This window comes from Lissotriton vulgaris, chromosome 5 (assembly GCF_964263255.1).
Source record: "Lissotriton vulgaris chromosome 5, aLisVul1.2, whole genome shotgun sequence".
In the NCBI taxonomy this organism is placed as follows: Eukaryota; Metazoa; Chordata; class Amphibia; order Caudata; family Salamandridae; genus Lissotriton; species Lissotriton vulgaris.
This window is the reverse complement of record NC_141693.1, coordinates 1,254,557,693-1,254,846,050: the sequence shown is the minus strand read 5'-3', so window position 1 is coordinate 1,254,846,050 and position 288,358 is coordinate 1,254,557,693. Positions and strand designations below refer to the sequence as shown.

General features: G+C 45.3%; 1 protein-coding gene and 1 long non-coding RNA gene across 2 annotated transcripts; both read right to left on the bottom strand.

The window, feature by feature from the left end:
* Positions 1-56,203: 56,203 nt before the first annotated feature.
* On the bottom strand, positions 56,204-274,935 carry LOC147712422 (uncharacterized). Its single transcript, XR_015295749.1, has 2 exons — positions 273,490-274,935; positions 56,204-56,709 (listed from the first exon to the last, which is right to left on the bottom strand). It is a non-coding gene; the product is annotated as an uncharacterized LOC147712422 (long non-coding RNA).
* A 629-nt stretch (positions 274,936-275,564) lies between these two features.
* Positions 275,565-278,303, bottom strand: LOC147712421 (potassium voltage-gated channel subfamily A member 3-like). The gene has a single exon (XM_086920337.1). It carries the CDS (start codon positions 278,070-278,072, stop codon positions 276,480-276,482), a length of 1,593 nt encoding a protein of 530 aa, XP_086776463.1. The 5' UTR covers positions 278,073-278,303; the 3' UTR covers positions 275,565-276,479.
* Positions 278,304-288,358: the final 10,055 nt, after the last annotated feature.

Genomic DNA, 288,358 nt, shown 5'->3' with positions numbered 1-288,358 from the left:
TAGGAGGAATGGGCAATGGACGTAGGAGACCCGATGGTTTCGTATGTACTGATTTGCCCTGGGCACAAACCGCACAAGTCATGACATATTCTTTTACGTCCTTTCGAACCTCCTTCCACCAAAAAGAACGCTCCACATTAGCGGTGGTCTTATATATGCCCATGTGTCCGCTCAATGCCGAGTCATGCGCCCATTTCAACACTTGTTGTTGCAACTGTATCTGGGGGATATACAACGCTTGGTAATGGTAGGCCAGGTCATTTTCCATACGACGATTTTCCGGCTCTTCCTGTACCCACGAAGCTATGTCCTGAGCCGCTATTGCCACTTTCAAATCATCCAGAAAGTCTTCGGAGGATACCAGGGCAAGCGATACCTCAGAACAGTCGGTGCCTTGAAGGATATACGGAGGCTCCGGTGATTCCACCGTCTCTTCTGTACCGAGGCGGGATAAGGCGTCTGCCTTCCCATTACGGGATCCAGGTCGATACTTGATTACAAAATCAAAATCGGAAAAAAACAAGGTCCATCGAAGCTGCCTTGGGGTCAGAGCCTTAGCCGTTTTGAGGAACAGAAGGTTGCGGTGATCCGTGATGATCTCCACGGTGTGCAATGCTCCTAGAAGATAATGTCGCCACTCTTCACAGGCCCGCTTAATAGCGAGGAGTTCCTTATCGGTGATAGAGTAATTTATCTCACACGGTGTAAGTTTCTTTGAGTAGTATGCCACTGGGTGCAACTGGCCCGTCTTGGGATGTCTTTGGGACAGGATTCCTCCGAGAGCGTATTGGGATGCATCAGTCTCGAGGACATAAGGCAACTGAGGATCTGGATGTCTCAGAATAGGAGCCTGGGTGAACCTGTCTTTGAGACTTTGAAATGCCTGTGCTGCTTCAGGTCCCCATACGAATGGGACGTTCTTTCTCAGGAGAGAAGTGATGGGATGTATGGCCTTCGAAAAGTCCTGGATAAAGCGCCTGTAATAGTTGGCAAAGCCTAGAAAACTCTGCACAGCCTTAACAGTCTGTGGAGATTTCCAGTTCAGGATTACCTCGACTTTCCGTGTGTCCATTCGGAAACCTTGGGCGTCGATGATGTACCCCAAGAAGGCGACTTCCATACATGGAAGAGGCATTTCTCCAACTTGGCATATAATGAGTTTTGTAGAAGCTTCTGCAATACAGTTTTCACATGGATTATATGTTCCGTCATTGTTGTCGAATATATCAGAATATCATCTATGTAGACCACGCAGTATGTTTCCAAGCACCCCCTGAGCACCTCATCCATGAAGAATTGGAAGGCAGCAGGGGCGTTGCAGAGTCCAAAGGGCATCACCCTGTATTCGAATAATCCGAATTTGGTTCGGAACGCTGTCTTCCATTCGTCTCCCTTTTGCACACGAACAAGGTGGTAAACCCCCCTGAGATCGAGTTTCGTGAAATATTTCGCCCCCTTCAATTGGTCCATCAAGACCGGAATGAGGGGAAGAGGGTAGCGGTTTTTTATCGTAACCTTGTTAATTGCACGGTAGTCGATGCAGGGTCTTAACTCGTCACAGTCCTTTTTAGCAATAAAAAACATCGGTGAAGACGCAGGGGAGGTGGAGTGTCTAATAAATCCGGAAGCAAGGTTGTCGTCAATATAGGTTTTCAAATATTGGGTTTCTTTCTCCGTTAATGCATAAACCCTGCTACAAGGGATATCCGCCCCCGGTATGAGGTCCACCCGACAGTCATAAACCCTATGGGGGGGGTAACTGCGCAGCTTTTTGTTTGTCAAACAAGGCCTTATACTCCTGGTATTCGACGGGAAGCACCGTGGCACAACAGTACAGTTCCATGCCACAGGCATTCGCCAAACAGGCCGCAGGCGAGGGCACCGGAATGAAGGGACGAATCTCATGATTCCTACAATGTTTCTTACAATAAGGGGAGGACATACTGACCGTACGGGATGACCAACTAACGAAAGGATCATGCAACGTAAGCCACGGCATACCCAAGATGAGCCGAAACTGCGGGGCATCGATCAGATCGAATTGGATGTTTTCCTGGTGGTTCTCGCCGAATTCCATCAATAGAGGCAAGGTGTTATAAACCACCGGACCAGATGACAGGATAGTTCCATCCACCGCCTTTACTGTCTCGGGTCGCAGTTTCTTTTCGCAAGGTATGCCCATCCTTAACGCATAGTCCTGGTCAATATAATTTCCGGGGGCCCCAGAATCAAGAAGGGCATCAATTTGTAGTTTGTTGTGCGAGGTAATCCAGAGAGATACTCGTACGTTCATGTGGGCAACCGCTGGATGAAGGGTGTTGGCCAATACGGGGGAGATCATAGGAAGCTGGCATCTTAAGTCAGAGACCTCCGTCTGACTTAAGATCTGAAGTTTTCCGCCGGTTCGCTGTCCTTCAGAGTAGCTTGGACCCTGGGAAGGGTAGAACGCCCGGGAACGTAATTACGGGCTCTACATTCTTTGATGATATGTCCTCCTTTTCCACAATAAAGGCAAAGTTTCAGACGTCGCCTTTTGTCCTTTTCTTCAGAAGAGAGGGGGCCTCTGACTCCTCCAATCTGCATGGGTTCAGGTTCATCGACCCCTTTCATCTTTTCCTCTCCTCCAAATTTGGGTCGAGAAGGGGGATAGTAAAAACGATTTTCCCCTCTGGGTCTTTCTCCTCTACGTTCAAGTAATCGATGGTCTAACTGTACGGTGAGATCGATAAATTCTGATACCGTGGTTGGTAGTTGCACCACCTGGGCCAACACATCTTTTAATTCTCCTCTCAACCCCTGGTAAAAGAGGGAAATCCGTTTCTCCACCGGCCAATCCGTTTCCACGAGCAGGCGATTAAATGTAGTGATATAAGACAGTAAATCTTGAGACCCCTGTCTTAGTGTCATGATTTCCCTGTCAAGGGTTAGCATATGGGATTTCCTGTCGAATAGCTTACGCAATTCGTGACAAAAATCAGAAAAATTATGTAATACCGGGTCGTTACGTTCTTGTAGCGATTGTGGTGCCCGGGGGACGAGGAATGGTTCTACTTTCAAGATCTCGGAGATGGTATGCGTGTGGGGATGTGTGTAGGAGGGGTAGAGTGAACTACAGTGACCAGCATTCCAAGGGGCAAGCAGGAAGAGCCACGAGACCAAAGGCATATTAGCACCTCCCATCCTCACGGACGGTGCTTGTCAATGTGATTCTAGAGTCGATCGGAGTGGCGGAAGGTGTTTCCCCGCCGGATCCCAGCGAGAAGAAAGAAGTTTCCAGGAGTAAAAACCGTGATTCCCCCAGCGCTTGGCTGAAGACGGCGCTCTGCGGCTAAGTACTCATGTAACGAAAGCGGGCTCGCTTTCGTTTTCTACCTTAGTGATTGTTCGTCCCTAGCTAGTTAGATTAGGGCAGTTCTGGGACATATCGTTTGTCTTTTACTTCATTATCAGGGAGCGTTCTGCTGGAAGACGCGCTGCGCTGATATTCCGTGTTTGATCTCCCAAAGAGAAGGTTTCTGGGAGATGTAGTTCCAAATTGCTTTTGTTTTGATTCCACGGACATTATTGCCACAAGAGACAGAGACATATTTCCTGTGATGTTCTTTAGTTGGTTTCTTGTCTCCATTTCGTGGCGGACCTCTGAGAGCGGTTTGTGCTTCTTAACAACCGCGATTATTTACTTTCATTGCGACTACTGCCTGCTGCAGTCCTGAACTCTTGGCAGAACTATTATTGATCAAGCAGGATTGCTGTGGGGCTTTTCTTTCACGGCCTTGGTTGTGTATGATTCCGGTGAGTGAGGTGCCTAAGAATTGATTAGTATTCGACCCGAGACACATGAAGTATAGTATTAATGGTGTTCATTACTCTTCCCTAATTAGGTGGGCCCTTCCTTGCTGTCTTACGCATCTTGGTGACCAGACTCCCGGGGGATCCCAACGAATCATCGCTACCCATTTATTATTTTATCCACTTCCCCTTTCCCGGCTAGGTACGTGGGCGCACAGTGAGTTTCGCTTCCACTGTGGGTTTCGTGGCTGGCTGGGGGAGGAGAGCTTAGCATCCGAAGTCGTTTCTGCCGGACACCCTGAACAAAGGTTAGTGGCGTGTGTGAGCTTGCGCTGCTGCCAGTCCATGACAGATTGACAAGCCCAAGTTAACACACCGGCCCGAACGATGAATGTTGAAGCAGTCTTGGCTTCCCTGGTGGAAGGCATGGCCTCTTTACAACAGGAAGTAGCTACTTCTAGAGCAGAAAACCAGACCCTGTATAAGGAAGTTGGTACCTTAAGAAGGGAAGTCGCAGGACTAGTCCAGAAAGGAACAGGAGGGAGTCCTTATATTAAACCAGCTACATTACCTCCCCCTGGCTCTAAAAAACCTTTGGAAGCAGAAGGGGGTGGGTTCTCTGTTCCCCCTCAATTAGCCACCTCTAGTGCCTCCTCGGCTGAAGCTGCTCATACCGTACATGTGGTACAGACCGTAGGCGTTCCTTTAGCTTCCCCTGAACGCTTTTATGGAGACCCCCGCAAATTTGAAACATTCTTGAATCAGTGCAGGTTACATTTTTTATGTAAACCCGGGGTTTTCCAGGATGATTCAGCGAAGACAGCTTTTATGATGTCTTATATGGGGGGTAATGCTGCCAGTTGGAATATCCCATTGCTGGAGAAGAATGACCCAGTGTTGCACGATTTTTCTGCTTTTTGTGTTGAGTTGCGCAAGCTTTTTGATCGTAAATCCCATATGCTGACCCTGGATAGGGAACTACTCACCATACGTCAAGGTTCTCAGGACTTGTTGTCTTATATCACCTCATTCAACAGGTTGGTGGTAGAGACCGATTGGCCCTCTGCAAAACGCATCTCATTGTTTTATCAAGGCCTTCGTGGAGAATTAAAGGACGTCCTTGCACAAGTGGTACAGTTGCCCGATACCTGTGAAGAATTCATCGATTTAACAGTCCAATTGGATCACAGGCTCCTAGAGAGAAGAGGGGATAGATCAAGAGGAGACAATCGCCCTTTCTACCCTCGCTTTAGGGGTCCTATTGAAGAACGTGCTAAACCCTCCGAAGGCCCTGAACCCATGCAAATCGGTGGTATCCGTGGACCACTGACACAGGAAGAGAAGGAGAAAAGACGTTGTTTGAAGCAATGTCTCTATTGCGGGAAAGGGGGCCACTTCATTAAGGACTGTAGAGCCAGGAATACAGTCCCAGCCAGAAACCCCGTTCCAAGGGTGCAAGCCCTAGTAGAGTCCGATCAACCGACGGAAAACTGAAGAACCCAAACCAGGAAGAGGTCTCTGTCTTGGGTTGTTTGCCGCAAATGATCTCCCCCTGTCTTGCAAATACCTTGCATCCTGCAGTGGCGCATATGAACCTTCAAATCATCCTCTGGGTCACCCCTCAGAAATCATTGAATATTGACGCCTTAGTAGATTCAGGAGCCACCGGAAACTACATTGATCAGGAATTCGCCCTGAAAATCGGGATTGCTTGTGAGAAAAAAGAAAAACCGGAGTTGGTGAAAGCAGTGGATGGTACGGTCTTATCATCGGGTCCAGTGGCCTACCACACCTGTCCTATGCTAATGCAAACTGGAAAAGATCATCAGGAATACATCCAGTTTGATCTCATTGATGCACCCCAATTCCGGCTCATCTTGGGAATGCCCTGGTTAACTCTCCACGATCCAAAGGTCTGTTGGGCAGCGCGCACTATCACCTTGTCATCTGAATACTGTCAGGAGCATTGTACTCAGGTTTCTTCTGTTACCTGCATTCCAGAACTCTCGTCTTCTCTCTGTCTGGCGGCTGCATGTTCTCCAGAGCAATACTGTTGTGCCACCATACTCCCCTTGGAGTATCAGTCGTTCTCCCCTGTGTTTGACAAACAACAGGCTACTCATTTGCCTCCACACAGGGTATACGACTGCAGAATCGATCTCATACCAGGAGCAGATATTCCCTGTAGCAGGGTCTATGCCATGACCGAGAAGGAGACAGAATATCTGAAGACATACATTGAAGAGAATTTAGCATCAGGATTCATCAGACACTCATCATCTCCCGCCTCATCCCCTATGTTTTTCATTCCCAAGAAGGATTGCGCCAAATTAAGACCCTGTATAGACTATCGAGCCATTAACCGTGTGACCATCAAAAACCGGTACCCTCTCCCCTTGATACCAGTGCTCATGGACCAACTCAAAGGAGCCAGGTACTTCACCAAACTCGATCTGCGCGGAGCCTATCACCTGGTGCGTGTCAAAAAAGGGGATGAGTGGAAGACTGCGTTTCGAACGAAGCTGGGCCTGTTCGAATATAGGGTAATGCCCTTTGGGCTGTGCAATGCCCCCGCAGCATTTCAGTTTTTTATGGATGAGGTTCTGCGGGGATGTCTGGAGACCTATTGCATAGTCTACATTGATGACATCCTGGTGTATTCCTCCACTCTTTCGGAACATGTCGGGCATGTGAAGTCCGTGCTGGACCGTTTACAACAAAACTCTCTATACGCCAAGTTGGAGAAATGCTTATTCCACGTCCAGGAAGTGTCTTTCCTTGGGTACATCATTAACGAGAAGGGTTTTCAAATGGACTCGAACAAAGTGGAAGCGATACTCACATGGACTACACCGAAGACCGTGAAAGCTGTACAAAGCTTTCTCTGTTTTGCAAACTACTATCGTAGGTTTATCAAGGATTTCTCCAAAATCATTCATCCGATTTCTTGTTTGTTAAGGAAAAATATGCCTTTTGTGTGGAGTAAGGATGCTGATACATCATTTCAATACCTGAAGAAGCAGTTTACTCAAGCTCCCATTCTTCGTCACCCTGACCCGCAATTACCGTTTATACTGGAGACCGATGCGTCACAATATGCTGTGGGAGGAGTGCTTTCCCAAAGACACCCTAGTACAGGCCAAGTACATCCTGTTGCCTTCTTCTCCAAGAAGCTCACGCCCTGTGAGGTGAACTATGCCATAACAGATAAAGAACTTTTAGCCATCAAAAGGGCATGTGAGGAATGGCGTCACTATCTACTAGGGGCGATCCATACAGTTGAGATCTACACGGATCACCGGAATTTGCTATTTTTGAAGACAGCGAAGGCCCTCACTCCCAGACAATTACGGTGGTCTCTTTTCTTCTCTGACTATGACTTCATTATCAAATACAAACCCGGACCCCAAAATGGGAAGGCAGATGCTCTGTCACGTTTGGAGGATGGCGAACAGAGAAAGACCGAAGAGTTAGAAACACCTTTGATCCTTCAGGAAACAACTGCCAGCGTAGGGTCTGTAGCTCTCCTGTCGTCAAGCAACTTTCTTGAGGACGTGAAAATAGCCCTTGCAGATATGAACATACCTGAATGGATACAAGAGGATCCGGAGCATCGCACAATAAAGGACGATCTCGCCTATCAGGATACTGCATTATTCATTCCCACTGAAGCCCTACGGCAACGAGTATTGGTTTGGTCTCATGATTCGGTTCTGGGAGGTCATATGGGAATGTACAAAACCATTGCCATCGTGGAACGTTCCTTCTGGTGGCCCCAGCTAAGAGAAGAAGTCCGGTCTTATGTGAGGAATTGTGCCATCTGTACGCAAGGAAAAGCTGTGCATGCTCGCCCGGTGGGTCTGCTGAGACCTTTGCCCATACCTCCCCAACCTTGGCATACTCTCTCCATGGATTTTATCGTTGAGATGCCCCCGTGTAATGGAATGACAGTGATATTGGTTGTCGTCGATCACTTGACGAAGATGGGCCATTTCATACCTCTGAAGGATGTACCCACGTCTGTGGAATTGGCAGAAGTGTTTCTTCAACATATAGTCAGGGCCCACGGTCTTCCTTGTGTATTGATCACCGACAGGGGTTCTCAGTTCACTTCCCGGTTCTGGAAGGCGTTAAGTACCACCTTGAACATTGATGCCCGTCTGTCCTCCAGCTACCACCCTCAGACGGATGGCAAGACGGAACGCCTGAACCAAACCCTGGAGCAATATCTTCGTTGTTTCTCGTTGAGGAATGATATGGACTGGACTGTGTTACTCTGGATGGCCGAATTCGCATATAATAATGCTGTGCACTCAACACTGGGTTGTTCACCATTTTTTTGCCTCCATGGGTATCATCCAAACATACTTCCCTTTGAGTGGCCTGTCCATTCCCCTGTTCCTAGCATCCACGAACACCACGCACATCTGAGAGCGGTGTTGTTGGACGCACGTAACAGCCTGGCCGATGCCCAGTCCGCGCAGAAACGCTTCGCTGACAGGAAAAGGAGGATAGAACCGACATATGGGGTGGGAGACAAGGTGTGGCTCTCCACCAAGAATCTCCACATTAAAGGGCATACTAAATTGACACCCAAATATGTAGGACCCTACAGTATAGTAGAAGTGATTAACCCTGTTGCTGTGAAACTCCTGCTCCCGGTGGGTTGGAAGATACATCCGGTGTTCCATGTCTCCCTCCTGGTTCCTTGCCCTCCCACTATGAGAGTTCCGGTAGCTCCACTTCCGATTGATGTGGATGGTCAGGAGGAATTTGAGGTGCAGTCCATTCTAGATTCCCGTATGGTGAGGGGCAGAATCCAGTATTTGGTGGAGTGGAAAGGTTACGGCCCTGAAGACCGATCCTGGGAACCTCTGGGGAATCTGCACTGTCCAGAGCTTGTTGACCGTTTCCATGCCCTACATCCGGGTAAGCCGGGTCGACCGCCGAGTCGGCTGTCCTCGAGAGGGGGTTCTGTAGCGATTGTGGTGCCCGGGGGACGAGGAATGGTTCTACTTTCAAGATCTCGGAGATGGTATGCGTGTAGGGATGTGTGTAGGAGGGGTAGAGTGAACTACAGTGACCAGCATTCCAAGGGGCAAGCAGGAAGAGCCACGAGACCAAAGGCATATTAGCACCTCCCATCCTCACGGACGGTGCTTGTCAATGTGATTCTAGAGTCGATCGGAGTGGCGGAAGGTGTTTCCCCGCCGGATCCCAGCGAGAAGAAAGAAGTTTCCAGGAGTAAAAACCGTGATTCCCCCAGCGCTTGGCTGAAGACGGCGCTCTGCGGCTAAGTACTCATGTAACGAAAGCGGGCTCGCTTTCGTTTTCTACCTTAGTGATTGTTCGTCCCTAGCTAGTTAGATTAGGGCAGTTCTGGGACATATCGTTTGTCTTTTACTTCATTATCAGGGAGCGTTCTGCTGGAAGACGCGCTGCGCTGATATTCCGTGTTTGATCTCCCAAAGAGAAGGTTTCTGGGAGATGTAGTTCCAAATTGCTTTTGTTTTGATTCCACGGACATTATTGCCACAAGAGACAGAGACATATTTCCTGTGATGTTCTTTAGTTGGTTTCTTGTCTCCATTTCGTGGCGGACCTCTGAGAGCGGTTTGTGCTTCTTAACAACCGCGATTATTTACTTTCATTGCGACTACTGCCTGCTGCAGTCCTGAACTCTTGGCAGAACTATTATTGATCAAGCAGGATTGCTGTGGGGCTTTTCTTTCACGGCCTGGGTTGTGTATGATTCCGGTGAGTGAGGTGCCTAAGAATTGATTAGTATACGACCCGAGACACATGAAGTATAGTATTAATGGTGTTCATTACTCTTCCCTAATTAGGTGGGCCCTTCCTTGCTGTCTTACGCATCTTGGTGACCAGACTCCCGGGGGATCCCAACGAATCATCGCTACCCATTTATTATTTTATCCACTTCCCCTTTCCCGGCTAGGTACGTGGGCGCACAGTGAGTTTCGCTTCCACTGTGGGTTTCGTGGCTGGCTGGGGGAGGAGAGCTTAGCATCCGAAGTCGTTTCTGCCGGACACCCTGAACAAAGGTTAGTGGCGTGTGTGAGCTTGCGCTGCTGCCAGTCCATGACAGTTCTAATAAGGGAATGGTCCAACTTGATGCATTCCCTCCCATGTAGGACATCATGAATGCCGTTTTAACAGCTTCCTCCTGGAAGACCACAGGTTTACACAAGAAATGAAGCCGGCACTGATTCAGGAACGTTTCGAACTTACGGGGATCTCCAAAAAACCTCTCCGGAGGGGCCAAAGGAATCCCCTGGTTCTGGATCACCTGAACCGTCGGTAATGCATCAGAGCCTGCTGCGGGTGTTGATAACGGTAAGAAGTAATTCCCTGTTCGAGAGGACGAAGGTGGAGGCAACGTGGCTGGTTTAAGTATAGGTCTAGCAGCTGGTTCCTTCAGTGATAAATCAGACATCTCTTTACGCATCAGCGTAACTTCTTGGTATAAGGCCTGATTCTCGGCACGAGAGGTAATGACCTCCTGGCGAAGCTCCGAGAAGCTTTCCATCAGGGAAGCAAGAGTAGCGTCGACATCCATCGTCCGGGCTGAAGAGTATTCGTGGGCTTGACAATCTGTCGCGATTGCAAGCGGCGCCAATACCTTCGCGCACCACTAACCTGAGCAATCCGGTCAGCAGGGACGATGAGACGAAAGTCCTTTCGACTTGCCTAAACACCACACCCAGGGGTGTCTTAGAGAGCACCTCCTGAATGGATATTGCGAGAAGCCGGAAGGGTAATGCGCAGGAAGGAACGGAGTGAAGGATGAGGCCCTCTGAGTCTGGGTCCAGGGAAACCTCCGTGGAAGGATATGCTGCAGCGGGGAAAGACAAGTGACAGGTATAAGTACCTTGTTCCCCTATATTCCCTGCTCTTCCCTGTCCTCGTGCAATCACACTTACCAAAGTTAATGTCACTCGCACTTTAATCGGAACCGATCTGTTCCTTTTATTCCAAAGGGCTGAAGTGAAAAGTTGAAAGTCACTTTCACGCACAGCGCAGCACTCCTTAGAAGGCAAGAGTATTTTCCTCCGTTCGTTGGTATCCTCAATCACGCTTGAGAATACAGCAAAGGTAATATAACTCTGGGTTTGAGTTAGTACTAGCCTCGTTAGACATAAAGAAAGAATAACTGGAAACTTCCGTGAAACAATAACAATCTCTAGGGTCTGAAAGGGAAGAATGATCCCATTCTTCCGTGTTTATACTTGCGGTTCTCTGGAAGTTGCTCCACTTCTCTGACCACACTGATTCCTACTAGGAACTTGGCTTGATGATGATCTGACCGCGCTGGCACTTGCTCGGCGCAGACGATATCCTCTGACCACGCTGGCACTTGCTCGGCGCAGACGATCTCCTCTGACCACGCTGGCACTTGCTCGGCGCTGGCGATGTCTTGAGAGTTGATTCCGACGGGGAACACCATCCGCCCTACTCGAATCCAACAAAAACAATTGTCAAGCACCGAGCCTCATCTGTGGCAGGGCTACATAGAAACGACCTTCCTTCCTGTTCTCCCGGTCCGCTTGGCATTCTGGGACTTGTAGTGCAGCAGGAGTGATCGCGCATTTTTACGTTTCTGAAGTCCCCTCGCTGTGGCAGCGAGAGCGATCATGACAAGCGGTTGGAACAAGCGGTAAGACCGATACCTGTTAACTCCATCTCTTTCTGACTCCTATCAGCTCGGGACCAGTGAGTCCCAGTGTCCCCTGTTGAAGCTTCAGTTTTTCGGAATTGAGGTAAGAGTCCGAGAACGTTTGTTGTACTTATCCGCCCACTTGGTATCCTTAACAACAATCCCCGAACGCGTCTCACATATGACGCGTCTAATGAAACCGAGGGTCTAAGAGTGCCGCTCTTAATCTTATCTGTACCAACATCACTACGTACCTATTTGGGCTGAATTACACATTCCGCTAGTACCCATTTTCAATAACTAGAGGTAATCCAAATACGTGGTGAGCATTACATTGAACCATCGTTTACCCAATACGTAAATTAGTACTTACTGATAGAAAGCTTATACTCTACACCCTCTTTTTGACAAATAGCTATGCCGCATTTTGTCCTCAGGAAACAATGTAGCTTTCTTGACACATACCACAAGTACAACCTGATTTCCGCATTGTTCCTCTTAAACACAATTGTCCCCATTATAGTACCACCTATCTGTTTGTAAAGCATGAAATTGCCCTAGCGATAAATCTCTAAATATGAGAATATTGATAGTGCTATACCCCATCCCAATTATGTAAATTACTTTTCTTTCTGCTTCCTCCTCAGAAATCCTGTAGAAGCATAAAACCAAAAAACAAACTCGTTTTTTTGAATTACTACACAAGTTGTGTAAGTAACTTATCTGTTGTTTGTGATGTTTGTCCTGACGAATGCTCCATAGACCCGGCTGGGCAGTATGGAGCAGAAACATGTTGACTTTGTATAAGGAGATCCAATAACTTGACCTCAAGTTATACCGACAACATTTTAATAAAACATAACCTCACCTTCTCTATTAAATTTCATTAGTGGTGAAGTTTTTGTTTTTTACTTTCCATTCTGGGGTGCCTCCCTATTTTTATCTCTGGACACTACTACCAAAACCAGGGGCTGCCTTTGGATGAGGCTGGCATATAGCACGTTTTGGAACATCCATTGATAATGCCGTAACGCGCATTTGTGGGGCGGATAAAAGATACACACCGCACTTTAGACACTGCAGTTATGAGGGTGTTTCATCTTAACCTATGGTTAAGTAGTTACAAGTGTCTATTCTCCTGCTTGATGATTGTTTGATTGAGACTGGGGAAACGAATGGACTCCTAATCCTCCTCCATACCTGTTGATTATTTATTTGCAGAACTCACCTGTCCGATGTGATGGATTGCCAGTGGAGAAGGTGATGACGGATCTTGCCTCCATCTGGCTGGTGATGGGCCTGGAACGTTGAACTAAGAAAGTTTGGAAGTGGTGGTGGGGTAGAGGGGAAAGGGTGGACTGGCCCGCCCACAAGCTCCCTGACCCATTAGAACGCTGGGTCCTACGTCCTCTGCCACGCAGAGGCTGGACACTTTGCGTGACTCGGTGGCTAGGCTGGAGAAGACATGGTTGGGCGCTCCTTCAGTAGCTATTAAAGGGACAAAAGGCAGACTGAGGTGGACAAAAGGTAGCCGTGAGGCCCAAGGATCTGGCAGTAGCTCGAGAGTCCTTGAAGCGATCAAGCGCTGAGTCTGCCTTGTCTCTAAAAAGGCGAGTGCTGTCAAAGGGCAGGTCTATCAAAAAACACTGGATATCTCCTGAGATGCCAGAAGTCCTCAACCAGACGGAGTGTCTAACAGCTACCAACATGTTAATCATTCAGGCAGTGAGTTGTGGTATCCAGTCCATATATTATGGCAAATGTGGCTGTGTCTCTCCCATCTGTAACTGCTTGAGAGAGAATGGCCCGGCCTCGTGCGACCGTATGCCAGATAGTATGAGAGTATTGGCCCTACAGGCGTGTGGTATTTACCGACCGCAATGCCAAGCTGGAGGAAGAGAACATCTTCTTCCAAAGGTGGTCCAGCTTCTTGGATTCTCTATCTGGGGGAGCAGAAGGAAATCCACCATTTGATGAAGAGGCTTGGACTACCAAGCTCTCATGGGAAGAGAACGCTGGGTCATCCGGATTGGGCGCTTGAGGCAGGCAATCATCCTATTCACAGGAACTACTGTGAGGACTTGGATCAAGTACCCAGAAGGAAGGTCGTGAGGGCTTAATTGAATGGTAAAAAAGGGTGGTGGCGTAGCAACGATCTTTAAAAAACAGCTCACGGTGAAAATTTTTTTAACTGAGACTATAAATTCCGTTGACCTACTGGGGATAACAATAATCATGAACAATTCCTGTCTTATCATCTTGACGGTTTATTGTCCACCCCAATGTACATCAAGGTTCAATGATCTCTTTTTTCCCATAATATCGGATTTATGCACACGCTACAAAAATATTTTGGTGACAGGTGACTTTAATGTTCACTGGGACAAAACAGACAAAGATCTACCAACTCGGAAACTACAAACTTCCATGACCGCTTTAGGCCTGGTACAATTAGTGGAAGCCCCAACCCACATAAAAGGCCACATTCTCGACCTCATTTGGTCTTCTATGCCAAAAGTGGCTCTCACAAATATCACACCTTGTATCTGGTCGGACCACCACCTAATCCTGTGTGATATACCACAAAACAATCCTCAGATAAAACTTCCGTTAAAAACCAAAAAAGTGCGCCAATGGAAAAAAGTTGGCCCAGGAACCCTAACTGATGTCCTGTCAAAACATATACAGAAACCTATGATCCCATCAGATGGCGTAGACCTAGATTTAAATTATGATACTATAGTAGCCACCCTCAGGCAATCAATTGATGAGATAGCCCCAGAAAAGACACAAAAAAAGGGTGCAGAAAAAGGTGCCCCCTGGTTTACTCAAAGCCTGAGAGATCAAAAAAGAAAACTCCGTCATCTTGAAAGATGCTGGAGGAAATCTAAAAAGGATATTGACCGAGAACTATACAGAACATCCTTTCAACTGTATAAAAAGCTTATTGTATCAACCAAGAAGGACTACTATGAAACCCGTATGAACAACGCCGTAAATGTCCAGAAAGAAACCTTCCAAATACTGAAAGAACTAAGCAAAAAGGAAGAAAAGGTAGATACACTGATTGACTGCAACACCTTCCAAGGATACTTTCTTGAAAAAGTAGCGACTATCCTGTCAGACATCAAGAAAGACAGCCCAACTATACACACCACGTCATCGCCCCCTCAAAACCTCTCGACCCCTATTATTACTAGATTTCCTAATATTGACTCCACTACCCTTAGACAACTAGCAGCATCAACCAAGTCAGGTTCCCCTGCCGACCCCTGCCCTCCCGAAATTTTTCGGCTAGCAATTCCTATCCTGGAGGACCAGATCCTAGACCTCCTAAATAATTCATTAGCTACTGGATCATTACCAACTACCTTTAAAGAGGCACGCGTCAGACCCCTGATAAAAAAACCTGGGGCGGATCCAACTAGCCTGAAGAACTGCAGGCCAATCTCCCAGCTGCCGTTTCTGTCAAAAATTCTAGAACAGCATGTGTTAAAATCATTGTCACCCCTCCTGGAATCACACCATCTACTCCAGGAGCGGCAAGCTGGTTTTCGTGCCCACCATAGCATGGAACTAGTAATGCTGTCGGTGCTGGACGAGCTCAGATGCATGGCTGACAGTAAAAAGCCAAGCGCCCTGATATTATTAGACCTTTCAGTGGCGTTTGATACTGTCAGCCATGCACTGCTCCTGGACAGACTAGCCATGTCCGGGATAAAAGAACAAGCTCTCCAATGGCTAACGGCCTTTCTGCTAGGGAGGACGCAGAGGATCCAGCTAGCAGATCAGGTTTCCGACGTGGGCGCCTTGGTATGTGGAGTCCTGCATGGGTCCGCACTTTCACCACTTTTATTTAATTTATACCTGCAGCCACTGATAGACTCTTTGGCCAACATGGGCTGTAAAGTCTTTAACTATGCCGATGATACTCAGCTGTTGCTGAGTATCGATAATACTACATCGGCTCAGTCCATGGCCCAAAAGATACTACGGTTCACAGTAAATTGGATGACGTCCAACCTATTAAAAATGAATCCAGACAAAACAGAGGTCCTTGTAGTTTCAACCTCTGCTTCCCCCTGGAATGATTTGTTCTGGCCCCAAGAACTTGGACCTACCCCAAAGCCGTGTCCTAGTGTAAAGAGCCTCGGTATGAAAATCGATCAGGAACTCTCGATGACCAACCAAGTATCCGCGGTGGTCGGCTCATGTACCAACCTGATTAGGCAGCTACGAAAGCTTGTCCCTTTACTCTCAACGAATATGCTTTGAACCATTGTTTCAGCCACAATAGTTTCCAGAATCGATTACGGGAACGCACTATACCTAGGTCTTCCAAAAAATTCTATTAATCGTCTACAGGTCATCCTGAACGACGTAGCTCGACTGATTTTCGGATTACCTAGGCAGACCCATGCCTCTCCTCTACTTTATAGGTTACACTGGCTCCCTATAAAGCAAAGAGTTGAATTTAAGAGCCTGTGCATTTGCCATAAAGCAATTTATGGACAGGCGCCAGCCTATATAAAAGATAGGCTTGAAGTGTATGAACCCAAGCGCGCTCTACGATCCTCCGATTCCCTTCTGCTATCCTGCCCATGTTTTAAAATGGCAACCAAAGGTGGCAGATCCTTTTCAGTCCAAGCCCCCACCATCTGGAATAAACTAACGGAGGTGCTTCGTAGAGAATCCAATCTTCTCCGCTTTAGGAAATCCCTGAAGACTCTACTTTTCAAGGACGCGTTTACATCCCCGTAAGATAGGTCGGCATTTCCACATTCCTTCTACCCTGTTTCTTGTTGCTGTACTTGGTCAGAAGCGCTTTGAGACCTGTCGGTGAGTTGGCGCGATATAAACCCCAGATACAAATACAAGAGGAAGCCGCAGGCTGAAGCACCATTTTCAGGAGGTTATACCTGGCTGCCACTCCTCACCACCACAGCATAGGAAGCTCCCACCTCCGTAGCTACGGTAGGGGGAGAAAGCAAGCCAGCTACAGGGAATGGGTCCAGACCACTGGCGTCACCCATGTCCTTTCGCCATTCTGGTTCCTCAAGCTGGTCAGATAAAGGATCCAGCAGCCGCTCCCAGCCCTCTTCCTCACCTTCTAGCCCAAAAGGAATGCCAGGAATGAACACAGGGATGAAATTCCCTATCGGTGTTGAAATCGACATCGATTGACTTCGGTCCGGCTCCATGTCCACTTCGGGATGAAGATGGGGTCAGTGCCAAATGGGGCACGGTCGATGCCGAAAGCAATGTAGTCGGGATCGACGTCAGAGAAGGTACAGTGAGAATGCCCTGTATCAATCTGGATCCATGTCTGGATCCATAGGGAACCTCCGGAGCCGGGGCCAGAGCCGCCAGCATTGAAGGCCGAGTGCTCTTACTGACTCCCGGGCCCAAAGGTGCACCAGCAGAGCCGGGCTGCCCAAAGATGAGGTACAAGGCCTCATAACATTTCTGAATCTGGGCAGGAGATGTTCCAGCTCCCAGAAAGGGAGGGAGGCATGGAGCCGTCTCAGAAATCGACACCGGAGACGGAGCCTTTGAGCGACGATGCTCGGGATTCAGTGTCGCGTTGGCCAACCGCAGGGGAGAAGTCGATGAATGCCTGTGCTTCTTCAAATTCTTCTTGTGTTTCCCCGACTTACCCGAAGATCTCCCGACAACTTTGAGTGTGGGCTCCGTGACCATTCAGGATATATTCCCCTCGAACGAGAACAGGAGCAACGCAGTTCTGAGTGCCGGGCCTCCCACCACTCCGGCAAAGCCTTCAGGTTCATGGCCCAGCATTCGGAGCACAATTTCGAGCCATTGTTGGCCATTGTTGGCTCCAGACACCAAAGGCACAGGAGGTGCGGGTCCATCATGTACATTGCCCGATGACAAGGCTTGAAGCCGATCCCAAGATGGGACATCCCTCGATGCACCAGGAGTTGAAAGCCTCAAAAAAAGAAGTTGACAAAAGTGAAAAAGACTAGCCAAAAAACGGCTGAGGTGTAACCCTCTCCGGATCAGTGGTTAGGTGCGGAAAAAGAAAGAACTGACGTCAGTGCACCTGGGCGGCGTCTATAGATCCTGCAATGTCATCCCGGTGCCAACGACGGACGTGAAGCTGACCAACACCACTTAACAACGCGCTGGGGTACTGCTGAAGAAAAAATCTCCGGTTCCAGATTGATGCCTGGGGGGAATCTAAGTTAAGGAATCTACAACTAACAGTCTCTATTAGATAATGACATTCATGAAGTAAACCAAGGCCACCTACCTTCAGTGGCATTGAGTGGCTTCATAAATCTTGAGTAACTGAACACGATGCAAATCGCAGTGTCGTATTACTCTGCGCCAGGGAAGCTTTTTGTTGGGCATTGCTTGAGTGTTCCCATGCACCATCTGTCGATTCTGATGCATTCCCAGATTTACCAGAAATAAAAAGACCTAGGTTTGCACCAAAAATCTATGCCTCCCCAGGTGTGGCGTAACAAGGATAAATACGTTTATTTCTCCTCGGTTTTTCCCCTTTCTATGCATTCTGCAGCACACATAGAAAGAGGAAAAAGCCTCAGGGGATTGTTTTTGCACAACAAGGTGTTCCTTCCTGCAGAAAAACAATCTTCCTTACAATGCAGACATCATTGCGCCATGATGTAAGGGCTCCTGCATTCTAGCCAGCCAAAAGGGCACCAGCAGCGGGTAAATGGCAGGAATGCCTGAAATATGGTACATTCCTGCCCTTTTTCTGTCACGCAGTGCAGCGCAGCATGACTTGCTCATAAATATGGCCCTCATGCTCTATCTAATACTACTGGCTCGCCATGAGATTTATAAAAAAATGGATTTCATTCAACGCCCCTTTAATTTCAGGCCGACTGAGAGGAGTAGCCTTGGCACATAAGTGGGACAGCCACTGCTCCATGAATAAAAAGTCAATTTTTTTATGTGGGCCAAAAATGAAGCATAGGATTCTAAATAGTCCAATGATTACATGCATACAGCTGTTGATGAATGCAGACTCGGCAGCCATTATTACCCACAGTATGAAACTATGGATGCAATTATATCTTGGATTGGTACAGAAAGAAAGAAAATAGATTTCTATGCCTCTGAGGGTGATGAGCTCTATAAAAGAAAATAGTGTTTCAATAAAGGCATAATATTTACAAATCTCTGGAGTGATTTAGAAGGGTATTTGACATTAACCCCAACGACAACTAATGAAACAGAACAAATCATATTACCAAGTAAATTACTGTACAGGCAGCCAGGTTGCTTCTGTGTAATTTGCGAGGACAGGAACATGAAATGCACTTGTGTGACTCTTCACTGTTGCATAGAATGTAACATACTAGATGGCTATGATGAATATATACCGGCAGGGTGATATGACTCCTACCCTTTTTTCTGTGATATAGGAGTTTAGTGCAGGGGCTTGGTATTACATATTGGGTGAATATTCCCTATACTACTGTAGTACTTATAGATTAGGATAATCCGGACAACAATACAAACACCAGCCAAGGCAAATTATGGGTGAAAAGAATGAAAAAACCAAAGCTTATATAGCACATCTTGGTAAAACAATTCTAACCCTAGATCCTTTGCAGATCTGTGAAACTACTTGAAAATACTGCGGGGCAGACTACAAGAAAGTGACTGCTGGTCTTGGCCTCGTTGGCTAAAGTTCACTTAAACTTTTTGCTTTTCCCCTAGACCGTTTTCCTGACAGAGAGCTGTGAATTAAGTTGCTGTAGGTACTTGCCACTGATAAACAGTGTGCAAGTACAGATGTTCCCTGTATAGATTGTAGTGGTGTTTGGCTGTCTCTGATTGATATGTTTGCCTTACTAGCAAGATCTCTAAGTGATGTGCACTGTGTGTGCCAGAGCTAGTACTAAATGAATGCGCAGAAAGAGAACATAGGCCTTCAGTGTAGGGCCTGCGTGCATTATGCTAAATTAGCATGTACTCCTGACAAGTGCTACCACTTGTCAGGCCTTATTTTCCCTTCTATATACACATGGGTCACCCTTATAGGATGTCCTGGGTAACCGTTAGGCAGGGTGCAGTGTAGGTAAAAGACAGGACCTGTGCCAGTGTGAGTGCTAGGCCCTGACAGTGGAAAAGGCCGAGTGTGAACTACCTGCCTGGATCTGGGAGAGGTGAGAAAGGCTGAGGGAGGTCACGCCCCTGTGGAGAGGTGGAGACGGCGGCAGGCTGCCTGGCACCTGGAGAGGGGAGAAGGAGCGGCCTTGCGAGGTGAAGAGGCCTGGTTCAGAGCCATAAAACAATAGATCCATCTCCCTCTGAGTGATTAAAGCTCCAGGCCCCCAGGATCAAAGAGAGAACAGTGACACTGGGGGGGGAGATACGCAAGACTGATTTAGGGACGGGGACCCCTGATCACAAGGAAACGTCAAAGACAATGAGGGGTATAACTGGAAGAATTGTAACCCCAATACTTTGGTTTTGGTCGTGTTGACGATGTCGCTGAGAACGGTCTCTGTATCGTTCAGAGAAGTGCTGGGAGCGCTTTGATGACGTCATGGACAGGTCGAGTCTCTGGCGGCTTTGACCTGTCCACAATCGGGAAGAAAACCTCTGCTTCAGGAAGAGTTGCTGAATAAGCTGTGGTAGACACTTGACCCTTGCTTCATGATCTGGGGCTTGTGGGATGTTTGTCGCTCTTGACTGAGGAGAGACTGAAGGGACGCTGCAGAGTGTCGTGCCACCCTTCTTCCGGAGCAGGACTTTGCTGTGTGCTACGTTTTGTACCCCAAGGGCCCGAGGTGAGCTGGCTCCCTGTTTTGGAAACACAGGAACATAAAAGTTTCCAGGAAGTACTAAGTGGCGAGGTGGTGGGACCATGTCGTGGCAACCTGAGACCTCCGAAGGGGTGCCTAAGGTGATCATGGGCACGCGAGCGAATCGAGACTCTGACGTGCAGGGTGCTTGTCTTGGTGCGGCTACAGGTGTTGGAGCATCTGTGGATTGTGGGCATCGTGGAAGAGAGACCAGATTTGGGTGGTGTCGCAGTGCAGTCCAGGCACTAGTGAAGAGTGCCAGGACGTCATGAGCACTAAGGAGGAGTGAGTCTCCGACACGTGGATCGGCGTGTGGTGGTTCAGCCAGGGCGTTAATGGAGAGCGCCTGGCACCTTGTGTGCACCAGGAGGAGAGATGAGACTCAGACCACAGTGTATGTGTTGAGGTGCAAGCCGGGAGTTAGTGGAGAGCGCCTGAAGATCGTGTGCATCAGGTGACGGAGAAGTCCTGACAGCGCTGGAGAGTGGGGCCAAGTGATCGGGTTCCAGAAAGCAGCGTGGGATAGCCTCAGCGTTGTGGGAAAGGCTTTGTGGAAGGAGTTTGTTCTGAATGTTGGCCACCCCGACTGGCAGTCCCGCAGGAGGTGAATTACCGACCCGAGCGCGTCTTGCCCGTGGTGACAAGGTTCTGGAGTGAGGCCAAGCTGCTGAGGCAGGAGAGGAGAGTGGGGTCGCACCCCCCAGGTAAAGTGGATCATTGTCTGGGGCAGGGTGCGGGCCCGGAGGGACACTCTCTTGGCCTCTTGCTCCTGGCAGGTGTGTGCGCCTGTGGCTTTGGCCCAGATCTCAGTCTGCGCTGGTCCCTGACGGGGCAGTGCAGGGGCCAGGACCCGGAGTGGAACTTATGTGTCATCGTTGATCTGTGTTGGGGGCAACCGGTCGCACAACTTCTAAAAACAGTCATATAATACTATGCATATTTGCTGCTAACGAGCTATGGAACTATTGGACAACGTCTAACACTAGAGGGGATTAACGAACTCAGGGTTTAGTGCGCTACGCACTACGTTATGTTTCTCTTGCAGGATATGGGATCCTGGCGTAGCACACTGCATTGGTTATTTGCTGCACTGTACTGAATTGCACTGTGATGCATTACCTTATTCCTTCCTTGCACAGGGCATGCTGGGGGTGATACACACTGCATTGTTTTCCTATCGCACTGTACGTAACTGCAGCGTGACACATTGCTGTAGTCCTTCCTTAAACAGGGCATGCTGGTAGTGAATCGAGTTGCATTATCTTGTGTTGACTCAGTACATGATCTAGGCGCTACGCATTGCATTGTTTCACTGTGGCAATGTACAGGAACCCATCATTACGTAGGGCAGTATTCCTTGTATTTTGCAATGTATATGAATCTAGTGGTACAACGTAACTAACCTGATGAGAACGGTTAAAAGTCAGCGTAACTGTTGGTTAGAAGCGGTGGTTGGGGACTAGGACTGCCCAACCCACCGGAAACAATATTACCTAGTGTAAATATGTGGGAGTTGTATCGAGTGGTTATTTCACACATCTTTTTATATAAAGTATACTCGTTTTATACAAACTTGTGTGGAGTTCATTTGTGGTGACATCATTGGGATTGCTGTGGGCGTAGTTTCACATACTGAACACTCGTGCCTTGGACATAAGCCTGGCTGTTCGTGTCAAGCTACTAAGGGGGTGAGCAGGGTTGTCTCGGACGGTGTCCTTTCTTGGCCTAAATTGGGAGCAGGGGGTCCTGGTCGCGCACTTGACAATAACAGTGAGCGCGGGAATCCCAGCTTCTACCAGTGACGCATCTGTAAAGATGTGTCACTTTCCCTGCGCCACCATGCAAAACCCTTGCGTCACCATAGATGCGCCGTATTTACAATACAGCGCACCATGGCTCAAGGATTGACATATGCGTCAGACATTCTGCCGCATCTGTTGACGGAAAAGTCACGCATTGATGGAGTTCTGTTGCAAGCATGACACAACTCCAGCAATGCGTGTTGCGGCCTATTCCAAATACACTGCATCACTCCTAACGTCTGCTTCAAGCAGGCGTAAGGTTTTGATGCAGTGGCGTCCTAAACACAGGAGCGCACAGAAGCCAAGATGGAGGGGCAGGATGTGGACACCATCTACAGCCGGTGGACCAGTAGATCAGGGATTGCCATATCTGAGAACAGACCATCCCTAGAATGGCCCTGGTGAGGCCACTTCTAACCTGGAGGTGCTCCCTGCACTGTCACTGAGACAGACGCAGAGAGCTGGAGACCTGCACCAGGAAGACCCCAGCATGACACAGAAGCAGTTTGTTACCCTTGAGAGTGATGGTGGTTGGCCCTAGACATTTTGGCTTGCCAGGCACTTATTCATCCTCAGTGGACGTGACCCTGGGCTAAGAGGCCAGTCTCATGCTACTATTCTTGGACTCGTCAGAGGGAGAGTTAAAGTAGGGTGCTGAATACCCCGGGCTCTTTTCCCCCACTGTGAGAAAACTCAGATATTTGGATCATCAGAAGCAGTTAGGGAACTCAGAGGCATAGCAAAACTTGCACCCTGAAAAGTACATTCAGGGCGCCCCCACAATCCAGATCCAGTCCAAAGCTCTCAGGCCAGTGCTGAAGTGGGCTCCCATAGCTCAGGGGCTACGGGGGCCTTTGTTATGCCGCTGAGGCAACTCCTTGCCAGACCCACGGCTGGAAGTGAGGCCTACCCAAGGCACCTCTCGGAGCCTCCACCTGGTAATTGATAGTGCGGGCCTTGCTCTTGACACTTACAGCTGTCAGGGCCTCTGCTGGTTGTTGTCCTTATGGGCAGGATGAATTCTCCTTAGATTCAGGACAGAAGTCTGAACCAAGGGGTGAAATGGGTCAGTCACTTTGTTGACCATTGTGGAAGTGTCTGCCTACTGCAGAGGACTTCAAACTTTTGGATGCCGAGACCCCCCCTGTCAACATTTTGAGGCGTAAGGACCCCCTCCTGACAAAACTTTCTAAACCTGTAGACAGGGCTACTGGAATTATGAGGCGGTGAGGACCAAATTACACGACAGGCTTGACTAAATTGTCTGGGAAGAAAAAGTAAGTGATGTTACGTGATGCCTCGTATTTTAGGATAGCATTGCTTCATTATTTTGACATTTTTTACACTCAATAACACTGGGTAAAGATTTTACCCCATGAGTACCCGTTTATAACCAAAATACATCAATTAACATAACAAGGATTTCCAGTCAACCTTTGTGAAGGGCCTTCCACTCCGCAGGAGTACGTGCTGCCAAATTAGAAACTCACCTTGCCTGGCCGGGAGAAGCAGGGGTCCCTTAAAACCCTGGTGGTTTTGTGCAGAGTTAAGCAGTTTACCCATGCCACTTTACTCTCAACCCCTCCCTTCCATCCCTCTCTCCTCTCCTAACCCCGGATCCCTCTCTCACTTTGCAGGCCATTTTCTTCCACCCCTTTTTACAACTTCTAAACTCTCCCCATTCTACCTCTCACTTCACCTTTAATCACCTATTGCCATTCTGTCTTTTCACTGCCCTCATCTCAAACGGTCTCTCGCATTTATCTCATGGCCTCTCTGGCCCAGTCGGCAAAAAATGTGAGGCATATCTTTACGCTAAGATCTTTGTGTAGTGAACTACAGGAGTAGTAGCAGTAATAGTATAAATGTGGAATCAAGTCTAATCATTACGTAAAAGATTTGGGGCCCGATGTAGGTAAAACGCATTTTCCGATTTGAAAATACCGAATCGCACCGAATCGGTATTCTGAAATCGGAAAACGAGATGTAGGAAAAAAAAATCGGAAAAATACCGATTCGGTCGTAATCGGTATTGTGATTCGATACGTACCGAATCGTCATCCACCGATTCGGAATGTACAGAATCGGCTACCACCGAATCGGAATTTTCCGATTCGGCAAATACCGAATCGGCAAATACCGATTCGGTGATCGCAATACACCCCCATGGCCAAAAGGCCCATAGGAATGCATTGAAAATTCCGAATCGGTAAAATCCGATTCAGTAAAATCCGAATCTGTAAAATCCGAATTGGTAAAATCCGATTCGGTAAAATCCGATTCGGCAAGCTAGTCAAACTGAAACCAGAGACAACAGCCAATGAGGTGGATCCACCCTCCCCCACCCAAGCACGGAGTGGCTACCCAGGCAGGTGCAGCTCATTAAGAACTTTCTGGAGTGGCAGCCTGAGCTGAACATTCACAGTGAGCAGCAGTGGAAGCAGGATCCAGAGCACTGTGAGAGAAAGATGGCTAGCAGCAGTGAGAGTCAGAAGGCTGGCCACAAGAGAAAACCTAAATTCAGTACCATGGAGCTGCAGGTGTTGGTGGAGGAGGTGGTGAGGGTGCACAGGCAGCTTTTTGGGAGGCTGTCCCTCACTGTACCGGAGGAGCACAAAGAGGAGGCTGTGGAGCGAGATTGGGGAGAAAGTTAACTCAGTTGGTGTTACCCCCAGGAGCCTTGATGACCTAAAAAAAAAGGTTCTATGATATCCGCAGCCTAACAAAACGCAAAATGGCAGAGCTGCAGAGGCAAGCTGGACTGACTGGTGGAGGCAGGAACCCGGCCCCACCCCTCACTGAGCTGGAGGAACTAGTGGCAACCACCATCGAGAGGGAGAGTGTGTCTGGAATCGGGAACCTGGATAGCTCAGCCAGAGCTACAGCTAAAGGTAAGAAGCATGCGCATCATGACACACCCTACCAGACACCTCCCCTTTAGACACAATGCACAGCCAAACCCCAGCCCAGTACTGCTACCAACAGACAAGAGAAATGCATCATGGTAAATGTAGTCAGTAGAAGTAGGCAAAATATGGCAGTGCAGAAGCATAATTTAAAAAACAGTGGAACAGAATCAAAGTATATGAAAGGACATGTGCAATGCTTTAATTGTAGTGACTGTAATACATCGGCACTCAATTCACAAATGCTTCTTTATACCTAGGGGCACCATCAGGCGGAGGAGCAGAAGCAACTGAGGCACCAGCACCAGCAACATCTTCCAGTGCGGTGGCAGGGCCAAGCACTAGTCAAGCAGCCCTGGAGGAGGAGGAGGAGGATGACAACACCATTGCCCAGGGAAATGAGGAAGACCTAGGACTTTTCTTCACATTTCTTCACTCCCCCCAAATGTCTGGCACACCCCCATTGCTGTTCTCCCCAGAGAACTCACCAACAACGGCCCACCCTGCACCTGCCACATCTCCTGCCAGGAGTATTGTTGTGGCTCCACTGAACCCCATCCAGGGAGCTGCGGGTCAGGCCCCAGCTACCAACACAGCAACACCAGTGGCACCCCAGCCCACACAGCAGGGCAGCAGCAATCCCCGGAGGCGTACAACTTCCAGCACTGCACTTCCGGCACGGGAGGGCAGCGTCTTTCAAGGGCTGGAGGGCAGCATGGTGAAGATACAACGCATGCAGGCGAAATCCATCATGGCCTGCCAGCGCCAGCTGCGGCAGCATAACCTGCAAATGGGAGAGATGGCGCAGGGGTTTAAGGCTTTCGTCGAAAGCAATAAGGAAATTGCTGCAGGTCTTGGCCGTGTGACCACAGCCATCACACAGCTATGTACCAAACTTGACGAGCACGAGCACTCTCGCCGCCGGGATGCCCGCATGCACAACAGATCAATAAGCCGCCTTGCTGCTGCTACCGCACAACTATGCCAACGTGGGGCAAATATGGAGGCCAGCCTGACCCAGAACACCGCTGAGGTCACCAGGGGCATGGCCCGCATAACGACCGCCATGGAGGCAATGATTATTTCAAACACTGTGGCCAATCCAGCCCTGGACCTGGGCGAGGCTGGGGACAGCAGCAGCTGCAGCAGCCCGGCCAGCGCAGTGTCGGAGCCGCGCCGGAGCACCAGGCGCTCTGCTGAAGCTGCTGGACATGCGGAAGGGGGAGAGGCACACCCCAGTGGGGCTGCTAAGCGCAGCAAAAAATAGGCCTGCCAGGGCGGGTGAGGCAACCCGGACCATTGACATTGAACTACTTTTCGTAAACATTTTCTTTTGTTGCACATCAGTGCAGTAACGGTGTTGCAACATTATTAAAAATTTCTTTTCCTCACAACCATTTACCTGTCTGTGCATCTGTACTCACTCAGAAATAGTTTTCTGTAATCTCCTCACGTCTGTATCTGCCATCACTTGGTGTAGACACCCCAGCAGGTTGTGTTTGTGGCACAGCAACGTCGTCGTCATGGTCCTCGTAGTCTGACAACTCCACCTCAGTGCCCTTCTTCACCGCAAGGTTGTGCAACATTGCACAGACAGCTATGATCTTGCAGCAGGTGATGGGGGTATACTGCCTTGCACCTCCACTCTTGTGCAGGCATCTGAATCTGCTTTTCCAGATGCCAAAGGTCCGTTCAACTACATTCCTTGTGCTTTTGTGGGCCCGGTTATACCTCCTTTGGCTGGGTGTAGAGGGGTTGAGGTAGGGGGTGAGTATGAATGAGCGGAGGGCATATGCACTGTCGCCTAGAAGGAAAAGGGGTAACATTACTCACATGCATACATGTATTTCACTTAGCTACTTTGTGTTATGGGGGTCTGATGATGTGTCTCACCTAGGAGGTATCCTTCACCAAATTCGCCAGCCATCAGCCGTGCATAGATGCCGCTCTGTTGAAAAATGTAGGAGTCGTGGGTACTCCCTGGGAATTTTTCTACCAGGTCTGTGATGGTGCACTTCGCATTGCAGATCACCTGAACATTGATGGTGTGCGTAGACTTCCTAATGCGGTATATGTATTCTGTGTCAGCTGGGGGGCAAATCGGAATGTACGTGCCATCTATGCAGCCAATGATTTGGGGAAATTGTGCCATCTGGTTAAAGTCAGCTTTAGTTTGTACCAGTTCTGCGTGGGTTGCAGGGAAAGAGATGTATTGGTCCATCCTGTGTATCATGGCGTCAAGGAATTTGTGGAAAAACCTTGACAGGCTGCTCTGGGTCACCCCTCCTACCGCTGCTACTCCACTTTGATAGCTGCCAGACGCAAGCAGGTGTAGGCTGCATAGCACCTGGACGTGCGCTGGGATGGCGTGTGCCCTTGGGGTGGTGTGGTCCAACAGTGGTTTGAGGTCCCTGATGAGCTCCAGAATGTTGTCTGAGTCCAGCCTGTACCTCTGTAGGATCTCTGCCTCTGTGAGCATGAACAGGGTGATCCTCTGTCTGTAGACCTGTTCCTCTCTTTGCCATTCCCTCTCTCCTTCCTGCTGTAGCCGTAGCCGCCGTGCAATGACATAAAAAGCAGCCATCCTGCAAGTTGCAATGCATTTTGGGTCTATTTGTATGGGTTGGAGTTGTTTACCACCTGATTGTAATCCATGGTAAATACCGATTTTGAAATACCGATTTTGAGGCAAAATCGGTATTTCTGTGCTTCCCTACATCTCTCTATCTGTCCGAATCGGAGATTTTCCGATTCGGTAACTCTACCGAATCGGTAGGTTATCCGATTCAGCATTTTTCCGATTCGCTGTCTCTACCGATTCGATACATGGACCGAATCGGAATTTTTTCTGATTCGGTGTCACTACCCATTCGGTACATGGACCGAATCGTTTTTTTCCGATTCGGTGTCACTACCGATTCGGTACATGGACCGAATCGGTATTTTTTTCCGATTCGGTATGTTACCGATTCGTTATCTTTCCGAATCGGGGTATTTCCGAATCGGATTATTTCCGATTCGGTAGTCATTCCGAATCGGTATATGTACCGATTTGGACGATTTTCTTTGCCCTACATCTCGATGGCTGTATACCGATCGGTAAGGGCCGAAAATCGGTATTTTCGGCCGTTACCGATTGGTAACGGCCTACCTACATCGGGCCCTTGGTGTAGCCCATGGTGCTGCTCATCAGATCTTGTTTATAGCTCAATTTCCTGGAAAAGTTGAGTATAATGCTTTATCTGTGGAGGAATGAAAATGATTACTGTTTGTAAGATTTTTGATGTCACAGGCTGTGTGCAAAATTGTTACGGCAAGTAGCCCACATGTGCGGTCTATGTACTAAAACTGACCCCTCCAGAAATACAAAAGTTTACTTTTCTTAGTAAATTACTTGTGGCTCAATTGTTTCTATTTTCTACTAGGAGGGATGATTTGGACATTAACAGATTACACATCATTCTATGGATAATATTCTGTAAACATATTTTATGGTGGAACAAAGTTTGTATTCCTCCATTGAATCTTGAGTCAAGCATGTTTGGGTTTAACAGATGAGTTTTTAGTTCTGCCCTGAATTCCAGGTGGTTGGGACCGCTACCAATGTTGGGGGAGAGACAATTCCATAACCCACCCACTCTTGATTTGATTTATATTTTGTGCAGTGAAAAAAAATCTGGCACAACAGTGGGCTGTCAAATTGGCAGTGGGTGTTTTTTCCCTGCAGGTATGGCATTACAGGCCTTTGTAGTTACTGTAAAGTATTTTGAATTAAATCAAGGCCTCTATGAGCGTTCAGCGTACTGTTCCAAGTTGTGAGGAAGTGGAATGTTTATTTAGGATCCAAAAAGTGTGGTGTACTGCTGCATTTAGGGCTTTTTTGTTGCCTTCATGTTGCTCGTAGCTAGAGCACGCTAAAGGGCAATGCCATAACTTATGCAGGATCTGAATACAGGGAAGGGTGCTTGTTTAGAGGACAAGCAGTTCTTTTGAGGAGTTTCAGTTGGTGCAGGGTGGACTTCGTTGTTTCCCGTTAGTATATTACTGGTCAAACAACATCTCATATTACCACCAAATACATGACTTAAATTTATTGGTAACTGCAATACCAAACAAAACGGTGGTGCATCTGAAGCACTGAGCTGTCTGAGGAGGTGGGGTTGGCCTAGGCCTCGTAGCTCAGTTGTTAATTTTTTGGGCTTTAAACCATCCTGAACTAAAGCCCTTGTGACTTAATTTTATTTTTGGGGAGTTTTATATAGCAGAATCATATCCTTAGCCTTACTTCAACAGTTTGTATTTACAGGCAAATCACTTAATCCCCCGGTGCCTTAAAACAACCTGCTTTTCACATTTGAAAAAATCAGAGCGCTTTACATGAGCACCCCATGTGTTTTTGTTAGGCACGGGGAGATAAGGTGATTTGCACAGAATGTTGAGTATCCCTGCCGAGACTTGTACCCGGTTCGTCAGGTTCGAGGTCAGCCATTAGGCCGCATTGAACTAGTCTTCACATAACCACAATAGGCATATTCAGTAATGTAAAACTAGGTTATTATACTGTTTGTGCCAAGAGACTGGCTGGGATTGGCATGCAGCCCCTAAGCAATCTCAAAATAAATAACTGTAGTTTTTGTGAAGCTTCAAGGCATAATATTTTAGACTCACTGTGGCTTGATCTAATTTCTATGAAATACAATTGATCGGCTTGGCTTTTTCATGAATAGTTCTAAATTGAGCTCCACGCCATCTGCTTTCAATCAAGTGTACTTATATAAAAACAAAATCACAAAACAAAATAATGTACTGTTTAATATACAGTAAGCAAAACGTTACTATCGGTTTGTAGCTCTGCATAATCACATGCGTTGTACAAATGTAAGGAATAGGCAGAGTGGGGACCCAGGGGGTACTGGAACCAGGAATAAAACTAAGCCTCTGTAACCAGTTTACAAAGGCATGTCATTATGCAAATGGTCTTTAAACACCAGTGAAAAAGTTGGGTGCTGGAGATAAGACTCCAGACACAGCCCAGCAGAGCCCCCAGCAGCTTGAGTTTCACTGCAGCAGCCTGGGCTGAGACACACGACTGGGGAAGAAGGAGGAGGCTGAAGCCCTTGGGCAGAAGTGTGACTGGGAAGGTGTGACCCCCACTGTTTGAAGACCCCTGGCCTACTGGGATGCATCTGTGAGCAAGTTAGGAGTCTATCATATGGGGTCCACAAATGAGAAGGGTTCCCCATGGGTCAGTCCAGTGGCTTAGACTGAATTGTCACATTTAATTTACCAGAGCCTGTAAATTAATTGCTACCAGAGATCAAGCAGCACTCATTGTGCCACCCGCTGAAGTATCCCTTTAAAACATTACCTGCCAAGGAAATGTGCGTGCAGTTTAAAACTGCTATTTTGCCCTGGAAAATCAACCTTTTTTTTGGCCTAAACCTTCTTTTTTATTACATATATACGTCACCCCTAGGGTAGGTCATAAACAGCACATAGGGCAGGGTACAGTGGACTTAAAAAATTAGACATGTACATTTAAGTTTTACATCTCCTGGTAGTGAAAAATTCTTACATTTGTTTTCACTACTTCAAGGCTTACCTCTCCCATAGAATAACATTGGGTTACACTAATAAGGATTAACCTTTGCTTGGGAACAGGTAGAAATGTCATGTTTGGTCACTAAAGAATTGTGATTTAAAATCCTCTTTAATGGTAAAGCCTAATTTTAAGTCACAATTCTAGAAATGCGACTTTTAAAAAAGTTGGCATTTTCTTATCCTAACAATGTTATGCATGCACCCTTATCCTGGGTCACATTACTAGGTGTAGTTGGCAGTTTACCTTTATGTACTCCTAACAGACAGTATCACAGAAGGGCGACTGTCCTTTGGCAATATGGACATGCCTACAGGATGGTTGTGGGTGCAGTTATCACCTACCACATTTGCAATTCGATAGGGGCTGCCTCCTGCACTCACAAAGGACTTCACACTCGCCTTTTGTCAACTCAGATATCTTTGGACTAGGGAGGTGAAGGGAGGAAATTTCAGAACCAGATGTGGGGCTGTCTAGAGGTTTCTCCCACTTCAAAGCTGCACCTCTTGAACCACTCATCAGATCACTTTTGGACATGTGAAAGACTCAGAAGGACTGCTCTGCTGCTCTGTTGAAGCAAGGACTGCCCTGCTGCCAGATGGACTGCCTGATGAAGGATAACTTTACCTATCCTTTATCCTAGAGCCACCAGATTGACTCCAAAGGAAAGCTTATTGGTCAACTTGACCATCCTGTGCCCTGCTGCTGGTCTCTATGAAGTGGGTCCTGGATCCCAGGAGGTGCCTCCCAGGTCCTAAAGCCTTGGCTAGCATCAGAGTGTACACCTCCCGGCCCAACCGTGAGTTCCTCAGAACCAACTTAGCCTAACACAACTCGACACAGCACCTGATCTGCAGCATCATCGGAACTGATGCAACTCGATGAAGCGCGACTCTCAGTCCAAGAACTTCCAGGTACATGGACCAGCTGGCCAAAATCTTTCCTATATTCAGCCCATGGTCCATTGTGGTCGGCTTGACTTGTGTCTTGGTCTGGTGCGACCAGATAACCCCAGTTGGCACTTTGTGCTTTTTGGTACAAGCTTTACCTAAAACTTTGAAATGCATATTTTCCGTTCTACTGACTAGGTGTTTGTACTTCTGATCTCATTTTGTTATAGATTGGAGTGTGATTTTTATTTGTGTGGTATTTTCGCCTTATTACTGTTTGAGTGTTGCATAAAAATTGTAGACTATAAGTTAAGCCTGACTGCTTTTGTGACAAGCTGCAAGCGGGTTAAGCTCAAGGTAATGTAGTGGCTTTTGTTGTTCACCCTGATAAGAATTGTGGTTGTTGCTTGAGAAGAGTTAACACCCCCCTCAACCAATAACCCTATTTCTCAGAGGAGGATTTCTATGCATAATGTTCAATGTATATTGAGTTTCGATCTCCAAGTTTACCTTTCACAACACTGTGTGTTTACCGCGTTTTTTAAATACTGTCTGTTTTTCAAATTGTGCTGCGCGTAGACAGGTGGGTTTTTAAAATACTCCCTCTTACCCTCACTGTAAATTGTGCCCCCCACCGCCGCTTGGCGGGCTTGGTTCCCGGGGTGGGCGCCATAGTTGTTAGAGGCAGAGCAGCTTCCTTTGCCAGCGCGTGACTGCGCATTCGTGTGCGAGGGGACGCCTACTAAATGCTCCTCCCTTCCGTAGCGGGATCGCGGAGCGGGCGCGTCCTCGCGTGGCCGGAGTCGTGCCAGAGTCCTGCCCGTCTGCGCCCGTCCGCGACAGGACGCGCTGGACGTGGCTGGACTCTGACCCCCCTCCTAGCCGTACTCCTTTACATCATGCGGTGCTATACTAGAGACAGTCTGGTTGCCATCAACCGGTCCTGGGTGACCTGCACGGCGTCTCGGGTGGATCCCTTATGCGGCCCGTTATCGTGTGGCTGCGGTTGCTTCACCTTGCCCGCCCCCGTAAGCAGGAGCTGCAGTAAGGCCACCCGCGCAGCCATAAGCCCACAGCCTCGTATTAGTGTATGGAATCTCAATGCCAGGTCGCTAGTTAAGCATCATCTAGACATTCATGATCTGCTAGATGAGAAGTTGCCTGATCTATTCTGTGTGACAGAGACCTGGCTGCAGGATGCCGACACGGCCATTGTCAATCTGGCCTTCCCGCCGGAATACTCGGTATTCACTTTAAACCGAGCTTCAAGAGGCGGAGGAATAGCGCTTGCTGTCAAATCTTGCTATTCTTGTACGTGGCATGGGCAAAAAATCCCGGGTTGCGAAAGTGCATTGTTCAAGGTAGCTATTACATCAAACTTCACCCTGTCGGGCCTATTGATTTATCGGCCCCCGGGGAGTGAAGTGGCTTTCAGAGCGGCGCTACCTGACGCCATTAGTGAATTGGCTACGGGATGCTCCAATTTTTCCATCATTGGGGACTTAAATTTGTATATTGACAACTCTATCAGTCCCTCGGTGTCCAGTTTTGTGGCAGACCTTGAGGCGCTCCAGCTGAATCAGCTGGTGGCACAGCCCACCCACTCAGGGGGTCATACCCTGGATCCGTTTTTCACTAATCTTACGGAGGCCTGCATTACCAGCTACACACCCCTAGCATGGACTGATCATTATTTGATACAGATCCATTGCCCTATTTCGGTTATTCAACCTAAGCCAGTGGTGTGCTCGGTTCCAAGACGACGCTGGAACAAACTTAAGCTGGATGAGTTTTTCCATCTCCTATCGGCTGACCCATTTGACATCTTGGGATCGCCTGATCAGGTTTATGACAGGTTTTGCAACTGGGTATCCAGGGCTCTGGACACCCTTATTCCCTTGGTAAGCTGTAAAACTGGAGCTGGTAAAGCCAGCCCGTGGTACGACAACTCACTGCGAGCACTGAAGGTCTCCTGTAGGCGTGCAGAGCGGGCTTGGCGTAAAGCCTATACCAGCACGAAGAAAGTTCTCTACCTGTCGACTGTGAAAGTGTATCATCGGGCGGTATGTAGAACTCGTGCCGCATTTTATGCTGCACAATTTAGGAGTAGTTCGAACCCGTCTAAGGCTATCTTTAAGGTATTGAAAGACCTTACTGCCAAAAAAGTAACAACGACGCACCAGAGCTCTGTTGAGCACTGTGAAAAGCTGGCAGAGTTTTTCCTGGAAAAGGTAAATGCCATTTATCGGGCCTTTCCTCTGGCCACTCCCTCGGCTAATCCATCTCCTAAGCCACTGCCATCTGAGGGATTGCATTCCATACCTATGTTAACATCAGATAGCCTTGACACATTGGCCCGCCGAGTGAAGTCTGGGTCCCCAGAGGATCCACTTTGTCCAGATGTGTTCAAAGACCTAGCGGCACATGATAGCTCACCGCTATGTTCTTTGATCAACTTGTCGCTAACATCTGGCGAGGTCCCACTGATGTGGAAGCGAGCCATGGTTCGGCCTATACTTAAGAAACCCAGCCTGGACGGCAGCAAGCCTGAGAGCTACCGGCCGATTTCACTCTTGCCATGGCCGGCTAAGGTTATGGAGGCGCATGTAAACGCCGTCCTCTCGGAACATCTTCGCCGCGCAGACATCCTCGACGCAACGCAGAATGGGTTTAGGGCTGATCACAGCACGGAGACGGCTCTGCTTTATATGGTGGAGCATCTTCGCTCCGTGCTTGACGCGGGACAAACGGCAGCGCTCGTGTTATTAGATCTGAGCGCTGCCTTTGACACCGTCTCGCACCCGATCCTTCTGCTGCGCCTAGAGGAGGCTGGTGTCACCGGTATCGCTCTCCAGTGGTTCCGGTCGTTTTTAACCAACCGGGCCTTTAGCGTGACCGTCCCTCCTTACCAGTCCAAGTTCCATCCGTTGACCCTGGGGCTCCCCCAAGGCTCCTCGCTGAGTCCTACGCTGTTTAATCTGTACGTAAGGCCGCTAGCTGAGGTTGTCCGACAATGGGGCGTGACGATGGTGTCATACGCAGATGACACCCAGCTAGCGGTCACGATCAGCGGGGATGCCGAAGTCGATGCCCCCAGGTTTCAACAAGGACTGCGGGCGGTCGCCAGCTGGATGACGTCCAATTGTCTCCAGCTGAACGCTAGTAAGACCGAGGTCATGGTTTTTGGTAGACGGCCGGATCTGTGGGGAGAGAGATGGTGGCCTGGGGAGTTGGGTCCTGCTCCCATCCCAGTCGCTGAGCTTAAGAACCTCGGGGTTTGGCTGGACCCCTCCCTCACGTTTGCGTGCCATACCAAAAGCACGGCAGCAGGTTGCTTTGGCATTCTGCGCGGGCTCCGTCCTGTGCTTAAGTTCTTCGATGCCCCCACCAGGCAACTCATGATCCAGGCCACTGTCATCTCCAGGCTGGATTATGCAAGTTCCTTGCTGGCTGGTCTGAATCAGGCAGAGATCGGGCACTTACAAAGGATTCAGAACGCCGCAGCTAGAGCGGTGGTAGGCCTCCCAAGATTCTGTCCTACCTCTAGTACCCTGCGGTCACTGCATTGGCTCCCGGTGGCCCAGCGGATCCAGTTTAAGGTCCTCTGTGTCGCCTATAAAATTCTGAAGGGGTCTCCAGCAACGATCCTTATGGGCCTCCTTACCAACTACACCCCTGCGCGACTCTTAAGATCTGCGGACCTAGAACTGGCGGTTGTGCCGCGCTTCAAGCGGAGTAGAGCCGGAGGACGCTCGTTCCGAGTGCGTGCGGCGGCCCTGTGGAACTCCCTGCCCCCGGCGATTCGCGCTATGAGAGATTTGCTTTCCTTCCGCCGCGCGGTGAAAACCTTTTTATTCCCTTAGTTTGTGTATATACGTTTGCTTTTGTTTAGTTGTGTTGTGCAGCTACCTTGTCGGGCGCCAGGACGCTCCTTAGCTGGAGCATCTGTGCGCCAAATAAAAACGCATAACATAACATAACATAACATAACATAACATAACATAACAGTGTTGCAAAGGTTTCAACTTTTTTATGAACATAATGAAGTTTGGAAATGTTTCCATTGGACTTCATGAAGATTGACAAAAATAAATTTTGCATATTTAATTCTTTGCAGTATTATATAGGGCAACAAGGAACGTGAGGAAGAGAATGTGGAGGAGGACACTAACGTTTTTAAGACAGTGGACGACTACTAGGGAACTGCTGCCACTAGCTTTATTGCATTAGTTCATTTTCTAAGCTCATTTTAAACAAACACTACATTGTAGATCAGCGCAAGCACTTAAATTATACTTTTTAAAGTGCAATAAAAGAGTAAAGCTGTAGAGCAAACAATTAAAAAAACGAGAAAAGACTGAGAGATAAACATAAGTTTAATATTCAACCTACTATTTTCCATTGTGTAAACAAGACATAATCCCAATTTAACATTGTAAAATATAACAAAATTATTCTTTATACTCAACATTTATGTAACATTTATTACATATTCTACATGATCTGAAAGTGACCAACCAACGTTCTCTCTATACAATGATTCAGTGCATAATTATACAACACCCATACAATGTGGTAGTACAGCAATACTTTTAGTTAGACAAACAAAAGCAGCGTAATAACCAAATGAAATAAAATTTTGAGGAAAGGGCTTTATTTACTCATTAAAACAGTAACAATAAAACACAAAATGTAGCCATAATTTACTCATTCACATATTTACCGGCTATTTCTGAATAAGTGCTTCCTTGTTACCCCTGCTATAAGACTAAGGATCCCTTTATTTGTAACATATAATTGAACAGGCACCTGTGATTACGATGTTTCCATTGGAAGAGACCGAATTGATGTTTAGGGAAAACAGAAAATTGAAGGTTGTTCTGAGGCACAGAGTAGAAAGAAATAGCCAGAGAAATAACACTATTTACAGTAAAATATTGTTAAAATACAAAAGGTAAAAAAAATATAAAATGTCAGTTACTGTACATTCGGTTTAAAATAACTATAGTCACAGTTTACATTACATACTTGCATACATTTCTTTAAAAAAGTGTTCTGTGTCTCAGAGATTACATTCAGTATGTGCATAATATGATGTTCGATGAAATAGACTACATTAAACAGTTTGGAATGTTTAAATTAAATTTAAAAATGGTAATGTTGAACTCATGATGGGCCTTTCAAACGAAATATACATTAGGCCTGGGCGGACAACTACTATTTTTTGCTTGCTCGCGGTCCTCAAAGTCAAGTTGGCGACCACGAGCAAGGAAAATGACATCCCGGCGAGATTCTCAACACGGGGAGGTCAAGTTTCTCATTGCAAGTGGTTGCTTAAGCTTGTGACTATTCGCAATGAGAATCTACTAGTCCACAATGAGAAAACTGCTGCTCAAGTACAAATCTACTCGAGTGTCAGAAAACGACTGCTTGCCCTGTGCAAGATGCCGTTTGCAATGATTGCACAGTGCGGACAAGCATCCGGCACTGTGTGGGAACAGCATTTCCTACCACACTACGCAGTTCGCGTAGTGCTACGTGTTGCTCGGGTAGTGCGAAGTGCACTTCGCATAGCTACGCGTAGTGCTAATACACAAACTAGGTCCAAGGTTAAATTGTACATGTTAATTTTGTAAGCTAAAGGGTGACATTATTTGCCCATGTTTCATACAAACAGGGAAGCATGCATCTGCATTCTTTGTTTGAAGATATGGACTCGATTTACACCTAGAGCAACCGCGGTCGGTGGTAGGAGTTCATGCAGGGCGGTGACGTGTGGAGGGGGAGGGGCAGGGTGGGGGGTAGTAATGTATGTATTACGGAGTTTCACTGGTAAGTAAACATATAAATAAATAAAATGAATTATGTTGTGCGCACTGCATCGTATTTGGTGATGCAGTGCGCGCAACAAAATTCGTTTTATTCATTTATATGTTTACTTACCTGTTAAACTCCGTAATCCATACATTACTACCTCCAACCCTGCCCCTTCCCCTCCCCACGTCACCACCCTGCAGGAACTCCTACTACCAACCGCGGCTGATCTAGAGATAGCATTCTGTACATTACATGTTCATCTTTTTATACTTATACCCCCATTGTGTATACCCACATCTCTAGGCACATGTAGTGCCTTTGTCTGTATTTTAATGTAGAGACAGGAAGCAGGATTTCAGAAGAATTCATTATTCGGATGTGATTTTTAATATCAAAATCAAATGGAGGATGTCATGTATGCCTAACGAATCGTATGCATGAGATGCAAGCCAACATTTCACACTAAACTGGGCTCAGACAAGCAATCAAAAAGTATGGGTGTCTTGCGACATGATGAGTGTAGTCTTGTGATGTTCCCAATTACCGTAGCTTGAGGACGTTCCTGTTTTTGCCACACCGACCCACCAGATAGTTTTCCCCAGTTGACTAGTTACCAATCGGACATGGTGACTTACAGGCATCTTGTATACGAGTGTACAGCTTGCGTAGTTTTTGTGGCTAGAAATAGTATTCTGAATCGAGTAAAGGTTCTTCTGGTGAGTACTCTGGCAAGTTTGGCAACAAGGTAACTCGCAAGCATTTCAAAGGAGTTTATACGTCAAAAAAATATTGCCTCGCAGCTGACAGGGCAGTGAACTCAGGAAGAAATATGATATCATTGTTCTCAAGTACAGATGCTAAAAATGGGAACATGATGATAAAAAAAAGAGTATGATGAAAGTCTAGATTTGCGTATTTTTCCGTAGTTCTTTCGAGAAATACCTGTATTTCATGAGGAAATAACTACACCCTTTTCCCGCACGTGTGATTGCGTAGTTTGTGCAATTAGGATCTACGCGAATTGCACATAGCACAGTGCAAAAATGCGTAGCGGGCATTTTTTGCCTGCTCGGGGTCCTCAACATCAAATTGGCGACCGCGAGCGAGCAAAATGACATCCTGGCGTGACTTTTTCCTCGTTCGCGATCAGCAACATCAAGTTGCCGATAGCAAGCGTGGAAAAGAAACCTTCTGGCGAGATTCTCAAAGCAGGGAGATCAAGATTATCATTGCGAGTGGTTGTGTAAGCTCGCGACCGCTCGGGATGAGAAACTACCAGTCCACGTTGAGAAAACTCCCGCTCGAGTACATATCTACTTGAGCGGCAGAAAACGACTGCTTGCACTGTGCAAGATGCTGTTTGCAATGATTGCACAGTGCGAACAAGCATACTGCACTGTGCAATCATTGCGAACAGCATTTCCTACCACACTTCACAGTTCGCGTAGTGCTACACGAAGCTCCCGTAGTGCAAAGTGCACTTCGCGTAGCTACGCGTAGTGCTACTACAGCGAACTATGCCCAAGGTTAAATTATACATGTTAATTTTGTATGTTAAAGGGTGACATAATTTGCCCATGTTTCATACAAACAGGGAAGCATGCATCTGCACTCTTTGTTTGAAGATAAGGACTCGATTTACATCTAGATAGCATTCTGTACATTACATGTTCATCTTTTCATACTTAAACCCCCATTGTGTATACCCACATCTGTAGGCACATGTAGTGCCTTTGTCAGTATGTTAATATAGAGACAGGAAGCAGGATTTCAGAAGAATTCATTATTTGCATGTGATTTTTAACATCAAAATCAAATAGAGGATGTCATGCATGCCTGACGAATCGTATGAGATGCAAGCCAACGTTTCACATTAAACTGGGCTCAGACAAGCAATCAAAAAGTATAGGTGTCTTGCGACACCATGAGTGTAGTCTTGTCATGTTCCCAATTACTGTAGCTTGAGTACATTCCTGTTTTTCCCACACCCACCCATCAGATAGTTTTCCCCAGTTGACTAGTTATTCATCGGACATGGTGACTTGCAGGCATCTTGAATACGAGTGTACAGCTGCGTAGCTTTTTATGGCTAGTAATACTATTCTGAATCGAGTAAAGGTTCTTCTGGCGAACACTCTGGCAAGTTTGGCAACAAGGTCACTAGCAAGCCTTTCAAAGGAGTTCATACGTCAAAAAAACATTGCCTCGCAGCTGAAAGGGCAGTGATTGAACACAAGAAGAAATCAGGGGCGGATCTAGGCTCATGGCGGCCCTGGGCACGGAGCGTAGGTAGGGGGCCCCAGAAGAGGGGGTCCAGGCAGGGCGGAGCACAGAGGCCAGTGAAGAAGGGGGGGGGGGGTCAGGGTGTTTGGAAGTGGTATAGCGCCGGAGGCCCCAAATCCCTGCCAGGGGTGCCACACAAATATGTATCCATCCTCAGAGGATTATTGTATTAAGGATTTATATTGGCGTGGTGGCCCATGGGGTTTGGTGGCCCTGTGCAGGTGCACAGCGTGCACATGCCTAAAGCCGCCCCTGAAGAAATATGATATCATTGTTCTCAAGTACAGATGCTGAAAATGGGAACATGTTGATAAAAAAAGATTATGTTGAAAGTCTAGATTTGTGTATTTTTCCGTAGTTCTTTCGAGAAATACCTGTATTTCACGAGGAAATAACTACACCCTTTTCCCGCACGTGGTTGAAATGTGCTGCTCTAACTCAGCTCATAACGGCTTGAATGATTGTACCACTCATCTTCGGGGTCTTAACGAATTCAGATGCTAATTTGTCAGCGTCAAAAGGAGACCCTCTGACACTTCTCATGTTACAAACTTTGGTAGCATCTTAATATTAACTGGAAGTCCAAAAACTTTGTTTGTGTAATGTTAAAAAGCCAATGTGGCAGCCTATAAACTGGATTTTCATGGCAGACCACGCCGATTTGCCCGGAAGAGCAAAGTTAAGCAGAGGTCTACAAACACAAAAGAGCATCCATGAATAGGAGGTCGGTACTTATCCCCTCGACAGACCCTAGAGTGAGAACTAAAGAGTGGGAACCTGTCCGGTTACAGGCGTGGAACCCTGAGATTGAGGGAGACACATATTCACAAGCTTCAGTTGCTTATGCTTACAAAATTACTGCCTTAGCAATATTATGTTTTCTTTTGTGGAATCAGCTCCATCAGTGCAGTTCCCCAGTGGGAATAAATGGAGCTTAGAACTTCGAGAAGGGATGTGCATTCATGGATACAACACACCGACACTATTGTTAGCATATGTGTGCAGATTTGTATACAATTGTTCTTCAGTGTCCAGGACAAGCAAGGGCTCATTGGTTTGACAGGCCAGCCTCTCCACTGAGCTGAGAGTTCGAGAACCTGTGGAAGCAGCAAATAAATGACAGCGTGATAGAAGTAGGTCGGTGAATCAACTATAGAAACAGCAGAATGGAGTAGTTGGAATCATTTCTGAGTGGCTAGCCTCTTGGATTTCTCAAGGTTCTGGTGTTATTCAAGGGATTAAAAAAAGATTCATGCAAGAAATACCCTGATAAGACTAAAATGTTGCCATCTTCATGTTGAAAACGGGCTGGGTACAATAAACTGCCCATTGTGTCAAAGAGGTCTATGTGAGAAAAGCACAGATCTGGAAAACAGTTTATATTACTTTGTGATGTCTTTCCCTTTCGGTGTGGAGCACGATAGTGCCCTAAGGTATCTGCTATCACATGCTTCTTCAGACTCAAGATGGAATACTGGGCAGGAGAGCCAGAAAGCTGAGTTACACTCTGCCAAAGGGCGTTTGACAAAGGACTCGCCTCATGTAGAACACAACAACACTGTTGCCAGAACGTAAATAGCTTTCCTCTGAGGGTGACGAAGAAGGATCTGAGACCGGGAAAGTGGTCTTAAACTTGAAAAGATTGACGCGGATGCTACTTAACTTAACTAGGGAGCACTGTGTGTTTGATGTTCCCGATTGAAAGGCTACTCTATTCAACCGTGTTAAATGTGTATCATAGTTGTTTGCAGGCTGGGAGTCAGAAAAGGTCAACGTTTCTAGAAAAGCTTTGTCTCCCGGGACAAACAATTGGGGATCATGGGCTCATTTTGAGGAGAACCGCTGATGGGCCTCTACTGCTCTTCCAACATTTAAATATGACCTTTCAACCCTATTTGCCGTGTGATACCAATGCATTTCCACACTGTCTGTGAAACTTGGAATAAGATCTAATTCATAAGAGGCAGCCTAGATTTCCATGTAACCTTTAAAACTCTTTGAACAGCTCAATTACACAACTGACAGAGCCTGCCGGCCTATGAACTGAATAAAAGGGATCAATGTTATGCCCATCATTGGAGATATTGGATAGAAGGATTTGTGCATGCAGTCTGATGTGTGCTGCTAAAAATAGCATTAAACAACATTGCTGAGACTGTACTAGCTTTGTATTGGTTCAAACCAAAGCTACAAAAGGATTAGTGTGTTTTCCTGTTTAAGGTTGGAGTTTCTTGCTTGCTGTCTGAAAAACAAGGCCAGGCATACCTGTGCATGGAGACACTGTGAGACCTTTTGGGCATCAGTTTCTTGTTGAAGGTTCACATGAATAGCCATGCCTATTCGTCTAGTTGCACTGGTAAAGAAAAGATGTGTTTAAATCCATGTAATTGGAGGAACTAATATGTTACAGTAATCCAGATAATATTGCCCTAAGATAGTAATAGGTCATATGTTCGGAAATCATATCACTTTTAATTCGGGAAATTTTGGATCCTTGTCCATTTCCAATTTACCGTACTTTTCACTTCCACAAGTAAGTGGGCGCTGACATTGCCAGGCCACAAATATGCTAATTTTGAGGATGCCTCAAATCCGTTCTTTGCTTGCATTTCTCTACTTTTTCCTTAATCTTCAGGTCCCACTGTAGTGCCACCACGCTTCCCAATGAAGGGTCCCAAGTACAATTGGGGATAATAGTGCACATACAGAGCATGAGCCAAAGAATAGTTGTAGCTGTTTTGTTGTTGCCACGTCTTACTTGAGTGATTTAATCTGATGTGCAGTCTGTTGTGAGTTACCACTTACTTGCTACATCCTTTCCATAGTGCTCTGCTTACCTCCTGAAAGTCCTCCTCAACTCAGAGAGTAAATCATTTACAGGTGCTCATGTATACGTTTTCAACACTGAGGGTCAGGTTATAGCTATTCTTCATCTTCCTATGCTTCAATTTCTTCGGCATTTCTCTCTCTGCATGGAACTTAATGGAACAGAAAATTCCATAGTCAATGGTAGAAATCTTCAGATGATTTCCAACATTTGCTGACATTAAGCAATCTCCATTTTCTGCTAAGAAATATGAACTGCAGAAGCACAAGAACGTGAGGAAAATGACTTGAGTCGAGGAGCTTGGGCAGATATTAGCATCAACATAGGCGAGCAGCCTTGCCAGAAATAACTCTGGCAAGACTTTTCTGTAATTGCAGCTTAGCTGGCCTGCAGGCTCGACCAAGATTTGGGTACCAGCATAATGCGTCGTTTCAGGAATGCCACTCAGCCTGAGTAACTTCATCCCCAAACAGAGGCTCTTTCTGACATCAGAGAGGCAGGTTTCGCTTTGCTATCTGCCATTAATATGACTAAATGTGGCAAGCACATGCTTTTTGGGGGCTAGTGCGAAGTGCAAGACTTGAGAGACTTTGGTATCACAACACTTGGAGGACGGTAACCACATTTCCTCATTATTTCAGCAGATTTGCAGGTTTATTTGGTAGATTCTGCCTTACCCCAGATTCTCACTTTTTTGTTGTTGCAGATTTGACCTTCCTTTGGGCACGTCATTGTGACTAAATGGGCTATGGTCCGAATAACCTATTAGACTGCGGTGTAGAAGCCTTCATTAACCAACTGTCACAATGAAGAAAAACATTACTGTATCGATGGGACAAATGTGCTAATAATACCATTTGGGATTTGGCATGCGCCAGTGGTTCCAAACTATATATTGGCAATAAATGGTGATCCCTTACAATCCTTAGGTAAGGCCAGTTCTGCCGGCAGATAATATAATAATAATATGAATCTTGAATATCAATACCTATCTTTGTGCGCTAGAGTCCAAATACCACCTTGTTGCAAAGCATAAATTACACACTGAAATTAATCATTTTGAATCGTGCCCATTCAACTTTCTTGGGTCCAATAAATGTTTGATTCTTTAGCCTTTTAAATCTACCAGCATGTCTGAACTATTTGGAGATAGTGTAAGTCCTGCAGAATATACACAAAGTAAAATTGATGGTTGCCATTTTTTCCAATTGGAGAAGAATAACAATAAAAAATTCTTTCATTAGAGAATCAGTGAATGTAAATTATTATGTATGCAGATGTTCCCAATGATCTGAAGGGGAGATGGTTTTCGTCTACGCGTTTCAACACATAAGAAGTGTCTTCCTCAGGACGCTACCATCTTGTCTCTGATTGGATCTATTTCTACACTGTTATTCTTTCAACATTCTAAAACGCTTATGTTTGCTACAAGGTTTGACATCCTTATTGTAGTAGTAGAGAACATGCTTAATAATGGCAGGAAAAAGCTTCCTGTATGACCCTCTAAGACTAAGCCTAAAATTACTCAATTTTATAAAGGGACATCTAATGTTAAAAGCCTCATGATGTCTCATAAATTTGCAAAGGAAAAACTCTACTGTCATATAGTGTTGCTAATACTTCCCCCTTGCCTGCCCTATTCATGGGCGACTTTCAAGAAAATGGTATGCCGGGACATCTGGCTCATCGATTATTTCCCTCTTCTGATCTTTCATCCCTTGGAAAAGGGGCCCCTACCCTATCCAATTGTTATCTTGGAATGTAGCATTCCACATGAAGGAAAATTACGCTACCTGAATGGGGAACTTTTACCGATCGATTCAACATCATATTTATGCAGGAAACATGGGTCTTGGAACCTATGTTTAGTACAGGGTTCTCCAATTTTAGTATTGAGGCTAGTCAAACCAGAGCTCGTTGTCCTTACAGGGGGCTGTCAATTGGGTCAGAAATTATTTGAACCTAGCAATTAAAACGTTGACAATTGACAGTTTAGATATCCTGCAATTGCAGCTTAAAGGCCGTAACAGCCACGGGGCAATCGTATATGTGCATGATCGTTCCACTAACAGAAATGTAGAATCACCAATGCTAAAACTTCTCACATACCTACTTGAAAGTAGGGTAGAAAAATCTCCTCTTCTGATTTCAGGAGATTTCAATACTACATTTGAGCCATTAGATGGCATCTCTTTCATCCTGGGAGTAGAAGATGAAGTCTGGGGCATTCAAAAGCTTGATTCAGAGACTAGGGGCCCGATGTAGGTAAACGCGATTTTCCGATTTCAAAATACCGAGGCGGGCCGAATCGGTATTGTGAAATCGGAAAACGATATGTAGGGAAAAAAAACCGAATGAATACCGATTCGGTCGGCATCGGTAATGAGATTCGGTACGTTCCGATTCTGCTCGGTCCGAATCGGAAAGTACCGAATCGGCCAACAACGAATCGGAAATCACCGAATCGGCTACCACCGAATCGGATATTCCCGAATCGGCGAATACCGAATCGGTAAAAGCCGAATCGGTAAAATCCGATTCGGCAATCATAGACCCATGGCGAAAAAGCCCATAGGAATGCATTGAATGAACCGATTTGGCCTTTACCGAATCGGATAATACCGAATCGGATTTTACCGATTCGGATATTACCGAATCGGTAAAAGCCGAATCGGCAATAGGCGATTCAGCCAATGAGGTGGCTCCCCCTCCCCCACCCAAACAGGGAGTGGCAACCCTGGCAGGTGCAGCTAATTAAGAACTTTCTGGAAGTTTCTGGAAAGCCTGCCTGAGCCCAACACACACAGTTAGCAGCAGTGGGAGAAGGAGGTTGCAAACTGAACAGGAGAAAATGGCAGATCAGTCAGGAAGCCAGAAGTCCTCCCAGAAGAGGAAGCCCAAGTTCACCACCACCGAACTTCAGGTGCTGGTTGAGGAGGTGGTGAGGGTGCACCGCCAGCTGTTTGGCAAGCTGTCCCTCAACGTGCCAGACAGCACCAAGAGGAGAATCTGGGCCGACATCGCCCAGAAGGTGAATGCTGCGGGTGTCACCCCCAGGTCCATAGAGGAACTGAAAAAAAGGTTTTACGACATCCGCAGCCTCACGAAGAGGAAGCTGGCTGACATTCAAAGGCAGGCTGGACTCACTGGAGGAGGCAACAACCCGGCGCCACCCCTCACCGAGCTGGAGGAAATTGTCTCCAGCACCATCGAGAGGGAGAGTATCGTAGGAATCGGGACCCTGGGCAGCTCTGCGAGAGCCACAGCTACAGGTAAGAAGCATGCGCATCATGACACACCCTACCAGACACCTCCCCATTAGACACAATGCATAGGCAAACCCCAGCACTGTACTGTCACCAACATACAAGAGACAAGCATCATGGTACATGTAGTCAGCAGAAGTTAGCCAAATATGTCAGTGCAGAATCACAAGACAGGAAACAGTGTGACACGGTGTAAGGAGATGCAAGGACATGTGGAATGCCATAATTGTACTGACTGTAATACATCGGCACTCAGTTTACAAATGCTTCTTTGTACCTAGGGGCCCCATCAGGCGGAACAACTGCGACAGCAGAGGGAGCAGCAACGTCCAACACTGCAGTCGCAGGGCCGAGCACCAGCCAGGCTGGCCAGGAGGAGGAGGAGGAGGAGGAGGAGGATGAGGAAGGAGACACCCCAGGGCTAGGAATGGAGGGAGTCCTGGTCATTGACTTCCAAGCAGTGCACTCACCAGTACTGCCCAGCAGACCCCCCTTGCAATTCTCACCACAAAACTCCCCTACAAGGCAGACCATTCCGCCTACACCAGCTCCTGCCACAACCGTGGCCTTGCCACCTGTCCAACCTGTCCTGGGAGCAGGGGCTCCGGGACCGGCCAGTACCACACCCCCACCAGTGGCACCCCAGCCCACTCAGCAGGCCGGAAGCAGCAGTGCCCGACGCCGTGCCACCACCACCACTGCTGCACCAGCACGGGAGGGCAGTGTGTTCCTGGGCCTGGAGGGACAGATGGTTAAAATCCAGCGCCAACAGGCCAGATCCACCATGGCCTGCCAACGCCAGCTCCTGCAGCACAACATGCAGATGGGGGAGTTGGTGAAGGGTTTCCAGGCTGTTGTGGACAGCAACAAGGAGGTGGCAGCAGGGTTAGGCAGGCTGACCACTGCCATCACCCACTCATCTGCCAGACAGGAGGAGCATGAGGTTGCACGCAGGAGGGATGCCCGGGTGCTGAACCGGGCCATGGCCCGCCTTGCAGCGGCGACCGCACAACTGTGCCATCGCAGCTCCAACCAAGAATCTGTGCTCAGTCAGCATACGGCTGAGCTCACTAGGGGGATGGCCAGGATCACCACGGCCATGGAGGCCATGATAATATCAAACACCGCCTCCAATCCTGCCCTGGACCTGGGTGATGCTGGAGACAGCAGCAGCCGCAGCAGCCCGGCCAGCGCTGCATCTGAACCACGGAGGAGCACCAGGCGATCCGCTGATGCTGCTGGGCATTCGGAGGGGGCCGAGGGACACCCCAGTGGGTCTGGCAAGCGGGCCAAAAAATAGCCTGGCAAGGGGGGATGAGCAAACCAGTACCCTGGACTTTATTTGATTTTACATACTCCATTTTTTGATGCACATCAGTGCTGTAACTGTGGTGCATCACTATTAAAATTTGATTTTTTGCAAGCAACATTTAGCTGTCTTTGCATCTGTACTCAGTCAGAAATAGTTCTCAGTGATCTCCTCACGTCTGTATCTGCCATCACTTGGCGTACACACCCCAGCTGGCTGTGTCAGTGGCACAGCTTCGTCGTCGTCATAGTCCTCGTAGTCAGACAACTCCACCTCAGTGCCCTTCTTGACCGCAAGGTTGTGTAACATTGCACATACAGCTATGATCTTGCAGCAGGTGATGGGGGTATACTGCCTTGCACCTCCACTCTTGTGCAGGCATCTGAATCTACTTTTCAAGATGCCAAAGGTCCGTTCGACAACATTCCTTGTGCGTATGTGGGCCCGGTTATACTTCCTTTGGCTGGGTGTGGAGGGGTTGAGGTAGGGGGTGAGTATGAATGAGCGGAGGGCATATGCACTGTCGCCTGGAAGAGAAAGGGGTCACATTAGACACATGCATACATGTATTCCACCTACCTACTATGTGTTATGGGGGTCTGATGATGTGTCTCACCTAGGAGGTATCCTTCTCCAAATTCGCCAGCCATCAGCCGTGCATATATGCCGCTCTGTTGGAATATATAGGAGTCATGGGTACTCCCTGGAAATTTTGCTACCAGGTCTGTGATGGTGCACTTGGCATTGCAGATCACCTGCATGTTGATGGTGTGTGTAGATTTCCGATTGCGGTATATGTATTCGGTGTCCGCTGGTGGGCAAATCGGAATGTGTGTGCCATCTATGCAACCGATGATTTGGGGAAATTGTGCCATCTGGTAGAAGTCAGCTTTAGTTTGTAGCAGTTCTGCGTGGGTTGCAGGGAAAGAGATGTATTGGTCCATCCTGTCTATCATGGCGTCAAGGAATATGTGGAAGAACCTTGACAGGCTGCTCTGGCTCACCCCTCCTGCTGCTGCTACTCCACTTTGATAGCTGCCAGACGCAAGCAGGTGTAGGCTGCATAGCACCTGGACGTGCGCTGGGATGGCGTGTGCCCTTGGGGTGTGGTGGTCCAAGAATGGCTTAAGGTCCCTGATGAGCTCGAGTATGGTGTCAGAGTCCAGCCTGTATCTCTGTAGGATCTCAGCCTCAGTGAGCATGAACAGGGTTACCCTCTGTCTGTAGACCTGTTCATTTCTTAGCCATTCCCTCTGTCCTTCCTGCTGTAGCCGTAGCCGCCTCGCAATGACATAGAAAGCTGCCATCCTGCAAGTTGCAATGCATTTTGGGACTGTTTATATGGGTTGGAGTTGGTTACCACCTGATTGCAATCCATGGTAAATACCGAGTGAATTCTACCGATTTTGAGCCGATTTCGGTGTTTCTGTGCCTCCCTACATCTCCCCAACTGTCGGAATCGGGGAATTTCCCGATCGGAGAATCATACGAATCGGCATGTTTTCCGATTCGGATCATGTCCGATTCGATATTTGTACCGAATCGGTAATTGGACCGAATCGGTGATTTTCCGAATCGGTGTCACTTACGAATCGGTAATTGGACCGATTCGGTGATTTTCCGAATCGGTGTCTCTAACGAATCGGTAATTGGACCGAATCGGTGATTTCCCGATTCGGTGTCACTAACGAATCGGTAATTGGACCGAATCGGTGATTTCCCGATTCGGTGTCACTAACGAATCAGTAATTGGACCGATTTGGTCTTTGCATCCGATTCGGTGTTTTTCCGATTCGTTACATATCCGATTTTCGGTATGTACGTATCGGATTCTTTCCCATTCGGTACTCATTCCGATTCGGTTTTCTATCCGATTCTTTCTGTTTTTGGTTCCCTACATTTCGATGGCTGTTTACCGATCGGTAAGGGCCAAAAATCGGTATTTTCGGCCGTTACCGATCGGTAACGCCCTACCTACATCGGGCCCAAAATGCCTCTGGGCCACCTTTGCCATGGAATTATTGTCCCTTACTTTATTGTATTATTTGCTGGCCAGTAATAGGAGATTCACTTCATACATATACAGGGCCTTTACTTTTTCCAATGGGAACTGTCAGAGCCTTATTGATTATATTTAACTGGATAATGATCCATGGCACTTGGCTCTGGACTTTGTAATAGATTCCAAGCCTGACAGCAATCACAATGCCTTAAAGCTAAGATTGAGGGTTCCCTTCTTTCAAATAAAACTAATGAATATTATCGGTCAGAGGTGGGTCTGTCTCACAGGAACAACAGGAAGATTGAGAAATGGTGCAACTTACAAACTAATCCAAATTTACTATAGCAAATCTATATTGGGTTTATTAAAGCTCTTGGCCCTTTGCGAATGGTCCGGTTTCATTGATCCCTATATTAGATCTTCATAATCTCTTGTTTAGTGCCCTGCAAGGCCTTTGTACAAAGGATGATCCCTCCATACATTCGGTGGTTCATCATCCTTTCCCTGGTTCTCTGCTGAATGCCAAAAAATAAAAAATGCATGAATTCTAGCTGTTAAATCATAAGACCGAGAGGCTGTCAGGGTAGCGTGTTCACAATTTAAATTTACAGTGGCCACCTCCATTCAGGGCTGGATTGATTCCAACTGAAATGCCCTAGTTGAAGCCTCAAAGCAGAAGGATACTACAGCCTTTTGGCATATATTAACACATGGTAGTAGAACCAACATTAGTCCATTGGAGATTTGTGTTCAAACACAGCAGTGGGTGGACCATTTTACAGAAATGTATGGTCCAAGTAGATCAGAAGTTGGTCCAGTAACAGTGGTTACAGAAGGCAACTCTAACACTGATTTCACCCATGGCTTACTGCATTATTGCCAATTGGCCAATGGCTCAATTCAATTTACCTTGGTGGACACACTTAGGGCTAGTGACTCTCCAACCAGGGAAAACCACTGACCCAGCTATTATTTCTGGAGACTTATACTGCTCATAGTCTGCTGTGTGGGGACCTTATATTATTACCTTGTCAAATAAGAATATGGTAGGGGAAATAATTCCAGACTTGCGCAAGGTGCTGAGATCACACCATTATTTTAAAAGGGGGACACGTTTTTCACCAGTAACTACCGGTCCATCAGCCTAATTGGCAAGTTAGAGAAAGTGTTTTTTGTCAGGTTCTAGATAAAATGTTGGAATGGATCACAGGCTCCCTGATTCTATCCAGCCAGCAGGTAGGGTTTCATTCTGAGGTGAGCGCGATTGACCAGATTTTCTGCTTCAATCTAATTCTATGGAAATTTCTGAACCTCACTAAAGGTCACTTGCATGTGGCGTTTGTAGATTTAAGGGCAGGATTCGATCTTGTGCCCAGGCAACATCATTGGTCCTCCCTTGCAACTATGGGAGTAAACCCCAATTTTCGGGGGATTTTGATGACACTTCATGAGGGAAACTTTGCCCAAGTGTGATGGAGGCACGAGGTGAGCTCACAGAGCGCATACTCATTAAGCGTGGGGTGCATCTGTTTTCCCTTCATATAAAAAATGTCATAAAACCAGCTTAAGTAACTGCATCCATGACTCCTCTAAACTTGGTGTCCATGTTCCAGAATTGCTATTGCTACAGATCCTCTTCTAGTATCTTGCACTCCAGCTGGGTTGAACATTTTGCTCAATAAATGTGTTAAGTTTTGTGATGTCTGTGGCCTAGAGGTGAACACATCTAAAACCAAGGTCAAGATGATTAGCCCTCACAGGTCCTTCATTGGTAAATTCCTTTTGAAGGGCCAGCCTTTGCAACCTGTTGACAACTTCGACAAACTGGGTGGAAACACAGGTAAACACAACTCTTGGAGACCACAAATACTAAGGAGTGAACTGACCATGCTTCATAGGGCTTCAGCGATTATTCAATGATAGAAAGCGACTACCCCTAAATCTGCTTCTCCAGCTATAAATATCTACCATTCAAAAGCAAAAACAGCAGCTTTGTATGGAGCCAAACTCTGGAGAATGGGTTGATCACAAAGGAAAATAGTTTTGTCAGATCCTTGTTTAGCCTGCCTCAAAGCACCCCTTCGATCCCTTTCTGTTTTGAATCAGGCTTGAAATGAGTTGGCGATATAGCCATTTTTAAACCCTTACTATACTGGGGCAATCTGTGGGCCACTCCTGAGCTTTATCAATAGAGAGCTGCCCTAGCAGGAATGTTGAACTCAGAGCAAATACATCCAATTCCTTGTTTCAACACATTAAGTCATACTTCTATGATAAAGATGTGGCTTACTGTTGGAGTGGCCCTGCATCTGGTAATGCAAGCACCAATGCTGCAGTAAAAATGGCATTCTAGAACCATACATGGATGTGATTACACCTTGCCAAACCTGCACACTTTAGGCTGGGCATGCTGCTGGTTAGAAAGTTCACTATCAACTGGAGCTCCAACCCAACTAATTCTCCCAACTGTACATCATGTAGTGTTATAGATGAGGATGTTGCACCTATATTATTTTGTTGTCCTTTGTATATCAAATCAAGAAGGTAATTGATTAAGCCATTTTGTCTGACCGTAGGAGTTTGACAGTATAAAGTTGCTTATCACATTTTGTGGACAGATACTAACCCCGCAATCGTAAGTCACATTTTCTATGCAGTTTGGCTTTTTAGGAAAACATTGGTCCTCCCACTATGAACATCTGATAAAAATTCAAATGAATTTAGCTACTTTTTATTTTTTTAGAGAATGATATTGCTGTCTTCAGATGTTATATAGTGTTTATCTACATGAGCTTTGTAAATTTGAATATTTGGAATGTATTATTGCCATGGATGAATTTTGCTGACATCAGGTAGCTGTTGCATACATATTGCTCACTTTGTTCTTTTTATCTATTGTGTCGTTGATAAACAGTTCTGATTTTCGGATGTTTTTATATGAAGTTTTTTTAAGCTAGTCCATGAAATAAGCTTCTAACTACTATGTAATGAGGTAGTGCATGGTTGACGTGTTGTCTTTCTTCACAAGCATTGTGTTGTGTTCTCATTCTTTGACCAGGTTCATTGTGCATCCCATTAAAGCAAGTTTCATGTTTTATTCTTAAGCTTTTTGTTCGTAAACGCAACCAATGTAGATAATGTCAGTCATTCATCCCAGTGACCAGGTTTCCAGCACTCTTGAGTCTGAAGAGGTATCACGTCCAGTACCTCAATGGGCAATGAGAAAAGGTAAGGAGACTTAAATCTCAGAAGAGAAGTGATCTTTCTCACAGCAATTGGAAACTGGATTTAACCAACAAAAAATCTTGAGGAACAAAATGGAGGGCCTTATTTTAGGTTTGGCAGAGGGGAAACTCTGTCACAACGTAACAGATGTCCCTATCGCCTTATAACAAGTGCATTACAGCCAATGGCACTGTTAATACAGTGGACTTGATATTTTTTGACAAAGTATTTCGTCTGTAAAACTCTGAATAAAGCTCATAGTGTCTACTGCAAAGGACACTCCAAATATATTTTATACTTTGCACCAGAAAAGATGTTGACATAATGCAGTTTATCAGGAGCCTTTGGTGTTAGATTACTTCAGGGGTTGTCTCTGTGTCTTGAAGAATAGATAAACAGATATTTGGTCATCATCCAAAAATATCACCTTAACAGAAAATATCATATTAACTGCATAGCTCACACCTTCCTGCACTGAACCAAACTGCTTAATCCTTTCCTAACACTGTGGGACAGAGTAACTTAAAAATAAGTCAAATCACACCCATAGTTAGAATCAACATGTGCAGATCTAGAATATCAGAACGGCGTCTGGTCTTTTAATCTATTTTTCATTACCAAGTCATGAGAAATTATGTGTGGAAATCCAACTAAAACCAATACAGTACTGAAAATACAGTTATCAACCTTTTCCAATCATCAGGATCTAGGTATGGGTGCAACCTGTACATGATGCACTTCATCTCGTGCACAAGGGTGACTTCTGCCTTCTTATTCTCCTTTACTTGTCAGCAGTGTTTAATCCCATTAATCCTAAACCTTGGAATAACTAATTGGTGTGAGTGTAAACATTTGAATCTGATTCTCTTAATTTTAAACAAATGCATCCAACAAAAATATTCCGTTTTCTCTCCCACCTCACCTGTCTTCCCCGGAGTGTCCGGCAAGATTCTCCTATGCTATTTACCCTATATTAGCTAGGATGGTGGCTTGATGAACTGAATGTTTGCCACTTAAAATGTGGTGATCTGAAGTTCCCAAATTAGAATCCCTGCAAGACAGACTAGGGATTCCATCCTTCTTAGGTCTGTAAACTCAGTACCCTAACAGGTTAATAGCAACATCTATGATTTATGGTGCTCAGAAATGGCACAAGTGTGGTATAGAGAGCTATAAACCATTATTATTAGTATTAGTGGGAATGCACCTATAGGTTGCAGGAGTGAACTTTGGTGCATTCCTGCAACTCTCCAACATTTCCGTCCATCACTGTGATGATGGCATCCCACTGTATGAGACAGTCTTTCACTCTGAGAACACAGCCTCCCAGGCACACTTACTTATAAATATTCTGTCTTACGTAGCCATGCCAAAACACCTTCTCTCCTTATCTTCCATCTTAATGCCCCATCCTAGTGCTAACTTAATTTCATTCAATCTATGTGTTTAATTGTAAGCCCTCCACCATGGATTGTGTCACATCTCTGGGTTTTAGTCAGGATAAAATCCTAAAACTCGAAACTCAGGTAGTTTGACTAGCAAAAGACTCACATTATCAAAACTTACTCCTCAGAGGGATTAAACCTTTACTTCCCTGTGTGTAATTTTAAACCAATTTTACGAATGTTTGTGCTATCTAAGATTAATTATAGAAACCCACTACTGCCAGGTATCCTGAAACTTCAGAACGCCACTCTGAAGGTTGCCAAATTGGCATGATAGGGGTTGGATGATTTCCTTAGGGGATCTAAGGTCTGAATAGTCTCCCCACCACTCAGAGTAGAAGCCAATGAACAAAGGAGAAGGTGTGTTAGCAATTGTTAAAAGAATAAACTTTCTTGCGCTCCTTTTCATTGTGCTAGACTGTGGAATTGTCAGAATGGATCCTATTAATGCCCATGATAGGAAAGTGTTCCTTCATGGCCCTTTTGCTAAGATGGGAAATAGAAAGTGAGAGTTGGGTGTTTTAAAGTGTACTTGATCTCCCAAAAGAGCTCCCAGGTTGGCTGTGGGCAGGGTTCTCTCTCTATCCCTCATGATCCCGAATGGCGTTTTTGATACATTGACCATTCCCCACGGTGTCACTATCAGGCAAGAAGGCGATGTAAACTGTGTGATTGAACTTTGTGACCCTTTTCTCGCCACAGGTAGAGCACTTGTCACAAACATGTTGCTGAGATCACAGGGAAATCATGAAAAGGAAACAATTTAACGTAAAAGGTTTATAGAATGAATATCCGTTTCTGTAATGAGGGCTGAGATTAGTACTGAGACAGCTTCTTCCAGTCTCTGAGAAATCTGTATTTTTATTTGTAATCCTGTAAACAAAGGTCCCATGAAGGGGTAAAGGTTACTAGCTTGCAATCCTAGTCCTCCTTCATATGAGTGTGCTGTTCACTGAAATCATAAGCATAGTCCTACCCAGGTGTGTTCAATGCATTTGACTTTCAATGAGATGCCGAAACCAGAATTACAATTCCTGCACGTCAGAGGCTTAACAAAGGAAGACAATAGCGACCAATAGAGATTTGCTCTTAATAGCGTTTTACACTGTCCTGCCATCTGATTATCTTACAGAACTGCTCCTTTCCTCAGGAATGACTCCTCCCTGGGCTTTGAGAGTTAGAAAGTAGGCTTAACCCATGCTTATCAGTATAGACTATTTCAAAGTTGATGTGCCAGTTACACCTCACTTTGATGAATCTATTAAATGCCATATGTCTTACTTCCAGTAACCAAGAATATAATGATGCATTATTATTAATGGCTAGTAGGGTGATAGCATATACCTGGGTGTCTGTGCGATAGGCTATAAGTTTGGTAGTTATTCTTGCTAGCACATCCCCATAGTTACTTTCTTGAACAAATTGGAGGAGACTGCTGAGTTATACTGATTGCCCTATGCCCTGTGTCTGTGAATAAAAATGATAGAAGACGACATAATGAGCTGAAAAGACCTATTTGTACTTATGTTATGAACATGTTATCTATTTACTTGAGCACACCAAAGAAAAACTATAGCCTTTGTGAAATCATCTCCATCAGACTTATGATGTCTGACTGCATAAGATGTTGATTGATCCCTTTCATCAGTGACATGCTTTATGATAATTTATGATTTATGGTTCTTTAATGACGAGCCCAGACAGCACTGTACACTAACTCACAGTAGAATTCCATAGGGGCAGCTTCCTCTTTGCTGGTCTGCTACCACTCCAACTAGGGAGTCGGGAATCTGATCAATGGTTTATGACGCCAGTTGTTGTCATAAACCATTGAAGTATATAACTGCAAATCGCAATTAAGAAGGAATACCCCTTTCACATCCCTACCTAACTACAATTCAGAATGATTAGCCGAACCCTGTTTGTAAATTGGACTTTTCTGACTTACAAAAGGCGTTTTTAACATCCTAAAACACTCTTGGTTGCAAACCCTGTGATTTTGTGAATTGGTGGATTTGTGACTTACAAGAGTGTTTTGTACACCAGTCTGAATATCTAGTTTCCAAAAATGTTTTTATGTATCGTGGAATATCTTAGCTAAGTCATTTAATAGGTTCTAAATACAGCTTTGTTTATTTGCAAGTTCGTAGCTGCGTTAATACTTGTGTTGTCAAAAACAAAAAGATTTCCTTCTCAAGGCAGTTCATAAAACAACTCTTAAAGTTACAAATTGTGTCATCAATCAAAGGAAGTTTTTTTCTAATTTAGCCTTTTGGTTATACGGCTATTGGTTGGAATATGAAAATCAACAAATAGATTATTTAGCTGCATATGCTGGGTCGTTAGCTCAACTGCAGCGAAACATACAATGCTTGATAATGCATTCACGAGGCAGCCTCGCTACTTCTGTCCCCAATTAAACTGTACTTGGGGTCTTTAAAAGTACAGCCAATGTTATGTTAACCCTCCAGTCTCGTTCCATCTACTTCCTTAAAGATGAACAATGTTCAGTAATAAACGACATATATTCTTAGAACAATGTAACTAACATACATAAGATAGACTTTGGTATGGCGTGTATTGACAGATACTTATTAAACATAGCACAGAGAAATAAAGTGCACCTTTCAAAAATACGACACGGTAAAGCGCTTAGCACTCATTAGGACAGAAAACAAAACAGTCGTTACCATTTGATATTTTACACACATGGACAATATCACTATCATTATTTAGCAGCTCTGTTACTGGTTGAAATGATCTATTTTACATATCACCTACAGGACTTCAACAACATAGAGTTAATGCTTCTCCTGTTTTTCAGATTCGTTCATACTTTCAAAGACAGATTATGTCGCAGTTCCAAAGGACACCTCGCTTTACATAATGCACTTGTGTAAAACACACATAAATTATATATTTTCTTATAAAAATAAAAGTTTACAAATAATAAGAGGGGTATTCTCCATCAGCCCGTGATACACAGTACATAACGTCACTTGTTTTTTTCTTGGCAATTCCTTAGGACAGTCACAGGTTCGTTTGAGGCTTCTTCTGGCACCAATATCTGAAGGAGAGAGAAGAAAAAAAAAACTGAGCCAGCTCTAATAGAACAAAACAGCAAATGCTGAGACAAGCTAAATGGAAACTTTTACATGTAACTTCTTAAGTTTTTTTTATACTGTTAGAACTAAAAAGTAACATCAGGACAGGAAATTTAGAAGATAAAGATGCTTTACCTGTAATCCTAGTTCTCCTTCATAGGCATTGAATTCAGTGGTCAATTTATGATGGTGAGTGATAAAGAAATCTTTTGAGGGGAACAAGGACTCTTTTTGCTCATCCCAATGGACAGATAGGTTTAGGCTGCAGCCAAATTGCAAGGTCACTATGGAAGCCAGCTCTGCTGTTCAGCTGCCGCAGCTGGCAATGGCAAAAACTACAGTAGGCCATCAAAAACTGGTTCTGTCCTGTACCCTGGCCATGCACAGGAAGAGACATTAGAAATAGCAGGGCCTGCCCCTCCCTGTGACGCTTGCTTTATTGCCTTTTCAATGTTCTATGATTGGGGCTTACATCACACGTACAGTGATTAACAATGCGGGATAAGGTTCTATGCTGTCAACCACATAGCACATGTGGCATTAGCTCAAGCTGCAGAGCATAGTAAATATGGCCAGGAGGGACTGCAGAAGCAGCTGCAGATCTATCAATAGCAGCAGCCCCAGGCAGACAGGCCAGACTGATAAGTAAGCGCAGGACTCATGAGGGCCACCAACACGCACAGCAGAAATTCGTTAAAAAATTCTTCTGCGTGCTATGCCTTTGCGTGTTTACTAATGTGTGTGGCAGGGCCGGACTGGCTACCGGGCGTTTTGGTGTGCTGCCGAGCTGGGGGCTAATTTCACTGGGTGGGGGCTGATTACGTTGATGGGGACCTGTGCGTGCTTCGAAATAAACAAAGCAAAACAAATGCTTTTCAGCACATGCAGGTCCCCATCAACTAAATCAGCCCCCAGCTCAGCAGCGCACCAAAACGCCCGGTTGCCAGTCTGATCCTGGTGTGTGGAGATTGTGAAAGACTATGTGAGAGCCCATATGTCTGTGTATTTATGTACGTGTATGTGTAACTTGGATAGAAAAGTTGTTGATTGGGCTAAACAAATTGATGTATCACACACTAGGCAATGTTTTGTGAAGTATTCAAGAACAACTGGGCACCAGTCTTGTCCAAAAATCTGATACAGAACCTAATCAACACACACATCAGCGGCAACAACAAAAAAAGCGCTGCAATAAGTGCCATACTTTAGTATTACAACATCAGGTTAGTACAGGCTAGTTAAACAATGTCCTCTTTAGAAACCACATCTGGTTAGCTTGTACGCCTTTTGAAAATGATAACAAGTTTGCTACAAAGACATTGATGAAAGCATGTCGAAGGTGTTGGGGCTGCAGTTTATGAATGCCAAATAAGATGTCATTTTATCACAATGACATATTTGCTCATTTATCTCCTTAAGGATTTATAGCCTGAATTATTTTGACCTCATTCCTCCTCTTTTCTTAAATCTTTAGTGTAGTTTTCAGTTGTGTTTTAGGTCGACCCTTTTCTCGTTGTTTTATGCCAGTTGCACATGTATGGAGAGTGGTATTCTTTTTTCTGTGCCACTATAACTGAAAGTTCTTTTCTTAACTGTACAGATGAAATCTTGAATTCTCACTTCTCTCAAATGTGGTTTGTGAAGTTAATTCTGGATGAGGATGGATCAGTAGTTGTTTAAGTATGTGGATCAGTTGTGATAAAAAGGGAAGATCAAAAAGTTGCTTACTTGTAATCCTAGGTCTCCTCCAGGGGAATCCTCATCAAAGTCAAAAGCACTGAATACACCCTCCTACGTACGGGGATCCTGGAGCATTCTCAAAAATGTTTTATGGATATGCAATAAACTTGGTATGCAGTACTTTAAATACACATATCTGAGACTAAAGAGAGGCTAAAAATGTGAAGATTGCATAGAATTTCCATTTTAAAAAGAAGCCAATTACATAGAGATGTGTAATTAAAAACAAATTACTATAGAAAATCTATCACAAACGATGAGTCAGTTCCAATTCACACAGACGGGTCGCTGGGTCAAAGTCAAGCCTCGAAGTTGTATTTTCGGATCGGCACTGGGACATTTTCGAGCCACGCAGTCGCAACGTCGGATCAGCATTGCTTAATCGTGAACCTCGCAGTCAGGTCCTGTGTCGTCATCAGGCTGTGCAGGGCTGTCCCCAGATTGGCACTGCATCATCGGGCAGTGCATGGGTTATGATCGGTGCAGTGGTGACGATGTGGTGATTTTACAGCAAAACAGCTGCAGAACCCACTTTTGAGGTCAAGGACTTGAGACACAGCTCAATGGAAGAGTTCAGCAGCTAAAGCAGAGTTGAAGGAATTCCTTGATGGTCCTAAGACTTCAAGAACACGGGGCAAGCCCGCAAGCCCTTGGAGAAACTTGGGTTCAAGGATGTGGAGAGCAGGTCTAGTCCTTCTCACTCCTAGGCAAGAAGCAGCAGGCAACAGACCAATACAGCAAACGCTGTTAGCAAAGTGGCAGTCCCTCATGCAGCATAGCAGCTATTCCTCTAGGGTGAATGCCCTTGGTTCCAGGAAAGGAAGGATTTGGTGGTGTCGGGGACCCAGTACTTATGACCAAATGTGCCTTTAAAGTGGGAAAGACTTCAAAGAGGCCTTTGAAGATCAGTAGGTCCCTGCTTTTCCTGCCATGCCTCCAGACTCCCTACAGGAGGGTATGCAGCTCTTTATGTGGGGACAGGCACAGCCCTATTCAGTTGCAAGAGTCAGTTCCTCCCTCTCAATCTACCTCAGGAAGATCCATAAGCCTGGTGATTGCCATCAGGATGGAAATGTCACACTCCAGCTCCCTTTGCGTGACTGTCTACAGAGAATGCACAACGCCCAGCTATTGCCCAACCCAGATGTGTATTCAAAGGCAGACAGAGGCAGAGAATGGTTAAAAAAAGAAAATGCCAACCTTCTCAAAGTGTAATTTTCACATTTTCAATTTTAAATCCGACTTCACCATAAGTTGTGATTTTAAATTATGAGCCCAGAGGCACCAAACTCCAAATCTCTATTGCTTCCCAATTAGAATTTAGACTTAAAAGATGTTTTAAGGCAGCCCCAATGTTAAACAAAGGCAAGTTTTATTAGTTTTCATGACTAGGACATGTAAAGTCAGAGGTACAGGTCCTACCTTTCGAAAAAAAACACTGCACCCTTCCCACAGGGCTGTCTAGGTCCTAGCTTAGGTGTGACATACATAATAAAAGGGAAGGTTTGTGTCTGACAAATAGGTTAACTTGGTAGGTCGAAATGCCAGTTTAAAAAAGCACACACAAGCTCTGCAAGGGCAGGCCTAATTCATGTTTACAGCGGTACTAAAGTGGATGGCACAATGAGTGCTTCAGGCCAACTAGTAGCATTTAATTTACAGGCCCTGGGCACATACAGCACACTTCATTAGGGACTTACAAGTAAATAAAATAAGCCAATTGTGGTTAAGCCAATGTTGCCATGTTTAGAGTACAGAGCATATGCACTGGTTAGTGGTGGTAAAGTGCCCATAATCCTAAAACCGGCAAAAATGAAGTCAGTAAAACAAGAGGTCAGAAGGCAAGAAGTCAGGGAAACTATGCCAAAGATGCCAGGTCTACCAGCAGCTGTTTTTAATAATGAATAATGTATCAGCTCCTAACGTCCTTCATTTGTGTTTGCGCTTTTTCAACACATTAAATGGTTGATGTTTTGTAACTGACAACTTGACATGTGACCAAGGAAGCTTCTGAAACGCATTGGGTGGATTAGCCATTACTTTACACTAAAATCCTTTGCACAGCACTCAGTGTGTGTGCGAGTGTTTTTCTTCTGTGAAGGAAAGCGCAGGAGAGTGGTGTGGCATATTCAGAGACTACCCAAGCATGCACGTGTATATGCACACACACACACATTCTTACTTTACGTTAAAAACCCCTACAAATTCATTGAAAAATACACAGGTTAAAGGGATGTTATAGTTAGGCATAGTTATTGTGATAATATCCTAATATATGTTAAAAAAAAGAAATTCAGATAAAAAAACAAAGATTAAAGTGAGATTATAGTTAGGTAAGGTAATAAGATTTTAGATGATGTTAAAAAAAATAGAAATGTTCTGAAAAAGCCCACAAAGGTAAAGGTGACGTCATAGTTAGGTGTTGTAATAATATAAAAATTAATATTTGGGAAAAAAACACTGAAATATCCCAGTTACAGTTTTCTGAGCTAACTATAACTTCAATCCCCCGCCATTCACTGTTTAGGACCTCATGTATTACATCAGTCACGGCATGCTAAATTACATCATTGATGACATCACTGATCACATCACTGAAAACATCACTTATGACAGTATCCTAGCTATTGCTTCTCAAATAGAAACCAGAGACACCAAATGTAGGTGTCTTATCTCACCTCAATTGGAAACTACACTTATAAAATGTAATAAGGCAATCCCAATGTTATCCTAAGGAAGAGATAGGCCTTGCAATAGCGAACAACGTATTTGAGAGTATTTCACTACCAGGCCATGTAAAACCTAAAAGTACATGTCCTATTTTTCAAATACACTACACCAAGCCCAGGGGCTGTCTTGGCTCTACCTTAGGACTGACCTACATGTCATAAAAAGGAAGTATGGGGCCTGGCAAGCAGGTTAACTTGCCAGGTAGACATGGAAGTTTAAAACGGCATATACATGCTCTGCAGTGGCAGGCATGAGACATGTTCAAATTGCTACTTAAGTGGGTGGCACAATCAGTGCTGCAGGACCAATTTCTAGGCCATAGACACATGTAGTGCACTTTACTAAGGACTGGTAAGTTAATCAAATATGCAATTGTGGACAAACCAGTGTTGCCATGTTTTAAATACAGAGCACATGCACTTGTTAGCAGTAGTAAAGTGCTCAGAGTCCTAAAACCAGCAAAAACAAAATCAGCAAAACAGTCAAAACAGGAGGTCAGAAGGCAAAAAGGTAGGTGAGTGGATGCCAGGTCTAACAAGCTATTTAACACAAACAGCATTCAAGGTTTAATAATTTGCTGATCTCTTTACTTTCTACAGAGCCATTGTGTTTCTCACATACCTCAGTACCATTAAAAAAAGCTCATATTATATACCTAATGTGGGTGATTTCACAAAAACTCTTCATATTTTGCATGTTCTTCCTGTTACAAAAGTATTCACCCATTAGTATTATGGGTGTAATGGAAATTTGAATTTAAGTGTACCTTGTGGAATACCTTCCAATATTAGAAGCTTGTACCAAACTGTCGTATCTGTTGGACGGTATCACCAGGAATGTGCTGTCTGACTCTAAAATTTCCTGCCTGTTTCTAACGGAGACTTGGCTCGGAGAGTGCTCTGGCCCTGATCTGGCGACTGCTATACCCCCGAATTATACCATCTTTAGGAGGGACAGAGTGGGAGGCAGGGGTGGGGGCGTGGCATTGATTGTGGATAAGTGTCTCCCTTGCACCACTTTTCCCGTTGATAATATCACGGGTTGTGAAGCATTAGGTTTTACCCTAGGCCTATTGCCTTGTCAGACGTGCACTGGGCTCCTTATCTATAGAGGTCCTGGGCCCCTTGGCTCTTTTTTTGATGATTTGCAGGTGGCGCTTTCTGTGCCCTGCTTGAGATCGGAGCATTGCATCTTGCTGGGGGATCTGAATCTTCACATGGACAATGCAGCGGATCCTGACACGATTAAGTTGCAGGATATTGTTTCTCCGCTAGGGCTAGTTTCTTATATCACCAGCCCCACCCATATCAAAGGCCATACTATTGATCAGATTCTCTCAACCAGGCTGATTGATGTGTCTTTGCCGCTCCCAGTCTTATGGTCTGACCATTTTTTAATCAATTTTAGTATTCCTTTCTCTGCTATGACTGGCCATAGAGTGCTGAAAGAAGTGAACCGGCCGATGAGGTCATTTCATCAAGTTACGGCGGAAATTTTGTCCGATGCGCTTCTCCGCTATCCCTGTGGGCTTACCGGTGATCTGGAGGAAAATCTAGACTCTGTTCAAAAGTGGCTGATAGCCAGATTCGACGAGCTAGCCCCGGTTAAGCCAGCTAAGTCCGCGGCTAGACATGTCTCGGCTCCTTGGTTTACCCCCTTTTTAGGGAAAATGCGTCAAGATTGTAAAAAAGCCGAAAGAGTGTGGCGGCGCAAGTATGATCCGGACGATAAATTAAAATATCGGGATGCGATCAGGCTTTATCACAAGCACATCTTTGACGGAAAAAAGTATATTTCGAGCGCAGAATTGATGAGGCGGAAAATATAAGTAAAGAACTCTTTAGGATAGTAAAGGAGTTTACCTCCCCTTCCTTGAGCGCGCCCTCTCATTCTCATTCCGAACCTTGGAGTAGCCAACTTGGGGATTATTTTGTACATAAAATGAAGTCTATTCAGGACTCTTTCTCTGATGCGGGCCTTATCTCAACGGCTAGTCAACCGACCTCCCTCCCCTTATCATTGGAAGAGAATGGTCCCGTTCTTTCGGTTTTTCCGCCTCTGTCCTCTGCTACCTCTCTCGATCTTTTGTCCCGGCTTCAATCTGGTTCACCTCTGGATCCTTGTCCAGCGAAATGTCTGGGTAGAGTAGCGCCTGCAGTTAACATCCTGCTTAATCCGCTGCTCAATCTCTCCCTGACTATGGGAGAGGTACCTTTGGCGTGGAAACATGCTTTGATCTTGCCGCTACTCAAAAAGCCTACTTTAGATCCCCTTGTTCACGCTAACTATAGGCCGATCTCCCTTCTCCCTGCTCTGGCAAAGGTGATTGAGAAACATGTGCAGCTCTCCCTTTCCAACTTTATTGAGAGCAACAACATCCTACATGATTCTCAATCGGGCTTCTGTGCTAATTTTAGCACAGAGACAGCCCTTCTTGAGATCACCAACGCCATCAGAGAGACCCTTGACCTCGGGGGGAAGGCTATTTTGGTTATGCTGGACTTGTCGGCGGCTTTCGACACCGTCCCTCGCGACGGTCTCCTTTTAAGACTCTGGGAGATTGGTCTTCGTGGGACGGTGTGGGACTGGTTTGAACCTTTCTTGACCGGCCTCCGACAAGTGGTCTGGGCACCTCCGTTCTCGGCTGAAATGCCACCGCTAGAGGTGGGGGTTCCTCAGGGGTCCATCCTGAGCCCCACCCTTTTTAATATCTATATGGCTCCTCTGGCGGCGGTTGCGGAGTCCTTCGGTGCCCAGATCATATCCTATGCTGATGACACCCAGCTCCTTTTTACGAGTAAGAAGGGAGAGGCTTTTGATGGTAGTAGGATCAAAGACTGCCTGGGTGCGGTTTTTGACTGGTTTCGGCGGCACAGTCTGAAATGAAACTCCGATAAGTCGGAGCTGCTTTTTTTCGGCTGTCCGCCTGATCCCAGCTGGAAAACATGGTGGCCCCAGGACATGTTTCCTCCTGATGCGGCCTCCGCAAAAGCAAAAAACCTTGGTGTGTTGTGTGATGACGGCCTTTCTTTCAGACCCCAGATCATCGGGTTGTCTGGGAAATGATTTGGCATTTTGAAAATGCTTCGGAAGTTTCTTCCGCTGCTGTCTCTGCAACAAAAAAAAATCATTGTTCATGCTCTAATAGGATCGCGATTGGACTACGCGAATGCCCTTTATCTAGGGCTGCCTAAATATCTGCTGGCCCGTCTGCAAATTGTGCAGAATTCGGCGGCAAGAGCCATTTTTGGTCTTCCGCGTAGGGCAAAAGCCTCCGAATTGCTCAAGAGACTGCATTGGTTGCCTATCTCTAAAAGAATCATCTTTCAGATCTTGACCCTTGCTTTTAAGGCCCTTCATTCAATTGGCCCTAAATATATCGGGAAACGCATGGCCTTTTATGCGCAGAGGAGGACTCTACAGTCAGCCTTGTTGGCCAAAGCCGTTGTCCCTCATATCAGACTCGCCCGGATCGGAGGGTGCTCCTTCCGATATTTGGCTTCACGTGGCTGGAATGATCTTCCTGTTTCCTTAAGGAAAGCCAACAGTCTCCTTTCTTTTAGAAAGGAGTTGAAGACCTGGCTTTTTTTCTGTATGATTCCTAGCGGCCTCTGTGAGTAGCTGTGTTGTGTTTTCTTCCTCAGTTCTCTTTGCCAAAGCGCCGGGACACCCCTCGGGGTAGCCGTGCGCTATAAAAGAGACATTACATAACAATAACATAACCAGTAATGTGATAAGTGATGTCATCAATGATGCCATTTGAGATGTCATCAATGATGTCATTTAGCATGCCATGAGTGATAAGTGGCCATGCGTGGTGTGCGCGGCGGGGATTGGTTATACGAACTGGCTCGCTGCCAGGCTCTTAGGCCAACCCCCACACTCCTTCCCCCCCAGCAGGAGGCAAACAGCCAACAATGCCCCACCCCACATCGTTCTTGTTTTTCTTATTATTTTTTACAGTACTACAGTACTCTGGCAGTACCGCCGCTGAAGCTCCAACAGTCCGGGCCAGGCCCTTCATCCAACTCCAACACTTCTTCCCCCTTGCAGGAGGCAAACAGCCAACAACACCCCACCCAACAATTTTCTTGTTTTTCTTATAATTTTCTACAGTACCACAGTACTCTGGCAGTACCGCAGCTGAAGCGCTAACAGTGACACTGTGAGACAGACAAAGCTTTATTTATTGAAATTTTTGTGGTCTCGGGTTACCTCAAGTCCCTTTGACCGGAGCCTGCTGTACTAAACAGAGATTACCTTGGCCCCTGAGGGAGTACTGCAGGACACGCGCATGGATTCTCTTTTTTCATTTTGGCCCACATGGGCAAAAAGGTAGGGGAAAGGGTGCCAAGTCTAACAAGCTATTGTTTGCCTTATCTTCCACCTTGTTTGCATTATCTTGCACCTATTATGATGGGCTTATGATGGGCACCTATTATGACGGCCGCCGCAATGGTAAAAATACAGGATGCGCCCACCAGTGTGGCGGGTGCATCCTAATGGCCAAGGCGGGACCGATGGCGGCGGCCCTGTTTTGCACTGGGATGGCGGACGAGCAAAGTCCGCCCGCCATCCTAATGGACCCTCAAGTTCTCAGAAATGGCTGAACAGATTTACACTAAATAATGAAATGTGTGCTTTCTGAGTAAAAATATAGCTTTTTACCGCATTTGTCATAACTGTTTTCAGCCTTTTTTCTGTGTCACTTTCCAAAATGAAGAATGTATATGGGAAAAACACGTTTTGGGACCATCCCCTTTTTTATCTGCCCCCTCAATGGATTACCCTGAAACTATCTTATATGGAGCCAAGGTGGATGAACTTTTTCTTGGAAAGTTTCATAAAGATTTGTCAAATTGCACAGAAGTTTTAACAATACATAAAAAACACTTTTATTATAAAACATCTGACCTAACTGTAACTACAAGCATTGCAGGAGGAAAAGAAAGAAATGTGGAGTTAAACCGATAACCTTAAACTTTCAGATCATGTAGAGGGTATTTAAAGGAAAAGAATAAGGAGTCCTTGAAAGATGGCCGTACAAGGAGATAGATGAGCAGGGAGGGGAAATAGAAAGGGGTAGACAGTGGGTTACAGGAGCATGGGGCTCTTGTTTTGCATGTGGGCAGTTGGAGCATTGAAAGTATGGTCTTCTAACACTACTTCAAATGTGCCAAGGCCAATATACCCATCAATGTACGACCAAGCTGTTCCAACAGCTTTAGGACAGCTAGAGAGGTCTTGAATGTAAAATGAATACCTTAATAACTGTACACCACAGAGAACTTATGTCTATTGTGTCATTCATGGTAATCACACCTCCCTCCTCTCTGACATTAGACCCAGTCGCACTGCCCTTAAGACTTGTGAATTCCCCACTTTACCTCCCTCTGCTGTCCGTAGATTCACTTGGTACTTCTAATCAATGAATCACCCACCATCTTACAGAGCACTGACCATCTCTGTGGGACTCGATAACACAAACAGCCTCTATTAGGCTCTACTTCCCCAACAAACATAATAGGCAGAGATATCATCTGCAAACTTAACTGTACGGTGTTCAGTACTCCAGATGGAGTGTTCTTAAATATATCTCAAAAAGAAAAAAATCAGTTGCTTGCTTTGTTGTACAAGATTTCATAATGTAGTGATAGTACGCACCCTGCTGTTATGCCACCCGACTTGGAACTGGTCAGCTGGGCAGTTGCATGTAAGACCTCTTGTTGCTTAGTGTGTCCCTGAAGAGGTTGAACGGAAAGTTAGTCTTATGACCTTTGGATTCCACTTCTTTTTCCTGGTTCTTTTAGACTCTTCTCAAGTACTCAGGCAGAAGCGTCAGTCCTCTACTGATCCTCCACAGGTCCAGAAGGAGCATACTGGGGATGCCAAGTTTATGCCTAGCACCAGCAGTTGGGTTTGGGTGACTCCTGGCACCTCCCCAGCCAAAAGTCTATAAATTCCTAGGGCTAACCCTACTGTATTTTGCAGCACTTCCCGCGAATTCTACAGCCAAGAAACCCACAGTATCCACCTCTGTCTAAATCCCAGATGGTTTCTTCCCTTCTGTAGCGCCTGTGTGTTCACCCAGGAGGTGTGGCCAGAGAAATGAGAAGCCTCTCCTCTGTGGTCACTCTGAACCAGTCCTGGGGGTAGCTCCTTTTTCCACTGGGAATAGAGCCAGTCTGACTTGGCGAACAAGGAAGGGCCCTGCCCAGGTGTCAGCTAACAAATGCCTGTGACAGTATTAGCTCTCTTTGAAGTTAATCAAATTCCTGGGCACAACCCAAATGGACAGCCTGGCATAGGAAAAGAAACACCTCCACGCATCGAAGGGCTTTGTCCTCCTCTGGAAACAGTTTTCACAGCTAATCAAGGGGGAGAATCAGCTGTCAGATGATAGTTGAAGCACATGCAAATAGGCCTCTAGAGGTTTTCGGCAAGGAAAGGGTAATTTTCTAAAAGTAGACAAAATTTGATTTAACAATTAAATTGAACTTTGAATAACTTGTAAAAAATGTCTTTGAATCATATTTCTAGCTATTTCCTAACCAAAGTTAGCATTATTAGGTGTATTAATGTAGCCAGGTGTTTTCATATGGAATAACCAGCCTTGCTACAATGAAATTAGCGTTCGGCTTTTTTTTTTTACATTCATCTATTACATGTACCACTTTTTAATACAATGCTCACTGCCATATGGGCAGTAATGCCTACTTATAGGTGACTTAGTAATACTTAAACAGAAGATTTAGGCCGGTCATAAGGGGTCATTTTGACAGGTTGAGTTTGCAGTTTAAAACTGCATCAGCTAGACTACAACTGTAGGAATAGCTAGGTATTGCAGACAATGAATGTTAGGATATGCTGAGAAAACCAGACCTGTACAAGATTCTGTCAGGACAGACTCCCTGCCCATGAGCCCTTGCAGTGCTCTCTCAATGCTGAGAAAACAGTTTTAAAGATAAAACCAGCTCTGACTTCAGTGCCTGCCTTGGGGTTTCCTGACTGTGAGAAACCCCTCATTCTGTTTTGTCATTAAAGTACTGTATTTGCACTTGGTGTATTGATAGAACCCCATAATGACCATAAAAGAGCCATCAACTACTTCTGTTCCACTCATAGTGAGAAGAAATGCAACCACTTAATCGGTACAGAAATCGCTAAAATTAACACAATAATTTCTGAACCATCAACAAGACTAGCGTCTGCCACCATGGAGCACAAACAAGGTGGGAGTACAGCCACAATTGTCATGTTAGGAAATGTTGGTATTATCTGCTTCTCATAATATTTTGGTCTGTTGTCCTACACCAGACCCTGCTTCACTGATGTCCACAGGTGAGGAGAGAGAATCATTTGATTTCAACCACTGTGCAAGTTACCAGGCATTGACTTAACAAATGTGCCAGTACCTAATTGTAAATTGACTGATTTTGCAGATAGATCCTGCCTCAGAAATGACGATGGTACTTGAGTTGCCAGGAACCTTGTTTGCACTATGTGTATTGTTGTTGAAAGGTGTAATCTACCCTCAGTCAAATCCAACCAGGTGGGAGAGCTTATAGCACTTGCTTGTATTTTAGCCAAAGAAACCTGTCACTGTATGTAGAGACTTCAAAGTACTCCTTTGGGGTCACTCATGACTTCAGGCCACTTTTGATGTAGATGGGGTTCTTGATGTCAGGAGGGACTCCACCCAAAAATGGCCAGTATGTCCAAAACCTTTTAAAAATCTAATAATATGTCAGTAAATGTAGTTGTTGTGAAGTGTGCAGCCCATCGGCATACTCATGATGCTGTTTCTAAAGGAAATACTTTAGCTTAATCAGCTAACAATGCTGAATTGACTAAAACCGTTGATGTTATGTAATTTGTAAAAACGAACTTACTTTGTGTACCTACTCTAAAAGACTTGTCTCAATTGCAAGTGAACAATAAACTTGGTTGAAGCAACAATGTAAAAGAGACTCTGAGGGGTTGTGGAGAGACAGCACTGGGTGTGTGGTTGCACTGAAATTTCTATTCCCCAGAATTGCTAGGCCAAATCATGGAGCAACCTATGTTGGTAGGATTACCATGGTCCATGCTGCTACAACCCATTGGTGTGCACCCTTTTTTTCTTCCGTTACCCAAAGTTCTTACCAATGATGTGCCATCTGCCTTTCATTTAATTTTGGGAATGGGAACAAGGCCCCCCCACTGCCCACCCTCCCTGTCGGGCCCCTTTGTGCACATTCAAGTGGGTTTCAGTTACCTAATTGTGCAAATTTCTCCTATGTGCTAGATATGGTTTGTATGGTCTCATAATGGGTACAGGTGTACCCCTGTGCACATGTGATGTCTTCACTGTTGCTAAGAGGCTGCTTAGAAAATGTATTAGTAGGTTCGGAGCACTAAGTTGGATTATAAGTGATCAGCGGACACACTTTGTGTGCTCCGTAGTAAAGGCAGTCGGCAAACCCCTAAGAATAGATCTGCACTTTCGCCTTGTCTATCACACTGAACTAGCGGGTAAGGTATGAAAGAAGTCACAGGACCTTGAAGAATTAAAGATCTTTAACAACACTCAGTTGAAGAAACCAGATGACCTAACCCTAGCCCTTGTACCCTTGAAAGTGATCCTTTCCCAGAAAACCAAGCTGAGCCCTTATGAATCCTTATGGCCGAATAACGATACTCCCTTCCAACCCACCCAGCTCATAAGCAAACGTAGAACCTACAACTGAATTATGGTGCAATGTTGCAATATTGCAGAAAGCTTAAACAATGACTTTACAGTTTTCATTCTCAAGTGTGAGATGCCTTAGCCATAGCCCGACTGAAGCTTGCCCCTCAATTCGCCTGGTGATCTGGTGTATGTGTGCAAGTACCGAAGGCAGATAGTTCTACTGCCCGCTGGTGTGATCCATATCAAGTCCTGCTCATCACAAACAATGCTGTTAAATGCTGATTGCTGACGACGTGGATCTGTTCTTCTCACTGTAAGCAAGTTAATCCTACAAGGGGCAACGGTGCTCCTGCAATCAAGCCAGGTCCCCTGAAACACCTATGGATGGATGCTCGTTCTGCTACAGCCTATTTGACCAACAGCGGGCTGAGGCCGTTTGCAAGATGGTGTCTCGACAGCCTCTCATCATTGCGATCTCCATCCTCTATAAGCAGCTTTCTTCCACCAGACACTGAATAACGATGTAGGTCTGGCCTGGGGTGTTTGCTGCTGAAAGGGGCATCTGGCTGGTAGTGGATACATTCTTGCAGCAGAAAGGGGAGTTAGTCGAAGACCTAACTGTGCCAAGACTCCCTTGTTACGAAACTGCTGCTCCTCTTACAAAAGTGTGCTACTGTTAAAAAAATACAAATGATCAATTATCTCTTTCTCTTACTGGTTCTGTAAGCACATGCCTTCTGATGGAGGAGATAGTATCGCTTTGATCATGGTAATGAACAGTTTTAATGATACTTGTCTGCAGCTTCATCATCTGCAACATAGACTCTTGGAATGTGCTGGAATTTTCTCCTATTCCTTTCCAGGCCTCAAGACGTTTAATAAACCTTGTAGTCTCCACATGGCAGACACCGCTCACGTTGCAATGACTGAACAGGGATTATTTGTGAGAACCATGGAGTAAATGTGTCCATTATTAATTCTGAGCATAATAAATGCGATTTATCTTGGAGAACATTTCTTTTGAGCATTTGATTATTGTATTCATCCCCATCACGGGTTCACGCATATTTATTTTGCAGGTCATTCCTTGGGCTGCTTTAACACCCAGAAATACACTATTTTCTTTAGAATGTCTCTAAAAACCAATGTACCTCTGCTTGGCCTAACAAAATTTGCATGAACATGCTAAAAGTTCCATGGTGCAGCAACTCGTACCAAATGCACTTTGTCCCCCCCTTTCCGTTGTCAGAGCTCCGAACTTGTTTAATTTCCTTAAATGTGTTTTCTCCTCTCAAACCTCTGGGGTACCTTCACACTCTATTGAGCTTCCCATACAAATCCTCTAGCCAAATGGCCATTTAAGGAAAAGTTTAAATGGATTCATATATAGCCCTCGTATATTTAAGCTTTTCTTAATAAAAATATCTTGTGATTTTAAGGAAAATCTAAAAGTGCTGTGCATTATGTCTGAAAATATTACTTCTAGAGAATCGTTCACAGCTTCAAAAACAGTTTACCTAGTTTGAACAAATTAAGATTTATAAGAATATCTCTTGTCGGGGCATTCAAACTAATTCTTCTTCGCTCATCCTGTGTGCTGGCCATGTGGTAATTTAAGAGAAACACTAAACCCAACCTGGACACATTTTTTAAACACCTCCATTAACACTTTTCCAGATATATTATTTCCCATGGCATGATACTTTTACACAATCTTCTAATTTTCTGGTAACCAACGACGAGTGTGTGAGTCCATTGAGCCATCAAATCTTTCTCAAGTAGTTGTTTTCCATACAATAAGTGAGAATTGGCTTACCCTTAGGCAGCTATTATTCTCTCAGAATTGTTAAGGTCATTTCTAACATCTTTCATGCCTGAATAAACTTATCTCTTTGGCTTGTTATTCTAGGTTGTAACCCTCACAGGAGATCAGCTAGTCTTCCCTCATGGGTGCTGGCTCAGGCGGTATGTAACTGTTACCGCGGATTTTTTACCACGCATACCATTACCACGCATACTTTTACAACGCAGGTCATTTTACAACGATTACCTTTACAGCGCATTACACTACAACGCACATACTATTACAACGCATACCATTACAACGTAAGTATAATTATAGGTAAGTTTATCTTTTTTTAGAAACATTTATTAGTGGTATTTGGTTATGGGGTACAGGGGTATTTTTAGGTTTTAGGGCTGGGTTTGGGGGTACAGGGGTATTTTTAGGTTTTAGGACTGGGTTTGGGTTTTGGGGTACAGGGGTATTTTTAGGGTTTAGGGCTGGGTTTGGGTTTTGGGGTACAGGGGTATTTTTAGGTTTTAGGACTGGGTTTGGGTTTTGGGGTACAGGGGTATTTTTAGGTTTTAGGGCTGGGTTTGGGTTTTGGGGTACAGGGGTATCTTTAGGTTTTAGGGCTGGGTTTGGGTTTGGGGTACAGGGGTATTTTTAGGTTTTATGGCTGGGTTTGGGTTTTGGGGTACAGGGGTATTTTTAGGTTTTAGGGCTGGGTTTGGGTTTTGGGGTACAGGGGTATTTTTAGGTTTTAGGGCTGGGTATGTGTTTTGGGGTACAGGGGTATTTTTAGGTTTTAGGGCTGGGTTTGGGTTTTGAGGTACAGGGGTATTTTTAGGTTTTAGGGCTGGGTTTGGGTTTTGGGGTACAGGGGTATTTTTAGGTTTTAGGGCTGGGTTTGTGTTTTGGGGTACAGGGGTATTTTTAGGTTTTAGGGCTGGGTTTGGGTTTTGAGGTACAGGGGTATTTTTAGGTTTTAGGGCTGGGTTTGGGTTTTGGGGTACAGGGGTATTTTTAGGTTTTAGGGCTGGGTTTGGGTTTTGTGGTACAGGGGTATTTTTAGGTTTTAGGGCTGGGTTTGGGTTTTGGGGTACAGGGGTATTTTTAGGTTTTAGGGTTGGGATTGTGTTTTGGGGTACAGGGGTATTTTTAGGTTATAGGGTTGGGTTTGGGTTTTGGGGTACAGGGGTATTTTTAACATATATTTACAAATAATTAAATTAAAATTAATTTTATTAATAAAATTATTTAATAATTAAATAATAAATAATTAAATTAAATAATACAAAAATAATTATTTACATTATATATTAATATTATATACTTACCTATACTTACGTTGTAATGGTATGCGTTGTAATAGTATCTGCGTTGTAGTGTTTTGCGTTGTTAAGGTGTCCGTTGTAAAATGACCTGCGTTGTAAAAAATGCGTGCTAATGGTATGCGTGCTAAAAGTACGCGTGGTAACATCATATATCCGGCTCAGGCTTGTGTCATGCACTTTTTACCAATTGGAAGGGGGAGGTTTCACACTTACCTGGACCAATTCCCAGACTTGTGATAGACTCTACATAGTTTTTCATATTATATTGTGAAGCACGGATTTGCTGCATGGGTTGGCTTTTTTAAGTCGTCCAATATTTACCATAAATGATTGAGAGAATAGTACCAGAAATTGGAATTGTATTGAAAATTGGACAATTGAATATATGAATTGTTGTCTGAAGCAAAATGATTGATGTACTTTTTTTATATATTCTCTCTGAGAACTCTGAATCATTTGAAAAGATGTTACCCTTCGTTGCCCAATTTAAGTCAGGAGTGAGGTGGGGAGCGCGCTCATGAGCTAGTAGGAACCATATTCACCCTACCACCAGCCCTGAAGAAACAATTATATTGTTGAGCATGGTTTGACTGGGTGTCTACTTTTTTGGATCATGCAATATTTGTGAAAATGATTGAAATCATACTACCAGAAAGAAGAATTGTATTAAAAATTGGACGATAGAATAATAGAATTACTGTCTGTAGAAGCAAGATTTATGGAGTTCTTTGATATATTTTCACTCAGAGAATTCTTAGCCTTGCTAAGAGAGTTTACTCATGAGCTAAAAGGAGCCCTTATTCACCCATCCACCAGAATGATTCTACATTGTAACTTCAAGCAGCAGCCCAGACACTTCTGTACCCTGCTCATGAAATACCGCAAAGTATTGTTATCATGGACCACATGCAACCAGCAGGCAAAGGTTCTATCGTTCATGCAGACTACTTTCAGAGCTTCAGACATTCCTCAACTGCACTGTTTCATTTAACATGCAATACAATAGGGTTTAGGTTTCCTGTTTAACGAGGGCTGTGCCTTGGAGCCATCTGGATCATAGTCTTTAATGTGAACAGGTTTTTGGATGCAAAATTAGAGCGTGTTGTAAGGCAGCATATAATATAAATGAATGGAGACAAAAAGCAGGATCAAATCAAGAAATGTTGGTAGTATAGACTATAGGTGCATTTGTGTGCCATTCTCCTCCCCTTTTTTTCATGCTTGCCTCTCTAGACCTCCTGAAGAACACCAGGGGCAGTAATATAATAAGTGCCCCGGGGCCGCAACAGGTGTTTGCGCCTGCTTAGCGTGCCCCCAGGGCACTTGGTATTACAGAAGGGGATGCATATGCTCCTGAGTCACCTTCAATGATTCCGATAGCGCTGGCACACTGAAAGCGCTATCGCTACCTTCAGGGGGCGTCTGTCATTTGCACCTGCTCAAGTCAGCACTCCAAATGTCTGTACGGTGTAACATTGTTGCAAAGTCATTCTGTGTGCCCTGTACACCCGCATTTTTTACTGACTGATACTGTTGGTAACTGACTCTGACTGTCCTTGAGCTCTGCCTAACCAGGTCCAGGGCCAGTGCTATTGTGAAAACATAGTAAAAACATGCACATACATACACTATATATTAAGGTCCCTTAAAGTCCCTAGTACAAAATAGGAGCAGGGGGGGGTTAAAACTACCTTTAAGTCCCCAGTATATAATAGGGTATGGCTCTAGAGGCCAGCAGCCCTTTCTGCACTTGCATGTGTGCACTGCTGAGAGTCTAGGTTATTTTAAAAGCGGCTCTGTGCTGCAACACTGCTTTTAAATGTAAATTGTGGCCAAATTTGACTTTGGTGTAGAAACACTTAAAAATTGAAAATCTACAATGTTTTGGCTTATTAGGTACCCCCAGGCTCCCCCCAGGAGTCCCAGGGGTCGGTCATTATAAGAAGAGCCCTTATAAAAGATGTTTTATCTGCCCAGGAAATAGACAAATGGCACATTTTACTTCCCCCATTCTAGTAAAGTGCTTCCCAAAATCGACGTTGATGCTAGGAGCACTGTGGAGTGAGGATCTACACTATTTTTGCATATTCAGGACCCCTAAAGTCTCCCCTAGGTGTCTCAGGGGCGGGGGTCATATAGCCATTGCCAGGGTCCTTATGAAAGACATTTTAAGTGCCCAGGCAGTGGTGAAATTGCTCATTTCATTTTCCCCATTGTAGATTCCCAGCCACATAGGATAACATTGTAATTGTGTGTTGATGCATAACTTTTGTTAGGATTTAACAAAGTATCATTTAAGGACTTAGAAGAATGGTATTGAAAAATCCAACAATATGCTATTGTTGAATTTATCCTAAAATATACAAAAAAAGAGTTATAAGACTTTCGTGATTGTAAGAAAAAATTCAGCTATCGAGGTTATTTGAGCGCCTTAAATGATCACCGGTTATGTTACACAAGGACACATTCATTTTATTTTTGGTAGGCACGGGGAGGTTACGTGATTTTTCCAGAATCACAGGATGTGGCCGCGACCCCGAGGCTCGAAACTTGGTTCCCCAGCTCCAAAGTCGGCAATCTAGCCGTCAGACCACATCTTCTCCCAGTTAACAGGATTAGCAAGATTTTCAGAGTTAACAGGATTAGTCAGACTGCTATGGTGAAGTGATAAGTGGATCACCCAGAGAAAGGCTATCTGGTAGAGAGAGCTCTGCTACACAGGAAAGCCAGAGCAGGGGGGAAGGAGTTGTAAAGCATGGAGCTTCAAAGGGGAATAGGACAGGTAGAGAAGGTCAGGTCCATCTATCCCCGGGCCCTCCGACCCAGCCAGATGGCAGACCTAAGGCAGGAATTTGCAGATGGTAGGGGAAAGAGAGTATGGAAATGAGCCATACTGGAGATTGGTTTAAATAGTTCTTGCTCCACTGTTCACCACACTCTTTTGTTCACAGTGTCACTAATGTGTGAATGAATGAATGAATGAATGAATATGAATGTATTGTGCGACTAATTTAAATTGTTACAATAATTGCAGACAAGAGACACAAGAAATAACAAATATGAAGGATGCACCATAGCAGCACCAGTCATTGACTGTCAAAACGGATCATGCTTAATTCTTTGTACCAGTTCACTTTGGTGCCAATTACCATGAAACTGGAAAAATAAAAAGACAGGATGTAAAGTGCAAAGGTAAAATAACTTGGTGTCATTTTATTTTAGATCCTTGTGCCAATTTTCTTTGTTGCAGATTAAAGCTACATTAAAGAGTTAAGAAAGACAGAATGCAGAGTGCAAAGTTTAAATAGCTTTCTGACAGTTCAGTTTAATTCCTTGTGGCAATTTACTTTGGAGCCAAATGCCAATAGGATAAATATAATCAAAAAGACACGATATCATGTGAAAGTTTAAAAGATGAGAAGTAAAATGAAGATTGTCGATAGCAGCAATAGACAACTTTCTGTTGGATCATGCGTAATCCCTTGTGCCTAAACATTTTAGCATTTATTTATTTTCGCATCAGAATTACACATAAATAACTTTACAAGACTATGGGGGTGATTACGATGGCGGATGGACTTCAAACCATCCGCCATCATATCGGGAAGTGGGACCGCCCGTCTACAAGGCGGCCGTCCCACAAGGCTGATTACAATGTGACTTCCACCAGGGAAGTCGCACTGCCCGTATTGTACATTGCGGCAGGTGCTGCTGACAGTAGCACCCACCATAATGTAAAAATGGCACCATTCACATTTTTCTGCACTACGTGGTAGGTACCATGCAGTGCCTGCCACATCGTGCAAGGAAATGTAAAGGGGCACCATAGGTGCCCCCCAAACCCAAAATTAAAGTGCCAGGGGGGAAAAGGGGCCTGCTAAGGGCCCCAAAGTCCATCCCTGCCAGCCTTTCCATAGCGGGTGAACCGCTATGGAAAGGCTGGCGGAGATGGACCATCATAATCCCTACCAGGCACAAACGCCATTTCATGGATAGGGAGGCCCACCGCCCCTCTCAAGGAGCCTGTGGCGGTTGGAGATTCCGACCGCCACAGTACTGCCCGCCAAAATAATATGGCGGGCGGAAAAGGGCCACCACCAACAGCCTGTCGTGGAGGGTTCACAACCATCGTAATCATCCCCATTAGTATGTATTTTCCTGATTCTATTTTTAAGGCATATTTAAAGAATTTCAGCAATCTGATTATCAATTGATTAGACGCCCCTGTCCTAGCAGCATTCCACAGCAATGAGCGTATGTTGAGATTACGACATATTGGGAGCAGCCAATGTTGTCGTCGCACCAATAGATTTTTACATATACATATAATATGACCAAACGACTCCGATGCTGACTGACAAAGTCTGCAAAGTAGATTGGACTTGCTGCTTAATCTCCAGTAACAATATTCTTTCAAAGGAATGGTGTCACATCACAGTCTTAGTAGTTGTCTTTTAAAGTCTATGTTGAGAGTTTGTGTGAATTCTACAACTTGGAAAAGATCATCTAACTTACTTGATGTGTGCTGCAAAACCCCTCAAATCTCACTCACAATAATAAGGTCCGGGCAAGTCTCAATAAATTAATCCTTGCTCAACCCTTGGTAGCTTGGCAGACGAGCAGTCAGGCTTAAAGCAAAAATATCACCAAAACAGTAAATAGGTAAAAGACACAACACAATAAAAATTCATCACCAATTTGTACCAATACAGAATATGTTTATCTTTAAAATGACACCACATGACAAAAATACAATGTAGGGAACCGGAGATACGAATATTTAAAGAGAAAACTGCAGTATAGTGCCTAAAAGCAGAAAGCAACAACTGCAGCTATTTGGTCACGGAGGAACAGGTCAAATCTAAAAGTTCAAGCCGACCGCATGGGTTAGATACAGTCCCAGGTTAGTCCCACTGAAGTTTTACCTTCTCATGTTTTGTGCCAAGAGTCCCATTCATGGAGTAGAAGTTTGCTGGGAGCAAGGAGAGCACTGCTGGCGATGTTTGGCGGGCTGCGAAGAGCAGGCCCGGTGTCACGGATAGGCTGGCTGGACATCACAGAGCTGATTTATGTTAATGGACAATAGTTGCTGAGCAAAGAGACAAACTTGAGGCGGCTCGCGCTGATCCTTTGGGCGAGTGGCATGGTTCTGTATCAATGGGACTGTTGGCATTCGCGAAGAGCCCAAAAGCTTGATTTTAAGAGCTACAGATCCACTTAAGAGCCTAGAACCTGGAAGTCGCCTTGTGGGGGACAGGAACACGTTGCAGATGGCTCCAGGAGCTTTAGTCCAGTTGTTTCTTGGTTCCTTTGGAGAGATCAGTGTCTTCTAGTGCCTTCAGAAACTGGATTTACACTTGGTGTCTAGGGTTCAATCTCCCACAATGCATCTGTTAAGTGCAGGAAAGCCCAGGCATGGTTTGCCTGCTGGAGTAACCCTTTCTTCGGCTTTTGCAGGTGGCTTCTTCCAGCACTTTTCTCCCTGTTGCTGATCAAGAAGTCCACTCCTTTTCCATTAAGACAGGCATAGTCCTTTCTTTGTGGAGCCTTAAGAGCAGCAGGTGCAGTCCTTCAGAGTACAAGCCTTCTGTGGTGCAGTCCAAGGGTCCAGCAGGGCAGTCCTTCTTCTCTTCTTGATCCAAGTAGTGTTCTGAGGAGCTCTTGCAGCTCTGCCATATTTATCCTCCATTCTGGCTGGCAAAAGGGGGAGACACCCCAACCAATAGGGATAAAGTTGCCTCTCTCTTCCATGAACACTTCCTTTAAAGTGTGGCATATTTTTGACCCAGAATGCACTGTTTTTCAAAAGTCAACATGGAGGAATTCTCTCCTTGGAGTGTGTGAATGGCTACCCCAACCCACAGGTGTGGCTAACAATTCACAACACTCCCCTTCCAGCCCCTCTCCTTATCTAATTTGGGGAGCTCCCATCTGTCTGGTGATCAAGGAAGTTGAGGCCGGCCTGGATTTTATGAAATCTGTTCTACTGTCATTGAAGTCCAGCTTATCTCACCAGCTCCTTTCCTTTCACTGGCTGCTCCAGGAATCAAATTCCCTCCCACCAAATAGCTGTATTGTTTCAGCCCCAGGCCTCTTCACTCCTACTCAGGGAGGAGCTTGGCTCAGGCAGTAAAATGCTGGCCAATTAGAAGAGGCTGTAGGTAACTTCAGGATAGTGAGTTCTCAAACTACTTTCCTGTAATAGTTAGAATTAATCCGACTTTAGCAAGTTGTTGGATTTATTGTAACCATTATTTTGATACTTTGAATTATATTGCAAGATAGTTCCAATCATAAGTTAGACTATATTAAAGATTAAAAAGCCTTCCCAAGTTAGCCATTGGGTTTAATAGCACTACAATGAGGGACAACTATTTTGACTATTTTCCCCATTTATGTTTTTGTCCCCGCTTTTTATAACCAGGCAACCTACCCTTGGGGCACCAAGGGAAGGCATTAGAGGTGACTTACATGCAAGTCAAAAGTTGTTTTGGAGTTTGGAAGTACTTTTAATTCCAAAGTCGAATTTGGACACCGTTGTGTTTTTAACCAGCCTGCAAGGCAGGCCTGGCTTTAAAATTACACTAGACACCATAGTAGTGCACACTTAAGTGCATTACGTTCACTAGGCTCTCTAAACCTACATGCCCTACTGTATACTTTGAGGCTTACAGGTAGGCTGTCTTGGCAAATTAGAATGATACCAATTACCATAACCATGTTAAGGACAGAACGAAGGCCCTGGGCCTGGGTATCAGACCCAAAGGCCCTTTGTAAGTCAGTAAACACCATTATCAGTCAACAAATGGGGTGGATCAGGGCGAAAAGGATGACTTTCCTACAAACACAAAAATGTGGAGTTTCTCCTTAGACAATATGCATACCTAAGTCTTCTGACAGTGTCCTGTTTCCATGGTGATACTACTGATTAGCAAGGAAATAATAAAAAGAGACAGTGGAGAAATACAGGAGGCAGCAGTGTTAGAGACTCTCAGAAAAAAATGAATATTTGACATAGCAATGTGGTGTGAACAACCTTCATAGAGGATGCAGGTGAAATGTCACAAAGCTGATGCCTAGGGGAGTCTTTGGTCGTAGCTTGGACCAGAAACCCAATTTTTGACAGTCCTTGTCTACCAGAGATATGAGTGACCCTTTCAGTAGCCACTTTCCCGCAGACACAGGTAGTAGCTAAGCAGAAAGAGCCTACTGGAATTGACTCCTAGGAGAAGGAAAAAGCCCTAGGACAAAGAACCTCCACAAAGCCTTCAATGCACTGGACTGGCCTTCAGGCCAGGATGCAAGGAAGTTAAGATGGTTGAAGAGAAACAGGGACACCAGCAAGGAAACAGAAGCACAACGAAGTGAAAAGGTCAGAAGACAGTTGATTTCCAGATGATCAGAGACAAGACTAGAGTGCTGGAACACACCACATGAGACTTGGAAGCATTGTCTCACAAAACAGACTGATTGTCTTCCTTTTATAGGGGAAAAATAGGATTTCACCTCATTGATGATATGACACCATGTTGGATTGGGAAGCATCTATAAATTCAAAGGATGAGATAGCCAGCTTGGTTTGGACACTATATGCTATCCTAGAGATCCTCACCTGAGGACTCTGAGAAACATAACTGCTAGGAAAATGGAGTCGCTGAAAATGTCTCCTAAGAACTCCCTCAGGACCAGAAATGCAGAAAGGATTGCACTGGTGGGCTGGCCACCTTGATGTATGAAAGCACAGGGATTGTGACATCCCACCAGCACTCCTGCGTTTTCCCTATATTTCCCACCCGTCATGGCCTCGGGCCTTGGCTCTAGGTGGGATGCGAGAAGGAGCACTACATGACCGGGTACACATCAGAGCAAACAGGGAGTTTAGAAGAAAAGTTTATAAACATCATGTGACTGCCAGTACAAAATGTCTTCTATGTTGTGCATTAACAGACATGGGAACAGCCTATCATGAAGATGAGAAGGGCAGAGGACAGAATAAGAGAGGTCGCAGAAAGAGGAGAACATTAAAAACGTGTTATCATTATCACAATATGGTGGACAAGGTGCACAGGAAGAGGCAGGAGATGACTGGGCGGAGAGAGATATTGGACATGCGAGGAGCTGGGTGGTAGGACAGAAGAACAAATAGTAAACACAACGTATGGCTGCCAACTCAACAGGATGGCAATAGTATTTAGGAAAGGTCATTGCCAGCCTGTGAAAAGGGTCGTAGGTAGTGGGGAACGTTAAGGAGAGGCAAGACTATGACGCGGAAAAAAATAGGCTTTGACAGCACACATAATATTGGACCTTGTCAACAACAAAAAGGGAGAAAAGTGGGCGCAGATAGGATTATGAATCCTATGGAATGGGGACCCCCACAAAGTAATGGGCAGGTAAGCGGGGAGAATACAAGAAACACAGTCAGAAAAAAGACCTGCCCGTCAAATTCAATCAAAGCCTCAAGAGGAGGTCATAAGATAATTACAGAAAATGCTCCTCACGACAGTGAAAAAAAGGCAAAATAATAAGATTATAAAGATTTAATTACATGATACAATTATTCAATAAATATAAATATTAAACAATATAGGCCTGGTAGCTAGCATACGGCGGTTGCTACGGCCACAGGGCCAATCCTGATGTTTGTTTCCCAGTTGCAGCTTGCAGGTGCCTCCTGATCCTCTGCCAGTTTTGAGTTCAGAAAATTTGTATTGATAAACATAACTTGAACATGTACAAAGTAAGGGTAAATAAGCAAAGAAAAAAGTATACAATAACATAAATGAAATAGTCACTGAAAAGGATAATGACCTGCAAATATAACCAGCAATCATGAATTACATAGCAATTAATAATAAATGATAAACAGGAGGATGATAGAATTTATGCTTACAAAAATAGATACATCAGCTAAGGGAACTTATGGAGACAACTTGTCAGTTCCGCGCGCCTGCCCACGTGCGCTATTGTCATTTACTATGTCACTCATCCTGGAGTTCTCGTTCGAACCCTGCTGCTCTGTTGGTTGGGCAGTTACGGGTGGGATACCAGGATGAGCGGTTGTGGGTTGTGCCATCTATCACGCATGTAACCAATAAAGGTTTTCAAACTAAACCTTCGTTCAAGGATCCTCATTTCAACACAAGAACCCTCTTTTAACATATTTCTTTAAAAAAAAATGAGGGTGATGTTATAGTCACATCTAGTCACTATAGTCACTATCTGCGAGAAACACAGTCAGAAAAAAGAACTGCCCGTCAAATTCAATCAAAGCCTCAAGAGGAGGTCATAAGATAATTACATAAAAAGCTCCTCACGACAGTGAAAAAAGGCAAAATAATAAGATTATAAAGATTTTATTAAATGATACAGTTTTTCAGTTTTTAACGTCTTTATTTCGAATTTTCTTCATAAAAGACAAAAATATTTACATACATACAAATGCAATCAATATAACATAATCATGAACATTTTATAAATAGACCAAAAAGAAAAAAGAACAAGGAAAAAATATGTAATTAGTTAAAAAACCACAATTAAATATGCATATAAAGACGACTGAAGAAAATTATTAAAACATTAAATTATAAGACACAACATCAATACTGGTCAGGATATAGTAGGCTAACATGCTCTTTGGATTTTTCAGGTCAAAGTGCTGCGAACTGACTTAATCCTTATTAACCAGGCCCACCCAAGGAATTTGGCCAGACCAATGGATAGCCATTCAGAGGTGTTAGTTCTTAAAATAAACAAAGCTTCACTACTCACCCTGGTCTTTAATCTATTGCAAATAGGCTTTAGCCACTTGTGACGTGGCTCGTGGTAAGCAGTACATACAAACAAAAAGTGACCTATTGTTTCTTTGTGTTCAGTACAACAGGGACAGGAAAATGACTCCGACTTCTGCCAGCCACTAGTAAAAGCCCTTAGTGGCAGTGTACCTAGACGAAACTGATGGTAAAGTTTCATGTCTAAAGTTTTGAGGATTACATCCCAATAGGTCTCAGTGTGGGGGACTGCTTTGTGAAGCAAGAACAGGCCAGTCAGGTTCGGTTTCTCCGAAAGAGCAACGTGTTCTTCTTTTACCATGGACCAAAAGAGAAGTTTAAAATCTTTCTTTGAAGGAAAGATATGGGAGCCCGGGTCGGACCATAACAGGGGAAGGCCCATTCCGATAAGAGTATTTCTGATTAACTTAAACCATGGTATTTCACCTGCCCCCGGTTGCTTTCTAACATCCTGTAGCTCTTGGGCAAACATAGCAAGTTCCGGGGTAGACCATATGCATCTCCATAACGCCACCATCCTGTACTGAGCTTGATATTTTATAGAATAAAAGCCCATGTCCATCAAGAGTGGTAGAGCTGGTGTTGAGGGAGGGAGACTGACTAAGTTTCGAAAGAATTTGTTCTGTATCCTGTCAAGGACAGCCAAGTCTACACAACCCCATATGTCAGCCCCGTATAATATTGCTGATCTAATTTTTGCACTATAGATTTTAAGTGCGGGCAATACTCTTTTGGTCAAAGAACACCGCTGCTCCTTCACTAAGCAACCGGACAGACGAGCAAATTTCAGACTAAGCGCCGCTATTTGCTCTTTCCAGCGTAGCCTGTAATCCATTGTCACACCGAGGTATGTCATTACTTCAACCTGTTCCAGACTAGACCCATTCATCGTAACATGGCCCCTCAATGGTTTTTTCTTTGTCAGGACCATGAACTTGGTCTTGTTAATGTTGATTTCTAAATCATTCTCATTACAGAAGTCCACAAATTTATTTATAGCTACCTGTAGGCCCTTCTGTGTTTTAGCCAGTATGAGCGTGTCATCTGCAAAAATTAAAAGGGGAAATTTGGTCCCACCCAGTGTTGGAGCGTCGGTAGGGGTAGCTGAGAGGAACTTAACCACCTGATTAATAAAGAGTATGAAAAGAGTAGGGGCCAGGACACAGCCCTGTCTCACTCCGCGAGTCACGGGGAAGGATTCTGTAACCTGGCCCTGGAGACCCCATCTAACTGTAGCAAAGTTTCCCTCGTGCATCCTGATGGTAAGTTCTAGTAGCGCAGTTGGAACACCCATCCTTCTCAAAGCAGCCCACATCTTTCCTCTGGGGACCAAATCAAACGCTGATTTGAGATCCACAAATGCAGCGAATATCGTGCCACCTCCCAAGAACACAGTTTTCCAATAAATCATCACAAATCTTAATATCTGATCTACTGTGCTAATGTATGCCCTAAAGCCAGCCTGCAATGGAGACAAAATATCAGCTTCTGTCATCCATGAGTCGATTTTCCCTAGTAGCATTCTGGCCACTACCTTTTGTAAGGCATCGATAAGACTGATGGGACGATAATTTCCTGCATCAGTTTTATCCCCTTTTTTATGCACGGGCAGGATCTCAGCCCCTTTCCATGAATTTGGGATACTGGTCCCTCTTGCTATGGCATTCGCTAGGGTGGTTATGTACGGGACCCAGTGCACTTGGTCATACTTAAAAAGGTCCGCTGGGACACAGTCCATGCCTGGGGCTTTGCCGTTCTGCACTTGTTTTAGAGCAGTAACAGCTTCCATTTCGGTAAAGGCAATGCGATCAAGCAAAGGCACCAAAGTCTGCACACTGGCATCTTCCCTGGTGAGGGAGATCCGTTCCGTGTTACTAAACTGCGCCGCATAATGCTTGACCCATTGTTCAGCAGGGACATGGTTAACAGGAGCTTTCAGGTCCCCAGTTCCTCCCCATCTCACAACCTCCCAGAATTTTTGTTGGTTAGATGAAGTACTTGCTTGGTATAAATCTAACCAGCGCTGTTCGTCCCAGTTATTTTTAGCTTCTTTAAGTACTTTCTTAAAATTAACCCTTGCTAACCTTATATCCATGGCTGACTTAGATTTAATTGCAGCTATCAAGGAACTATGGGCAAGGCGACAGGTTTTATTATACCATTTATTCCTGGTTTGTACTGGACCATTTTTTCTTCCTTTTACAGGTTCATTAAAAAAAGTTTTAATTTTATTAAAAAGAGAGTCATGGATCATCCCTATTTGTTCTAGTGATGTGCCATCATTAAATATAGGTACCATCAAATTAGTGGCAGCTAAGACCTCCGCTGCAACCCTATCTATAGTGGTAGGGTTGTCTAAGAACCTAGCCCAGCGTACCCTTCTGCAATCATTTGTAAGAATAGCCTCGGCTGTAGCAATAGTAGTTGCAGAGTCCATACTGAGACCCTTATTCATAGATAACTTTATTGCCAGAGGATTGTGATCACTTTCTGGTCTTGTGACTACTTCCATGTCCTCCAGAGTTTTCCAGAACTCTATCCTTATTAAGAAATAGTCAATACGGCTTGAATGCAGGGAATTGTCAAAAGTGACCTTTCCCATCAAGATCAAGTCTGATTTAGTTCTACCGTTAGCAGCACGCAGATCCCATTCGAGACAAAGGCCTAACCACTGCATAGCGGCCTCTGTAACTTTTTTAACTGGGGGGATGGATAAGTGTGGAATGTTCCAAATTTGATCGATTTCCCCATATCCTTCATTATCAAGACTGGGAAATGGTTCGAAGAACAATTAAAATCTCCTGCCACCATAACACACTTGTCTCTACTAATTTTATTCAGTAAGGAATCTAAATCGCTAGCCGCACTCGCGGGCTTCCCACCAGGTTGCCCTCTTGCATATATATTTATCAGGAAAAAATCCAGGTTATTTTTACCAGAAAGTTTCAAGGCTAATATGTCGTTACTTGAGGTAGGAACGTCTGTAATTTTAAATGCTAAGGATTGTCTAATCCAAATAACAAGACCTCCCGAGGACGTCCTTTGGGACCTTTACAGGCTGGTTTATATTAATTAAGGTAACCAGCCCGATAAATAGCATCAGTAGACCAGCTTTCCTGCAAAATGATTACATCATAAGAATCCACATAGGAGCCCCAGTCATCCTCAGACATTTTCCCTTTTAGTCCCGCTATGTTCCATGACAAGACTGTAAGGGTATGAGTAGATTCCTTTGGCAGATTAATAAGTGGTTTCACAGTCTCCCCAGTGATTGGGGGTCTAGGAGTATGGTTTAGGAATATTTCCCTTCCTACCTCCCCCTGAAAGTTTCCGCTGGACCCTGGAGCTATCTCTACCCTGGGTGATGTAGAATAGTTAGTGGAGCAATTCTCTACAACTTCAGTCAGCCCAGAAGCCGATGGTTGTTTATTGAGTCAATCCACGCCTTCCAGACCGGATAGGGGAGCAAACCGGTTCGTGAGGTGGGGATGAAACAATGGGTAGATTGGGGTATCAAAAGGAAATCTCCCTCTTTGCCTGTCCCTTCTGGGATAATGGAATGGAGTTTGGGGTCTATTTGCATATAAAGCGGGATAGAAGTAATTCAACAATAGTGTTTGCACATCCCCAACTCTTCCGAATCTTGGTTCCCTACTGATGAATTCAGCCACCCATGGCTCTCTAAAGCTTATTACCACACAATCCCCCTCAAGATCTTTCTTACCAAAGCCAACCCAGTCCACCCTCCTTACATTAAGGATTTCGGGATTTACGTTGGGTGGGAGCGGGCGATTTTTATTAAGCCAGAAAGTTACCTTATTATAGAGGTCCATGTGTGTTTCTCTCTTGCCATCACCAAGAGGAGCCACGCCAGTTAAGATGATAGTGTAAGGCTGTGACTCTGGTGGGAGATTCACACATTGTTTCCTCGGGATAGGTTTGGGATTGGGCCGGATGCTTTGGTCGTGACTGCTGGTGGGAATGGGGTTTTTCTTGGCCTGGGGTTGCTTTACAGCCTTGTGCTTGGGAACGCCCTCAGTGATAGCCGTTTTCTTAGGAACAGATACGGTTGTTTGCTGCGGGACTTTTGTCACAGAGGGCCCCGCTTTTGAACTAGTACCCCCTGTTTTATTATTCACCAAAGTAGTCTTCGGAAGGGACGGGGCAGGGGGGGTCAATCCTTTAGTAGTTAAGCTGGCAAGAATTCTATTTGAAGTTGCTATATTATCTTTCACCAGCGTATCTAGAGAGTCCATTTTTGTGTTTAAAAGTCTTGTTCTTTCGAATAGCGGTAAAAGTAAGGATTTAATTAGCAACTCTATCTTAGCCAGGAATATTCCTTCTACTATGCTAATTGTGGTGTTATGTTCTTCTGGCTGAACAACCGCATTAGCATTAAGCAACTGTGTAGGGGATTCAATAGTATTTCCCAAACCCTCAGTATGTTCCTCTAGGTCAGGTGAGTCTATCCTTTTACGTTTCCCAGGATTCTGCGTGGGTGAAAGTTGTAAAAGAGAAGGGGAATTCACTTGCTCATTACTTATATTGAGATTTGGTGAGTCCGAGAGACCTGATTTCTCACCAGACTGGTCTAGGAAAATAGTCCCACCATTTAGCAAATTATCATGTGCAATATTATGTCGACTATCTTGACCAGACCCCGCTAACTCCACAGTTTGGGTCTCAGGAATAGTTACTAGCCCTAAATCTGCATTAGCATCATCGCTATCTATATTTAACACGGAGAGTGGGACAGGGGAGACAGCCTTATTGATTCTCCCAAGAGAGGATCGCTTGCCTGTAATTATATCTAGCGAGAGCCGTTTTTCGGCTAGAGCGATCTCCTTCTCCAATATGGCAGTAGAGCGTTTAAAAAACTGATCAATTGTCCCAGTAAAAGTACCATTGGAGGTGGAGATCTGTACTTGCCTATCTTTACCTGACCTTAAAGTCATCTTTAAATATACAAGAAAGAAAATTAGCACCAACCGTAATCTTAATGTACAGTCAATAAAGTGCGAATATGCCAAATGTATTCCACCAACTACGAAGGCGCAACCCTGACTATGGTCAGGCACAGTAGTTAAAATACAAACAAATAAAACATCAATTAAATGATACCATGAAGTAAGGTAATAATAGGAAGAAAAAGTTAGGGGGGTGGCCCAGCCCGGTCCTAATCGGCCCCTGACGGCCACAGACGGTCCCGCCCTTGTCCCGGGCTTCTCCCGGGACGCTCCCGCAGGCTCCCGCTAGCGGGTACTGGCCTTCCCTTATGTAGATAGGCCGTTGATTTGCAGGCGGGGCGTGGTGGACAGGGAGAGCGGCCAGGTGTCGGTGGGCGCGGTGTGCAGAGGCTTCTGGTCCTAGAAGTCCAGCTCCGCACGCTCGCAGCCCTGGTCCAATCCACACTGCACAGTCCTGCTCCCTGGTGACACTGGAGCGCAGCGGGACCCGCGAAGCGGGTTCCGCAAGTTGTTTATGTTAATTAGGGGTCCAGAAATGCCCTTGAACCTCGGCAGCAAACAGTCTCAGGTCATAGGCGTCCCACGGCGGTTTCTCCACTCTGACCTTTTGTAGAGTTGCAGGCGGGGCGTGGTGGACAGGGAGAGCGGCCAGGTGTCGGTGGGCGCGGTGTGCAGAGGCTTCTGGTCCTAGAAGTCCTGCTCCGCACGCTCGCAGCCCTGGTCCAATCCACGCTGCACAGTCCTGCTCCCTGGTGACACTGGAGCGCAGCGGGACCCGCGAAGCGGGTTCCGCAAGTTGTTTATGTTAATTAGGGGTCCAGAAATGCCCTCGAACCTCGGCAGCAAACAGTCTCAGGTCATAGGCGTCCCACGGCGGTTTCTCCACTCTGACCTTTTGTAGAGTTGCAGGCGGGGCGTGGTGGACAGGGAGAGCGGCCAGGTGTCGGTGGGCGCGGTGTGCAGAGGCTTCTGGTCCTAGAAGTCCTGCTCCGCACGCTTGCAGCCCTGGTCCAATCCACGCTGCACAGTCCTGCTCCCTGGTGACACTGGAGCGCAGCGGGACCCGCGAAGCGGGTTCCGCAAGTTGTTTATGTTAATTAGGGGTCCAGAAATGCCCTCGAACCTCGGCAGCAAACAGTCTCAGGTCATAGGCGTCCCACGGCGGTTTCTCCACTCTGACCTTTTGTAGAGTTGCAGGCGGGGCGTGGTGGACAGGGAGAGCGGCCAGGTGTCGGTGGGCGCGGTGTGCATAGGCTTCTGGTCCTAGAAGTCCTTCTCCGCACGCTCGCAGCCCTGGTCCAATCCACGCTGCACAGTCCTGCTCCCTGGTGACACTGGAGCGCAGCGGGACCCGCGAAGCGGGTTCCGCAAGTTGTTTATGTTAATTAGGGGTCCAGAAATGCCCTCGAACCTCGGCAGCAAACAGTCTCAGGTCATAGGCGTCCCACGGCGGTTTCTCCACTCTGACCTTTTGTAGAGTTGCAGGCGGGGCGTGGTGGACAGGGAGAACGGCCAGGTGTCGGTGGGCGCGGTGTGCAGAGGCTTCTGGTCCTAGAAGTCCTGCTCCGCACGCTCGCAGCCCTGGTCCAATCCACGCTGCACAGTCCTGCTCCCTGGTGACACTAGAGCGCAGCGGGACCCGCGAAGCTGGTTCCGCAAGTTGTTTATGTTAATTAGGGGTCCAGAAATGCCCTCGAACCTCGGCAGCAAACAGTCTCAGGTCATAGGCGTCCCACGGCGGTTTCTCCACTCTGACCTTTTGTAGAGTTGCAGGCGGGGCGTGGTGGACAGGGAGAGCGGCCAGGTGTCGGTGGGCGCGGTGTGCAGAGGCTTCTGGTCCTAGAAGTCCTGCTCCGCACGCTCGCAGCCCTGGTCCAATCCACGCTGCAGAGTCCTGCTCCCTGGTGACACTGGAGCGCAGCGGGACCCGCGAAGCGGGTTCCGCAAGTTGTTTATGTTAATTAGGGGTCCAGAAATGCCCTCGAACCTCGGCAGCAAACAGTCTCAGGTCATAGGCGTCCCACGGCGGTTTCTCCACTCTGACCTTTTGTAGAGTTGCAGGCGGGGCGTGGTGGACAGGGAGAGCGGCCAGGTGTCGGTGGGCGCGGTGTGCAGAGGCTTCTGGTCCTAGAAGTCCTGCTCCGCACGCTCGCAGCCCTGGTCCAATCCACGCTGCACAGTCCTGCTCCCTGGTGACACTGGAGCGCAGCGGGACCCGCGAAGCGTGTTCCGCAAGTTGTTTATGTTAATTAGGGGTCCAGAAATGCCCTCGAACCTCGGCAGCAAACAGTCTCAGGTCATAGGCGTAAATGATACAATTATCCAATAAATATAAATATCAAACAATATAGGAACTTTTCTTAAAATTCAAAGCATAATTCATCATAATAGTCCCACATATCATTCTCAAACATACCTTCCATTACACTGGAATGTATGTTGAAATGGAAGGGCAGGTCTTTTTTCTGACTGTGTTTCTCGCAGATAGGATCAAAACTGGCAGAGGATAAGGAGGCACCTGCAAGCTGCAACTGGGAAATAACCAGTCAGGAGTGGCCCTGTGGCCGTAGCAACCCCCGTATGATAGCTACCAGGCCCCAAGGAAACAAAAGAAGCGGGTCCACCTTGGAGCAGTGGAAACAAATCAAGTGGATTGTCACCGGGGCCTGTATTATGCAAGCTAAACTGTCATAAATGCTAGAAAACATACACCAGAAACCATTCAAAACGCTGCAATGTTATTAAACATTTCTCACTTTTCAGCTGAAGGAATAAATTGCCTTAAAAAGAAAGTAAAGAGAAGCTGTATCCAGTCACGTGTTCTCCTATTTTTTTTTTGCTGCAGGGGGACACCGCCTTAATAAGGAGAGCATTTCAGCAGATTTGCTGCAAGGGTTGCGGTTATTTTTAGCTCCATCGTGACTGTTGCTATAAAAACACATATGTAGGCCTGGGACGATATAGACATCTAGCAACAACCTGCGGTATTGCACCCTTGTTCTTCAAACTCGACTGGCCTCTAACAAACAAAGGAATGACTGAGGCTCATGTACAAATGACCGTGAAGGAGGTGTCATCAGCACGAAATGTTATTTTTCCATTACGATTTCTATTTTGATTGGCCATTACATTTAAAACGTACTGCTCTGAAACATAGAAATACAGCTAGTATCTTTGAGTTACGGAATGAAAACCTTCAAATGCACAGGCAGGAACAGATCATACCGTCTCTAGGCAACGGTGACATTTTTTACGTCATCACGAGCTCATTTGTAATGTTTAGCAATTAAGTAACAATCATTCTGCGTAATAAAATAAGTTTCCAACCAATTAAATACCATCGTTTGTATTGTGTACAAATACAAAACTCAGCAAAGACTGGTCGGACGGAGCACCATACCGCATATGCACCGTTCACAGTTGCAGCTTGCAGTGCGAGAAGGCGAGAGAAGTGCAGTCACAGAGCTGCGTATGCGCTGCATGGGCTTGGGACAGCATAGTTGGTGCAGCTATTTGAGCCCCCAGCAGTGCAAGTTGTAGAACACCTCATTTCAAGTCACCCAGCGCGCTTGTTCCTTAGCACGGGCTTTTGGAGGTCCAGACAAAGTATTTAGGAGCCCCTTGTTCGGAAAAAATGGTTCATTTACCCTCGTTCAGCTCATTAAAGCCCTCATGACTGAAAGCAATATTCAATTAATCAAGTAAGCTGTTTACTCGCTTCGTGAGTAGTGCTACCATACTACCAGCGTGTACCTTAAGAAGGCTTTCTCCTGGATAGAAATACTTTCAACATATTGTATGGTAGTGTATTGCAGCATTTGTGTAGCGCTTACCACCTCAATGTGTGGTGCCAAAGCGCTTACCCACAAGGATGGCAAGCTACAACTAGTAGGGTGTGTGTTTGGGAGGTTGTTGTTTTTGTTTTAAGCCTATATTGGAAGTGGTTTCATAGCGTGCGTGATGACTACCGAGGCCTATTTATCGTGGTATAGGTTAGTGTAATGGATGAGGGGATTTGTGAAAGAAATACGTACAAAATATAATTATAGGAAGGACTAATCAGCTTAACCACAGTGATAGCAGGATGCTTTGTGCCCCCAAACAAAAAAGGGGGTTAATCCGGCAAACTCCATGTTAGACCTGGCACCTTGGCGTGAGTTTCCCTTCCACTTTTTGCTGATGTGCCTCCGATGTTTTGCTGGTTTTCCGATACTCAGGGCACTGCGCCACGGCTGATCCGTGCCGCAGTGCAAGTGCTCCCTACTGTAAAATGTACATGCGATTGATGTCCATGATTGGTTCATTGGATTTCCTGTTAGTCCCTAGTAAAGTGCACAAGGAGTGCCAGGGCTTGTGAATGCCGATACTGCTAGTGGGCTTGCAGCGCTGGTTGCGCCACCCACAGAAGCAGCCTTAAGATGTGTCTGGGGTCTGCCACCGCAGAACCCGCGTGCAGTCTCGTACTGTCATGCCGGCTGGGCAAGTGCAACCACTTGCCAGCCCCTGAACCTTCCCTTGACTACATATTAGTCGCCCCTATGGTAGGCCTACGGGCAGGGTGCATTGTAGATGTAAGGCAGGACAAGCCCTGATGTGTGCGGCATGTCCTAGTAGTGAATTACACCTAAATTCGTATTTCACTATTGAAGGCTACCTGCTCCCATTAGGCCAGACTGAGCTGCTGGAATTATTACATCCTATAATCCCAGCAGGCTCAGGGAGCATGGTAGAGAGTCATGTTTAGTATGCTTTAACTCAGGATGATAAAATATTTCTTTTAGTAAAGTTTATTTTAGTATCCTGGGTTTGCAAATGCTACTTTTAGAAAGTTAGCATTTGCTTGCCTAACCATTTCAGCCCGCCTCTGCTGGTATGTGTATCTGACTGTCTGGGATGTGTGAGTGACAGGGCTGGGGGGATGACAGGTGGTGAATGCGCAGATTACACCTTAGTGGGAGGTAGGAGTGCCTCTTGACTCGAACTCTAGCTGTGCTCTGCCACCACAATGCTGGCTCCACCCTCCTGGGGAGCGCCTGATGGCTCAGCCGACACCTGGCCCAGGAAGGGCGAAGCCCCATCGACAAGGTACTTCTGTCCGCCCCTGTCCGCACAATGCTGGCTCCACCTCCTGTGGGGCGTCTGATGCGCCTGCCCCTCACACTGAAAGCAGAAGCCGGATTACGCCCACCAGAGTACTCAAGGACTGAAAGTGGCTATGCAAAGGCCCCCCTGGCCTGCGAGAACAAAAGAAATACCGTATAAAAGAAGGAGCCTTGCTCCTTGAAAAGTAGATCAGATCCTGTTTGGGCTACAGAAGGAACTCTGCCCGACGAGAAGGACCGTGAAGGACAAGGAAGAGTGCTGTCTCTTGCCTGTGTCTGGTGCCTTGCTGCCGAAGGAGAGGAGAAAGGAAAGACTGCGAGAAGACTTTTGCTTTACAAGACTTTGTGCCAAACTCTGCTGAAAAGATCTCCAAGGGCTTGCTGCTGAACTTGCCCCCTGACCAGCGCCCCAGGACCAGTGGGCGCTACACCCTGAAGAAAGCGACTGTGTGTGCTGCTATCGCTGCAGTACCGACAGAGGAGTCTGGGAGCGCTGGGCATCCCTGCTACACTCCCCGTAATCCACGGCATCGATATCCTCCCGAACACCGTGACCGAGGCCCCAAAGCAACAGCGAGAGCAAAGTGAGGTCCAGCCGCCGCTGGCCTGAACACCGTGACCGCATCTGCACCGGGAACCCTAGAGCAAAGTAAAGGAGGACCCGTCCGGTCCAAGCTCCCGAATTGACTGTGCCTCGAGCCGTCAATCCTCCTGCGAAGACGGACAGCCGCCCTGTGAGAACCCCCCCTCTGGTCGGTATCCTGCCCGACAGCCCAGCTGTGAGCGCACAGCTGCAACCGGCCCTTGGCTTGGTACGTCCTGCACTTGGGGACCGTACTGCCACTGGCCACCGCCACAACAGCCGCCGCCTCCAGGGTTGGAGAGAACGCCGAAGGAAGGACCCTGCCGCCACAGAACACCGCTGCCCCGGATGACCCGTGAACTGCTCGGCTGAGAGCCGCAACGAACAGCGACCCCGGGAAGGCAACGCGACGTGGAACAGCTCCCCTGGAAGCCGCCTGCTCCACAAGAACTTTGTTGAACTGGGCAGAAGGCCCTAAAGATCGCTTATTGCTGGAAAGAACTGTGGCAACTTGAACTAAGTAACCTGGAACCGCTATTTGAAAGTTTGACGACTGTATTCACAAGCCTGCTTGAAATTTATATAAAGATATATATTTTTACAGAATACAGTCTGGTGTCATTGTGTGGTGGGTTGGTTGTGGGGGTGTAATATTGCAAGTGTTTAACCCTATGTGCCCCAAAGATTAGCCTACGACTGCTTAAGCCACACTACCTAGAGGGTAAGCAGAGGTTGTCTAGAAGGTAACCCTCAGCCCTGACGAGGAAGAGAGAGTCCCTGCTTGTCGCTAGTGCTACACTGCGCCAACTAGAGCCTCCCCCTTCCTACATTGGACGCAGCGGTGAGGATTTTCGAATTTACATTTGCAATATCTATACCTTAGCTTCTGACCATTGCACAGTGATTACAGTCCAGTTACTTAGCCACAGACTTTGCTTTTGAATTTTGCAGAAAGAAGATTCCGAGTGTGGAAACCATGCCGGGCACGAAGAGCCTGGATGGAGCGGAATCCATGACCTCTGAGATGTTGGAGGTGGAGTGGGACGCCGCGAAGCTGGATAAATGCACCAGAGCTGAACTGAAGTTTTTTTGCAAGAAACTCAAGGTTCCGCACGTTGGTTGCAAGAACAAGCCAGAGCTCTACAAGGCCCTGAAAGCCTGGATAGAGTCCAGAAAGGCCCCGGAGGATCAAGATGCCCTCGCGGAGCAAGATGCAACTGAGGAGCAGAATGCACTTGGGGATCTGGTGGATCTCGAAAGGCAAGACAGCGTGCACAGCTTTGGTAAAGGCCTGTCGCCAGAGGAGCTGGCAGACAGGAAAGAAACAAGGAATCACGAAAGGAAGCTGGCAGAATTAAAAATCCAACTGGAGCTTGAAACCAAAAGAATGGCGCTGGAAGAGCGAAAGCACCAAATGGATTACGAATTGAAAATGAGGGAGATGAGTCTAAAGGAGAGAAACTTGGATCATCCTCCCTCTGGTGGCAGCACATCGCCAGTGCAGGTAGAGTCAAGAGTGCACATCCCAAAAGACGTAGTTAAAGAGTTCTTTAAGGGGGATGACATAGGACAGTGGTTTAGGGCATACGAGGTAGCCATGTCCTCCCACCGGGTCCCTGACAAGGATTGGGGAGCGGGGTTGTGGGGAAGGTTCCTTAGCGAAGGGCGAGATACCGTGCTAGATTTGCCCGTTGAAAGTCAGAGATCCTATTCCCACATGAAAGAAGCTTTAATGAACAGGTACGGGCTTACCCCTGAAATGTATAGACAGAAGTTTAGGGGATGTACTAAGCGGCCTGGGAATACGTATGTGGAGTATGTGACTTATTTTTGCAGAGCACTGGATGGTTGGGTGAAGGGTAGCAAAGTGAATGATTTTCAAGGTCTCTTTGATTTAATTGCATGGGAGCACTTGTCTGATCACTGTTTTCCTGAGTTACGCCAACACCTGATCGATAGCAAGCTGTCCAAACCGAGGAAGCTTGCTGAGGAGGCGGACCGCTGGCTCAGCACCAGGGTCCACAAGGGTCCCGTGGGAGACTCCGCCAAGAGTGGGCAGGGTCCCCAGCAGAAGAGTGGGGGGGACAAGGGGGGAAAACCGAAAGGGTTCCAAAAAGGCCCCCAAAGTAGTTCCCAGGGGAACCAGCAGCAAGGTTCTCAGCCTCCCCCACCCCCAAAGCAGAATGGGGCCCGACAGGTAAGCCTGTTCCAAAGGGGCCCTTCAATTGTTACAAATGTGGCGAGCCTGGGCACATATCCAGTGACCCCAAGTGTCGCCTATTTGGAAAACCCGCACCCACTGGTGCTCCGCCCCGTCAAGTGACTAGTGTTCACTTAGGAGAAGAAGTGATGGTCCCGGGGGGTGGAGATCCCGTTCACATGACCCTAGTCTCGCTAGGAGACAGTGAGATGATCCCTACGAACTACCTGCCCTCTAACACTAAGAAATATGGGCAGGTGGTGATCATCAATGGCAAGGAAGCTGAGGCTCTTAGAGACACAGGAGCCAGTGTGACTGCAGTGAGGCAGCACCTGGTGTCTCAAGAGCAGGTTGTACCCCATGCCTACTGTAGGGTTATCAACGCTGATAATTCAGAGAGTCAGTGTCCGATGGCTCAAGTTCCCTTCGAGTGGGGGGGGGTCTCTGGTACTCTGCAGGTCTGTGTAAGGAACACCATGCCTGTTGACTGTTTGCTAGGGAATGACTTGGAGCACTCCCCTTGGGAAAAGGTGGAGAAGACGACTCACCTGCGGATGGTGGGTCTGCCTGACTGGGCGTGCGTGACCACCCGGTCAATGGCAGCCAGTAGGGGTGATCAAGAGGTCCTGGGGCCTGAAGGAGAGGCCCAGGAACCGGCCTTAGGGAGAAGGCGCAGGGGGCGCGGGAAACCGGCCCCTGAAGTTCCCACGGTCCAGGAGGAAGCAGACCTTGAGGGGGTTGCCCTGGAGCCTACAGGGGAACAGATTGCCGAACTGGGGGACCTGCCTGAGCTGACCCATTGGCAGCAAGAAGGAGGACCCTCCAGGGAGGAATTCTGCAAGGAGCAGAAAGAATGCACTTCTCTCGTGGGTATGCGGCAGCAGGCTGCAGACCAGGCCAATGGTGTTCAGGCCAAAACACATTACGTGTACTGGGAGAACAACCTCCTGTATTCAGAGCCTAAGGCTGCTGAACCTGGGTCAGCCCGTGTGCTGGTGGTGCCCCAGAAGTTCAGAGCCTTCCTACTGGGTCTGGCTCACGATGTGCCTTTAGCAGGACATTTGGGGATGGACAAGACCTATGACAGGCTTGTCACCCACTTTTACTGGCCCCAAATGCACAAGAGCTCAGACGCTCATTGTAGAACCTGTCCGACTTGCCAGGCAAGTGGGAAGACCGGAAGGAAGAACAAGGCTCCCCTCCAACCCTTCCCTGTGGTCGGTACGCCATTCCAGCGAGTGGGTATTGACATCGTTGGGCCTCTGGACCCCAAGACAGCCATGGGCAACAGGTTCATCCTGGTCTTGGTGGATCATGCCACCCGGTACCCTGAAGCCATCCCTCTGAGGACAGTGACGGCCCCCGTGGTGGGACGTGCACTGATGGGAATTTTCTCACGAGTAGGATTCCCTCTAGAGGTGGTGAGCGACAGGGGGACCAACTTCATATCCAAGTATTTGAAGTCCCTTTGGCAAGAGTGTGGTGTAACTTACAAGTTCACCACGCCTTACCATCCCCAAGGTAACGGGTTGGTTGAGAGATTCAACTGAACCCTGAAAGGCATGATCATGGGCCTAGAAGGTCCGATGAGGCGTAAGTGGGAAGTCTTCTTACCATGCCTGCTCTTTGCATATCGCGAGGTACCACAGAAGTCCCTAGGGTTCAGCCCCTTTGAGCTACTGTACGGTCACCCCGTGAGAGGACCACTGAGTTTGGTAAAGGAAGGCTGGGAGCAATCTCCCAGGAAACCTCCCCAGAATGTATATAGCTACATGCTGGCCTTCAGAAACCAAACCAGGCGCTTCAGACAACTTGCCGAGGCAAATCTGGAAGCGAGCCAGGAGGAGATGAAGCGGTGGTACGACCAGAATGCCACTCTGGTCGAGCTTCAGCCTGGACAAGAGGTGTATGTCCTGGCCCCAGTGGAGCCCTGTGCCCTTCAGGATAAGTGGACAGGCCCGTTTGAGGTTGTGGAGCGCAAGAGCCCAGTGACATACTTGGTGGACATGAAGACGCCCAGGAACCCTTTGAGGGTCCTACATGTCAACCGCCTCAAGCCCCACTTACGAAGGTCCGAAGTGGGCATGTTGTTGGCAACTGATGACGGAATGGAGGAGGAGTCGGAGCCTCTTCCTGACCTCTTGGTGGCCTGTGAGAAAGATGGGTCAGTGGATGGAGTTAACCTCTCACCCACCCTGACCGCCGAACAACAGGAAGACAGCCGCCAGTTGCTGGGGCAGTTTCCAGACCTGTTCTCCCTGGTTCCGAGTGTCACAGATTGGTGCGTCCATGATGTGGACACTGGAGACAGCTTACCTGTGAAGCATAAGGCTTACAGAGTGACTGACAGGGTCAGGGCCTGCATCAAGGAGGAGGTCTCCAAGATGCTTGCCCTTGGGGTGGTTGAGTCTTCCAGCAGTCCTTGGTCCAGTCCCGTGGTCTTGGTCCCAAAGGCTGCTGCGCCGGGAGCCACACCCGAACTCCGGTTCTGTGTCAATTCAGTCACGAAGACTGACGCGCACCCCATCCCCAGAGCTGATGAGCTCATTGATCGGCTAGGGGCTGCCCGGTTCCTCAGTACGTTTGATTTAACGTCTGGGTACTGGCAGATCGCCTTGACCGATGGGGCAAAGGAGAGGTCGGCATTCTCTACACCAGATGGGCATTTCCAGTGCCGGGTTATGCCATTTGGAATGAAGAATGCCCTTGCCACCTTTCAGAGATTGGTCAACCAGGTGTTGGCTGGGCTGGACGAGTTCAGTGCCGCCTACCTGGATGACATCGCGGTGTTCAGTGGCACCTGGCCAGAACACCTGCGACACCTCTGGGAAGTGTTGATGGCCCTGCGCAGAGCAGGCCTCACAATCAAGGCAAGCAAGTGCCAGATTGGGCAGGGTTCAGTGGTGTACTTGGGACACCAAGTGGGGAGTGGCAAGGTAGCACCCTTGCAACCTAAAATTGAGACCATCCTGGCTTGGGAACCCCCCAAGACCCAGACTGCAGTGAGAGCCTTCCTGGGGCTCACTGGGTATTACAGGAGGTTTGTCAAGGGCTATGGCACGATCGTGACCCCCTTGACAGAGCTGACTTCAAAGAAGCAGCCCAGGAATGTGATTTGGACTGACACCTGTCAGAAGGCTTTTGACACCCTGAAGACTGCCATGTGCACGGCGCCCGTGCTCCTGGCTCCTGATTTCTCCAAGGAATTCATAGTGCAAACAGACGCTTCAGAGCATGGTGTAGGGGCTGTTCTTTCACAGATGACTGAGGAGGGCTTTGACCAACCCGTAGCCTTCATAAGTAGGAGGTTACTTCCACGGGAAAGTAGGTGGAGTGCAATAGAGCGTGAAGTATTTGCTGTGGTCTGGGCGCTGAAGAAGCTAAGACCCTACTTGTTTGGGTCTCACTTCCGAGTTCAGACGGACCACAGGCCCCTCAGATGGTTGATGCAAATGAGGGGTGAGAACCCGAAACTGTTGAGGTGGTCCATTTCTCTACAGAGTATGGACTTTACGGTGGAACACCGCCCTGGTACCGATCACGCCAACGCTGACGGTCTGTCCAGATTTTTCCGCCTTAGTGATGTGGAACTCCCTGGGGAAGGGTAGTTCCCCCCACATTTCAGCTGGAGGGGACACATGTTAGACCTGGCACCTTGGCGTGAGTTTCCCTTCCACTTTTTGCTGATGTGCCTCCGATGTTTTGCTGGTTTTCCGATACTCAGGGCACTGCGCCACGGCTGATCCGTGCCGCAGTGCAAGTGCTCCCTACTGTAAAATGTACATGCGATTGATGTCCATGATTGGTTCATTGGATTTCCTGTTAGTCCCTAGTAAAGTGCACAAGGAGTGCCAGGGCTTGTGAATGCCAATACTGCTAGTGGGCTTGCAACGCTGGTTGCGCCACCCACAGAAGCAGCCTTAAGATGTGTCTGGGGTCTGCCACCGCAGAACCCGTGTGCAGTCTCGTACTGTCATGCCGGCTGGGCAAGTGCAACCACTTACCAGCCCCTGAACCTTCCCTTGACTACATATTAGTCGCCCCTATGGTAGGCCTACGGGCAGGGTGCATTGTAGGTGTAAGGCAGGACAAGCCCTGATGTGTGCGGCATGTCCTAGTAGTGAATTACACCTAAATTCGTATTTCACTATTGAAGGCTACCTGCTCCCATTAGGCCAGACTGAGCTGCTGGAATTATTACATCCTATAATCCCAGCAGGCTCAGGGAGCATGGTAGAGAGTCATGTTTAGTATGCCTGAACTTAGGATGATAAAATATTTCTTTTAGTAAAGTTTATTTTAGTATCCTGGGTTTGCAAATGCTACTTTTAGAAAGTTAGCATTTGCTTGCCTAACCATTTCAGCCCGCCTCTGCTGGTATGTGTATCTGACTGTCTGGGATGTGTGAGTGACAGGGCTGGGGGGATGACAGGTGGTGAATGCGCAGATTACACCTTAGTGGGAGGTAGGAGTGCCTCTTGACTCGAACTCTAGCTGTGCTCTGCCACCTCAATGCTGGCTCCACCCTCCTGGGGAGCGTCTGATGGCTCAGCCGACACCTGGCCCAGGAAGGGCGAAGCCCCATCGACAAGGTACTTCTGGCCGCCCCTGTCCGCACAATGCTGGCTCCACCTCCTGTGGGGCGTCTGATGCGCCTGCCCCTCACACTGAAAGCAGAAGCCGGATTACGCCCACCAGAGTACTCAAGGACTGAAAGTGGCTATGCAAAGGCCCCCCTGGCCTGCGAGAACAAAAGAAATACCGTATAAAAGAAGGAGCCTTGCTCCTTGAAAAGTAGATCAGATCCTGTTTGGGCTACAGAAGGAACTCTGCCCGACGAGAAGGACCGTGAAGGACAAGGAAGAGTGCTGTCTCTTGCCTGTGTCTGGTGCCTTGCTGCCGAAGGAGAGGAGAAAGGAAAGACTGCGAGAAGACTTTTGCTTTACAAGACTTTGTGCCAAACTCTGCTGAAAAGATCTCCAAGGGCTTGCTGCTGAACTTGCCCCCTGACCAGCGCCCCAGGACCAGTGGGCGCTACACCCTGAAGAAAGCGACTGTGTGTGCTGCTATCGCTGCAGTACCAACAGAGGAGTCTGGGAGCGCTGGGCATCCCTGCCACGCTCCCCGTAATCCACGGCATCGATATCCTCCCGAACACCGTGACCGGGGCCCCAAAGCAACAGCGAGAGCAAAGTGAGGTCCAGCCGCCGCTGGCCTGAACACCGTGACCGCATCTGCACCGGGAACCCTAGAGCAAAGTAAAGGAGGACCCGTCCGGTCCAAGCTCCCGAATTGACTGTGCCTCGAGCCGTCAATCCTCCTGCGAAGACGGACAGCCGCCCTGTGAGAACCCCCCTCTGGTCGGTATCCTGCCCGACAGCCCAGCTGTGAGCGCACAGCTGCAACCGGCCCTTGGCTGGGTACGTCCTGCACTTGGGGACCGTACTGCCACTGGCCACCGCCACAACAGCCGCCGCCTCCAGGGTTGGAGAGAACGCCGAAGGAAGGACCCTGCCGCCACAGAACACCGCTGCCCCGGATGACCCGTGAACTGCTCGGCTGAGAGCCGCAACGAACAGCGACCCCGGGAAGGCAACGCGACGTGGGACAGCTCCCCTGGAAGCCGCCTGCTCCACAAGACCTTTGTTGAACTGGGCAGAAGGCCCTAAAGATCGCTTATTGCTGGAAAGAACTGTGGCAACTTGAACTAAGTAACCTGGAACCGCTATTTGAAAGTTTGACGACTGTATTCACAAGCCTGCTTGAAATTTATATAAAGATATATATTTTTACAGAATACAGTCTGGTGTCATTGTGTGGTGGGTTGGTTGTGGGGGTGTAATATTGCAAGTGTTTAACCCTATGTGCCCCAAAGATTAGCCTACGACTGCTTAAGCCACACTACCTAGAGGGTAAGCAGAGGTTGTCTGGAAGGTAACCCTCAGCCCTGACGAGGAAGAGAGAGTCCCTGCTTGTCGCTAGTGCTACACTGCGCCAACTAGAGCCTCCCCCTTCCTACACTCCATTACACCAAATGGGAACATCCCACTCCAAAAGCGCAAGAATGGTAACCAGTGACATGAACCATAGCCATACACCCTTTTGTTTATTTATTTATCTATCTATTAAAAGCAGGGATACTGCCTACTGCTGAATAAATGCAACCCATGAAGGAGGAAGGAAGTAGGACAGCAAACAAGGCTGACAACCTGAGAAGAAAATAAAACATTGAAAGGCTCAGAACCCATCTGCTTCTGCTAGGTGGAATGGAGCCAAAGTCCTTCTCAAGCTCTCAAAGGTGGGTGAGGCCTATTTGGGTCACATCTCCGAACCCAATCAGACTAGCACCCTGCACATGCGAGGGTCAGAAAGGAAGCGTTTGGCAAGATTCTACCCTCATAACGGAAGAACAAACTGGCTCCCTTTATTTTATCCTGTGGATCTAACAACTCAATGCAAGCCCAATATTTTTCTTGGATACCAGAGATCCTTATTCTTTCTACTTCACATAACGAGGCATCTTTCTGACCTTCTAGAATTTTCTACAAGAACTATTTCACTTTCAATATTAGTACTGAATGCATTTCGAGGTAGAAAAGAGACAATGTGGCGAGAAGAGGCTTACCTTGCAACCATTATTTTGTTTAGGGTAGTGAAATGGCATTGGTTTGGCAATTCTCAATTGGTTTAATCTTAGTTTAGCTTTTCTCTGACTTGTGAGCCTTGTTAAAAATACATTATTGTTTATGTACTTGTAAACAACTGTGTGTAATTTCAAGAAACGATATTTATGTTCGAGTGCTTGTTCTTGACCACTGTGTATTTATATAACTGTTTGGTAAGAATGTTTTCCCAGAATAGAACTCATTGTATATAGGGTACTGTGGACAGACATCATTGTATACGCAAAAATCTGTTTTTCTTGTAAACATGTTTTTAATATCTGTGTCCGCACCATTGTAAATAGCACTTTTGTATTTTTGTATTGTTATAGCCCTGAGGAAGTTCGGTAACGGACGAAACGCGTTGGCCATCAGTTTTATCGAGAAATCTGAATAAAACCCATTTTAAATTGAAGCAAAAACAACAGTTGATGGACAGAATGCAGAACAATGTCATACATTCACCCCAGTAAAGAGATCTGGGCCTAAATCCATCATTTTTTGCTCACCACACCACCCCAGTTCAGACATGGCCATATGCAAATCAGCCTTGACCTCGTGCCTCATGGGAACAGTCCAGCCCGAACTGCCAAGCCATGTCTTCCCTGGACCAGAATCAAACATCCTAGGACCGGTTTCTGGCTATCAGCCGTCTTTAGCCAGGATAGCTTGACTCCAGTGGCGTGGAGAGCACGAGACTCGCGTCTAAGCATACCCGTCCCACTCGGGGTGACAAATGCAAAAACAACAGTTGATGGACAGAATGCAGAACATTGTCATACATTCACCCCAGTACAGAGATCTGGGCCTAAATCCATTGCTTTTTTTGTTTTTTGCACTCCACACCACTCCAGTTCAGACATGGCCATATGCAAATCAGCCTTGACCCTGTGTCTCATGGGAACAGTCCAGCCCGAACTGCCAAGCCGTGTCTTCCCTGGACCGGAATCAAGCATCCTAGGACCGGTTTCTGGCTATCAGCCGTCTTCAGTCAGGATAGCTTGACTCCAGTGGCGTGGAGAGCACGGGACTCATGTCTAAGCATACCCGTCCCACTCGGGGTGACAAATGCAAAAACAACAGTTGATGGACAGAATGCAGAACACTGTCATACATTCACCCCAGTACAGAGATCTGGGCCTAAATCCATCGTTGTTTTGCTCACCACACCACCCCAGTTCAGACATGGCAATATGCAAATCACAAAAACAATGGGTATAAAGAGTTCATCAACATATATGGGACATATGCTATTTTTCTTTTCTTCCCAAAGAACGACTATTTTCTTTGTTTCTTACCTGAGGGTTCTACATACGACATAACACTCGCCAACGCAGTTACGCCTTTTGCTTCAAATTAGCTGACAGAACTTCGCACCCATTGGCATTGTGCTCGAGAGCTAATCTATGGCCGTATTTACTTTCACGTCAGGTAAACCCATCCATTCTCCATGAGGGTCTACTAATGCCTGTGAGGTTACTCTTACAAATTTCCTGAGGGTTTTGCAACATTCTCTTGCCTGTGCTGACTCTACACCAGAATCGTTAACAGATCCCGCTCATGGTCTATGGTAGAGCAAGTAAGAGATGCATACATTAAAAAACTTTTCCGTGAAAATACGACTGTTCCGCTCACAATGCAGACTTTATGTATATGAGGTATTCTTTCGGGACTGTCATGATTAGGTACATAGCGGGAGTAAATACGGGCTACATGCAACTTCAACTCCCGAAGGCCTCCGCTGTCTATCACGTCGACGTCGCGATGTCGCCATGGCGATGACGTCATCTCTCAGCGACGTTGCCCATTGGATAAACAGAGCTAGGAACTCTGCGTCTTCCAACTACGCGGTGGTTCTACGCCTGAGTATGTGTTTGCGGATGCTGCCGGACTGAACGGTAAGAGTACCGGACGGGATGTCTTCTGTCACGGCATCTTACTAAAACTTTGAAATGCCGTTACATAAGAGCATATAATCATTGTGAGTCATCCGGCTCTCGCTGTCTTTTCACATCGTGCAGATTGTGTTCATGTGCAGAACCCCCCGGGCGGCCATCAGTTCGAGTTTTTGAATTCTATAAACTCGGTGAGTCTACCTGAAGAATCAAATTATCTGACATGGGATTTTTAATCTTTTGCTTCTCCTTTGAATAAGTTTCATGACCTGCTCTAACTATTGGGAGCTTATGGATAGGTTGGTAGTGGATGCACGGAGTGTCAGTGTTGGGATATGGTGGTGTGAATGTGTCACTAGTTCTTGCGAAGTATTATACCTCGTAATTTAATATCGATGTATATGCTGTGAGTGGTTGAATATGACCACCTCATTTCTAGGAACTTTCTAATCAGTATGTGAGGAACCCAGTTTTAAACCTCAGTATTGTGGAGACTAACCTGAGCATATCACTAATGCTCAGGATGAAAGAGAGATTTCCTTAGACTGAACCTTGTGTTGTGAGGGATGAGTACTCACTCTCACCGATTTTCTTTTCTCTTTACTCCTTTCTAGTGAATGTTTTCCCATGATTTGTATGGGGACATTTCCTCCACTGATTTAGAGACATACCCAGCAGAGTACGGATCCTAGTGACCTACATCTAGCTGGGCAACACAAGGATCTAATTAAGACACGGGTAACCAGTGGATTTGACTGCGACAGTCCTGAAGAAGACCAGGGTGACCTTTTGGTGCACAAATCAATGGTCGAAACATGTTGACTCGAGCAGTGGTAGGAGGGAAGTCTTGAGAAACCTAATTTTCTCAACAAGACATTTTCCCATCCTTTCTTTTCTTTTAATCCTGATAAGGGTACCATAATTGGTTCTAATAAAGTAATTCTTTCTTTTGGCACCCCTAATCAGTTTTAACACAACTCCTTACTACACTTATTTGTGTCGCACATCTGATCCACGAGGTGTTCCTCTACACATGGTATCCTTTATGTAAGTTATTCGTTGTACGTATTTACGTATTATGTTGTACATCTTGTAACGTGGAAATGTATTATTTTTTTCCCTCTCCCTAATGCTCCGCCCTGGATGTGGCTACACCAGGGCGTTTGTAGCAGGCCCTATGATGAAGCATGTCACATACTTCGGTATGTGAGTGAGGGCAGTTTTTTCCAAATTGGGAATTTCCCTTTGCTTATGTTGATGAACTCTTTATACCCATTGTTTTTGTGATCATAGTCCTTTTAGGGGGTCTGGGGTATTGGAGTATAAACATTTTGGCCCTCTCCCCTTGTATGTGTTTAATAGTTTAAGAGCGGCATCTTAGCCGCAGGGGTCTTCATTCTATAAACTTTTTGCTTTGTGCATTGGCAAGTTCGTGGCACATATCACTTCACCTGACCATGCTGGTCTCCACTTATCTTATACCTTCCTTTCCTTTGTCCTTTCATTATTTTACTTCACCCAGGCAGTACAGAAGTGGGTCAAGAAACAACTAACTTATTACCCCAAATTTTTCAGACACCATATTTGAGTCTTTCGATTGGATTATAACCACCTCCGTCATGGCACTGATCCCGGGGCTATCATTGGGCGATGACATTGTCTCCGATATCCTTGCTGGGCCCTCACTTTTGGGAGATAGCACAGTAACAGCAGTTTTAGCACAAGGAGAAGGTTGGGACACTCTTCTAGAGCTTAAGAAAACACAAGTTAAGACCATTCTCCATGGAGCCATACTCACAGAGTACCTAAGAGTGAATGCAGCCCCAAGGGGCCTGCTAGTTACTAATGAACCTCTCATCTTCCTTGAAGATGAGGACTTTCGACGAGACTGGGCTTTAGTGTCCTGGAAATGCACCAGAGACTGGCTGGTCTTAATTATTCGAACAGCGAAACGACTAGCTGACGCCCTCTTAATTAAAATCCAGGCAACAGAGGCGGGCCTACAAACTGACATTGTTATGACATCTTTTAGTCAGAAACTTGAACAAACCAACACTGAATTAGGAGAATATAGAGATCATCTGATTCACTCTAAAATCACGAAACTTCAAAAAGATCTGAAGAATTTCTCAAGAGAAAAAGTTTATCCTTATACATCGAATGAATATGCCAAACAAAAGATGTCAGAGGGTAACAGGAGCAACCAACAGGGCCGCCCTCACCAATACACCACGAGTAGCTCAAGTGAGAAAAGTGCTAATGAACATCAACCTAAGAGAAGAGGACGAGGTCGGGGTAATTGGCGAGGTCCTAGACCACCTCTTTTTCACCAGCCCTTCCAACCTTACCCCAACCAGGCTTACAATTGGCCAATGATGGGCTACCAACCCCCAGGTCCATTCCAAAATCAAGCATTTGACAACCAAGGATTCCAAAATTCGGAATTTCAAAACCCCCAATTCCAGAACTTCCAGGGGCCTTTTTTAGGGAGAGGCCGCGGAAAGGGACGTGGCAAACAGAAACCACCAACACGGGTGAATTGGTCCGATCAAGACCAAGAAATCCCCCAACGGATAACCAGGAGTATGGCACAAGGATCGACCCTGAGTACGAGCAGAGAACAAGTCTAGTGGTGAACTTGTCGGGACATCTCCTCACTCCTATGGAGGAACATCTTTTGAATAAGGGATTGGGTTTCGTACCTACCCACCACCCAGACCTCTTCAAACTTCGACAAGATCTTGCCGTCTTCTTCCGGAACCTAAGACTGAAGGTATTTTTTGAAAACCGGGATCCCAGTGAAAATATTACTGGGGACACTCCCTTCCGCCCGAAATACACATTTACACCACAATTGGCGCTACTTCCCCCACAGATTGCGGCCTTTGAAGAAGCAGTGGTCCACGACCTGGAAACTTCCAACTTGAATAACTCTGGACACTATTCAAATGTATCCAACTGTGAGAGGGAAACATTAAGATCACTAGGTAACAACAGAGATATCGTTCTGAAACCCGCGGACAAAGGGGGAGCGATAGTGGTGATGGATGTGGCTGCTTATCACCAGGAATGTATTCGCCTCCTTTCGGACGACAGGACCTATCAGAAACTCAGAGATGATCCCACTGAAGAGATCTCAAGAGAAATTAGCATTATGGTGGAAGAAGCCAGGACCAACGATTGGATCACTGAAAAGGAAGACGAGTTTCTTGTCAATAAACATCCCAAAATCCCTTATTTTTACTGTCTTCCGAAAATACATAAGACAGCGAGGCCCCCTTCCGGTAGACCCATTGTCTCCGGATGGGGTCTCTACTTGAACCCCTCTCGCAATTTTGCGATTTTTTCCTCAAACCTATGGTTCAAGCCCTGCCTACTTATTTAAGGGATACCCTGGATATTCTAAATGTACTGAAAGATGTCACGTTTGATCATGATCAAGAATACCTGATAGGGCTAGATATAGAGGCCCTCTATACAAACATTCCTCAACATGAGACATTGAGGGTCCTCAAGTCGCTGTTATTCGGAAGAGACTGGTATTTTCAAACCCCACGTGCCTTCATCTTACATCTGGCCGAAATAGCTCTTACAAAAAATTTCTTCGAATTCGAAGGGGGGGATCTACCTCCAAACCCATGGCACTTCCATGGGTAGTGTTTTTGCCCCCAGATTGGCTGGACTTTATGTGGGGGCTTTTGAAGACACTACAGTGTTGGATACAAATGGACCTTGGTCAAATAACCTGAGGTTATGGAGACGTTACATAGATGACGTCCTAGTGATTTGGAGGGGCGATAGAACATCTGCGGACCTCTTCCTGGATTGGCTTAATGCCCAAAACCCGTTCCTCCATTTCACTTCTACCGTCACCAAAACCAGCTTGCCATTCTTGGACCTAACAATCGAACCCAGCGATGGCTTTCTGAAAACGAAAGTCCATCATAAGCCTACGGACAAAAATGCTCTTCTGGCTTTTGAGAGCTTCCACCCAAGCTCCCTACGGGAGAATTTACCAGTGGGACAATTTTTCCGGATTAGACGGAATTGCTCTGATAAGGACGACTTCATTGAGGAAGATAAACATCTGACCTCAAAATTACAACAGAGGGGGTACCCCATCAGAGTTATTAAGAAAGCTAAGAAGAGAGCACTCAACGCTAACCGGGAAACTCTCTTGTCTATTAACAGGAGGCCCCAGACAAAGAAACCTGTGTTTGTCTCTACATTCAATACGGCATCCCAACAGATCAGAAAGTTGGTTTTAAAAAACTGGAAGATTCTGAACACAGGGGGGATGAAAATCGAGACACCCCTATTCTCCTTCAGACGGAGCCAAAACCTGAGGGATCTCCTGATACACACCAGACCTAGGGACCCAGGAGTAGTGAGAGAGAATCTTACAACAACAGGCCTACCTAGAGTGACTGGTCCTACTCGTTGAGGCGTGTGCAGCGTCTGTCATTTGACGAGCAATTCCACCACCATTGACCTAGGACTTCCCACTCCCTGGGAACAGAGATCACACACTAATTGCAATTCCCAGGGAGTGATTTATCTCCTGACCTGCCCCTGCCAAAAAGTGGATGTAGGGATGACCAGTAGAAAAGTGCGGATAAGGATCAGGGAACACCGCAGCACCATAAGATGTGGCAAAACCAACACTGAACTGACGTCACACTTCGTTGAGCAAGGACACAGCATCGAAGACATCAGATGGACTGTGATCGAGAAGATAAAACCCAGTAGACATCATCTGGAAGACCAAAGAGTACTACTACAACGAGAACAAAGTTGGGTCTACCGCTTGAAAAGCCACATAGTGGGTTTAAATGATGAGATCCCGTGGCAAACACTAGGGAGACAAGTATGAAGACTATCGCCTCCAGATTGGCGTTAATATTTTCTCTGGCCCCAGACTTTTTCACGACTCTTGTATAGATTCCAGTGAACCACTTACATATGGTTGGTACCGGATGATACAATATCACACCAGTTCTATAGAGACATCATCCTGTCGAATGTCAGGGTCCCTGGGTTCGTTCACCATGAAGGGGACAGGGAGGCATGCACTTGGGTACTCTGTCAGTCTCAATTCCCCGATCGATCGGGTTTGCTCCACTCTATTGCTTAAATGTATCAAGTTGTATATATTATTAATTACACAACATCAGCAATTGGGGGGTCAGCGAGCGTTACACCATCTCTTATCATTGGTACCCAGGGTACTGCCAGAGTCTTGTAAGATTGTGATGGGGGACATATGCTATTTTTCTTTTCTTCCCAAAGAACGACTATTTTTTTTGTTCCTTACCTGAGGGTTCTACATACGACATAACACTCGCCAACGCAGTTACACCTTTTGCTTCAAATTAGCTGACAGAACTTCTCACCCATTGGCATTGTGCTCGAGAGCTAATCTATGGCCGTATTTACTTTCACGTCAGGTAAACCCATCCATTCTCCATGAGGGTCTACTAAAGCCTGTGAGGTTACTCTTACAAATTTCCTGAGGATTTTGCAACACTCTCTTGTCTGTGCTGACTCTACACCAGAATCGTTAACAGATTCCCCTCATGGTCTATGGTAGAGCAAGTAAGAGATGCATACATTAAAAAACTTTTCCGTGAAAATACGACTGTTCCGCTTACAATGCGGACTTTATGTATATGAGGTATATTTTCGGGACTGTCATGATTAGGAACATAGCAGGAGTAAATACGGGCTACATGCAACTTCAACTCCCGAAGGCCTCCGCTGTCTATCACGTCGACGTCGCGACGTCGCCATGGCGATGACGTCATCTCTCAGCGACGTTGCCCATTGGATAAACAGAACTAGGAACTCCGTGTCTTCCAACTACGCGGTAGTTCTACGCCTGAGTATGTGTTTGCCGGTGCTGCCGGACTGAACGGTAAGAGTACCGGACGGGATGTCTTCTGTCACGGCATCTTACTAAAACTTTGAAATGCCGTTACATAAGAGCATATAATCATTGTGAGTCATCCGGCTCTCGCTGTCTTTTCACATCGTGCAGATTGTGTTCATGGGCAGAACCCCCCGGGCGGCCATCAGTTCGAGTTTTTGAATTCTATAAACTCGGTGAGTCTACCTAAAGAATCGAATTATCTGACATGGGATTTTTAATCTTTTGCTTCTCCTTTGAATAAGTTTCATGACCTGCTCTAACTATTGGGAGCTTATGGATAGGTTGGTAGTGGATGCACGGAGTGTCAGTGTTGGGATATGGTGGTGTGAATGTGTCACTAATTCTTGCGAAGTATTATACCTCGTAATTTAATATCGATGTATATGCTGTGAGTGGTTGAATCTGACCACCTCATTTCTATGAACTTTCTAATCAGTATGTGAGGAACCCAGTTTTAAACCTCAGTATTGTGGAGACTAACCTGAGCATATCACTAATGCTCAGGATGAAAGAGAGATTTCCTTAGACTGAACCTTGTGTTGTGAGGGATGAGTACTCACTCTCACCGATTTTCTTTTCTCTTTACTCCTTTCTAGTGAATGTTTTCCCATGATTTGTATGGGGACATTTCCTCCACTGATTTAGTGACATACCCAGCAGAGTACGGATCCTAGTGACCTACATCTAGCTGGGCAACCCAAAGATCTAATTAAGACACGGGTAACCGGTGGATTTGACTGTGACAGTCCTGAAGAAGACCAGGGTGACCTTTTGGGGCACAAATCAATGGTCGAAACATGTTGACTCAAGCAGTGGTAGGAGGGAAGTCTTGAGAAACCTAATTTTCTCAACAAGACATTTTCCCATCCTTTCTTTTCTTTTAATCCTGATAAGGGTACCATAATTGGTTCTAATAAAGTAATTCTTTCTTTTGGCACCCCTAATCAGTTTTAACACACGTCCTTACTGCACTTATTTGTGTCGCACATCCAGTGCTTAATTTGTGCCGGTGCTTTCCGGTGCTTAGCACCGGTACTTAATTTACAGGGCCGGGTCTACAGCATCTAGCACAGTTTGGGGTCACAGCAGGGGTGACCACGAAGATCACACTCTGCTATGCCTCGGACGGTGTGCAAGGCAATAGGCAGGCACTACACAAAGCTAGATCACTGTTCCATGCTCTGTGCATCTCGGTGGTGTCCCCTCTGTGTAACTCTGCCATTTCTCATAGGCTGCCGGAGCCCCTAGACTCGTGGTACCCAAATTTCGAGATAATTGCCCGCTGATAGGGGGGCAGGGCCCAGAAGGGCCCTGGGAACGGTGTTGTTGTGGCATGAGAATAAAGGAGGCAGGTCTCGTGGTCATGGGTAATCCTCCAAGCTCATTTGAATATCCTGCACTGAGTGCTGCTAACAAGAGCTAATCGATCATTGAGCCGAGGACACACACACACGCCCCTGGGCCCCCAGCCCTTCAGAGTCACGTTTACAGTGCGGGGGCAGGGCACCCCTCTGCTCAGGACCCCCAGGCCCCCAGCCCTTCCCCTTCAGAGTCATGTTTACAGGGCGGGGCTGCTCTCTGGCATCCGATCCTCTCCACTTAATTAAAATAATAAATGCACGGGGCCAGGGGGCGGGGGGCATCCTGACATCCCAGCGGCGATTGATCCGATTGAAAGTTTCCATTAGCAGCCCCCGGGGAGGGATTGACCGATTTACAGTCTGATCCGCAGTATGGGATCTGATGAGCCCAGGAGGAGGGGGTGCGCCGTGCAGCGTATGCTTGGTATTGCTTTCATTTGTAGAAATGTTGTCAGGGGCAAGCAAGGGCGGAAGATTCACACTTCCAGTAGTACTTTCTCCTTGCGGGAGGGTCGGTGTCCAGACAATACTATTGTTGAGGAGAATGCTGCAAGCTCTCTAACTGCTTTCTGCAGAGACAAGTATGTTTCTAATGAAATGCATGATCAAATACCACGCTTTTTAAACTTGTGCAGTCAAACCTGCTTTCTGCTACTGTTCCCCGGGTAGTGTCAGGTCCCACATGGACACACTGTTGCAGAGCAGCCATGTCCGGTCGGCGCGCATTCTGTGGCAGGATGTTGAATTTCCTGTCTGCAAACCGGGCCCCATGGCACCCAGGAAACCTCCTGCTGCATGGCCCAGAGTTAAAGGACGAAGCCGGTCTTCACTTCTTCCTGACCTCGACATGTTCTTTTGCTGTGCCCTGTCCAGGCAGAGCCCAACTTGTGCTGAGTCTGGGTCATAGTGAGAGCAGGTGGCACAGATTGAGGCAAGGTAGCATGGCTCGCTCTCAAACTCTGAAGAGGCAAGATAGTTCCACGGTGCCATGCCAGCAGCTCCTCTCCGTGGATCATTCCGACAGGCAGCTATACAGAGATTCGGGTAAGTCGGATATTAATTTATTAATCTGCTACTGTCTGATGACATGGTATGTTTGTTACTAGAATGGGGAGGGGGCTCCAGCACGTCATAGCGCCTTGGAAAATGGGCACACTAATGTTTTCTCTGTGCTGTAAATGCAGTGCCATCGAAGGTGGAAATTTTCTCTAAACTAGCAGCTTTTATGAAAAGTGTTAAATATCCGTGATTGACAGTGGCACAATGAAGCAGCAGCCTTTATTTTCCCAGTGCAAAGAAACTTGCTATGTCAGAGATGAGGCAGGTGATTAATGTTCCAGCTGGAGAGAGGTCAGAATTTTATCTACTGGCAGTTTCAGTTTTTACTTTAACCATGGAGTAGCCCGGGGGGGGGTTAATATAACTACTGGTACCGGCATAATGTATTGTATTGTAATTAACTGTATTGTATGTGGATAGCTCAGTGGGTTGCAGCTTTTGTCACAGAGATCCCTTTGCTACATGTGGTTCAGCCACAACTGAAGCTGAGTTTGTGGTGGAGGGTGCTGATGTTTTCGAAATTAAATAATCGCTTTAAAAGCACCTGCTGCAGAATTCGAATTACTTGTTGCTCAAATGAGTGTGATTTCTGATATTTGTCTATTTCCATTGAATTCATTTCATGATTTTGGTCGCAAGAAAGTGCCACACATTTAGTCATTGAATGACTCATAAATCCACTGAATGTATGAAAATGTCACACATAAGCAATCTGAAACATTAGCAGCTAGACTCAAATGGGTGCAATTTCTGATATCTATATGATTCCCTCGTCTTCATTGCTTGATTGTGCTCACAAGAAAGGGTCACTCATAGTGGGACACACTGGTGCCTCAGACAGTGCCAGCCTCAAGGGGCAGAGTCACAGCGACATCACGGAGACCACAGAGTACCACACTTGGGGCAGGGGGACAGAACTGGTGCCTCGCAGCCTCAGACAGTACCACCAGACACAGGGGGCAGATGGCACGCAGAGAGACATCACTGGAGGGTCGCAGAGAGTGCTAGACTCAGGGGTCAGAGAGGCATCACCGGCGAAGCCACAGTGTGTGCGAGTGCGGCTAAGGTGGCACAGAGGGGTCTTTGGTCACAGTCACAGACAGTAAGAGACTCTGGGGTCAGAGAGAGGTGGCGTAATTCGAGAGAACGCACCCCCTGCAGCGGTGTCTGTTCCCACTTCCCAGACTCCTGTTGAAATAGTCATGGTGGCTGAGGCCAGCCCTTACCAGGCTGAGCCCCGTGGCCCAGCCGGTGGTACCTCAGGCAGCAGGCTAAAGGAAGAAGTGCTGGCACCGGCCCTGGGCAAAGAGGTTCACCTCCAACTTCTGGCAGCGAGCAGGAGGGTCCTTGGTGGGGTGCAGCAGGCTCCAGAGGGTCTGAAGGAGAAGAGAGGCAGAGAGAGGCTCTTACTAGACAATGCTGCAACAAAAGAGGCAGCATGGGACTGTGGAGAGAGGTTCATAGAACAGGGACAGCTGCCAGAGGGAGCTATACCCGGGCATGTGGACAGGTCACAGGTGTTCTGATAACAGCAGTGCTGTGGGAGGCGATAGGCTGGGACTATGGAAAGATGCTCCTATGCCAGGAATATTCAGGGCCAGGAGGGAAAGCCTGGGCTTGTGGAGAGAGCAGTACTGGGAAAGAGGTTCTTATTTTAGGAATCTTCAGCTCAGGGAGGTACAGGCACAGGCTGGGGCTGTGGATGACATGTGCAAATACTTCATTAGGTATGTTTAACTGCAGCTTCTCATGACCTACAGTTAATTATTTGAGCCCAATGTGTTCAGTGCATTTACACCGCCTGGGTGCTGCTTCAGGACTGAGGAGTATTTCTGTGATATCTCTTTTAGTGAGTTTCTTGTGGCTGTAAAATCCCATTTATAGCGCTGTATTATCAGAATGTCGTGCTTGTCTAACCTGCCTGCAGCTAGGTAATAATGTTTTTTTAAGACAGACTGCATGTGTGATTTGAGGCTGATGAAATATTGAGCGCCGGACACTAGCCTGGATGTTCCTAGAAGTAGAAGTAGTAGGGGAACCTCCTATCAAACCTTACTATGAGGAAGGCTCCTTTGCTGAAATGCATCTGTCTTTTTGCAGTGCCAGTTGAGGAAGTGGGTGGAGCTAATATAGAAAGTGGGTGGGGCCAATGAAGGAAGTGGGTGGAGCCAGAGAAAAGTAGGTGTGGCCTCCGACAAAGATTTGAGCACCTGCACTTCATATTTTACAAATTAAGCACTGCGCACATCTGATCCACGAGGTGTTCCTCTACACACGGTATCACTTATGTATGTTACTCGTTGTACGTATTTACGTATTATGTTGTACGTCTTGTAACGTGGAAATTTATTATTTTTTTCCCCCTCCCTAATGCTCCGCCCTGGATGTGGCTACACCAGGGCTTTTGTAGCAGGCCCTATGATGAAGCATGTCACATACTTCGGTATGTGAGTGAGGGCAGTTTTTTCCAAATTGGGAATTTCCCTTTGTTTATGTTGATGAACTCTTTATACCCATTGTTTTTGTGATCATAGTCCTTTTAGGGGGTCTGGGGTATTGGAGTATAAACAATTTGGCCCTCTCCCCTTGTATGTGTTTAATAATATGCAAATCAGCCTTGACCCTGTGCCTCATGGGAACAGTCCAGCCCGCACTGCCAAGCCATGTCTTCCCTGGACCGGAATCAAGCGTACTAGGACCGGTTTCTGGCTATCAGCTGTCTTCAGTCAGGGTAGCTTTACTCCAGTGGCGTGGAGAGCACGGGACTCAAGTCTGAGCAAACCCGTCCCATTCGGGGTGACAAATGCAAAAACAACAGTTGATGGACAGAATGCAGAACACTATCATACATTCACCCCAGTATAGAGACAGAGGCGTATACTGATTTTGTGGAGGGACGCCAGGATGCCACAGATTTTGGCAGGAAGGTCAAAAGCTGTCAACTGTTACCGTTCTATCTCCTCTCTTGCTGCTGCATCATAAGATCCTCCGGAAGGGGCAGATCAGAGAATTGATGTTCATTTGCAAAGGCTCAGGATACCACATTCTTCGTGTGCAGTCCAGAGCCACAAGGATGACTTGGGCCCGGTCACTCCTGATCTTCTTGAGCACTCTGGGCAGGAGTGGTATGGGCGGAAAGGCGTACAGGAGGCCTGTGCTCCACTTGTGACTAATAGAATTAACAACACAGGGTTTGGCTTATGCACAGAAAGGCCACGCCACGATAGCAATCAACAATTCAAGAATGCCAGTACTGCGCCTTTCCTTTACTTTTACTTTTGTCGAGCAATGAAGCAAACAACTGTCCTCATCAACCACTTTTTCAGTTTGACTGAATCAAAAACTTTATTTATATCAGACAATGAAGTATTTTTAACTTGGAAGATTTCGAAAAAAATGTTGTAAACTGATATAAAGTTTTTGATTAAGTCAAACTGAAAAAGTGGTTGATGAGGGCAGTTGTTTGATTCATTGCTCGTCAAAAGTAAAATTAGAGGAAAGGTGCAGTACTGGCATTCTTGAATTGTTAATTCCACTTGTGACTAATGCATCGCCGAGCGAGAGCCGCCTTGGAAACTTTAACAAGCAAAACTGCTGACATTGCGCGTTCTCTTCGTGGGTGAGCAGATCCAACCCAGGATCTCCCCACTGTAGAAAGAAACTTTGTGCCATCTCCAGATGGAGACCCCACTCGTGATCTGCAGGGTACCGACGGTTGAGTTCATCTGCTCTGGTATTCAAAGAACCGGACAGATGTTGAACCACCAGGGAAATGCACTGTTATTCCAGCCAAGTCCAGAGAAGCAGGGCCTCTTGACAGAGGATCCACAACCTCACCACACCACACCCTGTTTGTTGCAGTACGACATTGTGGTAGTGTTATTTGTGAACAGTTGAACTAGCCTTCCCTTAAGGGATGGTAAGAAGACTTTCACTGGCAATCGGATTCCACGAAACTCCAACAGGTTGATATGGAGCTTGATTTCTGCCGGAGACCAGAGTCCTCTGATCTCCATCTCTCCCAGAGGGCTGACTCATCCCAGAAGTAGCGCATCTGTCACTACTGTGAGATATGGGTGGGTAAGAGAGAGGGGTCTTCGTCTGACTCAATAGCGGTTAGTCAGCCACTGCCGCAGGTCGTTTGCAGTGCCCTCTGATATCTGAACCAGGTTGATGAGATTTCTCCGATGCTATGCCAATTAGAACTTCAGGCCCCACTACAGGTCCCGCATGTGCCATCTGGCATGGTCCTCAAGTAGGATGCAGGTGACCATGAGGCCCAACAGCCTCAGGGTAAGTCTCAACTAAATCCAGGACAGAGGCTGAAACATCAGTATCATTGCCTGAATATCCTGAACTCGCCGCTCGGAAGGATGAGCCCAAAACTGCAGCGAGTCTAGAACTGCTCTAATGAAAGGGAGTGTCTGAGGGGGCGTCAGGTGTGACTTCAGCACGTTGATAACGAACCCCTGTGAATGCAGGAGGTTTGCCGTAGTCTGGAAGTGGGAGACGACTACTTTGGATGAGCTTGCCTTCAACAACCAGTCGTCAAGATAGAAGAAAAACTGGAATCCCTGATCCGCAAACTGAAGGTGCTCGTGGCTCATCATAAACTGCAGGTAGCGGAGATCGGCAGGCAGGACGTGAATTTGGAAATAGGCGTCCTGCAAGTCCAACACTATCATCCAGTCTCCCGGGTACAGGGCAGACAGGACCTGAGCAAGGGTGAGCATCTTGAACTACTCCTTTTTGTGGAAGTAGTTGAGGGCTCTGAGGTCAAGGATAAGACGAAGGCCTCCGTCCTTCTTTGAAACCAGAAAATAGCGGGATAGCAACCACAGTCTATTTCTGGCACGGTAAACCTCTCTTTAGCTCCCTTGGCCAAGAGAGTGTGACTTCCTCACGGAGTAGGGCAGGGTGAGCCTCTGTCATCCAATCGTAAAGTGGAGGCATGGAGGGAGGGGTAGTCTCGAAGGGGATGGAGTAGCCCCTTGGGACTATTTGCATCACCCACCAGTCCGAAGTGATATATGGCCAGTGGTGGGGGTGATCGCTTATCCGGCCACCAACTGGATGGCCACGATCCGGGGGGATCGAACTAGGAAAGTTTTGCAGTGAAGGAGGGGGTTGGTGGCTTGACCTGACGTTTGGCCTACCGACCCGCAAGGTTGGTGTGAACTGTGTCCACGGCCCCACAGAGGTTGCTGAACTTGCCGGGTCCTCTAGCTGGGGTAGGGTTGGTGCAGTTGGAAGCCCGTTTTGTAGCCACAAAAGGGGTGAAAAGCAGACACAGGCTGGGATAAAACGGCAAGGTCCAAGGACTTGGCCATAGCCCGCAAGTCTTTGAAGTGCTGCCTCTGCCTTGTCTCCGAAGAGACAAGAGCCATCAAAGGGCATGTCCATAAGGTTAGCTTGGACATCCCTTGAAAAGCCAGCCATCTTCAGCCAGGCATGGAGTCTAATGGCCACGGTCGAGGAAATCTCTATGCCAAGCGAGTCTGTCATGTTTAAGCCACATTGCATGGCAAAGTTTGCTGAATCTCTACCATCCACCACAGTTTGGGAGAGGGCAGTCCAGTCCTCCTCTGGGACTCTTGGAAGCACTTGCGCAACCGTAGCCCATAGCAAATGGGAATAACGGCCGAAGAGGTATGCAGTGTTTATCAACCGCAATGCTAGGCTGGTGGAAGAAAAGATCTTCTTAACAAAGCTGTCCAGCCTTTTGGATTCCCTATTGGGGGTGTGGAAGGGAACGCGCCACAGGAAGTAAAGGCTTGGAACACCAAGCTCTGTGGTGTGGGATGGGCAGAGACGAAAGCTGGGTCGCCTGGTGCAGGGCAGTGGCAGTGGGCAATAGTTCAATTCACAGGAGCCCCTGTGCTGGGCTTGGATCAGGTGCCCAATAGAACATCGGTCAAGCCCTTGCTGAAAAACAGAAAGGGTTCTGAAGTGGAAACACCAGGCTGCAAGACCGCCGTCAAGACATTAGTCTTGACTGACACTGTAAGAAGCTGCAGGTCCAAGACCTCTGCAGCCTTACGCACCACCATTGCAAAAGAAGCCCCCTCCTCTATAAACAGGTTAGGAGTAGACACTGAGCTAGGCTCTGGGGAGGTGTCTAGGTCGCTGGCATCACCCAGGTCCTCATACCAGTCCAGTTCCTCATTTGAAGGCAGAAGGGATGGTGCTGCCCCTCCCAATCATCATCAGCCATCCCTAGCCCTTCAAAATAGGGCAGAATGCACGGCATGGAGCCGAACGGCTCAGTCAGCGCCTAATCTGCATCAGTGGACATCCAGCTGGCTCTGGGTCGTCTGGAATGATGATGGAAGATGCGCTGCCGGTGGGCATGGGTGACGCAGAGGGTCTCGATGTCAGACACAGCAACAGGGAAGGTCGGAGTGGTGCGACCTGCACTGGTCCGGATCTAGGAACCGATTCAAAAGGAGCCTTCGGCGCTGGGGCCAGAGGCACATAACCAACGGGGTCTCCTGTTACTGAGCCTGCGGAGCCCGAAAGCACACCTGCAGGCTAAGGCCGAACAAATATGGCATACCTGGTGTCATAGAACTCTTTTAATTGGTCAGCCACGGAAATGGAGAGAAATACAAAACCGACCCAGGCACCCGGTCAGCGGAGTGGGGCCTCGAACGCAAAGACTCCTCAGTCTTGTGACTCGTGAAGGACGGGATGAAGTCAAAGCATGCTTCAACTTCATGTACTTCTTGTGATGCCTCTTTCCTGACCTCGAGGACTTAGATAGGGAGGAAGAAGACTTGGACCCCCCAGAGCGGTGCTCGGACCTTCCTCTCAACCGGGGGCAGGAGCGACATTGATAGGGTGTTCATCAGACTATATATAAGCCATGTAAAAACTCCAACTCTGATCACACGTGTGTTCAAATACTTCTCACTTCTGATTGTATGTTTTCTAACCAAATCTCTTCCCCCTTTAATAACTTACACCTTCTCTCTCCCTTTTTGGTGCACGCAAGTCTTGGGGATGTACAGACTTTATTGCATCTATAATGGTGCAAAATACTCTGGTAACGAGCATACTTAACAGGAAGAATAGTAGAAGCATAATACGAAACTACGTGGGGGCCATTACTGGGCCATTAACAGTGTTTGCTTTGGTATGGAAATGTACTCGATGTATAAATTACTCTTTGGTATCAGGGCAGGTATTACTAGTAGCAAGGGTAGGCCTTCTGGTGACTTAATCAACATTATGGTCGGCTTCAGTATATTTAAAGATGGCGCCTGTTGTTTTGTAGCCGTCTTGTATACTTTAAGATGGCGCCTGATTAGCACGCCACAATTTAGTATTGGCGTTGCTACATAAACTGGATTGTTTACTTAAACCTTCGATGATATCAGGTTGTAAAGTAGTCTAAAATAAGTTAATTTGATAGAGAACTTAGTGACGAAAGTTTAGTAACTGTCAGGTATTTACGCAGCGTGTTATCGCGCCCGTAGTTTTGGAATATGCTAGATATTTAGAGTAGAACGTGAGTATGAATACAATAATTGTGGATGAAAGTAGGTATTTATTCTAGTTGAAATGATGACTTCGGTATTTGCGCATTACAAGATGGCGCTTGCAGCTTTGGGCTATATAAAACACTAGCAGCCCGTCCCGACGTTGTGCGGGTATGAATTGCTGCCGGCCAGTAGTATATTGTTTTGAAGGATTTCGTTTTGATAGTATTTCTTATCTGTGACAGGCCTGTGAAATGCTCCGATTCACAGAGCACTGCTGATGCACTTAAGAGTGCGCGTTCAGTAGTGTGTGAACTCGAGTTTCCCTACTTTATTTTTCCTTGCAATATTATATAGCGCGAACTCGACAACATGGCATGAGCACAATTTACATTACAGAAGAACACTTTCATTTGTGGTAGGCACGGGGAGACAAAGCGATTTACCTGGAATCACAGGATGTTGAGCTGATGCCGAGATTCGAACGTAGCTCCCCAGCTCTAAAGTTCGCAATTCTAGAACTTGTGGCGGGAGGTGTGTCTAAAAGTATGTTGCTGGAGATGTGGGCCGCCGTGCCACCAATGTACTTACCGGGGGAGGGTAAACACCCATTATTCTGCAACTTTCTTTCCGCATACCATCACTCCGCATACTTTCATTACGAAAGTACCATGACTCCGCAATGCCATTATAACGCATGGCATTACATGTTATATGCTTTTACCACGCATACATTTACAACGAAATTCGTTGTATATGCATGAATGGTAAAAGCATGTTTTTTTAAAAATGTTTAGATATGGTAAGTATGGGTATATGGGTATATATCTTGGGGTAGTGAGGTATATGTTTTGGGGTGTTTGGGTATTTTAAGGGTTCAGATATAGTTTTGGGTTATGGGGTACAGGGGTAGTTTTAGGGTATAGGGATAGGTATGGGTTTTGGGGCACAGGGGTATTTTTAGGGTTCAGGGCTAGGTTTGGGTTTTGGTGTATAGGGGTATTTTTAGGGTTCAGGGTTAGGTTTGGGTTTTGGGGTACACGGGTATCTTAAGGGTTCAGGGCTAGGTTTGGGGTACAGGGATATTTTTAGGGTTCAGGGCTAGGTTTGGGTTTTGGGGTACAGTGGTATTTTAGGGTTCAGGGGTAGGTTTGGGTTTTGAGGTACAGGGGTATTTATAGGGTTCAGGGCTAGGTTTGGGTTTTGGGTACAGGGGTATTTTTAGGGTTTAGGGATAGGTTTGGGTTTTGAGGTACAGGGGTATTTATAGGGTTCAGGGCTAGGTTTGGGTTTTGGGGTACAGGGGTATTTTTAGGGTTTAGGGATAGGTTGGGTTTTGGGGTACAGGGTATATTTATAGGGTTAAGATGGGTTAGTGTTTAAGGGTGTTGGGGTATTTTAAGGAGTAAGGGTGGGTTATGATCATGGGGTTCAGGGGTATTTAAAGGGAGCAGGGTGGGATTAGCACGCAATATGAGGCATGGCATGAAGGGCGGAACATACCACACGCCCCCAGCGTTTGTCACGCCCCCAGCACACGCCCACAGCACAACGCAGACACGCCCACAAGGGACTACTTTTCTGGCATGGTTCTTTTACCTTTTAAATGTATTTGGTGGGCATCTGCATAGCCTATGTCCTTCTGCTGCAACTGCCCTTTCCAACGCTGTATTGGGTGTTGTGATTGGTGCTGTGATTCCTGAGATTACCCGCCTCAAAGGTTTGGCTCTCTCTTTATTATATTAGTATGGATTTAAAGTTGGCGCCCAAGCTGCACGCCAGTACGACATAGTGAAGATACTCGCTATCCTGCTTTCGGTAAGTTCCGCAACTCTAATTGCGATGGGATTGTTACAATGACATTTCGCTACATGGTGCTTAATTAGAACAGGACCTTTAATAAAAAAAAATATATATATATATTGTGTTGCAGAAACTGAGACTTTGAAATTTAAGGACTTTGGAGGATATTGGGCGTGCTATTAAATTTGGACTCTGAGGATGAGTTGAACCGCTAACTTTGAGATGTTAGGGGGTAAATTATACTGATTGGACCATTTTAGTTATTGGTACTTATGATTTACTTTCAGTACCGGATGAATGTGGATACGTAACCACTGAGATACACATAAGAGGACCAGAATATTAGTGGAGGGACTTAATTTATGGCAAGAAACCAAACGGTAAAGGTGTTCTCTTAAGTATTTAATATCTAGTTAAGTGCGCTTGTATTACTGTTAGGACGCTCAAACAGTATGTTAGGCATGAGTATACTGCCCCGATGTGACGTGTATAATTTATTTACGTATGGGCTACGGAATTAGCTGTGTTGTGGGGTTGGAGTAACTTATGTTATGGAACCATATTAGAAATTGGGGATTGGACCGTAACCTATGTGGCCATTATTGTGATCAACTTTGGATTATTGTGATTACAGGTAATCTGATGGTACCTAATATTGGGAGACATGTATATAGGACCAATGTACAGTATGTAACAGGTGATTGTTATTTATTATTAGGTTAAACTTACGGCATGACCTCTGACTTATGAGGACTTTTCATTTCTGGTATTGGATTTACTTTTCTCTCACGAATACAAGGAGGAGCATGAATTTGGTGTGGTTTCCGCTATCTTTTCATATTATCTTTTTTGCACGGGGACCTTGATTCCGCCTATTCCACCCCCCCACCCCCTTTTTTTAACCTATACTATTGGTTTAATGTCATTGGGCGCTGATGGGGTCCCATTTACTTATGAGATTTGTTTACTTTAGTTTGCAGCCCTGAGGAAGTCAATGTGTTTACAAACCTTCACGACGAAACACGTGTTGGCTGCATCACTCAGAATTTTTTTTGTATTGACTGGAATGAATTGAAGAAATAAATGCGGATGGAACAACCCCTCTGGAATCTCGGATTTTGACTCTGGAATTTGGACTGTGGTGAGGGTGTCAATTAGGACTTGCATTCTGATTACTATCACTATTACAATTTACATGAAATGAGAGTGCTCGGGAGGAAATTTGGTTGACATTGATAGGGTGATCTACGTGGCCCCAGATGCCGGGCCATTGTCAGCTTAAGGTACCACTCTCTCAAAGCCTAAGGTGCCATGGCCCAGCAGTCAGAGCACAACTTTGTGTTGTGGTCGCGCTCCAGGCACCAAAGACAAACCAGGTGGGGGTTTGTGACCGACATGGCCTGGTGACAGGCGCCGTATTGCTTGAACCTCAAGGCCTTTTTACTGGACATGCTGACACACCAAAAATACTCAACAAAAAGACAATAAAAGTCTGTCAAAAAGTGACAGGGAGTAGCTCTCGACGATTGATCTGCATTGGCTTGGTGCAGAAAGAAAAGACCTGACGTCAGCTCGCCATGGTGGCACCTATATAGATGACAGAGACGTCAAGAGGACGATGAACCCGATGCCTACGACGGCACAAGGAGTCGACCAATGCCACCTATGGACACGCAGGGGATAACGCTTTTAAAAATCTTCCGGATCCAGCCTGACGCCTGGAAGTTCAAAGGTAAGGAACCTGCAGCTAGATGTCACTATCAGATAACTATAAATGTAACCCCTTTCAATGCCGGCACCGGCTGCTTGATTGTACTGGAAACTGCAACGTAGGCCTCCCCTGGGAGAGCAGAGCCTTGCCCTACCCTTTTCATCCAGCAAACGTGGTTTTGGGCAATACAAACACATTGAAGGGAATAATTAGACTATCCCCTGCTACTTTAAGGCTGGTCGCTATGAGTTGGACTCTCTGTCCCTTAGTCACATTCTGCTGACCCTTCAAATTGGAAATATATGACACGCAATCTGTCTTTATCAGCATTGGAAGATAAACGTAGGTTGAGCCATGCCAGCAGTAAATATCAAATTATCCCCGACCACACACAAGAAGGCCGGTTGCAAAGTTATGGACTTGTCTTGCTGAATCCTAGACAGTTGGTCCCATCCTACTGGCTCTCCCAATTTCGAAGATATGCCTTCATCGGAATTAGAAAATGGATGTACGCTGCGCCAGTCAGCCAGGAATATTAAACTTTCCCAAATCACAATAAGGTTGGTTACAATGCCTTGGGTTAGACATGCTGAGTTCTTGGGGCGTGGTCCCATCCCGCTGATCCTTCCTACAGCACAGCTGATGGATTGTGTCAATGTGAGGATGTTGTAGAGTTCATTCTTTCTTTCTTATTTTTACATTTTAGCTTAGCACTGCTATTAGGGAAAGCTACTGCTGTGGTGAAAGGAATGGGCGATAAGGCCACTTGTGTTAATCATGAAAAACTGATGTAATGGATGAATGAGCTTGATGTAGAGCATTCTATGTAACCCGCAGATTACAGATATGTCCTCTATGTAACATAGCTCAGTGAGGTAATGTGTATATTGGATAAAGCTGTGTGTACAATGAAGTATTTAATTCTGGTAAAATATCTACGGTAGTTATGTACTTGTTGCAAACAGCTTCCTTTTAAACTTTAATGCAGACATTTGAATCCCCATTCGTTTTAACTAAATCTTTTGTTGATCAAATTTTCATGCAATTTTTTTTTAGTCTGGGAGTACTAGACCAAACTGATGAAGTAGAGACCAGGAGACTGTGATTTAGTTTAACAAATGAGTTTTGAATCTTTCTGGAAGCAGAGGGACACACACTGGTTTTAAGGCAGAGTGAGGTGTTCCATAATTTGGTGACGAAGTAGTAGAAACTGAGACTCCCGCATCGGGATTTCTTGCAGGGTGCCACCCATTCCGGAAGAACAGAGGTGCTGGGCATGTCGGTAAGGAATTAACTTCTGTCCCACATATGCAGGGTAAGAACTATTGACTCCTTCCTGAACTATGTATTGGGCCTTACACATTAACGTTTCTTAATAGGCAGCCAGTGTAGGCTGTTAAGGTGAACTGACATCATAGCTGGGGCCGGTAGACTTGAAACAGAGGGCTGGATTATTCAAAGGCGATGAGTAAATTAATCTGGTAGTCCCAGGTAGGTGGAGTTACAAAAATAGAGCTGGAAGGTGACTAAAGACAAAATGATATGATGCATTTCCGGGCATCAAGAGGAAGAAAAGGAATGATCTTTCTGAGCAGTTTGAGAAGGATACAGCATATTTTGGATACTTGATTAATATGTTTGCCAAAAGTGAATTTATTGTCTATGGCCGGCAAAGGTGGGGAGGGAGGAAATTTTGTTAGTCACCAAAAAGGGGACTAGACAGGAGGGTTATGTAAAATAAAAATAAAAATCTGTTTTTTGTCCCAATAGAGCTTGACAGTTACAGTGCATCCAGTTGGCAACCTCCCTCATACAGGAGTACAAATTGGACATGAATGGATTCGGATTAATGCTATGATTAGTTCCTTTGATGGGAGGTTGGCATGTGGAGCTGAGCTTCCAGCTAATTATCCTTTAAGTGAAGCAATAGAAGCTTGGCGCTGACAGGGGGAAAGAACTCCCATTTCACATTCCCCTTGCAGGCTTCTGTTTCCCTGGCCGCACATTGAATGTGCTCAAACAATGCTGCATGCTTCCTGGGATAAAGTTTTAGGAGGGCTGACTGGAGAAAGCTCAGAGCCTGGGTCTGGCTTAAGAATAGCTCCTGGAACCGGAAGTTGGGTGGTCACGTACTACACAGCACTGGGAAATTGCAATGAAGTCGCGTCTACATTGCCGAGAGGACTGCTGCCTGAAATATATCTGCTGTATTACTAAACTCGACTCAAGACTTAAAACTCCATGAATATCAAAGTGACATCAGGTCAAACAGAAATCTTGTGAAGACGCCATTATTAGGGTGTTGGAAATTGAGGAAAACCAGAATACAATCAGGAAATTTCCCCTTCTCCACTGGTAGGAGTCTCTGCAGGAGTTCCAAAATCTGAACCTCTGGAATTTTCTAAAAGGGTCATTATTTTAATGCAGACTATGCAGTCCTGAAGATGGTTTAAAGGATTCGCACGATAGAAGACCGAAACATCGACTAAGAATCCAACTCGCTATGTATTAATGTACAATTAGTGACTGTATTCTGTAGTAAAAAGTTTTGTCACAATTTTGATTTTATGAGGAGAGGATATTTTACTTATGAAACTGAGGTGTAAATAAAATGTACCCTTTCTTCATTTGTATACATTTGATGTCAACCGTAGAGTTGAATGTACCCTATAAACTTTGAAAATCACAACAGATAATATATTTTTCAAAATATATCCCCGTGTTTGCTGCTTTTTTGTTATATCTTGATTGAAATTTCCTGTGCATTAATGCTTAAATATATGATAAATACATAGAAGTTCACAGAACTTAATGGTATTAAACCTGTGGAATTGTCAGAATAGCAGTTTTCTGCTCAAACAAAAACCCTTGTAGGCAACTTGACTCGATGTTGTTAACTTTGTCCAAGCCTCCAAGGGTATATTGGGTTTCCCACGTCCTTACTGTAATTTTTCAATTGGAGGTACACAGGCTTCAACTATAGGTGTCCATAGCTGAAAAACTCATTTTTAAATTAAACAACAGTGCATTACAGTAGCTCCTGCAGCTACAGTATAACAATGAGACCCATAAATGTGCCGCACTCATACATCGGCCTAGCATGACGCTTCCTTTTGCAGGCCAGCGTTTGAATAAGTCAGTCTGGTGCTGAAGTGCGACTGGTCATCGAGGACTGCTGTCACATCAAATAGAGGACAACAACTGCATACTGACATGCAGCACAAGTTCTTCTTAGAGTGCGTTTAATAAGCAATGAGCAATGAAAATACAGTTAAGTTCTTAATCACATGCTGGGGACTGTTGAACTGATTTGGAAATGCGATACAGCAACTATAAAGGGTCTTAAGAATATCGCTCTTTCAAAGTTATTTATCCCATTTTCCAGGGTCCCTTACCAGTGCCTAAGCAGTTTTTACTGTCACAATTTCATTGGTTTTATGTGCCACTGGAGCTCAAGACCTAACCTCTCTCTGCCTCTCATGCTGTCCTGTCGGAGTCTTAGGAGGTCCTGGTTTCCATGAAGCGTACTCCGTCTAACAGGCACCAGCTATGTGCTACAGCAGCTCCATTGGCGCAAGCTGTCGCTGTGAGTCGCTAGGCCTGTAACTCTGTCAGCACCTCATCACGTCTTGTAGCCCCTCTTCCACCTCTAAGAGAAGCACAGGAGTGTGCAGCGCCCTTAACTCGGGGGACCCTTCCCGTGGTCTCCTGCACCCTGGCATCACATCAAGATTTATTTTTTTTGTTTATGTCCATTGTCCCTTATATTCGAATATAGGAATCGCTTAGGGTTGCAATAAGAGTACTGGGGTTCTGAGAATTTGTGCTACTCTTCAGGTAGTAGTGCTTCATGGGCAAGTCTATGAAAGAGGGCCATGAACATGGAAAGGTATTAAAGCACAGACTAACAGATTGCCCCTGACTGATGTTACTTCTCATCAGATATTTCTTCATCAGCCAATTTTTAACACAGTGGGTTGTTTGTGCTCACAAAATGAGTGCCACCATACATTGTACTGTCTTTGTCTACAACATTACCCACGGCGCGCAATGCAACACTCATTGTAATAGTTCTGCTTGCAGCAGGAGCTTCATTATCCACTGTGTGGCTCACTGCACTACACCTACCAGCAGTAGAAGCGTATGCACTCACAGCCACTTTATCCTTCTCCGTCTTGGTACTTTTGCCTTGTTCTCCCCAACGCTATGTGCTCTGCCTCTTGTACTTCCAACTATCTCTCCTACTATGCTTTATCCTCATCTCCTCGCTTTCACTTTCTGGTACTCTTCCACTTCATTCCAATTTGCTTCATCATTCCATATTTAGGTCTCGCTCTCGAGACCTATTGTCATCGAGATGCCTCTCAAAGGAGACAGACCGGGGCACGTGCGGCGATTCGGATCTGTGGATGCGCACCTACAGGCACACTCCAAAAAGGGCATATCGGTACCCTGCGGCCAGTGGAGCGCTTCGCAGCCGCATTAGTGGCACGAATCGCTTTAAACATTCTACATTACAGTAGTAATCGGGGTTACGCGCCTCAAAGTGCTTCAGCGCCTCTTCAGATGCAATACGCGCTATATAAATACGATTACAGTACAATATTTCCGCTGAAGCCCCTTAAAATGCCCCTAACATTCTCCAGTGCCCTCCTCTTGCAGAAGTGTGCTCAGGTGTGGGCCCCTGGGGGCCCATACTGAGGCAGGAAGGCCTCACCGGCCCCAGCACGCTACAGGGACAGGCCTCCCCATGCAGCCGTCTCTGCACCGCCCTGTCTCTTTGCTTAAACCGAAGCCCCGTTCCCCCTACCCTGTCTGTTATCTCTGTCCTAGGGCTAATACCATATTTACAACTCTTTCCTCTCTGATAAGGCGGCCTCTGGTTTGAGTTCCCGAAGAACAAACAATACGTTTTTTTCTTCTTTCTTTTCTGAAACATTTTACAGCCCTGCCTTTGAGAGAATTACCAGACACCATTTATTAGGGAACGTAAGATGTTTTTCTTAGTCTGCGGTAAAAGACTTTAAAAGAAAACACCATTTGCCTGCTATCAAAAAGTGCATCTAAAGGAAAATGTATCGGCTTTTCACTTGCAGATTGAATATCGTCTTTTTTTTTTGTAAAGTGCTGCACAGTGACACAGGCATTTACTACATTTGATTTGCTTTCATCAGTGCATACATGCAATGTTTAGTTATACTAACATTTATCTAAATAGAGCATATATCGCCTAAAGTTTGAAATATATATAACAATAGAGTGCTAACACAGCCATGTTGTTACCGTACTGTGGCTTTTTGGCGCTGTAAAACGCAAGTGTTGCAATTACCTAATTTAAAAAAAAAAACACTCCTTTTATCAGACCATGTACGGTTAAAAGGTATGTGGGCGACCCCAGACTTAGAACTTGAAACATACATGTAGCACGCAGGTTTGTGCAGCAGGCTGGCACATTTACCCACAGAGCTTTCTATCTCAGTAACCCCGTGGACGACGACAAATCCAAAGCAAACACAGAACAAATCTTAACGCGTTAACACACGGATTGTTTACGTTCTCATTTTTGGTTCCTTTACGATCAGATCTCCCTTATTTTGTCCTTTTATTGGTTACGGTTACAGTAGAAGAATATGGGAGCCTCTAATCTTTAACCTCTGACCTCGGACACAACAAAGGTCGGCAGGCCGAGTTTATGGTGAACGCAGACTGGAGGTGTTGACGGATTGTTGAGGGGTCAGTGATATATAGGGACTTGCATTTATCTCAGTCAGTGTCCAGGAGAGCTTGCGTCACGCTGCTCACTCCGCACGCATGGCGGCATTGACGCTACTCCGATGGGACAGCTCAGTCGGTGGAGCACCTGTTTCAAGTGAGATATTCGAGTCCTGGCAGGTTCTTCCCAATTTTATGTCACTTTGTTGTGAATATAATGAAAACCATATTTCTTTAATTAGTACAGGGCTTGAATACCACAGGGATGGGTCAGGCGCTCTAAACAGAAACAGGATGTTATAATAAGCATTTCCGCAGTGTGCCGAGACGCAAATCTGTTCACATTCTGCGCTACAGGGGGGGTGTTCACTCACTGTAATGTGCATCTTATGTTTTATGATACAGTGCCACTAAACGTTTGTAATATGACTTTATTCCATACACAGGGCAATATTTACTGTTTTCACTATGTCCATGTAAACGTTTATACGAAGAGCTGTCTTTTCGATTAACACTTTCACCAACAATCCGGACTGCCTTGGAAATGTAGCCCCATCCAAGCCAAGATACCTCTGCCTCAACCTCATGTAGACGAGAGCTCACCAGGATTGACAACCGCGGCCTGTACTTTGCAAACAGATCCCTGCAGCACAACCCCAACCCACTCAGCCACCTTAACAACTTCACACCGACAGCTTGTGACTACCAGCGACAAGCACGCAGCCCCCGACTCCAGCCCGCAGCCGCCTCCCAAAAACATGCAGGAAATGATGCTGAACACACACCGAGGGCTGTTCACAGCCAGTCACTTCTTGTAGGAAAACAGCAACTCCATGTAATTGCAAAGTAAACAAGGCCGGCTTCAGGGGTCAGGCAGAGACCCGCGCCTTCCTCAGCGCCTTCTGTGGTGTGTGTGGGCACTGCCTGCGCTGAGAGCGGCACTACAGCCTGCTACAATCCAGCGTCGCACTCTGATACTGCACAGCACAACGCTAATGGGGTTCAAGTGCTTGAATGATGGGTGCTATGCATACCCACTTCCTAAGCCACTCATCGCAGTGAAACCAAATGAAATACCAGTATTTTTAAAGCACACAGCTACCTCCGAAGTGGTGTCCCGGCGCTGGGGGCCCTCGTGAATATTAAGTGAGCTATTGCCCAGGGTCACATGGTGCTGGGCGAACCTACTGCCGGCACCGGAGATTGAACCATGAACCCCATAGACAGGCACACTGGCCGCTGCGCCACACCTCTTCTACTCAGTGACCTCAGAATGATGAAAGGCCGAGTCATGCACTGCTGTTTTTAGCTGCTTAAACAGAGATGGCCACTTCAGACACATCAAGCATAAAGATGATTAAAAACTCGGTCCAGCTATATTGTGTAGTGCTTATATGGGGCCACCGTGCAACAAAGCACTAAGCAGGGAACATTTGTAGCAGAGCATACTATCTCAGTAACCCCGAGGACGACGACAAATCCAAAGCATACACAGAACAAATCTTATACCAAACCAATTAATACAAAAATGAATCAATGGAAAAAAAACTGCAAAAGGGCGCACATATGAAAAACATTTATGTTCAATTCAATGTTTCATGAAGGAAAACCACGGTGCACTTCTGTACAATCTTTTTTCCAAAGAAAAGTGTTCATTTAAAGCACATACATGCACAAAGGATTTTTTTTAAGTGTTGTAATGTGTAGTGCAGTGAGGCACACATGTTCTGATCCACTCTTGCATATTGTATAGTTTTTATAAATAATCCATTCCTTATACTTGCGTGTGTTTTTAATGATAGAACTGTGAATGTGTGAAAAGTAAGAAGCGGAACACGCGTGGACGTATAAAGTATGGATGATTGATATTGACGATACAATACACGAGTGTTAAAAATACAAAGATAAGTAAAAGGAAGGCAGGGTACTGTATTTCAATACCATCCCCTGCATCCCTTGACATAACAAAAAAGACAATGTCAGGAGATATCAGAAGAGGGTCAACATCTTCAGTGATGGTAATTCCATGCATTAACAAAAATAAAGGTCTGAGTTACAGACTTCACATGACACAAGTGATGCGCAGAACTCAGCTGCAGGCAAAAATCCAAGTAGTAAGTACCCCGTCTGTGTTCACTTTTTGTATTTTTCATTAAGCTCTGGACCCAGAACCATCATGACTCTGTAGAGTGCTCTGAAAGTAAGAAAGCGCTTGAAGGAGGATGCAATGGTACTTTTTTCAAATCATCCACTATCACAAAGGACTGCAAAGTAATTAGCATACCATTCCTCTGAGAACAATTTCACAGCACTCTGCGCCTCTCAGAGCACTTTCACAGCACTCTGCGCCTCTCAGAGCTCTTTAACAGCTCTCTGCACCTCTCAGAGCACTTTCACAGCTCTCTGCGCCTCTCAGGGCACTTTCACAGCACTCTGCGCCTCTCAGAGCACTTTCACAGCACTCTGCGTCTCTCAGAGCACTTTCACAGCACTCTGCGCCTCTCAGAGCACTGTCACAGCTCTCTGCACCTCTCAGAGCACTTTAACAGCACTCTGCACCTATCAAAGCACTTTCAGAGCATTCTGCACCTCTCAGAGCCCTTTCACAGCACCCTACGCCTCTCAGAAACCCTTTCAAGGCACTCTACACCTTTCAGAGCACTTTCACAGCATTCTGCATGATCTTCATTGTTGTGTGTTTGTTTATTTATTTATGCTTTTTTTATATAGCATGGACATTCCCCAGAGGTGTCAGAGCACTTGTCAATACAGCGAAAAAACCTTACATCAGAAATTTTGAGTAACATGGTCAGTGGGTGACAATACGTATAGCTACTACGGTTACTCATGGTGAGCGTTATATATTTATAAATAACATATTCATTACAAATTACATATTTAGAAAAGTTAAAGCGATTAGGGTTACATTAATACATATTACATATTTACAGGGTTGAAGCAGAAAGGTTGTTATAGCTCCCAATGGCGTCATGTAACAGTCAAGGTCATCCCATTTGAGAGCGTATGCCAGGTGGGGAGCTTGGCAAGGAGTGTTATTTTTATTGACCCATCTGCAAAACAACTTTAGTGATAAGTAGTACCACTTCTGCTGTAGGCGAGGCGGGAGAGGAAGAGCTCGACGCCTGGAATGCTTGACTCAGTTTTTAGGTCTCGCCAGAGAGACCTTTTGTGGTTGTGATGCCTGCCAAGTGAGACAGACCAGTGCACGAGCAGAATCTGCTCTGTGAACGCGCTTCCCACGAGCCGATTCTGGTATGTGAACACCCTTCCCATGGACAGCTTTTACGCGTTAAATCGAATTTGAGTGCTCCTCTCCGGAAGACCTGCTGGGCGTTAATTATAGGTGAGTCCTCCTGTGAGTGCTCCTGTCCGGAAGACGTGTTGAGCAGGCGTCTTACTGGCGCCACGCGTTCATTAGGCATAAAAGCTGCAGGGCACGAGATAATTAGGGCAGCATGTTTTAGGACTGTCAATTACTTGTTAAGACGTGAGCTCGTTGTCCAAGTCACTCAACCCTCAGCACTGTGCACTCTGAAGGCGGGAACGGAGCATGCCATCCCCCTGATCGCCATTATAGCCTTGATTAATTGGCCTCTCGGTTTGGCAGCCTCCCGATGGGTGCCTACTGGTCTGAACGGGTTATTTATTGAAAGCGGGCGTGCTGGGCCAAGAAAGTGCAAAGGCGTCAGATGACTAAACCAAGGGCACATGAGGCGCCTCTGCCCCAAGCCAGTGGGGAGCCGTTGACTAAGCCATCCAAAACACGCAGGTAACCAAAAAACGGATTCCCAGAGCCGCGGCTGCCATCATGCGCTGGGGCTCTAGGCCGCGCCATAATCCTGCTGCGTTGCACACATTGGTATAATAACACTTCAAAGTCACTTTAGGCTGTCAGCGGCGGCACTGTAAGATTGGCCGTTCGTCCTCTGCCTCCAGAATTGGGCAGCAATATGGGGTTCAAGAATGTCTGCATTGAGCAGGGTTTGCTGAAGTCGGACAGCAGCAGAGAAGGTATGAAATATACCGATGATCGGATGAACGGAATGTACGCTTCCTGAAGTTCAGTGAATGGTGGAAAATTTGGAATGGAGATTTGTTTCTGTTTAAAACCATGCAATCTGTTTTAAAGGGACTAAGCACAGGGGTACATGAAGAAAATGGACAGCTACAATGTGAACTCTTCAAAAAACCCATGTCAAGGAATTCCTTTCTTACATTTGACAGCTACCACCCTAAAGCCCTGCAGGAAAATCTCCCTGTAGGCCAGTTTTTAAGGGTGCGTAGAAATTGTTCAACATCAGCACTCTTTGACAAACATGCTAAATAACTCTCACTGCAACTCCAGGCTCATGAGTATCCAAAGCATCTTCTACGAAGACCTTGGAAGAGAGCTTCTAATACCAATCGAGATGCCTTACTTGACCATAGAATGGCCAAACCTGCAACCAACAGATTGACATTTGTGAATACTTTCTGTACACTGTCCAATAAAGTTCAGAAGACAGTACGCAGACATTGGCGTATTCTAAACATTGACTCAGAATATATTCCGCTACCGTTGTTTGCATTCAAAAGAGGTCCTAGCCTGCGGCATAGCCTTATACACACTCGACCTAAGCTACAGTCAAAACAAGAATCCAACACTCTTTGGGGTCTCCCTCCTGTACGTGGGCACCACCCTTGTGGTTCATGTAGCGTTTGTCCACAGACTATGAAAACAGAATCTGTGGAAATTGGGACTGACCGACCGTGGATTTTGCGCCACCATACCAACTGTAACACAGATCGCGTGATTTATATGAGTACATGCCCGTGCTCACTACGGTACATTGGCCACACTATTCGCAAAATTAAGCTGCAAATCAGCGAGCACAAGAATACCATACGCTGTAACAAGCAATCCACGCGCCTGACCAATCATTTTCTGTGTGTAAAACATCAAGCAGATGACATGAGATGGGTGATCCTTGAATCTCCTATGATTCCCTCACATGTGACTGACATCTCTAGATTTCTGTTCATCAGGGAACAGAAATGGATTTTCAAACTCAGATCAGACACAGAAGGCCTGAACGACACTATTCCGTGGGTCCAGATTTGAGCTACCTATGACACATCAAGCTAGTTGCTAATTTGATGAGAGTATACTAGATTATTATGAGCACAATCTTTGAACATCGCTAAGTACTACTCACTCTATTGGTGCGCCATTACAAATATGACCTCCACCATTTAACTACGGGTGAAGTAGTGCGTGCACATAAGGATGATTGATAGAAGGATAGATCCTATGATGTCCAATTTAGCTGCCAAAATCAAGACATTAGAGCTGCAGCTTACCAACACTCATTAAACACTACACTAAGATAGACTTGTGTATGGCTCGACACTATTACGTGTTCAATACTCTTTATTAGCCTCTCCAACTTATAGATACTAGAGATTACATTGTGGTTACATGAAGTCTACCAGTTCTAAAGACATCTTTATCCATTACACAGACAGCCGTAAGTTGAAGACTTTACTTAGAGTATAAACTATTCAAGAGAGATGAGTATATTTCAACCCTTACTCATTTTCTACAATTCTGAGCATTTTGGAGGTTAGAGAACTGAGAGCCCATGGTGCTCTGCGATCCTCATAAGGTATCACTATGATTTCATCTATCGAGTGAGGCATTGTGTGGTTCGTAGATCCCTCTGATGTCAATTCGGGCAGCAATGCCACGTGTACTGCGGCTTTAGTCAAGTACGCATGCGTGCCGGCACCCTTAAATTAAACGATGGACAGTTTGTATCTTGTGTAGCAATGCGACTTGTACTGCCGCTGCCACTCTGCAGTTCAGGTCAAGTACGCATGCGTCCTTGCTGGCTAAAAATGCAAATGCGCGTGCGCTTTGGTATAGCGTCTGGGGAGGACGCAGTAGGAGTCGTAGCCTGGTATTCTAAAGGAGCGGTGTGCGATTAAGACACATGCGCGCTAGAGATAAAATACAACCACAGACGGAGTTCGGAAATAATGCGAGGCTCTCATTGGCACCAACGATAATGCACGTAACATGAACGCCGCTATTAGAATCCAACATCGCGAGCCCTGTTTGGCTAATTGTTTGATTGGGTCTTATTAAGCCAATCAGCTCTACTTTAAAAGGGAACAGAAACCATCCTCGGTACCTCCCACACTGCTTGCAGACTGCGAAGAGGTACTGACGGATAGGTGAGTGAACATTGGCTGGCTAGTTTCTTTGGTTTGGGGTCTATCTTACTGCTCTATGGCCTATTCCTTGATAGTAACAGGGTTGCTAATCACCAATATGGACCAAATATATCAACTTTAACTTTAGCTATGAGATGTTACTGCCACTTCTGTGGTTTTTCCATAATGGAAGTAGTGCCTAGAATCATCTAGTTATGTACAGCATATCAGCTCTAGCCATGGATTCAATAACATATCAGAAATGACAACATGACAGATGCTAGATTATGCGACATGTTTTCATTAATTTACTTGTGAAAGGACACTTCATCAAAGGCCTGTTTGCCCTCATTTGGCTAATTGTCTAGGGATAAGTGATATACTGCTAAAGAGAGTCTATCGTGATACATTATAAAGACTCCCTTTGCTTGAACTGCAAGTAGAGGTTCTAATTTAACAACAATAGAAAATAAACTATAACAGCAAACTAGACCATATTTTGTTCTATTATTAATAAGCAAGCAAAGGACTTACTTGTTTTAGACCGGCCTGCTATCGCCATGGGTGTTGAATGTCATGGTCGTGGGTTTTTGAACTAGGTTTTATAAATTTGATCTCAGAGTATAACAAGGTTACACGAGGTGGATGATGTGACCCACCTCGAGCAGTTGCCGGGTGAGGTGAGGCTTACTCCCACAGAAAGCTGGGTGAGTACTTATCAAATGTGAAATTAAAATTGCCCAAATTAGAATTATGTGATGAATGGGCATAGTCGATTACAGTGAATTATCGACTGAGTGACTTTTTTACCTCTATGCTTTGAGTTTTTGTTTGGTTCTCCACTACAAGCTCTTATTCTTTCTTTGACAAAAAATTATTTCTGTTCTAGGAATGAACATACACATGGGATACATGTCTGGTAGGGTGGTAATACACTACTGATTTATTTATTTCCTTATGAACAAATTGGATGATTAACAGTTTTTCACCAATGTTTTTTTCAGCAGTAGCACACAACATCTATTAAGGTCCTGAAGAAAGCTGGGCTAGTCGGCCATACGGCTGAAACATGTCGACCTCAATTGATGCCTAAAGATAGTAAATTTATTCCAAACTATCAGGCGGTTTTTATCCTATGGCATTAGGACAATCACTCATGAACATATTTTTTGTCCTACTAGTCATTTTTATCTTCACACACGTTTATCACTTGCACTGCACCCCATCAGTTCCCTCATACCTTGAACAATCACAGTAGCTGAGATATTTTGAGAATATGAGGTCTAGTATCCATATATGTTAGCCTTGGAGCAACACTGGCTACATTTTACTCTCTTCTCTTAGTCTTACAGATGACGAAGTTCCGCCAAATGGGTGGGCTGATGGAGACTTTTCTCAAGCCGGGTATTGGGCAAGCTATGTAAGACCGGTGGACTGGGCACTTTTGAGCATTAGAGGTTAACTGTCACACCAATAGACTGATTTTCTCCCCGTAGTTAGATGCGTACATAAATCCCAAACATAACGGATGTTGGAGGGTGCACAACTGATAAATGGTTTGTACCTGCCCTTCACGAACACAAAGTAGAACCAGACGGTTGAAGAGGATATATATCCCATTATATTTCTGAAAACAAATGTGTATAGAGGACTCAGAGTCTGTTCATCTGGGCAGCTTGCGGGCTTGAATTGCAAGTTATCTCATAAGGTGTTGCAGAGGCGATATAGAGACTCGTTGAGCAGCTCGTTTTCTGAGAAGTTTTCATGGAGTGCAAGTTTCAGCTTCAGGCCGAATTTAACTGTGCATCTTTATTTGTTTTGTTGTTGTTCATGTGAGCATGCCTGCTTGGCAATACCCCTGATATAGTTATTTTTTTTTCTTGAGCCACAGCCATGATTTTCTTCTGAGCTGCCACCTGTCTGCCCTGTTACAGCTGAGAACTGACTTTACATCACATAGCAGTCTGTCTTCCCACTGACTGTAAGCTGTGTTAGTAGTTGCTCGCACCTGGGTCAGGTGATTGTGAGAGCCACTGGTGCTTGCCAACGTAACTTCTCTGTGCCTCAAGTATCAATGAGTCAGCAGAGCCTGTAGTGTAACTCTGTGTGACAAACTGCGAGTGGGGTGATGGTGCCACCAGCAGGGTTTGGCAGGTAGTGGGCGGCATGCAGGACCAGGGCGCACTGCTCAGTAATACAGCTTGTGGATTATGATGTGACTCGTTTTAGAGTTTTTTGTTGCCCAAATGAGTGTAATTTCTGAAATGTATATATTTCTCTTGTCTTCATTGCTTGCTATGGCTCGCGAGAAAATGTCACTCATATTCGTTGAAATGTCACTCATAATTACACTGAAATTAAGAAAATGTCACACATAGCAATCTGAAAACTTGGCAGCTATGTGTCACCAATGTCATTAAAAAGTTCATGGAGGCAAACAAATGACTGGGAAGGAGCGCGAAGGAAGGAACATGAGGAGCCATTTCGTGGTGGCCCTGTGAGTAGCAGTTGGCCCCGGCTGGCTTTAGAGCAGTCCCAGAAGGTTTAACCTATTGCATGGGAGCACTGATAGATTTGGGGTGGCTGAGCTCGGAGTAAAGAAGGCCCACTGACGTTGTCTACCAAATATCCAGGGGCAGACTTAGGCAGGGACCAAAATTGGGCCTCAGCATCCCAAAAAACAAGCCCACAATGCAGATCACATTCTTTCACCAAATATTGCTTGGCTAGTATCACAACCTTTCATCAAATATTGTTTAGCTAGTATCACAACCTTTAATCAAATGTTGCTTTGCTTTTATCACAACCTTTCACCAAATATTGCTTCACTAGTATCTCAACCTTTCACCAAATATTGCTGTGCTAGTATCATAGGGCTAATATTTGGAGAAATTGGTTGTAAATGAAGCCTTGAAAGGGTTTTAAGGCCAATAACATTGATATGGACTGGCAACACTGCATCTCTGAAAACCGAATGCTTACTTTTAGTCTCAGTATATTGCACATGGCATCAACCATATCCTGGGCTCTGGTTCTCAGATTTCAGAACTCTAATACAAAATCCAAGTGGGATTGGTCAGGTCAGGAATAGAAACTATGACAAAAAGAAAGAGCATATCTAAAATTCTCCCTCACTTGAAGATTCACAATGGAGGCATTTTGTGAAACAGAACCTCTAATGACACAGAATAAATAATATATTTTACCTTCTGTCTCGGAGCCTAGATCATGGCCTATTGCTGAACATTGCACACAAGGTCTCATTGAATGCGCTATAAAAAAAAGATTAAGGGCCAGGGGAAATATAAGGAGTTCGAATGAAGGTTTGTTCTGTCGGATGCAGTAAAAGGCCAGTGTTTGCACCTTCTGGCCAAGGCTCAAAGCAGGGCCTAGTCTGAAGGAAGGCAGAAGTGGACTCTATTGACTGGACACATGAACAGAAAATGAAAACAGAAAGTATGTCCTGAAACAAACTTAAAAACAACCTAGTGCATGCTGTAATACACTTAGAACGGATTCACATTCCACATAATATGTAGTTTAAAGCACACATTCACCCATGGGCATCAAGGCTCCGAATAATGATGTGTATGGTGTTACCCAACCCAGTGAAATTGGAGTCTGGTGAATTAAGCTTTATTGTGAGTAGCACCATTTTTCTCGAATACCTTGCCCTCCTCTATTCACAATAGCAAGATGGCCATGACCTTCCAATGTCTCTTGAGGGAGTAGCTTTTCCCCTAAAGCTATCTTCTCAACTGTTGTCAAGCCGCATGTTGACTCTGTTCAGTAGCCCATGAAGTGACTCAGTTAGAAAGCGAGCTTTTAAATATCTTCCCTTAACATCTAACTTCTTTCCCTGATCAGTATCCAGCATACTGCCACCCTACTCATATAGGCCATATGACAAGAACCCGTGATGCACACTCGCTCACACTGTAGGGTCATACAACTATCACAAACTCCTTTGGGGCATGATTTTTTTTTACTAATTACCAAAGAGAACATACCTATGCTGCAGTGATCCATATATAATCTGTTTTTCATGTGTTTCAATGCCAGTTAGATAGCCCAGTGTGTTAACGTGCTCGCTGCTGAGATCTGTGTGAAGTTTGTTATTGACAGGTTTATATACTCATAAAGTAGCTCAATGGTTTCTGCATATATTGAACAGATGTATGCAGTCTATAGGTCACAAGTTCTAATTTCAGCAAGATTGTTTTGTGGTTTAGTTTGCCTGCTCCAGAAATCTGTTTAGTAACTTTCATATCACAGATCATTCATGACCAGTCTGATCCAGCCTTTCATCCTCTTGAAGTTGATAAAACAAAGATAACTGATTACTGACTTTTTTCATGCTCAATTGTGCTAAAACAAGGGCGCCCATCAAATGTGGAGGACTGAACCCTTGCCAGATTTCAGAAAAAAAGCTAACTATGTATTTGAGCTCCATTAGGTTTATTGTATTATATGTGCCTACACTGAAAGTCTGGCTTGTATCTACCCCACCTGAACCTATGTTTGATACGCCTAATCTAATAAAAGTCCAGATGGGGAACATAATTGATGGGGAACATAATTACTGCATTTAATGCACATAATTACTGCATTTAATGTCTTAATTTTCATAGAACAGAAACACAAAAGAATATAAACAAGCACTGGCATGGCCAATAGGTCTCGCATTTGGCACCTTATAAGCATTTTTCTTTTTTATGGCACGTGTGCCTATAACCCTGCGAAATACCTGCCACCCCCCCCCCCGCCTTCTGTTGTTCCCTTGTGTGCTTCTGTCTCTCGTATGCTTTTCTTATCGTGCTCCACTTTAATCTTTTCCACCAGACGTCGACTCTAACCGGAAAAAGAGTTTGTAGTATCATCCGTTTCCAACACCTAGAGTGCATCTAAAGCAGCATTGATGTATTTCTCCCCACCCCGCGTACTGTAGTTCAGCACGATAGGTCTCGCATTAGCAAGAGTATAACCTATTGTCATTGTAAATGACAATGCCTTAGACTTAGGTTCTAAAAACCAAAACATAAATAAAAGACATTGTCATTTACAATGCAATAGCTCAAACTCATGTAAAAGCGAGACCTACTGCATTGCAAATGCTTGTTATTTATCTCTTGGCTTCAGCCTTCACGTTCGGTCTCTTTCTTCTCTCACGTTTTTGTTGTTGTTGCTGTTTTCTTTTATTTAGATTCTGATTGCGAGTGCCCCGAAGGGGTGAGTGCTATTTTATCACTCCTGATAAAATCCGTTTATGCTCGGAATTTATTGGTGGCAATAAATTGCACCTACTCTGAGCTTTTTCGTGAATAACGTGGATTCTGGTACTTATCACATCTAAATCCTCATCTGTGAAGATAGTACTTTTTCCCCTTGTTAAATTCTCACAGGAAAGATCGGCTGAAATTTGTTGAAGGGTGCAGAGTTTGTTGCACCCTGTGATGAGTGGGTGCGGTAAATTACGCACAATTCAAAATTCCAATCAGGAGTTTCCACATGGGTTGGAAAAGTCCAGCCTATTGATAATCAGGGCCTTAATCTTACTTGTTCTTCAATTTCTCTCACAGAGCATCCTCTCCCCTATAAGAATGGAACATTATAATTAGAAGTACTTGCCCCTTTAATTCTTGCAGGCAATATAATTCTCTGAGTGATGAAGAACAGCTTCTTCACTAAAATCTGGATATTTTACAGAGTGGAGTTAATGAAAAGGTGTTGTGTGACTGTAATAGACTGCTAGATCACAAAGTATGAGTTTATGTGTTTGTCTAGCTGTCAATAAAACAGTATTTTAACATAGGCTAGTGCATTTTAAGAGAAGATTTTGGAGCTATGGGCCTCACTGATAAGCAGCCATAAAACTCAGTATCACATCAATTAGGAATCTTAATTTAAACAATACATTTTTTTCATAGCACACGCTGAACTTAAGCAGAGATATATTAGGATTCCCCCAGACTATAGCATCTGAAAATGTTGAAGAGTTAGGATTTAAAGCAAAGTCTGTTAGTTCTAAAGTCTAGAGTAGCCAGATGCAAAACTGTCACAAGAACAAAGAACTAAAAGAAAAGAAACGGTGGGGGCACTACTAGTGTTTGTACGAGAAACCTCGGTCACCCGAGGGTGACAGGCTTCATCATTGGATCCCTCGACACAATGAGACCGCTAGGTACCTAGTGTGGGCTACAACTTTCCACAGGAAAGGAGCGGGGATGTTTTGGTAGCACGCCTAAGTATTGAACCCTCAAAGGTGAAAGTGAGGGGCAGAGTGAAAGTGATTTAAAACTATCTCAAGAAGGACAATATTTCTGAACTGTGTGGATCCTCCCTATTTTGCACAGGGTATTATAAACTAACTTGGGAGTCCATGGGCGGCTAAAACTGCTTGAATAAGTTTCCTTAACTGTCATCTTGTTTCCTCTCTCACCTTTCCACAATTAAGGTTACAGATTAATTCAAGAAATCCCTAACCCTTCTCCTCCAAGTTGCGCAAACAGTAGTGCTGCTATCTATTCAGCACCTGGCAAGGCAGTTGTCTTGTCTTGTAAGCCGCTTCACTATAAAATGCTATGAAATGAGTCTAGTTAAGTGAGCAAAGTTAATTTCAGAGCAGTAATGCATTGGTGACACCCACATAAAATAAATGCACTGCTCACATTGAATGGCTCCATCCACCATCTTTATTGGTAGAAGGTGTGAAACAAAATATTCATAAAATCACTGAACAAACCAAAGGTTAAAGGGACATTATAGTTAGTTGAACTAGTCAGTTAAAACACATCATTTTAAACTAACAAAATCACTGGTATTAAGCAGCTTTAGTGATCTCAAGTTACTAAATCCCACACCCCAATGACAACCATAACCTGTACTCCACCGTGTACAGTAATGTCATCAATTATGCCATTTCAGGCCTTGCAGTGATGTTATCAATGGCGTCAAAAAATGAGCAGTTCATGGCGAGGATGAGAGTTATAGTTACTTTAGGTCACGCTTCATGGTTACTTGAGAAAACTAAACTGATGAATTTCAGTGGTCTTGTTCATTTGAAATAAAATGTTTTAGCTGGCATTTTCACCTAACTATTTCAGTGAACTTCTACTTTTCTAAATGTAAAGTAAAACTTTTTTATCAATCCTAACTATAACATCACTTTAAGGTTTGTTTTTTCAGTGAATTTCTATGTTTTTTTAACATGAAGCAAGATGTTGATCGCTACAATATGAAGAGTGTTATTTTAAGTAAGGCAATATTACTTTCTCAAAGGGACGCAACACCAAAATATAAAAAGTTAGCCTATTGGCTTCATCAAGGTGTGAGCATATCAACATATATAAAGCAGACCTACCATCTTTATAAAAAAATCACCAATAACTTTAATCAAATGTAGATTTAATTAATTTGCACAATGCAATCTTTAATAAAAGTATTGTCCAAAAATGCTTAATACAGGTAAATTAAAAAGAAAATCTGCTTTTCTCTGATTCTTTCTTTAAAAAAAATTCAGCCCAGAAATTGTAGTATTAAAAACAACCACAGGAAGTCCTTACACTCCAGCTCAAGAGCATATAGCTCCAGCTAAGAGTGCTTTAAAAAATATGGTAAGCTCTCCTGGGGTCAGGGATTTAATGAACCAGGAGACACACAGTATTTTCCTAATGTTGCTGGAATTCCCACACCTCCCCTACATAAAAGAAATGTTTGGTGGTGCCCAGACTTCTTCAAGAGGCATCACCATCATGAAAATATCTCTTACAAAAAAAGCTGTAGGACATTATCAATGCTCCTTGCCGGAGCAGTGAATAATAACTGAGCAGCTCCTGCACCTCCTTTATTATTAATTGTTCATTCTTTTTTTGGGTGTCCTGGTGCCAAGTACCACATCTTTACTTTTTGTTGCAGGCCACAGGGGAGAGCCACAGCACCCGTGGCCCAATCTGTCTCCCCACCTGGCACCGATTGTGGGTGCCAGCAGCAGCCAGCTTTATATAATTAAGTGGGTGCCCCGGAGCTAACATGGGGCACCCACAACTCCATTTTTGTTGGGGCCCGTTGGAACAATCAGGCCCCAGTGGCCACAGCCACAGCCACTCCAGTAGTTATTGGATGCCATGGCACCCATCTAGGGTACCCAAAAAATCACCCACTTTGGGGTACACGAGGGGAGTCCCAAGGCCTCAGCCGGCTCCCTGGCCAACCACCATACCAGCATCACTTCCTTTGCTCAGGCAGGAGCAGAATGTTTCACTGCTCCAACACAGGCAAAATCAAAGTTCTGTTCCCTGCCTGGGAGAGTACAGACAAGATATGTTGCACTCCCCCAGGAAGGGAACTGCAATGTTCCAGAGGATGGTGTCCTCGGGACACTGGGATCATGCTCTGGGGTATGGGGGTCCCTGAACCCGATCTCCAGGAATGGGGACCCCAAACCCCAGTCCCCAGAAAAAGACACTGGCCCCCGGGTATGGGGCAATCAGGACTCTTCTGAGGCTTTGGAAGAGGCACTGTGTGGCCTACTCCCTGTATTAGAAAATTGGCCCCAGGGGCCAAACAAATGGGGTGCCTGGGGCCGCTTCGAAGCTTGGGTAGAGGGACTAAGAGCCACCCTCACCTAATTAAATAATTCAGCCCACGGGGATGGGTTACTCAGCCACATGCCTGTCTCCCCTCATTAAATGATTCAGCCCTAGGGGATGAGGTCCCTGGGGCATGAAGAGGGCTCCTCTGTGAAATAATCTCCACCGCCCACCCGGGCCGTTTAAAACTAGGTCTGTGAAGTGACAAAAAAAACCCTCCTGCACTACGCTGAGTCCCGCAAGCGGTGGAGTGCTTTACGTTGTGTTGTTTGCACTGATTTTTAGTGCAGGAGTTTTTCCTATGCTGTAAAATCAACGTGCATGGCACACCGTGCAGCGCAAGAGGACACTGCTGCATTCTGCTGCTCAAGTAGAAGTTTAACACGAGTGGCAGCTTCGCCAATGCGAACGGAAGGTTTCTCAATGTGAGCGGTAGCGACCATACGTCACCGCCCGTGTTGAGAAATCTCACTGGGAGGTGGTCTAGCTTTGGATTTTCCTTGCAAGGAAAAAACTCCAATCTGTGTTTTTCAGAACTCCACGTGTTTCGCAAAGCACGGAGCAGAAAACTCAGCAAACTCCTCAAACAGGGCAGAATTCACAGCCCAGGCTTCATTAAAACAGGTGAAGCCCATAGGATTTTCTAAAACTTGCAGTGAAACCTCTGCAAAATTGCTGGTAATATTTTTTATAAATGAGTTTTTGGCACCAAGGGCAGGATAGGGGACCAAGTCCTTGAATCATAAGATGACTTCCGCCACATCTTTACTGATCTGGTGACAGACAATCAAATTAAATCTTTTGGTCTATTGGATTTGTGGATCCTCCACAGACTAATATTACAAATATGTGAAAAGCTCCTATGCACACGTCAAGGTAAGGGGTTCTTATGTAAGAACTGTACAATAATACTTAGAATAGACAAGAAATGAGATAGTCGAAATCCAGCGAAATGTGCACAAAGATTTATAGTTCGTTTTTGATCAGTACATTAAGAACAACTTGAGCCGACACGTGTTTCGTCACATCGTGTCAAGATGAGACTCTTCAGGGCTGTGTTCTTATGCAGAGGGTAGGAAACGCAGTAGCGGCTGGACTCCGTGACTTCACTTAAGCTTCCGGCCCCTGGATACACCCGTCTAGAGGCTACAGTTTAGGCCCAAACGCCAGATAGGGCCCACTACTCCCGCCTTTTTTCTACCTGCCGCAGCCGGCTTTACTCCTGCCGTTACTGCGTTTCCTACCCTCTGCATAAGAACACAGCCCTGGAGAGTCTCAGTACTCCATTCATCTAACTATTCTTTTATGCACTCAGTAACTCATCTACCAATGCTCTCACCTTCCATGCATGTACTCTGCGCCACAACATATACTGCATCTTCTCAAACATTGCTGCTTCCACAGCACCAGCCGAACCACCATATCCTTCCCCACTGCACTGCCTTTGCTCCCACATATACTGATCCTGCTCCTTCTGCCATTCATGCACTCATCAATGAATCTGCCAATCCAGTTATGCACTTGCTCACTAACCCATTCAACCTTCCATTTAGGCCCTCACTCTTCAATCCATGTATTCAATCACTTACCCTTTTATTGCCCCTGTACAATGGTTCTTTTTCACCACTGCTCACCTCACTACTCCTGCCTCGCCTCAATACTCTTGCCTCAACACTAAGGCTTTGCTCTCCCTGGTATTGTACTAGAATATCATGGTCAGAATATTGCTGACATAAATAGTATGTCCTAAACATCACTTACAAAAATATCTCCCCCATTTGCACCGAATACAAAATCTACACCCAATGAGATATTTTTGTAAACAATATTTAGAATACAATGTTTATGCCAAACAATATTCCTACAGACAATAATTTGCAACTCTTTCCATACTCTACCTTTGTTTGCACACAAAGATCGTTCCCTGCCCAACCATTCATCACTATTTATTAAACCATCCAACCATCAACCCTTGCACTCTCTCTACCGTCCATGAACTCAGGCACAGATTTGCCTATTTATCCATAAACTGATTAATCTATCCATTCACCCAACCATTGAATCATTCTCACATTCATTAACTTGCCCATCCACACAATCACATACAAGTAATCAACTAACAAATACTTTCAAATCTAGGCCTGGCCTATAGGCTTTGCCAATGCTTGTTCTATTAAGTGCTTTAAAGATGAGTGTCTAAGACATTCTACGTAAACAAGTAGAATAGCAGGTATATCACTTGCTATTAGCTAAGCAAAACAAGATTGCCTATCTACAATTTATTTTCTCTCACATGCCTGCCAGATAATGTTGTGATATTCAGAGAATAAAATGTATTGTTCAAAAAAGCAGGCTTATGGAATAGAAATTATGGTCTACCATCCTACATGTTCTTGGTTTCATATCCACAAACAGATTCATCTTTAAAGCCTCTTTTGTTCTTCAGTATCTTTGGCATGTCAGGTCATGATGCCTCTTTTAAAGCCTGGCTTGACAACTTAAGCTGTGCCTAAGCCTCTTGTGAGAAATACACATGCCATGAGCTTTGAATCAGCCCCCTTGTGGCTTTTGAAGTTTTGAATCAGCACCTTGAGCCATTGCTTGTAGACTGTGTCAATCAATTTCTATCGCCCTACAATGGTATTAGGCATTTGGTGTCTAAGAAGAGCTAACCTTGCAGTGAGAAAGGTGCATCGTTTTCAAGAGCAACAGCTGCTGCCAGGAATTATTAGGTGAACTCTGAAAACATCTTGAAAAGAAGTTGGAACCAATTATAAGAAACAGACAGTGCAAGGTAACCAAGCATTAGTAAAGCCAATAGGTCTGGTATTGGCCGCCAACATTTTGACACATCTTGCTTTGTTTTGTTAGGGTTTTTGCAAAACGTTATTGTTCAGGAAGCTGCTAGGCCCTCATCAATCTAAACAAAAATATTATCTAAAAGCAAAAATGTTGCTTCGATCTCAAAAAGCACACATTGCATCAAAGGGATTTTCTTTGTGTGTGAAAGTACAGCAGCGATAACGCTTAGTGAAGTCATAGTGCATGTTGGAATGGGTGGAAAAATTGTGAATGACAGACCCACAGACTAATGGACGTATCCTGGCTGTAAACTTTTATTATTTATTTATTCAGCTTGTAAAGCACACTATCACCTTTCAGGCATCCTGACGCTAAGCGACTCAAAGGCGGGGTGGCTCAGAAACAAGGTCAGGCAACTAATTCTTGGGGAACAGACAGGTTTTTACACTTTTCCTGAAGGAGAGGAGCTCCCTAATTTGCCTGATCTCCCAAGGGAGTCTGTTCCACAATTTTGCCACTGCCACCCCAAAAGATCTACCCCCTGACCTGACTTTCCTAAATCTAGGTACCTTCACCAGTCTCGCCGATGAAGAGCGAAGCAATCTTGTAGGAGTGTACCAATCAAATTTTTTTCGCATAAGCCCAGGCCCTATCCCATGAAGGGCTTTATAGACAAGGCGGATAGGTTTAAATTGCACTCTCTGTCTCAACGGGAGCCAGGGAAGTTTTGCCAAAGCTGCAGATGCGGAAGATCTTCTAGGCAGCCCTAAAACTAACTTGGCAGCTGCTGACTGGATCCTTTGAAGTCTGTCCATCAGGAAGTTTGGGGAATTAAGCAATAGGGCATTACAGTAGTCAAGTCTACTGAGAATCGTACACCTTACCACTTGGGCACGCGCCTGAGAAGGTAACAACAGGAAGATTTTGCGAAGAGACTTAATGATCGCAAAGCAAGAGACTGTCATTTTTGTAACCTGAGCTTCCAAGGTAAGCGTGTTGTCAAACATAAAGCCCAGGTTGCGGACAGTTTTCACCGGCCGAACTGTGGTCGAAGTTTCAGGGGGCCAGAAATTGCCAGGAAGGAGATGAGGGATCCTGTTCGTGGCACAAAACATCACCTCTGTCTTACCTGCATTAAATCGTAAAGAATTGTCCTTGCAGCCAGCAGGCCGTGTCCTACAGACAGTTGTGAAACACCTCCACTGATGTTGAATCCTCTCCCTCAAAGGAGAGGATCAGCTGTGTGTCATCTGCATAATTTATAATACCGATGTTATGAGACTTGATGACCACAATCAAAGGTTTTAAGTAAATGTTAAATAAAATAGGGCTAATTGCCGATCCCTGTGGTACACCATGCGACACATTAGAGAAGGCAGATTGGAAGGGGGGGGGACACCTTCTGCTGTCTATCCTGAAAAAAAGAAAGAAACCATCGTAAGGCACAGCCTTTCACCCCGGCTCCACAGAACGTTAGCCAATTGGTCTGACATTGGTTGCCAGCCTCTAGTCTTTGGGAAAGAAAGAAAGAAAGAAAGAAAGAAAGAAAGAAAGAAAGAAGGAAAGAAGGAAAGAAAGAAAGAAAGAAAGAAGGAAAGAAAGAAAGAAAGAAAGAAAGAAAGAAAGAAAGAAAGAAAGAAAGAAAGAAAGAAAGAAAGAAAGAAAGAAAGAAAGAAAGAAAGAAAGAATGGATTACAAAGATGGAGCACCCTCATGAGCTTACATTCAGAGTTCATGTGAGCTGCTGGTATGACGCAAAAAACCAGCAGGTAACCAAAGGCCATTTCAAAAGGAATTTACAACAGCTTTGTCAGGAGACAGGAAATGATAAAGCTGGAATTTCCCCTATGATCAATACTAAACAAAGTAAAGCAATGTATACATTATTAGTTGATCAGTATCAATTTACATCAAATTTGTCAAGCATTAAACTGTTCTATAATTATACTTTATAAAGCATCTTGCTATCACACCAGGCTCTAGAAAACAAAGGCTACACTAAAGTAATTAAGTAAAAACAAAAACACTTGCACTAAAGGGAACTACCTTGTTTGTGGATGTGCTCCTTGCAAAAGGGCACAATGTAGTCACTCAAAGTGAAGTTAGCCAGTGGCTAAAGTAGGCTGAGTCACTGCCCCCTGCTGTACGTTCTAGTGAGCAGAAGGAAAATGTGAATGACATAAGAAAGGTCCAATGGATGAAGAAAGGTGGCTGAAAGTCCCTTTCTGTAAGGATTTTATACATAGAATTTAGGTAAAATGGAAAGGTATTGGCTAACACCAGACATAAGCAATGCTTTCCTGAAGTGTGGCTTAGGTAAACATGTAAAAGCAGTACAATACTCGCCAGGTCTAAATTTACAAGGAGGATCTTGTATTTGATATACCACAAAATGTTACACCAAAATCAGAAAACAAATAATGTTAGTAACATTTTACTATTGGCAAGTAATGTGTTTACTGGTGTTACTTTTTCTGACAGGCAGCTTTCCAAGAAAACCATAATGTTTCTATTTTGTTTCTTCACTTTAATCAATCCAAGGCTTTTATAACTTCTTCCACATCTGACATTTAGTTCTTGTTTTTCTCCATGTCTTAGAAGCCCGAATTTCAGTCCTTCTTTTATCCCTCATGCTGTTAGGGGTCTATTTATATAGTCCTTATAATATCTCTTGAGAACATATAATCCTTCTCTTGTACGTTAGTCTTTCTTTGAATCTCTTTTTTATTACGAGCATCAAAATGACCTCCCTCAGCAAGGGTTTTGGCCCTTTTTAAAAGCCACTTAAACTTTAGGTGAACATCCTAACAATGTGAAATGGTAAAATAGCATGAAAATGCATTTTAATAGTTGTCAGAGTTATTTCAAAATAAAATAATGTATTTCTTCTACCAACAATCCTAACAAAATGACTAAAGAATTATTTTCTGGCAAACATCAATCAATCAATCAGGATTTATAAAGTGCAGCTAATCACCCAATAGGGTATCCAGGCGCTTACAGGTACCCGAAGCTTATTCAAACAGCCAGGTCTTAAGGGCCATTCGGAATTCCGGAAGTGTGGTGATAGTTCAGAGATGTGTGGGGAGGCTGTTCCCAGTATTTGCTGTGATGTGGGAGAAGGAGCGTGCTCCACTTCTGCTTAGGTAGATGCGGGGAGTATGGGCAAGTGAAAGGGAGGCAGAGTGTAGTCTTATCAAAGATTGGTGGAAGTTTAGGCAGTGGTTAATGTATGCAGGTCCTTGGTTTTTATAGAGCTTTGTGTACGTGGGTAAACAGCTTGAATTGGCATCTCTTCTGTATGGGGAGCCAGTGGAGTTGCCTGAGGTGAAGTGTGATGTGGGTTTATTGGGGAAGGCCGAGGATAAGTCTGACTGAGGCGTTCTCTATGGTTTGAAGTCTCTGTTGAAGGTGTGTGGCGATTCCTATGCAGAGGGCGATGATGTAGTCCAGTCATTTGGTGATGAGGGCACGTGTCACTGTGCATCTCTTGTGTAGGGGTACCCACTTGAAGGTCTTACGTACCATGCACAGAGTGAGGAAGCAGGCAGAGGAGATGGCATTGATCAGTAATTTTTTTGCTTAGCTTGTTGTTAATTAATATTTTGAGGTCGGAGGGAGTGGGTGCAGGTCTTAGGTCTGATGGCCACCGGGAGTCATTCCATGTGTTGCTGCTGTTGCCAAAGATCAGTACTTCCACCTTGTCTGTGTTCAGCTGCAGGCAGTTGTTCTTCATGAAGCTGGTGACGTATGTCATGCATCTGTGGAAGTTGGTTCTGGTAGTGGGGTCATCAATGATTGAGAGGATAAGTTGGGTGTCATCTATGTAGAAAATTATGTTGAGACTGTGGGAGCTGACGTTGTTGGCCAGCGGGGTCTAATATGCATTGCAGAGAGGGACACTGAGGGATGAGCCCTAGGGGACACTACAGTTGATCTCCTTGGGTTTAGAGGTGAAAGGTAGGAGGTGGGTCCTCTGGATTCTACCGGTGAAGGAGGTGATTCGGCCTGGGCGTAAAATTCAGCTATGCTCACAGAGTTTTTCACACTCTGCGCACCGCATAGCAGAGAAAAGAAAATTTTACTCCAGACCACCTCCCGGTAAGATTTCTCAACTCAGGTAGTCGCAAATGGCTGCTACCGCCCATGTCTAGAAACATTCTGTTCGGATTGACAAAGCTGCCTCTCGAGTAAAACGTCTACTAGAGCGGCAGAAAGAAGCAGCGCCCTCTTGCGCTGCATATGGTGCAGTTCATGCTGGACAAATGCCTGGTGCTAAAATCAGCGTGAATGGTGCGACCTAGTACACTCTGCTGCTTGCTGAACTCTGCGTAGTGCAGTGGAGTTTTTTGGCCACTTAACGGAGTTCTGCGTAACAGAACTCTGCGAATTCTACCAAGGTCTAGAGGTGATCAATCTGAGCGCGTACCCATGGATGCGGATGTGGTGGAGTCTTTTGATCAGCAGGTGGAGGAATATGGGGCCCGATTCACAGAATGAACTTAAGACATTTGGTATTCACAGAATGCACTTACTACTATCTGGTATTCACAGAATGCACTTACTACTTACGGGATTCACAGAATGAACTTACTACTTTTCGGGATTCACAGAATGAACTTACTACTTTTCGGGATTCACAGAAGAGACTTACGACTACTAACTTTACGTCCGCCGCCGGGCCGTAATTTCCGCCACCGGGCCGGATATTACGGCACAGAGGCGTACTTTACCGCACACTTGCGTAAAATGCGATTACGGGCCGTAAAATGCGATTACGGGCCGTAAAATGCGATTGCGGGCCGTAAATTGCGATTTCGGACCGTTTGCCATGTTAGTCAAGAGGAAACACCTGGCCAAGGTCCACCCATCCCCCAACATGGACCAGCTGACACACAGCAGCCAATCCCAGCCACCAGCTCCATTTTGCCATGGTGTATGCTGCCACTGCCTACCATCCCCCACCACGCTCCAGCTGAAGCTAATTAACACTAATTGACCAGTACCACAAAACACATAAAAGCAGCACACAGTGAAGAAACCGGTTTGGACACAGAGAGACTGTTCCTACAATGCTTTCAGTGACAGTGAACATGGAGCAGAGACGGAAAAAAAATTTCACTGCAGAGGAGACCACCATGCTAGTGGAATACATTGTAAGGCACCACAATCGCCTACATGGGCTACCACCATATTGCACCAGTGGGGCACAGAAGCAAGAACTATGGCAGCAGATAGCCACTGCTGTCTCAGCCCTGGGGGTGGAGAGGCGAACCATACAGGACATTAAAAAAAAGTGGCAGGACGAAAAGCAGAGGGTCAAGGAAAAATATTCCACGATAGAACTGCGCAGAATCCTCCCTGCTGCATGCCCTGGACCCCGCATCCAGCTCACCCGACAGGAGGAGGACATCCTGACAACAATACACCCCCACTTGGTCCATGGGCTGCCTGTCAGTGACGTCCGCCACGTGGTACCAGGTAAGTGGAATGAAAAGAAAATGTGCATGAAGAGATTGTCTGTGTTACACTGTCATAGTGATCATGGTAATAGTCCTAAGTGCATATAAAAATATGGTTAGTCAGAGACTCATGTGTCACCCACTACGCAGCACCACAAGTCCCACAATGCTTTGCATCAGAAAAGGCTAATACCCCCCCACTCAATTAAAAACATGTGCACAGTACTGATGCCATACATACACAACCCAGCTAATTCAATAACTGTACATATTGACAGAAAATGTGCAATGACAAATGGAAATTTAAAAGTAAGTTTAATAAATAAATAAGCTAAAGACAAACATTAGCAGGGAAGCGCCAGTAACAATGTGACATGTGACCAATTCAAGCCTTGCGCAAACACTGATGTTTCGTGTACATATGGTTGTGCACTGTGGTGCAGGGATAGACAGATGTGTGTTGAATCTGATGGTGTGTAGGGGGGGCTTTGCTGAAGTTGTGTCGGAAGAGCTTTGCAACTCCAACAATATCCATGTACTGCCCATACCTAACGTGCTGTGCCACTCCTGACATCTGCCTCAAGCAGGCGTATTGTTGCGTCACAGCAGCCTCTGATAGGTGATACTGTGAAATAATGTAGACCAGTGTATCCCAAACTGTGCTTCGCAGAACCCCAGGGGTCCGTAACACATTACCATGGGGTCCATAGGCATCATTTTTTAAAGCACAGAAATTTTCTTGTATAATTAGCAGCTTACCAGCAACAATAAACGTGTCAAGATAATGCCAGTGATCAATGTACCTGCTGGAGCATGAGGAGAATGTTGTTCTGTGGCAGCTGCAATGTAACAAATGTAGCACAGAGTAGAAATGTGCCTACTGCAAAGAAAGTATAAAAATCATCTTGAAAAGCAGTATTGTATGTACCTAGGATTGTGGTTACTGCTTTTGTCACAGAGATTCATTTGTTACTGTGCTCTTCATGAGTGACAATCATAATCTAGCAGAGGGACCTATAAACTGTCATCAAAGAGCTGCTTGCAAATTGCATGGTACCAGTTTGTAACTTAAACATCTCCCAGTCATTATTTATCCTGATGCTGCTAAGAAGAAATTATTGGGTAGAAAAACGTTTTGTATGCTAAAGTCAATGCTAGCCCCTGTGTCATGTTCTGAATACTGAGTTTGTGCTTTTCCAGACCAAGAACTCTTAAAACATTTCATATACACACATTTACATGTACGATTCTATGTCTCTATATGTGTGTGATGGAAAGTGCTCTGACATTCTACATTGGTATGAAAGATGCTATAAAACAAATGAAATACATTTGACAGAGGGCCTATTACTTCTACATGAAACACTAACGGCCAGATGTACGATCGGTTTTCACATGCGCAAACGGGTTCGCTAACCCGTTTGTGCATGCAAAAACCTATGGGGCCATGTACATAGCCAATTTAGCAAGTTCAAATTTGTTTGCAACTCTCTAAATAGGTTTAGCAACTTGCGATTTGGAAGCAGCATTCCCTTCCAATTAGTGAGTCTCAAAAACATGTACAAATGTTTGTGGTCGCAAAACAGTCACAATTACCACCTACTTCAAGTAGATGGTAATGCATTTGCTAATGGGAAGGGGTCTCCGGGGGACCCCTTCCCCTTAGCAAAAGCAAGCAAAATATTATTTTAAGGGCAGGCAGTGGTCCCAGGGACCTCTGCCTGCCCTTAGCAAAATGTAAAGACAACTTTACTGTTACTTGATTCATTTTACAAAATGCATTGTAAACAGGCAGCATTTTCTTTTCTAAACTGCTATATTGAAAAGTTGGCCCCGACATGGTGGCCTGCAGAGCCCAGCAGGCCACCATACCTGGGAGGGCTGGCATTCCCAATGGGCTTGCAAATTGCGAGCGGCTCAATAATATAAATGAACCTCGCAATTAGCGACCCCATTGGGAATCCCAGACAGTGTCAAACACACTGTTGTACATTTCATTTAGTGACTCGCAAATTACCACTTGAAAAGTGTAGCAAATTGCGAGGCGCTACATTAAATAGTCGCACATCTTGACCCAAAATACTTAGTACTTTGAGTATTTGTTTTGTGTGCACACGTGTGTATTTTTCTCAAATTACTGTTAAAATGATTGAAATTTAACTCATACTAATTGCATGGGGGTCCTCGGCTTCCAGTGGTGACTCAATGGGGGTCCTCAGGAGTCAAAAGTGTGGGAACCACTGATGTAGATTACACTGACTCACTTGGATGCGGCATACTCCAAAGGAGTGCACACCCTGCCACCTCCAAGCTGACGTAGCGCAGGGCCTCACAACATGACGATTCACCATAGTAGCGTCACAGTGCAAATACTCCTACATGTGTTGTCTGTTGTACACCACTGTTGTGTCACAGGAGTGATGCAACCACAGTGTAAATCTATTTTCCCCAGGGGCTTGTAAACCTGCCACTAAAGTCTCCAAACAGTACATCACCCTGTGCTGGCCTAAATCACAAAGCAGATGGTGAGAGTATCCTCTGATGTAAACATGTCCAACACCTATCCTGTTGTCCAATTTCCAATCTGCCACGCCATTACATCCCCAACACACCACTGCTCCTACCTGCCCAGTCTGCGGCAGTTCCACGCAATACTGTTATCACACAGAAGATATGGGCAAATCCCCGAAACTGTACACAAGCACATTTCCATTTGTCTACTTTTCTCTCTTCTCACCCATTGACACATCCAGCCAGAGCACCGACAACTTCAGTAGCAGAGGTCACCGCATCGCATAGGAGGATTCGGCAACGTACTGATGAAGGCATGTCAACCACACTAACTGGTAAGTCAAAGGAGATGGTCAAAAAGCATACATGGTCAGTAGACAACAGAGGGACAAATAGTGGCCAGCTATGTAAGACAACCATTTATGCTACATTTGCTGCATGACAATTGGAGACGTCAATGGACATTCACCGTTTACTTATGACATTTGTGAACAGCGAAATACAAATTATAACATGTCTTGCCTCATCATACCTTAGTAAATGTGGTACACAACATGTATTACATCAACAGACCCAGAACGGGGAAAGCAATCCTGTAATCGAGGGCCACAACAAGTCAGAAGGGTGTATACACCATATTGTAATAATGTTTGTAGACATAATCAAGAAGTAGCATTTGCACCGATACGGAAATGAAGACCAAACGGGGAGATAGCAGTCTCTGTAGTATTGACAATGCATACACTGTCCAACTTCAAATCTTTCATACATACTTTGTTCAGCACAGTCCACAGAGCTGATCATGTACTGCGTACATTGGATGGATAAATTTCGGACTTCAACAAAACACGATAGTGGACTTTACCTCTGGAGTCGTAGGCATGTCATTGTGCTATAGGTAGCATCAAGGTAGTGGGCCCAATCTAAGTTATATGTGGGATCACACATTACATAATGTATGACACACTACTGCAACGGTGGTGACCATGACTGCTTGTGCCCGTCCTGTGCCAGGAATCCAATGCATCACATGTGGCAGCAGGAATGTAAAGTTGCCAAACAAACTTATCATTCTAGGTACAATGCCGTCCTCCCATAACCCCAGACGCCCACTGACTCCTGCTACTAGGTTGGACTTCACATCTGCCCAGGGACCACAGACTGATCCGGTGCTGGGCCACGGTAAGTCAAGCTTGCTGAATGCCTATGAACTGTGCCTTTCACCTCCACCATATGTGTTGCACAACACTGTTATCCTGCATCACAATATGCTCACATGGGGCATTTGAACACATGGCTGATCAGACCCTGGTGGCAAATGAGATGCTGACACAAAATGTATGCCAAGTGTGTGCACAATGGACATACAATAGAACAATGTGTCATGAGAAACCTCCACAACACAACAGGCTTGCAAGTCAATGATATGCTAAATACCTAGGAAAATTAACATGCACAAATCAATATGAAATTGGCATGGCTGAGGCACACACTGGTGCCAGTTGTGTACCTGTGAGATGGGTGTAGGGGCTGCTGAGGTGATTCTTCATGCAGTTACACCTGCAAAATCATTTTGCTGAAGAGCAACAGGATAATCCAGTGCAGGTGCGAAGATTCAAAGCTTCTCACCTCCTCTGCAATGTGTGATCAAATCCAAATGTTGTCTTCTGCTTGCCTCCCTTCTACCATATCCACATGTATTGGTGAGTGTATGAAATATGAGGTTTGGATGTCTGCTGCACACCCAAGATACTATCTGTTGTCATGTGAGTAGTACCATGATGTTGGAAATGGAGCATGGGAACAGAGAACACTCAAAGGATGGACATTAGTAATCTGCGTTCTCTCATTCAATAATGAGCTGTGTGACCTCATGGGTAGGGAAGCACATATGGGCAACATCAGGCCCCTGACAATTGCACATCTCACACATGAACTCCTTTCTGACTTCTCAACACACAACATTACACCCATGAAAATAGTCAGTCACAATGGTAAGGGTGAAATCAGTAACCTTCTCATACAAGTCTGTCAGTTGATGTGTCATCTAATTGATGTAAGTGCCGCATGGCTGTAAGGTTGCAAATGCTGCTTGTGAGCAGGTGCCCACTTGTTAAGTCAATGAGCCATGCATGCTGCACAGCGTCCTTGATTATCCACAAATGGCTAATGAGAATGTCATTTGTTCTCATAGCTACAATCTGTTGTACGAAAATATGGACATGTATTTCTCATCACAGGTGCTGACAGGATGAGACCACTGCAGCGCACACCATCCCGGGGGATGCATGACATCCTGGCTGCAGCTGTGAAACTGTCACGCACCTGTCCCTCAGGTAAATAGGGCATGAGGAGTGTCAACAGCTCAGATTACAAAGCCATAACATAGATCAAGATCCCCTTCTACATGGAATCAACAGTTGTTGATTACTAAGTGAAATACAGACCAGGAGTGACACATATGCATGTCTGACATTTGGTGAGGCAGATTGTTGATGATGTTGTTTCTACCTTCTACAGCTATGTCTACAACTACTATGGTGAGACAGGTGCAGCAGGATAGACTAGGAGGGAATGCAAAGGGACAGAGAGTTGTGGCTGGAACTGGTGAGTTTGCTAGTATCATGTAGATCTCCGTGTAACACCTCAGGGCTATGGTGTGAGCGGCCATTTGTGGTGGTATCCAAACCAGATCACATGATCCTCATCTGCTGATGCAAGGTGCAGTAAATACAACCCTGGTGTTGCTGCACATGTAATACCTGGTCAATCACCAATACAGTTGCAACCTCTGTGTTTCAGATGATGCTGTTAAAGAGGCTGACAGACCGACAACCAGTAGTGGCAGACGGGAAATCCGAGGGGAGAATCCCCTGATCCTCCAGGCAGCAATGTCGGCTGCAACTCATGCCCGAGAGGAGGAGGATCAAGAGCAAGAGGACGTTGCCTTTGAGGAGGATGATGAGTACAATTTGTTAGACTCCGGGGATGACAATACTGACGTCCCCGCCTCACATCTTCTGACAAGCAACGCCCGTCTGCCTCCTCTCAAACCATCAATACCACGGCAAATATCAACACAGACACAGCTACCACACATCCACTCACAGACATCACTCACTCACAGCCCTCACGTCCGGGACCGACATGGTGGTTCCCCTACCCACTCTTCCCTACGCAGTGAATCCCTGCCATTCTCTCCACCATCTGTGGGAAGTGCCAGCCCTGTTGTGGACCAGGTATCCCCTGGGAACCCTTCTCCTGCCCACAGACTTCTACCTGCCAGCCTCCCTGTTTTTGGACCTGCTCATCTCATCCCTGGCAGACACCAGCAGAGGGGGCCTGCACATGACTATGGTGGCCAGTGGGAGCAGGACTTCTTCCAACAGCAGGCAGATGTGAGGCAGGACATTCGGGCCATAGGGGCTACCCTGTCTGACATATCTGGGTTCCTGCAGGACATGGCCCAATTCCCTCAGGGGGTGGACAGGGTGGGCCAAGCTTTGGACAGGATGGATAGCACTTGGCAGGAAATGTCTAGAAATACAAGAGACCTGATATCCATCCAAAGGGAAGAGAGTGCAAGACACCATGCCTTGGCCATGAAGATGATGGAGGGCATGGTGAGAGTGGTCCAAAGTCTACCTTCACAGCCAACGCAGGGAGGGGGACAATCATGTCGGCCTGTAGGACAGCACATCCCCACACCTGTAACACAAACTGCACAGCACCACAGCCAAGGTACTCAAACACACCCGCACCCTGAACAGTCACTCCCACCACCCCCACTACCTACCCAAACACCACCAACCACTGCACAGTCACTCCCACCACCCCCACTACCTGCCCAACCACCACCAACCGCTGCACAGTCACTCCCACCACCCCCACTACCTGCCCAACCACCACCAACCGCTGCACAGTCACTCCCACCACCCCCACTACCTGCCCAACCACCACCAACCACTGCACAGTCACTCCCACCACCCCCACTACCTGCCCAACCACCACCAACCACTGCACAGTCACTCCCACCACCCCCACTACCTGCCCAACCACCACCAACCACTGCACAGTCACTCCCACCACCCCCACTACCTGCCCAACCACCACCAACCACTGCACAGTCACTCCCACCACCCCCACTACCTGCCCAACCACCACCAACCACTGCACAGTCACTCCCACCACCCCCACTACCTGCCCAACCACCACCAACCACTGCACAGTCACTCCCACCACCCCCACTACCTGCCCAACCACCACCAACCTCTGCACAGTCACTTCAACCACCTCATCAACCAGCCCTTGTCCAGCCACAGACACCTAATGTGCAGACACCATTGGCACCTGCACCTCTTGATCAGCCTGGACAACACCCACAGACACGAAGGCGACGACCTCACCCCTCACCGCGTTCCTCCCCCCCACGATTGCGGCAACGCAAACATGACCGCCATTGAAATGGCTTATTTGTTTTGGGCTCCTTAGGAGTATTTTGACAATAAATATCTACTACTGTAATATTCTGTTGTGTAGTATGTCTCTTCTGACGATGTAGGCATGTGTGTGTGTGTGTGAGACAGGTACAAGTGTAACACATCATGGCAACACGTTGTAGTATGCATAGCATATGACTTACTAAATATGTGTCTATATTTGGCAATAGACATTCAAAATGAAGTGAAACTAGTCAGACAAAGTATAATACTGCAAAGTCATTTATGTAGGAACACAAAGAAACCGTCGGTTTGGAAGGGAGAAAGGAAAACAAATGATGATCTTAATGCAGAAGGAGAAGGGAACTTGGATTTGGGTGGGGCAAAACAAATATAATACGTCAGGTAGCGTCATGGGAACCAGTCTATTCACAAGGGGAGAAATAAATCATCGTCCAAAACAATGTCTCAGTCCAACAGTCAAGTGTCTTTCTGGTCATCATCCAGGAGCACAATGTCTGGCTCCTCAGGGTCGGATACATCCACACGTCTGGCTGATGCAGGAACAGGCACCACACGGGAACGTGACACACGAGGCGTATGGGGGGAACCAGTGTGGGCCAACGGACAGGGGGACACATTGACGGTGGTATGGGAAGGCACTTGGGAGATGAAAGAGGTAATGGCTGTGGTCAGGGACTGGAGTTGGGTGCCGATGTTGTCCATAGATCAGACTAGGTCCGCTCGCATCGAGCGTATCTCCAGACACACCTGTAGCAAGATGCGAGCGGACATGTCTGGTTGACCCTCGACCATCCAACTCAAGTCCCCTGGCACAGCCACAGGAGGAACAGCACCGGCACTGGGGGGGGGGGGGACACAGAAGGGACGTGGTGCCTCCGATCCGGAGCCGATGTGTTTGGCTTGGCGGCCAAGAGTAGGGAGACTGGTATCAGGGGATTGAGCAGGAGCCCCCGATGGCATGGGGGACTCTAGAGGTACGGTGGGGCAGATGGCAGGCCCAGATGGAATGTTGGCCTTCCCCGGGGACACCTCTTTGTGACCCACTAGTGATGTATGTGTGGGTGAGGGGCCATCCCCCACATCATGGTCCGAGGTGTCCGGTTCGTCACCCCCCCCTTCATTGTCCACAGCCTCCACCTGGGACATAGTACCGGTGTAGTGTTCGTCTTTATCCCGGGTGGGTGAAACCCTCTGGCCTGCAGATGTTGATGGCTCCTCCTCCTCCTCCTCCTCCTCCTCCTCCTCCTCCTCCCCTTCATCGCTAGTGGAAAGAGGGTTTAGCCGTCGCCGAACAGATGGTCTAATCCTCCGGACTTCTTCCTGCGGATCTCCTGTCTCATCAACCGTGCCTGCAGAAGTATAAGCAAAATCTTGATGTGGTGGTTGTTCCATGCATGACGCTACACATACATAGAATAGCCTAGGTCCAATTTTTTTTAACTCTATTCACACTGTACAGTTATCAGGGGGCGATTTACAACTTCTGGCGCATCTCCGCTAATCAGCAGAGGTGTGTCTGATGAGTTGTAACGCATCAGCCCACCCGTGCGTCACCCCTGTTGGACCACATGTACCAAGCGGCACACTGTGGCGCTTGGGTGGGCAGATGTGTGATGCATCCCCGGTGGAAGGGCCGAGCTTTGCTGTAGTGGCGTGGCAATTGCGGAGCCGCCTCCAGCAAGGCTCGGGGGTGCACGATCGCTAACATGCTGCGGCAATCCTAACACCTGCTTCAAGCAGGTGCGTAGATTTGACTTCGCTTGGCCCTAATAGTGACTGAGTGGTATCTTGTAGTTTCACTCAGCCACTTTTAGGATGCAATCCTGCACCGTATGCGTCACGTTGTAATAATCCAGCAGCATGGCGCTTTGTGTGCTCCGCCGCTGCGTCACTAAAGTGACCCAATGGCGGTGCAAAGAGGCGCAAGTGACTTGTTGATCTGCCCATCAGTCCTTATGGACTAAGTGGTGGTTGGGAGCACACAGCCTCACAGTCCCAGCACAGTTTGTCACTTTGCATCCGGGTATATGCTGTGTACAGTACTAACTAACTCCTGATTCATCTGTGTTTGCTGGGAATGCTGCCAAGTTATTCTGAGGTCACAGTAACACTCACAGGAACACAGCAAAGCAAGATGATTTACTTTGCCCTCTCTGAAACTGCAGCTCTCTACTGATGAAGCGCTCATTCCAGGAACACGTGTCTAGGGATATACAGCAAAGTCAGCAGCAATTTTGGTGTATCACTCCAGATTATTCCAAAGTGAGTTTGGAATGTGTACTGCATTTACCAGGATGCAAAGGGACAAACCGTGCTGGGACTGTGAGGCAGTGTGCTCCCAACACCCATTCTGTCCATGCACTTACATTACATGTATGCACACTGTCATATACTGATTTGAGTTTGACATGGACATCTCATGTGTATTATTGTGGCTTGCGCAACTGAATTATCCAAACCTCAACCTTGGCATTGTTGTGATCTATGTGTCGTGTCACTGCTGCATGTACCAGTTCAACTACAAGTCCACCAGAGGAGAACATGAAGAGTCCAGATAGAAATGATATTGGCCATTGATATTGATTTGCAGCTATTTAACGTCTGGACAAGTGTCATCTGCATTGTCGCATTGTATGGGACAAGACAAATGTGGGTCACACATCCACGTGGGGTCTGGAGTACTCCTCTAGCTACATTGTGTGTCTAGCCTTTTGATGTCCCCACACATCTTCAGACAATCCAGTGCCACATAGTGACTTACTTGACTGACACGGTAGTGCAGTATCACCGCTGAACAGTGGTGGGCAGTTGTGTCAGCTATCTGTGCATGTGAAATGTCATACAGGCCACTGAGGGTCAGACATCTGTCAGTGGTCACACCTTGCAGACCTATGAGAACTTGTGAGTGATGCAAGGATCTCAATATCTGTCTTGACTCCAAGGCACATGATGATCTGTCTCAATTGTAACACAACGCTACAGGTGCAATGCTAATCACAACATCCAATCCCCCATGGCCTGCCATGTGCAGACTGGACCGTCTCTGTGCCATCGCTCATCCAATGCACACATCCGTTATGATGGACTTGGTACAATTGTAGTGGTGCTGGCAGAGCAGAATTCAATATGGATGCATGAGTGTGGCTCATTTACCCAGTTGTCATGAGAACATTACAACTCCCAAAGTGCACTCTGGCCTGTATAGTCCATATGCCACAGTGTGCCTATCAAAACTTGGTGACTGCTGCTTGGACATGGAATTGGCTAATGGAGGCATGGGACACACAATGGTACAGCACTGTTTCACTCACATCATACTCCCAGACTCATATTGCATATGATGAACTTACTAGGTCTATGCTGCTCGTGCTCCTCCAGCTGAGCATGGAGGGTTGGCCATGCTGCTCGCAGGACCCTCCTGTACAGTGGTGAGAGGCGAGGACGATGTACATGGTGCTGGGTGGACAGGCCAGCCAGCTCCGTAGCCTTGTGACGGGCCCACCGCTTCAGGTCCTCCCAGCGCTTGCGGCACGTCCTAGCCCTCCTGGTGAACACTCCCACTGCACTGCAGCGCTCGGCGATGTTGGCCCATACCCTGCCCCGGGCTGCATTGCTCAGCTGTTGCTCAGGGTCCCCAAATAGCTGAGGGAATTTCTCCAGCACCCCCTCCACCAAGATGTCCAATTCCCTGTCTGAGAAAGGGGGGGCTCTCTCCTCATATTCCTGAGCCATTATGGGGAAATTGGTAAGATGAGAGCAGCAGGATGCCTGTGGATCTGATCAGTGAAAGGGGATGACTCTGAATGACCACAAAATGGCTGCCAAGTACTTCCTGTAAAGTATTTCCTGTCTCCCACTTGATGTATCACCTTGCCTGTATGCAATGATGTGGTCTAGTTTATTTTCGTAATTTACGGCCCGATTTCGTAGTTTCCGGTTCCGGAGCGTCGTTTACGCGCACGCGCACTACGCTACGAAACCGGAAACTACGGTTTTGCGCCGTAACTTGCGAAAATGACCCGGAACACATTATTTCATACAGGAAATGTTATACAGGTAGTGGGAGACAGGAAACACATCACAGGAAGTATTTTGCTGCCATTTTTATTCATCCTGGGCCATCCACAATCAGTAAACAAATCCACTGCCATCCTGTTGTTCTGATGTAGGAAAAAGTGAAAGGACAATGCAGGTGTTATGCATGATTATGTAGCAAAAGGGGGAACAGTTCATTTCATGTCATTTATGCACTGACAGGGGGTAGGTGGCTGACAACATCCATCCGACTTTCCTATTCTCATACTTTGCATTATGGGACATGTAGTTCATATTGAGTACTCAGTATCAGAGTTGCATGACGTGTCATGTAACATTGGTGTGGAGAAGTGTGGATATGTCAGATACATATGGGGGCCGCTGTGTGCCCCAATTACGCCACAGTAGCGTAAGTTTATTGGCGCAGCAGCGCTACGCCAACTCCATGCTGTGGGGTATCTTCAACGTGACGCATCTGTGAAATGTGTCATATTGTATGGCCCTGCACCGCAGTTGTGCGTTCCTGCACAGGGGGGGGGGGGGGGGGCGGCCTTCCAGCACACATACGCCACCAAACAGTGGGAGCATGAAAAGTACAAAATTACACTGTCATTTTCGTAGCCATGCTGCGTCCCAACCCTGCACCTGCTTGTAGGAGACGTGAGAATTGATGCTGCATGTTGGGCATCGGCTCGCCGCTTGCCTTGCTGGAGCTGCGTTGCGCTTGCGACCCAACTCCAGTGGTGCTTCACCTTTATGACAGCATAGGCTTCACACTTCTGTCTATACTTGGTCCACAGCGCACAGCTTTGTACATGCGGCACAGCCATGATGGCGCAAGGGATGTCTGCTGTGAGGCACAATTACTTGGCCATCCCTGCTGATATGCAGAGATGCAACTCTTATTGTAAATCTGACCCATGGTGCATGATTCTAACATGACATCATCACTCACATTCTGGGCCCATCATTTGTGGGGGAGTCAATTCTCTAGTGGTCTTAGGCCTGAGTATGCAACCTTTTGTGATTTGGTGACCCATCCTTATGAGGTCCAGGTATGTCTCTCAAGACATGTATTGTTTGTCATCAGCGTGAATAGTTTGTTTAAGGGATGTCCACTACGCTGATCGCTGACATGGGCACGTGACCTGAGGCACAATCCACCTTTTGACTTCTGTCAGCAGCTGTGATTTGCATGCAGTTAGTGTGGTTTGGAAAGTCGTCTCAGGGTGGGATTTATGGACACTGTTGTGTCTGTCCACATTTCATCATTGACAACAGACAGCAAACCACATGTTGTCCGTGGCACAACAGGTTGCTCATGCAAAATATGTGGCAACTAGCTGATCACGGACTTGCATGCCCTGACGTCGGTCATGTGCAATAGCCCGGGCTCCCACATTCAGAGCTAGTCGAGGGTGGAGAGGCATGTGTAAGCCATGCATTAGAGCAATGTTGTGCAAAACACAACAGGCTAGTATAATCTTGCACACAACTACTGGGGAGTACAGAAGCACACCCCCTGTACGGTCGAGACATCTGAATCGCGACTTCAACAGACCAAAAGTGCGCTCGATGATGGCTCGAGTACGTATGTGTGCCCTATTGTACCTACGCTGAGGTACAGTGTTAGCACGCCTGTAAGGGGTGAGGAGATGTGGAGAGAGTGCATACCCAGCGTCACCTGAGGAGGGAAGAATGGGAAGTTGTTAACATTTCACTCTTTGACTTTGACAGGACATGATCTATACATTCATACATGCAGTGTCTGTTGGGCCATGTTTCTTATTGTACAATCGTTACTATTGGGGGGCATTCATATATTTACTTGACGCATATCACCCATTTTCAGTGCTTGGTACTTACCCAGTAGCCACATGTTACCAAATTCTCCAGCATCCATACGCCGAGCAAGAGGTGACATGCGGAATATGAAGCTGTCATGTGTACTGCCTGGGAACGCTGCATGCACATTGATGAACCTTCCACTGGCATCACAGACTGCTTGAACATTGATGGAATACCATCTGTGTCTGTTGCAGAAGATGTGTGCAATGTGGCGGGGTGGCTGAAGGGCCACATGGGTGCAATCTATTGCACCCAGCACACGTGGAAATTGTGCAAGGAGATAAAAATCTCTTGCTGCCTTTTGTCTCATGTCCAGTGTATATGGCATTTTGATGTAGTTGGGGGCTCTCTCAGTGATGCATCTCAGTACCTGATGCAGGCACCGCGACTGGCTCGCCTGGGAAATGCCCACATGGTCACTAGTGACCCTTTGGAAGGAGCCAGTAGCAAAGAAGTGGAGGGCAGAAAGGATCTTGAGGTATGCTGGTATAGCATGTGAGCAGCAGGTCACAGAGTCAAGTTCCTGCTCCCACTCACATACCATTTCCAGGATTACTTCAGGTGGGAAACGGTACCTGGCCCTTACATCCTGGCTGGACATTCCAAATAGGTTGATCCTCTGCCTGTAGATCCTCTGTGCTCTCCTCCTCCTCCTCCTCAAGTAGTTTTGCCGCATGGCAAGGGGTAGTGCTACAAACACGTTCAGTGACATCCTGAAAAGGGTTTTTTGTGTCTGCTCAGCATTCATACATGCTGCAGGGCTGGGATTGGCTGCTGTGTGTCAGCTGATCCATGTTGGGGGATGGGTGGACCTTGGCCAGGTGTTTCCTCTTGACTAACATGGCAAACGGTCCGAAATCGTGATTTACGGCCCGTAATCGCATTTTACGGCCCGTAATCGCATTTTACGGCCCGTAATCGCATTTTACGCAAGTGTGCGGCAAAGTACGCCTCTGTGCCGTAATATCCGGCCCGGTGGCGGAAATTACGGCCCGGCGGCGGACGTAAAGTTAGTAGTCGTAAATCTTTCTGTGAATCCCGAAAAGTAGTAAGTTCATTCTGTGAATCCCGAAAAGTAGTAAGTTCATTCTGTGAATCCCGTAAGTAGTAAGTGCATTCTGTGAATACCAGATAGTAGTAAGTGCATTCTGTGAATACCAAATGTCTTAAGTTCATTCTGTGAATCGGGCCCGCGGTATCAAAGGCTCCTGATAGTCGAGGAGGATCAAAGCCCCTGTTTCTCCTTGGTCAAGGACTGTTCAGATGTTGCTGGAGGGTGCAATCAGGGTTCTTTGGTGCTGTAATTGCTGTGGAAGGCGTGATTGGGAGGTGTCGAGTAGCTGATTCTCCTCCTGGACTGTGTCATGAGTTGATTGTTGATGATCTTTTCCAGTACCTTCGCTGGGTTGGCGGAGGGTTTTTTGAGTAGTGGTCTGACTTCTGTTTACAGGTGCCTGGAAATGTTTCAGTGGTGACAGATGTGTTGAGTAGGGTGATGAGTTTGTGGCCGATTCTTTTATTTACAAGATTGAAGATGTCTAGGCATGGGTCTGTCGAAGTTTCTAAGTGGATGGATTTCATGGCGGAGGTGGTGTCCTGGGTGGAGAGGATGTTCCGGGTGGTCAGTTTGTGTCGGTTACGGGGTTGGCATTTCTTTTGAGGAAGTCCGTAGGTGTGGGTTGGGGTTTAAAGTTTCTGTGATCTTTTTGTGGAAGAAGTGGGCGAGGATGTCGCACAGCCCCTGTTAGGGTATGATGTTGTTTTTGCAGGCAGCCAGGTTGAAGAGTTGCTTAACGATGTTGAAAAATCTCTTTGTGTTGTTGCGCTGGTTTCGATGCATGTGGCAAGAGCTGTTTTCTATGTTGCCTCTGTAGGCAGTGGTAGAGGTTGAGGGAGGTCTTGAAAAGTGCCCTGTAGGAGTGTCTTTACTGGTGTGCCATTTCCTCTTGAACTATTTGCGGTCCTGTCTTGCTGTTCTGAGTTCTTGGGTGTACCAGCAGGACTTATTGGAGGACTTTCTCTGGATGCTGCTCTTCATGGGAATTATGCTGTCTGCACAAATAATGATCCAGGCTCTTACATTTTTCACTCCCTGTTCGAGGTTGATGTCGGTAGCAGGGTTTGAGGTGTTGAGGGCGTTCATCCAGCTGGTCTCTGAGATTTTGTTCTGCCTCCAGTTGGGGACATTGGTCATCTTGGGGGTGGCAGTGCGGGGATGGAGATGCTGAAGTGGATGATGGAGTGATCTGTCCATGTGAATTCAGTGACATGGCTGTATGTGACGCAGTTGCTGGGGGTGAAAATGACACTTGAGAAGTATTTTTCTGCCTTTACAAGCTTTTCTTGATCGATCTTCTGCTGAATTTGTGTTTCTTACTTAACTGGTTTTGCTTTTATCGTTAAATGCCACATTTTAACTTCTCTCTATTTTTTTTTGCACTTTTATCACTTCGAGCTGGACTTTTAGTCCTTGATGCATTCCTCCTGCTCCTAGGAGTATAGATATTTAGGGCCAGATGTAGGTAAATTTTATTTTCCGACCTCTTAAATACCGAGTCATACCGACTCGGTATTTCAGAGGTCGGAAAATAAAAGTACCGAGATGTAGGTAAATGCAGATGTGCAATTACCGAATCGGAAACAGTCGGTATTTTCCGATGCGGGAAATACCGACCAGTTAATGCCCATTCATTCCTATGGGCTTTGAAGCCCATAGGATTGATTGGGCATTTACCGGTCGGTATTTACCACATCGGAAAATACCGACTGTCACAAGGGTGCAGGGGGTGTCACTTTGACACCCTCTGGCACCCCCAAAAGAGGCTCGGGTGCCATGTGGCAGGCATACCTGCCCTAAGGGCAGGTCTGCCTGTCATATGGCATAGGTGTGCATGCACACATGTGCATGCACACCAGAAACGGTATTTTACCATCAAGTAGTATTTGATGGTAAAATACCGATTTTGTACTGCTTGTGGGACTCAGAAGAGTCCCACCTACATACCAATTTACCGGAATCCGTAATGATACCGACTCGGTATTTTACATACTCGGTAAATTTACCTATCGGTAAATTTACCGAGTCTGTAAAATACAGGGACCTACATGTCAAATTGCTCTTACCGGTCGGTAACGGCCGAATTCGGCCGTTACCACCCGGTAAACGCCTACCTACATCTGGCCCCGAGTCCTTCTACTATGCTAACAGCTCTTAGGAGTCTGAGACTTTCGTTTTTCATTAATTTCCTGATCAAACAGGGAATTTAAGCACCATTTGACTCCATTTTCTGTTACATGCACACCATGCTTCAAAATGACCTTATGAAGCTCTGAGTGGACAATGGTTTAGCAATGTGAAAGTGCATTTCTGATGTTCATATGTATGCAAATGCACTGTAGTATTTTTCATTGTTATTTAAAAAAAAAATTGCTTTTGTGTGCAAAATCTTTTACTTAAATATGGAAAACAGTTGATTTGATTTATAAACAACACCCGAAAATTAGTATAGTATATATAAATATGTATTTAGATGATGCTTGTGAGAAAGTGGCTCTATATATCCTGGACCAAGATATGGTACAGGGTGTATAGGGTCCACAAACCCCAGAGGTATAACAGAGGTTAAAGCCTGGTGTGACCTTACTCTCTAAAGTGGTAGCTTGGTCAAGCAGTGAGGCAGTACCAGAGGACAATGTAAAGCATTTGTTGTACACACTCAGTCATCCAAAGGTTTCACACACTCAAAGACTGAACTTCAGGCCAATTGTTTTTATATCAAAGATATAGTTGTTTTATTTTTAGAACCAACAGGTATCAAAAATATACTGTTCTCAATATGAGAGGTCTCAGATGAGTACTTTGCAGAAAGGCACAACATTTTGTAAACACAATAGGTACAGGGGTTGCAGTAGGCAACACAATTCTAAACACAATTTAGCATTGAGCTCGATGGGTTTTTCTATATAAATACAGCTGATTACTTTGTGGATTACTCTGGTAGTTCCAGGACTGGACCCTAGACTCAGTCCTGGAATCTAAGCTGAAAACAGTTTAGTAAAAACGTTTTTGCTATTGCAGTGATTTTTAAGGAATATAAAGCTATTTTAAAAGTTCACACTTAGAAACGTTTCAATGAAAAACTGGCAATGTTATCCAATGGGAGAAAATTCAGGTTGCAGTTAAAGTACGATCTTGTTACTTTTGTAATCCAGTACTGGGCTCCTAGGTCTAGCACTGGAGTTTCAACTTAAAACAGGTAAGTAATTACGTTTCAGTATTTGTTACGATTTTAAAAGAATATTTCAAGTTTTCAAAAGTAGACAGAAGAAATTTCACAGAAAAGCACACAATGGATTCCTATTGAGAAAATTCAAGTTACTAGTAAACCCGACTAGGATTACTTTTGTGGTTCAGTACTGGGCTACAAGATACAGTACTGGCTTCTCTCCTGATCACAGGTGAGTACTTCAGATTTTGGAATTCAGTTGACTTCATGGGAATATTTTACATTTTCAAAACTTCACACAATCTTTTTCAAGATTTTTCTAGTCAAACCAGTCAATGTTATCCAATGGCAGGTTAGTGAGTTACCGGTTTCCAGGTGAGTACTCAGTTGGGGAGGGAAGTTAGGGTTCTGGGCATAGACTCAGGTGTCCCTCGGGGTCAGGTAGGTACAGTTGGTTCACCCTCAGCGGCACAGGGGCGGCCGGGTGCAGAGGTAGTTAGGCCCAATGTTATCCAATGAGGGCCAGGGGGCCTCTGGTTGATGGCGGCTGGCTAGCAGGCCACGCGGCTGTGGGAGCTGGGCTCCGGGTCCCTTCCTCGGAGCAAATGGGGAAGTAGGATAGGGCACAGGTTGCGCTGCCAGGGGCACTCAGCGGCTGGGTGCAGGGTGCCTTTGAGCCGTCGGGCGCTCAATGTTATTCAAGGGGAAAGGTAAAAAGGGACCAAAGGCTGCAGACTCGGGACGGTGATTCTTCAGGTGCGACCACCACTTTGAGAAGTAAGTTGGGATCCTGGAGAAGAGGTAGGTACCCCAAAGGGAGGCACAGGGGGTCGCAGGGCGCCGGATGCAGGGGTGTCTTTGGGTGTCGGGAAATCTTAACGCTCGGCTGTTCACGGTTGGAGGTGTCCCTGGTTCTGAGGCTGCAGGCGTCGTCTGGTTCGTCGAGGAGTGTCTTTGGGCACTGGATTTCAGGTCCCAGTTGCTGGGGGGACGTCCTCGTGGTCTTGGATCACTCGGGCACGGGCCGGGTTCGGCAGGTGCAGAGTGGGCAGGTCTTAAGCTTCCTGGCTGGCACCAGGGGTTGGCTGTTGAAGCAGAGCCTCTGCTTATGGGAGTCCCAGTCTTTAACACCTTGGCTGCTAGGGGTTTTCCCCTCCTGTGCTGAAAATGCTTGAATACTATAGTCTCATGACAAGGTCAGCTCGTCATAAGCACAGCTCAACCGTGCCTCATGACGAGCTGACCTTGCCATGAGCATGGAAGGGGTTAAGAGGGTCAAGGCAGGCAGGTCTGAGGTTCCGTGACAATTGTAAGTGGTGTTTTCGACTCGCACGAATATGGTCGAGTCTGGTATCTATGAACCGCAAATGACGAGTTTAGTAAGTGTGCGCAGTTTCGCTGTGCTAACTTAAACCGTTCGTTTGTTATGTTGGTTTTTCATCTGTACCCACGGGTTCCATCTTAGATACGGCATCCATTTTGTCTCTTGCCCTCAAGTAGCCAGCGAACGGACGCTGTCCGCTTCGCGACCCTGGGACTCCCAAGATATTTGCGGAAGACACATGTCCTTTGTAAGTGTCTTTATGATGAGGGGGATGATACTGTAAGGCAGATGGCCCCGCTCGAGGCTCATCTTGCCGTGCCGGTTTATTGTCTCAGCCGTGCATCTCATTAGGCACGTCCCTTTGATGCCTGTATCTCGTGTTTCCCGATACCTCCCCTTTTACACCCTTTCCGATCTCCCCACTGTCTCCATCTTCCTCCGCACCTGTCTTCGTTCCTATTTCGATCTGTTTTACTGCCGATTGGAATGCACTAATGTTGGGAAGATGGGTTTTTACAGTTGGGAACCGCCAAATGTTTCCGCTCTTATGTCCCGGACCTTGTATGTTTCAAAGTGACCAAAGCGACCCCTCTGGGGGATGATTGTGGGAACCGGGTTGTAAACCTTTGTGTATCATGTTGTCCTATGGGTAAATTCTGTATAAAAGGAGCGATCCACAGAACCAATTGGAAGCAGTCTCCCCAAGTTGCACGTGTTGTACTTGTCGTGACTTCTGTGTTCCCTGCAGTAAATAAACCTTGAATCTTTGACGCCGAAGGAAGTGTCCCGTGTCTCTGTCATTCGTACGCCGGAGCAGGTTACCCACGAAGGTTTCAGGTGTTGTGCCCTGGCACCGCTGGGTCTTAAAGAGCCCAGTCCTTCAGTTGGCGCCCAACGTGGGGCTGCATCAGTGGTACCGGTCCAAGCCCGACGATCGTGAGGAACTTCGTGTGAAATCTCCGAGGGAAGGTGCACTCCGCTTCATCGATCCTGTTGTCGAAATAAGTGGCCCGAAGACTTTTCCCGCGAAGATTCCCGCCTCCTGACGGCTGCGACGGACTGCTGCCCTGACTGTAGACCTGTTTTGGCGCCTGGCGTAGACCTTGGTATAGCGAGACGATTGACGGGCCTTCCTGGTGACGCCATCGATCTTTGAGTTAAGTATTTGTGGGTCGCTCCCAGAGTCCTTAGTTGTTGACACTTTAGCGAGTGTTTTTGTTGTTGACGCTGTGTGAGTGTTTTTGTCGGTGACACTTTGCTAGCGTACTCTGTTGTGTTATTTGACGACTGCAGCCGCCAAAAACCGAGGGTTTTTGCTCTTTGCTGGGACTTGGTAAATCCCGTAACCCTTGAAGTTTGTGAAACTCGGCTAGTGTGCAAGATGCCTGGTCGCAGTACTTTGTTTAGTTGTTTCAGACCTTGTGGTGCGGATTCCCGACTGGAGGACTCGTGTCCGATACCTCCGGTTGGAACTCCGACTTATGAACTCTACAGTAAACATGGGCTAGGCCCGATTACTTTTAATGAATACTGGATCAAATACACGAAGAAGGGCGGCAACCTTCGTTGGCCACCTCACGGTAGCTTCGAGGCCCCGATCTTAGATAATCTAGAGATTAAATTGTTCGAAAGAAAGTCAAGGCCGGCCATGTTTGATGCCTTTCGGTTGTGGCGTAAGGAAGCCCGACAGAAAGAAATCAGACAGACTAAACGAAATCAGCGAGATAATGTTGCTACCATAGTGAAGAAAGCAGAGCAATTTCAGCGTGATAAGGAGGTTAAGGATAAGGAAGTGTTTGATAGACTACAGCGTATGACCGTAGATAAATGTTATCCCGCTTTGCCTACGGAGTCGGAAAAGAAGGAAGAGGCAGTTGAGGATCCTTTAATGTCCTATCTTATGAAGTCGCCACCTCCGTATGTACGGGGTACCGCAGTTCCTGTGGTTCCTCCTGTGCCTATTCCTGCACCTATTCTTCCCTTGCCTGTTCCTCAACCTGCACCCGTTCTTCCGACTGTTCCTGCTCCTTTGTCTGCTGCTATCCCTACTGCTCCTCCGCTTCCACATACTCCTGCTCCCGCTACTGCTCCTGTTTTGTTAACTCCTGTTGTCGCTTCTGTTTCTACTCCTTCACTTGTTAGTCCTGTGTCCTATACTTCTCCCTCTACTCGTAGTCGTAATTCTCCTCTTGCGGCTAGCTTTTTTCATTCTCTCGGACCTGTTCTTGGGTCCGCTGGTTCGGATGGTCCTCAGAGACGTAGTCAGCTTCCTGGTAACAGCGAACGTGCTTCGCTATATAATATGGCGATGGGTTGGATGACACATCCTCTTAGAAATCCACCACGTGTCGTACTAGACACATTTTGCCAATTCAATATACCTACCCAAAGATTTGTGTTCGAGGAAATGTGTAAGGTTCTTCGTGATCAGATATCGGCCGACGCACCTGACGAGGTGCTGACCGCCTTGTCTGATTTGCAACTTCAGTTCTCGACTGCACTGATAGTGGATACCAACGTTCGACGTGCTGTTGAGCGGTTGCTATCTTTTCGTCCCACTCCTATACCTAAAGCCCTTTTTGTTGAAGATGTTGAAAGACAGACAGATGAGTCTGGTCAGTTTCCTATGCGAGAAGTTCCACCAGTGTGGATGCCTGGTAATCCAGGGGCAAACCGTGGAAACGATCAGAAGTGTTACAGGTTAAGCAATCTTTGCCTGACCCTCGCAAAAATCCTGCAGGGTACTATAAGGAATTGTCGCAGCTCGTAGATGCTACGGTAATGAATCTTGCCGATATCGACATGCTGTTTGGCAATGTCGTACCGCAACCAGTATGGGCTAAGATTCGTCAGGAAAATCATCCCAATGAATTAGGTGGTGCTTGGGCTGCCATTGTAGCGGCGGATGCTCAACAAGTTGGTGGTGCTAAACCCGAGCAATTGATTGTTGATCTTCCTCAAAGAATAATCACGTTAATGAAAACTCTTATGCCAGCTATGAGAGTGAATTGGGACAAATTGTCAGCTTGTAAACAGAAAAAGGACGAGAGTGTCTCCGACTTCTTTACGAGGTTCGAGGAGGCATTCATCGATCATAGTGGTCAGGATATGAGCACTGAGGGTGGTCAAAGGTTGTTTGTGGATAAATTTGTTTCGAACTTATTGCCCGATTTGAGTAATAAATTAAAGAATTCGGAAAGTGCGTGGGCCGTTTCTACTTCAGCTCAAATATTGGCCACGGCACAATATTATGAGAACAGAGAGAAAGAAGAAAACGACCGTGCTGATAAGAAGACGAAAGAGCTTAAAACTAAAGTGTTGCTTCAGCAAGCGTATCCTCCGCGTTCGAATCAGAATACTGCGCAACAAAATAGATCGCAGCCGCAATCGAACAGATCACAATCTCGTAATGACTCCTCTTCCCAAAGATCCTCATTGGGATACAATCAATGTGCTTATTGTAGACAAGAGGGTCATATCAAATTCAATTGTCCTGTTCTAAACGAACGTAATAGTGGTAATTCATCTAGAGGAGGTCGTGGTGGTCCACAGCAGACACCACGTGGTCGAGGTCGTGGTGCTCAGAATGATCGCTCAGATAACTCATCAAATTCCGATAATTGTTTTGATCAACGTGGATCGTCGCAAGGACGATCTGCGCAGTATAATGTAGACGATTATTACGTCGATCAGGGAACTGACGACAGTAATTACTAGGACAGCCAAAGACAAGGAGAGGGAGTGGTATCAGTTCCGGTTGATCAGAGAGGGCCTTACGTCGCAGTTGCTACATCGGGCGTCGTTGAGCCTTTTCTGTTGGACACTGGTGCAGCGAAAAGTTCCATTAAGCATTCGAAACTCCCTGGCGCACCTTTGTCTGGCTTAACAAATGTTTCCGTTGGATTCTCTGGCGCCCCCGTTAGCAATCCAGTTTCGCGCCCTTTGCCTCTTACAATTGGACCTCGTGAGCTAGAAGCTCCGTTGATTTTGACTACGGGTTGTGGTGAAAATCTTTTGGGCCTGGATTTGCTTAAACGTTTGTATGCAACTTTGTATTGTTCTCCTGCGGGTGTAAAGCTTACGTTGGGAGAGAGGGTTGTCTCTCCTATGTACTTGTCTCTCGATAAGCTTCCACCGAAATTGAGTTCTCTTCCTGCATCTTTGTGGGCAACAGGTCCAAATGACGTGGGCCTGCTTGACATCTCCCCTTATGTTGTTCAGTTGAAATCTAATGTGCGATTGCCACGTATACCCCAATATCGTATCTCTCTTGATGGTGAACGAGCACTGTTAGCGATCATTTATGATCTGATCGAGAAAGACGTTATTGAAGAGACTCGGGGAAACGTGTGCAACAGCCCTGTACTGCACATTCTTAAACGTACTGATCCTTCAAAACCGCCTGTTTATCGCTTTGTTATCGATTTGCGGGAGGTGAATAAAATTGTGGTTCCTCAATTCCCTGTTGTGCCTGACATCACGGCGCTACTGACTCTGATTCCAGCTTCTGCATCGTGGTTTTCGGTGATTGACTTGAAGAATGCGTTCTTCAGCATCCCGATTGCAGAAGAGAGTAGAGACCTTTTCGGTTTCTCTCTTGGTGGACGCAGCTTCCGGTTCAAACGCGCTCCTCAAGGCTACTGTGAAAGTCCATCGATTTACAGTCAAGCCTTGAAGGGTCAACTGGATGCGTTTTAAGTTGCCGGCTGGTGCGGCCTTAATCCAATACGTTGATGACTTATTGGTAGCTGCTGATACTCAGAACATTTGCAAAATTGCTACGGTGTCGTTGCTGCAACATCTCTGTGAGTTAAATCATAAGGTGTCCCCTTCTAAACTCCAATATTGTTGTCAAGAAGTAACCTATCTAGGTCACTTATTGTCAAAGGAGGGAAGGAGGTTGACCCCAGAGAGAATTGCAGCAATTGTGCGAATGGCTGTGCCAACAACCCAAAGAGATGTGCGTGCCTTTTTAGGTATCACGTCGTACTGCAGGCAATGGATTCCAAATTTTTCATTGCTAGCGAAACCATTAGTGGCTCTTACGTGCAAGGATGTTTCAACTCCTTTACCATGGACGGAAGAATGTCAGAAAAGTTTTTCTGAATTGCGTGATTCATTGTGTTCGGCTCCTGTGTTGGGTACTCCTGACTATAGCAAGCCGTTTACATTATATGTTCACGAGAGGGAAGGTTGTGCTTTGAGCGTCTTAACGCAACCTTTTGGTGGTAAGCAGCGTCCATGTGCATATTTTTCCTCGACCTTGGACCCAGTAGCAAGAGCATTGCCGAGTTGTTTGAGAGCAACTGCGGCAGCTGCGGTCTCCATCCGACAATCAGCAGGATTGGTCATGGATAATATGCTTACGGTGATGGTTCCGCATGCAGTCGATACTCTTTTGAATCGTACGAAAACTCAGCACTTGACGAGTGCGAGGTTGTCTGGGTACGAGTTGACGCTGTTGGCAAGCCACATTCAAATAAAACGTTGTAATGTTCTGAACCCGGCAACTTTGTTACCAATTAGCGCAGAGTCAGATGAAGTAGCAGAACATGATTGTTACTTAAGGACGGAAGAGGAAACAAAAGGTCGAGTGGACCTTAAAAACACCCCATTGGAAGAACCAGATGGTACACTGTATGTGGACGGTTCATGTTTCAAGTTGCCGAATGGTGATGTGACTACTGCATATGCTGTTGTAACGTTGAATACTGTTGTTGAGACTGCGAGATTAAATCAGAATTCTGCCCAAGCTGCAGAGCTGATCGCTCTCACTAGAGCGTGTGTGTTAGCGAAAGGGAAACGTGTGAATGTGTTTACCGACAGCCAATATGCCTTTGGCGTCGCACATAGTTTTGGACGGTTGTGGAGAGAGAGAGGTTTTCTAACATCGCATGGTACGAAGATCCAGCATGGCCAGCTTGTGAATGATCTTTTGGATGCATTAACGTTGCCTAAGCAAGTGGCGATTGTCAAATGTAGTGCGCATCGTAAGGTGACGGATGATGTTGGTCGTGGTAATGCGTTTGCGGATGAGATTGCTAAGGAGACTGCCCGAAACCTTAGCACTCGAATGTATGTGACGAGTTCGGTTAGGTGGCCTACAGAATCGAGTATGTGTGAAGACACTATAGAGAGTGTGAAAACAATTCAGAATGAGGCCACCGAGACTGAAAAGACGAAGTGGAAAGAAAGTACGGGAAAGTTGGATGCGAATGGTTGTTGGATCGATTTATCGGAACAGAAAAGATGGATGTTGCCTGATGCGTATGTGCTGGCTGTTGTGACAATGGCGCATGGGTTAGCACATATTAGCGCAAAAGGTATTTGTAAGCTGCTGTCCCCTGTGTGGAAGAATGATGGTATTACGAAATGTGCTGAACGATTGGTCAAGAATTGTATGGTGTGTATGTTGTACAATCCTGGTAAGGGAACCCCAACTCCTCCTGGTAGTTTTGCTCCCCCTTCATGCCCCTTTGAGGTGATCCAACTGGACTTCATCCATATGGAGCGATGCAATAACCTGAAATATGTTTTAGTTGTGGTTTGCGCATTCTCCCGATGGATTGAGGCCTATCCTCTCAAAGACAATACTGCTTTGTCTACTGCGAAAATCCTACTGAAGGAATATTTTCCTCGGTACGGAATGCCTAGAATTGTGTGGTCAGATAACGGAAGTGAGTTTGTGGGTAGTGTGATGAAGAGTGTGTGTAAGGGCCTTGGAATTAATCAGAAATTCCATAGTGCCAATCATCCCCAGTCAGCTGGTTTGGTTGAAGGGTACAATGGCACCCTTAAACTGAAGTTAGCGAAGATTCAGGCTACGGCTGGTCTCTCGTGGCCTGACGCTTTACCCTTAGCATTATTGTCAACAAGGGCAACCGTACACTCCCGAGTAGGGCTCAGTCCTATGAAATAGTGTTTGGTCGTCCTGCCAATGTTTGGGGGGTCCCTAGACCGGGTGCCTTTTGTGATCTTGAGTATCCAATGTTGATCGATTATCTTCATGACTTGACTGCTAAACTGAGGTTAATTAACCAACAGGTTCACGAAGCACTGCCGACGCAGACGGAGGGTCCAGGCCACCAGCTCCAGCCCGGAGATTGGGTGGTGACGCGAAACTTTTCGCGCAAGAACAACTTGGATCCCAGGTTCACTGGACCCTACCAGGTTCTCCTTGCCACGAGGACTGCTGTTCGTCTTGAGGGACGGAAGAATTGGGTGCACGCCACCCATACCAAAAAGGTCCCTATCCCTTTTCCGGCAGACCCGTGGGTGAGGAAAGGCATTGCATCAACTGAAACCGAAGGATTGTCGGCGTTTGTACCTTTCAGCGACGCACAGCCCGTTGGAGAATCCTCAGTGCAGCAAAAAGACACTGTTGAACATTTGTCAGCAAAAGACTCAAGACCAGAGCATTCAGCTGATCAGCAGGACGTTGTCTCTTCAACGGATCCCTTGTTTGACGAGCAGACACGTCCTGGGAAAACCCGATACTTTTTGCGATCTAGCACCAGAGACTAATAAAAGATCCTGTTCTGTCCCTTGAAAATTGCATTATCCCGTTTTCCACGATCAGTCTGAACATTTGTATCAGTGTGATTATTTTTGTATATATTCATTGAGCTTCATTCCTTCTACTTTTTGCTTCCACAGCTGAGAAACATTGTTTTCGCATATATATATTTGTGAAATAAAGGCCGTAGGGCCGCGCGCGTACTTCCTTCTGGTTAGTAGGTCTTGACACTAGGTTAAAGACCGTCGGTTCCTGGGAACTCCTAGGGATTGACTGCTGCTACACAGAACGAAGTGCTGATGGATTTGGAAGGAGCTCAAGCACAAAGATTCAAGCTGCAGCAACTCAGGCGTACCAAATGTTTTAAATTCCAAATATTCGTATTGTTTTTGACTGTTTCTGCATTATTGGCGGGTGGGGTGTATTACACGATGTTTTACTTCTTACCTATTACTACACCTACTCCTACCCCTGACCCTAAACTTACCTCCACTGCTTCTCCTCATTCTTTTCATATCTTACCTGAACACGAGCAGGCTAGACGTGCAGAATTCCGCAATAATTCCTTTATTCAGCTCCTTCACCAGCATCAGTTAGTGGTTAACACTACTAATTGTTGGGTGTGTGGGTTGATGCCACATACTACGGATAAGGGAATTCCATATCTGGTGTTACCGTATAGTTCCCAAGGGTCTGCTCGAGCATTCCAAACAATGTTTCGAAGCGCACTGGGTTTCCACCCCATTCGAGAACCACGTTCCCCCTACTCTGGTCCTACCTCGTACCAAAAACCTTTGTCTATAGCAATAGAAGATTTAGATAGCGATATCTATGATCCCTCGCTCATTCCTGAAGAAGAGGTACAAGCCTATAAGGTCCTAAGTAGAGGCGAATATAGTGTGTTCACTAGTGAAAAACAGCTTAAAAGCTCACCTCCGATATGGGTCGTACCCCACATTGGTAATTTTTGTCTAATAGGTCGTGGCCGAAGATCGAAAGCCCGACTTGGAGAGAGTGCTTGCACTGAAAATTACATTCTGCCGATGGTCTCGTCCCCTGTGTTTCTGGCTGCCAAGGGTACATACTTTATCTGCCATGATCGTGCATACGCATGGTTGCCCGCTGACTTCATGGGCTCATGCTTCATTGCAAATCTGTTGCCTCCGACGTTCACTGTAGATGCAGATTATCACAAGACTAGAGTTGTGAGAGGCGTAATAAGCGAAGAGGATACTGCCGGTCAAGAGGCAGGAGACTTTTTCAAGGGTTTCCTCCCGTTTTGGGGACCTATGGTTAATAGTAGGAACCTGAGACAGTTGACTCGAGTGGTAGAATCGACAGCTAATATTACTGCCAGTGCCCTTGGTAATATCACCACAGAACTCCAGGCGGATAGACTTATGACGTTACAAAACCGTATGGTTTTAGACGCGATCTTAGCAGATCGAGGTGGGGTATGTAAAGTGATCCATTCGAGCTGCTGTATTTTCATTCCTGATAACGCTCCGACTGTCTATCAAGCCATCTCGAAGTTGCATAAGATCTCCGAATCCATACACGTGGATGTAGGGGATTGGACGCTGCTCGGATGGTTTTGGGGCCTAATGTCGACTTGTGGTTGGAAGATTCTGATGATCATCGGAGTCGTTGTGGCGTTCCTGTTCACGTGTTGCCTTTGTGTGCAGTGCGGTCCTGCCTTATGTGGCCTCTGTGCTACAACGTGTATGAGACAGCCACCTGTTACCAAGGGGACTCGGTTGGACAGAGCTATGCTACAGCAACATCTCGATGGTCTGATGAATATCGAATATGATTCCGACTAGTGCTTGCCTACATGAGGGCAAAAGGAGCGTCTGAGGTTCCGTGACAATTGTAAGTGGTGTTTTCGACTCGCACGAATATGGTCGAGTCTGGTATCTATGAACCGCAAATGACGAGTTTAGTAAGTGTGCGCAGTTTCGCTGTGCTAACTTAAACCGTTCGTTTGTTATGTGGGTTTTTCATCTGTACCCACGGGTTCCATCTTAGATACGGCATCCATTTTGTCTCTTGCCCTCAAGTAGCCAGCGAACGGACGCTGTCCGCTTCGCGACCCTGGGACTCCCAAGATATTTGCGGAAGACACATGTCCTTTGTAAGTGTCTTTATGATGAGGGGGATGATACTGTAAGGCAGATGGCCCCGCTCGAGGCTCATCTTGCCGTGCCGGTTTATTGTCTCAGCCGTGCATCTCATTAGGCACGTCCCTTTGATGCCTATATCTCGTGTTTCCCGATACCTCCCCTTTTACACCCTTTCCGATCTCCCCACTGTCTCCATCTTCCTCCGCACCTGTCTTCGTTCCTATTTCGATCTGTTTTACTGCCGATTGGAATGCACTAATGTTGGGAAGATGGGTTTTTACAGTTGGGAACCGCCAAATGTTTCCGCTCTTATGTCCCGGACCTTGTATGTTTCAAAGTGACCAAAGCGACCCCTCTGGGGGATGATTGTGGGAACCGGGTTGTAAACCTTTGTGTATCATGTTGTCCTATGGGTAAATTCTGTATAAAAGGAGCGATCCACAGAACCAATTGGAAGCAGTCTCCCCAAGTTGCACGTGTTGTACTTGTCGTGACTTCTGTGTTCCCTGCAGTAAATAAACCTTGAATCTTTGACGCCGAAGGAAGTGTCCCGTGTCTCTGTCATTCGTACGCCGGAGCAGGTTACCCACGAAGGTTTCAGGTGTTGTGCCCTGGCACCGCTGGGTCTTAAAGAGCCCAGTCCTTCAGGTCCTCCGGGTGTCCCAAGGTTGGTGTCCGCAGGAGTCGCCGGGATTAGGCAGGAGCAGGTTCCAGGATCGACAGGCCGGTAGGGTTGGGGCCAAGTCAGTGGGTGTCGTCCTGTTGTGAGCAGCTGCATGGCGGGTCGTCTTCTTTTTTCTTTTTTTATCGGGAACATAGGAAGGAAATAGGTCCCTGTCCTGGGGTGGGTACACCCCCTAGCCTACTCCTCTCCTGTGGGAGGGGGGCATGAGCCTAGCTGTGATTGGGCAGGGCTCTTCAAGATGGCCGGAGCCCGGGGTCGTGCTTCAGCTTGCCTCTCCCACCTGAGGGGTGGGGTTGGCACAGGCTGGCACACCCCCTTCCTGACATGGTGGGGGCCAGTTGCTGAGTACAGCAAATGGTCTGGAGAAGCTCACAGAGGCGGCATGCCTTTGAAGCTTCCCCTGCCCATCCTGGGGGAGGAGACCTAGCACCTCGCCCAGGATGTGCATTGTTACAGGCCCAGGAGAGCGGGAGGCTCTCCAGCCGGGGGTCCAGCAACATGTCTGCTGTGTGGCAGCCTCTGCAGCCACTCAGACCAGACATGGATTGTAGGTTAGGTTTTCAGGGGGCATCTCTAATGTGCCTTCAGGTGCATTCTACATTAAATCCCACGCTGGCATCAGTGCGGGTTTAATGTGCTGAGAAGTTTGGTACCAAACTTGTCAGTCTTCAGTGTAGCCAATATGGTGCTGTGGAGTTCATAATGACAACCTCCCAGCACCATATACTTTTAATGGCATCACTGCACTGTAACACTGCACTTACAGTGCCCATGAATGGCTCTGGGTACTGTAGGGGCACAGGGCTCATGCACCTGTGCCCACATCACTGGCATAGGGCACCCAGCTAGAGGGGTGACTGAAGTATGCCAGGGCAGTGAGTTCTGTGGGCATGGCACTCAGGGATGTGTGCTATGTCGACTCTCTGTTTAGTTCTGTACCTAGACACGCAGCCTGCAAAGGCAGTGTGTGTGTATCAGGGTACAGGGCCCCTAAGGGTGGCACAATAAGTGTTGCAGCTCTTAGGGGTATTCTCTGGTCACCAGGCCCTGGGCACATAGGGTACCATTTACTAGGGGATGATAGGAGGCCAGAGATGCCAATTGGGTTTTGTTTCAATACATCTTTAGGGAAGGAACACAAGCCCTGGGTACCTGGTTGGCAGGAGCCCAGGGCACACTCAGTCAAAGCACATCAGCAGTTCAGCAAAAAGTGGGGGCATACCAATGCAAGATAGATGGCACTTTCTCACAATGCTTAATGTAAGCATCTTGCAGTAGCAGCCCGTGTTTGGGATGAGTAGCGGGTGGGGGGCGGGGTGAGGGGGCCGAGGGGGGATAGAGGGATCATAAAGTGGGGGATAAAAAATAAATAAAAAATAAAAAACGTACCTTCAGCTGGCCACGTCCTGTGTCGCGCTCCTCTGCTTCAGGCACAGGCTACCACAATGCCCTGCAGCCAATCCAAAAGCTGCTCTCACATGAGAGCAGTGTTAGGATTGGCCTTAACACCCTTCATCAGCGGTCAAGGACAGACTGGGAGTCTGCCTGCTCTCTCCAAACCCAGCGATACAGCTGGAGTTGCAGAGAGGTTCACTGCGGATGATGGTTTGGCCGGCCTGAGACGGTCGGCCAAACAATCATGCGCAGTGAAGGAAGTGCATTACCGCTCCCATCAGTGCTGTCGCCCCTCAGGCCCGCCCCAAGACTTGGCAGATCTTTTGTTTATATGGAGTATATTGCTTGTAGTGGAGAAGCCACCTTTCCAATTTTCACATTCTTCCACACTTTCGCAATCAATAAATAACCACTTTAATGTATATTATTTTTAAACCTATCTGCTTTGCCATTGCATCTGTATTCTTGGTATAGTTTGAGGATTGAAAACATGATATTTTATTGAAGCTTGTGTCCTGCGGACCCCTTCCCGTTGGTGGCTATAAGGGATATCGCACTCCACTGCGCTTATGACCATGTTCTGCATTATTATTCAACTGTTTGTATAAGTACATAAATCAAAATAAATAAAAAATGTGACTGAAAGCAATTTTCAGCTCTCCAGGGCTCTTTCTCTCCTTCCTTATTCCGTTCCTATGCATATAACCATGCATACACTGTTAAAATTTGTGTACGCCATGGGCACTGGTTGAATGAAAAGAAATGTCCGAAATACATGCTTACTAATAAGCGGTCGCTTTTTGAAAGAGATTTGTGGTGCAGCAATTAGCAAATTATATTTATTTTTCTGTATATGAATGGACTTTCACCACCGTTATTTTTAGGAGCTTTCTGAATCACTTGCTGAATTTCCATTCTGTACGTGGTAGCTGTGCAATGTACAGCAGATCAGTAAACTGGATTGTTATTGGTTTGCAGGTTGATATGCGCCATCTAGTGGCTAAATCACAGATTACATGTCTGTACATTACACATGCTCCACATGCTCACAGGCAATAGGCAACAGTCATGTATGCGTATTGCAGTCCTAACATTTAAACAAGCATTTGCATGGCAATAGGTCTTTTGGCTAATTCCAATTCAGCTACAGTACCAGGAATTGGAAACAATAATAAAACAACACTTGTTTCCACACCGTATCCAATTATTTAACATACACCAATCCACTGTAAAAGCATGTAAAAACCTGTGCTTATTTATAACTTCGTTACAACAATTAAGACAACTGGTCAGCAAGTAAAGCGCAACGCAATGTAAGCTGTCCGTAAAAAAACAAACACCAAGTAGCGGAAATTCAAACCCATATCGCACGTACATATACACAGCGCTTGGAAGTCCTTGTGCTGTACCTTGCAGTGGCGGCTTCTCCACTAAGGCGGAAGAGCGTTGCCTCACTGCTCAGAAGGAAAAATAAAATGATAATGTATCATTATTATCATTTTAATTTCCCAATTGCAGTCAGTGACGGGGGCAGGTCTGGCTGGAGCAGGGGAAGAGTGGTGTGCACTCCCTAAGTGAGCATGAACAGTTTATGTGCACTTTGCATGTGCTTCATTACACAGCCTGGGCAGGAACATGCACAGGCTCACTGTTCCATTCTGAGCACCAATCCATGGTGCTTAGACCGATCACAATGCTGCATTGCAGCGTTGTGATTGGCTCTGGGGAGCCTGTCTGCCCGGGTGCTTCCTGCTGCCGTCCGGGACAGGTAGATGAAAAGGACAAGGATGGAGGAGAGGCGGTGGCCATTAAAGTTAAGTCCTTTTTTTAATGTATTCCTCTCCCCGCCCCACCACACCCTTCCAGTAGCAGCTTCTACTGGTACCTTGTAATGTAGTGGGACTCTGTACAAAGGGTAAGGAGAACAAGTAGGAGTATAATTGATGAATGCCATCAACAAAAGTAGATATGTAGCCAAGTCGCTCTTGGATAAGGTCATAGTACAATTCAGGCTTTGTCACGTGACAAGGGACCACGTAAATTGGTAAAGAGGGGGGGGGCTATGAGAGTAGAAAGCGCTGGATTGGAAGTCCAGAATAGGTTAGACTGTAGGCACTGAATGGATTGAGCCTGAAGGGTTCCAATATGGATTAGTATCTCTAAACCCAGAGCGTTCTAACTAAGACGATTATAAGTATCCCTCCTCCACTTATTCATACCGGCAGATTCAGGCTGATCTTCCCCTTGCAACAATGACAGAAAAAGTGGTGCTGAGGCACCATCACCCTCGCTGCTGTCGGTTCCTTTACCATGTTCTCCCTCCTGCGAGTCGACCTGCTAAGGTTGGTGTCCCTGAATGACGTCGCAACTTGGAAGGAAACGCTACCGAGCTGGTACAGACCGCTGCTCTGCCTGCCAGTGTGACTTCCGATCTTTCAAATGATACAGAGGAGGAAAGGGATGGTGTAGAGTGCGAGGACTGGGCCTCGTACGTGGTCAGGATCATACACAAATGGACACAGAGATTAGTTACAGCGAGGTGCCGGAAGAAGACCTCGAGCGATCTTCCGCCCATTTATTTTATACCCCGGAGCGAGCCCGCCCCGGGGGTGTGGGGATGCGTGACTTAGGGGATACAATGTATTGAGAGGCCCGGGTGGCTCTCTACATCCCTCCTTCAATTTAGTTTGTCCTTCTGGCCGGGGGCCCATCAGGGTGATGTCCAAGCAAAGTCTATAAGCCTCTGACTCGGGCCCGGATTCGGCCTCAGGTTGTAGTGGCGGTTCCAGCCGGGGTTGTCTCCCTCCTCACTGTCGGAGAGTCCGCGCACGACGAGGTGGTGTTTCGTGCAGTAGTGTGACTGATATCTCCGACCGGTCTTCCTTCCCCTAGGTGCGGGGAGGGGGCCCCAGCCCATGGCTCGCCATCATCTTGAGTGTGACTTTCTTCCTGTTCTTGCCTGATGACTTCCGGGGGAAAGCCAGCCGGCCTTCCAGCCTTCTTGAAGCAAGAAATGTTCTGGGTCACCGTCTGATGACCCTGACGAACCGTGACCATGGTCCCTTGAATCTTTTCTACAGTCCATGTTTCGGGCTCATAAGGCGTTCGGAACTTCCATCCGGGGTGTCGATCTTGAACCACCACGGTGTCTCCCTCTCGTAGGCTCGGTTGTCGGGCATGCCGAGTCTCACTCGCCTTTTGGTTGGTGATTTGCCTCCGGGACTGGATAGCTTCTTCATCTCTTGCCTCCGGTATCCAGTTGGATGCGGTTGGGATATGGCCTCGAGGTGCTTTCTTGAATAGCACGTGTGCTGGGGCACACTTCGTGGTGCTGTGTGGAGTCTGCCGGTAGGCACTCAGAAACTGATCCAGGGCTGTTTCAGGGTCGTCTCCATTGTCCACAGCAATTCGGAGTGCTCTGTTGAGTGTTCTCATTAGCATCCCTACTTCCCCGTTTGCCTGGGGCCACAACGGTGTTATCTTTCTGTGTCTGATTCGGAGGTTCTCCAGGTAGCTTTGGAATTCCCTTCCTTGGAATGGGGGTCCGTTGTCGGATTTTATATCCTCGGGGAGCCCCAGTGTGGCAAAGATGTGGTCGAGGGCCTTCTTGACTTGAGGAAAAGCTACTGACGGAAATACTTCAACCACGGGGAATTTGGAAAAAGAGTCTACTACTACGAGCATGTGTCTGCCATCAGGGAAGCTCCCAAAGTCGACGCTTAGGTGAGTCCATGGGGTGTGAGGGGCATCTTCCGTGATGACTGGCGCTGGTGCCGGGTCCCCTCCGGTAATGGTGCAGGCATGGCACGCACGTATCATCTCGTCTACCATGTTGTCCATGGCAGGGAACCAAACTTTGTTCCTCAGTCTTGCCTTAGTTTTGGCCATTCCTTGGTGTCCCGCGTGTGCGATTGTCAGCATACGTCGCTGCAGACTCTCAGGCACGACAATCAGATGCCCTCGGAGTACAACTCCTTTGTCTCCTACACTCAGCTCATTCCGGATCTGCCAAATTAGTTGCCGGGCATGACTGACCTCCGGCCTCAGACTCTGGATCCCGTCTAGGAAGCGTGTCCAGCGGTTATCCTCGAGAGCGCGTTTGACCCGGGTTAGCGTCTCGTCATTGGCTGTGGCCTTGCCCATCTCCTGCAGCGACATGGTGTCAGGGCAAGCCGCTTGAGATATCATGTGGACGAACTCTTCTACCCCTGGTCCATCGGCGAGAGGAAGAGCCTGTTTCGTCACGTCCGGATGCCGGGAGAGATAATCTGCCGGGTCGTGTGCTCCTGGTCAGAACAAGAGTTTAAAGTTGTATCCTTGCAGTTGCACGGCCCACCGCTCTATCCATGGGGGCACGAGTCTGGATGATCCCGTAAACAGCGGCAACAGAGGCTTGTGGTCTGTCAATACGGTGAACTCTTGTCCACATAGGTACAAGTGAAAGTGCTGGCACGCCCACTTTATGGCCAGGGCTTCGCGCTCGATCTGAGCGTAGCGAGTCTCCGTGTCGGTCAGGGCCTTACTTGCGTATGCCACGGGCTTCCATTCGTCTGACCCATATTCTTGCAGTAGCACAGCCCCTAGGCCCACTGGGCTGGCATCCACGATCATCTCTGTCTTTCGGCGTGGCTGGAAATATGCCATGACTGTCTTGTCGAGGAGGCTTGCTTTAATGTCCTGGAATGCCTTGTTAGCTGTGCTGGTCCACTCCCACTCGTGGTCCTGTCGGGTGAGTGCCCTCAAGGGTTCTGCGAGAGCCGCTAGACTGGGGATGAACCGGCCACAATAGGTGGCCATGCCGAGGAAGCTCCGCACCTCTGAGGGGTTTCGCGGAGTGCTCGCGGTCCGGATTGCTTCCGCCTTTCTGGGGTCAACTTTCAGCCCTTCTCGTGTAAACGTGTATCCGAAGAAGTCGATGGACTCTTGGTAAAATGAACACTTGGACCGATGCAGGGTCAACCCGTGCTCCACCAGCCACTGCAGCGTGGCTCTCAGATGGGTATGGTGTTCTTCAAGCGTGTTGTAGTAGATGAGTATGTCGTCGCTGAGGTTGATTACTCCACTCAGCCCCGACAACACCTCTCGTATTGAGTTCTGGAAAACTTCCGCAGCGGAAGACACGCCAAAGCTCAGCCGCCGGTACCGTCAAAGCCCTACGTGGGTCGAGAAAGTGGTTATATAGCGACTCTCGGGTTCCAACTCGAGTTGATGGTATCCCGAGTTGAGATCTAGCTTGGAGAACCACTTTGCTCCGTTCAGGTCCGCGATGATGTATCCATGGTCGGGGTAATATGACGCTCTCTCTTCAAGGCGGCGTTGGGGAGTCTCATGTCGACGCACAACCTTATAGCGCCGGGTTGTTTGGGTTTGGGTGCTACGACTAGTGGCGATACCCATGGAGTCGGGCCTAACACCTTTTCTATGACTCCCAAGTCTTCTAGCCTTTTGAGCTCAGCCTCTACTTGAGGTCGGAGGTTGAATGGCACACGCCGGTGTCTGAGAGCGACTGGGCGCACTGAAGTGTCTATGTGTAGACAAATTTTCTTTCCTTTTAGCTTCCCCAGTCCGCTGAATAGCGCTGGGAACTCCTGCAACATATTGACCGCATACGATTGATGCACTTGATTTGCGAAGAATACCAGGCCTAAATCCCCGGCTGTGTGACAGCTCAGGAGCGTGTTCTTCTTTCCTTCGGTGATATAGAATCGAGCTTCCATCGAGTATTCGCCATTCATGATGGTGGTGCTGATGACACCTCGCAGTGGGAGCAGGTCTGTGCCTCCGTAGGTGTAGATGCGTGCACTTGAGGGTGTCAGTGCAGGTTTGGGTGACATCTGCTCATATTGTTCCGAGTCCATGACATTCACAGATGCCCCTGTGTCTATGAGTGCTCGCATCTCGGTGCCTTCCACGGAGACAGTACACGTAGGCGGTGGTCTTCTCTTCGTGGATACTCTGCTGACGTACGAGATAACGTATACTTCGTCATCGTCATCATCCTCGTACCGCGGCCTTCTCTCTTGAGCTTGGTTGTCAGGGGACGGATGCTCTGACTCCAGAGACAGTTGCCGGACTCGCTGTGACAATTGCCTGGGTCCATATCCTGCGCGGGATCTAGGTGTGTTCGGCCTGTATCTCCCTCCCTGGCACACCGCTGCGAAATGATATGTTTTTCCTTTTGCACTGCATGTCGCGGTCGTCGGGTGGTCCTCCCCGCAGTATGCGCACTGTGTGCCTCTGGAGGGCATTTGTCGTGGACGGTTGGACTGTGGTCGTCTTTGTATCACATCTACTCTTTCCTCTTTGATCGGCGCCATCTTGGATGCTGCGGGGAGTGCCATCGGGGAGCGTAGAGCAGCCTCCATCTCTTCTGTTCGTGCAAACGGGCGAGAATAAGTATTTCATCTAGAGTTATGCCAGGTTGACGATGATAAGTTTTCTCAGCTGTTTTGAGCAACACCCCACGATGATTTGGTCTCTTATCTCTTCTCTAGGATTGAGGAACGGGCAGCTGCTGGCCAGCCGGCGCAGCCTTGCGTAGTACATGTCGACTGACTCGAATTCTGTTTGCCACGCTCTCTTGAACTTGAACTTTTCGAAGTCATATTTAGTTGGGGGTCGAAGTGGGTGTTAAGCGCGTTAACTGCCGCATCATAGTCGTCTTCCTGTCCGGTGTTAGGGAGAGTCTCAAAGAGGTCATATATTTCGGAGCCTCCATATAGGATGAGGAGGGATCTCTTGACGGTTGCGTCTGTCTCACGGGTCCCTTTGAAGTATAGACTGAGTCTTCCGAGCCACGCTTTCCACCTAGGCGCTGCCATTGCAGGGTCAGCAGACTCGCAGAACAGGGGAAGGGGCGCAACGCCGGTGTGGGCATGGCTGACTGCTTGGGGCCCAGCGGTTGCTGCTTTCTGGTTTTGAGCGTTTCCTGCCGGGCCAGGAGCCGTCGCTGCGGGCGCTGCTGCTGCCCCTGGCGCCTGATTGGACATGGTAGGCACCCTCACCAAGCGTGTCGCAGCTTCTTGGGGAGTGGTAGGCCGGGATGTGCTCTCCCTTTCTCACTATTGCCGCAGTTGCTATGGACAGTCTTCCCCTCCTTCCTTTTGTGATGGGCATGCGTGTCCACTGATGACTAGTGTGAGCAGGGCTAGCTCGTGGGACTGTGGTGCCGCTCCGTAGTTGGCCGCCACTGTGTGACTTCTGAGAGAGAGTTGTGGAATGCCCTATGCCCCACGTGGCTATTGCAGCTGCCAATGCTTGTTTCGGTCCTCTATGTATTATTTTATTCTTTCCCAGGTGTCGTGGCCGGTAGGCGGTGCCTCGTTCTGATTGGGATGCACAGGGCTGGCAGGCGGGAGCGCTGGAGCTGGCAGGTCGGAGCGTGGAGCCTCGTGTCAGCCGGGATATATGAGGCTGGCCGACGGGATACCAGAGCAGACGTGCACAGTCGCTCTTCTTCGCCCTCCACCCCTTGAGGCTGCGCGCATGTCTCTCGCGCCAGGGGGGCAGTGTGAGTCCTGACGAGGGGTCGCGGGGCCAAGGCAGCAAGGGCCGCTCGGTAGCGGAGCAGGCGGGGTCACAGGGAGGAGCACTCACCCGTCCGTTGTGTGGGGCGAGTCCCGCCGGCCGAAGGCGTCCTCCCGAGGGAGAGACGCGTGGGCGGGTCTCGAGCCACCACGCGAGCAGCGCGGAGGGCCAGGGATGTTCTTGGTCCGAGCGGGTGGGCTCTGCGGCGATCTTCACTCGGCGCAGGCAGTGGGCCGACGAGCAGGAACAGGAGGCTGTGCGGGGCACGCGCGAGGTCAGCACCGGCCTCGTCGCCAATGTAGAGTGCGAGGACTGGGCCTCGCACGTGGTCAGGATCATACACAAAAGGACACAGAGAATAGTTACAGCAAGGTGCCGGAAGAAGACCTCGAGCGATCTTCCGCCCATTTATTTTATACCCCGGAGCGAGCCCACCCCGGGGGTGTGGGGATGCGTGACTTAGGGGATACAATGTATTGAGAGGCCCGGGTGGCTCTCTACAGATGGGACAGAACTGTCTAAGCTCTCTATGGCCGTATTCGAGGAGAAAAATGTCTAAATCTACAATGCGCATGGGCACAGCAGTGTCCCGGCATTGGCCATAGTAAGATCAGGCTAAAAGTCGCGCCTTCATGATGGAATGATTTTTTTTTTAAATCTTGAAACAAAATGTATATATATGTTAAAAATATTGCAGTAAAGAACGAGGCTTACAAGCTTTAAACATGGATGCTCTATTTGTAGCTGGCCAAACATCACAGCCATATTTCAAGGCTGGTGTCTTTCTAGCCGTGGTTTAACTCTGCATTCCAAGTCACAGCACTGCGAAAGAGTGAATGCTGAGTACAACAAGCCGGGAGTGAAGTGAGGAAGAGGGAGGGCAGTAGCGGCTGGGTGCCGAGCATGCGTTCCATTTTGATGGGAGCATTTCTGTTGCCATTCTAAACCTGAAAACGAGCCAAACTGAACAAAAAAATAGTGCGCCGACATATAGAGTATGACGAAGGTAGACTCCATGGGAGGAAACCAAGCAACGATAGGTGGGACAAATAAAATAAATGACCAGTAAAAAATATAGATTTATGAGAGGCACTACAACGAACCAATTAAAAGCAAAGGGCAGCAATGGGTGTGCACTTACTCCACAGAGTAAATGCAGCACTTATCAAAGAGACAGAGGATGCGCTGCCTAGGCAAGACCTGAAAACCTGTTCAGTTAATCTTGGGAGAACAGGTATAATTTAAATTCAATGAAAATCAATATAAATATGAAAAGTACACAAAGAAGCTGATTCGTGCACTCTACTGATTGGTGAAAAGTTTAACATTAGTGAATTGTTAGAAAGGGTAGGGGACGCAAATGTGTAAATGGAGCTTGTATGTGCATACAGACGTAGAGAGTAACATAGGGCCCGATTCACAAAGGTAAACTTAGACGTTTGGTCTAATCTAAGACCAAATGTATAAGTTTACGACTTTGGGAAATCACAAAGGGCATTTACAAGTAGTAGGGTTGGATCTCTGCCCCAAGTGTGTGCATAAAAATAGTACTCATAAATGCCCTTTGGGAATTTCTAAAGTCCTATACTAAGTTTAGACCAAATGTCTAAGTTTACCTTTGTTAATAGGACCCATAGGCTGTATCCCTAAACTGCTGGAACTGTAGGAGAGCCGAAAAATGCAAAAAAAAAGGTATGTAAAGCAACCTATTTAAAAAAAATGTTCTACAGTGAAGACGGTATGTACCCACTCCATTTTGGTGAATATAAGACTGCAGTGGGAAGAATTCAGTAGTAAGATGAGAGGAAGGGGTGGAAGATAAGCAAGGTAGCTGCAAGATAGGAAAGTAAAGAGAATTCTAGGATTCTTCGTTACTTTTGGAATATCACAACTTAACGCCTTAGCAGGAAATAGTAGGATGTTTTGGTGATGTTAAAAAAAGGAGTCAGTCATATGATGTTATATTGACTCTACCCTTGGCATTTTTTGGAATCAACGTTCATTACTTTTTTACATTATTCTTGAAGTAAGGGGGGTGTACAATAATTTAGAAGTACACTGAACTATTGGTTTTCACTCTAGGAGTCGCTGATCAAAATGCAGCTCAATGTCCATGAGTTCCAATTTTATTTGATGGTGTAGAGGCTTAAAGGCGCTGTAGCGCTATATACATGAGGGGACACATAGGGAAGGGATTTACAAAAAGGGGGTGGTGATGAACAGAGTGTCTGAGTTAAACAGACCACTCTTACCCAGTCCAAAGATCAGGGCTTGATCCATCACCGTTATTTATCTCACTGCCCCATCCCAGCTCAGAACCTGGCTATATGCAAATCAGTCTGTCCCTGGCCCAGTGCATCATGGGAACAGGGCAGACTAAACTACCAAGCCAATTCTTCACCAGAAAGGAGACAAGCTACCGGGGACCGGTTTCTGTTATTTCAGCCTTCTTCGGCCCGGCTTGCTTGAATCCTGATGGAGCAGTGAGAAAGGGACTCATGTCTGAGTATACCCTGCCACACCTATAGTGGCCAAAAACGATTTACAAAAAGGGGGTGGTGATGAACAGAGTGTCTAAGTTAAACAGACCACTCTTACCCAGTCCAAAGATCAGGGCTTGATCCATCACCGTTATTTATCTCACTGCCCCATCCCAGCTCAGTCCCTTGCTCATTGCACCATCAGGATTCAAGCAAGCCGGGCCGAAGACGGCTGAAATGCCAGAAACCGGTCCCCGGTAGCTTGTTTCCTTCCCAGTGTAAGAATTGGCTTTTGTAGTTTGGTTTGCCCTGTTCCCATCATGCACTGGGACAGGAACAGACTAATTTGCATACAGCCAGGTTCTGAAACTGGGATGGTGCAGTGAGCTAAAAAACGGTGTTGGATCTAGCCCTGATCTCTTGACTGGGTGAGAGTATTCTACTTAATTCAGAGACTCTGTCCCTCACCACCCCTTGTTGTAAATATTTTTGTCCACCCTAAGCGTGGAAGGGTATACTCAGATGTGAGTCCCTTGCTCATTGCACCATCAGGATTCAAGCAAGCCGGGCCGAAGACGGCTGAAATGCCAGAAACCGGTCCCCGGTAGCTTGTTTCCTTCCCAGTGTAAGAATTGGCTTTTGTAGTTTGGTTTGCCCTGTTCCCATCATGCACTGGGACAGGAACAGACTAATTTGCATACAGCCAGGTTCTGAAACTGGGATGGTGCAGTGAGCTAAAAATACGGTGTTGGATCTAGCCCTGATCTCTTGACTGGGTGAGAGTATTCTGCTTAATTCAGAGACTCTGTCCCTCACCACCCCTTGTTGTAAATATTTTTGTCCACCCTAAGCGTGGAAGGGTATACTCAGATGTGAGTCCCTTGCTCATTGCACCATCAGGATTCAAGCAAGCCGGGCCGAAGACGGCTGAAATGCCAGAAACCGGTCCCCGGTAGCTTGTTTCCTTCCCAGTGTAAGAATTGGCTTTTGTAGTTTGGTTTGCCCTGTTCCCATCATGCACTGGGACAGGAACAGACTAATTTGCATACAGCCAGGTTCTGAAACTGGGATGGTGCAGTGAGCTAAAAATACGGTGTTGGATCTAGCCCTGATCTCTTGACTGGGTGAGAGTATTCTGCTTAATTCAGAGACTCTGTCCCTCACCACCCCTTGTTGTAAATATTTTTGTCCACCCTAAGCGTGGAAGGGTATACTCAGATGTGAGTCCCTTGCTCATTGCACCATCAGGATTCAAGCAAGCCGGGCCGAAGACGGCTGAAATGCCAGAAACCGGTCCCCGGTAGCTTGTTTCCTTCCCAGTGTAAGAATTGGCTTTTGTAGTTTGGTTTGCCCTGTTCCCATCATGCACTGGGACAGGAACAGACTAATTTGCATACAGCCAGGTTCTGAAACTGGGATGGTGCAGTGAGCTAAAAAACGGTGTTGGATCTAGCCCTGATCTCTTGACTGGGTGAGAGTATTCTGCTTAATTCAGAGACTCTGTCCCTCACCACCCCTTGTTGTAAATATTTTTGTCCACCCTAAGCGTGGAAGGGTATACTCAGATGTGAGTCCCTTGCTCATTGCACCATCAGGATTCAAGCAAGCCGGGCCGAAGACGGCTGAAATGCCAGAAACCGGTCCCCGGTAGCTTGTTTCCTTCCCAGTGTAAGAATTGGCTTTTGTAGTTTGGTTTGCCCTGTTCCCATCATGCACTGGGACAGGAACAGACTAATTTGCATACAGCCAGGTTCTGAAACTGGGATGGTGCAGTGAGCTAAAAAACGGTGTTGGATCTAGCCCTGATCTCTTGACTGGGTGAGAGTATTCTGCTTAATTCAGAGACTCTGTCCCTCACCACCCCTTGTTGTAAATATTTTTGTCCACCCTAAGCGTGGAAGGGTATACTCAGATGTGAGTCCCTTGCTCATTGCACCATCAGGATTCAAGCAAGCCGGGCCGAAGACGGCTGAAATGCCAGAAACCGGTCCCCGGTAGCTTGTTTCCTTCCCAGTGTAAGAATTGGCTTTTGTAGTTTGGTTTGCCCTGTTCCCATCATGCACTGGGACAGTAACAGACTAATTTGCATACAGCCAGGTTCTGAAACTGGGATGGTGCAGTGAGCTAAAAAACGGTGTTGGATCTAGCCCTGATCTCTTGACTGGGTGAGAGTATTCTGCTTAATTCAGAGACTCTGTCCCTCACCACCCCTTGTTGTAAATATTTTTGTCCACCCTAAGCGTGGAAGGGTATACTCAGATGTGAGTCCCTTGCTCATTGCACCATCAGGATTCAAGCAAGCCGGGCCGAAGACGGCTGAAATGCCAGAAACCGGTCCCCGGTAGCTTGTTTCCTTCCCAGTGTAAGAATTGGCTTTTGTAGTTTGGTTTGCCCTGTTCCCATCATGCACTGGGACAGGAACAGACTAATTTGCATACAGCCAGGTTCTGAAACTGGGATGGTGCAGTGAGCTAAAAAACGGTGTTGGATCTAGCCCTGATCTCTTGACTGGGTGAGAGTATTCTGCTTAATTCAGAGACTCTGTCCCTCACCACCCCTTGTTGTAAATACATAGGGAAGGGAAGCATAATGGCTCTTCTGGTGTATGTTCACTGTTCTATCTCTTTCACTTGGACCCACCTAAGATCTACTCTTGCTGCACAGAAGGTGGTGAAGTTCATCAGCCCCTGTCCCTAAGGAGGTAGAGCTGTACCAAGAGGAGCAGCAGTCCAGTATTTTAAGGAAATTGTAAGGAAAACTGGTCAATATCCCCTCATCTAGCATCACTGCCCACCGTTACACCCCTTAAAAAGTAGTTTAAACATGTTCAATAATAAAGAGGAGTAGAAGATGAGTGCATGAATATTTTCTGGGGTTTAGTATAAACTAACACACTAGTGTCATGTCAAGGTAATGTATGCTTTACATACTCAGCTGATATACCTGGCATGGAAATGTCTCTTGTACAGACTGGGATATTATAGAATGCCATAGTTATGATTTGTCCCCAATAAAGAGATGATCGGACTTAGGATTTAACAAAGTTGCACATTGTCCACACACACGTATAGTTCTGTGTGCCGTGCGTTGTAGCGTGAAATATTCTAAAGCTACTTCACCTGGTATTGTGGAATCTTAAACGTTGTTTCTAAATTACTTCCTAAAACGAACCTACAATTCAAGTCACAGATAGATTTGGCCACACAGAAGGAATACCATTGCAGATGTTTTGTCTTTAAATCCTGGTCTCCTACTTCAAGAGGCGATTTATTTGTTCTCTTATCCTTTCGTATGAGGGATAGATTAGAATCAAATGTTGTAGACTTTCTGGTGATTTACATTATAGCTACTTGTTTCTTACTATGCCAAGTTCCAACTTACCAATTTTTTTAGCTGCTAGCAGTGCATTTCACAGTGATATTGTGAACAGTCATCTTTGTTGGGATTTTACCAACATCTGGATGTAAGGTCATTGGTAGATGTTAGAAATGGGGTCTCTAATGGGCATAGGTATGTACCTTTGTCCAAGTAGGGACCCTGGCTTCTAGTCAGGGTAAGGGGGATACACACTTTAGATAACCCCTGCTCACCCCCTTGGTAGCTGGGCACAAACAAACAGGCTTATCCCAAAGGCAATGTGTAAAGTATTTGTACTCAAAACACACAGTAACACAGTGAAAACACCACAAATGGACACCACACCATTTTATCTAAACCAAACAAGACCAAAATGGAAAAAATCCTACATACATAGATCAAAATAGCACTTATAAACAGTTATTTCCAAAAGAAAGCTTGTAGGAAACAAATAGCTCCACCTGGGGCTATTAGGACATTGTGACAGGCACAATTTCAATGTAGGGCGCCAACAGCGAAATGCGTGGCATTGGGCGCGGTGTCACACGGACCCTCAAACAACAGTACCTTGGAAACTAAGTCAATGGATGATGCAAAGTGTTGTCATGAAGGTGAGGCAGGTCAAGGCCAATTCCCTGGTTGCCACGGGGAAGGCGAGGCGTTGTGTCAGCGAGGGGGCAACGTGTTGAGTCCAGGCCGGGTGAAGTCGGCAGCATTGGCAATGAGGCGTCAGTTCCAGTGAGGCAATGTGAAGTTGAAGAGTTCCTGAAGTCAAAACGGGATGCAGGCTCTGGCGTCGGGAAGGCTGATAGTCAAAACGGGATGCAGGCTCTGACGTCGGGAAGGCCGATAACTGCAGGCATTGAAGGGCATCAGAGCTGCGGTGCAGGCGAGGTGGTGCGTTGTGCACTTCTCGAGCGGTGCCCCTGGCTTCAGAGCATGTTGCGACATCACTGGCGGTGTCACTGATGGCATCAGAGATGGTTTTCTTGCTTTCTTTAAGTTTCTTTCAGCTCCCAACAACAGAAATAACCTCCAGAGGCCCTGAACTGGAACAGGCACCTCCTGGCATGTCAGAACTCCCGGTGGTAGAGGTCAAGGGAGCTGGTGGTGAAGTCTTTCTGCCCCCAAGACTTCAGATCAGGAGGCCACCACACACAAGCCCTTGGGGATTCTTCTACAAGCAGGTTCACAGAAAAGCTCCAGTTTTTGTCCTTTCCCTGGCAGAAGCAGCCACTGCAGTCCAACCCAGCAAAGCACACACATCAAAGGGGCAGTACTCATCCTTACTGCTCACCAGCTCTTCTCCTTGGCACAGGTTTCTCTTGACTCCAGAAATGATCTAAATCCCTGGGGATTAAGGTCCACTACTTTTACACAATTTTGGCTTTGTTCTCTTTGTGGCAAGGGCCTCGGAGCCCTGTCCAAACTAGTTCTATCCTCTCTGGTACAGCATGACCATAGAAGGTGGAGACAGCATTGTGCAAAGGAAACACAGCCTATTCATGTGCAAGTGAAACTCCTCCCAGCGCTCTAAATTCAGCCAAGGTCTATTCAGCTCAGCTATGAGTCACAGAGGAAAGGCGGGACATACCTCAACCCCACTTCTGGCTGTCTACAGTGAAAGCACATCCCCAGCCACTGTCACTCCTAAACCAGACAGTCAATACTCAAAACAGCAGAGGCATACAGCATAGTTAAATACGAAAATGCCTTCTTTATAGCCTAAACAACACTGCTCAATCTTGTCCCTATGAACAGTTATAAGCGTAAGATGTCACAAAGCAACTTTCATGTTAGCCTATGGGACAGATAGCCTTTCACTAGTGAAAAACGAAGTACACAGTATTTCACTATCAGGACATGTCACACAGACACTAGTACATGTCCTATCTTTCACATACATGTAAGGCACCCCTATGGTAGGCCCAGTGTAAGTGAATTGAAGGTTAGGGCCTGGCAAGTGGGTTCACTTAAATTCAGGTTCTTCAGTGCACTCGTATTGAGCAGAGTTTCCTGTATTTTAATCTATTTTCATGTTGTGCTACTCCATCCAAGTACTCTGTCTGAAAGTACATGATCACAATGTAAGCTGTATGGTGCAGACAAATCTGTTCTAGAGGATGTGTGCACTATGTACACGAACATTCAAGTTTCATCAATTCTTCCATTCATTTATTCATATGTTGAGACAGATCTTTGTATGTTTCAAAAGATCTTTATTATTCCTTCAAATTCAAGTTTCAAACGTTATTCGTAATACATAAATTTAATCATTTCTAGATTATTTCATTAGCTGTGTTTTCATTTACCCAATGCATTTCGGGTCGAGATATTGACCCTTCATCAGGGGTCTATAGGGAAAGAAACGGAAACTAATTGAGCTAGTCTTAGCTGAATAAATTATTTAGATCATCTGTGTTAGACTACTGAAAAGCACATATTTACACATTAATAAACATAGCATCATAGAATGTAAGGATTGCATTCAAATCGCATAAAGTTTTTCGAGTGCGGTCTTATGCTATGAAATAAACTAATTTGTGTATCTACCTGTGTAAGCAATAGCTACTATTTGGTCAGCTATGCGGCGGCGAGCGTGTAAACATGATGCTAAATACAAACATAAAATTTTAACCTCTTAGGTGCTGCGCCTATTCCAACGGCCGATGGCACCACTACCTCAGGAGGGCTGCCGTCGGCCGTTGGACGTTCGAACCTCACCTGCGCAATGGAACGTTCAGCACTGGAGCTGGACGTTCCATAGCTGCTAAGAGGTTAACAATGTGCGCTGAAAATAAATAAATAAATCTGAGTTACGAGAATCTTACTTCAATGAAAACGCTACCGAAGATTCCGGGATGACCAGCTGATGTGTTCATGTGACTAGGTGTAGCGAATTGTGGGCGTTTTATTGTGCATAGTATCAATGATGGTAGTAGTCTGTCTGTGATAAGTTTAAACGGTATCACGTGATCGTGATGATCATAGAAAGTGGTTTAAAATATATAATGTTCTGAGATACATGTCTCATCATGATTTGTTAACGTCCTGTATATGTATTCTTACAGTTATGAAAAAATTGTGAGGAAATTTAATGATTGAGTAAAACTCATTCGGAAGTTTGGCGGACATATTAAAAAAGGCTGGTGAGTTTAGACGGTGTCACATGATCGTAACGATCGTGGAAGGTGATTGTAATAATCTGAAATACATTGCTCGTCGTGATCTGTTAAAAACCTAAATATATAATCTTACAATTATGTGAATATTATGAGAACGTTTTTAACTGTTAACTGAAACTCAATCGGAGGTTTGGCAGCCATATTAGTAAAGACTAGTGAAGTAAGAGGCGACCATAAATTAATATTAATAAATATTGCGAGTTCATTAGTTATGAATTGGATACTGTCATGAAATGAAGTATTGTGTGGGTGTATATTGTGAATACATTAAATAAAACAAAAATTCAAGATGTTAAAGTGTTGCATAATAACAAGTACTCTAATATTAGCTATGTATACTCTGAAATACTATGCAGAAGCAAAACAGATCTAAACAGGACAATCACAAAAAACAGGATAGTTCTATCCTGTCATTCATCCCTTGAGGGTACATGCTACCCAGTTTCCTTATCTAAAAGTATTCTGATCCTAGGCGTTGTTTATGGGGATCGATGTCGCTCCGTATAGTTATGGCTTCCAAAATTGTGAGTCTTAATTGAGCTATATAGTATCCCCTTTCAATCCAGTGGGCAGCTACTGTTGATTTTGAGTTCTTTTGACGTATATTACTTTTGTGTTCTGTCATCCTTATGTTTACTTTTATTGTAAAATGTGTAAATATGTGCTTTTCAGTAGTCTACCACAGCTGATGTAAAGAATTTATTCAGCTAAGACTAGCTCATTTAGTTTCCCTTTCTTGCATTGGGTAAATGAAAACACAGCTAACAAAATAATCTAGAAATGATGAAATGTATGGATTACGAATAACGTTTGAAACTTGAATTTGAAGGAAGAATAAACATCTTTTGAAACATACAAAGAACTGTCTTAACATATGATTAAATGAATGGAAGAATTAATGAAACTTTAATGTGCGTGTAAATAGTGCACACATCCTCTGGAACAAAGTGGGTTCACTTACCAGGTCCTCATGGCAGTTTACAACTGCACACATACACTGCAGTGGCAGGGCTGATATATATTTACTGGGCTACTCATGTGGGTGACACAATCAGTGTTGCAGGCCCACTAGTAGCATATGATTTACAGGCCCTGGCACACTCAGTGTACTTTACTCAGGACTTACCAGTAAATCAAATATGCCAATCATAGATAACTAATTATAATTACAATTTACATAAAGAGCACATGCATTTTAGCACTGATACGCAATGGTAAAATGCCCAGAGTCCTAAAGCCAACAATAACAGTTCAGGGAAAATAGGAGGAAGAAGCCAAAGGTTTGGGGATAGCCCTGCAAAAAGGGCTATTTCTAAAATGTAGATATCAACAGAATAAACGTCCTGCCAGTCAAGGTGCCAAAACCTTCCCAGGTCACAGTTTGATTTTCTTGTGCTATGTGCTAACACATCTGATTTTTTAAAGTATTTTTAGTCCCCAGTTACACTCTGCTGGGGCTTCCAAACCCCCTCCAGTACCCTCTCTGTTCCAGCATGGGGAGGGCAATCACTCTTGCTCGTAGGGCAACTAAGCAGGCTCTCCTAGCCAAGTGGGGCACAAAGGACATCCCAACTAAGTTAGATTAGGTGCATAGATTGTGGGAAGTGGTGGGGATGGAAAGGATCACTCCCGGGATTAACGGCACTTTGCCTAAATTTGATAAGACTTGGGGGTCCACTGTGGCATATTTATCCTCTGAGTTTGTCGAACTCACCTGCCCCCGCTACTTAAGGGTCCTGCAGTTCTCCACTGCTGCCCTCGCTGACGTGCTGACGCCCAAGAGGAGATGCCAACGTGCGAGGTCTAGATCCCTACCATATCGTACATTGGGTTGTGGGTAGATCTCTGTCAGTATTCTCTCTCGGTCTTCTCAAGTCCTTCTCTCTCTTCTCTTATTCATCCCTGTCTTTCCTCTCTTTAAAACTTCACTGATGCTTACACTGTTCCCCGCCGGCCAGTGGCAGTAGGTGGGCGTGTTGTTTACGCTTGCACAAATTCAATAAAATGATTTAAACTATAAAGTCGTTTCTAGAATCCTCTGATAATAGTTTTACTCTCATTTATTTGGCAATCTGGGTACATCAGGAATGCCATTTTCAATGCATTAAGATCCATCTTCAGTGTGATATAGAATTTGGAGTGTGTTTCGAGATTAAGGTGACCAGTCCAGGCTTTGTGTGTGCCTGCTTTTGAGCCCTGGGGCATTGGTATTACTGAAAGGTCTGGAGATGCTTGCACAGCCCCTTCACTAACAGAGATAGAACTGGTGCACATGTAGAGCTAGCACTATTCTAAAGGCTGAGGCCCCATGCAAACAACTGAAACAGTTAGCCCCTGTGACCATGCAGGATTACGGACCTGGGCTCAGAGGCAAAGAGGCTGTTAGGAGTCTCACTGGCTGTGCACCGCAAAGATGTAATGCACAGGCGGTATGCCCCCTCAAGAACACTCACTGCAAGGGGGAAATGGGGTCCCCAAATATTCCCCATAGGCAGCTGCAGTCACTCAATGCATCTAACTGCATGTTTTTTTTGGCCACTTGCAAAAGACAAAGTGGTTTTAAACAGCTTCTCCGTCTATGTCAAATGTCAGCCACAAGTTTATGTCTGTCCTGTGGGTTGCCATTCTATGTAATATGTCATGCATGCCTAGTTACAGTTGCACCACTGCACAAACAAGGACAGTGTGCCCTTTACGAAATGTTGCCCCAGGTGCTCTGTGGCAGTTGTCATCTGTTTAGCTCTATACTTGCTGACCTTTTCTGTGTCCTGTTAGAGATGATGTGGAAGTGAGATTCGTTTACATTGTAAGCAACGGGACCATCTTAGAAGTGTCATCATTTTTTATCAGATGGCTCTTTTGCTGACTCCAATTTGAGGACATTGAGGCCCTAAATTTCACTGCCATATGCCAGAAATCTGCCTTACTTAGCTATCAGAAATGTATCCAAGAGACAATGATTACTCGAAAATCTGTTGAAAGTCTTTCCTGCTGCTGTGGCTTTTGTTGAGTTTTAAGAATATATTTTTTCTAGTTTAAAGTAGTCATCCCTTGGACCTTCAAGAAACGATACACCTTCACATACTCTAGGAACTTGTTATACTGATTAAACCTATTTGGGGGCTTGACTCCTACCTTGACTTGCCTGTAGCTGAGTCTCCAGCCCCTTGGGAGTGCGGTTCAGCAGTATTTGATAGTCGGAGTACAGCAACAATTCAATTTCATTAATTTTAGGAGAGCCTTGTGAGGCTTCCAACACTTTCTGGTGCATGTCATTGATGCAGAAAGAAAATAGTGTCAGTGCCATAATAAATCATTGTTTCATTCCCTTAGATGTCCCAAATTTGTTGGTTGATGCTCAATTTAAACTAATCTGAACTCGGCTTAATGTCTCTGAACACAATGCGATAAAGTCATTTAGAAGATTGTTTACGAAATCCGTGCTCTTCAATTTTAACTACAGTTTGCCTCTGTTCACTAAATCAACATAAGATGAAAGGTCTATGAAGACTGAAAATGTTTTCATCCATTTTGCTTAAATCAAATTAAGGTGAAAAGTCTGTAAAGACTTCAAAAAGGTAAATACCCTTTTGCTATGGCATACTTGTGAACAAGATGAATTACAATAAAGATTTGATTGATGACGAAAATGGTCTTTACCGAAGCTCTCTTGGAACGAAGATATTATTTTTTTCATCTTCAATCCATCTGATGAGCATATACAATTTAGAATTGTGTCTTTGGTCATTTTTGTATATTTGGACAACTGTTTTCCAAGAACTAGGGAGTTTTAACTGTGCATTAAAGTGAGTAGGTATTTTGAGGAGCAATGTGTCATATATTTGAGCCCTAACCCATTATCACTATAGACCATTGGAATACTTGAGCAGATGCATATATTGGACACATTCTAATAATGTACTAAAGCAACTCACTGGTTTGTAATACCATTGATACAGAAGGTAATTTAGTTGGTGGCACGGAAATGTTAATAGTTCAATAACTGGCACAAGGAACAGTCATGGGTGCACATGCACTGACACAATATTTAAATATGCAATTAGTTCTAATGGAAGATTATTCCAACAGCCAACCCTGGTCCTGTTACAGGAAAATGTACCTATTGTGTATCCATTTTTTACTAACAAGCACACAATTGTGTTATATGTGCATACATTTCTTACTTCTGCAGAGTATATAATGGTCTCAGGTACTGAGGGTCACCCCATCTATGGTTTCTGAAAAGACTTTACTAAAACTGGGCTGTAAAATACATTAATTCGACTTATTCGTCTGACAAATAGAAGAAACCCTATATTTTCAGGCATGGATCAGGGCCTTTTGCTCAGCTTGTGTGCTCAGTGCAGGGATAACACATTCTTTCTTGCCTACCCATTGTCCCTAGGCATCCCCAGAATAATCCAGATTTCAATGCAAGCTTGGTTCTGCAAATGATGCCCATGTTGCAGGCGGACTCTGCTGAGAGCTGAGCTGCAAATTCTCACTCACACAACCTCTGACTTGCCAGATTTGGGCGAGTGTTACCCCACAAACCAACTGCAATAGCAGATAAACATTTTTGAATACATACCGAGTTTCAGTGGTGTGCCCCTTTATGTTTATGATCAATTGAGAACCATCCACATATGAATGGAAAATAAGCACGAAAGATCAGATGAGGTAAGTTAGTGGTGCACATATATGTTAAATATTTTTGGCCTTAAGACCTCTACTTGAAGCACCTTAGAGATAAATGTTTGAAAGAGAGATTTAAATAGTCTGCTTGGGCATGTCCAGTGAGGAGGGAATGCATCAAATCAAATGCCTTGTCTTCACGAGACCCATGGAAAAAACACAAATAAAGAAGGTATTTTGATTATATTGAGTACACAATTGTGATTATTAGTCCACATATTAAAATTACTTAAACCGAGGATGTAGGTAGACTGGCTAACCAGTGGGGTGAGTACATCTGCAAAATTCATGTCTCAATTAAAAAAAAGTGGCCAGAGGGAGTTAAAAACCAGAAGGCATTTAACGCACAAAGTATGTTAAATAATAATATTATGGTGTAGCACATCAATTAAACTAAGAAGTTGAGTAGTGAGGATTGTGACTGTCAAAGAATCTTTCATGATAAGCATTGCTCTCCTAATTCCTTCTCCCAGGATATGCTGAGGTCCGACTAATTGTGTCATTAAATCTCAGCTACAGGTCAGACCTTTTGTTTAGAATATACATAGAGTGGGCTGCGTTTGGTGAGACCCTTGCTCATGATTGGTTGGCTTTGTTGTCTATCTAACTTCCCTGCTCTTGATTCAAAGACGTTCTTTCCTTTTCTTGTGTTTGTCCCACCCAGGAGCAAATCAGTCTCACATTGTTGTATTGTCTAACATTATTGTTTTCTTCCTCATATAATTGTGGGTACTCTTTTTTGCTCTTAGCTGTAGACTGCTGTAGCTGCTTGTTGGCAAACCTATTACTTCAAATATACACAGAGAGAGCTTTGGGTCAGCCCTTTGCTAATGGTTGGATAACTTTATCGAGTATCTCACTTTCCGGTTCCTGATTTTATGACTTTCCTCCATATTTTTTTTAATTTTTTTCTTGATTTATCCTTGTATGCTGCTTTCCACTGGACATATCTGCCAGCACCTACACCAGTCCCACCCTGCTCAACATTTTTGTTTCTTTTATTTAAATTTTTTAAGTTCCTCTATCCCCCCCCTTTTACTCATGCTGATGGGGGGCAATTACTCACCATCACACCTCCTTCGCATGTTTTCTATTTTTTTAACAAACATTTTGTTAAAATTGGGTTTTTTCAAAGGGCCTTGCAGTTTGTTCAAATTTACCTCTCCAAGGTTGGTGTCGCCATCTTGGAAACGTATATTAAAAAGAAGTAAACGCATGTAAACACACATCATGACATAAAGAATTGCACATGACACGACAAATACAAGTGAAGGCATCATGAGGCACGGTGGGATTCTTGAAATAGGTTTCCATTATTAGGTAACCCATTCCAAGATTGCAGACATTGCATCATAAGTCTTAGCAAATATGTTCACATGCTCTTGCAAACAGTCATTGGCCATTGAAAATTTGTTCTACTGGACTTGCCAATGCTTGTATTATAGTGGGGATAGCCTGGTAAGTATTTCTTCATGAGGAGTTTTATAATCATGTCTCAGTAATGAAAAGATCAAGCTTACAGTCAGTCAGGAAGCCCAATACTCCAAGAGAGTATTTAACTAGTGAACATGTGTTGATTAGACTGCACAATCAACGGATTGCAAACAGTGTAGGGGGGCAGAGACCCTAGAATGAAGATAGCTAAGATAGGTAAGGAGTACTTCCCGTGGCCCTATCCGACTGCCAGGAGGCTAAAAAGGTGATCTCCACCATAAAATGTCAGTCTGAAAATGAAGAGAATCCGGGGTCTTGGACCTAGGCCCAGACGCCTTGTTGAAGAGTGCATATTGGCTTGCCTTAAGCATATCTCCTGCTGGCAACAGCAGAGCAATGATGGCATAGAGTTTAAAGAGTTTCTGAAGCAAGCAAGATGGCTGGTGGGCAGGGCTCGTTGTCAGGTCGAAGCGGTAAGCCCAACAATCATCATGTGGTTACAAGAAAAACTACAAAACAACAGAGCCCAGCACTCTGTTGGTGTGCAAAGCAGATATCAGGAACAAAATGTTAAATTAAGTTAAAAAGAAATAAAAGAAAACAATATTACAACTGTATTTAAAATAAGAAATGTCCTTGCGCCTCAATGAAAACAAGAAATGAAAAATATCAAAGGTAAAATATGGTGAGAATAACCAAATTGACCCCAGAAGGAAAATAAAAAAGGTGGCAAATAAAAAAAACAATTGGCCTGACCTTTCACATAGCTACAGTTACCTCAAGTAATTACTAGAAATCTTTAACAAGACTGCACCCTTTCAGGAACTTTAAGGGATTTACCTCTCAAGTCAGAAGCAACTGCTTAACATGTCTGTCACAATGCTGCAGTAACTCGCGTAGTCAATTCAAATCAATTTACTTTGTTTATTTGGCTATGAAATAGCCATTAAAGAACATAAGAAAATACTATAAATATAGATAAAAACATCATACTTCATAAGTCATTAGATGTTTAATACATTAGAAATGAGAGAGAAATAAATCAATAATCTAGCATTGTTTTCCTAGATGATACAGCAGCTTGAAGGAACATAGTTATGCAGTAACAAGTTGCTTCATCAGACAGAGTACCTACTAAGCAGTATGATTGCGCACAAGATCTTATCTTTCTGACTCTCATAAATTGTATAAGAAACTTCTGAGTATAAAACATAGGCATGTCCTCAATTCAAGCCCCTGCTGATACCCATTTGGGAAGCACAAAAGATATTTTATTGGTCCAGCCCTGAAACCGAACAATAAGGACACGAAGTAATCTTGGCTGGCCTCTCCTAAGTTAAAATGCAGATAATCTAAAACACTACTTTTCTCACTCTTGGCCCGTAATCTGTCTGCTTCAGCTTTCTCCAGTAATAAATGCTTCACTTGCTCCCTACAAGAAGCTGTCTGTGGCTCTCTTACAAAAAAAGTATCTATTTGGCCCACTCTTTCCAATTATTTTTTAACATAGGCCAACCCTTTTCACAAGTCAGACAATCGTAGACTATGCTCTTTGTTAGTGTGGCACCTTCTGCACTCCAAATGGATAGCCACAGGGTGGCCGGGTGACTCTGAACAGAGTCGCTCAGATAGCCTATGCCCTGCTCCCTGTGGCAAATTAAAAGGGAGGAAGATGCTCGAACTGATTTAACCTTCTCAGGAAGCTATTCTCCTCCTTCTGCAGATTTGTAGGAGCACCCAGTCCCCATACGCCCGTACCATAGGTTGCAATAGGTATACACTGTGATAGATATATTTGCAGTAAGGGTTTCAGGGGCCTTCTTCCCTTTGATGATGGCAAACTAAGCAGTGACCTGATGGATCTTGCGCATTTTATTCTGCACTGTGCTATGTGCGGAGCCCTTGAGCCTGAAGTGCTAATGCTAGATAAAGGGCTTTTGCCTACATTCATAGAATATAGTTCTGTGCACTTTGGACCACAAGACATTAAAAATTATTTAGTAAAATTTGTCGACAGGTTAACTTAAGATTAGACATCAAATTCACAAGAGAGTGAGTTAAAGGTCGCAAAGCTTTGGGGTTCGGGTATTTAAAACAGCATAATCCGTATGTAGTAAGGCAGGAAGAGGGGTACCACAAAATAGGGGTACGTCAGGGGTGCTCCTAATAAGTTCTGCACTCAGCTCATTTATATACGGAATACCCAATAATGGTGCTAATACACATCCCTGTCAGACCCTCGGTTACTGGTGAATTCGTCTGACACTTCCCCCTTACTTCCAAACCTTACACGGGCTGTAGTGCCTCTGTGTAAGGATATCAACAAGTGCACTAATGAAGGATCCATTTTTAAATTAATAAGTATCTGACATAGTTTTGCCCAACTTACTCAATTGAATGCAATCGTTAGATCCATAAAGCAAAGATACAGGTTCGATTATTTTGCAACTGTATACCTTCAATAAAATTTAGGCCTTGCTCTACAGTATGCCACTCCTGTAACCGTACTGACAGTCATTTAAAACATTATTTTCTTAAACCCGTTCTGATATTTTATTAAACAACACTCTCTCATAGCGATCTCTACTTCCTGTACTGAGAAGACTAGGGGGCATATTAACAAGGCAGTGATATAAAATTATCGCTGCTTTTGCAGCCTTTTTCGGCCGAAAAGCAGTGATCATTTTATCTCCTTATCAGCAAAGACACGCTATTGCTTGTTTTGCTGATTTTGCTCCCGTTTCCAACACGCCTAACTTTGAAACGCTAATGAGATGCAAAGTAGGCGTGTCTGTGGAAACAACATGGGTAAATATCGCGAAGGCAGCTTCGCGATATTTACAAAGCGGGGAAGCGATTATTTTAATTGCGCTAAGTATGTCATCGAGCAGGAATTTAACGTCTGTTAAATTCCTGACTAAGGCATACCTAACATGGGAGGGGGATTCATGTGATACAACCACAGGGTCATATTATTAAGCTTATCGCCGTTTTACATGGAACATCGCTGAAAAACCAGCGATGTTCCATGGAAAAGGGCGATATCGCTGGAATATTCATTGCCATGGCGCTAAACGTTGTTATTACAACGCTAGCCTGGCGAAATATTCCAGCAATAGAAAATAATGCGGTATACAAGGTCAGTGATAATTATTGCTGCCTGTTGCAAACATGCCCCTGGGTGAGGTTGTTCTGCCTCTTGCCATGGCCATAAGGGAGTCGGATCCTCAGATGTATAAATTTCCTTTAAATGAGATACCCACTCCTCCTCATTTATGTGGCAACCAACTGTAGTTCCTCTGCAGTCAAGAGAGCGCATAGTGAACACTGCATTCCAAAAGGTTTTACTTTCCTGTGTACTAGCAGTGACAGTTAGTGTGGTCCACGGTTGTGTCATAACTTCAGCCCTTCTTTTGTGTGTGACAGCTTTATATACCTTCTGCAAAATGGACACTAAAGCAAGGTGCCGGGGTTCAGCATTTACAGAACTTCTAAGCTGGTGGTGCACGAGTGAATGCTCATGATCAAACCAGCGATGGTTCTGGATATCTGATCTAGCAGGTGCTAACAAGTAGTATTTAATTTTATTGCAAATGGCCACAAAAGAGAGGACTACTAATACGCCATTAATGTCTTCGGATAAGCAATCCTTTATCAGCTATAAATTCACACCTGCATAGTCACTAAGGACCTCATTATGATGGCGGTTAGACAAGCATCTGACCACCATCGCATTGGGATTGAGACCGATCAACATGTAGTCGATGGCTCCACCAGCCTAATTACGATCCGACTGACAGGAAGGCAGTCGGAAATATGACTTTACCAATTGCGGCTTATGCTGCTGCCCGGAAAATGGCCCACAGCACAAGCCGCAATTAAAAAAGGCATGTTTTTAAACATCCTTGCACCGTTTGCCCGGGCTCCATATGGGGCCTGGCACACGCTTCATTGATGTTTGGGGGGCACCACATGTGCCCTTCGGGCCCTTTAGCAGAGGCCCGCGGAGGCCTATGGAGGATGGGGGCCCTGCTAGTGGCCCAAAAGTCCTTTTCCGTCCACCTTTACATGGTCGTTGGACCCCCATTGTAGGGATTACACTCTAATTGACGCTCCAACTGCACCTTTAGACTGTCGGAGTACTTGATCAGTCCCTCCGCCCTCTTTGGTCTAACAGACTGTATCATAATGCGGCAGTCGGACCGCTATGCTGGATGTCAGTGGGCCTGCCACCGACGACCTGTCGGTGGCAGGCCCATTGACATCAGAATGAGGCCTTTTAATGTCCCTATCAAGTCAGATGAAACTGCTACATTTATGTCCCAGTAAAATGTCCACCGCCTTATGCTATGGGCTGTGGTAGGAAGATACAAAATGTGAGCCAGTGGATAAAGATATTTGGTGAAGGGGTTATATATGTATGTTATACACACACACATACTGAAATCACCAAGTTGTTACTAGAGGTTCCTTTTCAGTCAAATGCTAATTCTTCAAAATTCTTTCCTAGAGCTGCCATTCCTCAAGGCATTACTGTCACTCCTGAGTCAGATACAAAAGCATTAAAGCCCTTTCATGACACTGCATGCAGTTCTCCTAGTCCTTACTAGGTATCCCTATCAACTCAAATTTAAAAGCATTGATATTCATTAAAGTTTTTATTTTATTTATTTGGGAACTTTTATAAAGCGTGAACATGACCCTGCCAGTATCAGAGTGCGGTACATAGAGCAGTCAGGTCATACATACCAGGGAAAATGCAAAAAAGGAAATGTAGGGAGCAATGCAAAACAAGGAATAAAGGAACAGCTCCGCAAGTCGTTACTAGGTGTACCTCACAAGTCAAATACAAAACATTTATATTCTTTCATGAAGGCACAGTTCCACAAGGGGTTACTAGGTGTTCCTCACAAGTCAAATGCCAAAATATTTTACTTCTTACATGAAGTTGCAGTTCCACTAGTAATTTCTATGTGTTCCACTGAGTCAGATCAAAAGCATTGAAATTCTTTATTGAAGATGCAGTTCTACAAGTGTTTACTAAAAGTCCCTCACAAATCAAATGCAAAAGCACTGAAATGCTTTAATTACGCTGCAGTTCCACAAGTCGTTACTAGATGTCTCTATAAAAGTAAAATGCAAAAGCTTTGAAAATCTGTCTTCAAACTGCTGTTCCACTAGTCATTACTAGGAGTCCCTCACAAGATAAATGGAAACGTATTGAAAGTCTTACATCAACCCACAGTTCCCCTTGTCCTCACTAGGAGCTAGATGTATTTCAAAAATTGAATGCAAATGCAATGAAAGCCTTTCATGAAGCTACAGTTCCACTTGTTGTTAATATAAGTCCAGTTCAAGTCAGAAGCAACTGCTTTACATGACCTGCACCAAGCTGAGAGAGTGTGGTATTAGTATATACATTTGCATACACGTTTTAGCTATTTCAACCATTTGTGCTCATTTTCCAAAAGATTAATTATTTGCTAAAGCTAGTTCATATTAATGAGTTCAAATTTAAGTTTTAAAAACATTTCTTGATTTTTTTTTTTAAGTTTGTGACCCCACCTGACTCTTTTTAGGAACCTTTATTCACTGGTATAGCACAGTTAAATAGTTTAGTATGGCTGTTTATGTTTCATGACAGGAAGTTCTCACTAAGGGGCCCATTAGGATGTCTGGCGGATTGCCACCGCCATGCGAGCGGTGGCGATCCGCCAGACATCCTTGCCCGCCCGCCATCCATTTCCCCCCTCCATATTACTATGGCGGGGGGACCGCGGCGGATGAAAAGACCGTCCGCTGCTTTGAAAAAGGTTTAATATGGTGATGGTGTCAAAGGATGGAGGGGTTCATATACACTCTAACTACTCTTATAACTTGTGCTAATTTTTAGTAGGATAAATAAATATACCAAAGCTGCGCTATAGTGAGGAATCAACATTGTAATTTACAATAAATGTCTTGTGAGTAATGAAAATAGTTGATGTAATCCTACTATACATAAAGACTATCAGTCATTGGGAAGTGCAAGCGTCAAACAATTTCTAATTTTGGGGAACCAGAGCAGTATGAAGGCAGCTGCGTGATGCTCCCTCTAGGCAGTGGCGGCTCCTCCGCTATATATTTCTGTGTCGCCCCACTGCTTTTGAGCAGTGTAATGGAAAGGAAATATAAAAATGATAATAACTTTGTGTTATTATCATTTTATGTTTCCTTTGCGGGAAGGCAGGGCTGCTCTGCTCATGGAGCTGGGGAGCAGTGGTTTGCCCACTCCTACGTGCGCAATGACTGTTTGGTTGGCCCTCTCTGGATGCCCAAACCAGTCATGCGCACTTTCCCCATTCTCCATGCAGGCTGCATTACAGCCTGCATGGAGAACAAGCCCAGGCCCCTAATCCCTGGTTGAGCGTCAAACCAGGACGCTCAAAACCAATCACACCGCTGCATTGCTACGTTGTAATTGATCAGGGGGAGCCTGGCTGCTCTTCCTGGCTTGCTGTCCCACGAGGAGAGCAGGAGAAAGGAGCAAGGAGCAGAGACACAAGACCTATGTAATGTATTGGCATTTATATAGCGCACTACTTACCCGTAGGGTCCCAAGGCGCTTCGACCGCTGCAAAACCCTTCCTGGCTTCCCTGAGAGATGGTCCCTTAATGGGTATCTCCAGGGTGAGACCAGGCATCCCCGGCGGTCTGGTGGGGCCGTTAGTGAAGATGAGGCAAGCTAATGCCCAGAGTTGCCGAGTGTGATCGCTGATCAGAGTGGGCACCGAGGCGAGAGAATTATCGAGTCCGCTGACCCTGGTCCAGAAACCTGCCGCGCCGGGAATCGAACCCTGGTCCTGGGCCGTCCTCTGCTCTCGGGTCTGCCGCCTCTAATCAGTGAGCCACACTACTTCAGCACGGTTAATGATTTTTTTCTATTTGCAACCCTGCGCCCCCACACCCCCACACTCCCCTTACCCCCTGTGCCCGCCCGCCACCCACGAGTCATGCCAGCCGCCACTGCCTCTAGGGGAATGAAGTATTTGTGTGCTGGAACTCTTTATCAGGAAGCTTAGCTTTGTAAAATACTTTGATTTGAGGGGAGTGTTTTCTGATTCATGACAGTTCTTGTACAACAGCCCAATAGAGAAAAGGCTGTTCAACAAGTAGTTACTGGAGGCTCTCTTAAGTCAGATACCAGTGGTTGAAATGTCAATCACAATCCTGGGTGTTTGTGGCTGCAACCTAAACATCTGCATACACCCTCTAGCTACTCTGATGAATTGTGCACATTTTCAGTAAGATAAATAAATATGCCAAACTTGGTTTATCGTGAGATATCAAGATTGTAATTTACAATGTCTTGTGAGTCATGAAAATAGTTGCTGTTACCCTACTATATACAGTCATTGGGGAATGCAAGCGTCAAACAATTTATTTTTATGGGGAAATCTTTTTTAGGTGTATGTGTATATGTGCAAGTGCAAATGCAGTCACTAAAAGAACCCAGTGGCTGGATAGGGATGGTCTGTTGGTCTTTGCCTATTGGGAGGGAGTATAATTTGAGTGATATGTCAACAGAGCAATGGTGAAACAGTGTTGATTTGGAACCCCTATATATGTATGTATATTATATATGATATTTTGTGAAAAACATGAGACTGGTAAGACAGCTAAAGTTGCCTTTAAGCCAGATCGAAAAAATTAGGTTCCAACTTGGTGTGGCTGTGCTGACATCATGTTGAAAAATGATTGTCATACAGGATCTGGCACTGATGAGCTAGTGATTTTATGGGTCAATGGTCTCAGGTCTCTTGCTTTTCACTTCTTCGGCTTCACCTTGCCTTTATCCCTATCTATGAAATTACCACTGTTCAACTGGCTCACGCTTTGCTTTACCCACTTTTCATACTAAAGCGCTTCCAAATAGGGGTTCCATCACCTGTCCAAATAAATGAGCTCCAGCCTTGTCACTATCCACATAACCAGCCACTATCCTCATAACCAGTGCACGCCACAATCACCTATTTTCCATCATTATTCTCCATTACAGCTCCGCTAACTTCAACAGTCACTTGTTTTGCCTCATGTATCGCTGGTTGTTCATTTATTGTTACTTATTGGGCCTCAAACCATTTACCTGCCACAGGGGTGTCTCCCAAAACCCACCAACCTGTCCTAACCCTCATTTACTCTACATCACATTACTAGAAAACTGTTTTCTGTTTTCCTTTTTTGAGTTCTCATACTACCTATTTGCAAATCATTTCCTCTCAAAATAAAAGTCACAGAGTGCCTAACAGCAGTTCACAGCTGGATGACCATCAGCTCTCTATTGCGTAAGTCCTCAGAAACCAAAATCACCTAGCTTCCAATATCTAAAACTTCTGCATCACTACATCTGCATCCTTTTTTATCCCCTTGACATCCTGACTCCTCCACAGCTGTCAGATGCAATTAATCATGTACCTAAAAGTAGTTCTCCAGCAATGGTATATTTTTTCAACTTTAAGTGTCAGGTTTTAAAAATGCCCTGGTGTTAGAACATTTCAAGTTTAATCATGCATCAGAATTAAAAACAAGTAGGTGAGCACCAGCAGACTCGTGACTTAACATCAACCTGCATATGTTACATATGTTAGGCAATGGTGGCTTAATTACATCATGCAACTACGTAACAATTAACGTCATTAGTCCTGGCTGGCTGTAGGTCCAACGTTACGGGACGAAATAGATGGATGCAATGGCAGAAAAGGCAGAACTACGCTATGCCAAACAAAGATGTCAGCTTACATGTTAAATCCAATGCCAAGAGCCTCGAGGATCGGGCCAGTATCATTAGGACAACGGGTAGTGTTACTACATACGTTGAAGCGTGCTGATGGCACAGTTGAGAATGGTTCAGGATAATTACTCGTTAAGGTCCATTTTGTGCCAGTCAAATGGAGAAGACGTGTACATAGATGAACGTGCTTGCTTTAATCAATATTTTAGTTAGAAGGGATGAATGGGCTCGTTCAGACATGCCCTCGACTATTTTCTTGAACTTGAAACTGGGTCATGTGCAACTGCTCAAAGGTGGGTGCACATTGTGAGGCATTTTTACATCAAACATTTAACAATAGGCATCACATCTGGAAGAGTAGTCCTGAACGCCCTCTTTCTGGGTTCCCTTATTGCATACAAACTGTCAGCCCCGCCTTAGATAAAGTGGACTTAAAAACAGAAGTGGAAAACGAGTATAGTTGGAAATTGTATACCACCTTTGAGATAAACTTTGAATGACCTTATCGGGACAAAACGTGCCCCCGCCCTCCTAATAAACATAACCATCACAGGAAAGCTGCCTTCTACGTTATTGTTTTTGACTCGCAGGAAAGCATTGTTTCAAATGCCTTTTCCTAGGGCAGAAAGCATCACATTCAGCACCCATTAGGCAGTTAGTTTCCTGTCTGGCGGAAACTGCAGAGCAGATCTTTTAATACGTTTTTGATGAATGGCCTTGTGAAGAGGGGTCAAATTACGACCTCTCCCTTTAACTGGAGACTTGTTAAATAAACGCACATTGAGCTGAGTTGGTTAGCTTTTGTCTGATGTAACAGACAGGAAAATGGATTTTGTGGCTCAGAAAGAATGTACTTCCATTTGTGACAACCAGATGCAAAACCTCTTCCTCATGTTATTGCAAGTCTCACCGGGGAAACTTACCTGAGAGCTAGTCTGTAAGTCTAAGAACTGCTATGGAAGGTCCAATTGTTCAAACGTTCAAATGTTATAATGTGTGAAGAGGTTTGGGTACACATTAATGTGCTGCATTATTTTGTCCTTGTACCGGTTTAGCAGTCTGTTTGTTGCCAGAGTTGAAAACGAGGATGAATGGTGCAGTATGTACATTATATGGCACTTTGCACCAGTTGAGGCAAAGTATCCGAATTTGGCATTTTGTCTACTACCTTCCTGCTCCTGGTCGAGAGACTTTGCTGTGGTCATTCATCTTTTCATGACCGAACCAGGTAGGTATCTGAACATCAGGTGGGGCTTCAAAATGGCAGCCCACATCCAGATGTCTGGTGAATTTCTGGAAGAGGTCTAGAAATGAATTATGCCTTGCACCAGGATAGAACACAGTCATGTTTTGATGGACTAGTGACTGCTGGAAAGCCTTTAGTACATACAACACTGCCCTGAGACCCCTCTTGTGTTCCAGCCACATGCCACGGCTTGAAAGTGAGCTCATGCGGGCACCACAGCCATCCAAGCAAGCCATTGTGACTTCCTGTGTTTTTCATACTGTCAATCGCGTGGTTGTAGGTTTGCAAGTCTCTGGACACCTGAGTACACTGTTTGTGCAGTACCTCCTACGGGGTGTGCATAGGTGTTATGATGATGCAAGAAAACTTCACCGTGAATGGGGAGGGGAGTAGTATAATTTGTTTCACATGCAATACAAGTCATTCTCACAAAAATGATGTATATAACACAAACAAGATACTTACCTTCGTTAACACTTTCCTGGTGCATACTGTATCTACCTGCAGATTCCTCAGGCGTCAGACTGAATTTGGCCATGTTTTGATAGCTCTTGCACACTACTATGGGGTGCCAGCTCCACCTCAGTGTTGTACCTCCTGATGCAACTGAAGCCATAAAGGGCTCCAGTCAAGGGTGCTGATGTCATTTTCCATCCATTTTTTAGCACATCTTTAAAGTGAATGGCTGAGCCCAACATCTTAATCAGATAGGTGCAGTTTTTTGTAAAATCAAGAGTATATGATAAGATGGTATATTCAAGAATGCAATGGTGAGGTGGAATGCTCAGTCAGGAATCTGTGGGTAGAAATAGTATACACAAAAAAGGTAAGTAACTTGTTTTTCTGAAGGATACTTCTACATGGGAATTCCTCACTTTTTGAATAGATTCCCCGAGCAATCAACATCCTGGCCTGGGCACACAGCTTGTTATTTCACAAAATACGGAACAACTGAAAGAGCAAAGTGATCATCTTTCCTTGCTTCTATATTTAAACAACTGTGTTTCACAAAAGTGTGTAGATATGACCACATTGCCATTTTGCAAATGTCTGCCACTGGCACCCCTCTCTCCAGTGCTGATTTAGAAGACCTTGCTCTAGCAGGATGAGTTTGAATATCTTCTGGAGGATCCTTGTGCGCCATGGCATAGCAGATCTTGATGCACAGGATTATTCATTTGGAAAGAGATTTTTGTGGACTACTTTGCCCTTCACCTTTCCAACATATCCCACGAAGAGTTGATAAGCGAGTCTGAATGAATGCGTTTTGTCCATGTTTAAGATGTAGCTGTCTTTGGACAAGATGATGAAGTCTTTCCTTCTCCTTATTGGATGAGGGGGGAAATATGATAATAAAATTCAACATCCGAGCCAATGCGACTAAACCTACCCACTCAAAAAAGGTAAAAATGAGCAGGCCCTGGAATAAAATCAACTCAGACTCCTTTGCTAGCGTCTTCACGCCTCCCCCATTACCCTTAACTCTGACCCAGATAAGGTGGTAAAGGATCTAGACAAAGCAATCAACATGGCACTGGATCATATTGCCCCAATACAGCAAACAAAATGCCCAAACACAAGATCCCCTTGGTTTAGACCAGACCTCAAATTAATGAAACAGGCTATGAGGTGCACCGAGCGAAAATGGAGGAAAACTAAAGAGCCGCTGGATAAACAGCTCTACAAGTCGGCACATAAAGAATACATGAGCCCTATAGCTACAGCGAAGAAAGCTTATCTAGGTACCAGAATAGAACTAGCTGGTAACTCACATAAAGAACTATATTCCATAGTAAAGGAATTTTCTAATCCCTCCTCCTGCCTACCATCCACCATCGAGCCCCAAGAATGGGCTAATAGGCTCTCCACTTACTTTAAGGATAAAATTGATAAAATTCACAAGGCCTTTCCGAGACAGACTGAACTTTTTAACACCAAGGACAATTACACATGTCCACCCAATCTGCCTACCCCGGAAGCCACTTCCCTGCCTAAACCCCTTCTTGAATTCCACACTGTAACGGTGGGAGAAGTCACAGATAAATTAAGGAAAGTAAAATCAGGTTCCCTAAGTGATCCCGCATCTGCCCAGATCCTGACAAAAATAGCCCCTGCTATTAGAACTGAAATAACGGAAATCTTTAATTTATCAATAGCCCAAGCCATCTTTCCCGTGTCCTGGAAAGAAGCAACTGTAAGACCCATCTTAAAAAAAGATAATGCTGACCCAGAGCAACCAGTAAATTTCTGTCCTATCTCCCTTTTGCCACTCTTTGGCAAAATAAAGGAATCATTAATCAACACCCAATTAACCAAACATCTAGAGGACAACATGTTACTGGACACCACCCAATCGGGCTTTAGAGCTTGCCACAGCACCGAGACCACTCTCCAGGAGGTTGTGGATAACATTCGGCTGTCCTTGGACACCAAGAAATCGGCCATCTTGATTTTACTCGACTTGTCGGCGTCCTTCGACACCATCTCTCATAACGTCCTACTAAAGCGGCTAGCTGAGATTGGTGTCGAGGGTCAAGCACACAGATGGATTCAGAGCTATCTGACAGGGAGGCGGTCCAAGGTCAAAATAGGCCTGTTCTCATCATATTACGTGGACAATGGCAAAGGTGTCCTGCAGGGTTCGATCCTAAGCCCAATCCTATTTAATATATATCTATCTCCTCTAGCTAAAGTAATGAAAGCACATGGCTTTGAGACGGTATCTTACGCCGACGATACCCAGATCCTGATAACCCTAGGGCCAAACCACTTAGATGCCAAAGTGAGATTCCAACAGTGCATGATCTCCATTCAAGAATAGATGACGACCAACTACTTAATGCTAAATGCAGCAAAAACAGAAATTCTGTTATTTGGCAAGGCCAACAAAATCTGGACGGAAGAATGGTGGCCATCATCTCTAGGCCCTTGTCCAGCTCCAAAAAACTCAGCAAGGAATTTGGGAGTCATCATCGATGACAAACTGACCCTGTCCCAACACATAAATAAAGTGGTTCACACCAGCAATGGGCTAATGAGAAGCTTTAGAAAAATCTTTAAGTGGATTCCTCTCGCTTCTCGGAAACCCCTCATTCAGGGCCTCATAATCAGTCGCCTTGATTATGGAAACGCACTATTGGCTGATGTGAACGAAGGTCTCTTAACTAAACTTCAGACCCTGCAAAACTCTGCTGCAAGGCTGATTCTTGACCTCCCTCCCCGCACCCCCTCAGCTCCGTGCCTCAGGACTCTCCACTGGCTCCCAATAAGAAAACGCATCAAATTTAAGATCTGCTGCCTGATGCATAAGTCCATTAATGGACAGGAACCAAAGTACCTTCAGCGAAAGCTCCAGGGGTACTGCCCGGGAAGGACTCTACGTTCATCAAATAAACACCTTTTAAAAGTCCCAAAGGTCAGGACTGTCAGAAATGGGGATAGAAGTTTCTCCAAAATAGACCCCACCACTTGGAATTCGTTACCACTATCCATTAGAACTCACCCAAACCACAAAACCCTCCGCAAGAATCTTAAAACCTGGCTCTTTTAAATCTGTTAACTGCCCCCTGTGTCTCTATCTTTAGCTTCAGCAAGCGCTCTGAGACCGAACGGTGACATATGCGCTATACAAAAATAAATACATAAACACATAAACATAAATAGAAAGTGGAAAGGATAATGTTTTTTCCTAAGTGGAAGGGGGTAATCACTTTAGGCAGGATGGCAGTGCTCTGGTTCTTAAGACCAGCTTGTCAGGGAAGAAGGAAGTTTTATGCTCAATGCTTGCAATTCGCCTTCCCACCTTGGTGGTGTGATCCCGGTTAAGAAAATAGTATTAAATGATGGTAAATGTATGGGGAGAACTATGTAATGGCTCAAATGGTGAACACATTTGGTAAGTAAGAACCAACTTGTAGTGTGGCAGTGAGGTCGAATGGAAGGACCGCAAACTGGTAATGTTGTGATCTGACTGGGAAGTGAAGAACTACCTATGAGACTGCCGGATAGGGATGAAGAAGGGAGCATCCTACAGACCATCCAATTTTCTGTTTCAAGTGCTAGCAAAACCAGAGCAAGAGACAGCATTTGAAACATTTCCTTTTTGAGGAACTAGTTTGAAACCCTGAGGCCTAGGATTGGATGAAGACCCCTGTCTTGATTTAGATCAAGAAGTACCAGGAGTAGAATCCTTGATCCCTTTCCTGCTATGAACTGACTGCATTCTTTAGGAGGGAGGAATGTACTTCCTGTTGGACTAGCTGGAGTACCTCCGGCCAGGGAGGCATAGGAGATGAAAACCACAAGTTTCTTAACCAGGCATGTCTATGCAGGTACACTAAAGTTCCCATTGCTGCTGCCACAGAGTCTGCAGTATCGAGGCCTGACTGGATAATTTGCTTTGCAGAGGCCTGCCCATCTCTAGGTGTGTAAAATGTGACTGGAGGTCTGACAATAAGGGCCTGATTACGTGTTTGGTGGACAGGGTTACTTCGTCACAAACTTGAGGATATCCCGTCCGCCAAATTACAATTCCATTATGTATAATGGAATTGTAATTTGGCATTCAGGATATCCGTCACATTTGTGACAGAGTAACCCTGTCCGCCAAACTCATAATGAGGCCCTATGTTATGGATGAATGCATACGTGCATTCTAGTAGGGCATGAACATATCTGCCCAGTAGACAAGTAGCATATAAGGACTTAAAAAACAAACTCCCCACTGAGATCATTGCAGGACTACCATGTCAGCTGCCTTTCTTATGACAGAGTAATAAGAGGTAACCTCTGAGAGGGGAAGACCTATTGGGAGGTAGCTGTCACTCTGGGGGAGTGTCAAGGCTACTGGCACCTCATAACCCTTCAAATTATAGATCCATTAGAGCATGGCTAGGAGATCCTGTGCATTAGAATCCTCCGGAATGTCAGAATCCAGGTGCCAGATGGGTCGGTAGTAGCGGGGGTGGCTTTGTTTGCAGTGCCAGTACAGTAGACTGCGGCGCCAGAGAGTTCACAATTTGAAGACAATTAGGTTGGAATAGCCGGTGAAGGCTGCATCATCTTCGGTATTGGCTATGGCAGAGTGGACCAAGACATCTGGGGTAAGGGCAAGAAAGAGTGAAGAATGGCCATTGATATGGTGTTGGGAAGTGGCCCAAGGAGTAGGCCATCGGTCCCATGGGGGAAGCTGGTGCACCGGATGGGATTACAGCTCTATTAAATATTTGGAATATTCTGTTCAAAAAGATAGTTAGATCTGTCTCAGGTGTTGGGAATGTCATGTACGAATGACCTGACTGGGGCCTCAAAGTAGGCATCACATCTGGTACAGTATCCAGAGCCGGTGCCAGGTTGGATGGAGGTGCAGGCCCGGTTGGATGGGCTAGCCATCATCGGGTCTCATGGAGTCACTAGCATTTGGTTGTTTGTAGGTTAGTCGTGGTCCGTTTCTGATTGAGGTGACGCTAATGTTCTTGGTGACAGCAACCTACTTCTGGTGGAATTACATTGTAACTCATTTCTTTTTTTCCTTTTTGCTTTCTCTTCAATGATTTTAAAGATGGTGGAGGCGGATAATGGATCTTGGACAAGACTTACAACGTCCGCCGACGTTCATCTCTCACTCTAGCCATGAATATTTGTTTGGGTGCCTCTGAATGCATTTGCTGACAGGAACTTCAGGCTTTAACATCGTGGTCTCATCTAAGACACCAGAGACAGATGGTGTGAGGGTCTGTGATAGACATTTGACCTTTTAAGTGGAGACATGATGAAAGAAAACAAGACTTGTCTGAGGAGACTGTGAAGAGCTACAGATTGCATTGATGGCACAGAAAAAAGGGAACGGAGTCCAGTGACATCACAAGGTGCTGTGTGTGGTGCATTGGTGGAGCCGGGGTGCCCTACTGTCTTAGCAGAGCCACCAAAAAGTTTCCAGATCCAATCTGAAGTCTCAGATATTTAAAAGGTGAGTAGTCTGCAGGTCGAAATATCCATCAGAAAAAAATTACACTTGGGTGAAATTTGCACTGACCTATGCCTCCACATACAAAAGACACGCTCTCAATGTAATGTCTATAGAGTTTCCAATCTTACCTGATGAATGTTTCTAGCACAGATCATATAGACTCAAGAAATACACTTCTTATGAACCATTTCCCACTCAAACTTATCTTCCACTATGGCAAAGGGTTAAGCCAAAGAAAAACAAAATAAATCAAAAAACATACACTCCAATATGAGGGATTTATGCACCTCTAATATATGAGTTTCTTGAAAGATTAGACTTGTGTGAAAAAAACGTTTCTAAGACGTAGGTATGGTTCGGGCTACACACAATCTTCTATCCAGTGGCAGACTTTTCCAAGGGATTGGACCCTTTGTTCCACTGATTGTATATTGCAACATGCAGTGTTAATACCATCTAAGAAAAACAGTGAATTGCATTTAACATTTTTTTAAGTTTAATGGGGAGGCCCAAGATACCATGTGTGCCTTATTCCAAAGATTATTTAAGACCCAATGCAACCACCAGGGAGACAGATTATCTCTGCCAATAACAGTCTGTTCAAAAATACTTCAAGATATATTGATTATTTTCTGCAAGGATATATTATTTAAATTTTATCTAAAGAGTTCTATATAGTGCAAACAAGACCACATATGGGTAACTGAGTGCTTTACGTCTTGGCAGTTCAACTAGGGGCAGAGCAGATAAAAAGCTGTGGGGTGATGTGGGGATGTGAGGTGAATTATTAGGTTTGAAGATGAGCACCTGGTTATGCAGAAGAGCAATGGTCCTGTGATTTGCGTTTCTGTCTTGGTTGGGAGGAACAGGGTAAGGGCGTGAGACTGGAGTGGCTATAGGATGAGACCTGGGCATAGTGGACGTGTCCACCATAATGGGCATGGATGTCGGGGAAGTAGAAGAGGTGAAGGTATGTTCTAATGGGTTGCGTGCCACAGACCTAGTTGCTCTGAGAGAGTGGTTAGCATGTTGACTCGCAGGGGAATGAGCGGAGAGGGATTCTGGTCCAGCTGACGTAGTTGCTCTGAGAGAGGGGTGAGCATGCTGACTCGCTGGGGAATGAGTGTTTTAACTGAAAATCTGGTTAATCCTTGGAAAATATCACCTCGCTCAATACCATCATAACGTCTACTCAAAATTGGTTAACCAAGAACCATCTCCTGCACAACAACGCAAAAACGGAGTTCCTGCTCATCTCCCCTCCTCAACACATCTCCAAGCTAGATCTTTGGCTGACTCACTTCATGGTTTTCAACTGCACTCTGATTATTATAGACTCGGGATCACTATGGACAAGCACCTGAATATGAACAACCACATCAGCAATGTTTGTAAAGGGACAAACCACTTGACAAGGACTCTTAGAAATATCAAACCTTTCCCGTCACAAAATAATTTCAAGCAGGTGTTACAAGCGCTTATCCTGCCAAGGCTAGACTATGGCAGTGCTACTCTCTGCGGGCTTCCCAAATACGCCTTGATGCCACTAAGGGCCTCACTGAACTCTGCAGCAAGACTAGTTACTGGCGCCAAACGAAACGTGCACATTTCACCAGTCCTTAAATCTCTCAACTGGCTACCCTATCAAGCACAAATTCAGCTGAAGATTGCAGTACTAGCACACAAAGCCCTTCCCTTCAATACTCCCAGGTACCTGGCACAAAAACTTGAACTATCTTGTGGGGTGACAGCATCAAGAAAACTCTACTTCCTATTGAAACCTTGCATCCTTAGCAAAAATAGAACTTGTCGCCGAGCTTTCTCAGGATTTGCCCCAAAGATTTGGAACTCTCTACCACCGGAAGTACGCAAACTCACCTAGACGACGGCGTTCCAACTGGAAACCAAAAGATTCCTAATGAGCAAATTCTTAACCTAGTGGGTTAGACTCACGGGATCGGATGACTTTTGTTCTTATTACCATGGTACCTTCATTTGATAAGGATCTTCTACTATGCATATTATTGCCCCCCCCCCCTCATGGCCCGCTTACTTCTGTTTATTATATCATCCCCATTTTTACTATGCATATTATTGCCCACCTCATGGCCCGCTTACTTGTGTTTACTGTATGATCCCCGTCTTTTACTAATTTGTTGTTGTCATTACACTCTTGGCCTCTCTTGTAAAGCGCTCTGATATCCTTCGAGATCTAGTTCGCAGTATATACAACTTAATAAGTAAAATAAAATAAACTGACGTCATCACAGAGTTTCTATTCATTACTCAGGTCCCACTAATGGAACACGGAAGGGAAGGGGAAGGATCATCTGATATGTTGAGGCCAGGAGAGGCCAGGATGATTGGATTTCGTGTGTTGCTAGAAGAAGTAGGGGGATCATCAGAGGGTGAGGTTAAGTTGCTAGGCAATGAGCTCTTGATGATGGGGAAGATGGAGTTGAAGATAACCAGGTTGTGGGCAGATGCTTGAATAAGGATGGTCCCATTGTTATACAGTGAGATGGTTGCTTCCACTTTGAAAGAATGTGAGGGGGTTACCGAAAGTCTAATACCATGAGGGGTTTTCTTGGATGTGGTGATTTGTAACAGTTAGTAAAATACCGACCTCCATTTAGCACGTCTTTTCGTAAAGAAGATCAGATCAGTTATTGTCTCACCAATTCTTAGGCGGAAATAGGGATCTGAGATGAGGGTTTCAGCGTATGATTTTAGGAGTTGGTGTTTGAAGTTTTTAGATGTGTTTTTTGATAGGCTGAGCGGGTAAGTAATTGTATGGTTGTTCTGGCCTGCTGCCTCCAAACTCATAGAGATGAATCTTAAGGAGTTAGAGTCAATGACCAGGTTTCTGATAGCTATTGAGTGAGAGTGCAAGATCCCAGGCAGATATGATTGTAGATGAAGAGTGAAAAAGCTCAATGTGTTCCCTAGGGACAGCTGCAGCATGATAGAAAGTGTGGGAGCACAGGGTGCTTATGCAGGAGTATGATGGTGCAGGCTATGGCCAACCATGAAAACTCAGAGATAAAGCCACCTTTGGGAGAGAAAAAAAAAGAAAAAAAGTCCTCTTTCAATTTCCACATCCCCCAGGCAGACTGAGCCTCTTCTGTTACAGTGAAACGAGCACAGTTAAAAGTCCTCAATCACTTTCAATGTCCCCCAGGCAGAGCTAACCTCTGATAGAATGGGTCTAGCGCTACCTATGAGCTATAGCCCTAGAAAAGCAGGGAGGACATCTTCTATTTCTAAAATTCATCCAGCTTCACAAACTACAAAATGGCCGTGCTGAGGGCGAAGGCAAATGGCTGCCAAAGATGGGTTATGCAGGCTGCACCAGTAATACAGACAAATATCCAGAGAGCAACCAAAAGCCCCCACGATTAAACAAACGTGGCGTTAAGTAGCCATGGCAGGAAGGGATTGAGAAGCTAGGTCGACAGCTACGCAACTCTCTATATGCTCATATGCATGCCCCTCCCACCCAAGTGCGGCAGCAGAGAATCGGCACTACCTTGAGAAGATCACGGTGAGGCTTTCCGGAGCCAGCCGTTGCGTCCGGCCGCAACAAATTAGTGGAGAGTGAGAGTCAGCAGGAGAATTAGATCAGGGCAGCCAGGCATCACCAACGAAGTAGGTGCTGGGGGAGATGGGACAAGACATACCTCTACGCCTTCAGTATCCAAGCCGGAAAACCCCAGCGCCTCCAATGTGGCCAGATTGTCCTCCACAGCAAGCAGGGCGTTGAGGTGCCGATGGGGTGGAGGGGGGGGAGGCTGGGCTGACCTCCTTTCACCACTGTGGCATATGAAGGCACAGGTTGGGTGCCGATGTGGGGGCAGGCAGTCTCCCGATAATTAGAAGATGCTATGGCGCGATTGTCATTCCTCATGCACGGATGCAGTCACCACAAGGGCTGCCCAGGGCATTCAGTCCTAACAAGATCCAGCAGCACTTCGCTCCCGCAAGCTCCCGGGGCAGCAACTCTCCACTGCAATCTGAGGCAACACAGGGTTATGCGGCCTGGGCCATTATCTGGTCCAAAGCCCTATCAGCAGGCCAAACCTCGGGAAAGGAAGATAGTCAAGGGCGCAAACAACTCCCCTGCAAGGCCAGTGTGCTTCAGACGTTGGATGGCAACGGGGATACAGGGATTTGGACCTATGGTGATCTCAGCCCCCAGGAGCTCAGAGGAGCACTCCTGTATGGTCGGCCATCTTCCCTTAAGATCCGATAAATATTAGAAATATAGATGGTAGACATTAGAAATCTACCTTCCTATAATAAGGATGCTGGAGAATTTTGTTTGAAGAATATACAATATACCATGGTGTGGTGATTGTCTATTGATTACTCTTGATGTGTCATCAGTGTACACTAGTATAAACCACGAAGACCAAAGTCATGCTGTTGAGCACTTTTTGCAAACCAGACCAGTGATGTTGTACAAACATACACTGATGTTGATATCTATGATATAATGGTGTCTGAATTATAACTACTTTCTTTTCAGAAACCAGATATTCAAGCAGGTCTGTGGTACAGCGATGGGTACCTGCTTTGCCCCCCCCCCCCCAGCTCTGCTTGTTTGCATAAGGACTTGTGGGAGGAGCAGGTGCGCCTCAATGGCCATGGGAAGATGTGGAAAGAACATGTTATCTACTGGTTAAGATTTATCGATGACATCTTTGTCATATGGAGGGGGGTCACAACAGACTACCACAGAATTCATTGAGGAAATTAATCCTTATAACTTGAACTTGCATTTCACAGGCAACATCAGTGCAACTCAAATTGAATTTTTTTGATTTACAAGTATTTTATGAAATGGCAGATTAGAAACCAAGCTGTTCAGAAGAATGACTTCAGGTAATTCAACTTCACACACAAGCAGCTTCCATCCGGGGCATTTAAAGGGTAGCATCCCCTATGGGGAAATGTTGAGACTAAGGAGGAATTGCAGTTGCATTGAAGATTAAAATGTTGGTAAGGATGAGATAGTGGGCAGATTTAGGCGGCGTGGCTACCCTAACAAATCCCTTTCTTCAGCAATAGCCAATGGTGAAACCAAGAATAGGGAATCACTGATTTTCCCTGGTAGGCAGGGCAAGAAGAAGAAATCTGCTATTAGGCTAATAACAACCTTAAGTCTATAGGAAGGACAACTATGAAGTATCATGTGGAAGAACTGGCATCTGCTAAGACATGATTTAGTGTTAAGGTCTACAATTCCCAAATCCCACCATATAACATACAGGAAAGCATTCTCCATGAGAGACGCATTGGTGCTTATCAGCCCAGAATTGATAGGAAAGGCAAAGTGGTTACAGTAGGCCTCGGGCTTCCACAGGTGTCATGAATGCAAAGCTTGTGTCTATGGGGTGAATATCAGTAAGTAATTGATACCATTCAGTCAAAAACCCTCCAAGACAAGGGTTTTTTTTAATTGTGAGTCTGAGTGTGCAGTTTATGTGTTGTCTTGTGAATGTGACCTGCAATATATAGGCAGCACAATTGTACAGGTTCATTGTAGGATTATGCAGCATTTGAGAGCAGTATATTAAAGGATTGTTAGTATCCTGTTGCCAGACATGTCCATGATCTCCATAACAACAATTGATGTTTGACCTATTTTGTGATTTACGCAGTCCTAAGACTACTGAGGGTAGGCAATCAGAAATAATTACTTAGACTGTTGAAATGTAGATGCACTGTCAATTTGGATACTAAATTCCCCAAAGGTTGAAATACAGAGGAGGAGTTACATTCATTTTTATAATAATGACCATAGTAATAACATCCCTGAATCAGCTACACTTTTATAGTGTCAATAATCAAATGTAATAATTGGGAAAGCTGCAATTGTGAGATAGCATTAGTGACTGATGGAATAATATATGAATTGCATTGGAAAGCCACATAGGTGTGTTCTGTAAGTACTGCATAAAGTGAACAGTATGTCAATAGGATTAACATAATCACTCTTGCCATAAATGATTTTGCCCACTCGGCTGAATCGAGGAGTACATAGTGATTGCCATGTACATTCATTGGGGAGCAAGTATGATTTTGTCGTTATTTGGTCTGATCAAATCAATTTTATCGCATGATATAGATAAATAATTGTAACGATGACACAGCTTTATATGTAAAATTGAATTACAATTTGGAATATGATATAGAATAATGTCGAGCATTGATTTTTAATTTTGGCTCCTTAAACTCAGTGACAAAATCACACATTTATACCACAACTGTATCATCCCGTTCTCCATATATCAGTGTTCATGTTATCATTTTGTTTTTCAAATGTTATTTGCATTGCAATTAATTGTATATATATGGAAAGTGATTTTTGGTTTTTATCACAAAACTTAACATAATAAAAAGACATCAGTATGCATTTATGGTGGTACTCTATTTTCACAATATTCAGATATCAGCAATCATATTATAATTTCATTTTTTTTAAATTTCATTTGCATGTACAATGCCGTTTATGCATATGGAAATTGATTGTTGGTTTGCTACCATGAAATATTGCACCTCCTTGACTTTGAGAATGTAAAAAAGACTAAGAAATTTGGTCTTCCGTCATTGTAACTGAACACGTGGAAGCTATATGAGACTAATCATGATGGCACTTCGCACATGTGAGCAAGGTGGTGTACACCCGTTACAACGCAACTTTTACAACGCACTACCATTACATCGCAACTTTTACAACGCAAATACCATTACAATGCATGCCATTACAACGCATGTCATTACATAGCAGATACTATTACAACGCATGCCATTACATCGTAAGTATAGGTAAGTATATAATTTTTATTTAATTTTATTTTACATTATTTTATTAATTAAATAAATATTAAAATTAAAATAAAATATTAATATATTAATTTAAGTAATTTTGGGGTATTTTTAGGTTTTAGGGCTGGGTTTGGTTTTTGGGGTACAGGGGTATTTTTAGGTTTTAGGGCTAGGTTTGGTTTTTGGGGTACAGGGGTATTTTTAGGTTTTAGGGCTGGGTTTGGTTTTTGGGGTACAGGGGTATTTTTAGGTTTTAGGGCTGGGTTTGGTTTTTGGGGTGTAGGGGTATTTTTAGGTTTTAGGGATAGGTTTGGTTTTTGGGGTACAGGGGTATTTTTAGGTTTTAGGGCTGGGTTTGGTTTTAGGGGTACAGGGGTATTTTTAGGTTTTAGGGCTAGGTTTGGTTTTTGGGGTACAAGGGAATTACGACTTTAAATAAATTAAATTAATTAGATTAATTTAATTAAATTAAAATAAATTAATTACAATATTTACATTTATAAAATTAATTGAATTACATTACTTATATTAAATTAATTACTTTTTTAATGTATTTCATTTATTATTATTAAATAATACTATTTACAATTTTTAAATTAATTAATTTTGTTTATTTATTTTAAATTAAATTATATTAAGTATTATTTTAAATTTAATCAAATTATATTTATTGTAATAAATTACATAATATTATTTACAATTTATAAATGTATTTCATTAATTATATTATATTAAATATATAAAATGTATTACAATTTTAATATTCATTAAATTTCTATAATTAAATTAAATTACATTAATTACTGTTTTAAAATTTTTAACAATATATTTATTATTTTAAATTAATTAAATTAACTTTATTACATTTTTTAAAAAAAGATATACTTACCTATACTTACGATGTAATGGCATGCGTTGTAATAGTATCTGCTATGTAATGCCATGCGTTGTAATGGCATGCATTGTAATGGTACCTGCGATGTAAAAATTGCGTTGTAACGGTCTGAGTTGTAAAATAACGCGTTGTAACGTCATAGATCCGAGCAAGGTCACTGGGTGACTGAAACGCATAATGACAGATTTATATGCAAAATAAATTGAGTGGGGAAGAATCGATGTTTGCACCTGGTCCTTGGTAGATTTGTGTATAACAGGCAATGTATTTATGGTCACCAGTAGGTACTTATACCGTATTTTCCGGCGTATAAGACGACCTTTTAACCCCTTAAAATTTTCTGGAAAGTCGGGGGTCGTCTTATACGCCGGGTACAAAATTTTATGGTATTTTTTCATGCGCTTTTTCATAGCGAGGACTTCACTCGAAGGTGTCAGACCGCTTCACAATACGAAATAATAAGAAACAACACACCTTATGTTAAAAAATACAGCCACCGACCCTGGCAACGTCCAAAAATACAGCCACCGACCCTGGCAACGTCCACACCCAGGCCCCGCGCCATGAATTGTGCAAGTATCGAAAGCGAGCGTTTTTTTGTCATAGCGAGGACTTCACTCGAAGGTGTCAGACCACTTCACAATAGGAAATAACAAGAAACAACACACCTTATGTCAAAAAATACAGCCACCGACCCTGGCAACGTCCACACCCAGGCCCCGCGCCATGAATTGTGCAAGTATCGAAAGCGAGCGTGTTTTTGTCATAGCGAGGACTTCACTCGAAGGTGTCAGACCGCTTCACAATAGGAAATACCAAGAAACAACACACCTTATGTCAAAAAATACAGCCACCGACCCTGGCAACGTCCACACCCAGGCCCCGCGCCATGAAGTATCGAAAGCGAGCGTTTTTTTCATAGCAAGGACTTCACTCGAAGGTGTCAAACCGCTTCACAAGCGAGCAAATGGCGCCATGAGTCTTACCTCGACTGCCGCTGCCGCTGTACACGCGCCTCCAACCGCTTGCACATCCCCAGGCAGACGAGGCAGCAGGACGAGGCAGCAGGACGTCCGAAACACGGTACATGGTAATGGGCAGCCAGCGCCGAAGATGGCAGCGCCCAGTGTGTTGACACGTTTGGCACGTTTTGGCACGCGCACCTCTCCCCTTGGCATGGGCGTGGCATAGAAAGGGGACTGTACAATGTTCCCGAATGTTCCCGAAGGCAGTAGAGCACTTGCCGTGATTGGCTGGTTGTTGCGAAGAGGAAAGGCAGTCTCGTGACCAGATAGCGTATTTGCCGTACCGTACGTGTGGTGTTGAAGACAGTCTCTGCACCTGTTCATACTGTACAGCACCAGTACCGTACATCGAGTGCAAATGGCTGACAGTCAAGAACCCGGCAAGGCTCCAGCAGCACATTCCGTGCAAATGGCAGACAGCGAAGAACCCGGCAAGGCTCCAGCAGCGCATCCAGAGCAAATGGCTGGCAGTCTAGAACTCAGCAAGGCTCCAGCAGTGGCAAGAAGAAGGAAATATGAAGCCAGCTACAAACTCAAAGTTGTGGCTTTTGCCACGGAACATAATAACTGTGCTGCTGCTAGACAATATGGAGTGACAGAAAAGATGGTTCGGGCCTGGAGAGCAAATGAGCAAGCATTGCGGAGTATGCCAAGGGGCAAGTGTGCACTAAGAAGAGGCACCCCACATTGGCCAGAACTGGAAAAGCATGTAGCAGACATGGTGGCCGAGCATCGGCAAAGCGGGTATGTCGTGACCCGAAATAAAATCCGATTGGTTGCACTTCAGTGGGCCAAATCTAATCCCGATCTCAGCCACAGATTTAAGGCCACTGTATCCTGGTGTACCAGATTCTTGGGAAGGCATAATCTGGTATTGCGGCAAAAGACAAAAATTGCCCAGAAATTACCTGCGGATCTTGATGCCAAAATGCATAGCTTCCATCGCTACGTTATTAGGCTGCGCAATGAACATGTGTATGCGCTAAGTAGCATCGGAAACATGGATGAAACTCCGATGAATTTTGATATGATTGCCAACAAAACTGTCCATCAAAAAGGCGAAAAAACAATTTTAATAAAAACAACAGGACATGAGAAGTCCAGTTTCACAGTGGTACTTGCGTGCACAGCTGATGGTGGCAAACTGAGACCAATGGTTATTTTTAAAAGAAAAACAATGCCGAAACTCAAGTTTCCTGTTGGTTGTTTTGTGCATGTGAATGAGAAAGGATGGATGGATGAAGAAGGGGTAAAGCTATGGCTTGATAACGTATGGAGCAGGCGACCAGGTGGACTTGTACAAAGGCGTAGTCTACTGGTGTGGGATATGTTCAGGGCTCATTTAACTCCCAGCACCAAGCAAAGGCTGGCAAGACTAAAAACGGATGCTGCAGTTATACCTGGAGGACTGACATCGTTGGTGCAGCCACTGGATGTGTGCCTAAACAAGCCATTTAAAGATCGCATCCGAGAACAGTGGAATGAGTGGATGGTTAGCGGTGAAAAAACATTCACAAAAGGAGGAAACATGCGTTCACCTTTGTTATAAAGGCCTGGAACGACATCGATGCAGAGACTGTAATAAAGTCTTTCAAGAAGTGTGGCATATCAAATTCATTAGATGGTATGGAGGACGACTATCTGTGGGAAGGTGAAGAGGATGCCGAAGAAGAGACCACATCATCTGATACGGAATTGGTACAAGATCCATACGATGACTGCCTTACAGATGTACCACAAGATCTCATTGACTTACTTATGAGATCAGATGACGAAGAGGAGGATTTTGAAGGCTTTTAAAGGGAACGTTATAAATCCTGTAGAAATCGCTTGGATTTATGGGAAGTTATGGAACGTTTAATGCACTTGCACTGTTTCATGCACTCTGTAATTTATGTTTGCCGTACCGTACCAGTATATTCAGAAGTGACAGTTTTTGATATGGTTTTAAATAAAAATATTCCGAGTAAAGCAAGATTGTTTCTACAACCAATTTGTTTGCGTTCAGTCTTTGAGTTTGTAAAATAAACGCTTATAGGTACCCACTGCCCACTGATAAAGCCTTACTGCTCACCCACAGGAAGGAGGATTAGACTAATACGGTAAGTTCAAAATACCGGTACATACTCGGAATGGCTATGCTGCGCTGGAAGTGGGGGGTCGTCTTATACGGCGAGTATAGCACAAAACCTAAAATTTTTCTGGCAAAGTAGGGGGTCGTCTTATACGCCGGGTCGTCTTATACGCCGGAAAATACGGTAGTTAGGACCTAGTTTCCATAGGAAAATTGGCTTTTGACTTGGCAGTAACTTTAGTGTCGTTTGACCAATCTTCTTGACATTTTCCCCCAAAAGTGTCAAGGTAGGGCCTGTGTGTCATGGACAGTTTGGGGGTTATCTGTGTAGTGTGAACTGAGATATTGAGGCCTGAAATAAGGGTAGATTTGTAATGGTAATTCCCATAGGAACCTTAAGCCACACCTACAGCTCAAACTGCTGAATTGACTTACACCAAATTTGGCAGGGAGGTTGATGTTGGTTCAAGGAAGTGCCTTTTGGTTATTTGGTTATTTGGTGTAAATCCGTTCATTAGTTTTTGAGAAATGTAAGTTGAAAATTATAGTGATTTCGGATATTTTGCGTTGATTTCGTGATTAATTGTGAATGCACGCACCAACGGGAATGTTCTAATTGGCTGGGTGCAAACTGAACAGAAAGTTGTGCCCGCCATTTTATCTGAACGGGTCCCGGGGCTGAAAATGTGTGTGAAAGCTACCATAAAGGGTCAGGGTGGAGATACTCTGACCCCATATCGGCGAAATGGGTGTATTAGTGACACAAGTTATGTGTCCAAAATTGATCTTCTTACTCGCATGTGATATTGGCGACAAGGCCGCAACCGCCAGCGCGGCCAACCCGTGTACCATCATGAGGACTTTGTGGCTACCGTCCAAGTAACTGAATTAATCAAAAGGGAATGGACACTGGTGTCTACTAAACCTTCGGTTAGTCTTTGAAAACCCTCATAGACAGCCTGATTTAGTCGATGCGGTGTATCTTTTATCCGCCCCGTCAGGCGTCATGGCATATTCATAGGGTAGTCAAATAATGTGCGGTATGCCTGCCTCACCCAAGGCTACCTCTGGTCCAGGTAGAAGTGTCCAGAAATAATAGGAAAGGGAAAAATATAAAAACAGTGTGTCACCAAAAAATAATTTTTAATGAAAAGGTTGGCACTGTTGTTAAAAAATTCGATATATATGTAATCGGGCAACTAGATTACCATATATCTATATATATGGATGCGTCAAGATGTTTCAGCTCTATGAGCCCAGCCGGGTCTGTAGAGCTTTCGTCAGGACAAAAAGACAAAAATACATACACAGAAGGTACTTACACAACTTGTGTAGGTTCCTATAGCTATTATGGAATTTCTTATACAGTCACCTATAATGTGGGAACACAAACCAATACACTATATTATGGTATGTTAAATGCGGTGAGTAGGCATAATACTTTTCTTAAAGCACACAGACTAGAATTACTAGTAAAAGGTATGCACCTAATTGTAGATACATTAATAGTGAGAAGGAAGGAGGGCAGGGGAAAACAGGTTTCAAGTCTCTAAACACAGAGAGGAGGCTACTTGTGCAATTCGTGCCTATTGGTGGGGTAGGAGTGGAATGCTAAGAGTGCAGGGTCCCTGTAGTGACAGACTTCTTTAGTTAGACTACAAATCACTGCGTTGGTGTTATTAATGTCGAGCATCTGTTCTACAAAAGCGGGATGTTATTATGCATTTACGCGCTTGATACTGGGGGATGCCTGTTAATATCGTACTTGCACGCATGTGGCAAAACGTCAAATACATCAGGCTATTCCTAATTACATCGAAAGCAAGATGTCCCAAAGCGGGGAATATCTCCTGGCTGTGATTACACGCTTTACAGCGGTATGTGGTTCACTCTGGTTATTAAGGTCTCTCAGAGATGGTTGCACGCACGGATAAAAAAGCAGCAAACATTCTGCGATTAGAGCATAGTCTTTAAAGTATGTAGCACGCGGGGAATTTATCTTTGCTGCAAATACGCGCTACGCTTGTTACGCGCATGTATTCAAGCGTCCAGCAGTGTATTGTAAATCACAATGAGAGCAAGGTCTCTTAAAGAAGTTGCGATTCTTGTTTAAAAAACGGTGTCAGTGTCACAGTCACAGGTTCGTGCTCAAAAACTGTTGTCAATTACTACGCTGCTCTATGGGTGCCAATTCCAATAAAGTGCATATTTACACACGCAGCACAATTTCAGAAAAAATACCTTAATAGGCGTTCTTAGAGGCTTCTACAGGAGTGAAGAGTCGCTAGGAGTGGTCTTGGCTAAAAAAAATTACCAACTCGGTTAGAATATAATAGGTAGGACTTCTTACCTGAGTAAAGTCGTCTTCAAACATAATTCTTACCCACGAGGACCAGCTTTCAGTCCCTGTGCTTACTCTGCCCCTGGTTACAGGCGGTGCTCTGCCTACCAGTCTTTAAGCAGGAGTCTAGACACTAAAAAAGGACTAAAATACCAACAAGTTAGTCCCTCCAAGATGGTTCCCTCCACCAGTTCAAAAAACGAAATGCTTTATTTATATTTTTTAAACATAAAGGCTCAAGGACCTGGTGTTTACTTGAAAGGGGTGCAATATTAACCAACTCAAAAGCGGGCATGGACACAGTCCTGCTACTATGGTTAGCTTAAGTTCTTGACAAACAGAGTTCGTCGGTGGGTTTAAGGGTATCAATATATATTTATAATCAGAAGGGGGAAAGGATCACTGGTCCTGCTTAAACCTTGGGCTCACAAGTCAAGGACCTGGTTTCTCCCAAACATATATGACTCTCATACACGTGTATATTGGTAGTGGTGGTTTCTCTTTTGCGGTATATACTGTATCCCCGCTTTTCTACACGTGCGTGCGTAATCATCGAGTCATTTTTTGTCTTGTGCACCCTCCACCAGGAGGTTTTGCCTTAGGGTTTAAGGCAGTAGTGATCGTGGAAAGTGGGGGGTGGTGGTGTGAAAATAAAAAGTCCGGAAGGCCAGACAAGTATTCTTTAATAAGTCTGGGTTCGGACTGTGGTTAAAAATTACGGATGCACTTTACGAATAGGTGAGGAATTCTAGTGCATTACAATGGAATATAAAAAGAGGTCAACATGTTTCAGCCTTTGGTAGTCAGTGGATCTATAGGCTTTCGTCAGGACCAATAAGGATAAGTGAATAGTGAGAAAACTGTGAGAAGAATAAAGGAAAATTGACCTGATTCTTCGTGACTTTAAGGTTTCATTGTACCTGTAAAAGTAAACAACATGCACACAAACAGCGACAAATAGGGAGAAGGGGTATGGAAAAACACATAATTATGTACAATAGTACCTTAATATTATATAAGGAACTAGAAAATGGCAATACTTCCCATCATACTCATTTCGGGCGTCAACTCTTCCATTCTCATGCTTCATTTCGACTTATATTGAAGTGCCCATAGTTCTGACATTAATACTGTAGTGGAGTGCGCATAGCTCTAACCATTTCACTGTGCATGGTCTATCGTGAATTACGCTAGACAATGCGGGTCTTCTGTGTTACTGCATACATTCTGAGTATTCCAGGAATGTAGTTGTGGGGGGTTTGAGGGCGTGTTGATGGTGCCTATAAGGTTTCCCACAAGTCGTTGGGTTAACGTGGATGCATTCGTGTTCAATACGCTGCGCGCGCTCTTAAGAATGCGCATACCTTGTCTTATTTCGGAAATTGCACAGTTTTCTCACTATTCACTTATCCTTATTGGTCCTGACGAAAGCCTATAGATCCACTGACTACCAAAGGCTGAAACATGTTGACCTCTTTTTATATTCCATTGTAATGCACTAGAATTCCTCACCTATTCGTAAAGTGCATCCGTAATTTTTAACCACAGTCCGAACCCAGACTTATTAAAGAATACTTGTCTGGCCTTCCGGACTTTTTATTTTCACACCACCACCCCCCACTTTCCACGATCACTACTGCCTTAAACCCTAAGGCAAAACCTCCTGGTGGAGGGTGCACAAGACAAAAAATGACTCGATGATTACGCACGCACGTGTAGAAAAGCGGGGACACAGTATATACCGCAAAAGAGAAACCACCACTACCAATATACACGTGTATGAGAGTCATATATGTTTGGGAGAAACCAGGTCCTTGACTTGTGAGCCCAAGGTTTAAGCAGGACCAGTGATCCTTTCCCCCTTCTGATTATAAAGCTGTCTACGGAGACTGAAAGGATTCCTACTCTGCCTCCCCCACCCCTATGATTATACATATCAATATATATTTACATTATGGTAGTCGTACTCCACTTAGACATTGGGGAAAAGAGTGACAGACATCCGTGGGATGATGCCAATTTTATATCACAGTTACCAAACTGGATGAGTTGTTCCTGCCATCATCAGAATGGTTTGCAAGTCTGATATTCAGGTGCATGTTTTAGATGTTTTTAATAGAGATGTTTTCAATAAAACTGACTCCAGGGAATATTATCATTCATCCCTGATATATGGGTTCCAAGACGGTCCACCCACCTTTGTTCTTTTTCAAAAAGAACTTGCTCTGCGTTGTTGTTCTTGTCTTGTAGCATTTCTAGTACTGTCCAGCTCAACTCATCACAGGTATGTCCTGCTTCCACGAAGTGTGTGCAGAGCTTCGTGGTGTTTTTCTTCATTCTGACATTTCTCCTGTGTTCTCCAATTCGTAACTTGATTTTTCTGCAGGTCATACCTATATAGTGACGTCTGCAGGGGTAGGTGACCATGTATATTAGATGTGTCGAGTTGCAATTAGTATGTTGCTTTTGGGTCCATTTTAGAGTATCGGTCAATTGTAAGGTTTTAGTTGGTTTTGTGAATTTACATACTCCGCAAGTGCCACATGGATAGTGGCTAACTACAGGTTCCATCTTGACATCTCTGGTGATGGACTGGATTTGTTGTCTCTTTGGTCTTGTATGGACCAGAACGTCTTTGATGTTTTTCGTTCTCTTATTAGCAAATCTCGGCTTTGGCCAGTCGAATTTTCCAGAAGTAATTATCTGCCAGTTTTTTCTGATGAGTTTCTGTACATCGTAAGTAGCCGGATAATAGGTGGTGACACATGTTACCAGATCTTTTATTGGTTCATTTCTGTTGGTCTGCAAGAGACATTCACGTGGTTGATGTCTGGCCCTTTTCATGCATTTCGTGATGACAGAAGGTGTATAATCCCTCAGTTGTAATTTCCGGCTCAATTCCCGTGCTTGTATTTTGTAGTCACTGCCTTTACTACAATTACGTTTGTGACGTAAGAATTGGCTAAAGGGAAGATTGTCCCGCAATGGTCGTGGATGGTAGCTACAGTACGAGAGTCAGCTGTTTTTTGCTGTGGGTTTTGTGAAAGTTTTAGTCTCCAATTTCCCATTCTCATGGAAGATTGTCAGGTCAAGGAAGTCAATACATTGGTTGCCGTCCAAGAAAACCTTACGATGTGCAAGGTGGTTCACGAGCACTCCGTAAAGCAACGCAGTCGCTATCCTTCAATGATAAAAAAAACGAGTGTAGCAATTTGTCTTTTAACCAGATGATGGCAACTTTAATTCAGACTGTAATTTGATCATATTACGTCATATGATACACCATCCATAGTTGAATCAATGGGTTATGAAACATCAATGCAGGTCAATTGTCCATATACATTGTACATATATTACTATATATGGAAGACAACTCTGATCCTAATGGTGGAATTTAAAGACGTTTTGCAAACCTTGATTGACAAAGCTGAAATGTTGGGAGTTATCAAAGAACGGGACAAAACTTTTTTGCATAAAGACTATCCACATATTCCATACCTATACATGGTGCTTAAAATTCACCAGCATGCTACCAAACCGCCGTTTCGACCGATAGTGAGCACTCGCAACTCAATCCATGAACCGATTGGCATCTATATTGACAAACACTTACAACCCAGTGTAACAAGTATGCCAAGCTACATTCAAGATACTACAGTTTTTTTGAAAAAAATCAATAATATCGAGATTGAACCTAACCAACAAATTTACTTGTGTACCATCGACGTAAGTGCGTTATATGCTTCCGTTCCCCACAGCCTGGGGTTAAAAGCGATGGAAGCAGCTCTGCTTAACAGTGACAAACCTCAAGATCTTCATCCTTTCCTTATGGAACTCATGGAATTCACTCCCCATCATAGCTACTTCAGATGTCTAGACAAATTCTTCATCCAACTTACGGGAGTAACCATGGGCAATTGCGCTGCTCCGGCGTATGCAAATTTGTTTATGCACCAATAGGAAGCCGATCAAATTTTTTCAAATCCGGAATGGCAAGAACACCTCAGCACTTACCATTGATACATGGATGACATATTCCTAGTGTGGAAAGGTTCAGAAAGCAAACTCCTGACCGCTATTAACAGTCTCAAAAAAGTTAATGAGAGAATACAACTCACGCATACCATCAGCCAGTCTCAGATTGCTTTTCTAGACGTCAACATTAGAATTGAAGACAACAGGTTAGAGACTTCAATTTCCACTAAGGCTACAGACCGCAACAACTATTTACACTTCAGAAGTTTTCATCAAATGAGTTTGAAGTAACATTTGCCATTTTCACAACTTTTGAGAGCTAAAAGAATTGCATCAACGGAAGAAGCATTTAAAGAAGAAAACAGAGTGAAAACTAAAGATCGTTCACAACTACTGGCAGTTAAAATACAAGCACAGACCACAGATACACGCTCCGTATTTGTCTGAAAATATTCTGTTTAAAGTACTAAAATCAAACAATCTATCAGAAAACATTGGTAACTGTTACAATTGGAGTCAGATTTCAATACAATTTTCCAAAGTTTCCCCATATTCGCATATCAACGTTCCAACAACATTCAACAATTATTAAATATCGTAAAAGCATGGCTAAAGTCACATATAAGGGGATATTACCCTGCCACAATTGTGGAAACTGCAATAGCATCATCAAAGGTACTACACTACGAGACCCCACCCAGGGGACCCCGATAAAACTTAGAGTGAATGCCACATGCGATACCACCAACGTGCTATATTTACTGAAATGCCCATGAGGCTTGCCATATGTGGGGAAGACCGAGGAAAAATTAAAATAAGACTCACAGAACACCGCAATAACATTCGCGCAAAAAACCTTAAATCTAGCGTGGCAGCAGATTTTGTAAACCAAGCTTATAACGTCAACTAAATCCGGTTCATGGTACTAAAAGTTGTTAACTACAAAGAAGGTAGAGATAACAGAAAGTTCCTATTACAGTGAGAACTGTTCTGGATGCATAGACGGAATGCCCTCCAACCTAAAGGGCTCAATGAGAGACTGGAATATAGTTGTTATTTATATGTTTGCTTGCTTAACCCTGGCATGATTTCTCCCTGCCCCTGTGTTTATAATTAACCTATTCTCAGAGCACATTCCTTTGGCTTTTGCAGCTTTCCTCATTATAAACACCAGAGGGTTTCACCATCATTCCAGAACAGATATTTTGTTACACATCCAATTCCACATCTTTCATGTTTTCACTCAGTTTTGTTTGGATTTGTGCTCACTAATGTTGTTTCACTTTGCACTTTTTACTTGTACGCCACCGTCCATTTTTTTTACTTTATTAATGTTGTTGCACTTTTTCTACTTCCTTTCACTGTAATTTTGATCACTTCTGTCTTCCTTCAGGATTCAGGTAGCAGGGCAGTCTGTCTTCTGATTCTTCACAGGTCCAGGAGTGTTCTGAGGAGAGGTGTGTGGGTCCACTTTTATGCTGAGTGCCACCCTGTGGGTAAAGGGTAGGCCTTTGGCAATCCTCTAAACCTGTTATTGACAGTTCTTCTACTTTTACTGAGTTCGGTGCCAGCCTGGCTAGAGAGACAAAGGAAAGGCAGGCCTAGGTGTGAACTTAATCTGCCAGTGACAAGGTATGCATTTTTTGAAGCTCAGTTAAAGGTCAGCCACAGCCCCTGATGACATCCTGTAATGGAAGGAGTCCCCCAACCCGCACCTGGCAGCAACACACACCTCACCAGAGGTGAGCCATCAAGGTTTAAGTGACAAGTGGACACTGGCAGAAAGGCCTTTTAGTTTTAGGAAGAAAAATGACACCTTTCTAAAAGTGTTGCAAAGACTAATTTTAATAGTAATTTAAAATTCATTTAAAAAATACTATTAAAATGAGTCTTTGAAACATTTCTCTAGTTGCTCCTAAACTGAATTGGTCACGTAATAAATGTAATAGTGTAAACCAGTACTAATCTATGGAGCAGCAACCTTGCCACTGTGAAAAACGACTTTGGGAGTTTTTCACTGCCAGGATATGTACAATATTGAATATACATGTCCCACTTTTTAAATACCATGTACCCTGGCATATGGGCATTTAGGGCCTACAATAGGGGTGACATGTAAGTTTTAAAAAAAAAAGGTTTAGGCCTGGCAAAACTTTTATTTTTATTTTCGTAGGTCAAAATTGTACACCTAGACTGCAGGAACCGGCCTGGAGCTAGGATATTTTAGCGGGTGGGTGCTGCAGACTACCACTATTATTTCATTTATGGTCCCTTGATACATGTACTACCATAAACTAACCCTAAAAGTAACTTAAATGTGCCAATTAGGTGTATACCAAGTTTAACAAGTTTGAAGAGGAGAGCACAAGTACTTTGCAACTGTTTAACAGGAGTAAAGTGCACAGGGTCCGATGGCTGGCACAAATGTACTCAGCTAAAGAAGGCAGAAACTCTGAGGAATACCACGCAAAAGATAGTCTTTTCCAACAATGCTGATCTTATGTTTCCTACCTATTTTAAGAAACAATGTGCATGCAATTTATTATATTTAGCGATTACACTTGTTCATAGTTTTTCTTCTATGTCAACAATGGTGTGGTCAACTTTTTGATGTGAGTATGTTTGTGATTAGGTTAACTTTATGTTGTTTTATTCCTGTTAGTCATGAGTGTAGATCATGTGTAGTGTCGTTTTTCTCGGATTATTTCTGTTCAGTGAATATTATGTAATAATGATGCAAGTGTGTTCCAAGCACTGCAACTAGGAGTGTGTTTGTATTTTATATTTTGAATGGTGATTTGTATTTTGTTTATTAGGACAGAAGATGCAGTGTGTGCTGTTGTGTAACAATATTTTAGATGGGTTTATGATCTGTCTTTAGGTATGTATGTGTGCATGGGTGCCTACATCAAGTATTTTTGAGTGCATAGCCAATAGAAAGGCCAAACCTATTAGCATTGTCAATGTTTGTATTTTTCTGCATACACTTTTTAAGTAGCAGTCAAAATTTAGACGTCATTAGAGTACCGTTTGAGACAGACATTCAGCTGAAAGGCACGATAAACACTACATTTGTTGCACTTAAAGGTATAAAAATTATTCGATAGTTTTACTTTTCTGTTGCACACAGTGCCCCTACGGTCCCTACCTGCTCCCAGGTCGCTGAAATCACGTTGGCTCTATTCTAAACGATGTCATTGAAAAAAAAAACACATATTAATTGCCTGAATTGAGTTTGCTTTACTGAAGTCTCCTGGCTCCAACTAGTTTTCAAGAAGAGTCTCCTTTGAGAACTGACTTCAAATAGGCAACGCCACTAAACTAAAACAACGTTCAATGTCTCATTTTTAACATTTCAATTTGTAACAAGTCTGCAGTTCCATTGTAATTCCTTCTTATTTTACTATCTATGGTGGTTTTCCTTCAAAGTGATGATCTAAAACAGATTTTTGATTGAAAGTTTTACTCAAGAGTTATTCACATTGTTTTACGATATACGTGGAAACTTACAAGTCTCAGCTGCTCTAGAGATACTTAAAGGAAAAGCACGTTACATTAAATATCTTCGATATCAATTTTTAAAAATATATAAAAAGTGGGCTTAGGATCAGCGATAGGACTATTACTCTTTCACCAAAATATGTTGGCATTTTGGTGTCATTCCTGCTCCTATGGAGTGCGTGCATTACAATTTACAATGAAGGAAGGACTATTTTACTACTGAAGAAGGCACTCAACCATCACAAATGTAATTGTCAGTGAGTGTATAAAGAATGCAATATTTTCTTAGGTCTGGCTTCAGACAACCTGTCATCAGTTCCTCAAAAAGGTATAAGGAGGAGAGAGAGAGAGAGGGAGAGAGAGATTTTTCATTCACAAAATAAAGACGTGCACACACTTAGGCTGAGGCTGAGGCTTCCACAAATACCCCTAACCCTTGAAACATTTACTTTCCTTGTTCCCCTTCCCCCGCCCTTAACAAACCCATTGTTTTTGGTTTTTGCACAGGTATTGAACACGCCCAGTACAGGACTACCAGGGCCCCACACCAGGCTACCTTTAGAATTCTTGGAGCCTATCATTAGTTGTGCACCACATCCCACATAGGTCCTGAAGAAGTGCCACCCGATTCCTTAGGAACAACTAGGCACAAAACATGTCGACCCCACCTTAGAGACGGCCCGCTAGGAACACTACATTCCCACAGGGCGTCCATTTCATTTTTACTTAGGCAGGATCTACCTTAACCATTAAATTCATTGAGAATAGGACTGATCCTGACCTATTTTAGATCACACCTCATGTGTACATAACCCCTCCACTGACCCCTCACCCACAGGCACCCAAAGGCTTCTTCTAAAGAGATCTCCGAAAAAGAGCCCTGGTAACGGTGAGCCCGTCGAGCATTGCAGCGCCGGCCCGACGAGGAGCAAGGCCCAATGATGAAGCATGACATCTCTTGGGGTGTGTGAGGGCAGCATGACAAAAAATGTGTCTTTTACCCTTCCCCTTCCATCCCCCTCTAGGAACTGCACTCTACTTGTTTACACAAACATATAGGCTTCCATAAGATGCAACAAAAATACTGGACTTTTGCCAAAGGTGTCTGGGTATGCTGCTTACCCTACTATTACAGAACATTTCACCCAAACAAAAAGCCAGACCTGTTGCCTTTATCAGTTCATCTTCAACTAGACCAAAGCAGTTGCGAGAGATCCAGCAAGCTTTTGGTTCATCTTTCAGGGCTGGCCTGGAGGTCGGAAGAAGCCTTAAAGTTTGCAATAGCTGTTTCATATTGAAATATATACAAATCTAGAAGTTAGAGAGTTGGATTGCTATCCAGGGCTATCTGACAGTGCAAGATGGACCTGTCTGACAGGTCAATGCATGGGCCCGTTTTGCAACTGTGTGTGGGCTGGTTTTGTGGTGCAGTGGGCACGTTTTGTGAAATTATGTGGGCCGGTGTTAACTTCTTTATATAATGACTACGAGGAAGCAGCAGGTAGCATTGTTAAGGCCACAGGATGTTGCTCTGGGGACACAAGCAGCACAGGGTGGTATCTCACATACTATTTAAGAAGCTACATAATGCTGTATTCTGTGTGCCATGGCTGAAAGTGAAGTTCTAAATTAAAAATAAATCACCTGCCACCTCAGCGACCATGCTTACTGCACAAATACCTTTCCCAAATTCCCCTCTCTCCAACTATATCTTGACTCAAAGGAAAACAGTCAAAACAACGCAGGCAGAGCCAGAAGTTTTCCAACAACGCAATCGCTACCACACTTGCCTTAATCATGATTATGCCTTAACCACACATATGCGTGGTTAAGGCAGTGAGCAGTCTAGCTGGTGCTGGTCAGAAGTAGGAAGGATCAGGAGAGGATGCAATGAGGTGAGTGGGGCTGGGTTTTGGGGAGGAGTTTGTGTGGGTTTGGGGTAGTTTTCAGGGCTGGGGTTCAGGGTAGTTTTTAGGAATCAGGTAGGGGTCAAGGTATTTTTTAGGGCTTAGGTAAGGGCGGAATACTTTTTAGGGCTCCAGGGGAATCGGGTCGTTTTTATTAAGTGTTAGAATTTTAGGTATCAGGGCCCTGGAAGGAAAAGGGTTGGGGTTGTTTTAAGGACAGCGCGGGGGTAGAAGGGTCGGGGGAATGTGTGTTAAGGGGCAGGGTTTAAGGCCTCATTGCAGGGGAGGGGAATGGGTAGTTTTTAGGGCTTAAGGCAGGGCAGTGCAGTTTTTAGGGCTCGGAAGTCTGGGTAGTTTTTTTTTATCAGGGGTTAGGGTTTTGGGCCTGAGGGCAGTGGAAGGGGTTGGGATAGCTTTAGGGACAGGGCAAGGGATGGGGTGTGTCGGGTAGTTTATGTTAAGTGGTATTCCGAGGAGAAGCCTAGCGGCCACGTTTTGCTCCTTCTGAAGGATACATAACCTTTTAGCAGTAGACTATTTTTGATAAGACTAAGGCGGTGATGACTGTTTTTGGTATTTGTTAGGATAAAAGGGAGATTATTTTTGATCCTCCTAAGTGCGTAGAAGGAGGAGGAGCCGACTGCATTAACCTGGCTTCCACAGTTCGGCTTGTTGTCGATTTGAACTCCTAGGTTCTTGGCCTTCGACATGGGAATGGGAAGGGGGCCTAGTTCTTCCGGCCACCAGGAAGGGACTCATAGAGGAGAGAGGTTACCAAACAGTACCACATCCATTTTTCTTGAGTTGACCTTCAGGCAGTGTTTGCTCATCCACAAACTGACTACAAGCATACAGTCATGGAAGCAGGTGGAGACTTTAGCATCATTGTTAAAAGCTGACACAACTATCTGCGTTTCGTCAGCATAGGATGCTAGGGAGAATTTCAAAAGTTTTAATCAGGGTAGGCAGTACAGAAACCTATACATTAAATATTGTTGGACTGAGCACTGATTCCTGTGGGACCCTGCATGGGAGGGTGAAAGTATCACTATCTTTTTTGCTGTAGTGAAATGGGAGGTCACGAAGAATACTTCGAACCTCCGGGTCAAGCGGAAAGTCCCAACTGTGTCAAAGCCTATCCTGCTCGCCCTGGAAAAGTGAATGGAAAGGGAAATGAGTTCTAATTCTGTGTTGCCTTGAATTCCCTCTCTCTCCTTCTGTAATCAAACAATTAAGGACCTAATTACAATTTCGGCCGGAAAGCTTTCGACCGACATTGCAGGTTTTAAGCGCGACTGCCGTATTTTGATGGCGGTCGGAGTTTAAACTGGCTGGGGAATCCAACACGGATCCGATGAACTCAAGGAGCCTGTCAGCCAGTGAGAACGGTCTCATAATCCCTTAAGGATGGCGTTTCTGTCATCGGGATTATAATGTTGGTTTCCGACAGCCAATCCATGTCGGCCTTTACCCCCTGGCCTTCCGCATTTGGCCCTGGTGGTCCCCTATGGTGCCCCCTAAACATCCCTGCACCATGTGGCAGGCACCGCCAACCACACAAGCTCCCGTAAAAAAATTGATATTTTCAACCACACTGTGTGCAGTTGCATCCCAATGCATTTGGAACCGCCGACCTGAGGTGAGTCAGTTCCCATTCCGCAACATAATCAGGGCCTTATTGTTTTGAGTTCTGGAGAAATATCGCTTTTACCTACACTCAACTCAAAGTGGGTACATCTAAAGTAAATACCTGGTGACTCCCCCTTCTCTTTGAATGTTGATATAGATAGGGACACGTCTGAGTTGTCCACACTCACCTTTGCTTTTGACGGATGCTCACGGACCACTAACATGTGCATTCAAATAATTCCTCTCTTCCAGGGGCCTGAAGTTTCAGAGGTGGATAATTCTCCTTTTATTGTATGCCAGTGATATTATATATATTCTGGTTGCAGATGTAAACTTTTTCCCTGGCATTAATGGTATTCACTTTTACAACTACTCTGGGCTATGAGCAAATGGGAATACATCTGTGATACTCCCACAGATAGCTGGCACAATTGAGGAATATCTTGGTACTCCCTTTCAGAGGAGTTCAAAACAGTCTGCTATTTGTGTATTAATATACACCAGGATGGGGCTGCGATCATCAAGGATAATTATGGCACGCCGCTCAATTATCTCAATATGTAAGTAGGATGCCTATCCCATTGTGCTTCAAGACAGGATAGTATTACTGAAGGTGATGGTACTCCCAAAGTTGTTATAGTTATTCTTTACTATCCTGAAAGTGCTCACTATGGGCCAGATGTAGGTCACCAATTACCGGTCGGTAACGGCCGATTTCGGCCATTACCGACCGGTAATTGGTTTTTGAGATGTAGGGGGCCAGAATTTTACCGAATCTGAAATTTACTGATTCGGTAAATTTACAGATTCGGTAAAATACCGGCTCGGTATATTTACCGAATCGGTAATTCTAGATGTAGGTGGCACAGTTTGCAGTGCCACAGGCCCTTAGGAATTCTTATTTTACCACCCAATCCTATTAGGTGGTAAAATATCGAATTCCAGTGTACATGCACATATGTGCGTGTACACCTATGCCATGTGACACAGAGACATGCCCTTACGGCATGTATGTGTGCCACATGGCACACAAGCCTGCAATTGGGGTGCTACAGGGTGTCAAAGTGACACCCCGTTCCCCCTGCCATGATTCGGTATTTACAGTTTCTGTAAATACAGAATCGTTTTTTCCCATTGATTCCTATGGGCTTCAAGGCCCATAGGAATCAATAGGAAATACCGATTCGGTATTTACCGAATCGGTAAATACCGAATCTTACAGATTTGGTAATTCTAAAATAAGAATTACCTACATCTGCACCCTTCCTATTTAGCTACTCTTAAATACCGAATCGGTATGATTCGGTATTTAAGAGTCGGTAAATAGGAATTACTACATTGGGCCCTTGGTCATTTTGCAAAACATTGTGGTCCTTCATGCTTAGATTGCTGTGGATGTATATACATTTATCTGCAAATATTCTTTGATTTTACCCTCCATTAAATGGCACAACTCAGTGTCTGATTTTTAAATCTGTGCCTAAGAAGCTCAGGCTCGGAACCCCACATGCTGGTCTCACCTGGACCCTTGTTTGCCACACTGTTTGGTAGAAAGTGACATGGCATCTTGCTACGCTGCCATTGAATACAGTGCTTGCCTCTTCATTCCCCAAATATACTACTAAAATTAAGTCTGTCACATGTATTAACTGGACATAGCACCATCTGGGTTTTCATGCTAGAGTAGACTCCTTGTGCTCATCAATATTCCACTTACTTGAGAACCCCCTCACATACTTAACATCAAGGCCGACTGCAAAATCGCAGTTAGGCATACGACAGTTGTGTGACATCTTCTCAGAAATTACATTTATATCACTGGCTTTTTTCAAGTCCAAAAGTGCCCCAATCTTTTTATTCTTATGAGGAATGGACAACTTGTGGGTCAACTTGCGTCAATCTACGGACAGTGTATCTTGTACCCTTTATGTTCCTGTCTCTTATATTGTACAGTATGTCACAATGCATTGACTCATTGAGATGTCACTTTGTTTTTGTCCTCATAGTTTAAAATCGAATTAATAAAAGAATAAAGTGTGTAAAGGATTTTCAACACGTTTTGAAGGACAGGAGAAGAGAATTCGTAAATACATAAGTCCGGCTCTCCCTTGCCGGCTCTCCCTTGCCTCCCAAGTATGCTGGCATTAGGGACAAGTATCATCAATCCACTGGCCAATAAACATAGAAATGCATCTCTGTCATCATTAACAGTGCCTCACACCTGGAAGCAGGCGAAAATGCAGTCTTTCCTGAAAAAACTCCAGGAAAACCTAAGCAATTTATCCACCTATAAACCCATTTAGTTGCTTCCAGCTCACCCACAGGCATTTGAGGGGATCACACAGGTAGTCAGAATCGATGGGAATTAGTACCATATATACAGCGCTTCTCTGGGGTTAATGGAAGGGAAGAGACATAAGGCTAGGCAGAGTAGGATGGTGTTAGAACTGGCACTTTATGGTTGGCTGATGCGATGCCCTACCCAGGCAAAACCTACCACTCCCATTGGGGTGGGTAATTACCCTCACTGTATAACCTGCGCTCATGCTTGAGTAGCTTGGCACTGTGTAAAGCATTGGCACAGTGTTCCCACACAATAAATACCCTGAGTGTCTCAAAAGATATTATTTAACACCACATGAACATCATGTATCGCTGGGAATAAATCACACTTGGAAATATTACTAGCAGGGACAGGCCCAATTGTGGTAAAATGACATCAGTAGTATGCACACTTGGGGAAGATCCGATCTACTTTACCCACCACCGCCCTTATGCAGTTCAAAATGTTGTCAAACCCAGACCCACCCTGGAAATCATTAGGATTCAGTACCACACAGTTATAGGGTGCATCCCAGATCACAATGGTATCAGAGTTATGTACATACAAACTATTACAACACTTTTAAGCATCACCATGCCCAGTTGTGCGAAGCACAATGGAGGGTCATGCAGTCCCTAAACTCTCTTCCAATCGATCTGGGAAGCGTTTCTTCATCCCAGTCAATCTCTCTCACTACACAAACATGTACCTGGCAACACAATATAGCCGTGGCTGGGTGAGGAGAGGGCAGTTGATCCGCAGCACTGAGGGTCCCAAAGGAACAATCAATGCAGGGGGAATGAAGCAGAGGAGGGGGTGGGCTCTCAGAACATAGAGGCACCCCATTGGGCACACGCCGATCACAGTCACACCCAGGAAATCTGTGCATAATGTCTGGTACACGATGATACGAGTCGCACCAGATAATTCAGGTCTCACACAAGGAAGAGTTGCAAATGCCATGGCTCCCTGGAAATGAGGCACAACATCTGGTGCGCTATGATAGAAGTCCGACCAGAAAACTCCTGTCACACACAATGAAGAGTTGCAAACACCGTATCTCCCTAGAAATGAGGCACAAGGTCTGGTGTGTGATGATACGTGTAGCACCAGACAGTTCCGGTCACATACACAGGCATGAGTTAAGCTATGTCAAATGACGTAGAATGAGGGAATCTACGACGGGAACGCCCTCACCTCAGAGGGTCGCATAATCAGACACCTCACAATCGTGAGCATGCAGTCGGCATATTGCACAACAGAGATGTGGCACGATCGATAAAGCGTGCCATGCTTGATCCCACAGCCGGTAAATCCACCAACCTCCAACAGGATGCTTAGGTGTGTTGAGCTACCCACGCTGCAGGGGCACCACTCCTTTGATGCGAGCAGGGGGTCTTTCGTTCCAGTTGCATGCCCAAGGTTTATAGCTGTTCCTGGGGAATTTACAGATGTGCTTCCCCAACCTCCAGTGTGGACTGGAGTTAAGCTAAAAGTCACACCAAGAAATTTAGAGCAAAAAAATACACACTTTCTAGTGGTAACATTTCTAAGCTCTTAATGACAAAACCATATTTACCACACGGGAGGGTTTGCCATTGTGAATCCAATGATTGAAAACATGATGAGTCTCCTCCACTGCAATCTAATATTGCTGCTTGAAGTCATTTCATTCATTTCCCCCATGTTAACCTTTGTCAGAACTGACATATAAGAGCATCAGGGGTGCATGAGTGCACACACCGACCAGCAATGGTAGGTGGACACATATTTAAAACACCATAGGTGCAGGTACACGCACATCTAGGTCTGCAAAGGCAGACCTAACCTATGTTTAAGAACACCATGTCAGCACTGCTACCTAACGTGTACAGGAAGGGCGCAAACACTTTCACACTGCATTCACAGTGGGAATGTTCCCATGGTCTTCAGGCCACGAGAGAATCAGCAAAACCAAGGAGGTGTCCCAGGGTAAGAGCTAACCCCTCTAGGTAGGGAAAGCCCACATGGGGGTTCTTACCTACCCGGGCAAGGAACACCCATGTGTACCTGCCCTGCCTTTCATCTACCAATGGATCCATAGATGGTGGAAGGCCCGCTCAGAGTTGGCTAATGAGTTAGCAATGCCAACCTGAGCACAGGTGACAACACAGCCCTACAATGGTAGGCCTTGGTAAATTAGTCTGTATTTGAACTAATGGCTGTGTATCTTGTACCCCTTTTGTTCCTGTCTCATATTGTACAGTATGTCACAATACATTGTCTCATTGAGATGTCACTTTGTTTTTGCTCCTCATAGTTTAAAATCGAACTAATAAAAGAATAAAGTGTGTAAAGGATTTTCAACACGTATTGAAAGACAGGCGAAGAGAATTCGTAAATACATAAGTCCGGCTCTCCCTTGCCTCCCAAGTATGCTGGCATTAGGGACAAGTATCATCAATCCACTGGCCAATAAACATAGAAATGCATCTCTGTCATCAGGAACAGTGCCTCACACCTGGAAGCAGGCGAAAATCCAACCTTTCCTGAAAAAACTCCAGGACAACCTAAGCAGTTTATCCACATATAAACCCATTTAGTTGCTTCCAGCTCTCTCTAAAGTACTAGCGAAGCATTTTAACCATCTGTTCCCCCAATACCCGGAAAGCAATAATCTATTACACCCGAGCCAGTTTGGTTTTTGCCCCAGTTGTAGTACATAGACGACGCAAGTGGAGGTAGCACACTACGTATGGGGTACATTAGATGTTGAGTAGCGTGGAGGCCCATAGGAATGATGGTGCAATAATTCTCAAATTGCGAATTTGCAATTTGCTAATCGCAATTTGAGAATTATTACAAGGGTGCAGGGGTGTCTCAAAGACACCCTGCGGCACCCCGCAAATCTACATGTGTGTGCATTTGGCACACATACATGCCCTATGGGCATGTATGTTTGTCACATTCCACCCTCACGAATGCCAAATAGGGCATTATTATGAGAAATCGCAAATTACCACCAACTACAAGTTGGTTGTAAATTGCGAATCCTTAACACAAATTCGCACTTCAAAAATGTATCATACATATCTTTTAAGGAATCGCAAAATTTGCGATTCCTTAAATGCTATGGCAAAATAAGGTATCACAAATTATTGCGATTCCTTAAATTACGATTGTATGATACATTGGAAATAATGCAAAAAGCGACCTTCGACACAGTACCCCATAATACACTTTTGGCCTTGCTTCAATCCATCAGAATTGAGAATCATGTGCTGAGCTCGCTGGCTTCGTTCCTTGAGGGTCAAGGTCAAGAAGTTTGGATTTCTCCCTTCTCGTCTGGGTTGTGTGAGTTGCAAAAGGGAGAGCCACAAGGCTCAATCTTGAGCCCTTCTCAATTCAATATCTATCTTACACCACTTGCTCTACTCACTGAGGCTCTGGGAGCAAAAATACTTTCCTATGCTGATGACACCCAGTTATTGTTTTCCTGGGGTAGGGACGAAATGTTCCTGGGTGAAAAGTTCAGAACCTGCCTGTCAGTAGTGTTTCAGTGGCTAGCAAACCACCAGCTCAAATTCAATGCAGCATGACTGGGCTACCTTTCTTTGGTGTTAATTCCTTTGAGCCTTGGCAATCCTTTTGGCCGGCTGATGCCCCTCCTCCAGGACACCAAGCTAGCTCAGTAAAGAATCTAGGCATTAAATTTGATTACAGTCTTCCTCTCGTACCTCAGTTTAATGCGATGATAAGGACTTGTTTTGGATTACAGTGTGTGCTCCGAAAATGTCTTCACTTTCTTTCTTTCGAGCCGAGGAAACAGGTAGTCATGCCCTGATAACATCAAAGCTTGACTACGGCAATGCAGTGTAACTGGGTCTCCCTGAGTATCTCATCAATAAATTGTGGGTGGTCCGAAACTCAGCAGCACGTACCCTGTTGGGCCTGCCCCTGAGAACACGTATCTTTTCATTTGAGGGCATTGCACTGGCTTCCTATTAAGAAGAGGATTATTTTTAAGGCCCTGGTACTGGTTCAGAAGGCCCTCCATCAGTCTGGTGCAAGGTACCTCAGAGCGAGGATTATTCCATATGCTCCATCGAGGACTTCGTTCAGCCAAAACTTGCTTGCCCCAAATTCCTCGGATCCATCGCTCCAGAGCTGCAGGGAGGTCCTTATGCTTTTCAGGACCATCAGCATGGAACAAACTACTCCGCTAGTTGCGAGCGATTTCAGCCAATGCCAAGTTTTGGCAGAAATTGAAAACTTGGCTCTTCAATCAGGAGTAATAGTTTGGGTCTTCTAGTCAGTCAACCTCTGGGGTGCAGAGCACCAGGAACCTCTTTGGAGTAACAGAACGCTATGCAAGAGCCTTTTACATTACATTACCTGGATTTGTTAACATGAAATCTAGCACACATTTAGAGGATGAATTAAACACCAAAAGCTATACGAATAAATATTCCAAATCGCCCAGCAGCACATTATGAACCAGTGGTCTATGTTATTGAAGATCAGTGAAGACCTTTGTAATACATAAAAGCCAAAACGGCTGACATTTCGGGGAGTGCAAGGTTCACACAGGAGTGCAGGATAAACAATGATATTTTTCAATCCTTAGCCCTTAAGTATTGAAGGAGGGACTCTACTTTAAGAAGGTTAGTTAATGTGCTTTAGCCAATCACAGGGAGACAAAACCAATTAGCATTTAAGACTATTAAAGTGACATGTTTATACCGATATGTAACGCGTTTTCTTAAATGCATGTGAAACACGTAAATCATCTAGCTCGCTAGTAGCTCCATTACGTGCAACGCATTTTATAACATCACTTTGCATACTGCTTTTTTGGAGCTCATACTTGCAGCGTTAAAAGCAGAAATAACTATTATAGGATGCAGTGTACTGTTGACTAAAAAATACAGCGCTAGTGGATGGACTCATGTGACCTTAGGGAACTTCGACTTTATTTGGCATTTAACTGCTGCGAGGCTGACCGAGCTTGCTTCAGCAGATCTACATGACCACAGTCCATGCTCAGAGGCACAAACAATCCATATCTGTCAGAACAACTTTTACTTACAGAGCATCAGCTTACTCAGGCAAACAAGCAGAGGCAGTCACCTACCAAAGAGCCAGCATTCCTGTCCATGAACAAGGAGCAACTGTCTGGTGTTTCCGAATCCAATAACATGACTAGTCCCTTTACCGTAGCCCAGGTAACCACACTCTCTTACTACTTGCAGAATTTGTCAGCTGGTTGTGATCAAGTGGAGACTAAAAAAAATATTCTCCTTGCTTTAATCACTTTACAGAGGGTGTTCATTAAATAAATTATTGTCACGTTAATACCTCTCAAACGTTTTATAGCTTTGTTACTATAATAATACCTAATTTTGTAACAACATGATAACTATTTTTGGGCAAACAATAGTACATCATCATACAAAGTGACTGCATTTTATACATATAATGAAAACCAAGAATATTTGACAATACGCTTGCAAGTCAGTGGCGCTTTCTTTCTTGTGACTGGCTGCTAACATAATATTTAGGGAAAGACCACTTCGAAGTGACTAGGTAAATCACAGGAATAGATTCTGGGGGATGATAACCACTTGGATACAAATGTATCAATGTGCCATGTTGAAACCCAGATGTGATGCAGCTTGATGTTCTTTTGGGACATAGCGAGAAAGTAAAACTGATACAGCAACCACATTTGCCATTGCCAGGTCTCAAACCATTGCAACACGTTCTAAACTAGTGTCCCTAAAACACCACTACAGCAAAACATACAATGATGAAAGGCTTATGAAGTAAAAGGTCACACTCTCTCTCACACTTCTAGCAGAGGTATTGGGACAAAAAAAGGCATCTCCTAATCCAAATGATATAAATTAAACTATGAATTGGCTCAAGGGGGAACCACGTCAAGAAGATAGGAGGAGGCTCTGATGTGCTGTGGGAGGCTGTTCCTTGTTTTAGAAGCAATGTAAGAGAACACCTCCTGATCTGGTTTGGTGTATGCTTTGGATGTTTGTGAATAGTAGTTCTGCAGGGTAGGGTGTTGCATAAAGAAGTTGGGGGTCCTCTGAGGTGGGGCAATAGCCCTGTTCACACAAACCCCTGTGTTGGGCTTGGACCAAGTCCCAAGCAGGACATCAGTAAAAGCGTAATTAAGCAGGAGAACATGTTCAGAAAGGGACACTCCTGGTTGAAGCACTTCTGTTAAGACGTTTGTCTTGACTGCCACCGAGGGCAAGCTAAGATTCAAGACCTGTACCACCCTCCTCGCCACCAGGGCAAATGACGCTCACTCCTCCATTGCCACAGTAAGTAAGAAAGCATGCCAGTATCAGGAAAAGTATCCAGTCCACTGGTGTTCACAAAATTCTCACACCAGTCCATATTAGGTTCATAATGTCAGTATTCTTCAGGGCCAAGCAACCCCTCCATCTCCTCCCTGATTCCTGACGTGTAAAATAGGGATCAGGCTTTGTCTAGAAGGCATGGCTCTATTCTGCACCGGCAGTCAGTATTAGACAATGCCCATCCAGCTCCATGTTGGAGTCAGGGATCAGAATCGGGATGTCGCCCCCGGTTGGCGCTGCCAGCACAGGGAACATCAGGATCGGCATCGGGGAAGGTCGAGGTGGTATGACCGGTGCCGGTCCAAATCCATGGGCCCGACTGGTGCAGGAGCCGGAGCCACCGGTGTGGGGGCTCCTCCCAAACACACAGGGACTGAAGGCACACCAGAGGGAACAGGCCACCCAAATATGAGGTGCATAGTCTTGTAAAAGTCTCTTAATCTTAATTGCATAGGGGTCTCTTTGGCTACCCGAAACTTGGGGAGGCGTGGAGACGGTCCAGGCATTGACTCAACAGCAGAGCCACGCCGCAAATTTTTACGCTTTTCCATCTGGTTGGCCGATGGACAAGGAGAAGTTGAAGACCTCTTCGACCTCGGTTTCACACTGAAAGTCGTCAGGTCATTCAGGTAAGTCCCTCACCTAAATAACTATTATAGGATGCAGTGTACTGTTGACTAAAAAATACAGCGCTAGTGGATGGATTCATGTGACCTTAGGGAGCAGCAATTAAAAGAGGAAGATTGCTGCTTTCCTGGGGTTTAGTTAGAGATTGTGATGTTCTGATTCTAGAATGTTTAATGTGACTAATGTGCTTGCTTTAAAATGACTGCCATGGAGTAGCAATAAAGAGATAATGTGCAGTTCAAGCCCCAGGTCTTGACATGAACTCTCCAGATATCATTGCAAGACATCAGATCCCATGCTGATAAGCTACCAAAGATTCATTGTATTTGAGCAACTATAGGACTGTTAGATAGCCTATGCAAGGCTACCAGTATTTGTAGCAAGACTGTGTTCCAACATAAACACAATTGCACAAGATCCACCATAATGGGGTGGCCTTAATAAGTTAGCCTATTGATTGAGATGGCATATGCTTGAAACCTTGATCCTGGGACCTGCATCCACAGCATCGAAGTTAGAGAGATGCATCTTTGCTGCAAACCCTCAATTTAATGTCTCAAAATATCTTCTAAATTAAATTAGATTGAACTAGTTCCATTCCAATAGCATTATGCTGAGACTGGTAAATCGACTGCAGCTTTGAGAATCTGAAGCATGATTTCATTACTATTCCAGGGCCAAAGCATTTGAGCTTCTCTGGACAGTATTTCTGACTTCATGACAGTTTCATTTTTAAGGTATTACAATATAAATTTACTGTTAATATGTCTTTTATTTAAACAACTGTCTATTCATTTACTTTTTAGGATACATAAAGCACATCATAGACACAAACTGGGTTTCGTTGCTCTAACAGTCAACAGGGACAGAGAATTAGAAAGACAACATAAGAGTTTTGCTAGGAAATAACTAGGTTTTCAAAAGTTTCTGAAACTTCAAAAGGTTAGGTTCCACTCACAGGTAGAAGGACAACTTTTTATCAATGAATCTTCGGCCGTTTTTGTAATTTTCAGTTTGCCAGTCTAGGATGGCGGTCAGGCCCGGACTGGCCGTTGCGGGGACCGGGCAATCCCCCGGTGCCCCGCAGGGGTGGGAGCCGGTTTTGGGCCCCTGAGGGCCGTTTTTGTTACAGGGCCGTTTTTGCAGCATAGCTGCGAAATCGGCCCTGTAACAAAATCGGCCGAAAACCGGCTCTGGAAAAGAGCTCGGTCGCAATCCCAAACCCCCCTAGGGGGCCGGCCAAGCACTTTGCCAGGGCCGGTTTTGGTTACCCTGATGGTGGTCTGGGGAGAACCAACTGAATCTAGACTGTTGAGGGATGGGGAATGTAAACCCACTTTACACCAGGCTCACAGGCTTGAAAACAATGCAGGTTTCCCTAGCAGTCAATGCAAAGAAAAGGGAGAGGCTGAGATGTGGTTTCTGGCACGAAAGCCTATCACAGTGCTAGAAGCATGTTTTTAGATTGATTGTAACCTACGAACTTGATACAACGGAAGTTTGAGAAAGGAGGAATATGTTAATCTAAAAAGGTTGATATGAAAGTATTTAGTATCTTCGTAGAGTAAAATGGTAGAACATGCCCTTCAGAAAATGGAGCCAAAATTAAAAGAAGCAGCATGTCACAATCATAGAGGTGTGTTCTTAAACAGTTAGTTGTTAATTCTACTACCGAAATTCTATCCTTTCAGCAGAAACAAACGAGGGCATAGGACGTCATTAATTTGGCCAGAAGTGGAGTTCTCAAAAGGGCGAAGGAATAATGAGGCACAACATTTCTGTCTTGTTGCCATTTCATTTGAGGTGGTTAGAACGCATTCAAAGATGACGTTGGTTTGCATTTCATTGAGAACATGGATATAATTTATGTTATGTTATCTTATGTTATAAGATGATTTGGACAGAGTTTCTCTTGGTGCTAGGAAAGTAGAGCTAAAAAAATACGGTGTGGCATAGACTACTAAACAAAATGAGACTTTAAAAGTGTTACCTACATGGAAGATGCAGAGGTGTTTTACCGAGCTGAGGAGGACGAAAGATTTTCATCGTGTTGGGATCAAGACTAAAAAGGAATAACTTTGTACCCTGGCCTTCTGAGAAATAGGATTCTTAGAAAAAGAGAATCCGGAGAGAGTAGAGTACAATAGGGAAACTTTCATTTGATAGCAATGTGCTCATATTTTCAGAAACTGACAAAGTTATATACTGACGAAAATTATCACAATTTATGCTGAGCTCAAGACTCTTATTGCTAATGTTTTTTTTCTTCGTACCACAGAGCACTTCCTGCAATGGTTTTTGTTTCCTTACTGGTTGGACAATTTTATCATCCGTATATTTGTTACAGTAGGACTACTGCTACTTTAGGTCTGAGTCTGTGAGATTATTAGTGGTATCTCCGCTGTATGAGTCTCTATGGTCTGTGCACCTCTGCTTTCTAAGGCCTGAGATTTTGAGCTCTGTGTAACTTTTTCCCACCATGTTCCTTCCAATTTTATTAGAAATCATAAAGTAGGTTGCCAATGTACTTGAAAACAAAAATGGAAAATGAAAATGCAAATGAGAAAGATGATGCAATATACATTAAAAATGATTAGGCCGGCTGAAATTACATGGACATATCTTTTGAACGGTCTCAATACCTGTGGGTTTCTGAGCAACTTTTAATTATTCCAATTATTGCATCCCTTTTACTATAAGGTTTATTTCAAGCTGGTTGCAGGTGGCATTATTTGCTGGGGTAAAACCAAGGTGTTAAAGTGTCGAAACAGAGGCAAAAGATGGAAACGTGTTTTTTACCTAATATTCTTAAATGGTATTTGTGATCTTATGGGGTTGGAGCCAGAGGAAAGTACAATTGGTCACTAATAGAAATGGGGTTATTTCGATGGCAGTGGTATACACACTACCCAAGTAGGGACCCTTCCCTCCAGTCAAGGTGAGGGGATTACACACCCAAGGTAACCCCTACTCATTCCCTTGGTAGCTTGCCATGAGCAGTCAGACCTATCTCAGAGGAAATGGGTAAAGTCTTTGTAGATATCACATACACTAACACAGTGAAATACTACAAATGGACACAACACCACACCAGTTTAGAAAAAGAAAGTATCTTTATCTAAAACAAACGATACCAAAACAACAAAAATCCAACATACAGAACTCAAAATATGACTTTTAAAACGTTTCAACCAATTCTGTCCATTGAACTCCATGAATGCGGTAATTTTACACAAAGTACCTGAGATGCATCAAAATTCTTAAAGAAAAACAGCCGCAGAGGAGGGAAGCATCAGAAAATAAAGTGATGGGTCAATTTTTAAATCCCTGGGGAGAAGATGCGTCATTTCTGCTGCACACAGGAGAATTGTTGCGTTGATTCCCGACTGTTAGGGGAAGCGATGCATCAAAATCCAAGATGGCTCTGGTCTGTGGGTGATGCAGTGGAAAACATGGCGCACAGGTGTGATGCATAGAAATTCAGACATGCTGGAGGTAGATGGGGCGGTGGCAAATAGGCACTGCATCGATTTCTTCAGCCACGGTGACACAATGCGTACATTCTTTCAGCAGCACAGCAGGGGCTGCATCATAGGCAGTGCGAAGGTTTCATACTTCGGAGACACATTGCGCTTAATTCAGGTTCCTCCTGTTTCTTCAGTCACGGGCAGGCACGCCATCCATTTCTTAGGCCTCATGATGGCGGTGTGTGGAAACCTTCCCTGCATGGCGGTGCTGTGTGGGAAAAACAGGCGCTGGAAGGGCGAAATGTCGATTTTGACGTTTTTTGTTACTTTTTGCAGCAAAACCAACCTCCAGGGACCCAGAACTCGAATTGGCAAACTGGCCCCACTTGGCCGGTCAGAACTCCCAGCAGTGGAGTTCAGGGATGCTGCAGGTGAAGTCTTTGATGGCCCTGAGACTTCTTAATAGGAGGCATCCACACACAAGCCCTTAGAAGAACTTCATGACAGGATACACAGCAAAGTCTAGTCCTTTTCCTCTCCAAAGCAGAAGCAGCAAGTGCAGGCCAACCCAACAAAGCAACACACAGCAAAGGGGCAGTATTCCTCCTACAGCTCTTCAGCTCTTCTCCTTGGCAGTCTCCTCTTGATCCAGAAGTGTTCTAAAAGTCTGGAGATTTGGGTCCAATACATATACCCCTTTTGGCCTTTGAATTAGGCATTCTGAAAAGCATTGTCTTTGTAGGTCACAAGTTCTTGCTGTGCCTGGTCTTGGTACCAGACACACTCCAGAGGGAGGAGACAGCACCGTGAGAGGCCAAACCCAGCCCTATGCAGGTGTCATTGACAACTCCTCACACCACTCTAGCTCAGGAAGGCCCATCAACCTGGTGATGGGCCATAAGGATATGCAGGCCACACCTCAACTCCCTTTGCGTGGTTTAGACTGTCAGTCTAAACAAAACGTTGGTTCCACAGGCAGGCAGAGGCACAGGATGGTTAAACAAGAAAATGCCTACTTTCTTAAAGTGTTACAACACTGTACTGGGGTGAATGTATGACATTGTTCTGCATTTTGTCCATCAATTGTTCTTTTTGCATTTGTCACTCCGAGTGGGATGGGTATGCCCAGACAGTGACTCCGTGCTCTCCATGCCACTGGAGTCTGGCTGATGAGGGCTGAAAGCCCGAAACCGATCCTAGGATGCTTGTGTTCAATCCAGGGAGGACCTGGTCTGGCAGTTTTGGCTGGACTGCTCCCATTGGGTGCAGGGTCAAGACTGATTTGCATATGGCTGGGTCCAAACTGGAATGGTATGGTGAGCAAAAAACAATGGATTTAGGCCCAGATCTCTGTAGTGGGGTGAATGTATGACATTGTTCTGCCTTCTGTCCATCAGTTGTTCTTTTTGCATTTGTCACCCGAGTGGGACGGGTATGCCCAGACATGGGTCCTGTGCTCTCCATGCCACTGGAGTCAAGCTATCCTGGCTGATGATGGCTGAAAGCCAGAAACCTGTGCTAGGATGCTTGTTTCCAATCCAGGGAGGACCTGGCCTGGCAGCTCGGGCTGGACTGTTCCCATTGAGTGCAGGGTCAAGACTGATTTGCGTATGGCTGGGTCCAAACTGGAATGGCACGGTGAGCAAAAAAACGATGGCTTTAGGTGTGGATCACTGTACTGGGGTGAATGTATGACATTGTTCTGCATTCTGTCCATCAATTGTACTTTTTACTTTCTAAAAGTGCCCTTTTCAAACACAATTTAAAAACCACCTTCACTAAAATATGTTTTTATATTTTAACCTCAGGGAGCCAAAACTCCAGATCTCTAGCTGCTCCCAATTGGAAGTTACACTTATAAAATGTTACAAGGAACCTCCAATTGATAGCCTTCGGGAGAGCTAGTCCTACTAACAGTGAAAACACAATTGGCAGTATTTCACTATCAGGACATGCAAAAAAAACACCAGTATATGTCCTACCTTTCACATATACTGCACCCTGCCCATGGGGGTACCTTGTGCCTACCTTAGGGGTGACTTACATGTAGTAAAAGGGAAGGTTAGGGCCCGGCAAGTGGGTGAACAGGTCCTGAGCACATATAGTGTACTTTACTAGGGTCTTACCAGTAAATCAAATATGCTAATCATGGAGAACCAATAAGAATTATGATGTGCACAGTGAGCACTTGCACTTTAGCACTGATCAGCAGAGGTAAAGTGCAAAGAGTACAAAAACCAGCAACAACGAAGTCCAGCATAGCATGAAGAATACCAGAGGTAGAGGCAAAAAGACAGGGGAAACCATGTCATGGATGCCAGGTCAAACAGTTGCAAAATACTGGTTGACATTATCGGCCAGCATGGTGATTTGCAAAGCATCCTCCGTACAACTAGAACCTGCACCCATGCACCCACCACTTACGGAATTATAGGATACTTTGAGCATCTAAGAGGAGAATGGAAAAGAGACCACCTCCATTCTTACCCCTCCCAAGACCCTGTAAAAATTAGGCAGCAAATAGCACCACCTGATTTTTACATTGAGACGGTCTGACATGCCTCTGGTGGATGCCGAGATAGACATAGTAGACACAAGGACATAGTGCCGATTTGTTTGCCACTATTTCCACCTCAGATTTATCACCGAAATACCTGGCACAAGAAATATGATACACTGGGGCTCCTACTATATTCAGGGAACTGACGCCAGAATAGGAAACCTAAAAAACACAGTGTCCTTCCTGAAAAGCACAGAGACCCTCACTCTCTGAAGCGTGACACCCACTTACACATGGCATGCTCCCCCTTGAGCTATTTAAGGGCAGGCAAATCTTTTCTTTTTTTATGCCTTATGTCGAGATGGGGGACCAGCAACAAAATGTGTCCGAGAGCCAAGAAGGATAAGGTCAGTGTTTTAATTAAAACGTTCTTACTATCAGATGACTAAAAATCTAAAGCTGGAAAACTGTTGAATTCAGACCTCTAGGTGATGTCATTAACATGTTTCTACTCTCTGAAAAAAGGCCCATGGGAGTCTGGGGTATTCGTCAAGATAAAAAAAACGGTCCTCTCGTTGTCCTTCTCATACAATCAGTCAGTCTCCTAGTCCTTGTTTTTCCTACAATAGAAGTATCTTATTATTATTGGTGTTTTTATTATTATGATTAATAATAATATGCTTTTGATTTTGATTACAAAGCCATCATAATGTTTTTAAAACATCAGGACTCGACATACATATTTTAAAACATTCACCTAAGCAACCGCTCTTTGAAATACATGAATGGCTCCAGACACTGCTTTCTAAAATAACTTAACAGATATATAGTCACAGCATTTTAAAAGCCAATAGGTCTTGCTTTTTCTAACTAAGCAATGGTATTCACATTTCCATGCACTTCAAAAGCTGCGGTTGCCACTTCCAGGTCAGGCTGCGGGTTCTTAGGGCTAGATGTAGGTAATTCTAATTTACCACTTCTTAAATACCGAATCATACCGATTCGGTATTTAAGAAGTGGTAAATTAGAGGGGGGGGAATGTAGGTAATTCAGAATCGGTAAATACCGAATCGTTAAGATTCGGTATTTACCGATTCCGTAAATACCGAATCGGTAATGCCCATTGATGCCCAAAATACAGATTTTTGCAGGGGGTGTCACTTTGACACCCTCTAGCACCCCCAATTCAGGCACGTGTGACATGTGGCACACAGACATGCCCTAAGGGCATGTCTGTCTGTCACATGGCACAGGTGTGCATGCACACATTTGCATGCACACCTGGATTCGGTATTTTACCACCCAATTAGATTGGGTGGTAAAATACCGATTCGGTAAGGCCTGTGGGACTCAGAAGAGTCCCACCTACATCTCCAATTTACCGAATCTGCAAAAATGCCGATTCGGTATTTTACTGATTCGGTAAATTTACAGAATCGGTAAAATTGGGCACCTACATCAGGAATGACCATTTACCGGTCGGTAACGGCCGAAATCGGCCGTTACCGGTCGGTAAATGGCCACCTACATCTGGCACCTAGTCCATTACTAGAGTATCCTTGAATTAGGCACACGTGCTTTCTGTGGTCTGTATCTGCCTGCAGTACCTTCAACCCTTGCTGGAGATCGGATAAGTCACTGTCACAAAACTTCTACCTCAGGGCAGACCTGGTGTAACAGCACCGCAGAGTTGGAGTTAGATTAAGTATGGTAGCTATGGTAAATTAGGCATGCTGAGCTAGGTATGGGAGGTTGGTAGTACAGGTAGGGAGGTTGAGGTAGGTAAGGTTTTTTAGGAATTGTAGGGAAGTACTGTAAATATGTTAGGTAGGTATGGTAGGTAAATAGGATTGATATGTATGACTGGTAGGTATATTAGGTTAAGCATGGTAGATCGGTATGAGAGGTAACCAAGATTTGGTAGGCTAGCTGTGGTCGGTATTTTAGGTATGGTAAATAAAGTTAATGATGGATAACCTAATAATGGATTTGGTAAGTGTTGTAGGTTACATATGGTAGATTAAGTATGGTGGTTAGGTATGATAGTGTACGTATGGGAGGTATGGAAGGTTGGGGAGGCTAGTTATTGTAGGCATGATAAACAAAGGTTTTGTACTGTAAACAGGTGTAGTATGTTAGGTATGGTAGGTATATATGTAGAAAGGTGATCTATGGCACGTTGATATGGTAAGTTAGTTATGATAGGTAGGTATAATAAGTATGGTAGATATTGTTGATAGGTATGGTGGACTAGGTGACCTAGGTACGAATGGTATGATAGGTGAGATATGATAGACCATAATATTATTTTTGTCTGATATTTAAGAGTGTGCCCTATTAAATGATTCTCTTGATTTCTTGTTTATGAATTGTAACATTAATGAGAAGAACAAGCAGCACTGTTTTAATAAAGCAAGAATTTTTTTACGGATGAAAGTTTCAGATGCACGTAGATGTGATTCCTTAATAAAAATCTTGATCATAATCATAATTATGATGATTTAAAAACGGGTCCCTTTGTTGAACAGAATGCATTAACAGTCATGTTGCATCCTTGAATAAGAGTACTATAGTAGAGAGACCAAAGATGAAGTATGCATTGGTCATATGTGGTGATCTTACACAGCAAAATATTGCACTGTACATGACGAAGGGTCAACATGTTTGTTGCTCAATAAAAGACTATGGGCCAGATGTAGGAGAGAAAATACCGGTCGGTAACGGCCGATTTCAGCCGCTACCGACCGGTATTTAGGATTTGGCATGTAGGGGCCATCATTTTACAGAATCGGTAAATTTACCGATTCGGTAAATTTACCGATTCTGTAAAATACCGAATCGGTAATTTTACCGATTTGGTAAATCCACATGTAGGTGGCACTCCTAAGAGTGTCACAGGCCCTTAAGAATCGGTATTTTACCACCCAATCCAAATGGGTGGTAAAATACCGAATTCAGGTATGCATGCACATCTGTGCATGCACACCTGCGCCATATGACACACAGACATGCCCTTAGGGCATGTATGTGTGCCACATGTCACACATGCCTGTATTTGGGGTGCTGGAGGGTGTCAAAGTGACACCCCCTGCACTCGTGCAGGATACGGTATTTACCGATTCTGTAAATACCGAATGGGTACTGCCCATTGATTCCTATGGGCTTCAAGGCCCATAGGAATCAATGGGCAATACCGATTCGGTATTTACCGAATCGGTAAATACCGAAAGTTACCGATTCGGTAATTCCAGATTAAAATATACCTACATCTTCCTGCTTCATATTTACCGATTCATAAATACAGAATCGGTAAAATTCTGTATTTATGAGTCGGTAAATAGAAGTTACCTACATCTAGCCCTATGTGCCTACACACTTTGTCAACAAAAATAGTTGTAAACCGAATAAGTTACCATGACAGATGACTAAAGCAACTGAAAAAACAAGGATGAATAGTGAATGGCACTCGAACTTCATTTTATGACCTAGGAATCCAAACAGCAAGCAGTGAACCCATAAATTAACATTTTAAATGGTGTGTTGGCAAAGTGAATGCATCACAGAAAACGGACTGCAGAAATCTACACATCATGTTGCATTTGCAGTTTAGAGGACTACTTGATGTTGCCATCCTCAAAATGCTATGGCCTTGACGGCAAAAGACAACTGAAGCTGCATGCAGCAGGATGAAAAACTGCTTTCATTATTAGAATAATTCATCACAAAAACCATACTCAATCTGTGCAAGTATTTAAAGAGTTCAATACCTTCCTACAGACACACGAGATTACAGGCTCATCAGTTTCTGTATATGTTCTGATCACAAAAAATCAAAAGAGGGAAGCGTAGAGGTTGAGATAGAATCACCCTCCTGAACAGTTCATCTAAACATAAGGATTCTATCAATGTGTGAAGGTGCAAGATATTTTTAAGGATTTTTACAAAAATTTAATTGGAGTGAAGTGATAGACTCTCTCTTAGAGATGGAAAGATGAGAGCACATGTGCTTGTTTAAAATACCCCTCACACACTAAAAAAATCCGTTAGTGTCATGCTTCATCATAGGGGTCTTCCCGTCCCTATAACGGGGCGGGGCGTGCTGCGACCAGACGGACTACGCGGGAGCACTATAAATCGTGACAGAGCTATGTGTAGGTGTAGTGATGAAAAGTGGAGTGTAGGGATCTAACTAGTGAGTGCAAAAAATATAAAAAATTAAAAATTCCCTGGCTAGTAGAACAAATACACTTTATTGGAGTCTCTGGCTGGGAATGTTAAAAAGGGGATGTAGGTAGAGCAATTACTGACTACCAAGTCGACATGTTTCATAGGCAGTCCCCTGCTGCCTACTCATCAGGACCAAATCGTGATCCCTACTGTGAATAGCTCAGTTCTAAAGAGGTAGGCCTACTGTCCTACAAATATACCGGCAAAAATAAGCTGGATATTTGTGCCTCAGGGCATGAGCTGGCCCGGGTGAAGCAAGGCATCAAAAAATAAGTGCCAAAAAACGGTGACCCTTGGTCTTTTTTGGTAGTTCTCTCAGTGCCCCATGAGCTGGCAGGAGGAGGGAGATTAGCGCGGTCTAGTTACCGGCTCGAGCGATTCGCCTGGCATTCCTCCCGTCCGGAGCTCGGACGGGAGGAATGCCAGGCGAATCGCTCGAGCCGGTAACTAGACCGCGCTAATCTCCCTCCTCCTGCCAGCTCATGGGGCACTGAGAGAACTACCAAAAAAGACCAAGGGTCACCGTTTTTTGGCACTTATTTTTTGATGCCTTGCTTCACCCGGGCCAGCTCATGCCCTGAGGCACAAATATCCAGCTTATTTTTGCCGGTATATTTGTAGGACAGTAGGCCTACCTCTTTAGAACTGAGCTATTCACAGTAGGGATCACGATTTGGTCCTGATGAGTAGGCAGCAGGGGACTGCCTATGAAACATGTCGACTTGGTAGTCAGTAATTGCTCTACCTACATCCCCTTTTTAACATTCCCAGCCAGAGACTCCAATAAAGTGTATTTGTTCTACTAGCCAGGGAATTTTTAATTTTTTATATTTTTTGCACTCACTAGTTAGATCCCTACACTCCACTTTTCATCACTACACCTACACATAGCTCTGTCACGATTTATAGTGCTCCCGCGTAGTCCGTCTGGTCGCAGCACGCCCCGCCCCGTTATAGGGACGGGAAGACCCCTATGATGAAGCATGACACTAACGGATTTTTTTAGTGTGTGAGGGGTATTTTAAACAAGCACATGTGCTCTCATCTTTCCATCTCTAAGAGAGAGTCTATCACTTCACTCCAATTAAATTTTTGTAAAAATCCTTAAAAATATCTTGCACCTTCACACATTGATAGAATCCTTATGTTTATGTTCTGATCAGCCAATAATCTTACATTATCTCTAACTGGTGCAAAGCAAATTGATTATGTAAGTAGAACATTTAACATTTGAGGTACTATGGAAAATAATGCATTCCTTCTCTCCGCATACTCTACAGACACAACCCTTTCTAGTCATAACCAATCCACAACCCAGTGGCCGACCTAGCGGGTATTTGTTTTAGAGGAAAATAGACGAAAGAAAACAGGGGTGTGCTTATATATGTACGGTGTTCCTAGTTTTTCCAAAATTACTTGGTATCTACAATAACTCTAGTGATTATTTACCACCCATGCTGTCCATGTTATTCTTTAAGAAACAATGATACACTCTAGTTGTAAAACAAATATTTTCAATACTCATGCAGTAAACTTTGTTTTTTGAAAAACTGACCATATACTCTGTCACTTTTATTTACGGTTGAATTTTTTTTACTACCAAGGGGAAATTAGTTAATCAATTAATATTATTGTTTAACCCCCCAATCCCTACACTGTCTCACTAACTTCCATTTGTCAGCTCATTCCTTCGTGCAGGCTCTTTAACAATGAGATCGAGGAGTGCACCTAACTCCGCCTTCAAATTCTCGCTAATCTTGGCAACAGCTAATCGTATAGCTGTTTTGTTAGCAGTATGTGGACCAGATTTCAGTTTCAGTCATTTTCAGCTTTGAGCAGGAAACTTCTCTTCAGGGGATTAATCCGAACAATCCCTTCAATCTGATTCAACTCACTAGCATTCCACTAAACCAAACAGGCATAGCATAACATATAATCCAGGAGAGCCCTTTATATCTATTCCCAAATGGTATGACTTTTTATTCTTATTGTTTCTACTACATTGTGCTTAATATATTATCTAAGACCACTGTCGCTTGGTTCAAAAACTTTCCTGAAAGAGTAATTAGAGACAAACAAAAGGACATGCCTTCACCCTAAACAACAGAAACTGCAGTCACCTTACATGTACCATCTACCAAAGGGCAGTCATCTGAAACAGCTAATAAGCACCTCCATGCTAACTAGGTCCTAACTGAGTTTCAAAAGGTAGCCCTGTTTACATCCTCCTCACTCCTCACAGTGTCTGAATCTCTACTCTTCATCTTTAGAAATGCAGGAAATATACTTCCACTGTTAGGGCAGTTGTCCTCACCCCCCTTTATTGCGCCATGTTAAAGCAAGGTCGTCCTCAGTGGGTCCTACAGGCGCCAGAGTTCAGACAAGTACATACAGAATCCATTCATATGAGACTCATTCACTTTACACACATGTACATGACATGCAGAAGGGATGTCAGCGCATTATTCTGGCTGTTCACATAACAGTAGAGCATCACACAAGGAAAGCCAGCAGGCTCACCTCTTCTTGACATACAGCAGGGTTTTTTAAGCTAAAGGGTGGGCCACCCTAAGGGGGCCTCCAGTGGTCCCAGGAGGACGCCAGGCTCTGGCCAAAAGAAGAATTACGGTGACAACAGTGCTCTGTTTTCAGCTGGGGGAAAATGAAGACAGTAAGATTCTCTGTAATGGGCCATCACTAACATCTTTTGCTATTTATATCCTGGCAGGGAGAAGGTGTCGGAAAGGAAGGGGCTCCCAATATTCTTCAAAACCCCCACCCCCATTTCTAATAATCACACTGTGGATGCCTTTAGACGTTAAAAAGGTCTGCCTGATCACAATAATATGTTTGGCAATCACGTATTAGCTTGCATTTTTAAATGCTACAGAACTTATCTGCAGGTTTAAATAAGTCTAGAAATATTTCAACATTGCCAGTTTATTCGAATAATTGTGGGAGGGTTTCAACTCTTTTTTTTCCACGGGGGCGGCGGCATTAAAAAGTCTGTAGACCACTGATATAGAGAAATAGGGAGAAATAGGTCTGGTCATGTTCACTGATTCACAAAACATGGTACGCTGCCTCCATTGCTTTATATGATGCACCCTGGGCATATACAACGGTCCAGTGCCCACGATGAGGGCAGGGAATGGGCAGAGGTACACACCAGTTTACCAAGCAGGAGACAGTCCTATCCCAAAAGGCTGTGATATATGAGCACTGGGGAATACACAGGGATGGGGTTTCTGTAGGTTGTTGAATCCCTGAGTAAAATGCACACTTGTTACTGATGAGGGTGTGAAACAAAAAAAGGAATAAGCTCTGGGGAATCTAAAAAATATTAAGTGATCAAATATTGAGCCATACCGACCAGCCCAACTCATACTGGGTTGCACAGTACTGGATCTTGGAAGCTATTTGGGACCAACAAAGTATGAGTGGGCAGGGGCTTTGCAATACTGATGAATAAGGGTGCACATTTCTGGCTTATGTGGTGCCTGTACTGTACCGGCCGAAGTAGAGTCTACACTGTAAGATAATGCCTCTTTTTGCATGATTACCCTCCTTTTTTAGACTGTCTCTCTTGGTTTTTAGACTCTGTCCATTAGGACCCTGCTAACCAAGCCCCAGTGCAAGTGCTCTGACCCATAGAAACTTAATGAATTAGTTAAAATCCTATTTGGCACAAGTCCCTAATATATGGTATCCAGTGTACCCAGGGCATGTATGTTAAGTGTCACCAGTAGACTGCAATATCTATAGTGCCACCAATAAAGTGACGATGCAAAACATGTCTCCAGGCCTGCGCTTGCAGTGTGTGTGTGCAGTTTAAAAACTACAATTTCGACCAGACCTGCCAGGCCTAAGTCTTCATTTTTAAAGCTTATAAATCACCAGTAAGGTAGGCCCTAAATGCCTATGGGGGATTGTGCATGGCATTTAAAAGGTAGGATATGTGTACTTAAGTTTTACTTGTCCTGACAGTGAAAACCCCTCCAAAGCCATTTTCCACTTTGGCAAGGCTAGCTCTCCTGTAGAAAAGCACTAACCTGGATTACAATATTACACAATATTATGCATAACGTCATTTTTGGATTAGCTGAAGAAATAATTCAAGTACTCACATTAATAGTGATTCAAAATCGTATATAATAATCAAGTCGTATTTTAAATTACTATTTTGGAAATGCCACTGTTTAAAAGTTGCAAAAGAAACAATTGATGGACGGAATGCTGGACAATGCAAACCTTCACCCCCAGTCACAAGGATCTGGGTTTAATCCATCATTCTTTTGCTCACCACACCACCCCAGTTTGGACCCAGCCATATGCTGATCAGTCTTGACCCTGCTCCTTGTTGGATCAGTCCAACCTGAACTGACAAGCCAGGCCCTCCCTGGACCGGAAACAAGCATCATGGGACTGGTTTCAGGGCATCACCCTTCATCAGCCAGGCTAGCTTGAATCCAGTGGTGTAGTGAGCACAGGATCCACGTCTGGGCATACCCTTCCCACTTAGAGTGACATAGGCAAAATAAAAAATTGATGGAGGGAATGCTGGACAATGCAAACATTCACCCCCAGGCACAAGGAGCTGGGTTTAATCCATCATTCTATTGCTCACCACTCCACCCCAGTTTGGACCCAGCCATATACAAATCAGTCTTGACCCTGTTCCTTGTGGGAACAGTCCAACCCGAATGGGCGATCCAGGTCCTCCCTGGAGCGGAAACAAGTATCTTAGGACTGGTATCAGTGCATCATCTTTCATCAGCCAGGCTAGCTTGAATCCAGTGGTGTAGTGAGCACGGGACCCACGTCTGGGCATACCCTTCCCACTTAGCGCGACATATGCAAAAGAAACAATTGATGGACGGAATGCTGGACAATGCAAACATTCACCCCAGTCACAAAGATCTGGGTTTAATCCATCATTATTTTGCCCACCACCCCATTTTGGACCCAGCCATATGCAAATCAGTCTTGACCCTGTTCCATGTGGGAACAGTCCAGCCCAAACTGCCAAGCTAAATCCTCCCTGGACCGGAAACAAGCATCCTGGGACCAGTTTCAAGGCATCACCTTTTATCAGGCAAGCTAGCTTGAATCCAGTGGTGTAGTGAGCACTGGACCCACATCTGGTCATACCCATGTAAAACATATAAAACAATACATATAAAAGTTTTCTAAACTTTTGGTCAGATGAACCAAGTACGACAACTTGACTGTTGCCGAGCTGCCAGTTGGACTCAACTTGCTGGTTTGCCCCAGTGATCTTCCAGAAAAGTTTTTAAGTCTGAACGTAGAGGAGTTCACGGGGACCAATGCCAAACAGCAACCAAACAATGGCATTGTCTTCCTGGGCCCTGACTTCAGGTTTTGCATCCTCTGAGTTTTTCCGCCTTCTACATTGGGTGCCACAAACTTCCTGTCAGAGGTGGTGAGGCTCCCACTGAGGTCTTGTGGTTCAGTCAGTCACCGTTGATGAGCCCCTCTGTGGATCCAATCTGCACCTTGACCTGCCAACAAACTTGTTGACAAGGACTTTTCTACAGAAAAACTGCTATGTCAGAGGGAAAAATTTCCACAGGGATGTACCTGGTCCCTGTGCCTGACTCTAGCTCCATTGCAGTCGGCCTTTACTTTTGACTTCGACCTGGTCTAGTATGACCAGATACCTGCAGTTGGTGCTTTGTCCTTTTTGGACTAGAAACATCTAAAACTTTGAAAAAATCATATCCGTAGGTCCCTACATCACATTTTTGTCATTTTGGGTTCTATTTGTTCAATACATTTTACTCTGTTTTTAAAACTGGAGTAGGTTTTTTATTGTGTTTTATTTTCTACTCTTTAACTGTTTTGGTACTGACAAATGCTTTACATATTTCTCTAAAGATAAGCCTGTTTAATGCACGCTACAGCTACCAAGGGTTGAGCTCAGTTTTCACCTATTGAGAGCTACCTGTATCAGGGATGGAATTGTAACATTATTACTTGGTGAGGACTCACATCCCCATTAATTAATAGTCTATATTGTCACAGTCAACTTTTTTTCTAATTGTTATAAAATATTTCTTTACAATCAATCAAACAAAATCCGTTTGAGACAGCTACCAGAAGAGTTGGCGCCATGCTGATTGTTGGGGCTGGACGATATCGGTTGTTTGGGGCACTTATACAGTAATGGGGTGTGGGAAGCTACATTTATCGATGAGTTCATATTGTAATCGCTGAGGTGAACATCATAGTATTTTTTGGGGGGGCGGGGTGCATAATACTGGGTGATGGAGTGTCTGCACAATCCTAGCCAATTGAGGGTGTTGAACAATACATCCCAAGAACGGGAGGTGCACAATGTTGCACAAAGCCAAAAGAGTAGGTGGTGCACAATACTTGCTGGTTGGAACTGCACAGTAAAGGTAGATGGGGAGAGCAAAACAATGCTGCCTCATGGGAGTGAGTGCTGTTGAATTATGACTGCCTAGTGGGTTGGCTGCTAAAAGTTGGCAGATGAAGATGTTTCACAACATTGAAGAGGGGAGATGAACAATACTGTATGGTGCAGTTTGGCACAATATTGGCTGATCCGGATATTGCACAATTGCTGGCTTTATTAGCTGATTAGGTGTTGTTCAGTGGTAGTTTATTGAATGCTAATTGATGGGTAATGCTTTCCAATTCGGCATGAGCCACATTATACTGGCTGATGGAGGAGCTGTAGACTGGTCGGTTGTAGTTATACATAATAACAGCTCATGGAGAGGTGCCCAATCCTGGTTGATGGAATGATGTGTAATACTGCCAGATAAGGGATCATGCAAACATATTGTCTAGCAAGATATGTAACAATACTGACTGATGTGGCTGCAAAACGCAACTTTAACCCTTAGAGAGCTGCATAATACTGACGGATGTGAGGCTGAAAAATACAAGTTAGTGCGGGCTACAAAATACTGACAAGTGCATGTGCTGCACACACTGGCTAGCCTGGATACTTTGCAAAATGGGTAGATGGGATCTTGCACAACATTGGATGACAATACTGGTTGATTATGGATATGGCACAATGCTGCAAAGTGGCACATGGACAATACCAGCTGCAGGGGAATGCACAGTACTGGCTAGTTAGAGGCCACAGACAATACAGAATGAGGAAGGCAACAGAATACTAGCTGATAGAAGGATACACAATGCTGACTATTGGGCACTGCACAATTCTGGAATAGATGCTACACAATAAGACTAGATTTTTGTTGCAGAAATCTGAATTACAGAAATTGACATTATTGCCAGGTGGGACTGCATGATACTGGTCCAGCAGATTACTGGCCCAAGGGCTAATCGTGATACCGACTTGTTTACGGAGTTGGACAACACGATAAACGTGGCTAGTGGCGGCTGAACAACACTGGGTGATATATCGATGGGTAAATCATTTGATGCTGCCATCTAGATATGAATACCAGCACTGCTGGCTCAGACCTTCATTCTTCCAAGACTGATACATTGGATGGTATCGAATCAGGTAATAGTAACATCTGCTTGCACCCATCTTTTTAAAAGGGAAAAACAAGACAGCAAGTGCTTTCCAAAAACTGTGTATTCATATTATTATAATCAATTAAAATGATTTCTCATTAAAGGCTGGTGATAGCAACACACTGCTGACTGGTAGGGTATACATTACTTGGATGCAGTAAACTACGGATTGGTCACAGAATAGGACAGATGTACGGAATAAAGCGTTGAGAGTTGTGCAAAAACTGTTGGCTGGTGCCCTGAGTAACACATGCCTGATATGGCGTCATGGTCCACAGTACAATAACGAACCAATAGAAATGTAATGTATGTGACGTAAATTGTCAACATTCGGGTGCAAATTGCAGGTGAGCCTGCTCACTTTCAACAAAGAAATGGCCGTAAGAAGTAAGTTGTCTACAGTAACCTAAAGAAGCACAGCTCACACGAATTTAAAATCCAATGTCCATTTTAAAATCTAATAAATGCTGCACTTTAATGGCCTGTATTGACATGGTAGAGAGACCAGGTATATTTCGAATCATGTAGGGCAAAGCAACACACATTTCAATGGTCAAAGTACTGCCAAATATGTATGCATTCCAGAAATTGTAAAGTTGCCACTAAACTCATAACATAAAATAGGGAACTGGTTCATGGCCCTGTATGGTCATGAAACGTGTTGTGACATGCTGTTTCTCTGTTATGCCTACTCAAAGATAGTATAGTTTACCCCAGAGATTTAATTTGATGAATTCAAGGGGTGAAAAAGGAATTGCTCGGTAGGTTGTGGTTTTGCAGAATGCAGTGATGAAGTGTGGAACATTCACAAATGAGAAAGGTTATTATAGAACGTAGATAATCCTGAATCATAGTGGAAATGTAATGCTAAAACTAAGCTGAGAAAAAGAGGAATACTCAAAACATGGAACTAGAAAAACAATGTAAAGTAAGATGAAATGGCAATTGCGCAAACTAATACCCAGAATGCCAATGTTCACAATTAAAAGCGCTCTTTCTTGCTTTCACAAAAAAATTTGCTTATGCTTCATAAAACTGAGATATGCGCGTGACGCACCCCTACTTGTAATCATAATACAATAAATGGTTCATGAGGGATTGGTTCGGCGCTGTCTATATGTTTGTGTTGTACAGCAGTCACACTCACCTCTTTTATGAGCTGCATAAGACCTTCTTGTAGGAAGATGCAACCAGACGGTCTTTCTTATTTGCTTAGTCTTTGTATGTCACGCTCCTGCAACTGTGTTCTTTCCCAGGGACGATAATGCCACCGTACAAATGGGCCCCGCTGGTACGTGCAGCATTTTTTTTTGTTTCGCACAACTAATCGCGCTACTCTTGGAATGTATTGTAGTTTGCAGCGACAGGGTTTAAAAGTCTTCTGCTTTAACATTGCCTGTTTTAAAGTGCTCGGGTTGGCTGAATCTGTACTAGGAAGATACCAGTATTCTGAAACAAAAATAAAAATGCTAGTCCAGCGATCAGGCTATTGTAATTGGATGGGCATAAGTGACTTTGTTGTTTTGCAGAATATTTTCTCGAAACCATTGTACAGAATCTAGACGAACGTGTTACAAGGAGAATAATGACGTTACGCTGTCTCACTCTGGTCGTTAGCTGTGCACAGCCCTATACTTCATTCTCCCTCTTATACGGATGAATAATTCATGTTGCCAACGTTTAGTTTTGCAAATCTCGGTGGATTAGATTTCACTGCTCTGTGCCAGTGGCTTTTCTCTGCTCACACGAATGGGAACCATCTGGAAGGTTACTGTGGCAACTGCCAGGGATGTCATGACAACCTTTTTTGGGTTTCCCGGGAAACTAGAGTTGCTATGGAAACTGCATCACCCAGCTCAGAATTAGTAACTTCCGATGAGAGGGAGGCGTGTGCACCAGTTTAATCTTGGAATATGTGGACAGTCGCTCTGGGTCTGGTGCATTATAAATGAAGAGAATGATCTCAGAGTGTCTCTTCTGTGCTGGATTTGCTTATGGGCGTTTGGCACCTGTGGGTTGCTGTCCTCAGACTCCACATAAATCCATTCAACGGTTAGAATCAACCAAACATGAATTTGCATGAATGGCTGGTACATCGTAAAAACAATCTCCCTGCCCCCTTCCCACGCTCAGCGTCGTTTCCACCAACGGGTACCGTGACATCCTCATCTCCAATGACATTTCGATGGAAAGATCCACATTTCCTGGCTGAAATACCGGGTTTTCTTAGGAGCAGAAAACTGTCATTGTTTACTTTCCTAATCCAAATAATAATGTGGCTGCAGTTCAATGCTAGGAAGATGGTGAATTACAGAAACGATCGAAGTACAAATCGAAGTGTGATCACGTAAAATACCCCACAATAAAATAAAGTATGTTTTTCTTTCCAACTAAAGGCGTGTGTGTTCCACTTGTAAAGATACCTCCAAATGCATCTGCCGTTTAACTATATGTCACTGCTGCAGAAGTCACAAAGTAAATGTGCCCAAATCACGTCTACGAAGGGAGGTGTGTTAGCTTCGAATAGACCAGAAGATGTCCTTGGTGTGGTGAGTGGGGCTGATAAGCGCAGATGCTGCTCTTAGGAGCAGTAAGTTAGCCCCCCCCCCAACTCAGGTTTTTCCTTTATTGCAGTGATATTCACTTGCTCAGAAGTTACTATCAAAGCAGTGATTGGGACCCATAAGTCAAGATGTTACCAACAGTGCAGCGAGTTTATTAGTACAGAGGTTTCTTTTTGAGCAGTGAGGATCGCCTACTAGCTCAGATGTTAGCCTAAAACAATTTAATGGGATCCACTAGACCAGAAGTTATCAAAAGTGATTAGGATCTTGTGTCCCAAATATTGCCATCAAAACTGGGCAGAATTAAATTTGATCTGATTAGCTAAGTTGGCTCGTTGAATCCAGGAAACCTGGGTATTTATCACAGTTTATACTCCTAATCAACCTGTGCTACTCTGTGCCTCGGTTAATAAATATGAGAAAGCTGAGAGTGCACAAGAGTGGGCTTAAAGTATGTATAAGGCATCTTAAAATTAACAGAACATTTACAAAGTAGTGTATGGAACCCACTTGTCCTAACACTGTCATCAACGAAGGCAGTGCGATCCACTAGCATAAATGCCCCATGTAGTAATTGGGTTCTGCTAGTGTAGATTTTGCTGTCAGAGCAGTACATGTCATTGAGTAGCACAGATGACATTGTCAGCAGCCATAAGGATTCAACGATCCAGATGAAGTTAAGGAGTGAACAGGAGTCATTACCTGTAAAGAGCTCCTCAGAGATAACCCAAATGTGGAAAAGTGGGACATGTTTACCAGGTAGTAGTTAGCAAGTAGTGTGGGTGGGGGAAGTGGGGGCTCCAGCTCAAATAGAAATGTCCAAAAAGAAGATGGCCTGCTCCTTTTTGGAGGCATCTACGTAGTTTATGTAAATGGATGTAGAAAACTGAAAGATGGGAGAAGTAGACTGTAGTCATAGGCAGTGTGCAGGTAGACCCAGGTGGAAGTCACTTAATCAGATCGTAATACTGTGAACACAAGTGGTGCAGGTACTTGACACATGCTATGGGTGTCTATGGCACTTCCAGGCAAGATGTCTAGAGCACTGTCAGATTCAGGAACCTTTGAAACCACCAGTGCTAGAGGCACTGATAGATGCATGGTTTCTTGATGCTCATGTTTCAAATTCTGGCCAGATTTTGTATAAATTGCAGAGATGCTGTATCTCCCATGAGCTTGGGCTTAAATTACCAGCTGTGTTTTTCTGAAATATGATACTACTCTAGACTCACTGGTACTGCTTCTCAGAGAGATGTATATACTCATGCCATTGTCCTGTTAAGGCTATAATGCAAATGATGCCAGTGGTACCACCGCTCCAGGCAGATGATATAGATGGCCATGAGGCAGGCTCTAGCAGGAGATGCTGTAAATTCTCTCGGCAAAGACACTCCCAAGCAATTATGGCACAGATGTGGGTGGTGCTGCCTCTAAAGAGATTCCACAGATGCTCATAATGCTGTCACTCGATGGGTGATACTACAGATGCCAGTAGGGATGTCATTCGCGAAACACTGATGATGCTGCCCCTTGCAGCCTGAATAACTGTCATTCTTTCATGTACACCCCATCGTTACACATCAGTGAAGATTTTCTTGACTCCAATGGGGCCAGGATTGCCAACAGCTGTGCAGTTGGCTGCTCTAAAGGGGCTGCTGTGCTTGAAGGCCCCAGGAGGCATGCCTTCCTCAATCACCATGTAATCAGCTTTGCTAAGCAATGAGTTGCTACGGGCCTTTCGGAGGTCTTCAGTGGAGGAGAGGTGCTGGCAACTGCCCACGTGCAGATATTGGGCCTGCTCCTCACCCTCCGTTTCACGGTGGTAGAAGTAGTTGAAGTTGGACACAATAACAGGTACAGGGAGCGCAATGGTTAGGACACCTGCAATGGCGCATAGGGAACCGACAATCTTTCCGCCAATGGTGACTGGGTGCATATCACCATAACCTACTGTGGTCATAGTCACCACTGCCCACCAGAAGGCATCTGGGATGCTGCTGAAGCCAGATTTGGGGTCGTCAGCCTCAGCAAAGTAGACAGCACTGGAGAAGAGAATCACGCCGATGAAGAGGAAAAAGATGAGGAGGCCCAGCTCCCGCATGCTAGCCTTCAGGGTCTGGCCCAAGATCTGCAGTCCTTTGGAGTGGCGTGACAGTTTGAATATGCGGAAGACTCTCACCAGTCTGATGACCCGTAGGATGGCCAGTGACATGGCTTGCTGACCATTGCCCTGCCGCTCTGCAAGCTCAGTTCCTAGGGTGATGAAATAAGGAATGATGGCAACAATGTCAATGATGTTCATGATGTTGCGGGAGAAGGTGGCCTTGCTTGGACAGGCAAAGAAGCGCACAAGCAGCTCAAAGGAAAACCAGATGATGCAAAGTGTCTCCACCACAAAAAAGGGATCAGTGAAGGAGCTGGTGACTGCTATGCTTGTGCCATTGCCCATGAAAACTGAGAGCACCGGTGGCCCATTGTATTCCTTGTCATCGCGGAATTCCGGCAATGTCTCAAGACAAAAAATGACAATGGAGATAAGAATGACGAGCACAGACACAATGGCAATACCCCGTGCTGGACCAGAACTTTCGGGATACTCAAAGAGAAGCCAGACCTGGCGCTGGAAGAGGCGAGCAGGCAATGGGCGCTCCTCCTCCCGGATAAAGCCCTCATCCTCACGGAACTTCTCCATGGCCTCCTCACCCAGCTGATAGAAGCGTATTTCCTCAGAGAAGATGTCAATGGGTACATTGACAGGCCGTCGAATGCGCCCCCCAGATTGATAGTAGTACAGGATTGCATCAAAACTGGGCCTGTTGCGGTCAAAGAAGTACTCATTTCGCAATGGGTCGAAGTAGCGCATTCGCTTCTTGGGGTCACCAAGCAGAGTGTCCGGGAACTGCGCTAAAGTACGCAGCTGAGTTTCGAAGCGCAGTCCTGAGATGTTAACCACCACCCTCTCACAGCATTCACGCCCCTCTGGTGGCATTGGTGGCCCCGGTGGGGATAGACCTGAGTCCTCCTCCAGCATACCCTCGCAGGCCAGTACTGTCATGAGTGCGTCCTCGGGTTCCGCGCTGTAGCCCGGGTTCACCAGGTTGCTGTCGGCACGGTGATGGGTGGATGAGGGCGGTGGCGAGCGCAGGAGGTGGAGGTGTTCGTCCATACAGGTGAGGTGGCGGGCAGGGAGAGGAGAAGACGCGATGGCGTCCCCTCCTCCTCTTCAGGGCCCGGGCGCCCGCCACCTCCGCCCTCTGCACGCTCCTCTTCCAAAGCACGTTCTCCCACCTCACAGCTTGCTGTTTCTTCTCTCCCAAAGTCAAGAAACACCTCGAGATGTATGGTGATTTGTACTCTTCACTTTTTAAAGTCCAAAAAATCTCATAATTCTCCCCAATTCCAGAGCCCCTTTTTCCATGCCAGCTTGTCCATGCATTATCTCTGGTAGAGCTACTGATTCCTTGTCCCCTTTTCAAGCTTCTGGCCAAGCTTCCGTCAGCTCGAATCTCTTTAAGAAGTAGCCCCCAGCATGAGTCCGAGCTTCGCCGCCATCTCCTGAGCACACGCGAACTCTTTATCCTTCCTAGAGTCCGTCTCTGCTGTCGGTTCTTATCCTCACGCAGTCTGAGTGACCTGTTCCCCGGACCACACCTGCTCCCGGCATCGCCAAATTGTTTTCCCCGCGTCTTGGTTCCTTCTGAGTACTCCAGCACTGCCAGTGGGTTATCATTCCGCCTCGGCTCTAGCAGCAGTTCGACGGCGCGCACAAAATTATATTTATGTATGTCCTCCGCCTTTCTCCTCCCTCCTCCTCTCGTCAGTTTTTCCCGCCCACAGCGCGCGGCGGGGATTAAAATGAACGATAGGTGGGTGGGGGCAGAAGGCGCTCAGGGCCCCCGAAAGGGAAGGCGCGCGCACTAGATAAACTTCCCGCCCAATTTCTCAGAGGCTCGCTCCCGTGCTGCGCCTGCGAGAAGATACCGAGCAACTGGCGGAGCCGCGCGAACAACCACCTGCCGGAGCCGAGCCCAGTCTACACTCACGTCGCAGTCTGATGGAACTGGCAGGCACGCGTGTCCGTGGCCACCCAGAGAGAGGGTTCGTGCAGAGACTAACACATCAGCACAAAGTGTCTGAGAAAACAGAACACATATGCCGTCCGTGTAGTGTCTGGCGAAGCGGTAACCTCTGAAATGCAGGCACCTGCTGAGAAAGATGTAACCTCTTGCATGCAGGCACCTGCTGTGCAATATTCAGCAGCGCATGTCGCTGGTTTTGTTTCGTGTGTGTTTGGTACCACCTGTTGCTGATTTTTCTTGCACATGCCCCTCGATAATCCATATCCCCGTTTTTCTCTCAAATAATTGGTCAGCCTAAACACTTACCCTCTCAAGGCGTTTTTCTTATCAAATTCCCCTAATTTTCGACTCAGAGATACACCGCTCAATCAGTATTCCTGTCGGAAAATATTTCTCACATTAGTATTTCTCTCGCAGTTTTCCCCAATGTACTCATGAGAGAGACGTTCTGAAAACGCTTTCTTTCGAAAGACATTCGCATCACAAATAGCATCCCATGTCGCAGCTGTTCAGTTAACCGAAATTCGTGCTGGGTGTCATTTCCGCAACAGACAGCCCATACGTATTACTCTCACAGTACATTCAGTTATAACGATTCGTCTAAAACTTATATCTCTCCTTGGGAATAATCATTCATATAGCCAACGTTTATACTACTCCGTATTCGGGCGCTTTTTTAATATGCAACAGTGGCTTAAAGGATGTTCAGAATTTCAAGTACCGATCGAGAGACCCCAATAGCGCTTGCATTCCATAAACAGATTTTTCTCGCATAACAATTCTTTCTGCATACCTCCCAACATAGCCAAAAATACCCATCAGCATCCAAAGTATGTATAACTGAAACGGTTACTATCGAGCTTAAATCATTTTATACAGAAAAGGATGCGTTATTTATGCATTCAACGTTCTTTATGCATTCAGCTCTTCATAAACGTACTTTTTTTTTCAGATTCTTACTTTCCAGAGCGTTCTCAACATATGCACAACCCTGTAACTTGAAAGTCACAGTTTATAATACAAGAGTCGCTATTGACAATGAGCACATTGAATTTTTTTTTCCAAATATCTTACTAAATTCAATATTCGTGGTAATCATTGAATCGAGCTCCGCAGAAGACAACTTCTGAAAACGGCTTTACCAAACATATTCTCAATTAAAAGTATTACTGACAAATAAATGGGCAGTGTCTGAGAATGCAAACATACTGTGTGATACTACTAGAGCAAATAAGAACGAAGAGTAACTCGGGTCCTGTGAGTACCAGGGAAGCTGCACATGAGTATTGCATACTCTAGAAGATTCAAGGACCTAAAGCAGCAAAGTACACCTGGCAGTCACAGATGCAAAATGACAAATATAAACATATGAATATCAAAGTAAATTATGCATTAAAATATACATTACACTTCCTAAAAGAAAGAATGATAATACAATAACCATGAAAATGCTACTGCTAATTTACACTTTGCAGTACTATTAGGTATTTGGCGGAGTGGGCACCTTTTCTTTGCACCTGCCCGGCGGGAGCAGCATTTTCCTACTGCTCTAGGTGGGTGGGAGCAAAGTGGTATTCCCTCCCCTGGATGAGGGTAGGGTCTGGGTGGGTAGTCTCCCCAGGAAACTGTTTAATATCTCTCCCCGGGAATGGGGTCCCCAGAATGGATACCAGTATGAATCAGGAGTTTGAAAGTTGAATGGTGAAGTGGGGGCAGAGAAAAAAGGGGGGTCCCAAAACGCGTTTTCCCCATGCAATTTCTCATAGGACCTTTAGCCACGGCTACAACTCGAACGGCTGAAAGGAATTACACCAAATTTGGCAGAGAGGTAGTCCTCAGTTCCGACTTGTGCCTTTGGCATATTTGGTGTCAATCTGTTCAGTAGTATCTTTCAAAATGACGGTTAAAGTCATTTATATATCTATGGGTGCGGAGGATCCGCGGATTGTGCGAGCATTGGTCTTGTAGGATAAGTGCACCGTTCCGATCACGCGCTGAATTCTAATTAGCTGTCAAGCGGTTGTAAACAATTCGAAACCAGGAACTGTTGGCAGCTATTTTGTGCCTCGGTAGAACCGAGGATGAAGAAGTCTGTGAAATATGTTGGCAATACGTGAACAGGGGCAGGTTAGACACACCCTGACCCCCTAGGCCTGCTCAGGGGGTGACATAGGGACCTGTAGGGCAAAAAAAGTAAGAACATTTTTTACAAAAAAAGTTGCGAGATGGCCGTAGGATCCGCGCATTTGGTCGCTGAAAAAACGAAGCATGTATTTTTGAGATATATATTAAGCTTATGTGTATAGATGTTGGGTGGTTCTAGAAAGAGCCCTTGTGTTTATTGAGAAATTTTAGTAATTACAAGTAAGTACCGATGCAGAGTCTAAAGTTCATGAGGAGGACTCGGTTTCCTTCATCTGTAAAATGTACACTATCTCTTTATTAGATGCCATGCATATTGAAACGCAGATTGTTGTGGTATATGGACAATATTCTATAGTCTCGTAGAAAAGTAGAAAGATTTATTTACATGTTTATTCACTTATCTGCACAGATCAGGTGTTCCAGTCTTCCCATATCTCGACGACTGGTTGTTGAAGGCGGGCTCACCCCAGACAGTCGTCTCCCACCTCCAGGCTATGGTCGACCTCTTGCACCTGCCTGGGTTGTCCATCAACTGCCAAAGTCGCACCTGTGCCCCTCTCAGAAGGTCCTCTTCATCGGAGCAGTTCTGGACTCAGCGCAGTTTGGGGTTTTTCAATCCGAACAGCGGGTTCGGGATATTTAGACTCTGATTATGATCTTTCAGCTTTTATCCCGGGTCTCGGTCAGGTTGATGCTGCGGCTCCTGGGGCTGAAGGCCTCCTGTATCCTAGTGGTGCATCACGCAAGGTGGCATGTGAATAAATATAAACATAGGGCATACAGTTTGCGTCCTGTAATATACAAATTTCAGTGGTGGTGGTTCCCGGGGCTTGAGGGGGGTCGTTGAAGCCCACATACTTGTAATTTTGTGGGGGGGGTTGGACGCGAAAGTGGTGCAAGGGGGTTGTAAATCTGGTACACAGTGTTTTGTTTTACTTTGCTTTCCTTTCTGTGATGTAGAAGTACCCCTCAGGTACTTAAATCCATTACTTTTTAACTTCGTCGAGTAGTTGTATTGTGAGTATTTACTTTAACGTAGTCCGTTAAAAATATGTGAATGTGCATGGCTTCGGACAACTAGTAAATGCCATATTTGACACATCAGTGTAATCAGCTGGAACAGGAGGATATAGTTTTCTTCAACCTCGGCAACAAACATTCTGCAAACTGAAAAAAAGTTAAAAATGTATATGTTGTACATATGTCCCAGATTAATTTAAATGTACATCAAAAATTTGTTCTCAATAGGATTGGGGATGGAAAGCAATTATCAGAGGTTATATTTGGCAAGCAAAATAGGAAATAGCATTGCATTATACAAATGTCAGGCCGAGATTGATCACTCACTTTACTTCCATTGCAATTTTCGGCTGATAACATTTGAAGAGCAGTCAGTGGATCTATGGTGTGTCGAGTTGTTCACCACCACGTGGTATAGTGTATGGGCAGGACAGCTTGTGGCGACCAGTACGGCTCATGGTTGAGATATCTGTAAAATGAGATAGAACAGGTGGCAAATTAAGTTTAAGGTTATTAAAAAACATGGAGAGTGTGCTAAAATACAACATTGACCAATCAATTACATGTGCAGTGCACGGGAAGGAAGCAGCACGTGACGCACTACTTAAAAAAATCGTATGCAGCAGGATTAAGTGATTTGCTCAGAAACATCACCTACCAAGGCAAAAGAATTAAGTTATATGAGCTGGAAACCGTGCTAAAATATACTTTTGACGAAAACATTACATTTGCATTGCATGGGGCATGTGATGCAATACTTACACGAGAAAAACTACATCGTATTCACTTGAACAGCACATAGCACACTGCTGTAGGAGCGGCCACGTGGCGCTTGGCAAATTAAACAAACGCACCAGGATTAAGTGATTTGCACAGAAACAAAAGTTACAAAGTCAACTTTAACGATATAAAAAAGCAGGAAAGCGTGCTTAAAAACAGCATTGCCAAATCGAACATACATTTGCATTTACGCTGTTTTAAAGATTGTTCAGATTAATTAATTTAATTACTCTTAAAAAAAGTGCTCACCTACGAAGAAGTGGATACGAACACTCTGAATGGCTGTGACTGCAGAAAAGGAAACATTCAAGAAGGTTGGCAGCTTATAAATGCTTTGCAGAAGGATGATTGGTTGAGCATGATGTCACTGGGTGTGAGAGCTGTGATTGGGCATGTTGTAATTGAGCATGCGCAAATAAAATGAAATACGTTAGGAGTACATAGCCAGATGGAGGGATGTATTGTGTGCATGCGTAACATTATCACGCATGCGCTACCACAAACATGCATGCCCAAAGTGAAGGCAACACCTAAGGTGTACATATATAGATGAAGTTCGAATGTCCCCGTGGTCTTGAAGTGGCTTCAGGAGGGGGGCTTTGCAGCCCTCCTCCATAAAATAATAATAATTAATTAGCCATGCCCCGGGGGCTGGGGACTCTGGTGCCCGGAATTGGGCACGGGAGGGGGGCCTTGCAGCCCACTTCCCCTAATAAAATTATATACGTGTACTCTGCTTATTGTCATCGTACCATAAGCGCACCCTTCAGATCTCACGCTGAAGGCTAATTGGCTGTCAAGTGGTTGTCAACATTCGAAACTAGAAACTGTTGGAAGCCATTTTATGTCTCAGTACAAGGGAGGCTGAAGAAGCGTGTGAAATGTGTGTTTAAAACGTGAAAATGGGGAGGGTAGACACACCCTGATCCTCTAGGTCTCCTCAGGGGGTCCCACAAGGTCTCCCAGGGCCCCTTAGAAATTCACTGAAAAAAACATGTTATTAATGTGTGTTAAAAGAGTATGCTACTGTATGATCAGGTGTATCAATCAATCAGTCAGAGTACTTGTAAAGCGCGCTACTTACCCGTGAGGGTCTCAAGGCGCTGAGGGGAGGGGGTGACACTACTGCACGAAGAGCCAGTTCTTGAGGAGTCTTCTGAAGACGAATAGGTCATGGGTCTGCCGTAGGTGGGTAGGGAGGGTGTTCCAGGTCTTGGCAACGAGGTAGGAGAAGGATCTGCCGCCGGAGGTTGTTCGTTGGATGCGGGGGATAGCGGCGAGGGCGAGGCTGGCGGAGCGGAGCTGGCGGTGGGGGTGTAGAAGCTGAGTCTGCTGTTCAGGTAGGCTGGTCCGGGGTTGTGGAGTGCTTTGTGTGCGTGGGTGAGGAGCTTGAAGGTGATCGTCTTGTCTACGGGGAGCAAGTGTAGAACTCTAAGGTGGGGGGGTGATGTGGCTGCTGCGCGGGACGTTGATGATCAGTCGGGCGGAGGCATTTTGGATGCGTTGTACTCGTCATAGGTGTTTGGCTTGGATTCCCGCATAGCGTGTGTTGCCGTAGTCCAGTGTGCTGCTGACGAGGGCCTGTGTTACAGTTCTTCTTGTTTTGGTTGGGATCCACTTGTAGATCCTGCGGAGCATGCAGAGGGTGTTGTAGCAGGAGGAGGAGACGGTGTTGACCTGTTTGGACATGGAGAGGGAGGAGTCGAGGATGAATCCTAGGTTGCGTGCATGGTGGGTGGGTGTCGGTGCTGTTCCCAGTGTGGTCGGTCACAAGGAATCGTCCCAGGCTGAGGGGGTGGGTCCGAGGATGAGTACCTCCGTCTTGTCCAAGTTCAGCTTCAGACGGTTGTTCCTCATCCAGTCAGCGACGGCCTTCATTCCCTCGTGGAGGTTGGTTTTGGCGGTGTGCGGGTCCTTGGTGAGGGAGAGGATGAGCTGGGTATCGTCGGCGTAGGAGATGATGTTGAGGTCGTGATGGCGGGCCACTTGTGCGAGGGGGACATGTAGACTTTGAACAGTGCCGGGCTGAGGGATGAGCCCTGGGGGACACCGCAGATGATGTTGGCAGCTTCGGATCGGAAGGGCGGGAGGCGGACGCTCTGGGTTCTGCCGGAGAGGAAGGCCGTGGTCCAGTCATGGGCCTTCTCTTGGATTCTGGCTTCTTGGAGGCGTGTTTTTAGAGTGCAATGGCAGACCGCGCCGAAGGCTTCTGACAGGTCCAGGAGGATGAGGGCAGATGTTCTTGTATTCCAGGTGGCGGGCCAGTTGCATGTTGACGATTTGCTCGATGACCTTTGCCGGGAACGGGAGCAGGTAGATGGGCCGGAAGTTCTTGAGGTGGACCCAAGGGTGGATCTGAAGTGGAGAAGACCTGAAAGCAGAGGGGACAATGTTCAAAGTCACTAGCCAGTGACTACCGTGGAACAAGGATGGAACCAGGCGATGTTGGGTGCAAACAGGCGATGAGGTGTAGCTTCTCTCTGCAGCCACGTGGACACGAAGACGTCGAGGACGTCCAGGAGTCGATCATGAGCTGTCCCACAAAGGCTCTAGCAGATGGCCGTGTTGGCAACTTGATCGGAAAAAACATGCCTTGGCTAATGCAAGCCGCGCAGGAATCGGGAAAAGCTTATCACTCGGACCAGCAAGGTCAGAGCGGGTGCTCCTTTTTACAGGAGCGAGGGCAAGTCTGGAGCAACGAAACCCATAGTGTAGATTGTAGGTTTCGTCGCCAAGACGGCCGCTGACCACGTGGCAAGTGGCTGGGATGTCGCGTCGAGTGGCACGATGCAAAAGGGCCCCACGCAGATCGTGGAGATGCTGGGGGGCTGATCTTCGGTGCAAGGGCTGCTCAGTTGGGGGGCTTCTCAAACCCCAAAGCACAGCATCGAGGGTGCCTCGGGTGCTGCGCAGTCAGCTTCTCGGGGGTCTTTCAAGATGTCCGGTCCCACGTCCCTCGGCGCCTCCACGGGTCCCTTCTTTGCAGGCACTGTGGATCGGGCTCTGAGAAGTCTGGGAGTCTGGGTCTTATCAGGCTCTGGGCTCGGGCTTCGGCAGGAGGCAGCGGCAAAGCAGACGTTGAGTTGCTGGATGGTGCCTGTGTTCACAGGGTGGCCACTCCTAGACCACAAGGGAGATGCTCTTCAGTCTTCTGTGCAGCAGAATGTCGAAGTCCAGTCGTCTTCTTATTTTCAAGTTGATTCAGGATGATCTGAGGTGCTATGGCACTGCTCCCACTCTTATTTCCAATCTGAGGGGTGGATCACCTGCTAGGTCCCTCCTCTGGGTGGGACCAGGAAGGGGGGCGGTTACACCCCCTTTCCTTTGTCCAGCTCCTCGCCAGGCCTGGGTCTGGAAAGTCCCAGGACCGGTTTGGACTGGCTTATGCACGAGGACACCTTGTGTGCCCCGGGCATGTCTGATTCTATTCAGCCCTGTCCTACTCAATACACAAAATCCTGTCTGGGGTGGTACTCGCACCTCCCAAGGCAGGAAACCCTTTGTCCAAGCCTCCCTCGCTAGAAAGGACTCCCAGCAGCAGGAGGTCAGATTTGTGTCTGTGGTGGAAGCATCCATTTTGTGATGCTGAGGCTCTGGTTCACTTTAACCGGGGTTAAGGCTATGTACATGTCGTGTCCCTCTAGAAGGGTGGAATGCTATCCCCGTCGACAGAACTGTCGAGGGGATAGTATGCCAAATCGCATGACACCTTACTTGACATGTTTTTATAAAGCCCAATCAAAGTTAGCATGTAACCGCGAGGATTATAATGCACTTAAGAGTATATGGTATGGCAATATCCCGGAACAGCTAAGGGAGTTGTTCCCGACAGCTGCAGACAGGCTCAGCTCATGCTAGAGCACCATCTCACATGAAACCACACACTCTGGCCCCAGGATTGAAGGGGCCTTCCATATGAATAGCTTACAGGTTAACATGTGTCCAGTTAAGGTTAGATATAAGGATACTATATCTAAGCAAGAGGTGATTACACCAACTTACCCCAGCTGAGTGATCAGCCAGTTGTGTCAAAATATGGAGGCCAGGCCAGGGGTGGCACAATACATGCTCAAGCCCCTGGTAGGCCTTGGCTACACCTATGCCCTGGGTACCTATGGAACACTGTTACAGGGGCCTATAAGGTGAACCAGTTCCAATTCGTAATGCACCTAGAGTGCATTGGCAGTAATTTAGAGAGAGAACAGCAGGCTGTGGGTCTGATTTGCAGGCCCACTGCCACATTAAGTCATAAACCAGTGAAGCATAAAGCAAAAATTTGGGGTGACCATAGGATAGCAGACCCTACGCTCCTACAGTGGTCACTTTCTATACGCTGAACTATGGAGTATTCCTCTATAGAGTTTATTGTACTGGCACTTACAATTGTAAAATCTATTGTAGATTTAACCTTTCCACTCATATAGGTGGGTACCGGCAAAGAGTGACTATTTTTTTTACTGCTTAGGATTGTTAGGCCCATTGATTTTAAGTTACGCAGTGGAGCTTGTTTGGATCTGTTTGCTGCTTTTTTCTCCCTGTTGGGTCTTCCCTTGTCGGCGCTCAATAGGTTACAACTGAAGTCTCCCGATATTATCAACAAGCTTAGTTGGTTGGTTTTTTGCAGGGTTTTAATGAGTTTGGTTAGCTTTCCCATTTTTTCATTTTTTGCTTTTCGATCTGGGTGTATGTAGATATTTAATAATAGAAGCTGGTGCTGGGGCTTAATTGTGATTTTTGTGACTTGAACCCAATTTAGCCCGACGTCCAGTTCCTCTAATTTCCACTCAAATTTTTGCGACACAAAAGTTGATTGGCCGCCTCGTGGATGCCCGTATTTAGACTGCCTCTCTACAAATATGTGATGGTCAATAAAGCCTGGAATTCCGAGATGGGTCGAGTTCCAGGTCTCTTGTAGGAGAATTATGTCTTGTTCTCAAAAAAATGATTGGGTTTCGTGGTCCTGCTCCATGTTACTGAACCCGTGCACATTCCATGAGCATATTTTGATCATTGCCGGGTTTATTTCTTCCATGTGTAGGTCTTGTATTTGTTCTCTGTCTGAGGCATTTGCGACATTTCTAGGAACTCTTTTTGCTTAGCACAGATGGAATCCATGACCAGTCCTGATTGCTACAATGGGGCCCGCTTTTGAATGTATAGTTTTTGAAGTTGTTATTTGGTCCTGGTGTTTTTTCCTGGGACGGTGCCCTTGCTGCACGTAGGTACGTCTTTAACTTGGGGCTTTGTGGTGCCTCCTCCTTTAGATGGACTGAGCTATTGGAAAGGGGGTAGGGATATCTGGGGTACTTATGTTGCTTCAGGGTTATTCCCCAGTTCTCGAATGTTGCTTTATGGGCAAAGATTTTAGCTGTGAGCTCCTTTGTTGTCCAAGTAATGACTGAGTTTTCAATATCTGGCTTGTCTTTGT

What these genes read in the sequence shown, in the direction of transcription:
- LOC147712421 (XM_086920337.1), bottom strand. Translation starts at nt 278,072, where the DNA reads ATGGACGAACACCTCCACCTCCTGCGCTCGCCACCGCCCTCATCCACC.